The sequence below is a fragment of the Phyllobates terribilis genome, unplaced genomic scaffold (assembly GCF_046119375.1).
Source record: "Phyllobates terribilis strain yellow unplaced genomic scaffold, ASM4611937v1 Scaffold_9__5_contigs__length_417890890, whole genome shotgun sequence".
NCBI classification, from domain to species: Eukaryota; Metazoa; Chordata; class Amphibia; order Anura; family Dendrobatidae; genus Phyllobates; species Phyllobates terribilis.
Genome location: NW_027362769.1, coordinates 16,126,492 through 16,414,849, shown reverse-complemented (window position 1 = coordinate 16,414,849; position 288,358 = coordinate 16,126,492).

Below are 288,358 nucleotides of genomic sequence, written 5' to 3'. Positions count from 1 at the left end.
CTCCGGCAGCCTTGCTCCGCTCTGACCCTTTTTGCTCACTGCTCCGGCAGTCTCGCTCCGCTCTTATCCTTTTGCTCACTGCTCCGGCAGTCTTGCTCCACTCTTGCTCACCGCTCCAGGCGGTCTCGTCCTGCTTTACTCTTGCTCACTGCTCCGGCAGTCTCGCTCAGCTCTGATCCTTTGCTCACCGCTCCAGGCGGCCTTGTCCTGCCCTGTTCTCGCTCACCTCTCTGGGCGGCCTCACTCTGCTGTGTTTGTCCGCCACATCTGTGGTTCTGTTCCTGAGTCTCAGTGTGTACTGGGTCCTATCCCGCCAGTGTCCCTACCTGCTAGTGCCTCCCTGTCTGCACTCTAGCTGTGCTTGCCTGTACCCCTCTGCCTGTATTGTTCCTGAGTCCCAGTGTGTACTGGGTCCTATCCCGCCTGTGTTCCTACCTGCTAGTGCCTCCCTGTCTGCACTCTAGCTGTGCTTGCCTGTACCCCCCGGCCTGCATACCCGCCTGCCTGCATACCAGTCGTGCCTGCCTATACCCACCAGTCTGTGTGCCAGCCTACCAGTCTGTTCCTGTATTCCCCTGTGTGGGTCAACAGCCGTGTCCGGGGTCTGTCCTGGAGTAGCACCTGGTCCCTCTGCTCGGTTCCTCCTTGGTGCACTGGCGTCGTATGCCATCGTGCGACCCTGGTCGGATCGGGTGAATACCTAGTTACGCCCATCCAGGCATTCACTCTCCGGCACGGTCCAGTGGAATCACTACAATCACACGCACACGCCGCTCAGCCCGGGCGTGTGCATAACACTAAGTATTTGATACCCTGTGAGGGCCAGGCAAAGGGAAAGTTGGACTGGATGGAATCCTGTATGGATTTGGGGAGGGAGACATCGAGGGCTTCAGACTTCGCTGCATTGATTTTAAAATTTGACCATGTAACAAAGTGATCTATTTCAGCCATAACAGCAGGGATGGATATATGTGATTGAGTGATATATACTGGACATCATCAGCAAATGCAGAGCACTTGTACTCGGTGCCTCCCACCTCAATCCACCTAATATTGGGGTTATGGCGAATTGATGAGAGCAGGTGCTCCGTCTCTAGGATGTATAAGAGAGGGGACAGAGGACATCCCTGCCTTGTCCCATTGGTGATTATGAAAGGTGATGAAAATGTTCCATTTATCTTCAGCCTAGGTGACGTATTGCAATACAGGGCCATGATTTTGGCTATAAAAGGGTCCCCTACACCCCTACCCCAAGCTTTTTAAGAGAATAATATATGGCGTGCCAGGAGACTCTATGGATTGCTTTCTCAGCATCCAACGATAGTATCTAATTACAAATTTTTAACTGCATCTAGCCCAGGAAATACTTTGTGCCTAGTAGCAGTGTCTGCTAGTCAGTGGATTATCCCAGCTGTTAAGCAAGTGTGATGCAGCAGACATCCCTTTAATAGTTCAGTGTGTTTTGAATGACCATGTACCTTTCCCTTTAACTGACTGGTCACATGACCGTGACATCACACAGGTCCTTATGCACACAGAAGGTCCTATCTGTGGGTGTGTGTGTGCTGCAGTATATATAAACCCTGTGTGTTGCTGTGTGTGGGAGTTCCTGGGTGTTGGGAGCTCCTGTGTGGGCACCGTGTGAGAGGCACGAGGCTGTTCCCTGTGTGTGGGGGGAATACCGCTCGTGTGAGGCCTGGTGAGGCCTGGTGGACTCCTGTGGAGGTGAAGCCTGGATCCCTGTGTGAGAGTGTGTGGGATGCCAGTAAGCCTCTGAGTGCCAAACAAGCGTCCTGGAGGGTGAAGCCTGGGTATGATATGTGTAGTATGCCAGTAAGCCTTAAAGGGAGTGACGGCTGGAGACCACGTGTGGTAAGCCGTAGGGCCACAGTGGTGGCGTATGAAAAGGACTATAACAGCTGAAGCCGGTGAAGGTAATACTCTTGTGTTATGGACATTTACATGGACATTGTTTTAGTATTACCTTGCGGAAGGCTGTAATTAGAGTCAAGTGGGCCGGTCTGCCACTTGGGCTCGTGGACTTTATCAGTGTGTCGGCGGGCCACGGAGTTGGACCCAGAAAGTAGCTGTTTATGAAGTGTAATAAATTGCTGAGCATTGTTTAAAAACGGAAAGCTTATCATATGTGAGTGGATTGACACAGCGAAGCGAGTATCCCCCAGGATAATGACAAGTGATGCCTTACATGTGGTTTGAGAGTGCGGGCAACGAAAGTCTGGTTGCTAGGGGCAACTGCAGTGTGGTTGCTAGGGGAAATTGCAGTCTGGATGCTGGGAGCAACTGCAGTCTGGTTGCTGGAAGCGACTGCACAGGTCGATGAGTGTGGTAAAGCATCTGGCTGCAACTCGGCGGGGTAGTGAACGTCGTCGTCGCACTCAAACCTGGTTTGCTGTGGCTCGTCGGGGCTCACGAAGGTCAAAGCATCTTGCTGCAACTCGGCGGGGTTGCGAAGGTTGTCGTCGAACTCAAACCTGGTTTGCTGTGGCTCGGCAGGGCTCATGAAGTTCAAAGCATCTTGCTGCAACTCGGCGGGGTTGCGAAGATTGACGTCACACTCAAATCCTGTTTTGCTGTGGCTCGGCGGGGCCACGAAAATTTTTTCGGGGAGAGCGGTGAAGTTCTAGTGTGATCAGTGTACCGTGATGGCTGTGAGCAAAGCAGCAGAGGAGTCTGGAGCTAATGAGCGTTTGAAGGGCCGGTTGGAACCGGAGCAGGTATTTGAGAAACTCTTACTGGACATGGTGCGGGAACCGCAGGAGCTGTGGGCACCATATAGAATGGCGGCAGTGGACCATTCTATGGACTCTCCGGGGGCGCCCGTGTTGTCCCAGAGTGCCCGGGGAGGTGGTAAGAGATCTTGTGAACTGAGTCCTAAGACTGTCGCTGATGTTTTTTGTAAAAATTCCCTTACAGGTGTGGTTGTTAAAAAGGGGGCAGAGTCTAAAAAAGGGGCGGATTTTCACAAGAGTGTGGAGTGTAGAAAACTGGAAATTGTTAATGATTGTGGGTGGGTACCTCCTAAAAATGACAAGGTGACGGTTGATAACGGGGTAGCTCCAGTGGAAGGGGGTGAAGTCAAAGTGGGAGGTGACCTGGTAGTCCACAACATCATGGGGAGTGACACAGACCCGATAGCTGATGGTGACACTACGGAAGTAGAGGGAGAGGTCAGTCAGGAGGGGCTAGACAAGGGGAGAGAGTCCACCTCTCGTCATAGACGGCGCAGGGGCCACAAAAAGGTTGCTCCTGTACTCTTTGCTGAAAGTGAAAGTAAAGAAAATGTAATGGTGTGTGCCATTGTTTCAAGTGTGGATCCTCCTTCAGAGGCAGAAGAGGAGGTGACGGACATGGAGAACGTGTTCTCAGACCAGCGGAGCCTGGAGTCTGAACGGCAGAGGGTATACCAGGTTGTGAATAACTTACAGCGAGATCTAAAGGGAAGCAACGAGGAAGTTGTCCAGTGGAAGGAGATGTTCCACGCAATTAAGGAGGACCGCCGCAAAATCAAGGAAGAGGTTTTGCAGTTGAAGCTTGAGAAGGAGGCGCGGCAGGATAGTGTTTCTGGACGTGAACAAATCCTAGAACGACTGCGCAAACAGCTCAACCAGGAGCTGTGTGACTCCAAGAAGGAGTGTGGTGAACGCAGTAGGGAACTGCAACAGAGTAAGAGAGATTATGAGGATCTCCTCAAGGTGAAGGAAAAACTAGAGGAGGATAAGGCGGATGCAGAGCAAGTGCGCCAAGTGGTTGAGACCACTCTGCAAGATATCCATGAGGAGAATGATGATCTCCGGGGAAAGACCCTAGATCTGGAAGCTCAGGTGAAGGAGCTACAGATGTCCTGTGATACTCTCCAGAAGGCGGAGATGTACCTTAAGGAAACAGTCAGCAAGATGGAAGCTGAGCGAGAGAAGATGGAGGAGTCCATCGGAAAAGCCACAGACCAGGGCCAGGAGTTGACCGCTGGTGATGGGAGCTATGAAGCAGAGACCTCCTCGAGTGATGTGGGCTCGGAGGATTCGGTGGATGTCGGAGCCGAGATCAAGCAGCTCAAGGAGTAGCTACAAGCCCAGTGGACGCAAGAGAAGCGTGAGAGACTGGCTATTGAGAGCCGAGTGGGCGCATTGGAGACGGAGAGGTCTGAGAGAGCTCTGCTGCTGGAAGAGCAGTTGAAGCAGGAAGAGCTTCAGAGATGGACTGCTTAGAGGCGAGTAACTGAGCTGGAAGGAGAAGTTTTAGAGCTCAAAGGTCACCTAGCAAAGTGTCACGTGGTGAACGAGGTCTCCTTGGAGAAGGGAAAAGGCAAACAAGTTGCATTTACTCCCTTAGACCATGAGAAGGTGGACCTGAGGAGAGCTAAGAGTATGGTGTCAGAAGATAAAGGTGAAATTGTAGCTGTGAGTCAGCTCAGGGGAAGCATACAGGGTGAAGATGCTGGAAAGCAGTGGTCCCTGAAACCTGAGCTGGTTGATCGTCTGGGAACCACTGGTGAGACCGAAACGTCTCGGTACAAGTGCCTCGTAGATGTACCCGAAGACTTGAGGGAAGAATGCAACCGTGAGTTCGTGCATGAGGAGTTTAAGAAGGCTTTGGGAGCCTGTAAGGTGTACTTGACCTCAGAAGCTAAACAGCTGGTGGTCCTGTCCACAACTGAAGTCACGGTGAAGAGGGTGGCGATCCTGAGTGACATGCATTGGCGATGTATTCGCACAAAGCCGTTTCTCCAGTTGAAGATGGAGCAAGCCACTAGACAACTGGAGCTGATGAGAAAGGCTCACAGTCTGCGAGAAGAGGTCACCCGGGTGCCTCGTGTTCTGGTGAGAGAGCTCATTGGGAGAAATGGCCGAGCCATGCAGATGATGGTGAAGAAGTCTGGTGTGGTAAAAGTAAGCAGTCCACGTGATCGTCGGGACTGGATGCCGGATGAAGACGGCATGGTGTCGTTCTACGCTGTAGGAAAGGAAGAAAGTCTTGTAGATATGAGCATGCTGGTGGAGTACCGAGTGACCTACCTGCGAGAGGTGGAAAAGTTGAATCTCGCTAGACTGCGAGTGGATAGACAGCATCATCTGAGCAGCAGAAGATGGCAGCCGTCTAGAAAGTGTGAGACCAGACAGAGAAAGGGCTCCCTAAATAGCAGAGCAGCTGAGGTTAGGGACCTTTCAAGATGTCCTGGGAGTGGGTTTGGAGGTAGTGAGACCTCCAGTGACTCAGGGTTGAGTGGCCCATACAATCGACCCAATAGAGGACGGAACCATGTGGAGTCACACTGTTGTATTGACCGCTGGGAGCGGGGGAGTCCTGGTAGGGGTTCTACTGACCGCTGGGAGTGGGGGAGACCTGACAAGGTTACGACTGACCGCTGGGAGCGGGGGAGCTGCTGAGAGCGGGGGAAGTCTGACAAGTTTACGACACGGAAATGTGACTTGACGGAGTCGATGAAATTGAGAGATGGTAGGTCCCTAAGGAGTGGGCTAATATCAATGACTAATGTTCCAGGGGCTGGACAACGCAAGGGTCAAGTGCATGGTCTCAGTGTCAACTGTGGGATATAGACTGTTTGTGTATATTATGTGCTCAACCCCACAAGTTTGAACAGAGGGGGGGATATGTGATGCAGCTGACATCCCTTTCATGGTTCAGTGTGTTTTGAATGACCATGTACCTTCCCCTTTAACTGACTGGTCACATGACCGTGACATCACACAGGTCCTTATGCACACAGAAGGTCCTATCTGTGGGTGTGTGTGTGTGTGCTGCAGTATATATAAACCCTGTGTGTTAATGTGTGTGGGAGTTCCTGGGTGTTGGGAGCTCCTGTGTGGGCACCATGTGAAAGGCACGAGGCAGTTCCCTGTGTGTGGGGGGAACACTGCTCGTGTGAGGCCTGGTGAGGCCTGGTGGACTCCTGTGGAGGTGAAGCCTGGAACCCTGTGTGAGAGTGTGGGGGATGCCAGTAAGCCTCGGAGTGCCACACAAGCGTCCTGGAGGGTGAAGCCTGGGTATGATATGTGTAGTATGCCAGTAAGCCTTAAAGGGAGTGATGGCTGGAGACCACGTGTGGTAAGCCATAGAGCCACAGTGGTGGCGTATGAAAAGGATTATAACAGCTGAAGCCGGCGAAGGTAATACTCTTGTGTTATGGACATTTACATGGACATTGTTTTAGTATTACCTTGCGGAAGGCTGTAATTAGAGCCAAGTGGGCCGGTCTGCCACTTGGGCTCGTGGACTTTATCAGTGTGTCGGCGGGCCACGGAGTTGGACCCGGAAAGAAGCTGTTTATGAAGTGTAATAAATTGCTGAGCATTGTTTAAAAACGGAAAGCTTATCATATGTGAGTTGATTGACGCAGCGAAGCGAGTATCCCCCAGGATAATGACAAGTGATGCCTTACACAAGCTACATCACCTGTAGCTTGGACACTTAATTTTTTCAAAGGAAATGCTTCGGGCCCCCGGGACACTCAGTGAAGAGCATCGGGAGGCACCCCAAGGCACAGGGGCTGGGACTGGCGGTAGGACGCCTTGCGGTGGACCGCCAAGCTCGATCCTTATAAAAGCTTTTTAACTGCAGCAGCTTTAGTGGACGCTACTGGAGCTGGAATTCCCGCGGCTGCTGGCATGAGACTTGCCCTCCAATAGATCCTTGTAAAAGGATTTAAAGTGTACTCATTCAAATTAGAGAGACAATTTAAATTAAAAAGCTTAGACCTGCCTCCACCGCAGGGGGGCTCGCTCGACCCACCAGCGGACAGGCACCAGTATTGGGAGAGGGGGGCTGGTCGTCAGGGTCCACCGCAGCTTTGCACAAACCCGGCGACGTGGAGGTCGCATGGGCAGGAACGGACTGGCCGTGTCGGCTTCGCACTTTTTTGGTTTTAGAAGGGAATGACATGCCTATATCTGTGTCTCCCCCTCCTTTTTACTCCTCCACCTATTTTCTTTTCGCATGACTATATGTACTTGTCAATTTTCCATGTGGTAGTTGTGTCTTTTGAGCAGTTTGTCAGCTTTTGGACACACTATGTGTTCCTATGTGTTTTTCTGTGCCTGCCATTGGTTTTAACGGTGTTCGAAGGTGTTCGACGAACAGTTCGGCGAACCTACGGGTGTTCGACGAACCGAATCAAACTCGAACACTAAGGGGGTGGCTCAACACTAGTAAAGGAACCTCTTTTCCATGGTAATGACTTGTATATAAGGCAAAATAAATATACAAAAACAAAAATGCTCCTCCACACCTTGGGCTATGTTCACACGTAGTGTTTTTGATGCATTTTTGCACTTTTGCATTGCTTTCAATGGTGAAAAATGCATTCAACGAGAAATGTCATTTTAACATTTTACTACCTTAGCTGGCCATGTGGTGTGTGTGAGAGATGATCAAACACATCCTGTTTCATTTTTGAAGGAGGGACTTTGAAAGTCACAAACACTATTTTGATAGGGCTATCAGGCGGCCCTTACTATTCTTAAAGGGCCAGCAGTCGGCTATGCTTTGTTGTTCCTATTATTAAAGAGTGGTTCTCCTATACTGTTATTGAGTATGCAGTGACAGCAAGGGCTGCCAAAAATTTGGTTGCACCCCAATACCCCTTTGAAGAGTCATAGAGGAGGGCCTCAGTAAAAAAAATGTTCCCATTATAAAAGAGTGGGTCTCCTAAAGTGGTAATGCCCATGCAGTGACTGCAAGGGCTGCCAACTTTAGGAAAAACGCCAATAACAATTTAAAGACACATAGAGGTGGGCAACAGTAACGAGTACGACATGTTCCCATTAGAAAGGAGCTGGTCTGCTATACAGTTATAGGGTATGCAGTGAGTCGAACGGCTGCTAAAATTTATTGAAAAACCCCACGAACAATTTAAAGACACATAGAGGTGGACAACAGTAATGACATGTTCCATTAGAAGGGAAAGGGTCTGCTATACAGTTATAGGGAATCCAGTGAGTCCAACGGCTGCCAAAATTTAGGAAAAACCTTACTAACAATTTAAAGACACATAGAGCTGGGTCGCAGTGACAACATGTTCCCATTAGAAAGGAGCGGGTCTTCTATACGGTTATAGGGTATGCAGTGAGTCCAACGGCTGCCAAAATTTAGGAAAAAACCCAATACCAATTTAAAGACACATAGAGATGGGCCAGAGTAAGGAGTACGACATGTTACCATTAGAAATGAGAGGGTCTGGGTCACAGTAACGACATTTTCCCATTAAAAATGATTGGGCCTCCCATACTGTTCTTGCATATGCAGTGACTGAAATGGCTGCCAAAAATTTGGAGGCACTCCAATGTCACTTTTAAGAGACGTAGAGGTCGGAGGCCCTCATGAAAACAACGTTCTCATTATTAGGAAGTGTCTGAAATACTGTTTGCACATGCAGTGAATGCAGCTGCAGTCAAAAATTTGGAGGAACTCCAATGTCCCTTGCAAGAGACGTAGATATGGTAATATGGTAGATATGGTGCTTATATGGTGGTGGAGGATGAGGATGAGGAGAAGGAGGAGGACAAGAGCAAAGAGACAAAATCAGGAAGCATATACCCATGTCTAAGTGTGAAGACAGAGGTGCATGGGAATAGAGATAGACCTTCCAAAAAAAGACATTGTATTAATGTTTATGCTACGCTGCTGTCATTCGGTGGTATGGAAAAGTCTGGCCAAATCCAACCCTTGTTCATTTTTATAGAGTCAGCCTTTCAGCATTTACAGTTGACAGGTGGATGTGCCTACCAGTTATAATTCCACCAGTGGCACTAAAAACCCTCTCTGAAAAAAACGCAAGCGGCAGGGCAGGCCAGGACCTCCAATGCGTAAAGAGCCAGTTCATGCCACATGTCCAGCTTGAATACCCAATAATTATAAGGCACAGAGGAATCACGGAGGACCCTGCTACGGTTGGCAAGGTACTCCTTCAGCAGCTTCTGAAACTTTGCCCTCCTTGTGACAGTACCCCGCTCATCACGGCTTTTGCAATGGGAGGGTCTGTGAAAACTGTCCCAGAAATTTGACAGTGTTCCCCTGCCTCTTATGGATTGGATTTGTGTTTCTCTTGCCCTGTACTCCTTGGTTGTCCAACAAACTGTGACCTCTGCAACCTGCATTTTCAGATGGGAATTTTTTTTTTAATAATTCCACAACAAGGTCATTCTGGTACTGCCCCATTTTATTTAGGCCTGTCCGGCGTGGGAATAGGAGACAGAAAGTTCGCCTTGTAGCATGCGTCTTGAAGTGTCACCAACCTGTTGTGACTGTCACCCAAAATTTGGGCAACGTGAGGGACGAAGCCAGCGTAACATAAACTCAGCCATGTGTGGCAGACTTCTGACAAGCAAGACTTCCGAGTCCTCAACAAGAGGATGACTGACCATGCTCTCCTCCTCAGGCCATCCTCTCCCTGTCCTCAGGCCATTAAAGCTGAACAGATGGTATGACAGTTGTGCAGGTAGTACTGTCTATAGGGCAGGAATCTAGCTCAAGTTCTTCCTCCTCCATCTCCTCTTCCCCATTGTCACCAAATCCATGTTGGGATGAGATGAGGCTGGGCAGTGTGGAATCTCTCTGTATGGTTCCTTGCTCTATCTCATCATGCTCCACCTGCCACCAGGTTCCTGCCATTGTCACACACTACCATGCCTGGATGTAGGGTCAGCGGTGTCAGCCACAGATCTGCCTGGTCTTTCAGTGCTGTCTACAACTCTTCAGCATTGTGCAGTTTGTCACCTAAGCATATTAGCTTCATCACAGCCTGTTGCCACTTGGCTGAGGCAGTGCTGTAGTGCTTTCACCTAGTCACTGATGTGGTCATTTTGGAGATGGAGGCTGAAGAGGAGGAGGAGGAGGTGCTGGAGCTGTAGAATATGGTGGCAACCCTGATTGACCAAGGGCCCACATTCTTCGGCATCGGGATGACGTGTTCCATCCCAAGGTCCGACTGGGTCACGGCTTCCACTATACTAACCCAGTGTGCCATCAGTGAGATGTACCTTACCTGCCAACAAGCACTTGTCCACGTGTCCGTGGTTAGGTGGCCTTTCCCAGTAACTGCATTGTTGAGGGCTTGGCTAATGTTGCGTTACATGAGCTCATGTAATGCAAAGATGGCACATGGGGAGAAATAGTGGCGGCTGGGTATCTGAGTACCGAGTACCAAGAGACGGCCGCTACCATCAGGTTGTGGAAAGCTTCTGTCTCCATGAGCCTAAAAGGCAATATTTCGAGCGCAAGCATTTTCAAAATGTGTGAATTTAGTAGTGCGGCCTGTGGGGCGTTGGCTGTCTATTTGCGCTTGCGTTCCAAGGACTGCGGTAGGGACAACTGAACGCTACGCTTGGACAAGGACATAAACGTGCTTGCTGATAGTGCTAGTTGAGAGTGTACAACAACACGAGCAGGGTGGGAGGCATCTTTGCATGCGTCATGGACAGGGGATTGGTGTGCATGCACAACAGCAGAAGAAGCAGTGATGTCACCCGCAGACACTGTTTCTAGACCCTGGTGTTCTGCCCACTTAGTCGGGTGCTTTGCTGCCATATCCCTGATCATGATGGTGGTGGTCAGGCAGGTAGTTTTGCTACCCCTGATGATGCTGGCTTGGCAGGTGGTGCAAATGGCCTTTTTGGGGTTATCTGCAGAGTCTTTAAAAAACAAAAAGACTTGGGAAGACCTAACAATTGTACTGGCAACTTCCTTTGTGCTGGTGTTACAGAGAACGGTTGCCTGCCTTTTTTCTACGGCCACCACACTGCTTCTTCCTGCCTGTTGTGGTGCTTCGCCTCCCTCCCTCTATGTGCTGCTGTCCTCGCTCTGCATATCCTCCTGCCAAGTTGGGTCAGTTAATATATCATCCACCACCTCCTCTTCCACTTCCGCACCCTGGTCCTCCCCCTGACTTTCTTGAAATTGTGTCTCATCATTATCCACCTCTAGCGACACTAATTGCACTTTCCCACCGTTGCCTTCGTGTGACCGTGGCTGCTCAAATATTTGTGCATCGCTACACGTGTTCTGCTCTTGACTTGTTTGAAACTGGCTGGACGAGAGGCCCAAATCTACAAATGGCAAAGTGAATAGCTCTTCTGAGTGTCCAAGTGTGGGATATGTTGTCTCTGGGCACTCGGCATGGTGGGAGGACGGAGGATCAGGGTAAGGAATATGCGGTCCAGACTCATGGCTACTGAGACTTAACCGTGTGGAAGACAGGGTGGTGGTGGCAAAGTGACTGGAAGCATTATCGGCTATCCAACCTTTTGACACTGCTCTCGGTTCAATAGTGGTGTGCTGCGGTCCTATAGGAAGTGGGACAGGAAAGTCGAGCGACAAGATGTGGGTGTTTGTTGTGGCACAATTTCAGCTTAACCACGGCCACGTCCTCGGCCTCTGCATGCACCATCAACATCATGTTCACTTCCCCGTCCCTTTCCACCACCTTGCCCATTTTAAATGGAGGACAATATTTTCCACGTTTACGAGAAATGGCTGATTTTTCAACGCTGTTATATGTGATACATCTGACAGAGAACAACAGTTTTAAATAGCAGTCCTGTAGTTTACCAATACTATTCTTCACAGAGACATAGTCTGAATAGCTTGACAGACAAACTGCAATGAAATGGAAGGCAGAAATGGCTGATTTTTGAACACTGTTATATGTGATACGTCTGACAGAGAACCATGATTTTAAAATACCAGGCCTTTAGTTTAGTCATACTATTCTTCACAGAGATCTAGTGTGAGTAGCTTAAACGACACACTGCAATGAAATGGAAGGCAGAAATGGCTGATTTTGGAATGCTGTTATATGTGATATGTCTGACAGAGAACCACGGTTTTGAATAGCAGGCCTGTAGATTACTAATTCTATTCTTCACAGAGACCTAGTATGAATAGCTTGACTGACATACTGCAACAAAATGGAAAAGGAGGCCAATATTTTCAACTTTCAGTTGAAATTTCTGGATCTTTATCGCTGTAATTTGGAAAAGATCTGGCTGTATTCTGCAATGCTAACAAGCTAATGGAGCAGAAAAATTGTGTACTTTTGATTGCTTTTTAAGCAAATAACCAGGATTAAGATAAAAAAAATTTGGCCTGGCCCCTGATATCTGGGGCTATGTCTACAAATAACTGTAAAAACAGCAGCAGCAGACAGGACATTCAAAGGACCCTCTTGCATTATATGCAATTTAGTCTGCCACATACACTGCCTGCCTAACTCCTGCTATCACCATTGAATATATGCAGCCGGATTAGTCCCCAGAAGGACTGTTAGTACAAAACAATATATATATATATACATATATGTATACAGTATATATATATATATATATATATATATATATATATATATATATATAATGTGTGTGTGTGTGTTGTGGAATACCTTTGCTAACTATAAACAAGCAATCTCTCCCTGACTCAGCAGCAGCTCGCCCTACTCTGCCTGTTTTCAGGGTAGACTGTGATGAGCATAGTGGTTCCAGGTCTTATATTGACCAGATGACGCTGTGCGGCCAGCCAATCACTGTAATGCCCACAACCAACATGGCTATGGCATTACAGTGTGTGGAAGGCAGTCCCTGCATGTTCATTGGCTCTCTAAAGAGCACCAAACATGCAGGGAGGGGACCCGAGTTCCCGCTCGAGCAACCCAGAAATACTCGCCGAGCTTTTCGAGCACCGTGATGCTCGGGCGAGTAGCGAGTAGTGGCAAGCACGTTCGCTCATCACTAATTATAACACAACCGTCAGAACAATTGCCTGTACATAAAAATGTTTGAGCACGTTGAACACTTATCTCTAAATATATGAAAATTGGACAGGAATTCGTATATATTCTGGATTAATGGACTTTACTGATTATCAGATTTGCAACATTTCTGGACTTAACATTTCTGACTGCATAAAAAAGGTGTAGTATGCCTTGATAATTGATTTGTAACCAGTATTATCTTCCGCTTTATACATATTCAATCAAGTATTCACTTGGGCTTTTTATGCAAAGTAGTCTACTATAAAAATGTTGTTCTGGATATTGCAATAACACATATGTTTCATATGTAAGGTAGCATTATACCTGTGTAATATTTTTTAACTACGTAACAGTGTTTGAGCACGTTGAACACTTATCTCTAAATATATGAAAATTGGACAGGAATGCAAATATTTTAGATTAATGGACTTTACTGATTATCAGATCTACAACATTTCTGGACTTCATATTGCTGACTGCATGAAACAGGTGTAGCATGCCTTGATAATTGATTTGTAATTGTGATTGGCTCATATGAACATGTGACATGTGTGTCTTTTCATTTAAACAATGGTGTTTGAAACAGGAGCAAACAACCATGAGTAAGACCAGTTACTCATGGTTGAAATGCGTCAGTTATTTCTGAACACTGCTGGTTTGTATGCTGCCTTGCACTTTTTTGTGAAATAAACAGTTTTTTTAAAAAAATAGTTTTTTGCATCCGCTGGAATTATTTTCCAATTATTAAGGAGCTTTATAGTGGAGTGAATGTAAGGCCTGCCTAAAATTTAGAAAAACCACAATATATGTTTGAAGACACATAGAGGGTCCGATTTAAAAAAAAAAATTCCCATTATTAAGGAGCGAGTCTCCTATAGTGGTAATGCACATGCAGTGACTGTAAGGCCTGCCCAAAATTTAGAAAAACCCCAATATACCTTTGAAGACACAAAAAGGAACTGATTTAAAAAAAAAATCCTATTATTAAATAGCGGGTCTCATTTACTGGTATAGCGTATGCAGTAACTCTAAGGCCTGCCCAAAACTTGGAAAGACCCCAATACACATTTGAAGACTCACACAGGGCCTGATATAAAAAAAAATTCCCATTATTAAAAAGCAGGTCTCCTATAATGGTAATACCCATGCACTGACTGTAAGGCCCGCCCAAAACTTGGAAAAACCCAAATACACCTTTGAAGACAAATAGAGGGCCTGATTTTAAAAAAAATTCTCATTTTTAAGGAGAGCGTCTCCTATAACGTTATAGTGTACACATTAACTGTAAGACCTGCCCAAAATTTGGATAACCCCAGTATACCTTTGAAGACACATAGAGGACCTGATTTAAAAAAGTAATTTCCCATTATTAAGGAGAGGGTCTCCGGTCTTATTGTGTTATAGTGTATGCAATAACTCCAAGGCCTACCCAAAATTTAGAAAAATCCCAATACACCTTTGAAGACACACAGAGGGCCTAATTTAAAAAAAAAATCCCATTTTTAATGAGCGGGTCTGCTATAGTGTTATAGCGTACACATTAAATGTAAGGCATGCCCAAAATGTGAATAACCTCAGTATACCTTTGAAGGCACATAGAGGGCCTGATTTAAAAAAGTAAGTTCCCAGTATTAAGGAGCGTGTCTCTTATAGTGTTATTGTAAAGTGTTGGGTGTTTGCTGGATTCAAAATGGGTTCAGAAACATCAGTGTATTCTGTGGTCTTCCATTCCAGTGCAGGCAGGGCTGTTGCTGCTCAGCATCATCATCAGTCCCAACACCTAGCTGGTGCACGAGATGTACAGGTTGTCTCTTGGGTCTTTGTTCCTAGCAACATGAAGGATAGGTTGCGGAGAGAGACAGGGCTGCTAAAGCCTAAGTCCAGGATTCTCTGTACTGAGCATGCCTGTGACATAGCGGACTGTGATTGGTGGTTTGGGAGTCAGCTGATCCGGTGACCTGGCACCGCCTGATTGGTCGTGGGTGACATCACCAATGGTGCGACGGTGGGCAGGGCTTAATCTTTAAAAAGCCTGCCCACAAACATGGCGGCGCGCTCTGATCATTGAGCTGTGATGGTGTTGTGTGGACGCTTGGTGTCTTGGGCTCCACATGTGCTTTAGTTTCTGGCAGGCTAGTTTAGTGGAAATAGGCAGGCTTAGATGAAATAGGCAGGTAGCTTCATCTGACAGTCTGGCTCTGACAAAGGGGTCGCCTTACACCCCGAGCAGTCTGCAGACACCCTATTCCCGGTACCGCTTGTAAGCCACGTAGAGAGATACTCCTTAGTCCGGTAGCACGCCGGCTGGGAGCACACATCCTAGCGCCAACTGTGTAGTCCCTGTGCTGTAACAGGACTACAGATACATTATTTATCGCACATCTCTCGTGCAGTTAACGGAGATAGTGTGAATCCCTATTTACATTCCGTTGTGCAGTAACACGGAGGGGATTGTTATTTAAGTTGGCTGATTTACCTTCTGACCCGGAAGGTGTTCAGCCACTGTCCACCAGGCTGCATCGCGGACCCCGGGTTCGGTTGCTTTCCATTATTTAATAAAGTTGTTTGCAACTGTCCCCTTACATAGTTACATAGTTACATAGTTTATAAGGCCGAAAAAAGACAAGCGTCCATCCAGTTCAGCCTATTTCTTGTGCACTGCAGCTATTCCGCTATTCCTATACCATGTGGTATAGGCCAATTTACATCATTGAGGAAAAATTCACTTCCCGACTCCAATCTGGCAGTCAGATTAAATCCCTGGATTAATTAACTAAGCATAAGATGTAATTTTATTGTTCTCAAGAAAGGTGTCCAGGCCTCTCTTGAACTCTTTAAGTGAGTTGGACATCACCACTTCCTCTCCCAGAGAGTTCCAGAGTCTCACGGCTCTGACCGTAAAGAATCCCCTTCTATGCTGGTGCAGGAACCTCCTTTCCTCCAGACGCATAGTGTGCCCCCTCGTCTTTGTCACCATCCTTGGTATAAACAGGTCATGGGAGAGATCTCTGTACTGCCCCCTGATGTATTTATACATGTTTATGAGGTCTCCCCTAAGCCTTCTCTTTTCCAATGTAAATAGGCCTAATTTTGACAACCTCTCTGGGTATTCTAGTCCCTCCATTGCCTTTATTACCTTAGTCGCCCTCCTTTGTACCCTCTCTAGCTCCAATATGTCTTTCCTGAGCACCGGAGACCAGAACTGTGCACAATATTCTAAGTGCGGCCTTACCAGCGCTTTATACAGAGGAAGAACAATGTTCTCATCATATGCCCCTATTCCTCTTCTGATGCATGCCATGACTCTATTTGCCTTCGCAGCTGCTGCCTGACACTGGGCACTCCAATTTAATTTGCTATTAACCAAGACGCCCAGGTCCTTCTCCATGTCAGATTTCCCCAACGGTTTCCCATTTAATATGTATTGGTGACTGCTGTTTTTCTTTCCCATGTGCATGACCTTACATTTATCGGCATTGAACCCCATTTGCCATTTTTTAGCCCAACTCCCCAATTTATCCAAATCCTCCTGTAGCTGTGCCCTGTCCTCATCTGTATTAACTACTTTACAAAGTTTAGTATCATCTGCAAATATTGCTATTTTACTATGCAACCCTTCCACTAGATCATTAATAAATATATTAAATAATATAGGGCCCAAGACAGACCCTTGAGGCACCCCGCTAGTAACCCTGACACACCCTGAGCTTACTCCATTGATAACCACCCTCTGCTTTCTATCACTCAGCCAGCTATTTACCCACTTGCACACATTATCCCCCAGACCAAGCATTCTCATTTTATATACCAACCTTTTGTGTGGCACGGTATCAAACGCTTTGGAGAAGTCAAGGTATACAACATCCACTGACTCTCCCCGGTCCAGCTGTGAGCTCACCTCCTCGTAGAAGGCGATCAGGTTTGTTTGGCAGGAGCGATCCCTCATGAATCCATGTTGATATGGAGTTAGACAGTTATTATCATTAAGATATTCTACAATAGCATCTCTAAGAAATCCTTCAAACAATTTACCCACAACAGACGTTAAGCTGACTGGTCTATAGTTCCCAGGGTCACTTTTAGACCCCTTTTTGAATATTGGTACCACATTTGCTTGGCGCCAGTCTAGTGGGACAGTCCCTGTCCATAAAGAGTGCTTGAAAATAAGTTATAGCGTATGCAGTAACTCCAAGGCCAGCCTAAAATTAAAATGAAAAACAATTCACCTTTGAAAACACATAGAGGGCCTAATTTTAAAAAAAAAATCAAAATTTTAAGGAGCTGGTCTGCTATAGTGGTAATGCCCATGGAGTGACTGTAAGGCCTGCCCAAAATTTAGAAAAATCCCAATATACCTTTGAAGTCTCATAGAGGTACTAATTTAAAAAAAAAATCCCATTTATTAAGAAGTGAGTCTCCTATAGTGGTAATGCCCATGAATTTACTGTAGAGCCTGCCCAAAATTTAGAAAAACCCCAATACACCTTTGAAGACACATTGAGTGCCTGATATAAAAAGAAAAATTCCCATTTTTAAAGAGCGGGTCTCCTATACTGTTGTAGAGTACGCATTCAATGTAAGGCATGCAAATATTTGGATAACCTCAGTATACCTTTGAAGACACAAAGAGGGCCTGATTTAAAAAAGTAATTTCCCATTATTAGGAGCTGGTCTGCGGGGCTCTTATAGTGTTATAGCGTATGCAGTAACTGCAAGGCCTGCCCACAATTTAGAAAAATCCCAATACACCTTTGAAGACACACAGAGGGCCTGATTTAAAAACAAAAAAATCCCAATTTTAAGGAGCGAGTCTCCTGTAGTGGTAATGTCCATGGATTGACTGTAAGGCCTGCCCAAAATTTAGAAAAAACCCAATATATCCTTGAAGACACATAGAGTTCCTGATTTAAAAAAATAATTTCCCATTATTAAGGAGCGGGTCTCCTATAGTGGTAATGCCCATAGAGTGACTGTAGAGGCTGTCAAAATTTTAGGAAAACCCCAATACTCTTTTGAAGACACATGGAGGGCATGATTTAAAAAAAAGAATTCCCATTATTAAGGAGCAGGTCTCAAATGCTGGTGTAGCGTATGCAGTAACTCTAAGGCCTGCCCAAAATTTGGAAAAATACCAATACACCTTTGAAGACTCATAGAGGGCCTGATTTAAAAAAGTAATTTCCCAGTATTAAAGAGCGGGTCTCTTAGTCTCTTATAGTGTTATATCGTATGCAGTAACTCCAAGGCCTACCTAAAATTAAAATAAAAATAATACACCTTTGAAAACACATAGAGGGCCTAATTTAAAAAAAAAAATTATTAAGGAGTGAGTCTCCTATAGTGGTCATGCCCATTGAGTGACTGTAGAGCCAGTCCAAAATTTTGGAAAACCCCAATACATTTTTGAAGACAAATAAAGGGCCTAATTTTAAAAAAAATGTTTTCCTTGTATTATGGAGCGGGTCTCCTATAGTGGTAATGCCCATGGAGTGACTGTAAGGTCCGTCCAAAATTTAGGAAAAACACAATATACCTTTGAGGACTCATAGAGGGCCTGATTTAAAAAATATCCCATTATTAAGGAGCTAGTCTGGTATAGCGTATTCAGTAACTCTAAAGCCTGCCAAAAAATTTGAAAAACCCCAATACACCTTTGAAGACTCTTAGAGGGCCTGATTTTAAAAAAAAATCCCATTTTTAAAGAGCGGGTCTGCTATACTGTTATAATGTAAGGCCTGCCCAAAATTTGGATAACCCCAGTATACCTTTGAAGACATATAGAGGGCCTGAATTAAAAAAGTAATTTCCCAGTATTAAGGAGAGGCTCTTCTATAGTGTTATAACATATGCAGTAACTCCAAGGCCTGCCCAAATTAAAAAAGAAAAACAATACACCTTTGAAAACACAGAGGGCCTAATTTAAAAAAAATTCCCAGTTTTAAGAAGCTGGTCTACTATAGCGGTAATGCCCATGGAGTGATTGTAAGGCCTGTCCAAAATTAAAAAAAAAAACAATATACTTTTTGAAGTCACATAGAGGTCCTAATTTAAAAAAAAATCCCATTATTAAGGAGTGAGTCTCCTATAGTGGTAATAACCATAGAGTGACTGACTGTAGAGCCTGTCCAAAATTTTGGAAAACCCAAATACATTTTTGAAGACAAATAAAGGGCCTGATTTAAAAAAAAATGCTTTCCTTGTATTATGGAGCTGGTCTCCTATAATAGAAATGCCCATAAATTGAATGTAAGGCCTGCCCAAAATTTAGAAAAACCACAATATACCTTTGAGGACTCATAGAGGGCCTGTTAGGCATCAGTCTGGTGCTGGATTCAAAATGGGTCCAGGACCTTCTGTGGTTTCCCATTTCAGTCCAGCTGGGGCTGATGATGCACAGCATCGCCGTCAGACCCAACGCCTAGCTTGTCCGTGAGCCCTGTTTATCTCCCAGGTAGTTGTGCCTAGCAATGTTAAGCCTTGGTTGCAGAGGGAGACAGGGCTTGTGGATCTAAGTCCAGGATTTGCCGCACTGAGCATGTCCATGACCTGGCGGATCATGATTGGTGGGTTGGCACCCACCTGACCCGGTGACCTGGCACCGCCTGATTGGTTCACGGGTAACGTCACCAATAGTGCGTCAGTGGGCAGGGCTTAATCTTTAAAAGTCCCGCCCACAAAGATAGCGACGCGCTCAGATCATTTGAGCTGGCTGTTTGTGGTGTGCATGCTTACTCTTGGGCTCCTCGAAGAGCCATAGCTTTAGTTAGGCTGGTTAGAAAAAGTAGGCAGGTAGCTTCACCTTGCAGACTGGCTCTAACCAGGGGGTTCGCCTTACACCCCGAGCCGCCTGTGAGCTATATAGAGCGGGTTCGCTCAGTCCGGTAGCACGCCGGCTGAGTGCTCGAATAACCGGCGGGAATCACCCGCACGCTAGCACCGTCTCTTATAGCGTAGCGAAGACAGGGCTACTGCTTTTCCCATGGTCGCACGTCTCCCTGCGGTTCTTGGAGATTGTGCGAACCGTCTTACCCTTCCGTGTGCTTTAACACGAAGGGCTAAGATTGTTGTTAGGTGCGTCGCCAGTCGCTCTCCCTCCGTGCAATTAACAGAGATAGAGCATACTGCTTTACCCGTTCCTGTGTGAAGAAACACGGAAGGGTTTTACATTTAAGTTGTCGTTTGCCTTTCCACCCGGAAAGTATTCGGCAGCAGTCCTCTAGGCTGCATCGCGGACCCCGGGGTCGGTTGCGTTCCATTAAATAAAGTTGTCTGCAACCGCCCTCCTAACAGGGCCTGATTTAAAAAATATCCCTTTATTAAGGAGCTGGTCTTCTATACTGGTATAGCGTATGCAGTAACTCTAAAGCCTGCCCAAAATTTAGAAAAACCCCAATACAGCTTTGAAGACTCATAGATGGCCTGATTTAAAAAATAATTTCCCATTATTAAGGATTTTGTCTCCTATAGTGTTATAACATATGCATTAACTTTAAGGCCTGCCCAAAATTTAGAAAAACTCGAATTCACCTTTGAAGGCACACATAGGGCCTGATTAAAAAAAAATCCCATCATTAAGGAGCGGGTCTTCTAGAGTAGTAATGCCCATGCAGTGACTGTAAGGCCTGTCCAAAATTTAGAAAAACCCCAATATACCTTTGAAGACAGAGAGTTCCTGATTGAAAAAAATAATTTCCTATTTTTAAGGAGCAGGTCTCCTATAGTGTTTTAGCATACGCATTAACTGTAAGGCCTGCCCATAATTTGGATAACCCCAGTATACCTTTGAAGACACATAGAGAGCCTCAGTTCTAAAAGTAATTTCCCATTATTAAGGAGCTGGTCTCTTATAGTGTTATAGCGTATGCATTAACTGTAAGCCTGCCCAAAATTTAGAAAAACCCTAATACATCTTTGAAGACACACAGAGGGCCTGATTTAAAAGAAAAAAAACATTTTTAAGGAACGGGTCTCTTATAGTGGTAATGCCCATGGAATGACTGCAGAGCCTGTCCAAAATTTAGGAAAACCCCAATACACTTTTGAAGACACATAAAGGGCCTGACTTAAAAAAAAAAATTTCCCCACATCAAGGAGCGGATCTCCTATAGTGGTAATGCCCATAAAGTGACTGCAAGGCCTACCCAAAATTTAGAAAAACCACAGTATACCTTTGAAGACTCATAGAGGGCCTGATTTAAAAAAAAACTATTTTCCATTATTAAGGAGCGGGTGTCCTATAGTTTTATAACGTACGCATTAACTGTAAGGCCTGCCCAAAATTTGGATAACCCCAATATACCTTTGAAGACACATAGATGGCCTGATTTAAAAATAATTTCCTTATTATTTAGGAGTGGGTCTCCTATAGTGTTAGAGCCCATGCAGTGACTGTAAGCCTGACTAAAATGTAGAAAAACTCCAATACACCTTTGAAGACACACATAAGGCCGGATTTAAAAAAATTACTTCCCATTATTAAGGAACAGGTCTCCTATAGTGTTATAGCGTATGCAGTAATTTTAAGGCCTGCCCAAAATTTGGATAAACCACAATGCAACTTTGAAGACACATAGAGGACCTGATTTAAAAAAAATCCTATTACTAAAGAGTGGGTCTCCTATATTGGTATACCATATGCAGTAACTGTAAGGCATGCTCAAAATTTTAAAAAACCCAAATACACCTTTGAAGACACATAGAGGGCCTGATTTAAAAAAAATAATAATTTCTAGTGATGAGTGAGCAAGTTTGCTACTGCTCGGTGCTCACCCAAGCATCTCACTGCTCGAGATGGTCGGTGCTCGCCGAGTATTTCCGGGTTTGCTCGGCGGGAGCTCGAGTCCCCTCCCTGTATGTTTGGTGCTCTTTAGAACATGCAGCGATTGTCTGCCACACACTGTAATGCCGCAGCCATGTTGGTTGTGGCATTACAGTGATTGGCTGGCCGCACAGCATCATCAGGTCTATATCAGACCTGGCGCAGCCATGCTCGTCACAGTCTACTCCGAAATCAGGCAATGAAGGGAGAGGTGATGCTGAGCTAGGGAGAGATTTGCTTGTTTCTTAGTTAGTGTAGGTATACCACCATATGTTATTCACATATCCATCTCAATTAACAGTCCTTCTGAGGATTAATCCAGCTGCATAGATATCTGTGCTTGGCAGGCAGGCCGTGTTTGTGACAAACTGCAGTGCATATAGCAAGAGGGTCCATTACAGTTCTGTCTACTGCTGGTGCTTTTACAGATATTTCTAGAAATAGCCCCAGGTATCAGGGGACAGGAATAATTTTTTTTTGGATCTTAATCCTGATTATTTGCTTAAAAAGCAATCCAGAAAACAACGTTTTTCAGTTCCATTTTTTTGTTGCCTCAGCAGAGTATAGGCAGATTCTTTCCATATTACAGCAATAAAAAATCCATCTATTTAAAACTTTGATTTGTCCGTCACACAGATCACATATAAGGGCGCTGAAAATTCTGCCATTTCTGGCCTCCTTTAAAATTTTGTTGCAGTGTGTCAGGGAAGTTATTGACGCAAGGTTGCTGTTAAAAATAGTTACCTACAGGCCAGCTATTTAAAACTGTGGTTTTCCATCACACGCATCCCATATCACTGCAGTTCAAATCCAGCCATTTGTAGTGAACGTGGAAAATATTGTCCTCCATTTAAAATAGGTAAGGCATGTGGCAAGGTACTGGGAAGTGGACGTGATGGTGCATGCAGAGGACGAGGCTGAGACCATGAGCTAGCTGAATTTGTGCCACAACAAACACCCACATCTTCTTGCTCGACCTTCCTGTCCGAATTAATAGGGGACCGCAGAACACCACTATTGAACACAGAGCACTGTGAAAAGGTTATTTTGGTTAGCAGATAATGCTTCTAGTCATTTAGCCACCACCACAACCACCCTGTCTTCCACACGGTCAAGTCTCAGTAGCCGTGAGTTTGGACTGCATATTCCTCACACTGATCCTTCTTCGTCCCACCATGCCGAGTGCCCGGAGACGACTGGTCCCACACTTGAACAGTCCTTAGAGCTGCTCACTATTCCATTTATAGATTCGGGCCTCTCGCTGGTCCACTTGAAGCGGGGCAAGAGGAGATCGCATGTAGCGATGCCCAAATATTTGAGCAGCCACGGTCACACGAAGGCGACGTTGGGAAACTGTCACAAACGGTGAATAATGATGAGACATAATTGCCAGAAAGGCAGGAGGAGGACTAGGGTGCAGAAGTGGAAGACGAGGTGGGGGATGATATAGTAACTGACACAAACTGGCAGGGGGACATGCAGAGCGAGGACAGCAGCACACAGGGCGAGGGAGGCATAACACCACAACAGGCAGGAAGAAGCAATGTGGTGGCCGCAAACAGAAGGCAGGCTACCATTCCCCGTAACCTCAACACGGAGGAAGTTGCCAGTACAACTGGTAGGTGTTCCCCAGTTTGTTTGTTTTTTAAAGACTCTGCCGATAACCCCAAAAAGGCCATTTGCACCACCTGCCGGGCCAGCATCAGAAGGGGTAGCAAAACTACCAGCCTGACCACCACCATCATGATCAGGCACATGGCAGCAAAGCACCCGACTAAGTGTCCCGAACCCAAGGGTCCCGGAATAGTGTCTACGGGTGGCACCACTGCTTCTTTTTCAGTGTTCGGTTGTCCCTACTCCAGTCCTTGGGAAGCAAGCGCAAATACGCAGCCAACGCCCCACAGTCCACAATACTAAATTCACGCATTTTGCGACTGCTTGCACTCGAAATGTTGCACTTTAGGCTCATGGTGATGGAAGCTTTCCACAACCAGATGCCGGCGGCCGTCCCTCGGTACTCTGTCCCCAGCCGCCACTATTTCTCCCTGTGTGCCGTCCCCGCATTACATGGGCACGTGTCGCAGAACATTATCCGTGCCCACAACAACACAGTTATTGGGAAAGTCCACCTGCGATGGACACATGGACAAGTGCTTGTGGGCAGGGACGGTACATCTCGCTAACGGCTCACTGGGTTAACATAGTGGAGGCTGGGACCCAGTCGGACATTGGGACAGAACACGTCCTTCCGACGCTGAGGATTGTGGGCCCTGGGTCAATCAGGGTTGCCCCACATTCTACAACTCCTGCACCTCCTCCTCTTCAGCATCCATCTCTGAAATGACCACATCAGTCATAAGCTGGAAGCACTGCAGCACTACCTCGGCCAAGCGGCAACAGGCTGTGCTGAAGCTTATATGCTTAGGTGATAAACCTACAGCCAGGAATGGTCGTGCGTGACAATGGCCGGAACCTGGTGGCGGCTCTGAGGTAAGGAGAGCTCACACACGTAACAAGCCTGGCACATGTGCTTAACTTTGTGGTTCAACGGTTTCTCAAAACCTACCCGGAGCTGGCGAATCTGCTTGTCAAAGTACTCCACCTGTATGCCCATTTTAGAAAGTCTTCTACAGCTTCCGCCGCCTTTGCCGTGTTTCAGCAGCGTTTGCAGCTTCGGGCTGGTGTGTGATGTCCCCACGCGTTGGAACTCTACACTGCAGATGTTGGGAAGAATTTGTGAGCTGAAGAGGGCAGTTATTGACTACCAGCATCAACAAGGCTGTTGGTATTCAAGTCAGACTCCACACTTAATACCTCGGGAGTGGACATGGATATCAGACATATGCACCATACTTCAAAACTTTGAGGACTCCACCAAGACGGTGAGCGGTGATGACACCATAATTAACATCACCATCCAGCTTATCTGTCTTCTGAAACGCTCTCTGCTCACAATCAAAGAGGATGCATTGCAGGCAGAGCACAATGAGAGCAAGGAACCATAGAGGGTGATTACACACTTGTAACATGGGTACTTTAGATGCAGCAACACAGAAAAACAGAGCAGCCAATACAGGGTTAATAAACAGGGGTAGTTCATAATAACAGGGTCAATCTCCACGCAGGGAGTATCAGGAGAAAATATGGGGGAAAACAAGGGAAGTAGCAAGTAAAAGTCTTTAACTGACAGTTCACAGTTTAACTAGATATAGTAGAGTCGAACCGGTTGTAAACAGTTTTTACACTAACTGACTCTTTTCCTCCACAAGGCAGTTGCCAGCTGAGGTCGGTGTTGATTTCTTCAGGCTTCCCCGCCCAAACAATGCTCTGTCTTCTGGCGACAGCGGGCAGTCTCCAGTTTTACCCGCTGAGCCCCTAGTCCATGACACGGCACCTCAAGTGCCCGGCTCCACCGACCCTGCGTCTCTTCTCTAGTTGGCTTGACTCCTCCGGTCCACTGCACTCGGATCTTGCTCCCAGTAATGGAGCCAGGAGCCTGGACCCTCTCACACTGCTCTGCTGAGCAGGACCCAGCTCCACTTTTCCACGGAAACGTCCTCGTCTCTTCCTCTCTCTACCCATGCCACCAGTCTCTCGGTCACCTGACCTCCCAGCTCTCACTCTGGATATGCCCCCAGCTTCCCAGTCACCTGACTCCTGTGCTCTCAGTCTGTCTCCCCCCTGCAACCAGAGGCACGGCCCCGTCATTTCCGGATCCCTTGCTCTGACAGTACTTACACCCCGGTCTTCCCCCTTACACACAGGCCAGCCTCATCTCATCCCAACGTGGATTTTGTGACAATGAGGAAGAGGAGGAAGAAGAGGAGGAGCTAATTTCATGCGCTATAGATGGTACTACCTGCACAACTGTCATACCATCTGTTCAACGTGGATGGCCTGAGGACAGGGAGGAGGAGGAGAGCATGGTCAGTCATCCTCTGGGTGGGGACATGGAAGTCTTGCCTGTTAGCAGTCTGGCACGCATGGCTGAGTTTATGTTACTCTGCCTTTCCCGAGACCCCCGCATTCTCCAAATTTTGGGTGACAGTCATTACTGGTTGGTGACACTTCTAGACCCACTCTACAAGGAGAACTTTCTATCTCTTATTACCGAGGTGGACAGGTCTATTAAAATGAGGCAGTACCTGAAGGCCCTTGTTGCGGAATTATAAAAAAAATTCCCATCTAAAAACGCTGGCAGCAGAGGTCACAGTTTGTTGGACAGCCAAGGAGTAGAAGTGAGACACAACTCCAATGCAGCAGAGGAAGGGGGAACACTGTCAAAGTTCTGGGACAGTTTTCTCAGAACCTCCCATCTTACAGACCCTGAGGCAGGGATAATTTCACAAGGAGTGCAAAGTTTGGGAAAATAATGGAGTTCCTTGCTGACCATACCAACATCCTCTGTGATTCTTCTGTGCCTTATAATTATTGGGTGTCCAAGCTGGACACGTGGCATGAACTGACTCTCTGCGCCTTAGAGGTCCTGGCCTGCCCTGCCACTAGCGTTTTGTCAGAGTGTGTTTTTAGTGCCGCTGGTGGAATTATTACTGATAAGCACATCCGCCTGTCAACTAAAAATGCTAACAGGCTGACTTTTAAAATGAACATGGGCTGTATTGGGCCAAATTCCTCAACACCACCGAATGATAGCAGCGTAACCTAAACTTAAAGTGTCTTCTTAAGGGATGTTTATTCCCTTGCACCTGTTCACACCTACTCATAGGTATACACTTCCTGATTTTGTCTATTTGATCTTGTCCTTCTCCTTCTCCTCATCCTCCATCACCATATCAATCACAACCATATCTACCATATCACTTCAACTACGTGTCTTGCAAGGGGCATTAGAGTGCCTCCAAATTTTTGGCAACCGTTGCTTCACTGCATAGGCAAACACTATGGAAGACTCACTTCCTAATAATGGGAACATGGTTTTTAAGAGGCTATCCGACCTCTACGTCTCTTCCAAGGGGCATTTGAGTGCCTCCATATTTTTGGCAGCTTTTGCATTCACAGCATAGGCAAACACTATGGGAGACCACTTCCTAATAATGGGAACATTATTTTTAGGAGGTTCTCTGACCTCTACGTCTCTTGCAAGAGGCATTGGAGTGCCTCCAAATTTTTGACAGCCCTTGCAGTCACTACATACGCAATAACAGTATAGGAGACCCACTTGTTAATAATGGGAACAACAAAGCATAGCCGGCTGATGGCCCTCTAATAATAGAAAGGGCCGACTGCTGGCCCTTTAAGAATAGCAAGGGCTGACTGCTGGCCCTTTAATAATAGTAAGGGCTGCCTGATGGCCCTATAAAAATAGGCTTTATGACTTTCAGAGTCCCTCCATCATAAATGAAACAGGATGTGTCTGATGTGTCTCACACCACATGGCCAGATAAGGTTGGAAAATGGTAAAATGACATTTACCAATGAATAGATTTGTCTTGGTTGAAAGCAATGCAAAAGTGCAAAAATGCATCAAAAACTCTATGTGTGTACATAGCCCAAAGTAAGGAGGAGCATTTTTGTTATTGTATATTTATTTTGCCTTATATACAAATCATTACCCTGGAAATGATGTTCCTTAACATAATTTGAAGGAAAATCCATTTTGGCTTCGATTCTGTATGTTTTATTGTGAGTCTGTAAAAGTGGTGTAATACCTCTGAAAACATTGTTGACAGCAGTGACCTGGGAGTGAGAAATGCTTCCATGGGTCTTTCCCATGCTGTTTCCATGTCATTTGAGAACTGTTCTAATCGATTTGGGTAATTTTTAGGCACTTTGCAGACCACCGGGGGAACTGCCTGAAAAATGCTCGAATTTCCCATAGACTTACATCTGGGCTTGTTGTATGTTGCTGGTGTCGAGCACCCGAGCATTCCAATTTGCTCGACCCGAGCATCTGAGCATTTTAGTGCTCGCCCATCACTAATAATTTCCCACCATTAAGGAACGGGTCTCCTATACTGTTAAAGCACATGCAGTGACTGTAAGGCCTGGCCAAAATTGAGAAAAATCCCAATACACTTTTGAAGACACATAGAGGGTCTGCTTTAAAAAAAACAATTTCCCAATTTTAAGGAGCGGGTCTCCTATAGTGTTATTGCGTATGCATTAACCGTAAGGTTTGCCCAAACTTTGGATAACCCCAATATACTGTACCTTTAGAGACATAGAGGGCCTGATTTAAAAAAACAATTTCCCATTATTAAGGAGCTGGTCTCTTATATTTTTAGGTTATGCAGTAACTCCAAACCCTGCCCAAAATTTTGGAACACCTCCAATACACATTTTAAGACATATATAGAGGGCCTGATTTTAAAAAATAATTTTTCATTATTAAGGAGCGGGTCTTCCATAGTTGTAATGCCCATGCAGTGATTGTAAGGCCTGCCCAAAATTTAGAAAAAACCCAATACACCTTTGAAGACACATAGAGGGCCAGATTAAAAAAAAATCCAATTTTTAAGGAGCGGGTCTCCTATTGTTGTAATGCCCATGGAGTGACTGTAAGGCCTGCCCAAAATTTAGAAAAACCCTAATATACCTTTGAAAATACATAGCAGTCCTATTTTAAAAAAATAATTTCCCATTATTAAGGAGTGGGTTTCCTATAGTGGTAATGTCCATGGAGTGACTGTAGAGCTTGTCCAAAATTTAGGAAAGCCCCAATACACTTTTGAAGACAAAGGGCCTGACTTAATTTTTTTTTTCCATGCCTTAAGGAGCTGGTCTCCTATAGTGGTAATGCCCATAAAGTGACTGTAAGGCCTGCCCAAAATTTTGAAAAACCCCAATACACCTTTGAAGACACATAGAGGGCTTGATTTAAAAAAAAAATTCTCATTATTAAGATCGGGTCTCCTATACTGGCATAGCGTATGCAGTAACTCTAAGGCCTGCCCAAAATTTGGAAAAACCCCAATACACCTTTGAAGACTCATAGAGGGCCTGATTTAAAAAAAAAAATCCCATTACTAAAGAGCGGGTCTCCTATAGTGTTATAGCGTATGTAGCAACTCTAAGGCCTGCCCAAAATTTGGAAAAATCCTAATAACTGTAAGGGCTGCCAAAAATTTGGACAAACTGCAATACCCCTTTGGAGAGACACAGAGGAGGGCCTAAATAAAAAAAAATTCCCGTTATAAAGAAGTGAGTCTCCTATACTGTTTCTGCGTATACTGTTACTGCGTATGCAGTGACTGCAAGGGCTGCCAAAAATTAGGCTGCATCCCAATACCCCTTTGAACAGACATAGAGTAGGGTTTCAGTAAAAAAAATGTTCCTATTATAAAGGAGTGGGTGTTTTATACTGGTAATGCCCATGCAGTGACTGCAAGGACTGCCAAATGTTTGGACACACTTCAATACCCCTTTGAAGAGACATAGAGGAGGTCCTCGGGTCCTCATTAAAAAAATTGTTACCATTGTTAAGTAATGAGTCTCCTATACAGGTAATGCCCATGCAGTGAATGCCAGGGGTGGCAAAAATTGGGACGCATGCCAATATCCCTTTGAAGAGAGGTAGAGGAGGTCCTCATTAAAAAAAATTATTACCATTGCTAAGGAATGGGTCTCGTATACTGGTAATGCCCATGCACTAAGTGCCTGTACTGAAAAACATTTACCCCTTGGAGGTATGCATGAACAGAACATACTGTATAACATACAGAATGTTAGATGTAGGCCTCTAGAAAAATTTCCTATGGGCATCATAAACACCCTTACAAATGAATTATGTGGGTGCTGCATCACGGTCACCCTGTAGATATGGTGGTGGAGGATGAGGAGAAGGAGGAGGACAACAGAAAATAGAAAAAATAATGAATCGTATACCCATGTCTGGGTGTGAAGAGGTGCATGGGAATAGACCTCCCCAAAAAAGCCACTGGATTTGACTTTATGTTCTGCTGCTATCATCCGTTGATGTTGAGAAGTCGCGCTCAATCCACCCCTTGTTCATTTTTATAAGTCAGCCTGTCAGCATTTTCAGTTGACAGGCAGATGCGCTTATCAGTTATAATGCCCCCGGCGGCACTGAAAACCCGCTCTGACAAAACGATAGCAGCAGGGCAGGCCAGGACACGACCTCCAAGGCGTAGAGAGACAGTTCTTGCCACATGTCCAGTTTGAATACCCAATAATTATAAGACACAGAGGAATCACGGAGAACGTTGGTACGGTCGGCAAGGTACTCCTTCAGCATCATCCCAAACTATTCCTTCCTTGTCAGAGTACCCCGCGCATCAGGGCCTGGGTGCTGGGAGGGACTGAGAAAACTATCCCACACCTTTGAAAGAGTTCCCCTGCCTCTGCTGCATCGTATTTGCGTCTCCCTCCTCTGCACTCCTTGGTTGTCCAAGGAACTGTGACCTCTGCACCAGTGTTTTCAGCTAGGATTTTTTTTTATAATTCCGCAACAAACGCCTTTTGGTAGTGCAACATTTTACTAGACCTCTCCGCCACAGGAAGGAGAGATACAAAGTTCTCCTTATAGCGTTGGTCTAGAAGTGTGACCAACCAGTAATTACTGTCAGCCAAAATCCGTTCAACGCGAGGGTCACGGGAAAGGCAGAGGAATATAAAGTCAGCCATGTGTGCCAGAGTACCACCAGTCAAGTCTTCCCAGTCCTGACCTAGAGGACGACTGCCCATGCTCTCCTCCTCGTCCTCCTCATTCTCCTTTTCCTCAGGCCATCCATGCTGAACAGACGGCATAACTGTTGTGTGGGTAGTACCGTCTGTAATGCAGGAATCCAACTCCTATTTCTCCTCATCCTCTTCCTCCTCTTCCTCATTGGCACCCAATCCGCATTGGGATGAGATAAGCCTGTGGCATCACCCTGTGTGGTTCCTTGCTCCATCTCATCTTGCTGTGCCTGCAATGCCTCCTCTTTAATTGTCAGAAGCGAGCATTTCAGAAGACAGAGAAGCAGGATCGTGACGTTAAATATGGCGTCATCACCGCTCACCATCTTTGTGGAGTCCTCAAAGTTTTGGAGGACGACACAGATGTCTGCCATCCATGCCCACTCCTCAGTTCTTATGTGCGGAGGCGGACCTGAATGCCGATGGGCATTTTGAAGCTGGTACTCAACAACTGCCCTATGCTGCTCACAAATCCTTCCCAACATCTGCAAAGTTGAGTTCCAAAGCGTAGTGACATCGCACATCAGTCTGTGAGCAGCAAGCTTCAAATGCTGCTGAAGCATGGCGAGGGCAGCGAAAGCGATAGGTGACTTTTGAAAATGGACACACACGTGATGTAATTTGGCAAGCAGCTCAGGCATATCTGGGTAATTTTTGAGAAACTGCTGAACCACTTGGTTGAGCACATGGGCCAGGCATGGTACGTGTGCGAGCTCGCCTAGCTTCAGAGCCACCACTAGGTTCCGGCTATTGTCACACATGACCATGCCTGGCTGTAGGTTCAGCGGTGACAGCCACAGGTCTGGATGTTCTTTTATAGCTGTCAACAACTCTTCAGAAGTGTGCAGTTTGTCCCCTAAGCATATTAACTTTAGCAGTGCCTGTTGCCGCTTGGCCGAGGCAGTGCTACAGTGCTTCCAGCTTCCGAATGTTGTGGTCATTTCAGTGATAGAGGCTGAGGAGGAGGTGGAGGGGGCTCAGGAGCTGTAGAATGTGGGGGCAACCCTGATTGACCCAGAGCCCACAATCCTCGGCGTCGGAAGGACGTGTTCCTTCCCAGGGTCCAACTGGGTTCACGCTTCCACTGTATTAACCCAGAGTGCCTTAAGCAAGATGTACCATCCCTTGCCACAAGCACTTGTCCACGTGTCTGTGGTTAGGTGTACCTTCCCAGAAACTGCATTGTTGAGGGCTCGGCTAATGCTGTGGTATACGTGCTTGTGTAATGCGGGGATGGCACACTGGGAAAATAGTGGCGGCTGGGGACAGAGTACCAAGGGCCATCAGGTTGTGGAAAAATTAGGGAAAGGGGGAGTGGAGACCTCCTAAGCTGATCTAATATCACCCTGTCTCCCCTACCGTTCCCATATTAGTTCCTCACAAATCACCTAACAGGAAACCTAAGCCCTGTAAATCCCTAGAGCTAGACAATGGATAGGGAAGGGGGATGAGCACAAGGGGGAAGAAACTTAGCTTGAGTCGACTTCAGAGAGATTACACCAAACGTCCTCCAAGCATCAGAGAGGAAGTAAGCAGAATTCAATAGCTCCAAGCATTCACAAGGGAACATGTGAATATCACCAGCCCCTCCCTGCAGCAAACTGGAAGTATTTAAACACCCAGGCCAGGGTGTCAGAGCAGGAGGGAGGTAGCTGCTGGGTCCTAAAGTAAGCCAAATTTAAGAAGGCGTCTATAATGCCAAACAAAGTGACCTTCTGCAACCGGCTGCAGAACGACTGTCTGCTACATCTGACACACCCGTGGCAGTAATATGCGATCACGTGTGACGACCATGGTTTTAGGCTGTGGCCTTGTAGTATATAATTGGTTAGTGACCCAGTGTGAATAGGTTCAACAAAACATAGCTGGCTAACTTTAAATGGAGTGGAATATTTGGCACGCTCCACAAAATGTCACAATTATTACCGCAGTAATATGGGATTACGTGTGATGATGGAAAAGTTTCCCTGCTTACACAATACAGCAATGTGAATAAAATCAAAAAAATCTGCCTATATTCTGCTAACAAGCAAATGGAGCAGAAAAGTGGAGTATTGCATCACTTTTTAAGCAAATAATCAGGATTAAGAGCAAAAAAAAAATAGTCCTGATATCTAGAGCTATGGATACCTGTAACAGCAGAAAACAGAACGTGCAATGGACCCTATTCTGCTGTATACACTGCCACAAACCCTGCCTAACTCCTGCTGTCACCAGTAATATATGCAGCTGGATTAGTCCTCATAAGGACTGTTAGTTTAGATGTATATATTGCTATGAAATACCTGACTAAAACAAGCAACAATTCTCTCCCTCACTCAGCAGCAGCTCTCCCTATTCTGCCTGTCTCTGGGGTACACGGTGACAAGCATAGGGTCACCAGGTCTTATACAGACCTGATGATGCTATGCGGACAGCCAATCACTGTAATGCCACAACCAATATGGCTACGGCATTACAGTGAGTGGCAGGCAATCCCTGCATGTTAATTGTTAATTGTCTGTTTATAGAGTGACCAACATGTGCTGAGGGGACCCGAGCTCCCGCCCAAGCATCCCGGAAATACTCAAGGAGCGCCGAGCATCTCGAGCAGTGAGATGCTCGGGTGAATACCGAGCAGTGATGAGAACACTCAAAAAAAAAAACATGCAGGTCCGACATGGTCCAGGGAATTCAACGCAGTCCACAAATGGAAACCTGAAAGACATAAAAAAGAGAGAATTAAAAATAAGAGTGTCCCTTGTTCACTGAGATCTAGCGATTATGATGAGAGATGATGTCCGTAACGTTACTAGCGTCACCGCTCATCATAGTTGCCTGGGGGGGCAAAGTGCAGCAGGAGTCGGGCATAGCTGCTGCTCCAAGCCTATGGAGCCTCAGAACGAGACTCCATATACATTGATAATCAAAATCGAGGAACATTGTGGGAAGCGCTGAACTACGTCGGACCTGCATGAGAGCTTTGCTTTCTAATAAATTGGTGAACGAGGGAAAGTCTCTTGTTTTTATTTCTCTCTCATTATGTCTTTCAGATTTCCATTTGTGGGCTATGTCGGATTACCTGGACTACATCGGACCTGCATGTTTTTTTTTAAATAAAATGGTGAATCAGGGAAAGAGCCGGGGAGTGTTTTTAAAATAAAGTATTTTTTGTGTGTGTTTTTTCTTTTTATTTACTGAGTTAATAATGGGGATGTCTGATAGACACCTCTCCATTATTAACACCAGAGCTTGATGTCAGCTGTGTTTTTAGACAATTCACAACTGACATCAATTCCAACTACCATTACCCCAATTTCCACCGTACCAGGACAATCGGGAGGAGCCGAAGCAAGGCCCCAGAATTCTCGCATCCAATGTAATGCACCACTTCTGAGGTGGCTTTGGGCTGGTATTTTTATGCTGGTAAGGGTCCAAGAAGCAAGGACCTTCCCAGCCTGATAATATGAGCCCACAGCTGTCTGCTTTACCTATGCTGGATATCAAAAATAGGGAGACCCTATGTCTTTTTTTGTAATTATTTATTTGGTTAACCAAGCTAAACACACTTTAGGGCCACATGAAAGGCACTAGACAATGCAAGTTGATAATATGTAGGGAGGTTGTGACATTATATATCTGCAGTATATTTATCTGTTCTATCTATTCTACAGTATCTATTCTATCTATCTCTTATCTTTCTTTCATCTATCTATAGCTTTATAATAAATATATAATTTTTTTCTTTGAGATTTGTGCATAAAAATCAGACAGCATGCGGATGGTCAGTGGCCATCCAATTTTTTTCTCGCGCCCATTGACTTGCATTGGCAGGTCTCGGCCGTTTTACGCTGACATACGCAGCATGTAGCAAATGTTTTCCTTAGCCCAATTGCAGCTGACAAACTCGCAGAAGAACACTGCCTCATTGTGTGGTGCCCCTGAGGGTTCAGTCGCCACAGGGGTACTGCACCTCAGCTTGAGGTGTGGTATCTCCTCTTCCAGGTAAGGATGGAGCACTTCTCGGGACCCTACTTCACCACTCAACACTACACCACTCCTGTCCTGTAGGGGGCCTAAATGAACCAGGGTGCTGCCCCGTCCCGGGAGAGAGGAGATGGGGGGAACCAAAGATAGGGGGAGTCATGTAGTGGGTGCGGGTGGAGGACACACTTTTAGGGTACACTTACTAGTTCATATTTAACCTACGGCCATCTTAAGTTCAAGGTCTTTGATTGTGATCTTCGTCGGTGATTGTGGTCTTCCTCTCTGATTGCGGACACCCGCCAGAGTTCAACATAAGGCCGCAGCCGACTGAAGATACACGGTCCTCGTTCTCTGGCCTTGAGACGAGGAGCGGGTCAGAGTTAACCACTGTCTCTACCCGGTCAATGTCCTGACCTCAGAAAGCCTGGAGGGGAGCAGAGGAGTTAGGCTCCACAGGCAAAAGGATCCCAGGGGGGATGCGGACGGAGCGGCATACGCCACCTGTATTCTTTGTTCTGGTCTAGTCAGAGGGATTCCTGCTGCAAGAGGGGTGACCGGCCCCCGATATCTGACTTTGTTACTTCAAGTCTTAACCAGAAAAGCCCGGAGGCTTAGTGGATCCCAGGAGGGATACGGAGGGAGCGGCATATGCCACCTGTACCTCTCTACCTGCGTTTATCCAGTGGGACCCGGCCATACATCTAGTTCTATCCACACATACAGTCAGAAGAAGACTCAGTGGGAGAACTCACCAAGGAGAGGAACACACGCCAGAGGGGTCTTGACAGGTGCTCCTGATCTATCTGGAAAGTGCTGGACCCCCTCCCCGGTGGCCGCAGTACACCATGAGGAGCAGAGGGAAGCTTTGCGGCTAAAGTACATCTTAATGTGAGTAAAAACCCTGGATGACTTCATGCCCCACTTCAGCCTGTTATTTCCTGCACGGCACTGCACCCACCATTCCTCATCACACTGCCCTAAGGCCTGCTCTGCCTGTGGGGAGCCGTCCCATCTAAGCTGCCTTTAACACCGGCCTCAGTGGACTGAAGCAGCGCTGGTGTCTATCACCGGAGACCGTAGGTGGCATAGTCGGAAAATACCACTCAACCCTGAAAGCCCGTTAAATCTTTTATGTGACCGCCCAGGGCACTGACCGGTTCTGGGCCTTGACTGCATCCCCCGCTACCCTTACACTGACCCGGCTCCGAGTACACCCCATTTCTCAGGGAGGGCCTCACAATTGAATAACATTGGTCGAGTGCAATGCGATTTTCGATCACATTGCACTCGGCGTATTTATACGCAGATGTGAACGAATCCTAAACGAGAAAATAGTCTTAAATGTTATGTATTCCAAAAGGCTATCAATAAAATCTACTGGAAAAATGACAAGCCTCTCTGCTTCAAAATAAAATCCTGTAATATCTGCACTAACAAATTCAAATGGCCCCATCAATCCTGAGCCCTGCATTATCGCTCAACAGTGGTTATGATCTTCATGTGTGGCATTGCTGTAGCGGCAAGAACCCACTTAAATTATTGTGTGCATGTCAGAAGCTAGGCAAAATAAATGGGCACTAAGCAGGTATATTTGGAACTTTCACTCTTCAAAATCCACTTGGTGCATTTTTCTATTTAGAAAACAACTCTGTAAAATAAAACATAGCATTATTAAATTATTATTAAAACATTAACATTTATTATTAATTAAGACCCAAAGAATATACTACACCATAGATCAAAAACACAATGTGTAACATTTTTGCCAGTATTGTGCATATATCGTATATTTAGAAAATATAAACTCAGTGTTTATCTATAGTGCATTAGTGATTTATTGTATTATTGCCTAAGGTCATACTAAAGTTTTGAAACTAGAGCTATAAAATGTCACTATCTAACGTTGCTCTGTCAGCTTTGGTACGTGAAAAAGCTATATTAGAATTGCATTCATTATTTATGCTTGGAAAGGTTCCCTGTTGTATTCATGATTTATGCTTGGAACAGTAGAAGGCCCTACTGTCTGCTAGTTAGGTCAATAAAGCCCCACTGCCTCGTGAATGTTGGTCAAGCGAAATATGCCAGGGAGGTTATAAGCCTGTTCTCTTTTAATAGCATGTGTTACTGTTTCACGCGTAAGCATCACGCTTAGTGCAGTGATTAATTGCAATGTCAGGTCACCACCCAACACATACAATTGTATGACGTGAACCTGCAACTTCCAGCATGACCTTAACAATGGTAAGTCTGGGAATTGTTGTTGCTATTACCAGCCACCATCAGACTGCAGACCATACAGGAACCACAGTACTGATTAGATGCAGTCAGCAGCACTATTAAACATTTAACGAAAAACTTAACTTTTAGGAGAGAGTTTATATGTTTAGGCCCTTTAATTGGGAGCATATCGATGGGTCTGGGTCCTGAAATCCCCACCTATGTGTGTGTACATGCCTGTTTCATCAGCTCTGCACAAAAAGATTAGTTACTCTTTAAAGTGCACTTATACTTGCCTATAATCAGTTCACAATTATCTGTCTATCAAACCAGGTTTGCCATTCACCCAGTGCATGAGTAAAATGTTCATTCGTCAGGTGAAATGATCTTTAAGCGTGTGTAGATATAATTGTACTGGTGAGATTATCGTCCTGTATAACCCATTAACAAGCGCCGATATGTGTTTTCATGGCGGTCATTAAGGATACTTATTCCTCAGCGCCGCTCTTTCACGGCACTAAGGAATAAGTGAATAGCGCCTACCAGCTGTATGCAACAGCTGACACCCTGCAGTATTGGCCCAGGCCAAGCCAATCGGGGCAAATTAACCCCCTAAATACTGCTGTCAACCATGACAGTGGCATTTAAGTTGTTATAAGACCGTTGCAACCAACTTCGTATCCATCCATTATTAGGAAGTGGGTCTCCCATAGTGTTGGCCTATGCAGTGAATGCAAGGGCTACCAAAAATTGGGAGGCACTCCAATGCACCTTTAGAAAAGACGTGGATGAGGGCCTCATTAAAAAATGTTCCCATTACAAAGGAGCAGGTCTCCTATACTTGTAATGGCCATGCACTAAGTGTATGGGCTGACAAATATTTACCCCTGGGGGGTATGCATGAACATACTGCACACAATTTTTTTTTTACGGACATCACCCTTTAAAAAAATTATGTGGGTGTTGCATCACGGACCACGGTCACCCTGGTGATATGATGGTGGAGGATGAGTATGAGGAGAAGGAGGAGGATAAGAGCAAATAGCCAAAATCAGGAAGCGTATACCCATGTGTGGGTGTGAAAAGGTGCATGGGAATACACCTCCCAGAAAAAGACACTGGATTTGAGTTTATGTTACGCTGCTATCATTCTGTGGTATAGAGAAGTCTGGCCAATCCAGCCCTTGTTCATTTTTATAAGAGTCAGCCTGTCAGCATTTTCAGTTGACAGGTTGATGCGCTTATCAGTTATAATTCCACCAGCGGCACTTAAAACCCGCTCTGATAAAACACTAGCGGCAGGGCAGGCCAGGACCTCCAAGGCATATAGAGCCAGTTCATTCCACACGTCCAGCTTCGATAGCCAATAATTATAAGGCACAGAGGAATCATGGAGGACGTTGATACGGTCAGCAAGTTACTACCTCAGCATCATCCCAAACTTTGCACTCCTTGCGAGAGTACCCCACACCTCAGGGCTTGTGCGATGGGAGGGGCTGAGAAAACTCCCAAAACTTTGACAGTGTTCCACTGCATCTGCTGGATTAGAGTTGTGTGTCTCTCGCCTGTACTCCTTGGTTGTCCAACGAACTGTGACCTCTGCCACCAGCGTTTTCAGATGGGATTTTTTTTAAAAAGTCCGCAACAAGGGCCTTCTGGTACTGCCACATTTTTGTAGACCTGTCCGCCTCAGGAATAAGAGATAGAAAGTTCACCTTATAGCGTGGGTCTAGAAGTGTCATCAACCACTAAGGATTGTCACCCAAAATTTTGAGAACACGAGGGTCACGGAAATGGCAGCGTAACATAAACTCAGCCATGCGTGCCAGACTGCTAACAGGCGAGACTTCCTTGTTCTCCCCAAGAGGACGACTGACCATGCTCTCCTCCTCTGCCATGTCCTCAGGTCATCCACGCTGAAAAGACGATATGACAGTTGTGCAGGTAGTACCGCTTATAGCGCATGAAACTAGCTCCTGTTTTTCCTCCTCCTCATTGTCACCCAATCCACGTTGGGATGAGATGAGGTTGGGCTGTGTTGTTCCTTGTATGGCTCCTTGCTCCATCTCATTGTGCTCCACCTGCAATGCATCCTCTTTGATTGTGAGCAGAGAGCGTTTCAGAAGACAGAGAAGCAGGATGGTGACACTAATTATGGTGTCATCACCGCTCACCATCTTGGTGGAGTCCTCAAAGTTTTGGAGGATGGTACATATGTCTGACATCCATGTCCACTCCTGAGGTATTATGTGTGGAGTCTGAACTGAATACCGACGGCCTTGTGATGCTGGTACTCAAAAACTGCCCTCTTCTGTTCACAAATCCTTCCCAACATCTGCAGTGTAGAGTTCTGACGCGCCCCCAGGGCCGTGGGGTACTCGGCAGCCAGGCCTTCAGATACTTGGGGGAAATCACGGTGGCCAGCCCGGTCCGTGGCCCAGGGCGGTCAACAAAAATGGGGAATGATTATATTTATAGGGGTTTTAGAATAATTTGTGACACCACCTGTGGATTCTGGTAAGAGGTTACCAGCGTTGCGACAGTCCACTGAGGCTGATGTTAGGGGCAGCTATGATGGGGCGGCTCCCCACAGGTGGAGCAGGCCTCAGGGCAGTGTAGAGGTGTAGAAAGATGGTGGAAGCAGGAGGGAGACGGCAGGACGATCCCAGAGGAAGTACAGGCACACACACAAGGGTAAACTTCAATACCTTTACTGGTGGTGATGCAAGTACGGTCCAGGGCACTCAGGGCGAAGGGTACATTTCTGGACTCTCCCCAGTGAGCAGGTGTTAGGCCTCCTGATCTGTATCTTTTACTCTCTAAGCTTCGGGCCTGTCTGGAGCTAGGCGTGGCTTGCTTACTGCTTCCTTCTTGTACCTACTGACCAGGCGGTAGGGTTTTCTCTTGGTTCCCACTATTCCTGGTCGCTGGAGACTTAGTGGTATCTATCCCCGGTGCTGTGGTCAGCGGTTGGTTAACCTGGGACGTGTAGTTCTCCAGGGATTCCGGTTGTTCCTACTGGTTATAAAGATCCCTGTAGGCGCGGATCCGGTGTCCGGTATATGGTTCGGGGTGAGCCTGTTATGCTCAACTGCCCCCTATGTGTTTCTCCTTCTTCTCCTCAGTCTGAAGACTCTCTCATGCAGACTCCCTGAGCAGACTCTCTGAGTTCTGTCCCTGTCTGTGCCTGACAGGAACTCTCACTTGCCTTCTAGCCCACTCCAGGCTCTCACTGGCCAGACTAGCCGGCAGCTTGGGCCTAGCCTGGCCTTCAGCCACACAGATTTCAGCTTGTCTGGAGCTGCAGCACGGTGTCACACTGTCTGCTTCCCACTGACTGACTTCCTGAACTCCACCCCCCAGTATTTATATACCTGCCGGGCTCCATCTAGTGGACTTGGGTGGAGGTGTCTGTATGTATTGAGGCCACTGAGGAGAATTCCATCCATGCACCCCTCTGGGATCTGTGGCACCAGTGCGCAGCAGGGCGCCACAGTTCCAGTGTGTGGGGACATCACACACCAGTCGATGAGCCGGAAGCTGCAAACGCTGCTGAAGCACAGCAAGTGCGGCAGAAGCTGTACCTGACTGTTTAAAATGGGCACACAGGCGGCGTACTTTAACAAGCAGATCCGGCAGCTCTGGGTAGGTTTTGAGAAACTGCTGAACCACGCATGTGTGAGTGCGCCTCGCCTCCAGCTGCCACGAGGTTCCGGCCATTGTCACACACGACCATGCCCAGCTGTAGGTTCAGCGGTTTCAGCCACAGATCTGCCTGCTCTTTAAGAGCTGTCCAAAACTCAGCATTGTGTTTTATCACCTAAGCATATTAGCTTCAGCACAGCCTGTTGCTGCTTGGCTGAGGTAGTGCTGCAGTGCATGCAACTTGTGACTGATGTGGTCATTTCAAAGATGGAGGCTGAAGAGGAGGAGGAGGCTGAGGAGGATGAGGTGCAGGAGCTGTAGACTGCGGGGACAACCCTGATTGACCTAGGACCCGCAATCCTTGGAGTCGGGAGGATGTCTTCCGTCCCAAGGTCCGACTGGGTCCTGGCTTCAACTATGTTAGTGTGATGCTCCTGCAGGTTCAGTCTCCACAGAGGTACTGCATCTCACCCAGAGGTGTGGTATCCCACTCTCAGGTAAGGATAGAGTGCTGCCCGGGACCCTAACATCTGCATCCAACACATCCACTTCATTTGTTTTTTTTACTTGAAAAAGACGCCGGTACGGCGTTGAAATGCGTTGTTAATAAAAAGCATTCTTCCTGACACGCACGCTGGAGCACAAGGTTTCCCTATTGCTACTATTTTCTGACGGATAATTGGGGTTATCTATACTAGCTGAATTATTGTTGAGGGCACGTCTAATGTTGTGGGACACGAGCGCAAACAGTCATGAAATTTGTGAATTTTGAAGTGTGGCCTTTGGGGCATTGACTGCGTTTTTGCGCTTGCGTTCCAAGGATTGGGGTATGGACAACTGAACACTGCTTTGGGACAAGGACGTGCTTCCTGATGGTGCTAGTTGAAAGTGTGCAACGACAGGTGCAGGGCAGTAGGCATCTTCGCATGCACTATGGACAGGGGATTGGCTTGCAGGCACAACAGCAGAAGAAGCAGTGGTGCCACCAGCAGACACTGTTCCTGGACCCTGGGGTTCAGCCCACAAAGTCGGGTGCTTTGCTGCCATGTTCCTGATCATGCTGGTAGTAACATAATAACATAGTTTTTAAGGTTGAAGGAAAACTAAGTCCATCTAGTTCAACCAATAGCCTAACATATTGAGCCAGAGGAAGGCAAAAAAAAAACCCATGTGGCAAACACTAAGCTCCCCATTGGAGAAAAAAATTCCTTCCTGACTCCACATATGGCAATCTGACTAGTTCCCCGGATCAATGCCCTATCAAGGAATCTAGTACAGTATATATAACCTGTAATATTGTACTTTTCAAGAAAGACATCCTGGCCCTTCTTAAATTTTAGTAGTGAACCACTTATTACAACATCATGCGGCAGAGAGTTCCATAGTCTCACTGCTCTTACAGTAAAGAATCCGCGTCTGTGATTATGATTAAACCTTCTTTCCTCCTGACGTAGAAGATGCCCCCTTGTCCCCTTCTCAGGCCTCAGAGTAAAAAATCATTTGAAAGATCTTTGTACTGTCCCCTCATATATTTGTACATAGTAATAAGATCACCCCTAAGCCTTTGTTTTTCCAAACTAAATAACCCCAAGTGTAATAACCTTGGTATTGCAGACACCCCAGTCCTCTAATAACCTTGGTCGCTCTTCTATGCGCCCGCTCTAGTTCAGCTATGTCTTTGTTATACACCGGAAACCAGAACTGTACACAGTATTCTAAGTGTGGTCGCACTAGTGACTTGCATAGAGGTAAAATTAAGTTCTCCTCATGAGCATCTATGCCTCTTTTAATGCATACCATTATTTTATTTGCCTTTGCAGCAGCTGCCTGACACTGGCCACCAAACGTAAGCTTGTCGTCCACCAATACACCCAGGTATTTTTCAGTGATAGTTTGCCCAGTGTTTCACAATTAAGCATTTAATTATACATTTTATTTCCTCTGCCCAAGTGCATTACTTTACATTTATCCCCATTAAAGCTCATTTGTCATTTATCAGCCCAAGTTTCTAGTTTACATAGATTCTCCTGAAATATAAAATTGTCCTTCTCTGTATTGATTACCCTGCACAGTTTAGTGTCATCTGCAAATACTGAAATCCTACTCTGTATGTCCCCTACAAGGTCATTAATAAATATGTTAAAAAGAAGCGCGTCCAATACTGACCCTTGTGGTTACCCACTGTTAACTGTGACCCAGTCTGAGTGTGTTCCATTAATAACCTCCCTGTTTCCAATCACTGAGACAGTTTTTAACCTACTTATATATATTCTCCCCTATCCCCATTGTTCTCATTTTAAGTATCAATCTTTTATGTGGAACCATATCAAAAGCTTTTGAAAAGTCCATATACACAACATCCACTGCACTTCATTGGTCCTGTCCGGAACTTACCTCTTCATAAAAGCTGATCAGATTAGTTTGACATGAATGGTCCCTCATAAACCCATGTTGATATTGGGTCATGAGGTTATTCTTCTTCAGATACTCTAGTATAGCATCTCTTAGGAAACCCTCCAGGATTTTACCCACAGTAGAGGTTAAGCTTACTGGCCTATAATTTCCAAGTTCGGATTTTGTCCCCTTTTTGAATATTGGCACCACATTTCACATTTGCTATACGCCAGTCCTGTGGTACAGGCCCTGTTATTATGGAATCTTTAAAGATTAAAAATAATGGTCTATCTATGATGTTACTTAATTCCTGCAGTACTCGCGGGTGTATCCCATCCGGGCCCGGGGATTTGTCAACTTTAGTGATTTTTAGACGCCGCCGTACTTCCTGCTGGGTTAAACAAGTGACATTTAATGGAGAATTTTTGTTATCACTGATCATGTTTTCTGTCATGCGATTTTCTTGTGTAAATATTGTTGAAAAAAAATCATTTAGCATATTGGCTTTTTCCTCATCCTCCACCACCATTTCACCCAGACTATTTTTAAGGGGGCCAACACTATCATTTTTTAGTTTCTTACTGTTTATGTAGTTAAAGAATATTTTGGGATTATTTTTACTTTCTCTGGCAATGAGTCTCTGTCTCAATCTTTGCTGCCTTGATTTGGTTTTTATAGAATTTATTTAATTTTCTGTACTTATTTAATGCCTCATCACTACCTACTTGCTTTAGTTCTCTAAATGCTTTCTTTTTTGTCACTTATTGCGCCCCTTACAGCTCTGTTTAGCCATAGTGGTTTCCTCCTATTTCTAGCATGTTTATTCCCATAGGGTATATATTGTTCACAGGTCCTATTCAGGATGCTAATAAATGTCTCCCATTTGCTTTGTGTAGTTTTTATGTCTCAGGATATCATCCCAGTTTATTGCACTAAGATCATCTCTCAACCATTGGAAATTTGCCTTCCTGAAGTTTAGTGTCCTTGTAACCCCTCTACTACTCATCTTATTAAAGGATACATGAAAACTTATTATTTTGTGATCACGATTACCCAAGTGACCCCCAACTCGTATATTTGATATGCGGTCTGGCCTGTTGGTTAATATTAGGTCTAGCAGTGCCCCCCTTCTTGTTGGGTCCTGAACCAGTTGTGAAAGGTAATGGTCTCTCATAGTTGTCAAAAACCTATTACCTTTGCTGGAACTACAGGTTTCTGTTCCCCAATGTATTTCAGGGTAGTTTAAGTCCCCCATAATAATGACTTCTCCTTGAGTCGCTGCTTCATCTATTTGCTTTATAAGGATATTCTCCGATGGTGGTCAGGCTGGTAGTTTTGCTCCCCCTGCTGATGCTGGTCTGGCAAGTGGTGCAAAGGGCCTTTTTGGGGTTATTGGCAGTGTCTTTAAAAAACAACCAGACTCGGGAAGACCTATTAGTTGTACTGGCAACTTCCTTTGTGATGGTGTTATGAGGAACGGTTGCCCGCCTTGTGTCTATGGCCACCACACTGCTTCTTCCTGCCTGTTGGGGTGCTCTGACTCTCTTCCCCTGTGTGCTGCTGTCCTTGCTCTGCATGTCCTCCTGCCAGGTTGGGTTAGTTACTATATCATCCACCACCTCGTCTTCCACTTCCGCACCCTTATCCTCCTCCTGACTTTCTGGCAATTATGTCTCATCATCGTCCAACTCTTGTGACACTTTCCCACCGTCGCCTTCGTATGACCGTGGCTGCTCAAATATTTGGGCATCGCTACATGCGATCTCATCTTGCCCCGCTTGAAGTGGACCGGTCGAGAGGCCCGAATCTATAAATGGAAAAGTGAACAGTTCTTCAGAGTGTCCAAGTGTGGGATCACTTCTCTCCAGGCACTCGGCATGGTGGGAGGAGGGAGGATCGGTGTGAGGAATATGCGGTCCAGACTCACGGCTACTGAAACTTGACTGTGTGGAAGACAGGGTGGTGGTGGTGGCAAAGTGACTGGAAGCATTATCCGCTATCCAACCAACAACCTTTTGACACTGCTCTGAGTTCAATAGGGGTGTGCTGTGGTCCCCTAGTAATTGGGACAGGAAGGTCGAGCGAGAATATGTGGGTGTTTGTTGTGGCACAATTTCAGCTTGCTCACGGCCTCGGCCTCTGCATGCACCATCACCATCATCATCACATCCAGTTCCCCGTCCCTTGCCACGCGCCTTGCCCATTTTAAATGGAGGACAATATCTTCCACGCTCACTACAAATGGCTGAATTTGGAGCAAACTTATATGTGATCCGTGTGATAGACAAACCACAGCTTTAAATAGCTGGCCTGTAGGTAACTATTTTTAACAGCGACCTCGTGTCAATAACTTCGCTGACACACTGCAACAAAATTTTAATGGAGGCCAGAAATGGCAGAATTTTCAGAGCAATTTTATGTGATCCTATGGCGGACAAACCACAGTTTTAAATTGCTGGATTTTTAGCGCTGTAATATGGAAAGGACCTGGCTGTATTCTGCAGTGCCAACAAGCAAATGGCGCAGAAAAACTGTGTTCTCTGGATTGCTTTTTAAGCAAATAATGAGGATTAAGATCCCCAAAAAAATATTCCTGGCCCCTGATACCCGGGGCTATTTTTACAAATATCTGTAAAAGCACCAGCAGACAGAGCTGGAATGGACCCTCTTGCTATATGCACTGCAGTCTGCTATATACCATGGATGCCTGCCTAGCACTGATATCTCTGCAGCTGGATTAGTCCTCAGAAGGACTGTTAGTTGAGATGGATATGTTTAGAGAATCTTGTGGAATTCCTACACTAACTAATAAATAACCAAATCTCTCCCTAGATCAGCAGCACCTCTCCCTACACTGCCTGATTGCGGAGTAGACTGACGAGCATGGCGGCACCTGGTCTAATATAGAGCCAATCACTTTAATGCCACAACCAACATGGCTGCAACATTACAGTGTGTGGCAGACAATCCCTACATGTTGATTGGAGCTCTAAAGAGTGCCAAATATGCAGGGAGGGGACCCGAGCATCCACCCTAGGATATCGGAAGTACTCGGCGAGCTCTGAGCATCTCGAATACTGAGATGCTTGGGCGAGTACCGATTACTTGCGAGTATGCTCGCTCATCACTAGTCCCGATGGTTACCATGGTACCCTGAGGTCCTGTGATGACCTAAGAGTATGGTGGCCTGTGAAATCTAGGAATAAGCTGGGTCTCATAGGCTGAGTCAGTGACTCACTAACTGCTTTCATGCACTGCAGCACATGAGTACTGCAGTGTATGAGATCAGTGATCAAAAAAATATATACATTTCCCACAATGGGAGTTAGTGAAGGAGAAAAAATAAGTTACTTAAAATATTTAAAAAAAAAACACAAAAAAGCGCACGCACATCAATAACTTTCGTTTTGCCACTCAAAATGCAGAGTTTGTGATAAAGCAAAAATAAACAAAAGACGTACATATAATTGGTATCACTGAGTCCAGAACGACGCACAAAAAACAGTCCCAAAATAAGGCTTTTTCATCATACTGCCTCACAAAGTGAATAAAAAGCGATTAAAAAGTCGAATTAAAAAAAAAAAATAGATAAATGAAAACACCACCAATCCATCCCGCAAAAAACAAGCCTAATATGGCTCATTCGGCAAAAAAATAAAAAAGTTACAGCTCTCAGAATATGCCAATGCAAAGCAAATCATTTTTGTAAAATATTTTTTAATAGTCTGTAAAAATAGCAAAACATAAAAATAACTATGAAAATCTGGTATTACTGTAATCGTACCGACCCAACGAACAATTCAATCTTATCACTTTTACCGCACGGTGAATGGCGCAAAAAATAACTAGAACTGAATTGCTGTTTTTTGTTAATTTTGTGTCTGAGAAAGCTGAATAAAAACCGATCAAAAATTAAATCTACCCCAAAATGGTACCAAAAAAATTTGCAACTTGTCCCGCAAACAATAAGCCCTCACACAGCTCTGTTCACCAAAAAGTAAAAAAGTTACGGCGCTCAGAATATGGCGATGAAAAAACTACTTTTTTTCATAAAAAAAGCATTTTTACTGTGTGATCGATTTACTGTGGTCTGTGTTCTGGCCGTGTCCTGTCATTTTAGGCGACTTTTTGTGGGTGACCACAGGTCTGTGCACACCTAAAAAGATGGATACCACCGGAGCAAATGCCTCATTATGATGTGTGCTTCTGTTGGGGGTTTAGTCTGAATCACATTTTTGTGGGAATTACACGGAAACCCCGACGCACTTGCTCAGCTTAGAACACAAGTTTGTAATCCAGCCTTATTCTGGAAGCGATTAAAAAATTTTATGTACCCCAATATGTTACCAATAAAAGCCCTAATTTATCCCATACAAAACCAGTGTTAGGCGTCGGTCTGGTGCTGGATTCAAAATGGGTCCAGGACCTTCTGTGGTTTCCCATTTCAGTCCAGCCAGGGCTGATGCCGCTCAGCATCACCATCAGCCTCAACGTCTAGCTGGTCCGCGAGCACTGTTTATCTCCCAGGTAGTTGTGCCTAGCAATGTTAAGCCTGGGTTGCAGAGGGAAACAGGGCTTGTGGAATCTAAGTCCAGGATTTGCCGCACTGAGCATGTCCGTGACCTGGCGGATCATCATTGGTGGGTGGGCACCCACCTGACCCGGTGACCTGGCACCGCCTGATTGGTCCACGGGTAACGTCACCAATGATGCGTCAGTAGGCAGGGCTTAGTATTTAAAAAGCCCGCCCACAAACATGGCGACGCGCTCAGATCATTTGACAAGTGATGCTGTTGTGTGGACAACTCTGTTCCACGTGCTCCCTAGCTGTTCACTCCGTGACCTCCCGATGCCAGAGTTTGCTCGGCTAATTAGCACAGGTCGCTTAGGCAGGTTAGCTCCATAGAGGCAGGTTAGCTCCATAGAGGCAGGTAGCTTCGTCTGGCAGCCTGGCTCAGCCAAAGGGGTCACCTATCACCCCGAGCAGCCTGCAGACGTCCTGTGCACGGCTAATGAATGTCCGTCACGTGGAGTTGAACCCTTCAGTCCGGTAGCAGGCCGGCTGGGGGCACGTATACCCGTTGGCGTAGTCACATACGCATCCTAGCGCCGCCACTGTAGTTCCTGTGCTGTAAAAGGACTACAGATAGTTTTTCTCTGCCTATCTCTCGTGCAGCTAACGTAGATAGTGCGAGTTGCTACACCCGTTCCAGTGTGCAGAAACACGGACGGGTTTTACATTTAAGTTGGTTGCTTCCCTTTCCACCCGGGAAGCGTTCGGCAGCAGTCCACCCTGGGGTCGGTTGCATTCCATTATATTAAAGTTGTCTGCAACCGCCCTCCTAACAGTATCTGAGTGCCAGGGTCTTGCCGAACATGGCCGACAATCAACAACTGCAGCGTTATATACAGCAACTGGAGACCAGACTTAGAACTCTGGAACAACTGCTGATATCACTGCAGTAGCTTCCCAGGCGGCTCCTCTAACAGCCAATATCATTAACTCGGCTGCGGTGAACTACTGCAAGTGCCCCATTACCCCGGTTTGCTCTCCCAGAGAAATTTTCTGGGGATAGTAAACTTTGCAGGGGTTTTATTAATGTATGCTCCATTCATTTGGAGATGATGGAGGCATGGTTCCTCTCCGAAAGAGCCAAAGTGGGATATATCATCTCATTGCTTTCCCACAGGGCTCTGGAGTGGGCTACTCCTCTATGGGAGTGGAACGACCCGGTTGTAGTAAATGCGGGTCTTTTCCTTAAGACCCTAAAAGTGTTATCCTGGGTCCTCAGGTCTCGCATGATACGGCTCTTAAGCTCCTTGCGTTGGTCCACGGTCCGGCCACCGCCAGTCACTATGCCGTCCAGTTCAGAACCTTAGCAGCGGAACTGGATTAGTCTGAGCGGTCGCTTATCCCGGTGTTCTGGAAGGGTCTGGCCGGGCATATTAAAGATGCTTTATCTACCAGAGAGATTCCAACCTCTCTGGAGGAGTTAATATCTCTCGCTGACCGTATTGACTTGCGTAATGCAGAACACAAGTTAGAGCTAGAGGTTGGCAGACCTCAGTATATGTTGGCACCAGGCGTCTTTAGATCCAAACCCAAGACTCTCGACTCGGAGCCTGAGGCTATGGATATATCCCAGACTGAGTCTAGTCCCTCTCATTCCCGACCTGCACATCACTTGGAGCACCCCGTAAATAAGGGTTCCAAGCAGTCGGTAAAACGAGTAGGTCTTACCACCGTTGGTGGAGGTATATTAAATTCCGAGTCTTCTTCCTCCCTCCAAGTTATTATATGATGTGACATTGTCCTTTGGTAAAGTTGCAGTTACTGCCAAGGCTTGGGTGGACTCTGGTGCTGAGGGCAATTTTTTATCATCTTCATTTCTTGAGGCATGCCATCCCTATTGAGCTACTCTCTACTCCAATGAACATTAGTGTTGCCAATGGCTCACTCCTGGATGTGCAAATCACCCATCAGTCGATCCCTCTCACCATGTCATTTCCTCAGGGTCACCGGGAGGTTATCTCTTTTCTTATTATTCCCGGTGGATTAGACGAGGTGTTATTGGGTCTCCCCTGGTTACGTTGTCATACTCCACACATAGACTGGAATACGGGGAGAATTTCTTCATGGAGTGAGAATTGTGCATCTCAGTGTTTGGTCAAAGTCACCTAGAGGGTAGTCTCTGAGCCTCCTATCATTGCGACATCCAGTACAGATTCCTTGTCTGTTACCAGGACCCGGGTCTTGTCAGATTATGTCGCAAAGAACTCTCAGAAAGAGAGGGTGGCTGCAGTGTCCTCCAACCCGGTTCCGTCGGGGAGGACGTTTGGTTCCCCTAATCTACGGAGTATGGTGCTCTCCAGGGCTCATGCCCCAAAAACCGGAGCTCACCTGGGGGTCAAACGTACCACTAAGTCCCTTCAACGGTCCTATTGGTGGCCCCGGGGGCGCCAGGACGTCAAGGACTTTGTTCTCGCATGTTCCGTCTGTGCGAGAGATAAATCTTTCTGCCAGAGACCGGCGGCTCCTCTCCCTCTGTCAACCATGAAGGATCCCACACATAGAGAACCGGTTGTCACCTCTTGCCATCCTGCTTCCCTTCCTAAAAAAGGGTATCCTGTACACCGGAGGGGTCACAGTTTCATGAATCCTCTCTGTGACCCGATGGACCACATCCTTGCTTCCCGGCTCATTGAGAAAAATGAGCATCAAGTGGAGATGGATGATGTTAGGCGTCCGTCTGATGCTGGATTTGAAATGGGTCCAGGACCTTCTGTGGTCTCCCATTTCAGTCCAGCTGGGGCTGATGCTGCTCAGCATCGCTGTCAGCCTCAACGTCTAGCTGGTCCGCGAGCACTGTTTATATCCCAGTTAGTTGTGCCTAGCAATGTTAAGCCTGGGTTGCAGAGGGAGACAGGGCTTGTGGGATCTAAGTCCAGGATTTGCCGCACTGAGCATGTCCGTGACCTAGCGGATCATGATTGGTGGGTTGGCACCCACCTGACCCGGTGACCTGGCACCGCCTGATTGGTCCACGGGTAACGTCACCAATGGCGCGTCGGTGGGCAGGGCTTAGTCTTTAAAAGGCCCGCCCACAAACATGGCGACGCGCTCAGATCATTTGAGCAAGTGATGCCGTTGTGTGGACAACTCTGTTCCACGTGCTCCCTAGCTGTTCACTCCGTGACCTGCCGATGCCAGAGTTCGCTCGGCTAATTAGCACAGGTCGCTTAGGCATGTTAGCTCCATAGAGGCAGGTTAGCTCCATACAGGCAGGTAGCTTCGTCTGGCAGCCTGGCTCAGCCTATGGGGTCGCCTATCACCCTGAGCAGCCTGCAGACGTCCTGTGCACGGCTAACGCCTGTCCGTCACGTGGAGTTGAACCCTTCAGTCCGGTAGCACACCGGCTGGGGGCACGTGTACCCGTTGGCGTAGTCACATACGCATCCTAGCGCCGCCACTGTAGTTCCTGTGCTGTAACAGGACTACAGATAGTTTTTATCTGCCTATCTCTCGTGCAGCTAACGGAGATAGTGCGAGTTTCTATACCTGTTCCAGTGACACGGAAGGGTTTTACATTTAAGTTGGTTGGTTCCCTTTCCACCCGGGAAGCGTTCTGCAGCAGTCCACCAGGCTGCATCGCGGACCCCGGGGTCGGTTGCGTTCCATTATATTACCCCACCTGATGAAGACGGCTTAGACCGTTGAAACGCGTTGTGGCAGTGGTATTGGAGGAAGAATAAAAGTCGGTTGACATCTACTAAATTGTCCAGTATTCCTTTGGCGCTCCCTGAGACCGCTGCACCATTGTTTACTTGTGAGATATCTCCATGCGGAGCTAAAGCGGCAGGAGCGGCCTGGTCTATTTGGATGTTTGAGGACCTGCGGTATCCAACCACCGGGTTAAACTACTGAGGACCTGCGGTGACGTGGTATCTGGTCCAGCAGGATCGTGTGACCACTTGAGGAGCACGGAGTTGCGAGGCAAACACCGACAGGACGGTACTACAAATAGAGGTGACCCGGAGCCTCATTAATTACACGCTTAATCTTGGTTGTGTAGACGTACACAACCTTCACAGGTGAGTGTACTGGCACTTTTTAAATTCAGCAAATAGCCCTGTGAGTCTACACATGTGCCCTTTCTTTTCTTTTTACATTATATTAAAGTTGTCTGCAACCGCCCTCCTAACAACCAGTCTCCCCTCAGGTCCGTCATATGTCACTGGAAATATAGGGGGTCCCACATTACTGGTAGAACAAAGACTCTGGAAAAGTGACTGCTCCACCCCCCTCAAATAAAATCCAGTGAATTCTGCCTTCCCAAATCCAAATGCCCCCTCGTTCTGAGCCCTGCTGTGCCTAATCCACAGTAAGCGGCCACATGTTTGGCATTATTGTAGTGGGGAGTATGCAACAATTTACAGGGTGCATGACTCCAGGAGCACAAGCTGGGTACTATGTACGGGGGTGGTACAATATATGGGGCGCTAAATTGTATGGACAGTAAACTGGCATATTTGCATTTCTCCAGAAACAAAAGTATGGCGTGTATGTTATAAAATAGTCACTGCAGCCATATATGAATTCATTGAGTGGTTCAATTTCTACAATGGAGTCACTTTTGGGGTTTTTCTGCTGTTCTGGCACCTTTAGGGCTCCGCAAATGTCACCCGTAAACTATGCTACCAAAATCTGTGCTCCAAAAGCCAAATAGTGCTCTTTTATTCTCAGCCCTGACATGTGGCCTAACAGTAATTTCTGACAACATATGGGGGATCAATACATTCGGGAGAAATTACATAATAAATTATGGGGTCCAGTTTCACCTATTAACCCTTGTGTTCCTGACAAATTTGCAACAAATTCAAAAATGACATTTTTACCACAAAAATGTCAGATTTCCACTTTCCAACATTATACAATTCTGTGAGTCACCTATGGGTTTAAAATACTCACTACACCCCTGGATGAATTCCTTAGGCAGTGAAGTTTCCAATGTGGGGTCACATGGGGGGTTTCTGCTGTTCTGGCACCTCAGGGGCTCAGGTAATGGAGCCCCCCAATCTATTAAAACAAAATCTGCATTCTAAAAGTCAAGTAGTGCTCCTTCCCATCCGACCCCTGCTATGTTCTCAAACAGCAGGGTTCAACTATATGTGGGTATCACTGTGTTCGGTAAAAATTGCATAAGAAATTATGGGGACCATTTTCTCCTATTACCCCTCATGTAAATTATAAATTTGATCTTAAACCTATATTTTAGTGGAAAAAAAATGTTTTGTTCTCACATTTGGAAGTTATAAAGTTTTGTAAATCATCTGTAGGTTAAAAATGCTCAGTACACCCCTAAATGACATTCTTGAGGGGACTAGTTTCCAAACTGGGGTCACTTGTGGGGGGTTTCTGCTGTTTTCACTTGTCTGGAGCTCTGCAAATGCGACATGGCATTCACAATCTATTCCAGACAAATAGCGCTCTTTCCTTTTCTAGCCCTGCCATGTGCCCAAATAGAAGTTTTTGACCACATATGGGGTATCATCGCATTCAGGACAAATTGCATAACAAAACATGGCATCTGTTTTCTCCTATTATTCATTGTGAAATTGACAAATTTGGGACTTAATCTAAATTTTCAGGATAAAAATGAAAATTTTCAATATGGCGACCTAATGTTATCAAATTCTGTGTAATACCTGTGGGTTCAAAATGCTCACTATACTCCTGGATAAAATCCTTGAGAGGTCTAGTTTCCAAAATGGGTCACTTGTGGGAGATCTCCACTGTTTAGGAACATCAGGGGCTCTCCAAACACGACATGGCGTCTGCTCTAGATTCCAGCCATACTTGCAAAAAGTTAAACGGTAATCCTTCCCTTCCAAACCCTGCCGCGCGCTCAAACAGTGGTTTTACTGCAAATATGGGGTACTGGCGTACTCAGGAAAAATTGAACAATATATTTTGGGTTCTATTTTCTAATGTTAATGACGCGCCCCTGGGCCTGTTTCGCGCTGCGTTGCGCACGCGGGAGCTTACCCGGAGCCGGATCTCTTGAGGGTTGTAGTCTCGTGGCGGTGATCCGGTCCGTGCCCAGGGAGTCAGACTAAGTGGCGCTGTATCAGCGGTAGATGATGGACGACTACGCCACCCGTTGAATGCAGCTATGGAGCTGCCGCGGCAGGGCAGACCGCTGAGGCCGGTGGTAGGATAGTGCAGCGTAGATGGTATAACCCCCAACGGGAGGGGTATGGCCTCAGGGCAGCCGACGTGGATGATGGGGGTAGCAGGAACCACTCAGAGACGATGCGGTGTAGTTCAGGGTCTTTACTGGTGACAAAGATAGACCCTCCCGGAGTACTGGCTAGCGATTGGGGCCTGGTCAGTCCTTGAGCAGATGGGATCTCCCCTGGCCAGGCGGAGTTGTAGGCCTCCCAAACTGACTGTACTCTTCTGGCTACCTTGCTAGAAGCGAGTATAAGTAGCCCACGTCCCTGAGTGTACCGTGTGGTGCTCACCCGTATGGCCGGTGACTCGGGGCCTTCTAGTAGCTTCCGCTCCACGACGGCGGTGCTGGTCCCATGCGTGTGACCGTACCTGCGGGTTTCTTGGCCAGAGGACCTGAAATCCCCTGCCTGACGGATTCTGCTGCTGGGTAGGAGTTAGTCCCCACAGCCTCGGACTCCGGGTCCGGTAAGAAATCTTCTCAGTCAGGGCGAGCTCTGCAGCTGCCAGCCCCTGACTCCTTGTAACACTGCTCCCACAGAGCTCCTGTTGTTTCTTCCCATAGCTGCTTCTCTTCTCTGTCTCTACTTCTTCTCTGGCATGGCCCAGCCGGAGCCACAGCTCCCTGTCAGCCCTCCTGGCTGAACTCTCCCTCTGAACTCTCTAACCCTGCCTCAGCCCCAGGTTTATATAGGGGAAGTCCTTCCCCTCCCAGGACTGGGCAGGAGGTGTGGCATGCATAGGATTCCTGACCAAGAGACCTCCCACCTGCTCTCAGACATAACATTGCATTACTGTGGAAACCAGACCCCTGGGGTGCCACATTCCCCCCTAGTGAAATTTAGTACTCCGGGACTAAACATATTTTTTTAGAAAGACATAACAGGGTATAACAATAATAATACAATAAGAAAAACACATAAAGGTGGTCACGGCATGTCCGCAACCGGGTGCAGTCTTTGAAGGAAACAAAGGTGTCCATTTCACCAAAACAGGGAGACGTAACCAGGTAGGGGTCTGTCCTGCCCCGAGTCCTTAACAGTCTTTTAGTCCATCCTGGGTTACGCTCCACTAACTGTACAAAGGATTCCCGGTAAATCCACCAAGGACTCCTATAAATTACTAGAAACACATAATTATTTACAGGATATGGCCGCTCTCAGTCCTCGGCCAGTGGGGATAAGGATTGGCTGCTCACAGTCCTCAGCCTGGTAAGGGATAGGGGATGGCTGCTCACAGTCCTCAGCCTGGTAAGGGATAGGGACACACGGGGAACAATTCACTAATCCCAACGGGGACCATATTTTAATTAGCAGCAGTCCTTGTACCGTTACGGGTAACTATTTACAGCTCTTTATTCACGCTACTTCCCTTCAGTAGCTATGTCCTCTTTGTGCTCCCTCCTGAGGGTAGTCCTCAGACCCATCCGGGTCCTCTTGGCTTTCCTCGTATTGGTAGTACTGCAGCTCCTCCTCGGTTAGCTGGGTTAGTATCTCTGCGACAGTCCTCCTCCCAGGTGGCCAGGACTTTACCTCCCTTTGGGCTGCCCCGGTTAATTGGGCCACCAGGATGCTCACTTTTTGCTCCTCTGTGAGGGGGTACACCTGGAAGAGGCTATCCAGCTTTTCTCTAAAGTCATGCAGGGTATGTGACTCCCCTGAGTACTGGGGTAGCCAGGCTGCCCCCGGGATATAGGGCATGGTGAAAGGCATGACCGCAACAGCGGTGGCGCTGGCGGGGGTTGAAGCGGTGAAGCTCTCCTCCGTATCCGACATCTTCCTCCCCCCTAGTGGACCGTGGCCTACCTTGCGATGATCCTCTTCCGTAGGCCGCGGCTCCGCAGTGGATCGTCAGGGTTGAGGACCTTCCGTCGCGCTCCTGTGACGTCGGCGTCTGCTGGGCTCCTTCCAGGACCTTACGCAACGTCCGGACGTGAGGCGGGGCTTCAGTTCTCGCGCGCGTTCGGAGTCCACGCCCCTCTTCTTCCCGCGCGGCGTCTTCAAGATGGCGTCCAACGGCGGGAAAACTCCACGGATGGCGGGAAGAAGGTAGAAGATGGCGTCGGATGGCGGGAATCTTCACCACTGGTAAGTTGAAAAGTCTCTTTTTCAGGCACGCAGTACCCGGTGGTTGCGGGCACGAAATCCTGCCGACTACGCCAAAAGTTGATGCGCCCCTGGGCCTGTGTCGCGCTGCGTTGCGCACGCGGGAGCTTACCCGGAGCCGGATCTCTTGAGGGTTGTAGTCTCGTGGCGGTGATCCGGTCCGTGCCCAGGGAGTCAGACTAAGTGGCGCTGTATCAGCGGTAGATGATGGACGACTACGCCACCCGTTGAATGCAGCTATGGAGCTGCCGCTGCAGGGCAGACCGCTGAGGCCGGTGGTAGGATAGTGCAGCGTAGATGGTATAACCCCCAACGGGAGGGGTATGGCCTCAGGGCAGCCGACGTGGATGATGGGGGTAGCAGGAACCACTCAGAGACGATGCGGTGTAGTTCAGGGTCTTTACTGGTGACAAAGATAGACCCTCCCGGAGTACTGGCTAGCGATTGGGGCCTGGTCAGTCCTTGAGCAGATGGGATCTCCCCTGGCCAGGCGGAGTTGTAGGCCTCCCAAACTGACTGTACTCTTCTGGCTACCTTGCTAGAAGCGAGTATAAGTAGCCCACGTCCCTGAGTGTACCGTGTGGTGCTCACCCGTATGGCCGGTGACTCGGGGCCTTCTAGTAGCTTCCGCTCCACGACGGCGGTGCTGGTCCCATGCGTGTGACCGTGCCTTCGGGTTTCTTGGCCAGAGGACCTGAAATCCCCTGCCTGACGGATTCTGCTGCTGGGTAGGAGTTAGTCCCCACAGCCTCGGACTCCGGGTCCGGTAAGAAATCTTCTCAGTCAGGGCGAGCTCTGCAGCTGCCAGCCCCTGACTCCTTGTAACACTGCTCCCACAGAGCTCCTGTTGTTTCTTCCCATAGCTGCTTCTCTTCTCTGTCTCTACTTCTTCTCTGGCATGGCCCAGGAGCTGGGCCCAGCCGGAGCCACAGCTCCCTGTCAGCCCTCCTGGCTGAACTCTCCCTCTGAACTCTCTAACCCTGCCTCAGCCCCAGGTTTATATAGGGGAAGTCCTTCCCCTCCCAGGACTGGGCAGGAGGTGTGGCATGCATAGGATTCCTGACCAAGAGACCTCCCACCTGCTCTCAGACATAACATTGCATTACTGTGGAAACCAGACCCCTGGGGTGCCACATTAACATTGTCAAAATAAAAAAATTGGAGCTAGAGTAAAATTTTTGTGAAAAAAAGTAAAGTGTTCATTTTTCCTTCCACATTGCTTTAGTTCTGGTGAAGCACCGTAAGGGTTAATTGAGCGAGTTAACGCTTTCGCCGAGTATGCTCGGGCCAAGCTCCGAGTATTTATAGCTGCTCGGTGATAAGGTTAAATGCTCCCGTGTGCATGATTTGCGACTGTTTGACAGTTTTATTACATGTGAGGAATGTCTATTTCTTACACATTCCTCCCATGTAATAACGCTGTCAAACAGTTGCAAATCATGCCCCCGGGAGCGATTCAACCATATCACCGAGCAGCTATAAATACTCGGAGCTCGGCCCGAGCATACTCGGACAGAACATACTCGCTCAACCCTATTAATAAACTTATATATTTTTATGCACTTTTTTCTTCTTACAGGGTGCAGCCAGGCCCATTAATGGTCACCTTGTAAATTAGGGGCTTTCACCACTGTTATACACTGATAGGGTGCCAGGCATCCCGCCTAATCGAATAGTAGGGGTGTGTAATAGGTTGCTGGTTAGGCACGGTGCTACATGTGTGTGACTTGTGCCCTACTGCAAGCTTCATCTGTGTGCAATTTTAGTGCTAGGCAATTACCCTCTCCATGGAGTGAGAGGTTGAGACTGGTTGTTCATCAGCATTCTGCACCTTTGTTACCTCCTTCTAAGAAAAGGGGGCCTGCTTCATCCTGTTGTGCATTTTCCTTGACATCTTGGCTGGTAACTACCATTGCCTTTTTGTTATTTTATTAATAAACTTATTGAATATGTTTTTGAAAACTTTGAGGGGTGCAGTTTTTAGAATGTGGTCACTTTTTGGTATTCTCTGTCATATAGGCCCCCCAAACTCACTTCAAATGTGATGTGATCCCTAAAAAAATGGTTTTGTAAATGTTGTTGTAAAAATGAGAAATCACTGGTCAACTTCTAACTTCCCAACAAAAAAAAATTATTTCAAAAAGTGTGCAGATGTAAAGTAGTTATGTGGGAAATGTTATTTATTAACTATTTTGGTGACATAACTCTCTTGCAAAATTTTCAAAATTTTCTCCAAATTTCCATTGTTTTCACAAATAAATACAAGTCATATTGAAGAAATGTTACCACTATCATCAAGTACAATATGTTGGAAATTTTATTTATTAAAAACATTCTCAGAATCAGTGGGATGCGTTGAAGCGTTCTGGAGTTATTACCTCATAAAGTGACACAGGTCAAAATTGTAAAAATTGGCTTGGCCATTAAGGATATAATTGGTTAGGTCACTAAGGGGTTTAACCAGATACAGTTGGTAAAATAAGTATTTTATAAACTGCCAGTTTTGCAAGTTTTCCCACCTACAAAGAATGGAGAGGTCTGTAATTTTTATCGTAGGTACACTTCATCTGTGAGAGACAGAACATAACAAAAAATCCAGAAAATCACAATGTATGATTTTTACATAATTAAATTGCATTTTATTGCATGAAATATGTATTTGATACAATAGAAAAACAGAATTTAATGTTTCATACAGAGTGTTATGTTCTGCTACCAGAGCTAAGGAAAGAGAGGAGATCTGTCCCTACGATAGAACTCAGCTTTATCCCTACGATGTAACAGGGGACCTGATCCTGCGATCAGACCTGCTAAAGTCCTAAGCTAGTCTGTACGGAGACCTATAGATGTGGGTGAGGAATCCCTACAAGTACTAAGGACTGGGAGGAAAATGGGACACCTCCTTACAGAAATAGTAGCAGACAGACAAACAAACAAAATATATAGAACACTGAGGTCCGTAGACCAAGCAAACTAACAGAGCTAGATACAGAGCACAGGCTAGCTAGAAAGTAGTTATACAATGAAGTCCAGCAAAGCCAGAAGGGCGGAGCAGGATTAAATAGGCCAACAAGGTCATGTGACCAGCAAAGGAAAAAACCTAAGAGCAAGGTTCTAACAGTACCCCCCCTTCTAAGAGGATCCTCCGGATCCCCTAGGACCAGGCTTATCAGGAAATCTCCTGCGAAACGCTCTGATAAGTCTGGACGCGGAAACATCATCTGACCTCACCCAAGAGTTATCCTCGGGTCCGAAACATTTCCAGGCCACAAGATACTGCAAACTACCTCTATACCGTCTAGAGTTAAGGATGCGAGAAATTTCATATTCCCCGTCCTCCACCACCGGAGGAACAGAGGCAGAGGTGTCACCATCCGACACAACAGCTTTTTTTAACAGAGAGACATGAAATACCGGATTAATTCTCCAGGAGGTAGGAACCTCCAACCTAACAGCAGATTGGTTGACAACCTGAAGCACCTTAAAGGGCCCTACAAACTTGGGACCCAATTTCTTAGATGGAATCCTCAACCGCAGATTCCTAGAGGACAACCAAACCATGTCACCAACAGCGAACAAAACCTCCTGTCGTTTCCTATCAAAGTAGTCTTTAGATTTTCTGTTGGCCTCCTGAAGATTACCACGCACATCCGTCCAAACTCTCTCCAAATCACCGGAAAAATTCTCCTCCTCAGGCTCGGCAGATCCCAACTTGGAGAACGACCCAAACGACGGATGTCTCCCAGAACAACAAAAAAAAGGCGAACAACCAGCAGAAGAAGATGTATGATTGTTCAGAGCAAATTCAGCAAGTGGCAGAAACTCAGACCACCCCTCTTGATTGTCTGCCACAAAACAACGCAAGAACTGCTCAACATCCTGGTTTTTCCTTTCTGTCTGGCCATTAGATTCAGGATGATATCCGGACGAGAACGACAAATGAACTCCCAACCTGTCACAAAAGGCACGCCAAAAACGAGCCACGAACTGAGGACCCCTATCAGAAACAATGTCAGTAGGAACGCCATGAAGTCTGACAATTTCCTTGACAAAGGCCTTAGCGAGAGTTTTAGCGCAGGGCAGTTTGACGAAGGGAACCAAGTGACACATCTTGCTAAAACGGTCCACGACCACCCAGATGACAGTAAAACCCTCAGAGGGGGGAAGGTCAGTTATAAAGTCCATAGCCAAATGTGTCCAAGGAGCACTGGGAACCTCCAAAGGACATAGCAACCCCGCAGCAGGAGTATGTGAGGACTTAGATCTAGCACATATAGTACATTGACGCACCCACTTAATGACTTCCTTCTGCCATCCAGGCCACCAAAAACTGCGACCCACCAGTCTCTTGGTCTCAGAGATTCCAGGATGACCTGCCAACCGAGATTCGTGACACTCAACAAACAAATCTCTCCTAATGGTCCTAGGCACAAACAACCTCCCATGAGGAGTGTTAGATGGGGCATTCTCCTGTGCTTTAAGAATCTCATCTTCCCAAACGGAGTCCAAAGCAGCTATCACAACACCTTCTTGTAAAATGTTCTCCTCTTTCTCAGCACCGACTATGGGAGAAAAACTGCGAGACAAGGCATCCGCCTTAACATTCTTAGTACCAGGGATGTAAGTAACGGAGAAGTTAAACCGCGAGAAAAACAGTGCCCACCTAGCCTGACGGGCATTCAGGCGCTTGGCAGCATCAAGATATATCAGATTTTTATGATCCGTAAGAACCTGAACGGGAAATTCCGCACCTTCCAAGAAGTGGCGCCAGTGTTCAAATTCGAGTTTAATAGCCAATAATTCCCGATTACCAATATCGTAATTCAGTTCAGTCTCCGAAAATTTTTTTGAAAAAAAGGCACAGGGATGTAATCCATCCCCGTTATCCTGAGACAATACTGCGCCAACCCCCACAGAGGAAGCATCAACCTCAACCAAAAACAGCTTAGTCACATCAGGCTGCATAAGGATGGGAGCAGAGGTGAACCTCTCCTTGAGATACACAAAAGCTTCAATGGCCTCAGAAGACCACTGAACCGCATCAGCACCTTTCCTGGTGAGATCGGTCAGAGGTTTGACAATACTAGAAAAATTTTTTATGAATTTTCTGTAATAATTGGCGAAACCTAAAAACCTCTGTATCGATTTCAAACCAATAGGCCTAGGCCATTCCTGTACAGCTTGAACTTTAACCGGGTCCATCTCAAAACCTTCGCTGGAGATAATGTAACCCAAAAAACTAATTCTCTGTACAGCGAACTCACATTTCTCCAGCTTAGCAAAAAGCGAATTGTCCATTAACAACTGTAATACCTCACGTACGCTCCGCCAATGAGACTCCAGATCCGGCGAATAAATCAAAATGTCATCCAAATACACAACCACATTTTTGCCGATCAAAGGTCTAAGGATGTCATTAATAAGATTCTGAAAAAATGCAGGAGCATTAGTAAGACCAAAAGGCATAACCAGATTCTCAAAATGACCCACAGGAGTGTTAAAAGCAGTCTTCCATTCGTCACCCTCCTTCATGCGCAACAGATTGTATGCCCCCTTAAGGTCAATTTTAGAGAACCACTTGGCCCCCATTAACTGGTTAAACAGATCAGGAATCAATGGCAGTGGGTAAGGATTGCGTACAGTAATTTTGTTAATCTCACGAAAATCCAGACAAGGACGTAAACCGCCGTCCTTTTTTTTTACAAAAAAAAATCCAACCGCCACAGGAGACTTAGAAGGCCTAAAGTGACCGGAGGCCAAACCTGTCTGTATGTATTCCTCCAAAGCCTTCCTCTCAGGAATAGTAAGGTTAAATAAACGACTTTTAGGAAGAGTCGCTCCAGGGACAAATTCAATAGAACAATCATAGTCTCTATGGGGAGGCAAAACCTGCGATTCCTTCTCAGAAAAAACTCTCCAAAAATCCTGAATAGGAACAGGCAATTCTCCCCTATCCAAAGCTGCAATACGCCCGTTACAACACTTGTCATAACATTTATGGCTCCAGGATTTAATTTCACTGGTAGACCAATCCAGTACAGGATTGTGAAATTTTAACCAGGGCAATCCCAATATTACTGGAGAAGGCAAGTTATTCAAAACTACCAAATCCAATTTCTCATGGTGAACACCATTAATAGTGAGAGGAAATTCACAGACCTTGAGAGTAATATTCTTCAAATTGGAACCATCCACAGAAACCACAGCAATGGGGGATGATAAAGGTTCGGGTTTTAAATTGAGTCTTTCCAAGAATCCCCCATCAATTACATTCAGAGTAGACCCACAATCAACAAACACCCGAAATTCCATTAATTTTTCCTGAGCAATCGTGGAAGCAGCTAAAAATACACCCTTGGAATTTAAACAGGCAATACGGGCATGACTGACCATTTTTTTTTCTTTCTTCATACGAAGCTCACAGCCTTTAATCAAATGACCAGATTTTCCGCAATAGAAACACAAGCCTTCAGAAAATCTACGGTCTTTTTCTTGAGAGCGAGGTGCCACCGATCCAATCTCCATCGGTTCACCACTGTTAGTACACACATTCTCATAACCAGAAACTGACATAGCAGAGGATTTGCTCTCATTAACCCTTGCACGCAGTCTCCTATCCACCCGTATAGCTAATTGCATAGCCTGTTGCAAATCTTCAGGTGTAGGATAAGCAATTAGCAGGTCTTTAACCCTTTCATTGAGCCCAGCAAGAAATAGACTTTTCAGAGCAGAATCGTTCCACCCTGTTTGAGTAGACCAACGACGGAAATGAGTACAATATTTTTCCACATTACCTGATCCCTGTTTCAAACGTCTCAACTCAGTTTCAGCTGATGCGACACGGTCAGGATCATCATATAATAGCCCCAAAGCAGAAAAAAAACTATCCACTGATCTGAAGCATGTATCACTAGGTTGCAAAGAAAAGGCCCACTCCTGAGGCTCTTTGCGCAAAAGTAATATTATGAACCCTATGCGCTGGGATTCATCCCCAGAGGACTTGGGTCTCAAACGAAAATACAATAAGCAAGCATTTTTAAATGAAAAAAATTCTCGGTGTTCACCAAAAAATAAATCCGGCAAACATACCTTAGGCTCCAAGAAATGTGCTCCAGGACAGTTACTCACGTGCTGATGGAGCTCGGCCACCTCCAGAGAGAGTCCCTGCAGGCGTTTAGCCAAATCCAGAACCGACACCATGATGGAACAGAAAAATCTTTCCTTAGAGAATTTGCAGGCTGGACTTACTGTTATGTTCTGCTACCAGAGCTAAGGAAAGAGAGGAGATCTGTCCCTACGATAGAACTCAGCTTTATCCCTACGATGTAACAGGGGACCTGCTAAAGTCCTAAGCTAGTCTGTACGGAGACCTATAGATGTGGGGAAGGAATCCCTACAAGTACTAAGGACTGGGAGGAAAATGGGACACCTCCTTACAGAAATAGTAGCAGACAGACAAACAAACAAAATATATAGAACACTGAGGTCCGTAGACCAAGCAAACTAACAGAGCTAGATACAGAGCACAGGCTAGCTAGAAAGTAGTTATACAATGAAGTCCAGCAAAGCCAGAAGGGCGGAGCAGGATTAAATAGGCCAACAAGGTCATGTGACCAGCAAAGGAAAAAACCTAAGAGCAAGGTTCTAACACAGAGAAGTTTGTTTGCAATTACAGAGGTCAGACATTTCCTGCTGTTCTTGACCAGATTTGCACACACTGCAGTAGGAATTTTGGCCCACTCCACTGTATATGTTGCAAAGAACAATACTATTCTATGTGAACAGCATGGTCAGGTTAATGACAGTTCTGTGCACATCAAAGTGCAGTTGGCCTGTCTAAACAGGCTATTAAACCACTAGTTTCTTATAGCTGAGTGGCAAAAGTTTAAATACTGCGACTGGCCAGTCTAAATGAACTCTTAGATCCAGGTACCTTTAGGTGACATCATCTCTAATTAGAGTTGTTCTCATCTTTTTCTTTTTCATCTTGTCCAGATGTCAGGGAGACTTTTCACAGCCACGTTGCCCTTAAAAATAACGGTATCATCCTCAAGTATATTTGCAAATGCTGTGCCTTAAATAAGCCTTACCCTGTTCTCCTGAATAAATAATTACTAGTGATGGGTGAGCACTAAAATGATCGGGTGCTCGATGCTCGGGTCGAGCACATTGGAATACTCGGTGCTCGACCCGAGTAACGAGCCCAATGTAAGTTTACGGGAAAGTCAAGCATTTTTCAGGCGGCTTCCCCCGGTGGTCTGCAGAGGGCCTAAAAATTGCCCAAATCGATAGGAACAGTGCTCAAATGACATGAGAACAGCATGGGGAAGACCCCAGGAAGCATCTCTGACTCCCAGATCACTGCTGTCAACAATGTTGTCAGAGTATTACGCCACTTTTACGTACTCACAATAAAACATACAAAAACGAAACCAAAATGGATTTTCCTGGAAAAATGTTAAGGAACATCCTTTCCAGGGTAATGACTTGTATATAAGGTAAAAATAAATATACAAAAACAAAAATACTCCTCCACACCTTGAGCTATGCTCACACGTAGCATTTTTTTGCGTTTTTCCTCTTTTGCATTGCTTTCAACAAAGACAAATGCATTCACAGTGAAATGTCATTTTAATATTTTACAACCTTAACCGGCCATGTGGTGTGTGACACATTATCAGACACGTGCATACAGTGCTGAAAAGACATGGGAACAGCATGGGGAAGACCCCTGGAAGCATCTCTGACTCCCAGGTCACTGCCTAAAAGTGTGCCCATCATAAGTGATCCTTGGCGCATGCAAAGGTGCAAAGGTGCAAAGGTGTCTCCCGCCATGCACATTTCATTGCAGACTTGCAACAATCACCGTCCACATCTTTGTCCCAGTGTAGCATTCAGTTGGCCCTACCCCATTCCTTGGAATGCAAGCGTAAGTATGCAGCCAGCCACCCACCAACCCACAGGCTGCAATACTACACTGCTAAATTTTTGACAGCTGCTTGCACTTGAAATGGGGCCTTTTAGGCTCGTGGAGGCAGAAGCTGTCCACAACCTTGTGGCGGCGGCAGCAGGGTATCCATACTCGGTCCCCAACCGCCACTATTTGTCCCGGTGTCGTTTCCGCTTTCCACAAGCACTGGTCCTACAACATTACCCGTGCCCTCCCCAATGAACTTACTGGGAAGGACCGCCTACCCACAAACATGTGGTCAAGTGAATGTGGCCAGGGACGGTACGGAGCCAGTCCACAGCATTTTTTTGCTGAGAGCTGTATTTCACCACAGCCATATTCTTTAGCTTGGTGAAAGGACTTGGGAAACCATATCTACTCCGCTGTCATTTCTCCTAGGAAGTCCTCTGAAGCTGCTTTCACTTGAAATGTGGCCTTTTAGGCTCGTGGAGGTGGAAGCTTTTCACAGCCTCATGCCAGCGGCAGCCGGGTGTGCACACTTGGTTCCCAGCCACCACTATTTCAACCAGCCTTCCATAAGCATGGGTCCCACAACATTACCTGTGCCCTCCCCAGTGCACTTATTGGGAAGGACCGCCTAACCACAAACACGTGGACAGGTGAATGTGGCCAGGGACAGTACGGAGCCAGTCCACATTAAAAATGCAGCCATAGAGTGTCCTTATATCTTCCCACATACTTTACTTAGCCAGGGCTGCTTCTCGGCAGGGTTAGACGGGCCCACCAGAGAACCGAAGACTCCTCCGGTGGGCCCTAGCTTCCCCTTCAGGAGAGTTCATAGTGCCAAGGTGAGGCCATGATGATGATAGAGGCCACCATCTGCTTAGTTTTCTGTTACTTGGAATGCAAGCGCAAGTATGCAGCCAGCCACCCACCCACCCACAGGCTGCAATACTAAACTGCCAGATTTCTGAGCAGCTGCTTGCACTTAAAATGTAGCCTTTTAGGTTCTTGGAGGTAGATGCTTTTCACAACCTCATGCCGGTGGCAGCCGGGTGTCCATACTCTGTCCCCAGCCGACACTATTTCTCCCGATATCGTCTCCGCCTTCCACAAGCACGGGTCCCATAACATTGCATGTGCCCTCTTCAGTGCACTTACTGGGAAGGACAGCCTAATCAAAAACACGTGGACAGTTGAATGTGGCCAGGGATGGTACGGAGCCAGTCCACATTAAAAATGCAGCCATAAAGTGTATGGAACCTTCCCACACACTTTTCTTAGCCAGGGCTGCTTCTCAGCAGGGTTGGACGGGCCCACCCGAGAACCCTCGGGTGGGCCCTGGCTTTTCAATCAGTAGAGTTCATGATAGGCGCAAACTTTGCAGCTGCTATAGGGCTCTTGAGTGGGGAAGAAAGGTGGGCCCTCAGAATCAAATCCTCTGATGGGCCCAATTTTTTTCATTCGGACACTGCTTCTCAGTGAGAGTTGTATTTCACCACAGCCATATTCTTTAGCTCGGTGAAAGGACTGGCATAGAGGGAAACCGTATGTACTCTGGGTGTCATTTCTCCCAGGAAGTCCTCTAATGTAGCTTGTTGCAGAAGCAATGGCAGCCGGTCCAACATCAGCTCGCACTTGTCGGTGGTGCTTCGACACACACAAACATCTTTCTTTGCACCTTTAATTTCATGACTACAGAGTTGGGCAATGGCCTGATCTGCAGTGTGATTTGAAAAATAACATACATAAGCACGTCCAATCCTGATTAAAAAAGCAGCCATAGAGTGTCCGGGAACCTTCCTACACACTTTTCTTAGCCAGGGCTGCTTCTCGGCAGGGTTGGACAGGCCTACCAGAGAACCGGAGACTCCTCAAGTGGGCCCTGGCTTCTCCTTCAGGAGAGTTCATAGTGCCAAGGTGAGGCCATGATGATGATAAAGGCCACCATCTGCTTAGTTTTCTGTTACTTGAAATGCAAGCGCAAGTATGCAGCCAACCACCCAACCACCCACCCACAGGCCCCAAAACTATATTGCCAGATTTCTAGGCAGCTGCTTGCACTTGAAATGTGGCCTTTCAGGCTCTGGGAGGTGGAAGCTGTCCACAACCTCATAACAGTGGCCGAGTGTCCATACTCGGTCCCCAGCCGCCACTATTTCTCCCGGTATTGTCTCCACCTTCTACAAGCGCGGGTCCCAGAACCTTACTGCTGTTACTTTTCTGTGTGAATCTGCTTGCCTCCTACCAGCCTGGAATATTTCCAGGAAACTATGGTACGACGCCATGGTATTAGCACTGCACCCAGTACCATCCCCAATTTCCTTCTCAGAAATTTTATTTGGTTGCCCAAATACATTAGTTTCTCACAAAGGAGCTGAAGATAGAGTTGCAGTAGGTGCAAGTTTCTCCAGCCTGTGAGATATCAGAGGGTGAATGGCAGCACATTGAATCAGTGGTTAGCACTGAAGCCTTGCAGCGCTGGGATCCTGGGTTCAAATCTGAGCAAGGACAACATATGCAAGGATTTTGCTTGTTCTCCTCGTGTTTGCGTGGGTTTCCACCTCAGTAAAAAAGCAGCCATAGAGTGTCCAGGAACCTTCCCACACACTTTTCTTAGAAAGGACTGCTCCTCGGCAGGGTTGGACAGTCCCACCAGAGAATCCTCTTGTGTGCCCTGGCTTCTAAATCAGGAGAGTTCATGATAGCGCAAACTTTGCAGCTGCTATGGGGCTCTTGAGCAGGGGAGAAAGGTGAGCCCTCAGAATCATATCCTCTGGTGGGCACAATGCTTTTCAATCTGAAATAGCTTCTCAGTGGGAGCCACAGATCAGGCTGCTGTGTTACAGCTTTCAACAACTTTGCAGTGCTGGGCAGTTTGTCACCTAAGCATTAAGCATGTTATCTTCAGCACAGTATGTTGCCGCTTGGCCAAGGCAGTGCTGCAGTGCTTTCAGCTTGTGACTGATGTGGTCATTTCAGAGATGGAGAAGGCGGTTCAGGAGTTGAACAATGTGATTACATTGAGGTTAAATTGGTGACTCTTGTTTATTATACTAAAGAAAGATCCTACTGTTTTCTTTTTTGTTTTCATTACTTTTTAAGACAAATGCATTCACCGGGAAATGTCATTTTAACATTTTACAAACTTATCTGGTCATGTGGTGTGTGACACATCATAAGACACATCCTGTTTCATTTATGATGGAGGGACTCTGAAAGTCACAAAGCCTAACTTTATAGGGCCATCAGGTGGCCCTTACTACTCTAAAAAAGGCCAGCAGTCAGCCCTCGCTATTGTTAGCAAGCCATCAGCCGGCTATGCTTTGTTGTTCCCATTATTAGCGTGTGGGTCTCTTATACTATTATTGCATATGCTGTGACTGCATGGGCTGCCAAAAATTCGGACGCAACCCAATACCCCTTTGAAGAAACATAAAGGAGGGTCTCAGTAAAAAAAATGTTCCCATTGTAAAGGAGCGGGTCTCATTTAGTGGTAATGCCCATTCTGTGAATGCAAGGGCTGACAAAATTTTGGAAAAACCCCACTTACAATTTAAAGACACATAGATCAGGGCCACAGTAATGACATGTTTCCATTTCAAAGGAGCGGGTGTGCTATACAGTTATAGGGTATGCAGTGAGTCCAACGGCTGACAAAATTTAGGAAAAACCCCACTAAGAATTTAAAGACACTTAGAGCAGGGCCACAGTAATGACAAATTCCCATTAGAAAGGAGAGGGTCTCCCATACTGTTTGCCTATGCAGTGAAGCAACTGCTGCCAAAAATTTGGAGGAGCTCCAATGCCCCTTGCAAGAGATGTAGAGGTCGGAGAGCCTCCTAAAAACAATGTTCCCATTATTAAGAAGTGGGTCTCCCATAGTGTTTGCCTATGCAGTGAATGCAAGGGCTGCCAAAAACTGGGAGGCACTCCAATGTCCTTTGGAAGAGACGTGGAGGAGGTCCTCATAAAAAAATGTTCCCATTACAAAGGAGCGGGTCTCCTATACTTGTAATGGCCATGCACTAAGTGTATAGGCTGACAAACATTTACCCCTTGTGGGTATACATGAACATACTGTATAAAAAATTTTTTTTACGTGCATCATAAAGTCCCTTTAAAAAAATTATGTGGGTGTTGCATCATGGACCACGGTCACCCTGGTGATATGGTGGTGGAGGAGGAGGACAAGAGCAAATAGCCAAAATCAGGAAGCATATACCCATATGTGGGTGTGAAAAGGTGCATGGGAATACACCTCCCAAAAAAGACACAAGATTTGAGTTTGTTACGCTGCTATCATTTGGTGGTGTTGAGAAGTCTGGCCCAATCCAGCCCTTGTTCATTTTTATAAGAGTTAGCCTGTCAGCATTTTCAGTTGACAGGCGGATGTGCTTTTCAGTTATAATTCCACCAGCGTCAGTAAAAACACGCTCTGATAAAACGCTAGTGGCAGGGCAGGCCAGGACCTCCAAGGCATAGAGATCCAGTTCATTCCAATTATCCAGCTTTGATACCCAATAATTATAAGGCACAGAGGAATCACGGAGGATGTTGGTACGGTCGGTAGGTACTCCCTCAGCATCTTCCCAAACTTTGCACTCCTCGTGAGAGTACCCCACTCCTCAGGGCCTGTGCGATGGGAGGGGCTGAGAAAATTCTCCCAGAACTTTGACAGTGTTCCCCTGTCTCTGCTGGATTGGAGTTTTGTCTCTCTCGCCTGTAGTCCATGATTGTCCAATGAACTATGACCTCTGTCGCCAGAGTTTTGAGATGGGAATATTTTTAATAGTTTCGGAACAAGGGCCTTCTGGTACTGCCCTATTTTTGTAGACCTGTCCGCCTCAGAAATAAGAGATATAAAGTTCTCCTATAGTGTGGGTACAGAAGTGTCAACAGCCAGTAATGACTGTCACCCCAAATTTTGAGAATGCGAGGGTCATGGGAACTACAGCGTAACGTAAACTCAGCCATGCGTGCCACACTGCTAACAGGCAAAACTTCTGTATTCTCACCAAGAGGACGAGTGACCAGGCTCTCCTCCTCCTCCTCCTCTCTGTCCTCAGGCCATTCACGCTGAACAGACGGTATGACCTCTTACCCCCTTAATCCTTCACTTCTTACAACCACCCCTAATCCCTACACCTAGTAAGGAACTCTTCATCTCTCCTTCCATTCTCCCCACCCATCTCACCTCCTCCTCAGAGCTATTCCACAACATACAATCCTTTGTCTCCAAACACAGACAGCCACCTCATGCCCTCTCCTGCTCCCACCTAATAACGCTTTCTCTGCTCCTCCTTACTGCCGGCGACATCTCTCCAAATCCTGGCCCTCCTCACCACATCCCTACATTCACTTCCACCTCCTACCCATGATCTACCCCAAACTCTCGTAACCCTTCTAACCTTATACCCATCCGCCCAGCCCCCGCTTCCCCAGTTCCACTAACAGGAGCTCTATGGAAAGCTCGCTCTGTCTGCAATAAACTTTCCTACATTCACGATCTCTTCATCACTAACAAGCTTTCCTTCCTCGGCATCACTGAAACCTGGCTCACTCCCTCCGACACAGCCTCTCCTGCTGCACTTTCGTATGGCGGATTCCACCTCTCCCATACCCCCCACCCCACCGGCAAGCACGGTGGAGGAATAGGTTTCCTCCTCTCAGATAACTGCTCCTACACCCATATCCCACTGCCGCCCTCAATTACTCTCCCCTCTTTTGAAGTGCACTGCGTGCGCATCTACACCCCATCCAACCTCCAACTGGCTATCATCTACCACCCCCCAGGATCAACCACCACTTTCTTTGACCACTTCACCACCTGGCTCCTTCATTTCCTCTCCGTTGACATCCCCACTATCATCATGGGCGACTTTAACATCCCCATTGACACTTCCCTCTCAGCTTCCTCTAAGCTTCTATCCCTCACTTCCTCCTTTGGTCTTACTCAGTGGTCTTCCACACCCACCCACAAAGATGGCCACACGCTGGACCTCATCTTCACCCGCCTCTGTTCCCTATCTAACCTCTCTAACTCACCTCTCCCTCTTTCTGACCACAACCTACTCACATTCTCTTCTCTCTCCTCCCCGGGGCAACAATCCCCACTCCACAAACTTGCATACCCTCGTAGAAATCTCAAACACCTTGACTTACACTCTCTCTCTGAATCCCTCCTCCCTCTTACAGACATTAGTTCCTTACATGATGCAGATGCTGCTGCCACTTTATACAACACCACAACAGCTGCAGCTCTCGATTCGGTCACCCCCCTCACGCATACCAAGGCTCGCACAATCAACAGACAACCCTGGCACACCAGCCTAACTAAAGAACTGCGACGGGCCTTCAGGGTTGCTGAACGTAGATGGAAAAGGTCCCACTCCCATGAGCACTTCATCGCATTCAAACAGTCCCTCACTACCTTCAAGTTCACACTCAATGCAGCAAAAAACATACTTTGCATCTCTCCTATCCTCCCTGTCTCACAACCCTAATCAACTATTCAACACCTTCAATTCTCTCCTCCGTCCCCCAGTGCCTCCTCCCTCTCCTCTTATTTCAGCCGAAGACTTTGCCTCATTCTTCAAGCAGAAGATTGACACCATCAGACAAAGCTTTTGCCTAAAGCCCCCACCGCCCCTCCCAACACCTACTTAACCCTCCTCCTCCAAAACTACATTATCCACCATTTCTAAAGATCAACTTTCCTCCTTACTCTCCAAATCACACCTCACCACCTGTAAACTTGACCCAATCCCGTCCCACCTCATCCCAAACCTTACCACTATCTTCATCCCAGCCCTAGCCCACCTCTTCAACCTGTCACTAACAACTGGTGTCTTCCCCTCATGCTTCAAACATGCCTCAATCACACCCATCCTCAAAAAGCCCTCCCTTGACCCATCCTCCGTGTCTAGCTATCGCCCCATATCACTTCTCCCCTATGCCTCAAAACTACTGGAACAACATGTCCATTCTGAACTGTCCTCCCACCTCTCCTCCTGCTCCCTCTTTGACCGCCTACAATCTGGTTTCCGACCGTACCATTCTACTGAAACAGCACTGACAAAAGTCACAAACGACCTACTAACCACAAAATCTAAGTGACACTACTCTGTCCTCCTCCTTCTAGACCTGTCATTTGCCTTTGACACAGTGGACCATTCCCTCTTACTCCAGACTCTCTCATCTCTCGCCATCACAGACTTTGCCCTATCCTGGATCTCCTCATACCTAACAGACAGGACATTCAGTGTCTCCCACTCACACACCACCTCTTCATCTCGCCCCCTATCTGTCGGTGTCCCCCAAGGTTCTGTTCTAGGACCCCTGCTCTTCTCCATCTAAACCTTAGGCCTGGGACAGCTCATAGAGTCTCATGGCTATCATTATCACCTCTATGCTGATGACACACAGATCTACCTCTCTGGACCCGATATCACCTCCTTATTAACCAAAATCCCACAATGTCTGTCTGCTATTTCATCCTTCTTCTCTGCCAGATTTCTAAAACTTAACATGGACAAAACAGAATTCATCATCTTTCCGACATCTCATTCAACCCTCCCAACTGACCGATCTATCAACGTCAATGGCTGCCCACTCTCCCCAGTCCCTCAAGCTCGCTGCCTTGGGGTAACCCTGGACTCTGATCTCTCCTTCAAACCACATATCCAAGCCCTTTCCACTTCCTGCCGACTCCAACTCAAAAATATCTCCCGGATCCGCACATTCCTAAACCATGAATCTGCAAAAACACTAGTGCACGCCCTCATCATCTCCCGCCTTGACTACTGCAACCTCCTGCTCTGTGGCCTCCCCTCTAACACTCTCGCACCCCTCCAATCTATCCTAAACTCTGCTGCTCAACTAATCAACCTGTCCCCCCGCTATTCAATGGCCTCTCCTCTCTGTCAATCTCTTCACTGGCTCCCCATTGCTCAGAGACTCCAGTTCAAAACCCTAACCATGACATACAAAGCCATTCACAACCTGTCTCCTCCATATATCTCCGACCTAGTCTCCCGTTACATACCTGCACGCAACCTCCGATCCTCACAAGATCTCCTGCTCTACTCCCCTCTTATCTCCTCCTCTCACAGCCGTATACAAGATTTCTCCCGTGCTTCCGCCCTACTCTGGAACGCTCTACCCCAACGTATCAGACTCTCGCCTACCGTGGAAACCTTCAAAAGGAACCTGAAGACCCACCTCTTCCGACAAGCCTACAACCTGCAGTAACCACCGCTCCACCATACCGCTGCTCGACCAGCTCTACCCTCACCTACTGTATCCTCACCCATCCCTCGTAGATTGTGAGCCCTCGCGGGCAGGGTCCTCGCTCCTCCTGTACCAGTCGCTGTCACATTGTGTTCAAGATTATTGTAATTGTTGTTGTATTATACCCCCTTTTCACATGTAAAGCGCCATGGAATAAATGGTGCTATAATAATAAATAATAATAATAATAATATGACAGATGTGCAGCTAGTACCGTCTATAGCCCATGAAACTAGCTCTTGTTCTTCCTCCTCCTCCTCCTCTTCCTCATTGTCACCCAATCCACGTTGGAATGAGATGAGGATGGGCTGTGTGTAATCACCCTGTATGGTTCCTTGCTCCATCTCATCGTGCTCCGCCTGCAATGCATCCTATTTGATTGTGAGCAGAGAGCATTTCAGAAGACAGAGAAGCAGGATAGTGATGCTAATTATGGCGACATCATTGCTCACTATCTTAGTGGAGTCTTCAAAGTTTTGAAGTATGTTACATATGTTTGACATCCATGTCCACTCCTGAGGTCTTAAGTGTGGATTTTGAACTAAATACCGACGGCCTTGTTGATGCTGGTAGTCAACAACTGCCCTCTTCTGCTCACAAATCCTTCCCAACATCTGCAGTGTAAAGTTCCAACATGTGGGGACATCACACACCAGTCTGTAAGCCGGACGCTGCAAACGTTGCTGAAACACGGTAAGGGCGGCGGAAGCTGTAGGTGACATTGTAAAATGGACACACAGGCAGTGTACTTTAACAAGCAGAACCAGCAGCTTCGGTAGGATTTGAGAAATCACTGAGCCTCAAAGTTAAGCACATGGGCCAGGCATGGTATGTGTGTGAGCTCGACTCTCCTCAGAGCCACCACCTACACGCCTGGCTGTAGGTTCAGCTGTGTGAGCCACAGATCTGCCTGCTCTTTCAGGGCTGTACACAACTCTTCAGCATTGTGCGTTTTGTCATCTAAGCATATTAGCTTTAACACAGCCTGTTGCAGCTTGGCCGAGGCAGTGCTGCACTGCTTCCAGCTTGTGACTGATGTGGTCATTTTGGAGATGGAGGCTGAAGAGGAGGAGGAGGCTGAGGAGGATGAGGTGCAGGAGCAACCCTGATTGACCTATGGCCTGCAATCCTTGGCATCAGGAGGACGTGTTCCGTCTCAAGGTCTGAATGTGTCCCAGCTTCCACTATGTTAACCCAGTGTGCCATCAGCTATGTACCTTACCTGCCCACAAGCAGTTTTCCACGTGTCTGTGGTTAGGTGGACTTTCCCGGTAACTGCCTTGTTGAGGGCATGGCTAATCTTTTGGGACACATGCTTGTGTAATAGGGGGACTGCTCACCAGAAGAAATAGTGGCGGCTGGGGACCGAGTACCAAGGAACGGCAGCTGCCATCAGATTCCGGAATGCTTCCATCTCCACGAGCCTAAAAGGCAACATTTCGAGCGCAAGCAGTTGCGAAATGTGGGAATTTAGTAGTGTGGCCTGTGGGGTGTTGACTGCGTATTTGCACTTGCGTTCCAAGGACTGGGGTATGGACAACTGAATGCTGCGCTGGGACAAGGATGTGGACGTGTTTCCTGATGCTGCTTCTTAAGAGTGTGCAAAGACAGGTGCAGGGCAGGAGGCATCTTCACATGCACCATGGACAGGTGATTGGCTTGCATGCACAACAGTGGAAGAAGCAGTGGTGCCACCCGCAGACACTGTTCCTGGACCCTGGGGTTCGGCCCACAAAGTCGGGTACTTTGCTGCCATGTGCCTGATCATGCTGCTGGTGGTCAGGCTGATCATTTTGCCACCCCTGCTGATGCTGGCCTGGCAGGTCGTGCAAATGGCCTTTATGGGGTTATTGGCAGAGTCTTTAAAAAGCAACCACAGTCTGGAAGACTTAACAGTTGTACTTGCAACTTCCGTCGTGTTGGTGTTACGTGGAACGGTTGCCTGCATTCTGTCTGCGGCTACCACACTGCTTCTTCCTGCCTGTTGGGGTGCTCTGCCTCCCTCCTTGTGTGCTGTTGTCCTCGATCTACATGTCCTCCTGCCAGGTGACTCCACCACCTCGTCTTTCACTTGCGCACCCTGACTTGACTTTCTGGCAATTGTGTCTCAAAATCGTCCAACTTTTGTGACACTTTCCCACTTTGTCTTCATGTGACCATGGCTGCTTAAATATTTGGGCATCGCTACATGCGATCTCCTCTTGCCCCGCTTCAAGTGGATCGGGCGAGAGGCCTGAATCTATAAATGGAAGAGTGAACAGCTCTTCGGAGTGTCCAAATATGGGATCAGTTGTCTCTGGGCACTCGGCATGGTGGGAGGAAAAAGGTTCAGGGTTAGCAATATGCGTTCCAGACTCACAGCTACTGAGACTTGACCGTGTGGAAGACAAGGTGGTGGTGGTGGTGGTGGCTAAGTGACTGGAAGCGTTATCTGCTATCCAACCAATAACCTTTTCACACTGCTCTGTGTTCAATAGGGGTGTTCTGCGGTCCCCTATTAATTGGGACAGAAGGTCGAGCGAGAAAATGTGGGTGTTTGTTGTGGCACAATTTCAGCTTGCCCACGGCCTCGGTCTCTGCATGCACCATAACCATCACGCCAAGTTCCCTGTCCCTTGCCACATGCCTTGCTCATTTTAAATGGAGGACAATATCTTCCACGCTCATTAGAAATGGCTGAATTTGGAGCGAACTTATATGTGATCGGTGTGATGGACAAATCACAGTTTTAAATACCTAGCCTGTAGGTAACTATTTTGAACAACAAACTGGTAGCAATAGCTTTACTGACACACTGAAACAAATTTTTAATGGAGGCCAGAAATGGCAGTATTTTCTGAAAACATACAGGTGCATCTCACTAAATTAGAATATCATCAAAAAGTTCATTCATTTCAGTTCTTCAATACAAAAAGTGAAACTCATATGTTATATAGAGTCGTTACAATTTGAGTGATCTATTTCAAGTATTTATTTCTGTTAATGTTGATGATTATGGCTTACAACTAGAGATGAGCGTTGTTCTACTCGAACTGTTCGCCAATCTCAAATTCGAGCTGTTTTGGGCGGTGTTCGAGCCGGTCGGCGAACACGAACAATTTGAGAAAAATTCGGCTGTTCGAGGTTATGTTCGATAACTGTTCGTGCACCAAAATCATAACTGGATTTTTTCTCAGTAATGATGAAAATTAATGTTAATACGCAGTTTGAGTGTACAGCGGGGCGGGGGGAGGGGCAGGGGATGGATCTCTGCAGGAACAATGAAGATCTCCATTTTTTTTTCTCTTTCCCGCATTTGCAGTGGGGAGGTGCAATCTGTCAGCCTATCAGCAGCGCACACACGGAGCGAAGTGCTTTTTTTCACACAAGCAAGGGCATGTGTGATTGGCAGTGTATGTCACATGTCCTTGCCCTATAAGACCAAGCCATTTTCCCCGTCGCCACCATTTTCTCACTGCTGCAGCTGCGTGTTAGACGGCACCGCTGTTGCTGTGTGCGATATACCTTGTTAATTTCAAGCCAATTTTCGCACAAATATACAGATAGCTTGGGAGTAGGAAATAGTTGTGATTGCAGTCCTTTAAAGGACTAGGTTACAGCATTTCCTACGACTTTTATCAGGCAGGTCTGTGCTCTTAAATAGATAGATTGTGGGAGTAAAGACTAATTGTAATTGGAGTCCTTTTCAGGACTAGGTTACATCAGTTCCTATCAGTTTTTGCCAGGCAGGTCTGTGCCAGTACTGTGCAAGTTTTTTTCACAGCATTTGGCTGAATCTAGCAAAGCTAATCCTTTTTGGCCTATTGCAGAGTGTGTTAGTCAGTGGAGTAGCCTATCTGTGTTGCAAGATATACCACCTGTGTATAGAATACCAATTTTTTTACTGCACCTAGTGAAGTAAAATCTTTTGGGCATAGCATCATTCTATTAGTCCATCTATACTGACCTCCATCAGGTTGCAAACTGAATATAATTTTTTTCTGCATCTAGCTCTGAAAAAATATTTGGGCTTCTAGCGGTGTGTGGGACTTGGTCTATTAGTCCATCTATACTGACCTCCATCAGGTTGCAAATTAAAAATAATTTTTTCTGCATCTAGCTCTGAAAAAATATTTGGGCTTCTAGCAGTGTGTGGGACTTGGTCTATTAGTCCATCTATACTGACCTCCATCAGGTTGCAAATTAAAAATAATTTTTTTCTTCATTAATCTCTGAAAAAATATTTGGGCTTCTAGCAGCGTGTGGGACTTGTTCTATTAGTCCATCTATACTGACCTCCATCAGGTTGCAAATTAAAAATAATTTTTTTCTGCATCTAGCTCTGAAAAAATATTTGGGCTTCTAGCAGTGTGTGGGACTTGGTCTATTAGTCCATCTATACTGACCTCCATCAGGTTGCAAATTGAATAAAAAAATTTTCTGCATCTAGCTCTGAAAAAATATTTGGGCTTCTAGCGGTGTGTGGGACTTGGTCTATTAGTCCATCTATACTGACCTCCATCAGGTTGCAAATTAAAAATAATTTTTTTCTGCATCTAGCTCTGAAAAAATATTTGGGCTTCTAGCAGTGTGTGGGACTTGGTCTATTAGTCCATCTATACTGACCTCCATCAGGTTGCAAATTAAAAATAATTTTTTTCTTCATTTAGCTCTGAAAAAATATTTGGGCTTCTAGCAGTGTGTGGGACTTGTTCTATTAGTCCTTCTATACTGACGTCCAGCAGGTTGCAAATTGAATATAATTTTTTTCTGCATCTAGCTCTGAAAAAATATTTGGGCTTCTAGCGGTGTGTGGGACTTGGTCTATTAGTCCATCTATACTGACCTCCATCAGGTTGCAAATTAAAAATAATTTTTTTCTGCATCTAGCTCTGAAAAAATATTTGGGCTTCTAGCAGTGTGTGGGACTTGGTCTATTAGTCCATCTATACTGACCTCCATCAGGTTGCAAATTAAAAATAATTTTTTTCTGCATCTAGCTCTGAAAAAATATTTGGGCTTCTAGCAGTGTGTGGGACTTGGTCTATTAGTCCATCTATACTGACCTCCATCAGGTTGCAAATTAAAAATAATTTTTTTCTTCATTTATCTCTGAAAAAATATTTGGGCTTCTAGCAGCATGTGGGACTTGTTCTATTAGTCCATCTATACTGACCTCCATCAGGTTGCAAATTAAAAATAATTTTTTTCTGCATCTAGCTCTGAAAAAATATTTGGGCTTCTAGCAGTGTGTGGGACTTGGTCTATTAGTCCATCTATACTGACCTCCATCAGGTTGCAAATTAAAAATAATTTTTTTCTTCATTTAGCTCTGAAAAAATATTTGGGCTTCTAGCAGTGTGTGGGACTTGTTCTATTAGTCCTTCTATACTGACGTCCAGCAGGTTGCAAATTGAATATAATTTTTTTCTGCATCTAGCTCTGAAAAAATATTTGGGCTTCTAGCGGTGTGTGGGACTTGGTCTATTAGTCCATCTATACTGACCTCCATCAGGTTGCAAATTAAAAATAATTTTTTTCTGCATCTAGCTCTGAAAAAATATTTGGGCTTCTAGCAGTGTGTGGGACTTGGTCTATTAGTCCATCTATACTGACCTCCATCAGGTTGCAAATTAAAAATAATTTTTTTCTGCATCTAGCTCTGAAAAAATATTTGGGCTTCTAGCAGTGTGTGGGACTTGGTCTATTAGTCCATCTATACTGACCTCCATCAGGTTGCAAATTGAATAAAAAAATTTTCTGCATCTAGCTCTGAAAAAATATTTGGGCTTCTAGCGGTGTGTGGGACTTGGTCTATTAGTCCATCTATACTGACCTCCATCAGGTTGCAAATTAAAAATAATTTTTTTCTGCATCTAACCCAGCCAATAGTTTTGGCCTAATACCACAGTTTGGCCACTCAGCTCTGCTCGGTTACCATCCATTGTTTTTTTGTGCAAACAACTCCAGAGTTGTGAATTAGTTAACCACCAAAATGAGTGGAAAAAGGCCTGCTGCTGGTGGAAAGGGGAATAGGCGTGTTGGGAAGGGGAAAAAAGGTTGTGTCCGTGGGGTAGGTGCAGAAGAAAGACCATCTTCCAGCCAAACTAAAATGTCTACTTCTTTTAGCGGACAATGTGATAAGATCCCTTTCTTACGGCCACGCCAATCGCTACAAATTCCAGATGAGGCACAAAAACAGCAGGTGCTTCAACGGATATCAAGTGCTCCTTTAAGTGGGCTCTCCTCCACATCAACTTCAACATCACAAATACTCCAGTCCTCAAAGGTGTCACCCAAATCGCACTTGCTTCCTCACAGCTCCCAAATCTCCAGCTGCCCGTCTGAGTATGAGGTAGAACAGATGGTTGAGTCTGCAGAGCTGTTTACTCATACTATAGCCTGGGATTCAGAGGTCGACTCCAGCGCTTCTGTGAGTCCAGACGAGGAAATGATCTGCACTGATGCCCAGAATCTTTATGAGTCGGATCCAGGACCAGACGCAGAAGGTTCTGACCATAATGTAGACCCTCATTCCCAAACTGTAACTCCTGTTGGTGGAGACAATGAGGAAGACGATGATAAGACTCAAATACCTGATTGGAGCGACAACTTTAGTTTTTTGTCAGGGCAGGAACAGGTTGGCTCTGAGGACGACGGGTGTGATAACGCACAGGGTGATGATGATGAGGTCGGAGATCCCACTTACTGTCAACCCACAATCAGCCAAGAGATGAGGTCAGCAGAGGAGGTGGAGGAAGATGCTAGTGACGACGAGGTCAGGTTGCGCCTTCCTGGACAGAGACGTAGTACTGGATGCACGTCAACAACTGCATCCTCAAACACAACTCTGCCTCTCACCACAAGTCGTGGTGGCTCTTCAGGTCGCATGGGTGCTAAGCCTTGCATAGCCTGGGCATTTTTTCAGATCGATAAAGATGACCCAACTCGTGTTATCTGTAACATTTGTCAGCAAAAGCTAAGTAGAGGCCAAAAAATACATAGTTTGAGTACTTCATGCATGAACCGGCACATGGACATGAAGCATAAGTTGCAGTGGGAAGCTCAGTGTGCTACAATGCGGTCTAGCCGGCCGGGCCAACCACCGTCTGCCATATCTTGTGCATCCGCGGCCTCTTCATCCTCTGTGACTGGGGGGACAGCAGTCACACCTGTTTTGGGGCGCAGACCTGCCACCTCTTTACCCGCAACAGCCAGCGTGATTGGCAGGTCATCATTTTCTTTGGAGGTGGTAACACCAGCTGGTCTTGAGCGCTGTCCGACATCGATAGCACCACCTTTGGATCAAGGCAACCTAACATGTCCGCCTGCATCTTCCTCACAGACCGGCAGTTTGCCGGGGACACCCTTATCAACCCCGTCTAAGCACAATAGCCAGCCCTCGGTCCCTCAGATGTGGACAAGTAAAAGACCATTTCCTCCTAGCCATGAGAAAGCTAAGAGGTTGAATTTCACCATCTGCAAGCTCTTGGCTACAGAAATGCTGCCTTTCCGCCTGGTGGACACAGAGGATTTTCGAGACCTTATGTCCGTCGCAGTGCCCCAGTACCAGATGCCCAGTCGGCACTACTTCTCAAAGAAAGGTGTGCCTGCGCTCCACCAGCATGTCGCACACAACATCACCGCTTCTTTGAGAAACTCTGTGTGTGACAGGGTGCATTTCACCACAGACACTTGGACGAGTAGGCATGGACAGGGGCGTTACATGTCGCTGACTGGGCACTGGGTAACTATGGTGACAGCAGGACAAGGGGCTGCTGTCCAAGTCTTGCCGTCCCCACGAGTTGTGCGTCAATCCTCTTTATGTCATTTTTCCTCCACTGCTTCTGCCTCCTCAACCTCCTCTCTGTCTTCCACCTGCACCCAAAGCCTGTCTGGTCATGCCACAAGCTTTCTAACTGCGCAGAAGGGATCCTGCACACCTCCTTACTATGCTGGCAGTAGGGCTCAACGTCATCAGGCGGTTTTTACATTGAAATGTCTGGGAAATGTGAGTCACACAGCTGAGGAGTTGTGGTCAGCTCTGGAGAACCAATTTCATGAATGGTTGTCTCCACTGGACCTGAAACCAGGGAAGGCCGTGTGCGACAATGCTGCAAACCTGGGTGCGGCCCTTCGCCGGGGCAATGTCACACACGTGCCTTGTATGGCTCACGTGTTGAACCTGGTTGTCCAGCAATTTTTAGCCCACTATCCCAGACTAGATGGCCTTCTGCAGAGGGCACGGTCGCTGTGTGCTCACTTCCGCCGTTCGCATCCCGCAGCTCAGCGACTTACATCTCTACAGAAGTCGTTGGGCCTGCCACTTCACCGGCTAAAATGCGATGTGCCTACCCGGTGGAATTCAACTCTGCACATGTTGCAGCGACTGTGGCAGCACCGACAAGCCCTGGTGCAATACGTTCTGACGTATAGCCTGGGCCAACGAGATTCAGAGGTGGGGCAAATCACGCTGGAGGAGTGGTCTCAGATCAGGGACCTATGCACCCTTCTGCACAGTTTTGAAATGGCGACGAAGATGTTTAGTGCTGACGATGCCATTATCAGCATGACTATTCCGGTGATTTATATGCTGGAGCACATGTTAAACAGAATTCGGAGTCAGGTGGTGGCACAAGAGGAGGTGGAGGAAGTAGAGGAGGAGGAGTTGTATGCGGAAGGGCTAACATCTGCAAGGTCCAGACGGTCGGCAGCACCAAGGCGGCAGGCATGTGAGGGTGGGGGAGATGGTTTAACCAGGGCGCATGGTAGCAGCCAAACTAGTGAGGAAGGTGCAGGAGCCCAGGAAGAAGTGGAGGACGAACTGATGGAAGACTCATCAGATGAGGGAGACCTTGATCACATTTCTGTTGTGCGAGGTTGGGGGGAGAGGACAGAGGAAGGAAGCATGATTGTTACCTCGCCACCAACACAACAGGGACTTGGTGCTCCTGGATGCGCAACACACATGAGTGCCTTCTTGCTGCACTACCTGCAACATGACCCTCGAATTGTGAGAATTAGAAATAATCCTGACTACTGGGTTGCCACACTGTTAGATCCCCGGTACAAAAGTAAATTTGCAGAAATTATTCCTGCCATAGAAAGGGATGCACGCATGCAGGAGTATCAGCAGAGACTGTTGCAGAATCTTACATGTGCTTTTCCACAAAATACCAGTGGTGCACGTAGTGAATCTCACAGTTCCAACTTGCCAACCGTGGGACCGTCAAGTGTTCAGCACTCAAACCGTAACAGAACCACAGTATCTGCTGGTAACATCAATTTTGCGGAATCATTTCACCACTTTTTTAGCCCATCCTTTGCAAGGCCACAGGAGACAAGAAGTCTGACACATAGTCAACGCCTAGAGACGATGGTACAGGAGTATCTCCAAGTAAACATTGAAGCCACGACTGTGTCACTGGACCCTTGCTCTTTTTGGGCTTCCAATCTGGATAAATGGCCGGAGCTAGCCACTTACGCCTTGGAGATCTTGTCATGCCCCGCAGCCAGCGTTCTGTCTGAACGTGTGTTCAGCGCTGCTGGTGGTGTGCTGACAGATAAGCGCACGCGGCTCTCCACTGATAATGTAGACAGACTCACGTTCATAAAGATGAACAAATCATGGATCCGAAACGACTTTTCTACCCCTGTGTCATCCTGGGGAGAGTAAAAGCTTGATGATTGGTTAAAATCACCCTACCAACCGTTTTAAGCTTTCAAATTACTAATCATGTTTATCTGTATCTTGACTGGAAAATAATTTGGGCTTTGTAGCAGTGTGCAGCACTGATCCTATTAGGCCATCTATAATAAGCTTCACCAGATTTAAAATTAAAAATAATTTTTAGCTGCATCTAGCCCGGAAAATAATTTTGGGGCTCCGAGATGCGCAAGACACATAAGTGCCTTCTTGCTGCACTACCTGCAGCATGACCCTCATATTGTCAGAATTCGAAGTAATCATGACTACTGGGTTGCCACACTGTTAGATCCCCCAAACTTTTCGATCAACCTTTTCATTTTAATAAAGACCAAAAAAATGGTCATTTTTGAAATTATAAGCATTAGCAGGTTGTTAGAAACTGAAATCAAACAGTTTTCAACTCAAAACTTTATTCTAGGTGATGTTACATTTTCACATAGGACCCCTTGTTCGAAAGGAGCATCTGAACTCTCTCGTCCATTGAATTTGTCAGGTTTTGGATGGTTTCTGCTTCAATTGTTTTGCATGAGGACAGAATACCCTCCCAGAGCTGTTGCTTAGATGTGAACTGCCTCCCGCCATCATAGACACTCCTTTTAATGATGCTCCAAAGGTTCTGAATGGGGTAGAGGTCAGGGGAGCATGGGGGTCACACCATAAGTTTGTCCCCTTTTATGCCCATATCAGCCAGAGATGCAGATGTTTTATGTGCAGCATGAGATGGTGCATTATCATGCAGAAAAATGATCTTGCTGTGAAATACACGGTTCTTCTTCTTGAACCATGGCAGGAAGTGCTGTTTGAGAAAATCCACATACATTATGGAGTTCATCTTTAGCGCCTTCAGGGATCCTAAAGGGGCCGACAATCTCTCTCCCCATGATTCCAGCCCAAAACTTTACTCCACCTCCTCCTTGTTGGCGCTGTAGCCGTGTTTGCGTGGGGTGTCCATCAACCAGCCATCCTCCACTCCATTCATCTGGACCATCGAGCGCTGCACGGCACTCATCCGTGAACAAAACAGTTTTGAAATCAGTCTTCATGTAATGTTTGGCCCACTGGAGCCGTTTCTGCTTGTGTGAAGTGGATAGAGGAGGTCGACAGGATGGCGTATGCACAGCTGCAAACCTCTGAAGGACCCTGCATCTTGTTGTTCGGGGGACGTTGGAGGCACAAGCAGCTTCAAAAACTTGTCTGCTGCTATGACAAGGCTTTTTTGCCGCTGCTCTTTCAACCTGACGTAATTGCCTGTAGGAAAGAGTACTCAATTTGCCCTTATCAGCACGCACACGTGTGTACTGTGAATCAGCTACATACTTCTTGATTGCCAAGACACTTCATCCTGATCATCGCACAATGTTGATTGTAGTCATGCCTTGACCTAAACACTCCACAATTTGTTGCTTCTCAGCAGCCGACACATCCTTTTTCTTTCCCATTTTGGCAGAAAATGTAGGCTGCTTAATAATGTGAGAGAGCCTTCTTAAGTAGTCTTGCCTTTCATTGGACACACCTGCCAAACTAATTAGCACAGGTGTCTGCAATTGCTTACAGTGATATAAAGAGCCCTGACACACATCACCATCAATGAGTTTAACTGACAAACAAACAAATTCTTCCCTTATCACTCCTAAACACTTTTTGCATAATAATTTGGAACGCGGTGTACATGTGCTTTTCCACAAAACACCAGTGGTTCACGTAGTGAATCTTACAGTTCTAACTTGCCAACCGTGGTCTGTATGGAATTGTTCAATAAAGGGCCCAAAATTAAGATAACATAGATGGGAGAGGTCTCTATGAATAGGAATTCCTAAGTATTTGATACCCTGTGAGGGCCAGGCAAAGGGAAAGTTGGACTGGATGGAATCCTATATGGATTTAGGGAGGGAGACATCGAGGGCCTCAGACTTCGCTGCATTGATTTTAAAATTTGACCATGTAACAAAGTGATCTATTTCAGCCATAACAGCATGGATGGATATATGTGATTGAGTGATATATACTAGGACATCATCAGCAAATAGAGAGCACTTGTACTCGGTGCCTCCCACCTCAATCCACCTAATATTGGGGTTATGGCGAATTGATGAGAGCAGGTGCTCCGTCACTAGGATGTATAAGAGAGGGGACAGAGGACATCCCTGCCTTGTCCCATTGGTGATTGTGAAAGGTGATGAAAATGTTCTGACGCACCCCCTGGGCCTTGGGACACCCGGAGCCGGACCCTTTTTGGTGGATGCTGGTGGTTGTAGTCTTCGTGGCGGCGATCCGGTTCCATGGCTCAGGGCGGTCAAACCAGTGGCGGAACTATTTATGTGGTTTTGATGTTTAAATGTCCGACTACGCCACCCGTGGATTGCGGTCAGAGTGAACCGCCGCTACAGGGCAGACCGCTAAGGCTGGTGTTGTGGGTGCAGCAGAGCGTAGCATAACTCCCCACGGGAGGAGTATAGCCTCAGGGCAGTGTATGCGGAGGATGGGGGTGATGGTGCAGGGCAGCAGCAGTAACGACACGGAGTCAGTGATGCAGTTCAGGGCCTTTACTCACAGTTCTTATTATCCAGACCACGTCTGCAGGTAACGGCTGCCCACGTCGTACTGTGCTCACCAGGTGAGGGGCTCAGACAACTCCCAGATAACTTTGGAGCGCTTCACAGGACCCCCTTTGTGTGTCCTTTGTCTGGCCTTTCTTACCAACACTTCTGTCCGGCTGCCTCGGGCCTCCTCTTGGTAAACTTGGCGCCAGTTTCCCTGACCCTATGTGGTGCCTTCCTAGCGGGTGGAGCAAGGGGCTACGCCACATAAAATGTCAGAGCCTCCGGTTTCTAGCTGAGGGTCGTTTCCTGCCTCCACTAGTTCGGGGACCGGTCTCCCCCTTTGGCCTGACCCCTCCACGCAGGTGGATTCGGGCGTGCGGTGGCGACTCGCCCGTCCGCACCCCTGGGATCCCTTCATTCCTCGTTCCTGGAGCCTTCTCCGCTCCTCTTCCTTCCTTCTCCCTCTTGCAGGCCTGGGCCTCTGTTACTAGGCCCGCCTCCGGAGCAGAGCTCATGCAGAGCCCCTGCTCCCTGCCACTTCTGCTCAGACTTCTCTGCACTGAACTAAGATGGTGCCCACCTTTTATACTCCCTTCTCAATGCACCCAGGAACTGCTTCCTCCCTGCTCCTGCACTGCAGGGTTCCCCTTCCTCAGTGTTCCCTCCCCCCACTCCAGCCAGGGACAGGGACTGTCGTGCCCATCTCAGGGGCATATTGGTCGCCCTGCCCCACGGCAATGTGGTGTAATGCATGCAGGTGTCGGGTCCTGATCCACACTCCATCCTTATCTGAGAGTGAGATATCACACCTCTGGGTGAGGTGCAATACGTCTGTAGCAACCGAGCCCTCGGTGCTACAGTTCCATTTATCTTCAGCCTAGGTGACGTATTGTGATACAGGGCCGTGATTTTGGCTATAAAAGGGTCCCCTAGACCCCTACCCCAAGCTTTTTAAGAGAATCATATATGGCGTGCCAGGAGACTCTATGGAATGCTTTCTCAGCATCCAACGAGAGTATCTACTTACAAATTTTTAACTGCATCTAGCCCAGGAAATACTTTGTGCCTAGTAGCAGTGTCTGCTAGTCAGCGGATTATCCCGGCTGTTAAGCAAGCTACACCACCTGTAGTTTGGACACTTAATTTTTTCAAAGGAAATGCTTCGGGACCACGGGATACTTAGTGAAGAGCATCAGGAGGCACCCCAAGGCATAGGGGCTGGGACTGGCACTAGGATGCCTTGCGGTGGACAGCCGAGCTCGATCCTTATAAAAGCTTTTTAACTGCAGCAGCTTTAGTGGACGCTACTGGAGCTGGAATTACGCGGCTGCTGGCATGAGACTTGCCCTCCAATAGATCCTTGTAAATGGATTTAAAGTGTATTCATTCAAATTAGAGGGACAATTTAAATTAAAAAGCTTAGAGCTGCCTCCACCACAGGGGGGCTCTCTCGACCCACCAGCGGACAGGCACCAGTATTGGGAGAGGGGGGCTGGCCGTCAGGGTTCACCGCGGCTCTGGCACAAACCCGGCGACACGGAGGTGGCACGGGCAGGAGCGGATTGGCCGTCTCGGCTTCTCACTTTTTGGATTTTAGAAGGGCATGACATGCCTATATCTGTGTCTCCCCCTCCTTTTACTCCTCCACCTCTTTTCTTTTCGCATGCCTGTATGTACTTGTCACTTTTCCATGTGTTAGTTGTGTCTTCTGAGCAGTTTGTCAGCTTTTGGACACCTTTGAAGGTGTTTTCTATGTGTTTCTATGTGTTTTTGTTTGCCTGCCATTGGTTTTAACGGTGTTCGAAGGTGTTCGACGAACAGTTCGACGAACAGTTCGGCGAACACACGGGTGTTCGACGAACCGAACCGAACTCGAACACTACGGGGGTGGCTCAACACTACTTACAACCAATGAAAGCACAAAAGTCATTTTCTCAGTAAATAAAAATAATTAACAAAAAACACCTGCAAAGGCTTCCTAAGCATTTAAAAAGGTCCCTTAGTCTGTTTCAGTAGGCTCCACATTCATGGGGAAGACTGCTGACTTGACAGATGTCCATAAGGCAGTCATTGACACACTCAACAAGATCCCAGAGTTCCAATTTTCATTTGGAAATCAAGGTCCCAGAGTATGGAGGAAGAGTGGAGAGGCACACAATCAAAGCTGCTTGAGGTCTAGTGTGAAGTTCCCACAATCAGTGATGGTTTGGGAAGCCATGTCTTCAGCTGGTGTAGGTCCACTGTGTTTTATCAAGACCAAAGTCAGCACAGCCGTCTACCAGGAAATTTTAGAGCACTTCATGCTTCTCTCTCCGACAGACTTTTTGGAGATGGAAATTTCATTCTCCAACAGGACTTGGCACCTGTCCACACTGCCAAAAGTACCAATACCTGGTTTAAAAACATCAGTGTCACTGTGCTTGATTGGCCAGCAAACTCGCCTGACCTTAACGTCATAGAGAATCTATGGGGTATTGTCAAGAGGAAGATTAGAGACACCAAACTCAACAATGCAGACAAGCTGAAGGCTGCTATCAAAGCAACTGGGGCTTTCATAACACCTCAGCAGTGCCACAGGCTGATTGCCTTAATGCCACGCCGCATTGATGCAGTAATTGATGCAAAAGGAGCCCCAACCAAGTATTGAGTGCATTTACTGAACATACATTTCAGTAGGCCAACATTTCGGATTTTAAAAACATTTTTCAAGCTGTTGTTAAAAAATATTCTAATTTACTGAGATAATTTACTAAGATAATGACTTTTGTGTTTTCACTGGCTGTAAGCCATAATCATCAACATTAACAGAAATAAACACTTGAAATAGATCACTCTCTTTGTAATGACTCTATATAATATAGTAGTTTCAATTTTGTATTGAAGAACTGAATTAAATTAACATATTGATAATATTCTAATTTAGTGAGATGCACCTGTATATGTGATCTGTGTGACGGAGAAAACACAGTTTTAAATACCTAGCCTGTAGGTAACTATTTTGAACAGCAAACTGGTGTCAATAGCTTCACTGACACACTGAAACTAATTTTTAATGGAGGCCAGAAATGGCAGTATTTTCTGAAAACGTATATGTGATCCGTGTGACGTAGAAAACATAGTTTTAAATAGCTGGATTTTTAGTGCTGTAATATGGAAAGGACCTGGATGTATTCTGCAGTGCCAACAAGCAAATGGCGCAGAAAAATGGTGTTCTCTGGATTGCTTTTTAAGCAAATAATGAGGATTAAGATCCAAAAAAATTATTCCTGGCCCCAGAGACCTGGGCCTATTTCTAGAAAAATCTAAGAGCAGCAGCAGACAAAACTGGAATGGAGCCTCTTGTGCTATGTGCACTGCAGTCTGCTATATACCCTGCCTGCCTAATATCTCTGCAGATGGATTAGTCCTCAAAAGGACTGTTTGTTGAGATGGATATGCGTCTCTAATATAGTTTGGTACACCTACACTAACTAGAAAGAAGCAAATCTCTCCCTAGCTCAGCAGTACCTCTCACTACACTGTATGATTCTGGAGTGACTGTGATGAGCATGGTGGCGCCAGGTCTCATATAGACCTGATGACGCTGTGCGACCAACCAATCACTGTAATGCCACAACCAACATGGCTGTGGCATTACAATGAGTGGCAGACAATACCTGCATGTTCATTGACTCTGTAAAGAGTGCCAAACATGCAGGGAGGGGACATGCAGTGAGATGCCCGGGCAAGCACCGAGCAGTAGCGAGCATGCTTGCTCATCACTAATAATTACTCCTCAATGTGCCTCTGAACATGAATGAACTCTCGCATTGTACTTCTTATGATACAGGGCCTCTGCAATATCATCTCCTATAAAATATTGCTGCACACCATTCCCCTTGATAAAGTATGACTGCCTCACTGTCCCCACTTATGGGCTATGACTGCCAAACCATCTCTATCTATGCACTATAACAGCCACGCTGTCCCCACTTATGGATTATAACCACCATACTGCCCCAGTTATAAACTGTAACCACCAAACTGCTGTCTGTTTGAGCTACAACCGTCATACTGTCCCCTTATAAACTATAACTCCATATTGTCTTCCTTATTAACTATAACCAAAGTACTACCTTCCTTATCAATTGTAACCACCACATTGCCTTCCTTATGAATTACAGCCACCATACTTCCCGCTTATGAACTATAATCACCACACCACCCACCTTATAAATTATACCCACCACACTCTCCACCCTTATGAATTAAAGAACTATCACACTTTTCACCTTCATAAACTATGACCTATACACTATCCCCCCTTTACATTGTTCTTGCTTAATAAACTATGCCCTCCACACTGTCCCCATCTTCAGTGCCCCATTTGCATACAATTACCTCCCTGTTGTTCCTATCTTCAAAAAGGAAAGAAGATTACAGGCCTTCCTTCTATACCAGGAAAGATCTTTGAATAAATTATTAAACAGCATATATGTAAGTACTTGGATAAGCCAGAATTGGTTTGTAGGAACTAAGTCAGGCCAGACTAATCTAATAAAATGGAATCAATGATTAAGTGGATCAGGGAAATGTAGTAGATATAGTATATCTCGACTTCAGCAAAGCATTTGATAAAGTATCTCATACTATCCTTATTGAAAAAATGACCATGTATGGGATTGACAAGGCTACAGTTAAGTGGATTCATAACTGGCTCAGTGATAATATTCAAACAGTGGTAATAAATGATTGCACATCCAACTGGAAGAGTGTTTCAAGTGGGGTACCACAAGGCTCTGTCCTAGCCTCACTGTTGTTCAACATTTTTATAAATGGTCTAGAGGAACTGAAGATAAACTAATCAAATTTGTAGACAATGCAAAGCTAGGAGTGATAGGTAATAGTGATGAGCGAGCACTAAAATGCTCGGGTACTCGTTGCTTAAGTCGAGCAAATTGGAATACTCTGGTGCTCGACACAAGCAACGAGCCCAATGTAAGTCTATGGGAAACTTGCCCAAATCAATGGGAACAGTGCTCAAATGACATGGGAAAAGCATGGGGAAGATGCCTGGAAGCATCTCTGACTCCCAGGTCACTGCTGTCAACAATGTTGTCAGAGAATTATGCCACTTTTACTGACTCACAATAAAACATACAAAAACGAAACCAAAATGGATTTTCCTGGAAAAATGTTAAGGAACATCCTTTCCAGGGTAATAACTTGTATATAAGGTAAAAATAAATATACAAAAACAAAAATGCTCCTCCACACCTTGAGCTATGTTCACACGTAGCATTTTTGATGCGCTTTTCCTCTTTTGCATTGCTTTCAACAGGTGAAAAATACATTCACCGGTAAATGTCATTTTAACATTTTACAACCTTATCTGGCCGTGAGGTGTGTGAGACATGATCACACACATCCTGTTTCATTTATGAAGGAGGGACTCATAAACGGTTGCCAAAATTTGTGAACAGCTCCAATAACAATTTAAAGACACATAGAGTTGGGCCTCAGTAATGAGTACGACATGTTCCCATTAGAAAGGAGCAGGTCTGCAATACAGTTATAGGGTATGCAGTGAGTTCAATGGCTGCCAAAACTTAGGAAAAATCCCAATAACAATTTAAAGACAAATAAAGGTGGGCCTCAGTAATGGGTACGACATATTCCCATTAGAAAAGAACCGGTATGCTATACAGTTATAGGGTATGCAGTGAGTACAACGGCTGCCAAAATTTGGGCAAAACCCCATTAATAATTTAAAGACAAATAGAGGTGGGCCTCAGTAAAGAGTACGACATGTTCCCATTAGAAAGGAGAGAGTCTGCTATACAGTTATAGGGTATGCAGTGAGTACAACGGCTGACAAAATTTAGGAAAATCACCAATAACAATTTAAAGAAACATAGAGGTGGGCCTCAGTAATTAGTGTTGAGCCACCCCCGTAGTGTTCGGGTTCGGTTCGGTTCGTCGAACATCGGGATGTTCGAGGAACTGTTCGTCGAACTGTTCGTCGAACACCTTAGAACACCGTCGAACACCGTTAAAACCAATGGCAGGCAAACAAAAACACATAGAAACACATAGAAAACACCTGCAAAGGTGTCCAAAAGCTGACAAACTGCTCAGAAGACACTCTCTTTAAAAAAGCCGGCCGGCAAATTCAGCAGCGGCATACACCGGTACCCGACAATTTAGACAAGAAGGAATAGAGCATCACACATAGATTAGATAGATAGAAACATGTCATTCACACATATAAGAAGCACAGTGACAGTGTTGGTTACTGCACTTGTCATTTAGTGTAAAGGATTTATTAAAAAAAATATTAGTGTTTTCATGCACCGTCTCTTTAAAAAAGCCGGCCGGCAATTCAGCATCTGTACCCGACAATTTAGAACAGAAAGAATAGAGCTTCACACATAGATTAGATAGATAGAAACATGTCAGTCACATATATATGAAGTACAGTAACAGTGTTGCTTACTGTACTTGTCATTTAGTGTAAAGGATTTATTTAAAAAAATAATAGTGTTTTCATGCACTGTCTCTTTAAAAAAGCCGGCCGGCAATTCAGCAGCGGTACCCGACAATTTAGAACAGAAAGATAGAGCATCACACATAGATTAGATAGATAGAAACATGTCAGTCACATATATAAGAAGTACAGTGATAGTGTTGGTTACTGTACTTGTCATTTAGTATTAAAATAAAGGATTTATTATTAAAAAAATTGGCGTGGGGTTCCCCTTAATTTTAGGCTCTAGCGGAGGTTAAGCAGACGGCTGGGGCAGATGTTTGAAGCCTGGGAAGGGGGTAATACCCACGGAGCTTCCCAGGCTACTAATATCAGCCCCCAGCTGAATACATAGCCTTTACTAGCTATTAAAATGGGGGACCCCCCAAAAAAAATGACGTGGGGTCCCCCCTAATTTAATAGCTAGCAAAGGCTAGGCAGACAGCTGGGGGCTGATATTAATAGCCCAGGAAGGGAGCCATGAATATTGGCCCCCTCCCAGGCTAGAAACACCAGCCGTCAGCCGCCCCAGAAATGGCGCATTCATAGGATGCGCCAATTCTGGCACTTAGCCTCGCTCTTCCACGCTGCCCTGGTGCGGTGGCAGGGGGTAATAGGGTTGGGGTTGATGTCAGCTTATAATGCCAGCTGACATCAAGCCCAGGTTAGTAATGGAGAGGCGTCTATAAGACACCCCCATTACTAACCCCATAGTCAAAGTTAAAAAAAACACAAACACCCAGAATAAAGTCCTTTAATTGAAATAAAGACACAATCCTTTATTGTTCTAAATTAAACCATACTTACCATCACGCCCATTCCAGCTGAAGCCAACGATCTCCTGCAATAAAAGAAAAATAATAAAGCAACCTCATCCTTACCTTTCCATGGTTCCCACGACAGCTTCAGCTCTGCTACATCGAGATGACAGGCTGGACCGCAGCAGAACGCTGCCATCCAGCCTGTCATCCCGCAGACACTGAGAAGCGCAGGCTTGCTTGCGCTGCTCAGCGTCTCTCTGTGACGACATCCAGATGAGCCGAGTTCATGTCCAATGAACTCGGCTCACCTCATGCACGTCACTGACAGCGTGGGAAAATTCTCACGCTGAAGCGGTGAGTGCAGGAGAATTCTCCCACGCTGTCAGTGATGTGCATGAGGTGAGCTCATGTCCAATGAACTCAGCTCACCTCCTGCACGTCACTGACAGCGTGGGAAAATTCTCACGCTGAAGCGCTGATTGCAGGAGAATTTTCCCACGCTGTCAGTGACGTGCAGGAGGTGAGCTGAGTTCATTGGACATGAGCTCACCTCATGCACATCACTGACAGCGTGGGAGAATTCTCCTGCACTCAGCACTTCAGCGTGAGAATTTGCCCACGCTGTCAGTGACGTGCATGAGGTGAGCCGAGTTCATTGGACATGACCTCGGCTCATCTGGATGCCGTCACAGCGAGACAGTGAGGAGCGCAAGCATGCCTGCGCTTCTCAGTGTCTGCGGGATGACAGACTGGATGGCAGCGTTCTGCTGCGGTCCAGCCAGTCATCTCGATGTAGCAGAGCTGAAGCTGTCGTGGGAACCATGGAAAGGTAAGGATGAGGTTGGTTTATTATTTTTCTTTTATTGCAGGAGATCGTTGGCTTCAGCTGGAATGGGTGTGATGGTAAGTATGGTTTAATTTAGAACAATAAAGAATTGTGTCTTTATTTCAATTAAAGGACTTTATTCTGGGTGTTGTGTTTTTTTTAAATACTTTACTAGAAATTCATGGCGGTCATGTCTAATACTGGCGTGACCCCATGAATTTTGGGCTTGGGGCCAGCTGATAATGCCAAGTTGGCCCTAACCCCTTTATTACCCAGTGAGCCACCGCACCAGGGCCCTGGATGAGTTGGGTACAGCGCCAGAAGATGGCGCTTCTATGAACGCGCCATTTTCCGGGGTGGCTGCGGACTGCAATTTGTAGCGGGGGGGGCCCAGAAAGCTTGGGCCTCCATGCGCTGCAGATTCCAGCCCCCAGCTGCCTAGTTGTACCTGGCTGGACACAAAAATAGGGCGAAGCCCCACGTACTTTTTTTTTAATTATTTCATGAAATTCATGAAATAATTAAGAAAAAAAGGCCTTCCCTATATTGTTGTGTCCGGCCAGGTACAAATAGGCAGCTGGTGGTTGGGGGCAGCCCGTTCCTGCCTGCTGTACCTGGCTGGACACAAATATAGTGCGAAGCCCCACTTCAATTTTTTTTAATTATTTCATGAAATTCATGAAATAATTAAGAAAAAAAGGGCTTCCCTATATTGTTGTGTCCGGCCAGGTACAAATAGGCAGCTGGTGGATGGGGGCAGCCCGTTCCTGCCTGCTGTACCTGGCTGGACACAAATATAGTGCGAAGCCCCACTTCAATTTTTTTAAATTATTTCAGGAAATTCATGAAATAATTTAAAAAAAATTGACGTGGGGCTTCGCACTATATTTGTGTCCAGCCAGGTACAGCAGGCAGGAACGGGCTGCCCCCAACCACCAGCTGCCTATTTGTACCTGGCCGTACACAACAATATAGGGAAGCCCTTTTTTTCTTAATTATTTCATGAAATAATTTAAAGAAAATTGACGTGGGGCTTCGCCCTGTTTTTGTGTCCAGCCAGGTACAACTAGGCAGCTGGGGGCTGGAATCCGCAGCGCAGTGAGGCCCAAGCTTTCTGGGCCACCCCCGCTGCAAATTGCAGTCCGCAGCCACCCCGGAAAATGGCGCGTTCATAGAAGCGCCATCTTCTGGCGCTGTACCCAACTCATCTAGGGCCCTGATGCGGTGGCTCACTGGGTAATAAAGGGGTTAGGGCCAGCTTGGCATTATCAGCTGGCCCTAAGCCCGAAATTCATGGGGTCACGCCAATATTAGACATGACCACCATGAATTTCTAGTAAAGTATTTAAAAAAAACACAACACCCAGAAAAAAGTCCTTTAATTGAAATAAACACACAATTCTTTATTGTTCTAAATTAAACCATACTTACCATCACGCCCATTCCAGCTGAAGCCAACGATCTCCTGAAATAAAAGAAAAATAATAAAGCAACATCATCCTTACCTTTCCATGGTTCCCATGACAGCTTCAGCTCTGCTACATCGAGATGACAGGCTGGACCGCAGCAGAACGCTGCCATCCAGCCTGTCATCCCGCAGACACTGAGAAGCGCAGGCTTGCTTGCGCTCCACAGTGTCTCTCTGTGAGGGCATCCAGATGAGCCGAGTTAATGTCCAATGAACTCGGCTCACCTCATGCACGTCACTGACAGCGTGGGAAAATTCTCCTGCACTCAGCGCTTCAGCGTGGGAGAATTCTCACACTGAAGCGCTGAGTGCAGGAGAATTCTCCCACGCTGTCAGTGACGTGCAGGAGGTGAGCTGAGTTCATTGGACATGAGCTCACCTTATGCACGTCACTGACAGCGTGGGAAAATTCTCCTGCACTCAGCGCTTCAGCGTGGGAGAATTCTCACGCTGAAGCGCTGAGTGCAGGAGAATTCTCCCACGCTGTCAGTGACGTGCAGGAGGTGAGCTGAGTTCATTGGACATGAGCTCACCTTATGCACGTCACTGACAGCGTGGGAGAATTCTCCTGCACTCACCGCTTCAGCGTGAGAATTTTCCCACGCTGTCAGTGACGTGCATGAGGTGAGCCGAGTTCATTGGACATGAACTCGGCTCATCTGGATGTCGTCACAGAGAGACGCTGAGCAGCGCAAGCAAGCCTGCGCTTCTCAGTGTCTGCGGGATGACAGGCTGGATGGCAGCGTTCTGCTGCGGTCCAGTCTGTCATCTCGATGTAGCAGAGCTGAAGCTGTCGTGGGAACCATGGAAAGGTAAGGATGAGGTTGCTTTATTATTTTTCTTTTATTGCAGGAGATCGTTGGCTTCAGCTGGAATGGGCGTGACGGTAAGTATGGTTTAATTTAGAACAATAAAGGATTGTGTCTTTATTTCAATTAAAGGACTTTATTCTGGGTGTTTGTGTTTTTTTAAACTTTGACTATGGGGTTAGTAATGGGGGTGTCTTATAGACGCCTCTCCATTACTAACCTGGGCTTGATGTCAGCTGGCATTATAAGCTGACATCAACCCCAACCCTATTACCCCCTGCCACCGCACCAGGGCAGCGTGGAAGAGCGAGGCTAAGTGCCAGAATTGGCGCATCCTATGAATGCGCCATTTCTGGGGCGGCTGACGGCTGGTGTTTCTAGCCTGGGAGGGGGCCAATATTCATGGCTCCCTTCCTGGGCTATTAATATCAGCCCCCAGCTGTCTGCCTAGCCTTTGCTAGCTATTAAATTAGGGGGGACCCAACGTGATTTTTTTGGGGGGGGTCCCCCATTTTAATAGCTAGTAAAGGCTATGTATTCAGCTGGGGGCTGATATTAGTAGCCTGGGAAGCTCCGTGGGTATTACCCCCTTCCCAGGCTTCAAACATCTGCCCCAGCCTTCTGCTTAACCTCCGCTAGAGCCTAAAATTAAGGGGAACCCCACGCCAATTTTTTTAATAATAAATCCTTTATTTTAATACTAAATGACAAGTACAGTAACCAACACTATCACTGTACTTCATATATATGTGACTGACATGTTTCTATCTATCTAATCTATGTGTGAAGCTCTATTCTGTCTGTTATAAATTGTCGGGTACCGCTGCTGAATTGCCGGCCGGCTTTTTTAAAGAGACGGTGCATGAAAACACTATTATTTTTTTTGATAAATCCTTTACGCTAAATGACAAGTACAGTAAGCAACACTATCACTGTACGTCGTATATATGTGGCTGACATGTTTCTATCTATCTAATCTATGTGTGAAGCTCTATTCTGTCTGTTATAAATTGTCGGGTACCGCTGCTGAATTGCCGGCCGGCTTTTTTAAAGAGACGGTGCATGAAAACACTATTATTTTTTTTGATAAATCCTTTACGCTAAATGACAAGTACAGTAAGCAACACTGTCACTGTACTTCGTATATATGTGGCTGACATGTTTCTATCTATCTAATCTATGTGTGAAGCTCTATTCTTTCGGTTCTAAATTGTCGGGTACAGGTGTATGCCGCTGCTGAATTGCCGGCTTTTCATGTTTCACTGTTGGCACTGTTCCCATCGATTTGGGCAATCACTGTAATGCCACAACCACCATGGCTGTGGCATTACAGTGAGTGGCAGACAATCCCTGCATGATTGGTGCTCTAAATAGCACAAGACATGCAGGACACGCTTTTGGTGCACGAACAGTTATCGAACATAACCTCGAACAGCCAAATTTTTTGCAAATCGTTCGGGTTCGTGGAACAACTCGAACACCGCCCAAAACAGCTCGAATTTGAGATTGGCGAACAGTTCTAGTCGAACACCGCTCATCTCTATCAGTAATGACATTTTCCCATTAGAAGGAGCGGGTCTGCTATATATTCATTTGGGTATGCAGTGAGTACAACGGCTGACAAAATTTAGGAAAATCGCCAATAATAATTTAAAGAAACAAAGAGATGAGTTCCTATTATTAAAGTCTGGGTCTCCTATACTGTTATTGTGTATTCAGTGACTGCAAGGGCTGCCAAAAATTTGGACGCAACCCAATATCCCTTTGAAGAGACATAGATAGAGGAGGGCCTTATTAAAAATAAATATTCCCATTATAAAAGAGTGGGTCTCCTATAGTGATAATGTCCATGCAGTGAGTACAATGGCTACCAAAATTTAGGAAAAACCCAATAACAATTTAAAGACACATAGAGGTGGGCCTTAGTAGCCATTAGAAAGGAGCGGGTCTCCCATACTGTTTGCCTATGCAGTGAATGCAATAGCTGCCAAATATTTGGAGGCACGCCAATGCCCCTTGCAAGAGACGTAAAGAAGGGCCTCCTAAAAAAAATGTTCCCATTATTACGAATTGGGTCTCCCATACTGTTTACCTATGCTGTGAATGCAACAGCTGCCAAAAATTTGGAGGCACTCCACTGCCCTTTGTAAGAGACGTAGAGGAGGTGATATGGTAGATATGGTGGTGAATGATATGGTGATGTAGTACGAGGAGAAAGAGGAGGACAAGGGCAAATAGACAAAATCAGGAAGCGTATACCCGTGTCTAGGTGTGAAGATGTGCATGGGAATAGAGTTAGACCTCCCAAAAACAAGACATCGGATTTGATTTTATGTTCTGCTGCTATCATTCGGTGGTGTTGTAAAGTCTGGCCCAATCTAGCCCTTGTTAATTTTTATAAGAATCAGCCTGTCAGCATTTTCAGTTGACAGGCGGATGCGCCTATCAGTTATAATTCCACCAGCAGCACTAAAAACCCGCTCTGACAAAACACAAGCGCCAGGGCAGGCCAGGACCTTCAAGGCGTAGAGAGCCAGTTCATGCCATGTGTCCCGCTGGATTCCCAATAATTATAAGGCATAGAGGAATCTTGAAGTACGTTGGTACGGTTGGCAAGGTACTCCCTCAGCATCTTCCTAAACTGTTTCCTCCTTATGAGAGTATCCCGTGCATCAGGGTCTGTGCAATGGGAAGGTCTGAGAAAACTGTCCCTGAACTTTGACAGTGTTCCCCTGCCTCTGCTGGATTGGATTTGTGTCTCTCTCGCCAGTAGTCCTTGGTTGTCCAATGAACTGTGACCTCTGCCGCTAGCGCTTTCAAATGGGATTTTTTTTAATAATTCTGCAACAAGGGTCTTCTGATACTGCCCCATTTTATTAGGCCGGTCTGCTGCGGGAATTAGAGATATAAAGTTCTCCTTTATGCGTGAGTCTAGAAGCGTCACCAACCAGTAATGACGGTCACCCAATATTTTGACAATGCAAGGGTCATGGCAAAAGCAGCATAACAAACTCAGCCATGTGTGCCAGACTGCTAAGAGGCAAGACTTCTGTGTCCTCACCAAGAAGACGACTGTCCATGCTCTCCTATTCCCAGTCCTCAGGCCAACCACGCTGAACAGACGGTATGACAGTTGTGCAGGTGGCACTGTTTATAGCACAGGAAACTAGCTCCTGTTTTTCCTCCTCCTCCTCTTCCTCGTTGTCACTCCACATTGGGATGAGATGAGGCTGGGATGTGTGGAATCACCTTGTATGGTTCCTTGCTCCATCTCATCGTGCTCCGCCTGCAATGCATGCTCTTTAATTGTGAGCAGAGAGCGTTTAAGAAGACAGAGAAGTGGGATGGTGATGCTAAATATGGCGTCATTGCCGCTCTCCATCTTGCTGGAGTCCTCAAAGTTTTGGAGGATGGTACAAATGGGATGTGCACTCCTGAGTTCTTATATGTGGAGTCTGATCTGAATAGCAATGGCTCTGTTAATTCTGGTATTCAACCACTGCCCTGTTGTGCTCACAAATCCTTTCCAACATCTGCAATGTAGAGTTCCAACGCATGGGGACCTCACACAACTAAAAGGCAACATTTCGAGGGCAAGCATTCGTGAAATGTGTGAATTTAGCAGTTTGGCCTGTGGGGCGTTGGTTGCATATTTGCGCTTGTGTTCCAAGGACTGGGGTAGGGACAACTGAACGCTGCGCTGTAACAAGGACGTGGACGTGCTTGCTGATGGTGCTAGTTGACAGTGTACATCGACAGGTGAAGGGAGGTAGGCATCTTCGCATGTGGCATGGACAGGGGATTGGCGTGCACGCACAACAGTGGATGAATCAGTGGTGTCACCCGCAGACACTGTTTCTGGACCCTGGGGTTCAGCTCACTTAATCCAGGTGCTTTGCTGCCATGTGCCTGATCATGCTGGTAGTGGTCAGGATTCTAGTTTTGCTACCCCTGCTAATGCTGGCCTAGCAGATGGTGCAAATGGCCTTTTTGGGGTTATCTGCAGAGTCTTTAAAAAACAACCAGACTTGGGAAGACCTAACAGTTGTACTGGCAACTTCCGTCGTGTTGGTGTTACGGGGAACACTTGCCCGCCTTGTGTCTGCAGCCACCACACTGCTTATTTCTGCCTGTTGTGGTGCTACGCCTCTCTCTACTTGTGTGCTGCTGTCCTCGCTCTGCACGTCCCCCTGCCAAGCTGTTTCAGTTACTATATCATCCACCACCTTGTCTTCCACTTCTGCAACCTGGTCCTCCTCCTGACTTTCTGGCAATTGTGTCTCATCATCATCCACCTCTTGTGACAGTAATTTCACTTTCCCACCATTGCCTTCTTGTGACTATGGCTGCTGAAATATTTGGGCATTGCTTCATGCATTCTCCTCTTGATCCACTTGAAGCTGGCCTGGGCGAGAGACCCGAATCTATAAATGGAAAAGTTAACAGCTCTGCGGAGTGTCCAAGTTTGGGATCAGTTGTCTACGTGCACTTGGCATGGTCGGAGGAAGGAGGATCAGGGTGAGGAATATGCTGTTCAGAATCAAGGCGCTTGGACTTGACAGTGATGGTGGCAAAGTGACTGGAAGCATTATCTGCTATCCAACCAACAACCTTCTGACACAGCTCTGTGTTCAATAGTGGTGTTCTGCGGTCCCCTAGTAGTTAGCGACAAGATGTGAGTGTTTGTTGAGGCACAATTTCAGATTGCCCAGGGCCTTGGCCTCGGCCTCTGCATGCACCATCACACCCACTTCCCCATCCCCTGCCATGTGCCTTGCATTGCCACGCACCTTGCCTGCCAACATTCTTCACAGCAGTGACCTGGGAGTCATAGATGCTTTCAGGGGTACTCCCCATGTTGTTCCCATGTCATTTGAGCACTGCTCCCATCAATTTGAGCAATTTTTAGGCCCTCTGTACACTGTGTTCCAAATTATTATGCAAATAATTTTCTCAGATTTTCCCAAATTACCTATATGAATTGCAGTCATTGTTATTTTCCAGTCAAATAACTATTAGAGTACAATTGAAAGGTTTTTGTACAAACTGCCTATGATAACAGTGCTGCACATAACACATCTGCATCTCTGGCTGCTATGGGCATAAAAGGGGACAAACTTATGGTGTGGCACCCATGCTCCCCTGACCTCAACCCCATTGAGAACCTCTGGAGCATCATCAAAAGGAATGTCTATGATGGCGGGAGGCAGTTCACATCTAAGCAACAGCTCTGGGAGGGTATTCTGTCCTCATGCAAAACAATTGAAGCAGAAACCATCCATAACCTGACAAATTCAATGGACGAGAGAGTTCAGAAGCTCCTTTCGAACAAGGGGTCCTATGTGCAAATGTAACATCACCTAGAATAAAGTTTTGAGTTGAAAACTGTTTGATTTCAGTTTGTAATAACCTGCTAATGCTTATAATTTCAAAAATGACCATTTTTTTTGCTCTTTATTAAAATGAAAAGGTTGAAAACTCTGCTGTGCATAATTATTTGGAACATGCATTTTGAGTGCAGTTTGAGTTTTTTATTTTTTTAAAAATATACTGTTATCATAGGCAGTTTGTACAAATACCTTTCAATTGTACTCTAATAGTTATTTGACTGGAAAATTACAATGACTGCAATTCATATAGGTAATTTGGGAAAATCTGGGAAAATATTATTTGCATAATAATTTGGAACACAGTGTAGAATGCCGGGAGGGGCGCTGAATAAATGCTCGAATTTCCCATAGACTTACATTGAGCTCATTGCTCGGATCGAGCAATCGAGCATTTGAATTTGCTCGACCCGAGCAATGGGTACCAGAGCATTTCAGTGCTCGCTCATCACTAATTATCTACTATCCAACCAACAACCTTTTCATACTGCTCAGCCTTCAAGAGTGGTTTTCCGCAGCCCCCTAGAAATTTGGGCAGGAAAGTAGTTCGAAATGATGTGGGTGTTTGTTGTGCTCCCTCAACAGGCACAGTGTTACGGATCCGGGTGGTGGAACCTCTGTGCTGCAGTTCAAGGAGGGACCAGAGGGGTGTGACTAAGTATCTACTCGGCCTGACCAAGGTCGCACGCCGGCTCAGTCGACTCCGTGAACCAGGGAGGGACCGAGCAGAGGGACCAGGTGCCACTCTGGGACCAACCTTGTATGACAGCAGGTGACTCCCATGGGTCAGAAGGCAGGAACTGACTGGTACAGCAGATGAGCATGGCAGGCAGGCTGACGGGTAGTCCGGGTAGACAGACAGGGTGATTCGGCTGATAGCCAGACGGGTGCTCTGGGTAGGCAAGCTGGCGGACACAACAGGTTACAGGCTGGTGCTTCCAGGTAAGCAGGCTGGCGGGCACGGCAGGTAACAGGCGGGTGCTTCCAGGTAAGCAGGCTGGCGGGCACGGCAGGTAACAGACGGGTGCTTCCAGGTAAGCAGGCGGGCAGAGCCCAAAGACAGACTGGCGGACTGGACTGTAGGTAGACTGTCGGGCTGGAAAGTAGTCAGACTGGCAGACTGGACTGAAGATCTGACTGGCGGACAGGACTGACTTGCAGAGGACCTGAGGGCTGAAGCAAAGTAAGTATCACAGAGCAACAACCTTGCATGGGCACCTCCATATTGGAGGAGGTGCCTTTTATAGAGAAAGTCCTCTGGCCATTGGCCGGGGACTTTTTAGGATGGCGCACGTGGCCCCTTTAAGAGGGAGGGATCAGCAGCAGCAGGGAGGCCAGAAGACACCGGAGCAGGACCGCGGCGGAAAGGGGGACGGCATCTCTGCCTGGCAGGGGGCAGAGACGCCGACACTACACACAGTTTCATCTTGCCCACTGCCTCGGCCTCGGCCTCCGCGTGCACCATCACCATCACCATTACGTCCACTTCCTCGCCCCTTGCCCATTTTAAATGGAGTTTAATATTTGTCACGTTGCCAAAAATATCTGTATTATTACCGCAGTAATATCGGATCACATTTGATGAACACAGTTTTAAGCAGTGACCTGGGAGTCAGATTCTTCCTGGGGTCTTCCCCATGGTGTTCCCATGTCTTTTCAGCACTGTATGGATGTGTTTGATCATGTCTCACACACCACCTGGCCAGATAAGGTTGTAAAATGTTAAAATAACATTTACCGGTGAATGTATTTTTCACCGTTGAAAGCAATCCAAAAGTGCAAAAACGCATCAAAAAAGCTACGTGTAGACATAACCTAAGGTGTGGAGAAGCATTTTTGTTTTTGGTTACTTATTTTGCCTTATATACAAGGCATTATACTGGAAAAGATGTTCCTTAACATTTTTTCCAGGAAAATCCATTTTAGTTTAGTTTTTGTATGTTTTATTGTGAGTCTGTAAAAGTGGCGTAATACTCTGACAACATTGTTGACAGCAGTGACTTGAGAGTAAGAAATGCTTCCAAGGGTCTACCCCATGCTGTTTCCATGTCATTTGAGCACTGTTACCATCGATTTTGGCAATTTAGTACCCCTTCAGACCTCCGGGGGAAAAATGCTCAAGTTTTCCATAGACTTACTTTGGGCTCCATGCTCGGATCGAGCACTCGAGCATTCCAATTTGCTCTACTCGAACAAGAAGTACCCGAGCATTTTAGTGCTCGCTCATAACTAGTGAGAAGCCACAGGGGACTGGACTCTTGTGATAGTAATCCTAGTTGCATCGTCCCGGCCGAATATTACTTGTATATTTTCTCTGAAACGTGGCAGCTAAAATACATAGCTGAAATAATGAAGCCAATGTAACAAATAACATTGGAAGCCTCAAACTTTACATGGCATCACTGCTCTCTGCAGATCACCCTCAATAGTTTTATGTGGAAATAAAAGTCATTGTATCATTGTATTTAATACTACAATGTGTATTGTGATGTTCTTTAGCAGCTAAGGTATATTATGATGTTCTTCAACAGCTGAGCTGTATATTAAGAGGTTTTGATGCAGCTGAGGTGTGTATTATAAGGTTCTACCAAGGTTGCCAACCATCCAGAAATTTCTAGATAGTCCGTAAAAATAAGGTACTTTTTGACTGTGTGCATATCCTTGTGTGCTATTTGTATACACAGGTGCATCTCACTAAATTAGAATCTCATCAAAAAGTTAATTTATTTCAGTTCTTCAATACAAAAAGTGAAACTCATATATTATATAGAGTCATTACAAACAGTGACTTGTTTCAGGTGTTTATTTCTGTTAATGTTGATGATTATGGCTCACAGCCAATGAAAGCACAAAGGTCATTTTCTCAGTAAATTAAAATAATTAACAAAAAACACCTGCAAAGGCTTCCTAAGCATTTAAAAAGGTCCCTTAGTCTGTTTCAGTAGGCTCCACAATCATGGGGAAGACTGCTGCCTTGACAGATGTCCAGAAGGCAGTCATTGACATACTCAACAAGATCCCAGAGTTCCAATTTTCATTTGGAAATCAAGGTCCCAGAGTATGGAGGAAGAGTGGAGAGGCACACAATCCAAGCTTTTGTGTTTTCATTGGCTGTAAGCCATAATCATCAACATTAACAGAAATAAACACTTGAAATAGATCACGCTGTTTGTAATGACTCTATATAATATGAGTTTCACTTTTTGTATTGAAGAACTGAAATAAATTAATTTTTTGATGATATTCTAATTTAGTGAGATGCACCTGTACATATTTGCGTGTAACATGCAGTGCTTTTGTCATATACTGTGTGTGTAGTATCAAAATTTATAAATCCTGGCTTCACAGACAAGAGTTCTTAGGTGTAAACATGTCAGCAATCACCTAAAAAAATAGTAAAATGCTGCTCATTCATCAGGTGATTGGCTTCTTCCACGAGACATAACTTTTTTATTTTTCCATCCACATAGACATGTGATGATTTTTTTTGTAGGGCAAGTTGTCCTTTTGACTGACACTATTCATTTTACCACATGGTGTACAGGAAAGCAGGAAAAAACATCCAAGTGCAGTGAAATTGGGGAAAAAAAAAACACAATTCTGACATTGATTTTGGGGAAATGTTTTTTTGCGGCTTTTATTTGGTGGGAAAAATGACCTGGAAATATAATTTGCCACTTCAGTATGGCTATGGAGATACCAAAATTGTCCAGTTTCACATTATTTTAGAGGTAAAAAAATCTGAATTTTATTTTACATTTTTTTGAGGGGATTGTCTCGTCTTTTTCCAAAACCCGTTTAACTCATTTTTGGATAGAGCTATGAGAGAGCTTATTTTTTTGCAGAGTAAGACAAACTATTTTTATATCCCATTTTGAGATAGATATGACATTTTGATCGCTTCTAGCAGCATTTTTTGTGGCAATGCAGTGACAAAAAAAAAAAAATTTTGGCATCTGGAATTGTTTTCTGTTTATGGTGTTTACTGATCATATGAATTACTATATTTTATCAAACATGTATGTACACGGCAATACCACAAATGAGTATTTTTTCATTTTATATTATCTTAACTTTTAATGGAGGAAAAGTGAGCAGTTTAAACTTTTCTTTTTTTAATATTTTTTAAAACTTTATTACTGTATCAATTAGTCCCCTTAGGGGACTTGAACCTGCTGATTGCGATTGTATGGTTGCTTGAGCTATATACAGTAATACCACAGTATTGCTGCATATAGTAAAAATCACAGTCTCATTAGAAGCGTGTCCATAGGCAGGGTTTCAAAGGGCTCCGTGATGACAGGCATGGAGATCTTCAACAGAGTTCCAGCTGCCATAACGCTCATCAGTGCCCTATGATCATGTCAAGGGGGCCTCGATGGGCGCATAGAATGATACATCCTCATACCAGCACTGTTATGATCTGCAACAAGAACTAAGCAAAGATAGGGGAAAGCTGTACCTACAGTAAGACTAAGCTGAATCCCTACGATGTAGCGGGCTGCCTGTACCTAGTGAACAGACCCGCCTTTGTCCTCGGCTAGTCTGAACGAAGACCTATAGAATTAAGGGAGGGGTCCCTAAAAGAACTAAGGACTGGAACAAAAATGGGACACCTCCTAAGCAGAAATTGTTGTAGAACACAAAAGACAAACTGACAAAAAGTACTAGAGGTACCAGAGGACGAAGAAAACGGACAGAGAAAGGCACCGAAGCACAAGGCTAGGAAAACAGTCAAACAACACTGAAGTCCAGAAAAGCCAGAAGGGCGGAGCTGGTATATATAGGCAGATGGTCACGTGACCGCAAAACACAAGATAGAAAAAACTAACAGGAGGGTCCTAACAAGCACCCTGTTAATGCCACTGTCATTGTTTGACAGTGGCATTTAACTGGTTAACAGTTGTGAGCAGAGCTTTGTTCTACCTGTAGATATTAGAGAAAAAAACAAGCAATGTGAACTGAGGTCTAAGATGGTACACATGCAAGAAATAGGAGCATGTTCACACTAGCAAAAAGAAGCAAAACCTACAAAAGACAAAAAAAATATATCTCATACCCAACCATCATTATATATAAATGTAAAGCAAAGTTGCATATTAAATATAGGGTACTTAGTGAACTATTTTTGATAAAAAAAAAGTATACAAGCTGTCCCACCAGCGACAAGGTGACCCTAAATTGGGACGGTACCTACACTGTCTATATTAAAAACCTTACTGTATATCAAAGTTGAAGTAATGCATATAAAAGGGTAGACAAATAGGACCGGGTCCCAACTTCAGACCACCTAGGCCCGTGGTAAGCTACATATATACTAATCAGCTCAACAAAGGGGATGCCACACCCTTAAATTGCACAGAATGCAAACAAGACAAAAAACCAAGCAATGTGAACTGAGGTCTAAGATGGTACACATGCAAGAAATAGGAGCATGTTCACACTAGCAAAAAGAAGCAAAACCTACAAAAGACAAAAAATATATCTCATACCCTACCATCATTATATATAAATGTAAAACAAAGTTGCATATTAAATATAGGGTACTTAGTGAACTATTTTTGATCAAAAAAAGTATACAAGCTGTCCCACCAGCGACAAGGTGACCCTAAATTGGGACGGTACCTACACTGTCTATATTAAAAACCTTACTGTATATCAAAGTTGAAGTAATGCATATAAAAGGGTAGACAAATAGGACCGGGTCCCAACTTCAGACCACCTAGGCCCGTGGTAAGCTACATATATACTAATCAGCTCAACAAAGGGGATGCCACACCCTAAAAATTGCACAGAATGCAAACAAGACAAAAAACCAAGCAATGTGAACTGAGGTCTAAGATGGTACACATGCAAGAAATAGGAGCATGTTCACACTAGCAAAAAGAAGCAAAACCTACAAAAGACAAAAAATATATCTCATACCCTACCATCATTATATATAAATGTAAAGCAAAGTTGCAAATTAAATATAGGGTACTTAGTGAACTATTTTTGGTTTTTAATATAGACAGTGTAGGTACCGTCCCAATTTAGGGTCACCTTGTCGCTGGTGGGACGGCTTGTATACTTTTTTTGATCAAAAATAGTTCACTAAGTACCCTATATTTAATATGCAACTTTGCTTTACATTTATATATACTGATGGTAGGGTATGAGATGTATTTTTTGTCTTTTGTAGGTTTTGCTTCTTTTTGCTAGTGTGAACATGCTCCTATTTCTTGCATGTGTTCCATCTTAGACCTCAGTTCACATTGCTTAGTTTTTTGTCTTGTTTGCATTCTGTGCAAATTAAGGTTGTGGCATCGGCTTTGTTGAGCTGATTAGTATATATGTAGCTTACCACGGGCCTAGGTGGTCTGAAGTTGGGACCCGGTCCTATTTGTCTACCCTTTTATATGCATTACTTCAACTTTGATATACAGTAAGGTTTTTAATATAGACAGTGTAGGTACCGTCCCAATTTAGGGTCACCTTGTCGCTGGTGGGACGGCTTGTATACTTTTTTTGATCAAAAATAGTTCACTAAGTATCCTATATTTAATATGCAACTTTGCTTTACATTTATATATAATGATGGTAGGGTATGAGATATATTTTTTGTCTTTTGTAGGTTTTGCTGTAGATGTTAGAGGCAGATCCTTGCTTTGTATGTAACAACCTGGTTTATAGTCCATTTTTTAAAAAAGAGCTTGGTATGAACTTGAAATGCATAATAAAGCTTCTATTAAATACTACCTCATACTACTTTCTTTGTCTTTTTGTTTCAGGTTTTTGCAAATATGGGCATGGCCTCCTTTTTATTTAAGCTGGATATTATGTTTATATAGCTCCCCATTGCTGGGTGTCTATTAGTAGGGGCCTCAGTCCTTTTCGGGCCTTATTCACATTTATGTTATTTGACATATGATAAGGTTTTAAAACTAGAGGTTAGAACCATCCCGAATAGGGTCACCATGACGTGGTGGGATGGATGGCTTTTACTTTTTTTGATCAAAATGATGTCAACTAAGTACCCTATCGCTATTTATTTACTGCAGGGTGTTTGCTTACTTAGTTTTTTTCTTTGGTTTTGTCTGTTTATTGGCCAGTGTAAACATGTGCCTACACGCTGCATGAATACCAATTAAATATAGGGGTTAATTTATTTATTTATTTTTTTAAATACTACCACAGTATGAAGCAAATACTTTTCCAGTATAATCTCGGTCAGTCAGAAACATCCATTTCTTTTTATTCCTCATCATATCCTTTTGGGTACATTCACATACCGTTTTTTTGAGGACTGAATGTATGCAAAAGAAACACTTGTCTGAATGTGGTCTAAAAAGAAATGCAAAATACCAAAAATTTATTAGATGTGAGAGGAGTTTTAGATCTACAGTATCCAGGATTTTTAAATGTCTCTCTGAGTACTCACTCTCTGATGTGCAAACTATGGCCTCTTTCCGTTTTTACATATTTATTTTTTTTTCCCTTTCTTCTAAGAGCCATGACATAACTTCATTATTTTTCTGTCCATGTAGACGTATGAGGGCTTTGTTTTTGCAGAGTGAGTAGTACTTTTCAATTACACCATTTATCTTATCACATAGTGTACTGGAAAACAGGAAAAAATTCCAAGTGCGTTGATATTGCAAAAATAACCCAGAATTCTGACATTGTGCTTTGGGAATTGTTTTTACAGCATTACTGGTGCAATAACCTGTCAATATGATTATCTTCATCTGTACTTCTATGGCAATACCAAACTCATCCATTTTTTTGTAATTATTTCACTAGTGCAAAAAAAATAGCAAATTAAAATTTATTTTTTTTATTGTCGCCATTTTCTGAGCCCATATATTCATTTTTAGGTCATTGAAGTTGTATGATGGCTTATTTTGTGGGTGAGATTAAGTTTTTACTTATACCATTTTGAGATACTGTAGATATGACATTTTTTTTGCCATTTTGTGGCAACTTCAAAGCATCATTTTGAATTTTTTTTTTCTATTTACAGTATTGTCCAATCAGGTTAATTATTTTTATATTTTGATAAATTGAACTTGTATTGATTTGGTGATACCATAAATGCATTTTTTTCATTTTCTAATTATTTTAATGGGTGAAAAGGAGGGGTGATTTGTACTTTTACTGTATTTACTGTATTTATTAATCCTGAAATGGGATTTGAAAATGTGATTGTCCAAACGCTTGTACTATTCACAGCTACAGATAGTAAAATGCATGGTCTCCCTTGATACCCAGCTACTCGTGAGTACTTGCTGTGAGTCACAGCCATTATATCTGACAGGTATGGATCAGGCTCATCATGTGAGATCGCTCCATACACCCACTGTTGACTTGCGCTGTATATTTATGGCAGATGTTGGTAAGGGGTTAAAGTGGCACACAACAAAACTAAAGATGTTTTCAATGATCATTAAAAATTGGTCCTAAAGTCACCTCTTGAATTCCCTGTCACTTTTCTGCTGGTCCCTATCGGTACTTGATGTGATCTATCAGTCATCTGATAGCTTCAGTCAATAAATGGTTGGATAAGGGATGTTTGCCTATACAGGAAGTAAATGCCGAGGCCTGATTGCAGAGGGCAGATGACTGAAGTATGAGACCATTACTCACAGTACCAGTGTTTTTTTTAAGTAATCTTTCAATCTTGTTTTTCTGTTTTCTCTGGTGGACTTTCGCCAAATGAATCAAGATGTTTCACGATGTTTAATGGATTTGGTGTAAACTAAACATTTTTTTGATTTAACTTTAGTGCTATTTTAATTTAAAATATTGCAGAATCCTTTCAATAACCCCATTGGCACCCTGTGATCATTATCTTGCACATTAGTGTTATATTGAATAGCGTTTGTACTCTACTAGTGTAAAGGGGTATCGTTGCCTAGAAGCACTTCAAAAAGTCGTAACTGATGGATTTGCTGAAATATCATTTTGTAAAGCAAAAAAATTTTGAGGATTGAAAAAGACGGTAAAGTTGGAATAAAGAATAAAAAAATGCAGAAAAAAATGATGAATAAGGACCATATTGTTTTTTACTAAGAGTATGGTAAATTTTCAATAAAACTCAATTGTTAAAAGGAAGATTTTGCTTTGCAACAAATGTGAATTCATTACCAATGAGCAACCATTATATTCTCTGATACTTATAAATTTTGTTGCACCAAATCTAATGCTAGAACTCAGTGTCTTGTACATTTCCTAAGGCTTGGTTATTTGAATAACGCCTTCAAAAAGGAAGCATCTAGCTGAACTCTGCCCCATTGAACAGGAACAGAATAAAATGAGCAAGAGCTGATTGTATCCTAGGGCACTGTATCACTGAATAATGTAGCTTGCTATCTTTGGCATTATATATCTTAGTATTGCCTCTTTTAACCTCTAATATCCATGCCTGTTTAGGCATTAATGACCAAATACTGAAATGCAATTTTGCTTATGTGGTGGTTAACTCTATCTTTCTAACATTTAGGGTTGTTGTTTTTTATTATTATTATTTTCATTTTTCAACATTACGTAGTTCAAAATGTAGATAACGTTACTAACACACATATTTTAATTTATAGTTCCCTTTAATTTTGAATTTTTACATATTTAAATTGATTTTTTTTCTCTACAAATAGACATCTAGAGAAGTTCTTAATGCAAATCATTTGCTATAATCCTCCAAATAGCTACATCTTGTGAATTGGGCAGAATCAGACGCTGAGTCTGCAGCATCCACAGCGGATGTTAACTCTAACATACAGTTAACACCCGGCTGGTATGTTCGCAGTTATCTGGGATAATGACCATTAAATTGCTTCGTTACCATTGTCAATAGCAATTCACCAAATAAGGGTCTGACAGACAAAGAAGGTTCCCTCTGTCATATCATTGGCTCTCCATAATGCAATAATCGGATGCTGATATATTGTCATGGCAAATATAACAATAGCCAAATTGCTGCAAAACAGAATTTAATATGTAATGTGCAATGTTTTAAGGCAATATTACTGCATCTGTGATTATGCAATATTACTACTGGTTGTCTAGCCGAGTTTCTAAAGCATCCTAAGCTGAGCACCTAACAGTGTTGGACTGGGACTGAAATTTTTTTCTGCCATTTGAAAGCACACTGGCCTAGTTGTAGTGTGATGAATTTGAAACAAGTTTGTATTTGAGAAGGTGGAAGCTTTATTCCACATTGCATTTAATGTAGTCTGCTACTGGACTACATGCATTTTTTTCAGAAGAAGCCTATAGAGAGAAAATGCACAAAAACCACAGAGTTCAGCAGCATTTTCAGACCACAGAGAGCTTATCCTGTACATACCAATTTTTTTCATTTTTCTTCTATCCCTTTAATTTTTTCTTTTTCCCCATTTCCCATTTTCCTTAATAAACCATATTTTTCCTTCCCCTTCTCATCCTTAACCCTTTCCATCCTTTATATTGCCTATATCTTTCATCCCTTTAAATTTTGCTTTTTTGCTTTTATTTAGTTCTTGTTTGCATCTATATTAACCTTTCGCAACCCTGGGATTTTGCGATTTTGCATTTTCGTTTTTTGCTCCCCTTGTTCCCAGAGCCATAGCGTTTTTATTTTTTGGTCAATATGGCCGTGTGAGGGCTTATTTTTTTCGGGACGAGTTGTACTTTTCAACGCCATTACTATTTTTACCATATCATGTACGGGAAAATGGTAAAAAAATTCCAAGTGCGGTGAAGTTAAAAAACAACTGTGGTATTGCACTTTTTTGTATTTATTTTTTACCACATTCACTGAATGCTAAAACTGAACTGCCATTCTTATTCTCCAGGTAATTACAAGTTCGTAGACACCAAACATGTCTAGGTTCTTCTTTATTTAAGTGGTGAAAAAAAATTCCAAAATTTGGTAAAAAAAAAAAATAGCGCCATTTTCTAAGACCTGTAGCGTCTCCATTTTTTAGGATCTGGGGCTGGGTGAGGGCTTATTTTTTGCGTGCCAGGCTGACATTTTTATTGAAAACATTTTGAGGTAGATCAGATGTTTTGATCGCCCGTTATTGCATTTTATTGCAATTTTGCGGCAACCAAAATACGTAATTCTGGCGTTTAGAATTTTTTTCTCGTTACGCCGTTTACCGATTGGATTCATTCTTTTTTTATATTGATAGATCGGGCGATTCTGAATGCGGCAATACCAAATATGTGTATTTAGTTTTTTTTATTATTTTATTTTGAATGGGGTGAAAGGGGAGTGATTTAAACTTTTATATTTTTTTTTATATTTTTAAAAACTTTTTTTTTCACTTTTTGCTTACTTCTATTGTATCCATAGGAGACTAGAAGCAGCAACTGTCTGATCGCCTCTGCTACATACAGATGATCAGCAGATCACCTGTATGTAGCAGAAATGGTCCTGTGCTATGAGCGCCGACCACTAGGTGGCGCTCATAGTGACCAGCTCATGACAACAACAGGCATCTGCTGCAGACCCTGGGTTGTCATATCCACCCATTGGTGACCCGCGATCATGCGACGGGGTTGCCGATGGGCGTGGCTTAGGACGCGCTTCTTGGAAGCTCGAGTTAAATGCCGCTGTCAGAGACTGACAGCGGCATTTAACATGTTAACAGTCGCAGGTGGATCGCGATTCCACCCGCGGCTGTTGCGGGCACATGTCAGCTGTAATAATCAGCTGACATGTGCTCGGTTCAGTGCGTGCTCACCGCCGGAACCCTCACTGAACCGGGGGATTACAGCCTGTGTGTACTAATATGTCACAGGCTGTAAAGGGGTTAATGTGTCTCTATAATATGTCTCCCTCCTTTTTCTTTACCCCATTTAAGTAAAAAAGCCTTAATAAAAACTGCTTTAAGTAAAAAGGCAGCTGCTGTGTGCCCAAGGATGAGTCTGAACTGTGCGGTTTTGGTGCTTTTTTTCTCTAGATGCTTCTATGTGGAGCCTAAAAAAGCACATGTAAAAACTGCACATACTTTATTAAGTGAAGAATCAAAGCTTTTATGTACTTTAAAAACACATTAAAAATGTGACTTAACATCTGTACCAACAACACATCAAATAAGGGGGAAAAGATAGTTATTGTGTAGTTTGGTGCAGATCCTGCAGAAAACAAAAAACGCAGTATTTCTGCAACGTGTGAACACGGCCTTACTGCAATAAAAATGTCAGATGTTGTATAGTGAAGCTACATAAAGATGAGAAAGTTCTGGCGGCTCCGACTGTGAATAAAGGAACAAAAAATAATCTACAGGTTCCAACTAGAGATGAGCCGGATGCACAGATGACGTCGCACCGGCCCTGGATAATCAAAAGCATCACTAGGGACACTGGATGGTTAATGATTCGCAGCCTGCCATCAAGCTGTCAGGTACACTTGCCTGGAAACTGGACCGGAGTCAAGAGAATCCATCCGCTCATCTCGACTCCCATCTGTCCCGGATACAGTGGACAGTCCTGGTTTTGGGTCTATGCTCTGCAGTCTCGGGCATCTACTGAATCTACCTCTCTACCACCACCCCTCTGAAAACTCCTCCTGCCAGGGGAGAAAGAAAAGTTAAATGGCTGTGGATTTGGATGTGGTGAGGGGTGTGGCCAAAATTTGCCGCAGCACACTTAGAGCGATGCAGCATCTGTCCCTCTTCTTGTTCTTCAAAAGTTGGGAGGTATGAAAGAATGAAAGCAAGCATTACCAGCACAGTGGGGATGCTTATGCTTGTGAGTGAAGAGTATATCTACCAATAAGGCAAGAGAAGCTTATTCTTGACTATGAGGATTGCTATAGAATAAGTATTTTAGTACTGAAGCCTGAGAGGAAAGAGAATTACAATATCAGAGACAGCCAGAGACAAGTTTCTGTGTTTAAAGAACTGTCACGTGCTAACTAAGTGAAGAGGCCACAAGAGTATTCAAATAGCCAGACATGAGCTACTGTGGCGTATCGCTGTCAAGAGAGTTGACCATGACAAAGGGCCATGACTAGCACTGTAGATGTGTACTGTGCTTCACTGTTAAGGAAACAAAGCTATTGTGCCTGTGTGAAGGAAGCATTGCCACAAGACCATCTATCTCTTATCTAGACTGTTGCCTCTTAAAAGAATCTGTCAGCCCAGAATGACTGTTCAAACCAAGTACAGGCACTCAGCTGGGCATTTAAATGTGCCTTTCCACTTACTTTTCATCTATCTCCACCCTCCTCTGGCTCTATAAAGACAGGGCTGGTCATCAACGAAGTGAGGTTGGAGATAAAAGGAAAACAAGTAGGTAGAAAGGTTCACTTAATTGTTTGGTTACTCCAAGGCTGAACCAAGCACCTATACTTGGTTTGAACAGTCATTCTGTGCTGACATAGAAAAAAAGAAATAAACTTGGTAACCAACAAGCTAATTGCCTCTCAGTAAAATCTATTTGAACTGTTGCATTTCTCCATCTGCATTACCTCCACCATCGATTTTTAAGGAATAACACTCTGTGAGAGACAATATGTCTATGTGGCGCCCCTGAGGGTTCGGTCGCCACAGGGGTACTGCATCTCTTTAATGAGGTGTGGTATCCCTCCTTCGAGGTAAGGATGGTGCAGCTGTCAGGACCCCACCTCTGCATCCAACACTACACCTCTCCCACCTAGGGGGGGCTAATATGCACCAAGGTACTGCCCCAGCCGTGATAAGTGGAGATGGGGGATCCAAAGATGGGGGGAACCTAGTAGTGGGTGAGGGTGGAGGACGCACATTTAGGTTACACTTAATAATTCATATTTAATAAGCAGCCATCTTGGGCTTATGGTCTTTTGATTGTGATCTTCATCACTGAACGTGTCTTTCTGTGTGAACCTGAAGTTGATGGGCACACGGTCCTCGTACTCTGGCCTTGAGTTGAGGAGCGGGCAAGAGTTAACGGCTGTCTCTACCCGGTCAAGGTCCCTACCCAAGAAGGCCTGGAGGGGAGCAGAGGAGACAAGCTCCGCAGGCAAAAGGATCCCAGGGGGATGCAGACGGAGCGGTATACGCCACCTGTCCTCACTATTCTGGCCTAGTCAGAGGGATTCCTGCTGAAAAAGGGGTACTGGCCCCCGATATCTGACTCTGTCACTTCACGTCTTAGTCGGAGAAGCCCGGAGGCTCAGTGGATCCCACCGGGTAACGGAAGGAGTGGAGTTGCCACCCTTACCCTTGTTCTGTGCATAGTCCAGAGGGAGACCCAGCCTTAGTACACGTACCACATACGGACAGGAGAGGACCTAGTGGGAAAGTCTAGGAATACTCTGGTGCGGGGTCCTGACCAAAGCACCTGAACTACTCGGAGGTTGCCAGACCCCCGGTCCTGGTGGCCGCAGCGCGCCGCGAGGAGCAGGGAGAAGCCTTGCAGCTGACACCTAACAGCGTGAGTAAAGCTTGGAAGACTACCCCTATGGCCTCTGGATTCTTATTGCAACGCGGCACCGCGCCACATCTCCCACTATGATTCCCATCCTCCTGTTCCTTATGCCCTGAGGCCCTGCTCAGCCTGTAGGGAGTAGTACCATCTGCTGCTGCCACTACATCCCGCCTCAGAGGACTGAACGCAGCGCTGGTGGAGGGTCACCAGAAACCACAGGTGGCGTAGTCAATAGAACCACTCGAATCACTGTCTCTGTCCCTCCTAGCCCTTAACTTTTTAATGTGACAACCCTGGGAACGGACTGGGCCTAGGCCGCGACTACATCCACCTTGCATAGTGGCCCGGCTCCGAGTACCCCATCACTCACTAGCGAGCGGCGAAGGAGAGGCGTCCCCTGGTCCAACCCACTCGGACACATGACTACCATCAAAATCTCTCTCCTCCACCCGGGCGTCACATCTATATTATTTAAAAGGTGTACCATATCACCCAGAACACTTCTTACATGTAGGTTACAAGAATGTGAGGAGAGCTGTCCGTGGGAGCTTAGACATGACAAGTAAGAGAACTATCCCATGGTAAGCAGGCAACATGGATGCAGATCTCATGTTCTGACTCTAGAAGTAGCTCTATTGGATTGTAGCATTCTTCAGTGCAAACTGGGATCCCACAACTCAGATGCTCAGGCCAAACTCTTCTGCACCGTATATTTTATTGAAGTACAGTGGCTTGCAAAAGTATTCACCTCCTTGGCTTAGTGAAAGTAAGTCTACCTTTGTGCAATTTAATCCTGTTTGTTAGTCAATCCCTGCATGTGTCACAGCTATTTAACAGTCGTGACACATGCAGCCGTGGCGACACTAACATAGATGCTGAGGATGCCTCAAATACTCGGCGAGCACCCGAGCATGGTCGCCAAAAGGGTTAACAATACACGCTCGCTCATCACTATCTGTCATAATATACACACATTTTCAGAAGGCCACCGAGGCTGCAACACCATTAAGCAAGAGGCACCACTAAACAACATCATGAAGACCAAGGAGATCCCCAAACAAGTCAAGGACAAAGTTGTTGAGAAGTACAAGTCATGATTGGGTTATAAAAAAAATTATTCCAATCTTTGATGATCCCCCGGAGCACCATCAAATCCATAATCGTTAAATGGAAAGAACATGATACTACAACAAACCTGCCAAGAGTGGGCCGCGCACCAAAACTCTCAGCCCAGGCAAGAAGGGCATTAATGAGAGAGGCAGCACAGAGACTAAAGGTATCCTTGAAGGAGCTGCAGAGTTCCCAAGCAGAGACCGGAGTATCTGTCCATAATACTCCGCACACTTCATATAGGTGGCCTTTATGGGAGAGTGAGCAAAAAAAAGCCTTTACTTACGCACAAAAATTGTATGACTCATTTTTGAGTCTGCCAAAAGACATGTGGAAGACTCCCCAAATATATGGAGGAAGGTGCTGTGGTCAGATGAGACCAAAATGTAACTTTTTGGCTACCAAGGTAAATGCTATGTCTGGTGCCAATTCAACACAGCTCATCACCCCCAAAACACCATCCCCACAGTGAAACATGGTGGTGACAGCATCATGTTTTTTGGCAGCAGGGAAAGGGGAAATGGTTCAAGTTGAGGGGAAGATGGATGGTGTGAAATACAGGATTATACTTGAGCAAAACCTGTTTCAGCCCAGACATTAATCCAACTCTAAATTTATGGCAAACTTGAACATTGCTGTTCACCAGAGGAAACCATCTAACTTGAAGGAGCTGGAGCAGTTTTGCTTAGAGAAATTGGCAAAATCCCAGTGGCAAGATGTGGAAAGCTCATAGCAACTGATCCAAAGTGATTTGCAGCTGTAATTGCTGCAAAAGGAGGATGTACATAGTACTAACTTTAGGGGGTGAATAGTTATACACACTAAAGTTTTCAGTTAATTTGTCCTATTTATTGTTTGCTTCACAATAAAAAGAAAACCAAATGATCACAGTTGTAGACATGTTCTATACATGAACTGATGCAAACCCTCAAAAAACCCAGTGAAATTCTTGTGAGGTAGCAAAACACGAAAAATGCCAGGGGAGGGTGAATACTTTCGCAAATTCACTGTATATTATTAGAATACGGTAAGGAGCTAATGTCTTCAAGCTTGCCAAATCTCATAAAGTATGGTAAGTCTCAGGAAAATACACTGAAACACAGACTTATTGAGGAGTGCGACTAACCAGGGTGAATAAAAGGAGCATCTATACTTATACCAGTATATGTTCTGATATTTGCTCTCATGTAGTAAACAATAGTGATGAGCGAGCATGCTTGTTACCACTCGTAACTCGCCCGAGCATCACAGTGTTCGAGATGCTCGTTACTTGGCGAGTATTTTTTTAATGTCAGTTGGGAGCTCGAGTCCCCGCCCCTCAAGTTTGGTGCATATTTGGAAGCCAATTACCATGCAGGGATTGTCTGACAGTCACTGTAATGCTGTAGGCATGTTGGTTGTGACATTACAGTGATTGGTTTGCCGCATAGCGACATTGGGTATATATAAGACCTGGGACCCTATGCTCTTCACAGTCTACCCGTAAAACAGGCAAAGTAGGGAGGGCTGCAGCTGAGCAAAGGAAAGAATTATCACTTATTTTAAAACAGGGATTCCACACCACTATTATTAATCTTCACTAACAGTCCTTGTAAGGGCTCATTCTGATGAATAATAATTGTGCTCATAGCACTAGGTAGATAGACTTTGTAGAGACCAAGTATAGTACAGAATAGGGTTTATTTGTTAGGGGCCGGGAGCTTGCTGGATCAGAAATGGGTTCTGAGTCATCTGTGGTCTCCCATTCTGGTCCAGCCAGGGCTGATGCTGCACAGCATCGCTGTCAGTCCCAACCCCTAGCCAATGCACAAGAGGTACAAGTGGTATCTTGTGTATTTGTGACTAGCAACATGAAGTACAGGTTGCGGAGAGAGACTATGCTACTGCAGCCTAAGTCCAAGATGCATCGCACTGAGCATGCCCGTGACATGCCGGACCGTGATTGGTCGTTCAGGAACCAGCTGATCCGGTGACCTGGCACCGCCTGATTGGTCACAGGCGACGTCACCAATGGTGCGACAGTGGGGCAGGGCTTAGTTTTTAAAATGCCCGCCCACAAACATGGTGGCACGCTCAGATCATTTGAGCTGGTTGTTTGTGGTGTGCACGCTGTTCTCTTGAGCTCCTCGAAGAGCCATATTGAGCGAGTCGGCTCAGTCCGGTAGCACGCCAGCTGAGTGCTCGAATACCCGGCGGGAATCACACCCGCACACTAGCGCCAACTCCTATAGAGTAGCGCCTGCATCGAAGACAGGGCTGCTGCTTCTTCCCCGGCCACACGTCTCCCTGCTTTTCTTGGAGATTGTGTGAACCGTTATAGCGCCATCCCCCATAGCATAGCGCCTGTATCGAAGACAGGGCTACTGCTTCTTCCCCGGTCACACGTCTCCCTGCGGTTCTTGGAGATTGTGTGAACCGTTATTCCCGTTCCGTGTCCACTAACACGGAGAGGTAAGGCAGTTTGTAGGTGCGTCGCCGGACTCTCATCTTCCGTGCAGTTAACGGAGATAGAGCGTACCGCTACACCCTGTTCCGTGTGCAGTTAACATGGAAGGGTTATCATTTTAGTTGGTTACTTCCCTTTCCACCCGGGAAGTGTTCATCAGCAGTCCACCAGGCTGCATGACAGACCCCGGGGTCGGTTGCGTTCTTATTTAATAAAGTTGTTTGCAACCGTCCCCCTAACACTATTGCACGTTCTTTTTGCTGCTGGAACGCCTATCAATAGCCTTATATCAGGGCTAACAATATTCTTTTTTTGTCTTAATCCTGATAATTTTGGCGAAAAGCAATATAATACACCATTTATACTGCTCAATTTGCTTGTTAGCATACAGCCAGATCTGGTTGATTTGAATAGCATTGCTGTATTATGCAAGCAGAGAAACTTGTCCATCATCTCAGGTGGTCAAATATTACTGCAGTATTAATGCTGAATTCTTTTGGAAGCTGAGAAATATTATACTCCATTTAAAGTGTGGCAGTTGTGCGTTCAAAACATATCCACACTTAGTCACTGACCAACAGAAACGCTATACCGGAACTACCTCAAAAAATTGGTCATCAGACATAATCAAATATCACTGCGGTAATACCTGTGACATTTTTTGCAAACTGCAAAATATTATACTCCATTTAAAGTCTGCAAGCTGTGTGTTCAAAACACATCCATACTTGGTCGCTGACCAATAGCATTGTTATGCCAGCACTGCCTAAAAAATTGTTCATCAGACATGATCAAATATTACTGCAGTAATAGCCGTGTCCTTTTTTGCAAGCTGCAAAATATTAAACTCCATTTAAAATAGGCAAGGCACGTGGTAAGGGACGGAGAAGTGGACATGATGCTGTTGGTGGACACAGAGGAGATTGCCTGTAGCGATGCTCAAATATATGAGCAGCCATGTTTACACGACGGTGATGGTGGGAAAGTGCAATTACTGTTGCAAGAGGTGGATGATGATGAGACACAATTGCCAGCAAGTCAGGAGGAGGCCCATGGTGCGCACGTGGAAGGTGAGGTGGTGGACGACGAAGTCACTGACCCAACCTGGCAAGGTGACATGCAGAGTGAGGACAGCAGCGCAGAGGGGGAGGGAGGCGCAGCACCACAACAGGCAGGAAGAAGCAGTGGGGTGGCCACAGACACAAGGCATGCAACTGTTCCCCAAAACACCAATACGAGCAAAGTTGCCAGTCCAACTGTTAGGTCTTCCTGAGCTTTTTTAAAGACTGTCCAGTTAACCCAAAAAAGGTACATGAAAGAAAAGCACCCAACTAGTTGGGCCAGACTCTAGGGTCCAGACGCAGTGCTTGCAGGTGACAACACTGCTTGTTCCTCTGTTGTGCATGCACACCAACCCCCTGTCCATGACACAGGCGAAGATGCCTCCCACCCTGCATCTGTCATGGCACACTTCCAACCACCACTATCAGCAACCTCGTCCACGTCCTTGTCCCAGCGTAGGGTACAGTTGTCCCTACCCCAGTCCTTGAAACTGAAGCACAAATTCGCAGCCACCCATTCCCTGGCCACAATTAGTGATGAGGTAGTATGTTCGGTTAACCCTTTCGATGAGTAGGCTCAGGTGAGTACCGAGCATCTTCAGCGTACTCGGTGATATGTTTGAATCACTCCCGTGTGCATGATTTGCTACTGTTTGACAGCTTTAATACATGGAGATGGAAGCTTTCTGCAACCTCATGGCTGAAGCTGTCCCTCAGTACTCGGTCCCCAGCTGCCACTATTTCTCCCGGCGTGCCGTCCCCGCCTTACACAAGCACGTATCCCAGAACATTACCCGTTCCCTCACCAACGCAGTTACTGGGAAGGTCCACCTAACAACGGACATGTGGACAAGTGCTCGTGGCTAGGGACGGTATATTTCATTGACGGCACACTGGATTAATATTGTGAAAGCCAGGACCCTGGGATGGAACACTTCCTGCCGATGCAGAGGAATGCGGGCCCCAGGTCAACCACATCCTACAGCTCCTGCACCTCTTCCTCCTCTTCAGTCTCTATCCCCGAAATGACCACGTCAATCGCAAGCTGGAAGCACTGCAGCACTGCCTCGGCCAAGCGACAACAGGCTCTGCTGAAGCTAATCTGCTTAGGTGACAAACCACACACCGCTGCAGAGTCGTTGAAAGTTGTAACATAGCAAGCAGATCTGTGGCTCTCACCGCTGAACCTACAGCCAGGCATGTTCATGTGTGACAATGGCCAGAACCTGGTAGTGGCTCTGAAGCTTGGCAACCTCGCACACGTACCATGCCTGGCCCATGTGCTCAACTTAGTGGTTCAGCAGTCTCTCAAAACCTACCCAGATCAGCCTGAGCTGCTCGTGAAAGTACTCCACGTGTGTGTCCATTTCCGATAGTCAGCTACGTCTTTCTTCCGCCCTGGCAGTGATTCAGAAGTGTTTGCTGCTTCCAGCTCACCAACTGGTGTGCAATGTCACCACGCGTTGGAACACAACATTGCAGATGTTGGGAAGGATTTGTGAGCAGCAGAGAACAGTTATTGAGTACCAGCTTCAACAAGTCCATCAGCATTCAGGTCAGCCTCCAAACATAAGAGCTGATGAGTGGGCATGGATGTCTGACATCTGTGCCATCCTCCAAAACTTTGAGGACTCCACCAAGATGGTAAGCGGCGATGACGCCATAATTAGCATCACTCTCCCGTTTCTCTGTCTATTGAAATACTCGCTGCTCACAATTAAAGAGGCAGTATTGCAGGCAGCACGATGATATGGAGCAAGGAACCATACACAGTGATGCCATATAGCCCAGCCTCATCTCATCCCAAAGCTGATTGGGTGATAATGAGGAGGAGGAGGAAGAGGAGGAGAAACAGGAGCTGTTTTTTGCGCTACAGATGGTACTACCCACACAACTGTCATACCGTCTGTTCAGAATGGATTGCCTGAGGAGAAGGAGAAGGACAGCATGGAGAGTCAACCTCTTGGTCAGGATAGGGAAGACTTGCCTGTTGGCAGTCTGGCACACATGGCTGACTTTACGTTCCACTGCCTTTCTCATGACCCTTCTGTTGTACACATTTTGGCCGACAGTAATTACTGGTTGGTCACAATTCTAGACCCACGCTACAAGGAGAACTTTATATCTCTCCATCTCCTGGCATGGAGGTCTAGTAAAATGTTGCAGTACCAGAAGGCCCTTGTTGAGGAATTATTAAAAAAATTGCCGTCTGAAAACGCTGCCGGCAGAGGTCACAGTTCCTTGGACAACCACGGAGTACAGCGAGGGAGACATAAACCAGATGCAGCAGAGGCAGGAGAACACTGTCAAAGGTCTGGGACAATTTTCTCAGACCCTCCCAGCACCCAGGCCCTGATGCACAGGGTACTCTGACAAGGAGGGAAACGTTTTAGAGGATGCTGAAGGAGTACCTTGCTGACTGTACAAGTATCCTCCACAATAGCATCACTCTGAGGGGGCCCACCCAGGGCTACACTACTGTACAGTTGCACTCCCGGCAGAGCAGGGAGACTATGTCCCTGCGCTGCTCGGTGGCTGCTATGGGGCCCTTGAGCAGGAGGGGGGGCCCCTGGTGCCAGCCCGTCACCGCCGCAAGTTTACTGATGAGAGAGGGAGCGACGCTCCCTCTCTCATCTGTCCCCTCTCTGTGACTGATGTCTCTGACATCATCACTTGGCGCCCGGCCCGCTGTACTAAATATGTGTGCGGGCCGGGCGCTCTGAGAAGTGAGGGAACCAGGAGGAGAGGTCAGTACTGTTTGTTTATTTTTTGCCAGGTGGGGGGCGGAATTATATTACAGACTCTGCCTATGGGGAGGGAGGGCATTAAACTACTGACTCTGTCTATGGGGAGGGGGGGCATTATCCAAAAGACTCTGCCTATGGGGAGGGGGGAATTATACTAAAGACTCTGCCTATGGGGAGGGGGAGCATTATACTACAGACTCTGCCTATGGGGGTGCATAATACTACAGATTCTACCTATGAGGAGGGGGGGAGCATTATAGTATGGACCCTGCCTATGTGGGGGAGCATTTTACTACAGACTCTGCCTATGGGGGGGCATTATACTACAGACTCTGTATATGGGGGGAGCATTTTACTACAGACTCTGCCTATGGGGGTGGCATTATACTACAGACTCTGCCTATGAGGAGGGGGGGAGCATTACACTACAGACTCTGTCTATGGGGGGGAGTATTTTACTACAAACTCTGCCTATGGGGGTGCATTATACTATACGAAGGACTATAGAGAGTGCATTATACTATATTGAGGACTATCTGGTGCATTAAACTATACGTAGGCTATTTATACAGTGTGCGAGATAATGTGGGGTCTTTGCACAGTGTGGGGGCCATCATACAGTGTGGGAGATAATGTCGGGTCTTTGCACAGTGTGGGGGCCAGCATACAGTGTTGGAGCCATCAGCTTGGGGGCTACTAAGGGGTCAGTATACTGTGTGGGGTGCTATACAGTGAGGGGGAATTATATTGCGTATAGGAGCACATCATACTGGTTAGAGGGGAGCTCTACATGGGGGGAGACTCAGGACATTATTAAATCTTAAGTGGGCACTTATTGTTATAGGGGAACTCAGGTTATCGTGACTGTCAAAGGGGCACACAGAGGGCACTATTACTTTCTAGGGGGCACAATGTGGGTACTGTTTTCTAGGGCAGTTGCACATGGCATTACTATATTTTAGAGGTTTGTTTTACCATCTAGCGGGCACACAGTAGGTGCAGTAATAGGGACACATTTTGCAGCAGAGGCTCAGTATTGGGGTACCAGCAGGTTGAGAAGTTTGTGCAGGTTAGGAATAGATGTGATCAGTGCCTGAAATGTAAGGAGTCAAATGTGTCTTTGTTGTGATCTCTGCAGACCTGAGACTCTGAGCCCTAGCTGGAGAAGTTGTCGTGTCGGTCTTGGCCAGATAGAAAAGACGGGAAATGTGACCAATTTAATCAGAAAGAACATACTATATATAACTGTGCTGTGATCTCTTATATGTTCTGCAGGACTGGTATCTAGCAGTATGTGACCATATGGCAGTAATATCAGTGCAGGTCTTTGTATAGTGATTATTTTCAGTAACAGCGCGGTCATCTGCTGAGGTTCTCCTACATCCACTATCTGGGTGCGCCACTATAGTTGTAATCAGGGTTACCTGGTTATGGGCCCACTCAAAAGTTTCACCCCCCCCGAACCAAAACCCTAGCTATGCCTCTGGTCCTCCGTGATTCCTTTGTGCCTTACAACTTTTGGGTATCGAAGCTGAACACGTGGCATGAACTTTCTCTTTATGCCTTGGAGATCCTGGTCTACCCTGCAGCTAGTGTTTTGTCAAAGCGGGTTCTTAGTGCTGCAGGGGGTGTGATAACTGATACGTGCATCCACCTGTCAACGAATAATGCTGACAGGATTTTGTTTATTTTATGTCGTCCTCCTCTTCATCCTTCTCCTCATCCTCCACTACCATATCACCAGGGTGACCATCATGCAATGCCCACATAATTATTTTTAAGGGTGTTCATTATGCCTGCCCATAGCAACTAGTGATGAGCGAATATGTTCAAAAACCGATCGCAAATGTTAAATTCTGCATGAATATAGCACATTCAGATTTGTGATCGGAAACACGAGCATTTTTTCTTAAAATAGAAAAAATCGGTAACATTTGGCGAAAAAGGGCAGGAAAATCATTGCGTTGCAACTAAAGTGTTTTTAACACTTTGGCTAGCATACTGCTTGTGTATGATGAGCGGGGGGACGTGTTTGATGACGTGAGGGGCTGGGGGGAGAGCTGACAGAAGTTGGGAGCAGCACCATGCTTCTAATTTTTTTTCTTAACTTTAGGTGTGCAAATTGCGGCTAGCCAGTCATGGCGCAAGAGGCATACACATTGTCCATACACAAGGTTTTGTGCCATTGGCTGTTGAAATCACATGTCCTCTCTATTAGTGATGACTGAACGTGCTCGCCACTGCTCGGTACTCACCTGAGCATCACTGTTCTCGATAAGCTTGGCGAGTTGCTCGGGCAGGTTGCTTGGGCGGGAACTCGGGTCCCCCCCTGCCATGTTTTATCACTCTTTAGAGAGACAATGAACATGCAGGGATTGCCTGCCATGAACTGTAATGCCATGCTGGTTGTGGGCATTACAGTGATTGTCTGGCCGTACAGTGCTATCAGGTCTATATAAGACCTGGCACCTCCATGCTCGTCACAGTGTACAACGGAATCAGGCAGAGTAGGGAGAGGTGCTGCTGCGTCAGGGAGAGGTTTGCTTCTTTATAGTAAGTACAGGTATTTCACAACATATAGATATATATGCATCTGAACTAACAGTCCTTCTGAGGACTAATCCAGCTGCATATATTCAGTGGTGATAGCAGGACTTAGGCAGGCAGGCAGTGTATGTGGCAGACTGCAGTGCATATAGTGCAAGAGGATCCATTGAATGTCCTGTTAGTTCAGATTTGTATGTATATATATATATATATATATATATATATATATATATATATATGTTGTGGAACACCTATACTAACAATCCTTGCGAGGACTAATCCAGCTGAATATAATCAGTGCTAGGCAGGCAGTGTATGTGGCAGACTGCAGTGTATGATACAGCACAAGAGGGTCCATTGAACGTCCTGTCTTATGCTGCTGTAATAAATACAGATATTTGTACACATAGCGCCAGATATCAGGGGCCAGGGCAATTTTTTTTTCTTAATCCTGGCTATTTGCTTAAAAAGCAATCCAGAGTACACCATTTTTCTGCTCCATTTGCTTGTTCTCACTGCAGAATAAAGCCATATTTGTTCCATATTTCAGCGATAAAAATCCGGAAATTTAAATTGAACATGGAAAATATTGGCCTCCTTTTCCATTCTGTTGCAGTGTGCCGGTCAAGCTATTCGCACTAGGTGTCTGTGAAGAATAGTATTAGTAAATTACAGGCCTGCTATCTAAAACCGTGGTTCTCTGTCAGACATACCACCTATAAGACTGTTCCAAAATCAGACATTTCTTCCATTTTCATCCCGTTGCAATGTGTAATTCTATTATTAGCAAATTACAGGCCTGCTATTTAAACCCATGGTTCTCTGTCAGACATAACACCTATAAAACTGTTCCAAAATCAGCCATTTCTTCCATTTTCATTCGATTGCAGTGTGTCAGTAAAGCTATTCACACTAGGTGTCTGTGAAGAATAGTATTAGCAAATTACAGGCCTGCTATTTAAAATTGTGGTTCTTTGTCAGACATAACACCTATACGACTGTTCTAAAATCAGCCATTTCTTCCATTTTCATTCCATTGCAGTGTGTCGGTAAAGCTATTCACACTAGGTGTCTGTGAAGAATAGTATTAGCAAACTACAGGCCTGCTATTTAAAACCGTGGTTTCAAAATCAGCTATTTCTTCCATTTTCATTCTGTTGCAGTGTGTCGTTCAAGCTATTCACACTAGGTCTCTGTGTGAAATAATATTAGTAAATTACAGGCCTGCTATTTAAAATTGTGGTTCTCTGTCAGACGTATCACATATAACGGAGTTCCAAATTCAGCCATTTCTGGTGAACGTGGAAAATATTGTCCTCCATTAAAAATGGGCAAGGTGTGTGGTGAGGGACGGGGAAGTCGACATGATGTTGCATGCAGAGGCCGAGGATGTGGCCGTGGGCAAGCTGAAATTGTGCCACAACAAACACCCACATCTTGTCGCTCAATCTTCCTGTCCCAATTGCTAGGGGACCGCAGTTCAACACTATTGAACACAGAGCAGTATCAAAAGGTTGTTGGTGTTGGTGGCAAAGTGACTAGAAGCATTATCTGCTATCCAACCACCACCCTTTCTGCCACATGGTCAAGTCTCAGTAGCTGTGAGTCTGGACCGCATATTACTCACCCTGATCCTCCTTCCTCCCACCATGCCGAGTGCCTGGAGACAACTGATCCCACACTTGGACACTCCGAAGAGCTCTTCACTTTTCCATTTGTAAATTTGGGTCTCTTACCCTGCCAGCTTCAAGCAAGTCAAGAGGAGAACATGTGTAGCGATGTCCAAATATTGGAGCAGCCATGGTCACACGAAGGCGACGGTGGGAAAGTGCAATTACTGTCGCAAGAGGTGGATGATGATGATGATGAGACACAATTGTCAGAAAGTCAGGAGGAGGACCAGGGTGCGGAAGTGGAAGACGAGGTGGTGGATGATATCGTAACTGACCCAACCTGGCAGGGGGACCTACAGAGCGAGGACAGCAGCACATAGGGGGAGGGAGGCATAGCACCACAACAGGCAGGAAGAAGCAATGTGGTGGCCATAGACACAAGGCGGGAAAGTGTTCCTCGTAACACCAACACGACGGAAGTTGCCAGTACAACTGTTAGATCTTCCCGAGTCTAGTTATTTTTTAAAGACTCTGCATAATTTTTTAAAGACTTTGCACAGACAGATCACAATGAGATGGAGCAAGGAACCATACAGGGTGATTCCACACAGCCCAGCCTCCTCTCATCCCAATGTGGATTGGGTGATAATGAGGAAGAGGAGGAGGAAGAACAGGAGCTAGTTTCGTGCCCTATAGATGGTACTATCTGCACAACTGTCATACTGTCTGTTCAGCGTGGATGGCCTGAGGGCAGGGAGGAGGAAGAAGAGGAGGAGGATGAGGAGGAGAGCATGGTCAGTTGCCCTCTTGGTGAGGACACAGAAGTTTGTGCCCTTTGCAGTCTGGCACACATGGCTGAGTTTGTTACGCTGACTTTCCCGTGACCCTCGCGTTGTCCAAATTTTGGGTGACTGTCATTATTAGTTGGACAAACAATTAGTAGATTCGGTTTTCAGTACCATCTATATGCTGATGACACCTAATTATATACATCCTACATGCTGTTATCTGGGAGGAAGTGGGGACCAAACCTCATTGTTGCGCACACCGGAGGTCACTGAAGCAGAAGTCACAGTGACTTCCGGCGCCTGCGCACATGAGCATACAAGTTAAATAGCGCAGGTGGAAAAAAAAACGCCTTCAGCTATAGGCACATTGCGCATGCGCGGGATGTTCAGCTCTAGACTGCACATCACAGGGCCCTGTTTCGTGCAGGGGAGGGCAGGGGAGGGGGGAATATTCAAATTAAGCATATAGGCGGGCATTTCTTGGCATCCCCCGGACGCCAAGCCTAGAAAAATGGATTAAATAAACAGATTTCTCTGCAATCAAACCAGTAATATGGTCCATACAGTTATGTATAGACTTACATTTCTGTATCCTGTATGCTCATATTAGAGGTCTGATAACTCCAAAGGGGTGACAGATTCCCTTTAAGGAAATGTCCTTAGTAGTGATGAGCGAGCACTAAAATGCTCGGGTACTCGTTGCTCGGGTCAAGCAAATTGGAATACTCGAGTACTCGACCCGAGCAATGAGCCCAAAGTAAGTCTATGGGAAACTCGAGCATTTTTCAGGCAGCTTCCGCCGGCGGTCTGCAGAGGGCTTAAAAATTGCCCAAATTGATGGGAACAGTGCTCAAATGACATGGGAACAGCATGGGGAAGACCCCTGGAAGCATTTCTGACTCCCAGGTCACTGCTGTCAACAAAGCTGTCAGACTATTACGCCACTTTTACGGACTCACAATAAAACATACAAAAACAAAACCAAAATGGATTTTCCTAGGAAATATATTAAGAAACATCCTTTCCAGTGTAATGACTTGTATATAAGGCAAAATAAATAACCAAAACCGAAAATACTCCTCCACACCTTGGGCTATATTCACACGTAGCGTTTTTGATACGTTTTTTCACTTTTGCATTGCTTTCAACCGTGACAAATGCATTCACTGGGAAATGTCATTTTAACATTTTACAACCTTATCTGGCCATGTGGTGTGTGACACATCATCAGACACATGCATACAGTCCTGAAAAGACATGGGAACAGCATGGGGAAGACCTCTGGAAGCATTTCTGACTCCCAGGTCACTGCCTAAAGTGTGCCCATCATAAGTGATCCTTGGCGTATGCGAAGATGCCTCCTGCCATGCACCTGTTGTTGCAGACTTGCAACAATCACTGTTCACGTCCTTGTCCCAGTGCAGCGTTCAGTTGTCCCTACCCCATTCCTTGGAGTGCAAGCGCAAGTATGCAGCCAGCCACCCACCCACCCACAGGCCGCAACACTAAACTGTAAATCACCCCTTACGCCACCTCAAAGAGGGGTAGATGTCAGGAAAATATTAATGTCAGGGACATATTAACAGAATATTAGCCCCTTCTCCCATGCCCTCTGCTGTAGTGTTTGTCCAGAGATGACAATTATACAGTGTCTTACTGCAAATTATCACCACATGTCAGCACCGAGCTGTCCCATTTTCCTCAGCACAAAAGCCCCAATTAGCACACGCCTGGGAAATAGCTTATGCAAACGATGCCAGGCGAGGAGTGTTATAACTTTGTTAGGAAGCAAGCATCTTGTCTCTGAAAGGCGCAGGAGGTAATTAAAACGCAGACTTGCACTAATTTGCCTGTACCAGTGACGCTGCTTCCCGAGCTTCACGGGAATTTGCAGACAAACTGAATCCGATATGAATTATGAAATATTATGAGTTCCATAGGTCCGACAGTAACGGGACCCATATGTTTAGTGACCAAATCAGCCCGGGAATGTATAGGTAGTTTTCCAGGGCTGTAACCAAAATCAGGGAGCTGTAGCGCAAAAACACCAGAATAGCAGACTGCAGCTATTTGATGTGTGGTCTCTAAATAAAGATAAAATCATAAGGGAAAAAATGGCATAGTTTGCAAGCTTCTGCGATCAACGAGCGATGAGTTATTGCAGAAGTTAGCGCTTTTAATAAAAATGTACAGGCTGGAGACCGGCTCAGATGATGTCACCACAAGGGGCGTGTGGTCAGATCTCCCCTTAGGTATAAGAGAATCTATGGAGAAGACAGGAGCACTCATTTCCAGGGGGGAATAAGAATTATAAGCCATGGGTCTTGTTCAATAACAGCATAGTCCAACTGGGGAGCCCCTCCTCCACCTATTTTGAATCGTCACAGCGTTCGTATAGTGTAAGTAAAGTTATCTTCTTTCCTCCTGTTTATTTTATATAACTGCTTATGTATTTTAGTGTCTCCTTTGTAACATCCTTGTATATATTTTTCCTAAACACTGCCTCCCTTTTGCATTAAACATAAAATGTAATAGTTCTGTTTCTTTTGTTCTGTAATCGTTCCCTCCCCTTAAGCCATATATGCTGCCAAAATGCAAGCGTCCAGCCAGGCCTGTATTAAATTTCAAACTCGGCCGGTGGTGGCAGAGAGTATTAATAATTGGGCTATCGTGAAGCTGACAGTGACCGTACGGAGGGCGTTAAACACGGATTCCAGGCTGTGGAACCCAGGGTGTTGCGCCATATGCTCACTGGTCGCTTACCGATACCTACGAAGAAAGTAGTGACGGCACGGTGAGATATTGCGTGATCTCCCCGGTGTTGTCCCTCTGTGTGTGTTGGGATCCCTGACAAGCCCCACTAAGAATTTAAAGACACATAGAGCAAGGCCACAGTAACGGCAAATTCCCATTAGAAAGGAGAGAGTCTGCTATACAGTTATAGGGTATGCAGTGAGTCCAACGGCTGACCAATTTTAGGAAAAACCCCACTAAGAAATTATAGACACACAGAGCAGGGCCACAGTAATGACAAATTCTCATTGGAAAGGAGAGAGTCTCCCATAGTGTTGGCCTATGCAGTGAATGCAAGGGCTGCCAAAAATTTGGAGGCACTTCAATGCCCCTTGGAAGAGACGTGGAGGAGGGCCTCATAAAAAAATATTCCCATTAGATAGGAGCGGGCCTCCTATACTTGTAATACCCATGCACTAAGTGTATGGGCTGACAAAAATTTACCCCTGGGGGGTATACATGAACATACTGTATAAAAATTTTTTTTTACGGGCATCATAAACACCCTTTAAAAAAATTATGTGGGTGTTGCATCACGGACCACGGTCACCCTGGTGAGATGGTGGTGGAGGAAGAGGAGATGGAGGAGGACAAGAGCAAACAGCCAAAATAAGGAAGCGTGTTCCCATGTCTCGGTGTGAAAAGGTGCATGGGAATACACCTCCCAAGAAAAGACACTGGATTTGAGTTTGTTACGCTGCTATCATTCGGTGGTGTTGAGAAGTCTGGCCCAATCCAGCCCTTGTTCATTTTTATAAGGGTCAGCCTGTCAGCATTTTCAGTTGACAGCCGGATGCCCTTATCAGTTATAATTCCACCAGCGGCACTAAAAACCCGCTCTGATAAAACGCTGGCGGCAGGGCAGGCCAGGACCTCCAAGGCATAGCGAGCCAGTTCATTCCACGTATCCAGCTTGGATACCCAATAATTATAAGACACAGAGGAATCACGGAGGACGTTGATACGGTCGGCAAGGTACTCCCTCAGCATCTTCCAAAACTTTGCACTCCTTGTGAGAGTACCCACGTCTTAGGGTCTGTGCGATTGGATGATCTGAGAAAACTCTCCCAGAACTTTGACAGTGTTCCCCTGCCTCTGCTGGATTGCATTTGTGTCTCTCTCGCCTGAATTCCTTGGTTGTCCAACGAAGTGTGCCCTCTGCATCCAGTGTTTTCAGATGGGTATTTATTTAATAGTTCCGCAACAAGGGCCTTCTGGTACTGCCCCATTTTCGTAGACCTGTCCGCCTCAGGAATAAGAGATATAAAGTTCTCCTTGTAGCGTGGGTCTAGAAGTGTCACCAACCAGTAATGACTGTCACTCAAAATGTTGAGAACTTGAGGGTCATGGGAAAGGCAGCGTAACATCCTCCCCTCCTGACTAGCGGTGGATTCCGCATCTCCTGAGGACACTCCACATGACTGAGAACCACAGTCTCCTTTACAAGACTCTCCATACCTCTTGGACATTACAGCTTTACTGTTACAACTTCCATTTCAGCTCCTTAGTGGAAATCGTCCACTCGCATGACCTCTACTCCGTACACTGATGAAGGTCCTAAGGGACCGAAACGTCTGATATTTATTTTGTACTCACTTGATTAAAAATACATAATCTTACTTATCTCTCTGAGTGCCGGGTTTTTTGATAGACTTCATTCTGGTTTGGTACCTTACCCGTAGCACCTATAACAATCAGGAGGTGCGATAGTTTTTTGTACAGACTCACCAAGAGGATGACTGACCATGCTCTCTTCCTCCTCCTCTCTGTTCTCTGGCCATCCACGCTGAACAGACGCTATTACAGCTATGCAGGTAGTACCATCTATAGTGCATGAAACTATCTCCTGTCCTTCCTCCTCCTCCTCCTCCTCTTCCTCATTGTCACCCAATTCACTTTGGGATGAGATGAGGCTTGGCTGTTTGTAATCATCCTGTATGGTTCCTTGCTCCATCTCATCGTCCTCCGCCTGCAATGCATCCTCTTTGATTGTGAGCAGAGAGCGTTTCAGAAGACAGAGAAGCGGGATGGTGATGCTAATTATGGCATCATCGCCGCTCACCATCTTGGTGGAGTCCTCAAAGTTTTGGAGGATGGTACATATGTCTGACATCCATGTCCACTCCTGAGGTCTTATGTGTGGAGTCTGAACTGAATACCGAGAGCCTTGTAGATACTGGTACTCAGCAACTTCCCTCTTCTGCTCACAAATCCTTCCCAACATCTGCAGTGTTCCAACGCGTGGGGACATCACACACCAGTCAGTGTGCCGGAAGCTGCAAATGCTGCTGAAACACAGCAAGGGCGGCGGAAGCTGTAGCTGACTTTCTATAAAGGGCACAAAGGCGACGTAGTTTAACAAGCTTATACGGCAGCTCCGGGTAGGATTTGAGAAACCTCTGAACCATGAGGTTAAGCACATGGGCCAGGCATGGCACGCGTGTGAGCTCGCCTCGACTCAGAGCCGCCACCTGGTTCTGACCATTGTCACACATGACCATGCCTGGCTGTACGTTCAGCGGTTTCAGCCACAGATCTGCCTGCTCTTTCAGAGCTGTCCACAACTCTTCAGCGTTGTGTTGTTTGTCACCTAAACATATTAGCTTCAGCACAGCCTGATTCCCCTTGGCCGAGGCAGTGCTGCTGTGCTTCCAGCTTGCGACTTATGTGGTCATTTCGGAGATGGATGCTGAAGAGGAGGTGCAGGAGCTGTAGACTGTGGGGGCAACCCTGATTGATCCAGGGCCCGCAATCCTCTGCGTCGAGATGACGTATTCCGTTCCAAGGTCCGACTGGGTCTCAACTTCCACTATGTTAACCCAGTGTGCAGTCAGCGAGATGTACCGTCCCTGCCCATAAGCACTTGTACACGTGTTCGTGGTTAGGTGGACTTTCCCAGTAACTGTGTTGTCGAGGGTACAGCTAATGTTGTGGGACACGTGCTTGTGTAACACGGGGATGGCACACCGGGAGAAATTGTGATGGCTGGGTATCGAGTACAGAGAGACGGCCACCACCATCAGGTTGAGGAAAGCTTCCATCTCCACAAGCCTAAAAGGCAACATTTCGAGTGCAAGCAGCCACGAAATTTGTGAATTTAGTAGTGTGGCCTGTGGGGCGTCGGCTGTGTATTTGCGCTTGCGTTTCAAAGACTGGGGTAGGAATAACTGAACGCTGCGCTGGGAAAAGGACGTGGATGTGCTTGCTGATAGTGCTAGTTGAGAGTGTGCAATGACAGGTGCAGGGCGGGAGGCATCTTCGCATGTGTCATGGACAGAGGATTGGCTTGCACGCACAACAGCTGAAGAAGCAGTGGACCCTGGGCTTTTGCCAACTTAGTCGGGTGTTTTGCTGCCATGTGCCTGATCATGCTGGTGGTGGCAGGCTGGTAATTTTGCTACTGCTGCTGATGCTGGCCTGGCAGGAGGTGCAAATGTCCTTTTTGAGGTTATTGTTAGAGTCTTTAAAAAACAATCATACTCGGGAAGACCTAACAGTTGTACTGGCAACTTCTGCCGTGTTGATGTTACAGGGAACGGTTGCCTGCCTTCTTTCTGCAGCCACCACACTGCTTGTTCTTGCCTGTTGTGGTGCTACGCCTCCCTCCCCCTGTGTGCTGCTGTCTTCGCTCTGTATGTTCCCATGCCAGGTTGGGTCAGTTACTATATCATCCACCACCTCGCTTTCCACTTACGCACTCTGGTCCTCCTCCTGACTTTCTGGCAATTGTCTCATCTTCGTCCACCACTTGTGACAGTTTCCCACCGTTGCCGCTCAAATATTTGGGCATCGCTACATGCGATCTCCTCTTGTCCAGCTTCAAGTGGACCAGGCGAGAGGCCCGAATCTATAAATGGAAAAGTTTACAGTTCTTCAGAGTATCCAAGTGTAGGATCAGTTGTCTCCGGGCACTCGGCATGGTGGAAGGAAGGAGGATCAGGATGAGGAATATGCAGTCCAGAATCACGGCTACTGAGACTTGACCATGTGGAAGGGTGGTGGTGGTGGCTAAGTGACTGGGAGCATTATCTGCTATCCAACCAATAACCTTTTCACACTCCTCTGTGTTCAATAGTGGTGTTCTGCGGTCCATTTTTAATTGGGAAAGGATGGTCGAGCGATAAGATGTGGGTGTTTGTTGTGGCACAATTTCGGCTAGCCCACGGCCTCGACCTCGTCCTCTGCATGCACCATCACGTCCACTACCCTGTCCCTTGCCACGTGCCTTGCCGATTTTAAATGGAGGATAATATTTTCCACGTCCACTACAAATGGCTGGATTTGAACCACAGTGATATGTGATCCGTGTGACAGAAAACCACAGTTTTAAATAGCTGGCCTGTAGGTAAATATTTTTAACAGCGAACTGGTGTCAATAACTTCGCTAACACACTGCAACAAAATTTCAATGGAGGCCAGAAATGGCAGAATTTTCAGCGCAATTATATCTGATCCGTGTGATGGACAAACCACAGTTTTAAATAGATGAATTTTTAGTGCTGTAATATGGAAAGGATCTGGCTGTATTCTGCAGTGCCAATGTGTCACCCTGGCCTGGATGCCACAAATGTATAATAAAGCTGTGTCTGAGAGCAAGGGGGAGGTTCTCTGGTCAGGGATCATTAACATGCCGCACCTCCTGTCCCAGGCCAGTAGGGGGAGCAGGCTGCCCTTATAAAAGCTGGAACTGGGGGCAGGGTTAGACAGAACTGGACGACCTGTCTCTGAGGAAAGAGGCGTCCGAGAGCTGGGACAGAAATTCGTGTTGTAGCCTAAGAGGCCGTGTGGCAGTAGGAGAGCCACGAGCCAGGGGCAAGAGGTGAAGCGAGCCTGTCCTGGCAGATAGAGAAGCTAATCTACCGGACTTTGGTGTCCAAGGCTGTTAGGATTCCAAGTCCTACAGCAAATAACCAGTCCGCAGGGGACTGTATGTCCTTTGGCCTAAGAAGCCCGGAGGTTCCGCCACAGCAGAAGGGACCGGTGAAGCCGCACCAGGCCAAGAGTAAAAAGGGACCCAAGTCGCCAGCCATACGGGCGAGAAGACACGGTGAGCTCAGGAACGTGGGCTATTACACCACAAGGAGGGAAATAGCCAGAAGGAGCGCAGAGAGCACGGAAGGCCTACACCCTCACCCTGATCAGGGCCAGCTTCCCACTTGTTCTCAAACATCCAGGCCCCCTCCCAGCCGGGACTGTTTTTGGGTCGACTCACCTGTCCTAATAAAGACCCTGAACTGTTTAAGAGGCCTCCGTCTCCTGGCTATTGCGACCGGAATCATCACTTCCATCATCCATCTATATACTGCCCTGGGGCCATACTCCTCCCGTGGGAGTTGTACTATTCAGTGCTGCACGTTTACATCTGCCCCAGCAGTCTGCACTGCAGCGGCGGTTAGCCCTGACCGCAATCCACGGGTGGCGCAGTCGGACATTGCAAAACATATAGTAGACTGCCACTAGTCTGACCACCATGAGCCACGGACCGGGTTGCCACTACTACCCCCATTATTGCCCTGTTGTCCGGATCCGAGTGCCCCACGGCCCAGGGGGTGAGTCAGCTTTGGCGTAGTCGGCAGGATTGTGACCAACCCGCCACAAACGGGTATTGCGTGCCTGAATAAGACTGTACACGTACTTTAAAAAGAGGTTTCCCGCCATCCGGAGCCGTTTCCCGCCATTTTCAGCCGTCTCCCGCCATCTTCAGCAGCTTCCCGCCATCTTCAGCCTTTTTCCCGCCATCGCACACCATCTGCAGGATGCCGCGTGGGAACAAGAGGGGCGTGGACGTCCAAACCGCGCGAGACCTGAAGCTCCGCCCTACGCATCGACTCTGCGCAAGGTCCTGGAAGGGAGAGAGAGCGACGCTGATGTCACCAGGACACGACGCAAGGTCCTCGTCCGGAGCAGCACCAGCGGAGCAGCGGCCTACAGAAGAGGATTGTCGGAAGGTAGGCCACGCTTAACTAGGGGGGAGGAAGATGTCGGACGCGGAGGCGCCCACTACCACCAGCGCAGCTGCAACAGCGGTGATGCCATTCTCCCTGCCTTACATCCCTGGAGAGGCCTGGCTGCCCAAGTATTCAGGGGAGCCCCATGCACTAACTGACTTTAAGGAAAGGCTGTACAGTTTATTCCAAGTTTACCCCCTGAAGGAGGAACAGAAGATCAGCATACTGACAGGGCAGTTAACTGGCGCCGCCCAGCGGGAGGTAAAGTCATGGCTAGAGATGAGCGTTGTTCTACTCGAACTGTTCGCCAATCTCAAATTCGAGCTGTTTTGGGCGGTGTTCGAGCCGTTCGGCGAACACGAACGATTTTAGCAAAATTCAGCTGTTCGAGGTTATGTTCGATAACTGTTCGTGCACCAAAATCATAACTGGATTTTTTCTCAGTAATGATGAAAATTAATGTTAATACGCAGTTTGAGTGTACAGCGGGGTGGGGGGAGGGGCAGGGGATGGATCTCTGCAGGAATAATGAAGATCTCCATTTTTTTTTCTCTTTCCCGCATTTACAGTGGGGAGGTGCAATCTGTCAGCCTATCAGCAGCGCACACACGGAGCAAAGTGCTTTTTTTCACACAAGCAAGGGCATGTGTCATTGGCAGTGTATGTCACATGTCCTTGCCCTATAAGACCAAGCCATTTTCCCCGTCGCCACCATTTTCTCACTGCTGCAGCTGCGTGTTAGACGGCACCGCTGTTGCTGTGTGCGCTATACCTTGTTAATTTCAAGCCAATTTTTGCACAAATCTACAGATAGCTTGGGAGTAGGGAATAGTTGTGATTGCAGTCCTTTTAAGGACTAGGTTACAGCATTTCCTACGACTTTTATCAGGCAGGTCTGTGCTCTTAAATAGATAGGTTGTGGGAGTAAAGACTAATTGTAATTGGAGTCCTTTTCAGGCCTAGGTTACATCAGTTCCTATCAGTTTTTGCCAGGCAGGTCTGTGCCAGTGCTGTGCAAGTTTTTTTCACAGCATTTGGCTGAATCTAGCAAAGCTAATCCTTTTTGGCCTATTGCAGAGTGTGTTAGTCAGTGGAGTAGCCTATCTGTGTTGCAAGATATACCACCTGTGTATAGAATACCAATTTTTTTACTGCACCTAGTGAAGTAAAATCTTTTGGGCATAGCATCATTCTATTAGTCCATCTATACTGACCTCCATCAGGTTGCAAATTTAATATAATTTTTTTCTGCATCTAGCTCTGAAAAAATATTTGGCCTTCTAGCAGTGTGTGGGACTTTCTCTATTAGTCCATCTATACTGACCTCCATCAGGTTGCAAACTGAATATATTTTTTTCTGCATCTACCTCTGAAAAAATATTGGGCTTGTAGCTGTGTGTGGGACTTGTTCTATTAATCCATCTATACAGACCTCCATCAGGTTGCAAACTGAATATAATTTTTTTCTGCATCTACCTCTGAAAAAATATTTGGGCTTCTTGCTGTGTGTGGGACTTGTTCTATTACTCCATCTATACTGACCTCCATCAAGTTGCAAATTGAATATAATTTTTTTCTGCATCTAGCTCTGAAAAAATATTGGGCTTCTACCTGTGTGTGGGACTTGTTCTATTACTCCATCTATACTGACCTCCATCAGGTTGCAAATTGAATATAATTTTTATCTGCATCTAGCTCTGAAAAAATATTGAGCTTCTAGCTGCGTGTGGGACTTGTTGTATTAGTCCATCTATACTGACCTCCATCAGGTTGCAAACTGAATATATTTTTTTCTGCATCTACCTCTGAAAAAATATTGGGCTTCTAGCTGTGTGTGGGACTTGTTCTATTAATCCATCTATACAGACCTCTGTCAGGTTGCAAACTGAATATAATTTTTTTCTGCATCAAGCTCTGAAAAAAAATTTGGCCTTCTAGCAGTGTGTGGTACTTTCTCTATTAGTCCATCTATACTGACCTCCATCAGGTTGCAAACTGAATATAATTTTTTTCTGCATCTAGCTCTGAAAAAATATTTGGCCTTCTAGCAGTGTGTGGGACTTTCTCTATTAGTCCATCTATACTGACCTCCATCAGGTTGCAAACTGAATATAATTTTTTCTCCATCTAGCTCTGAAAAAATATTTGGCCTTATAGCAGTGTGTGGGACTTTCTCTATTAGTCCATCTATACTGACCTCCATCAGGTTGCAAATTAAAAATAATTTTTATCTGCATCTAGCTCTGAAAAAATATTTGGGCTTCTAGCTGTGTGTGGGACTTGTTCTATTACTCCATCTATACTGACCTCCATCAGGTTGCAAATTGAATATAATTTTTTTCTGCATCTAGCTCTGAAAAAATATTGGGCTTCTAGCTGTGTGTGGGACTTGTTGTATTAGTCCATCTATACTGACCTCCATCAGGTTGCAAACTGAATATATTTTTTTCTGCATCTACCTCTGAAAAAATATTGGGCTTCTAGCTGTGTGTGGGACTTGTTCTATTAATCCATCTATACAGACCTCCATCAAGTTGCAAACTGAATATAATTTTTTTCTGCATCTACCTCTGAAAATATATTTGGCCTTCTAGCAGTGTGTGGGACTTTCTCTATTAGTCCATCTATACTGACCTCCATCAGGTTGCAAACTGAATATAATTTTTTTCTGCATCTAGCTCTGAAAAAATATTTGGCCTTCTAGCAATGTGTGGGACTTTCTCTATTAGTCCATCTATACTGACCTCCATCAGGTTGCAAACTGAATATTTTTTTTTCTGCATCTACCTCTGAAAAAATATTTGGGCTTCTAGCTGTGTGTGGGACTTGTTCTATTTGTCCATCTATACTGACCTCCAACAGGTTGCAAATTGAATATAATTTTTTTCTGCATCTAACCCAGCCAATAGTTTTGGCCTAATACCACAGTTTGGCCACTCAGCTCTGCTCGGTTCCCATCCATTGTTTTTTTGTGCAAACAACTCCAGAGTTGTGAATTAGTTAACCACCAAAATGAGTGGAAAAAGGCCTGCTGCTGGTGGAAAGGGGAATAGGCGTGTTGGGAAGGGGAAAAAAGGTTGTGTCCGTGGGGTAGGTGTTAAAGCAACAGTAACATCTGCAGAAGAAAGACCATCTTCCAGCCAAACTAAAATGTCTACTTCTTTTAGCGGACAATGTGATAAGATCCCTTTCTTACGGCCACGCCAATCGCTACAAATTCCAGATGAGGCACAAAAACAGCAGGTGCTTCAACGGATATCAAGTGCTCCTTTAAGTGGGCTCTCCTCCACATCAACTTCAACATCACAAATACTCCAGTCCTCAAAGGTGTCACCCCAATCGCACTTGCTTCCTCACAGCTCCCAAATCTCCAGCTGCCCGTCTGAGTATGAGGTAGAACAGATGGTTGAGTCTGCAGAGCTGTTTACTCATACTATAGCCTGGGAATCAGAGGTCGACTCCAGCGCTTCTGTGAATCCAGACGAGGAAATGATCTGCACTGATGCCCAGAATCTTTATGAGTCGGATCCAGGACCCGACGCAGAAGGTTCTGACCATAATGTAGACCCTCATTCCCAAACTGTAACTCCTGTTGGTGGAGACAATGAGGAAGACGATGATGAGACTCAAATACCTGATTGGAGCGACAACTTTAGTTTTTTGTCAGGGCAGGAACAGGTTGGCTCTGAGGACGACGGGTGTGATAACGCACAGGGTGATGATGATGAGGTTGGAGATCCCACTTACTGTCAACCCACAGTCAGCCAAGAGATGAGGTCAGCAGAATAGGTGGAGGAAGATGCTAGTGACGACGAGGTCAGGTTGCGCCTTCCTGGATAGAGACGTAGTACTGGAAGCACGTCAACAACTGCATCCTCAAACACAACTCCGCCTCTCACCACAAGTCGTGGTGGCTCTTCAGGTCGCATGGGTGCTAAGCCTTGCATAGCCTGGACATTTTTTCAGATCGATAAAGATGACCCAACTCGTGTTATCTGTAACATTTGTCAGCAAAAGCTAAGTAGAGGCCAAAAAATACATAGTTTGAGTACTTCATGCATGAACCGGCACATGGACATGAAGCATAAGTTGCAGTGGGAAGCTCAGTGTGCTACAATGCGGCCTAGCCGGCCGGGCCAACCACCGTCTGCCATATCTTGTGCATCCGCGGCCTCTTCATCCTCTGTGACTGGGGGGACAGCAGTCACACCTGTTTTGGGGCGCAGACCTGCCACCTCTTTACCCGCAACAGCCAGCGTGATTGGCAGGTCATCATTTTCTTTGGAGGTGGTAACACCAGCTGGTGTTGAGCGCTGTCCGACATCGATAGCACCACCTTTGGATCAAGGCAACCTAACATGTCCGCCTGCATCTTCCTCACAGACCGGCAGTTTGCCGGGGACACCCTTATCAACCCCGTCTAAGCACAATAGCCAGCCCTCGGTCCCTCAGATGTGGACAAGTAAAAGACCATTTCCTCCTAGCCATGAGAAAGCTAAGAGGTTGAATTTCACCATCTGTAAGCTCTTGGCTACAGAAATGCTGCCTTTCCGCCTGGTGGACACAGAGTATTTTTGAGACCTTATGTCCGTCGCAGTGCCCCAGTACCAGATGCCCAGTCGGCACTACTTCTCAAAGAAAGGTGTGCCTGCGCTCCACCAGCATGTCGCACACAACATCACCGCTTCTTTGAGAAACTCTGTGTGTGACAGGGTGCATTTCACCACAGACACTTGGACGAGTAGGCATGGACAGGGGCGTTACATGTCGCTGACTGGGCACTGGGTAACTATGGTGACAGCAGGACAAGGGGCTGCTGTCCAAGTCTTGCCGTCCCCATGAATTGTGCGTCAATCCTCTTTATGTCAAAGTTCCTCCACTGCTTCTGCCTCCTCAACCTCCTCTCGGTCTTCCACCTGCACCCAAAGCCTGTCTGGTCATGCCACAAGCTTTTTATCTGCACAGAAGGGATCCTGCACACCTCCTTACTATGCTGGCAGTAGGGCTCAACGTCATCAGGCGGTTTTTACTTTGAAATGTCTGGGAAATGTGAGTCACACAGCTGAGGAGTTGTGGTCAGCTCTGGAGAACCAATTTCATGAATGGTTGTCTCCACTGGACCTGAAACCAGGGAAGGCCGTGTGCGACAATGCTGCAAACCTGGGTGCGGCCCTTCGCCGGGGCAATGTCACACACGTGCCTTGTATGGCTCCCGTGTTGAACCTGGTTGTCCAGCAATTTTTAGCCCACTATCCCAAACTAGATGGCATTCTGCAGAGGTCACGGTCACTGTGTGCTCACTTCCGCCGTTCGCATCCCGCAGCTCAGCGACTTACATCTCTACAGAAGTCGTTGGGCCTGCCACTTCACCGGCTAAAATGCGATGTGCCTACCTGGTGGAATTCAACTATGCACATGTTGCAGCGACTGTGGCAACACCGACAAGCCCTGGTGCAATACATTCTGACGTAAAGCCTGGGCCAACGAGATCCAGACGTGGGGCAAATCACGCTGGAGGAGTGGTCTCAGATCAGGGACCTATGCACAATTCTGCACAGTTTTGAAATGGCGACGAAGATGTTTAGTGCTGATGATGCCATTATCAGCATGACTATTCCAGTGATTTACATGCTGGAGCACATGTTAAACAGAATTCGGAGACAGGTGGTGGCACAAGAGGAGGTGGAGGAAGTAGAGGAGGAGGAGTTGTATGCGGAAGGGCTAACATCTGCAAGGTCCAGACGGTCGGCAGCACCAAGGCGGCAGGCATGTGAGGGTGGGGGAGATGGTTTTACCAGGGCGCATGGTAGCAGCCAAACTAGTGAGGAAGGTGCAGGAGCCCAGGAAGAAGTGGAGGACGAACTGATGGAAGACTCAGGGAGACCTTGATCACATTTCTGTTGTCCGAGGTTGGGGGGAGAGGACAGAGGAAGGAAGCATGATTGTTACCTAGCCACCAACATAACAGGGACTTGGTGCTCCTGGATGCGCAACACACATGAGTGCCTTCTTGGTGCACTACCTGCAACATGACCCTCGAATTGTGAGAATTAGAAATAATCCTGACTACTGGGTTGCCACACTGTTAGATCCCCGGTACAAAAGTAAATTTGCAGAAATTATTCCTGCCATAGAAAGGGATGCACGCATGCAGGAGTATCAGCAGAGACTATTGCAGAATCTTACATGTGCTTTTCCACAAAACACCAGTGGTGCACGTAGTGAATCTCACAGTTCCAACTTGCCAACCGTGGGACCGTCAAGTGTTCAGCACTCAAACCATAACAGAACCACAGTATCTGCTGGTAACATCAATTTTGCACAATCATTTCACCACTTTTTTAGCCCATCCTTTGCAAGGCCACAGGAGACAAGAAGTCTGACACATAGTCAACGCCTAGAGACGATGGTACAGGAGTATCTCAAAGTAAACATTGAAGCCATGACTGTGTCACTGGACCCTTGCTCTTTTTGGGCTTCCAATCTGGATAAATGGCCGGAGCTAGCCACTTACGCCTTGGAGATCTTGTCATGCCCCGCAGCCAGCGTTCTGTCTGAACGTGTGTTCAGCGCTGCTGGTGTTGTGCTGACAGATAAGCGCACGCGGCTCTCCACTGATAATGTAGACAGACTCACGTTCATAAAGATGAACAAATCATGGATCCGAAACGACTTTTCTACCCCAATGTCATCCTGGGGAGAGTAAAAGATGGATGATTGGTTAAAATCACCCTACCAACCGTTTTAAGCTTTCAAATTACTAATCATGTTTATCTGTATCTTGGCTGGAAAATAATTTGGGGTTTGTAGCAGTGTGCAGCACTGATTCTATTATTCCATCTATAACAAGCTCCACCAGATTTAAAATTACTAATCATGTTTATCTGTATCTTGGCTGGAAAATAATTTTGGGGCTCCGAGATGCGCAAGACACATATGTGCCTTCTTGCTGCACTACCTGCAACATGACCCTCATATTGTCAGAATTCAAAGTAATCATGACTACTGGGTTGCCACACTCTTAGATCCGCCAAACTTTTCGAGCAACCTTTTCATTTTAATAAAGACCAAAAAAATTGTCATTTTTGAAATTATAAGCATTAGCAGGTTATTAGAAACTGAAATCAAACAGTTTTCAACTCAAAACTTTATTCTATGTGATGTTACATTTTCACATAGGACCCCTTGTTCGAAAGGAGCTTCTGAACTCTCTCGTCCATTGAATTTGTCAGGTTTTGGATGGTTTCTGCTTCAATTGTTTTTCATGAGGACAGAATACCCTCCCAGAGCTGTTGCTTAGATGTGAACTGCCTCCCGCCATCATAGACACTCCTTTTGATGATGCTCCAGAGGTTCTGAATGGGGTAGAGGTCAGGGGAGCATGGGGGTCACACCATAAGTTTGTCCCCTTTTATGCCCATATCAGCCAGAGATGCAGATGTTTTATGTGCAGCATGAGATGGTGCATTATCATGCAAAAAAATGATCTTGCTGTGAAATACACGGTTCTTCTTCTTGAACCATGGCAGGAAGTGCTGTTTGAGAAAATCCACATACATTATGGAGTTCATCTTTAGCGCCTTCAGGGATCCTAAAGGGGCCGACAATCTCTCTCCCCATGATTCCAGCCCAAAACATTACTCCACCTCCTCCTTGTTGGCGCTGTAGCCGTGTTTGCGTGGGGTGTCCATCAACCAGCCATCCTCCACTCCAGCCATCTAGGCCATCGAGCGCTGCACGGCACTCATCCGTGAACAAAACAGTTTTGAAATCAGTCTTCATGTAATGTTTGGCCCACTGGAGCCGTTTCTGCTTGTGTGAAGTGGATAGAGGAGGTCGACAGGATGGCGTATGCACAGCTGCAAACCTCTGAAGGACCCTGCATCTTGTTGTTCGGGGGACGTTGGAGGCACCAGCAGCTTCAAAAACTTGTCTGCTGCTATGACAAGGCTTTTTTGCCGCTGCTCTTTTAACCTGACGTAATTGCTTGTAGGAAAGAGTCCTCAATTTGCCCTTATCAGCACGCACACGTGTGTACTGTGAATCAGCTACATACTTCTTGATTGCCAAGACACTTCATCCTGATCATCGCACAATGTTGATTGTAGTCATGCCTTGACCTAAACACTCCACAATTTTTTGCTTCTCAGCAGCCGACACATCCTTTTTCTTTCCCATTTTGGCAGAAAATGTAGGCTGCTTAATAATGTGAGACAGCCTTCTTAAGTAGTCTCGTCTTTGGACACACCTGCCAAACTAATTAGCACAGGTGTCTGCAATTGCTTACAGTGATATAAAGAGCCCTGACACACATCACCATCAATGAGTTTAACTGACAAACAAACAAATTCTTCCCTTATCACTCCTAAACACTTTTTGCATAATAATTTGGAACACAGTGTACATGTGCTTTTCCACAAAACACCAGTGGTTCACGTAGTGAATCTTACAGTTCTAACTTGCCAACCGTGGTCTGTATGGAGTTGTTCAATAAAGGGCCCAAAATTAAGATAACATAGATGGAAGAGGTCTCTATGAATAGGAATTCCTAAGTATTTGATACCCTGTGAGGGCCAGGCAAAGGGACAGTTGGACTGGAAGGAATCCTATATGGATTTAGGGAGGGAGACATCGAGGGCCTCAGACGTCGCTGCATTGATTTTAAAATTTGACCATGTAACAAAGTGATCTATTTCAGCCATAACAGCATGGATGGATATATGTGATTGAGTGATATATACTAGGACATCATCAGCAAATAGAGAGCACTTGTACTCGGTGCCTCCCACCTCAATCCATATATTATTGGGGTTATGGCGAATTGATGAGAGCAGGTGCTCCGTCACTAGGATGTATAAGAGAGGGGACAGAGAACATCCCTGCCTTGTCCCATTGGTGATTGTGAAAGGTGATGAAAATGTTCTGACGCGCCCCCTGGGCCTTGGGACACCCGGAGCCGGACCCTTTTTGGTGGATGCTGGTGGTTGTAGTCTCCGTGGCAGCGACCCGGTTCCGTGGCTCAGGGCGGTCAAACCAGTGGCGGAACTATTTATGTGGTTTTGATGTTTAAATGTCCGACTACGCCACCCGTGGATTGCGGTCAGAGTGAACCGCCGCTCCAGGGCAGACCGCTGAGGCTGGTGTTGTGGGTGCAGCAGAGCGTAGCATAACTCCCCACGGGAGGAGTATAGCCTCAGGGCAGTGTATGCGGAGGATGGGGGTGATGGTGCAGGGCAGCAGCAGTAACGACACGGAGTCAGTGATGCAGTCCAGGGCCTTTACTCACAGTTCTTATTATCCAGACCACGTCTGCAGGTAACGGCTGCCCATGTCGTACTGTGCTCACCAGGTGAGGGGCTCAGACAACTCCCAGATAACTTTGGAGCGCTTCACAGGACCACCTTTGTGTGTCCTTTGTCTGGCCTTTCTTACCAACCCTTCTGTCCGGCTGCCTCGGGCCTCCTCTTGGAAAATTTGGCGCCAGTTTCCCTGACCCTATGTGGTGCCTTCCTAGCGGGTGTAGCGAGGGGCTGCGCCACATAAAATGTCACAGCCTCCGTTTTCTAGCTGAGGGTCGTTTCCTGCCTCCACTAGTTTCTGGGACCGGTCTCCCCCTTTGGCCTGACCCCTCCACGCAGGTGGATTCGGGCGTGCGGTGGCGACTCGCCCGTCCGCACCCATGGGATCCCTTCATTCCTCGTTCCTGGAGCCTTCTCCGCTCCTCTTCCTTCCTTCTCCCTCTTCCAGGCCTGGGCCTCTGTTACTAGGCCCGCCTCCGGAGCAGAGCTCATGCAGAGCCCCTGCTCCCTGCCACTTCTGCTCAGACTTCTCTGCACTGAACTAAGATGGTGCGCACCTTTTATACTCCCTTCTCAATGCACCCAGGAACTGCTTCCTCAATGCTCCTGCACTACAGGGTTCCCCTTCCTCAGTGTTCCCTCCCCCCACTCCAGCCAGGGACAGGGACTGTCGTGCCCATCTCAGGGGCATATTGGTCGCCCTGCTCCACGGCAATGTGGTGTAATGCATGCAGGTGTCGGGTCCTGATCCACACTCCATCCTTACCTGAGAGTGAGATATCACACCTCTGGGTGAGGTGCAATACCTCTGTTGCAACCGAGCCCTCAGGGTAATACAATTCCATTTATCTTCAGCCTAGGTGACGTATTGCGATACAGGGCCGTGATTTTGGCTATAAAAGGGTCCCCTAGACCCCTACCCCAAGCTTTTTAAGAGAATCATATATGGCGTGCCAGGAGACTCTATGGAATGCTTTCTCAGCATCCAACGAGAGTATCTAATTACAAATTTTTAACTGCATCTAGCCCAGGAAATACTTTGTGCCTAGTAGCAGTGTCTGCTAGTCAGCGGATTATCCTGGCTGTTAAGCAAGCTACACCACCTGTAGTTTTGACACTTAATTTTTTCAAAGGAAATGCTTCGGGACCACGGGATACTCAGTGAAGAGCATCAGGAGGCACCCCAAGGCATAGGGGCTGGGACTGGCAGTAGGATGCCTTGCGGTGGACAGCCGAGCTCGATCCTTATAAAAGCTTTTTAACTGCAGCAGCTTTAGTGGACGCTACTGGAGCTGGAATTACGCGGCTGCTGGCATGAGACTTGCCCTCCAATAGATCCTTGTAAATGGATTTAAAGTGTATTCATTCAAATTAGAGAGACAATTTAAATTAAAAATCTTAGAGCTGCCTCCACTACAGGGGGGCTCGCTCGACCCACCAGCGGACAGGCACCAGTATTGGGAGAGGGGGGCTGGCCGTCAGGGTTCACCGCGGCTCTGGCACAAACCCGGCGACACGGAGGTGGCACGGGCAGGAGCGGACTGAACGTGTCGGCTTCTCACTTTTTGGATTTTAGAAGGGCATGACATGCCTATATCTGTGTCTCCCCCTCCTTTTACTCCTCCACCTCTTTTCTTTTCGCATGACTATATGTACTTGTCACTTTTCCATGTGTTAATTGTGTCTTCAGAGCAGTTTGTCAGCTTTTGGACACCTTTGAAGGTGTTTTCTATGTGTTTCTATGTGTTTTTGTTTGCCTGCCATTGGTTTTAACGGTGTTCGAAGGTGTTCGACGAACAGTTCGACGAACAGTTCGGCGAACACACGGGTGTTCGACGAACCGAACCGAACTCGAACACTACGGGGGTGGCTCAACACTAGTCATGGCCCGCTGAGGAGAAAAGGACCATAAAGGACATTTTGGCCCGGCTGCGGGGTACCTTTGATACACGTACCTCCGCTGAAATTAAAATGCGGTTCTACGAATGTAAGCAGCGGGCACAAGACATCATCAGAGACTATGCCCTAAATTTGCAGGAAGCCTTGAGAGCCATCAAACAAGCTGACCCTGGCAGCGTGCGGGATACGGATAAGCTACTAACAGAACGGTTCATAGAAGGTCTGCTGTCTAATGCCCACAGGACCCAGCTGCGCCTCATGTTCTTTCAGAACCCTGGTCTGACCTTTCCCCAATTCAAGGACAGGGCCATAAGGGTGCTCAGTGAACCTGCAACAAGTGGCGCTATAAACCCCCGGCGCCCTGCTCTCACCTACCACCAGGAGGCGGTGCCCTCCTCTATGGACTCTGTGGGGGCCAAGGCACAGGCCCTGAAACAAGCCCCATCGAAAGATCTGCACCACCAAGTCCAGGAGCTGACCAGGAGCGTCGTGGCGTTGACCAGGACACTCCAGGCGTTACAAGTGGACCCGTCAAGACTTGGCTTCAAGTCCAGAGGATGTCCCGTGGCGTCGACAGAGGAGGACCCCGTCGTTCCGAGGGAGGCCCACAGACCGCTACGCGGAGGATGGACAGCCCATTTGCCGTCGATGCAACCAGCCCGGACACATTTCCAGGTACTGTAATTTAAACGGGTCCAACCAGGGGCAGAGGGCCAACCCCCAGGCATAAGATCACCAATCCCTTACAATTGGCATGATAAGTGCGTTGGGGGGCGCCCGGCTTTACCCGTGGTGCTGGACGGTATCCCCATGAGCGCCTTGCTGGATACTGGGTCGCAAGTAACTACTATCCCTTATGTACTTTTTAAGCAGTATTGGACTGATGCTGATATAATACGGTATCCAGACAGTGACTTGAGCATCATCACCAGTAATGGCTTGCCCGTGCCGCAGATGGGGTTCAAGGAGATGACCATTAAGATTGGTAAAGTTGAACTGCCGGCACAGGGAGTGATTATTGTGGACATTGACCGTCATGAAAGTCACCCTAAAATAACTGTGGGTACTAACGTGATTGAAAATTGTCTTTCAGAGGTAATTGTAATTCTACAACAGGTGGCGGTGAATGCTAGTTTCAGCCAACAGAGAGTCCTCAACAAAGAGATAAAAGCCCTGATGAGACGGCAGCAGGTAGAAGTGTCTGGTGGTGAAATCGGTAGCGTAAGAATGAGTGACCCATTCCCCATTTCCATGCCTCCCAAAAGTGAAATGATGATCTGGTGTCGGACTGCAATCGGGTTGAGAGGTAGAGACTACCAAGCCATAGTAGAACCCGTGTACTCAGACAGCAGGCCCACCATTTTGACAGGCCGGGGGGGTGGTTGATGTCCGCCATGGGAGGGTGCCCGTTCGCATTCTCAACATTGGGGAGAGGGAGGTACACTTACCCAGGTACGCTACACTTGCCAAACTGTTTGCTGTCGAACACAAAGCTATCAGGGCCATGGAGCCTTTGCCTCCATCTCCACAGGCGGAGAGTAATGGCCCCCAGAAACAAAAGGAGGACTGGTGCCAGAAACTCCATGTGGGTGCTGACTCCACTCCCCTCCACCAAAAGCAAGGAGTCTACCGGGTGGTTCAGGAGTACGAGAGAATTTTTATAAAGCACCCGCTGGACTTCTGCCGAGTAAAGGGAGTGGAACACCACATCACCACGGGGAGCCACCCACCAATAAAGGAGAGGCACAGACCTGTACCCCCTGCACAATATCAGAATGCAAAGGGCATGCTGAGGGAAATGAAAGAAGCTGGGGTCATTAGAGATAGCTGTAGCCCCTGGGCAGCCACCTTGGTTCTGGTAAAAAAGAAAGACAGCACCATGAGAATGTGTGTGGACTATAGACAAATCAACCGTATCACCCACAAAGATGCATACCCGCTGCCTAGAATAGAGGAGTCTTTAGCCGCACTAAAATCAGCTAACTTCTTTTCTACTTTGGACCTTACTAGCGGGTACTGGCAGGTTCCTGTGGCAGAGGCTGACAAGGAGAAGACCGCCTTCACCACCCCGATGGGACTGAGCGAGTTCAACTGTATGCCCTTCGGGCTCTGCAATGCACCAGGGACCTTCCAGAGGCTGATGGAATGCGGTCTACGGCACTGAAACTTTGAGACGGTCCTACTTTACCTGGACGACGTGATCGTCTATTCGAAGACCTACGAGGACCATCTAAAACACCTGGCAGAGGTGTCCGATGCCCTGGTAGGCTATGGCCTGAAGGTGAAACCATCAAAGTGTCACCTGTTGAAACCGAAGGTCCAGTACCTAGGGCACGTGGTGAGTGCAGAAGGAGTAGCCCCCGACCCTGACAAGGTCACAGTAATCAAGAGCTGGCCAAGCCCCTCAAACATTAAAGAAGTGAGGCAGTTCCTCCGGTTGGTAGGCTACTACCGAAGGTTCATCCCCGGATTCACTAAGATGGCAGCTCAAATGCAGGACCTCCTGATAGGCCTATCCAAATCCAGAAGTCAAAGGCCACCCTGCAAGTGGGACAAGCCGGAAGAGGAGTCCTTCCGCCAGTTGAAGATGGCCCTCACGGGGGATGAGATCCTGGCCTACCCCGATTATGGCCAGCCTTTTATCCTCCACACAGGCGCCAGTAATGTGGGGCTGGGAGCCGTAGTGTCGCAAAACAAACCGGGCAGAGAAAGGGTGATCGCATATGACAGCCGGAAGCTGAGGCCCACTGAAAGAAACCCGGAGAATTACAGCTTCTTCAAGCTAGAATTCATGGCAGTGGTGTGGGCCGTCACAGAATGGTTTAAGCATTTCCTGGCCTCCGCAAAGTTCACCGTGTACACGGACAACAACCCGTTGACACACCTGGACAATGCAAGACTAGGTGCCCTAGAACAGCGGTGGATGGCGCGACTCTCGAATTATGACTTCGTGATCAAGTACCGGGCAGACAAAACCAATGCCAACGCTGACGCCCTATCGAGAATGCCTCAATTACCTGAAGGAGATGAAGACCCAGAAGAGCTGGAGGAGGTAGAACTCCCCGCGTTTCACCGGTATGGAGCTGCTCAATACTCCCACCGCGTGAAGGAGGAAGATTTAACAACCGTTATGATCAATCCCCTACCTCACCACAGCTGGGCCGAGACCCAAGATAGCGACCCTGCAATCCGCATGGTGAAAGACCTGCTGACCCAGGAAGATGCCCGCTTAGATCCGGATGCTCCAGAGGAAGCCAAGCAGCTATGGAAAGAGAAGAGCAAGCTGTTCCTCTATGAAGGCAAGCTGTGCAGAAGACTTGTCAACCACTGGACACATGAGCTGACCTGGCAAGTCGTGGTCCCAAGGCGGGATGCAGCTATGGTCCTGGGGTCTTACCATGACAGAGCGGGGCACTTCGGCTGGAAGAAACTGGAGTTCCTGCTAAGAGGATGGTTCTTTTGGGTCGGCATGAGAGGGGCTGTAGAGTAGTGGTGCAGAGACTGTGGCCCTTGTAACCTAAGTAGGAAGGACCGCACCAGCCAGAAGACACCCTTGAGGCCCATCGTCACCACATAGCCTCTTGAGCTGGTAGCTCTGGACCACGTCAAATTGGCACCAAGCCGGTCAGGATACGTTTGTGCCCTGACAATCGTGGACCACTATTCCCGATTTCTAGTGGTGGTCCCTGTAAAAGACTTGACAGCTCAAACAGCGGCCAGAGCCTTCCAGCAATACTTCGGCTGCCCACACGGGTATCCGGAACAAGTCCTGACAGACCAGGATCCAGCGTTCGAGGCCGAAATCTTCCAAGTGTTCTGCAACCTCTATGGCTGTAAGAAGATTCGGACAACGCCTTACCACCCACAAACCAATGGGATGTGTGAGAAAATGAACAATATAGTCATTGATCTCCTGAAGACGTTGCCCCTGGAGGAACGCAGCCTGTGGCCAGAAAAGCTACCGGACCTGATAGACTTATACAACCATATCCCGGTGAATGCTACAAACTGCACCCCGGCTTACCTGATGCGAGCCAGACCAGGTAAGCTGCCAATAGACCAGGAGATGGGAGTCCTAACACCCGAGGACACCTCCCCAGATGCAGACTGGGATACGGAAAGGCGACTGCAGTACAAGAAGGTACAGGAGAGTGTGGAGAAGAGCCTGGCCCAGGTGAGAGAAAGGCAAGAGAGACTTTTCAACCAACACTCCCCTGCTGGTCCCCTAGAACCTGGTGAGCAGGTCCTGAAGCGAAAGAGAAGGCTACACAAGCTGGACGACCAGTGGGAAAGGGAACCCTACACAGTACTGCAGTCTGATCACGACAACCCGAAGGTATGAATGGTCACTAAGGATGGAGGAGAAACCACTAGTACCGTCTCCAGAGACCATCTAAAAAGGTGCCCCGAGCAACTACTGAATGCAGAAGAGGATCAAAGTGACCTTGAACCCACAGAGGACAAGGAAGAAATGATCAGCACAGTTCTTGGGGAGTTCCCTCAGTCCTGGACTCGAAAAAACGATGCCATAGTGGTACCCATCCTGCATTTCCTGCAACCAACTCTTCAACAAACTACACCAGAGCAGGAATAACAAGGAGAACAAGCAGCCCGGAAGGCAGAAGAACCCATGCCAGCAGACCAGGAGAGTCAACCCTCTGCTGACAGTGAGCCTGCCATGCCTGCGGTAAGCCAAAGGACCCGCAGACAGCTGCCTGCCCTGCCTGTAAGTCTAGCCAGTGACTGTACCCTAAATGGTAGTGAAGAAAACCAGGTCAGACCACCACCAGACAGTGGGTAACGCAGGTCAACCAGGAGCACAAAGGGGCAGATACACGCTCGCTGGAAAATATAGGGTGCACTAAAACTGTAACTAACCCTGTTGCCAAGTGTTGAAATGTTTGCAAAGTTACCTGCATGATTAGTAATTGTGTATTTCAGTTTCTTACAGTTGCCGTACGAACTAAAAGGTTATGAACTTTTAATAACCGGGACTTTATATGGACTGCGTTCGGAGCCTAACCAAGGAATGAACTAAGACTGTAAAGGACTTGGGGCTAGGACAGACCCCCACCTGGTTAAGGCTCCTGTTGCGTTGGTGATATGGACACCCGGTCACAGAACACACTGTGACCTAAAGAACTCAATATGTGGTGTTGTTTGTTATTTCTTTCCCTGTTGTGTTTGGGTCATGCATTTATAACCTGTATTTGTGTTTCTTGTTTAGTCCCGGAGTACTAAATTTTACTAGGGGGGAATGTGTCACCCTGGCCTGGATGCCACAAATGTATAATAAAGCTGTGTCTGAGAGCAAGGGGGAGGTTCTCTGGTCAGGGACCATTAGCATGCAGCACCTCCTGTCCCAGGCCAGTAGGGGGAGCAGGCTGCCCTTATAAAAGCTGGAACTGGGGGCAGGGTTGGACAGAACTGGACGACCTGTCTCTGAGGAAAGAGGCGTCCGAGAGCAGGGACAGAACGTCGTGTTGTAGCCTAAGAGGCCGTGTGGCAGTAGCAGAGCCACGAGCCAGGGGCAAGAGGCGAAGCGACTCTGTCGTGGCAGATACAGAAGCTAATCTACCGGACTTTGGTGTCCAAGGCTAATAGGATTCCAAGTCCTACAGCAAATAACCAGTCCGCAGGGGACTGTATGTCCTTTGGCCTAAGAAGCCCGGAGGTTCCGACACAGCGGAAGGAACCGGTGAAGCCGCTACAGGCCAAGAGTAAAAAGGGACCCAAGTCGCCAGCCATACGGGCGAGAAGACACGGTGAGCTCAGGAACGTGGGCTATTACACCACAAGGAGGGAAATAGCCAGAAGGAGCGCAGAGAGCACGGTAGGCCTACACCCTCACCCTGATCAGGGCCAGCTTCCCACTTGTTCTCAGACATCCAGGCCCCCTCCTAGCCGGGACTGTTTTTGGGTCGACTCACCTGTCCCAATAAAGACCCTGAACTGTTTAAGAGGCCTCCGTCTCCTGGCTATTGCGACCGGAATCATCCCCTCCATCATTCATCTATATACTGCCCTGGGGCCATACTCCTCCCGTGGGGAGTTGTACTATTCAGTGCTGCACATTTTCATCTGCCCCAGCGGTCTGCACTGCAGCGGTGGTTAGCCCTGACCGCAATCCATGGGTGGCATAGTCGGACATTGCAAAACATATGGTAGACTGCCACTGGTCTGACCACCCTAAGCCACAGACCGGGTTGCCACTACTACCCCCATTATTGCCCTGTTGTCCGGATCCGAGCGCCCCACGGCCCAGGGGGTGAGTCACCAACAAGCAAATGGAGCAGAAAAAAACGGTGTTCTCTAGATTGTTTTTTAAGCAAATAATCAGAATTAAGGTCCAAAAGAAAATTATTCCTGGCCACTGATACCTGGGGCTATTTCAAGAAATATCTATAAAAGCACCAGCAGCAGACAGAACTGGAATGGACCCTCTTGCTATATGCACTGCAGTCTGTCACATACACTGCTTGCCTATCTCCCACTGATATCTATGCAGCTGGATTAGTCCTCAGAAGGACTGTTAGTTGAGATGGATATGTGCATAAATATGGTGTAACTACACTAACTAAGAAACATGTGTCAAGGTAAAATATATACACTGCTCAAAAAAATAAAGGTAACACTCAAATAACACATCCTGGATCTGAATGAATGAAATATTCTCATTGAATACTTTGTTCTGTACGAAGTTTAATGTGCTGACAACAAAATCACACAAAAATCATCAATGGAAATCAAATTTATTAACCAATGGAGGCCTGGATTTGGAGTCACCTCCAAAATTAAAGTGGAAAAACACACTACAGGCTGATCCAACTTTGATGTAATGTCCTTAAAACATCAAATGTCAAAATGAGCCTCAGTATTGTGTGTGGCCTCCACATGCCTGTATGACCTCCCTGGGCATGCTCCTGATGAGGTTGTGGATGGTCTCCTGTGAGATCTCCTCCCAGACCTGGACTAAAGCATCCGACAACTCCTGTACAGTCTGCGGTGCAACGTGACATTGGTGGATGGAGCGAGACATGATGTCCCAGATGTGCTCAATTGGATTCCGGTCTGGGGAACAGGCGGACAAGTCCGTAGCTTCAATGCCTTCATCTTGCAGGAACTGCTGACATACTCCAGCCACATGAGGTCTGGCATAGTCCTGCATTAGGAGGAACCCAGGGCCAACCGCACCAGCATATGGTCTCACAAAGGGTCTGAAGATCTCATTTCAGTACCTAATGGCAGTCACGCTACCTCTGGCGAGCACATGGATGGCTGTGCGGCCCTCCAAGGAAATGCCACAGAACACTAGGATTGGCAAAGTCGCCACTGGCGCCCTGTGCTCTTCACAGATGAAAGCAGGTTCACACTGAGCACATGTGGAGAGCGATCTGCTGCATGCAACATCCTTCAGCATGAGCGGTTTGGCAGTGGGTCAGTAATGGTGTGGGGTGTGAAGGCAGCGCTAGTCATCATACTGGGGGATACTCGCTGCACCGGGTCAATTAAAGCATACATGCAATGTCTCTCCGGTATTTTCTCAATTCAGCAGTTTATTATATTATCATAGACTGCAGTTCACACATATAATGTCCACCTTAGTATATCACTGGCAGGTTTACACACATAACATCCGGGAGCTTCTCAAGTGGCAGACAGGCCCACTTGGCTCCAGGTACAGCCTTCAGCAAGGTAATACTATAGCCATGTCCATATAACAAAGTGTTTTACCTTTTCCGGGTTTAGCTGCTGCAGTCCATTTGGTTTGCCACCACGGTGGCTTTGCGGCTTCCCAGATGGGGGTCTCTAGCCGTCGCTCCCTCTAAGGCTACTGGTATGCTTACACAGCCAACATCCAGCCTGCGCCTTTCAGGACTTTTCACCAAGCCAGCTTTCCCTGCAAGGCCACTATCATCCACACACAGGATCCAGGCACGACCTTTCAGGATGTCAGGCTTCACTCTCTCGGTGTCCCACATGGGAAACAGGTCTCATGCCTTTCACACACCTGTCTCAAATTAACAGGGTTTTTATATCCTGTAGCACACACACACACAGACAGGACCTGAGCTGATGTCACAGTCAAGTGTTCAGACCTTCGGTGTGCAGATGGACCTGTGTGATGGTACATGGTCAGTCAAAACATACACTGGACCATTAAAGTAATGCCTGCTGCCTCACATATCCCCCCCCTCTGTTCAAACTTGTGGGGTTGAACACATAATATACACAATGACATTATAACCCCCAGTTCACATAGAGACCATGCACTTTACAATTGTGCTACTCAGCCTCTGAAACATTAGTCAACGACATTAGCCCATTCCTTAGGGACCTACCATTTGTCACTGTCACTGACTTCGTCAGGTCACCTTTCCGGGTCGTAACCTTGTCAGAGCTCCCCCACTCCCAGCGGTCAGTCGTAACCTTGTCAGGTCTCCCCCGCTCCCAGCGGTCAGTCATACAGCAGTGTGACTCACATGCCCTGGTATCTAAGGTCCGGTTTGACTCCGTACTGGCCCGTCCTCTATTAAGTCGTTTGTATGGGCTGCTCAAACCTGAGTTACTGGAGGTCTCAGTACCTCTAAACCCACGCCCACTACTCTCAGGACATCTTGAAAGGTCCCTGACTTCAGCTGTAGCTGTTCGGTTATTTAGGGGGCCCATTCTCTGTCTAGCCTCACAATTTCTAGACGGCTGCCATCTTCTGCTACTCAGACGATGCTCTCTATCCACTCGCAGTCTAGCAAGATTTAACTGTTCCACCTCTCGCAGGTAGGTCACTCGATACTCCAAGAGCATGGGCAAATATTCCAGGCTTTCTTCTGTTCCTACCGCGGAGAATGACACCATGCTGTCTTCGTCTGGTATCCAGTCCTGATGATCACGTGGACTGCTTACTTTCACCACACCAGACTTCTTGACCATCATCTGCATGGCTCGACCATTTCTCCCAATCAGCTTTCTCACAAGAACATGCGGCACCCGGATGACCTCTTCCCGCAGACTGTGAGCTTTTCTCATAAGCTCCAGTTGTCTAACGGCTTGTTCTGTCTTCAACCGGAGAAACAGCTTCGTGCGAATACATCACCAGTGCATGTCACTTAGGATCGCCACCCTCTTCACTGTGACTTCGGTCGTGGACAGGACCACCAGCTGTTTAGCTTCTGAGGTCAAGTACACCTTACAGGCTCCCACGGCCTTCTTAAACTCCTCATGCATGGACTCACTGGTGCATTCTTCCCTCAAATCCTCGGGTACATCTACGAGGCACTTGTACCGAGACGTTTCGGTCTCACCAGTGGTTTCCAGACGATCAACCAGCTCAGGGTTCAGGGACAACTGACTTTCAGCTTCTTCCCCCTTTACGCTTCCTCTGAGCTGACTCACAGCTACAAATTCACGAATTTTCGTCTTGACCACTTCCACTTCATATTTATCTTCTGTTACCATACTCTTAGCTCTCCTCAGGTCCACCTTTCCATGGTATAAAGGAGAGAGCGCCACGTGTTTGCCCTTTTCCTTCTCAAAGGAGACCTCGTTCACTGAGTGATACTTTGTCAGGCGACTATTGAGCCCGGAAACTTCTTCCTCTAGTTCCGCCACTTGCCTCTCAGCGGTCCATCTCTAAAGCTCTTCCTGCTTCAACTGCTCTTTTAACAGTAGAGTTCTCTCAGACCTCTCTGTCTCCAATGCACCCACTCTGCTCTTCACAGCCAGTCTCTCACGCTTCTCTTGCGTCCACTGGGCTTGTAGCAACTCCTTGAGCTCATTGATCTCGGATCCTACATCCACCGAATCATCCGAGCTCACATCACTCGAGGAAGTATCTGCTTCACACCTCCCATCTCCAGTGGCCAACTCCTGGCCCTGGTCTGTGGCTTCTCCGACAGACTCCATCTTTTCCCACTCAGCTTCCATATTGCTGATTCTTTCCTTCAGGCACATCTCTGCCCTCTGGAGATTATCACAGAACGTCTGCAGCTCCTTCAACTGATCTTCCAGACCTAAGGTCTTTCTGCGAAGATCACCATTTTCATCACGGGCGTCTTGCAGAGTGGTCTCAACCACTTAGCGCACTTGCTCTACATCCGCCTTATCCTCCTCTAATTTTTCTTTAACCTTGAGGAGATCCTCATAATCTCTCTTAATCTGTTGCAGTTCCTCACTGAACTTTTCATGCCTCTTTTCTGCCTCATGGTCGTGACCAGACACTTCAACTTTTATTGCCTCTTTCAGGGCGGATAGCTCCTGGTCTCGCTGGTACAGAGAGTCCTCCAGCCGCTCCTTCTCCTGCATTAGAGGCTTTACTTGGTCCTGGAATTGCTGCAGCTCCCTCATGAGTTCACCATACTCCTTTTTGGATTCACACAGCTCCTGGTTGAACTGTTCGCGCAGTCGTTCTAGTTCCTGATCACATCCAGAAACTCCATCCTGCCGCGTCTCCTTCTCAAGCTTCAACTGCAAAACCTCTCCCTTGATTTTGCGGCGGTCCTCCTTAATTTCGTAGTACATTTCCTTCCACTGGTTAATTTCCTCATTGCTTCCCTTCAGGTCTCGCTGTAAATTCCTCACAACCTGGTAGAATTTCTGCCTTTCAGACTCCAGGCTCTGCTGGTCTGAGGACACGATCTCCAGGTTTCCACATAGTTGCTGCACGTCACTCTGACACTGCTGCCTGATAGGCTCCAGCTCTTGGTCACAACTGGCCGCCTCATCTTTCAGGGCTGTCAGATCCTTCTGACTCGGTACTGTACCGGAGGTTGCTACTGGCAACGTCACCTCCTCTTCTACCTCTAAAGGAGAATCCACACTTGAAACAAAGGCACACAGTACTACATTTTCTTTATTTTCACTTGCAGCAAAGACTACCGGAGCAACCTTTTTGTGGTCCTTGCGCCGTCTACGAGAGGGGGACATTCTCACCTCGTCTAGCCCCTCCTGACTGACCTCTCCTTCTACTTTCGTAGTGTCACCGTCAGTTACGGGGTCTGTGTCACTCCCCATGGTGTTGTGGACTAACAGGTCACCTCCCACTTTGACATCAACCCCTTCTACTGGAGTTACCCTGTTATCAACGGTCACATTGTCATTTTTAGGAGGTACCGACCCACAACCAGTAACAATTTTAAGTTTTCTACACTCCTCACCTTGTGAAAATCCGCCCCTTTTTAGACTCCGCCCCCTTTTTAACAACCACACCGGCAGGGTAATTTTTACAAAAAAAATCAGCACTAGTCTTAGGACTCAGTTCATAACATCTCTTACCACCTCCCTGGGCACTCTGGGACAATAACGGCGCCCCCGGAGAGTTCATATAATGGTACACTGCCGCCACTCTATACAGTGCCCACAGCTCCGGCGGTTCCAGCATCATGTCCATTAGACGTTTCTCAAATACCTGCTGCGGATTCTCAAATGCCTGCCGCTGCGATTTTAGCAGGCCCTTTAACCGCTCAGTAACTTCAGACTCGTTTGCTGCTTTGCTCACAGCCATCGCGGTACGCTGTTCACACTAAAACTTCACCGCTCTCCCCAGAAAATTTTCGTGGCCCCGCCGAGCCACAGCAAGCCAGGTTTGAGGGCGGCGATAATCTTCGCAACCCCGCCGAGTTGCAGCCAGATGTTTTTAATCTTTGTGAGCCCCGCCGAGCCACAGCAAGATGCTTGTATCCACACTCGTCGTCCTGTGCCATTGCCGCTAGCAACCGGGTTGCAGTTGCCTCTAGCAACCGGACAGCAGTTGCTCCTAGCAACCGGACAGCAGTTGCCCGCATTCTCCACCACATGTAAGGCAGCGCTAGTCCTCATACTGCAGGATACTCGCTGCACCGGGTCAATTAAAGCATACATGCAATGTCTCTCCGGTATTTTCTCAATTCAGCAGTTTATTATATTATCATAAACCGCAGTTCACACATATAATGTCCACCTTAGTATATCACTGGCAGGTTTACACACATAACATCCGGGAGCTTCTCAAGTGGCAGACAGGCCCACTTGGCTCCAGGTACAGCCTTCAGCAAGGTAATACTATAGCCATGTCCATATAAATGTCCATATAACGAAGTGTTTTACCTTTGCCGGGTTTAGCTGCTGCAGTCCATTTGGTTTGCCACCACTGTGGCTTTGTGGCTTCCCAGATGGGGGTCTCTAGCCGTCGCTCCATCTAAGGCTACTGGTATGCTTACACAGCCAACATCCAGCCTTCGTCTTTCAGGACTTTTCACCAAGCCAGCTTTCCCTGCAAGGCCACTAGCATCCACACACAGGATCCAGGCACAACCTTTCAGGATGCCAGGCTTCACTCTCTCGGTGTCCCACATGGGAAACAGGTCTCATGCCTTTCACACACCTGTCTCAAATTAACAGGGTTTTTATATCCTGTAGCACACACACACACACAGACAGGACCTGAGCTGATGTCACAGTCAAGTGTTCAGACCTTCGGTGTGCAGAAGGACCTGTGTGATGTCACAGTCATGTGACTAGTCAGCTGAGGGGGAGGTACATGGTCAGTCAAAACATACACTGGACCATTAAAGTAATGCCTGCTGCCTCACAGGTGGCAGTGTAGTTGTTGTAGGGAGATCATACAGGCACGTGAAGGCCACACACAATACTGAGCCTCATTTTGACATGTTTTAAGGACATTACATCTAAGTTGGATCAGCCTGTAATGTGTTTTTCCACTTTAATTTTGGGGGTGACTCCAAATCCAGGCCTCCATTGGTTAATAACCTCCACACAAGCAAATTTCTCCCTAGCTCAGCAGCACCTCTCCCTACACCGCCTGATTTCAGAGTAGACTCTGATGAGCATGGCTGCGCCAGGTCTGATATAGACATGATGACGCTGTGCGGCCAGCCAATCACTGCAATGCCACAACCAACATGGCTGTGGCATTACAGTGTATGGTAGACAATCCCTGCATGTTCATTGGCTCTCTAAAGAGCGCCAAACATGCAGGGAGGGTACCCGAGCTCCCGCCGAACAACCCCGGAAATACTCGGCGAGCGCCGAGCATCTCGAGCATCCTCGCTCATTACTATTGCTAACCAGAGTAAAAAAAATATTTTTTTCTGTGACAAGCGTAATGCAGTATGTCATATGTTACCTATTTTTTTGTGGCGTTGAAATGCAGCTGTTTTCAGAGTAAAAAAAATCTATTTTTTCTGTTAACCAGAGCAAACAAAAACATTTTTTTCTGTGACAAACTTGATACAGTATGCCATAAGCCACCTAGTCCTTTATTGTACTGATGAGCGAGCATGCTTGCTACTGCTTGGTGCTCGCCCGAGCAACTCACTGCTCGAGATGCTCGGCACTCGCTGAGTATTTCTGGGGTTGTTCGGTGGGAGCTCGAGTCCCCTCCCTGTATGTTTGGTGCTCTTTAGAACATGCAGGGATTGTCTGCCACACACTGTAATGCCGCAGCCATGTTGGTTGTGACATTACAGTGATTGGCTGGCTGTACAGCGTCATCAGGTCTATATCAGACCTGGCGCCACCATGCTCGTCACAGTCACTCCGGAATCAGACAGTGTAGGGAGAGGTGCTGCTGAGCTATGGAGAGATTTGTTTGTTTCTAGTTAGTGTAGGTATACCAGACTATAATAGAGACACATATCGGCAGAGATATCATTGCTAGGCAGGCAGGGTATATAGCAGACTTCAATGCATAGCAAGAGGGTCCATTCCAGTTCTGTCTGCTGGTGCTTTAACAGACATTTTTATCTTAATCCCTTTACGACCAAGGGCGTATTAGTACATATCTGTGCCCTGGACCTTATGGACCTGATACCTATTAGTACGCCCTGGCGATTTCGCCCCCACACAGGCTGTGCGGGCGCGATCGCCGCAGGGTGTCAGCTGGTTGTCACAGCTGACACCCAGGGCTATGTGCAGGGAGCTGTCCTGCACCGATCCCAGCACATTAACCCCCGCAATGCTGTGATCGAAGTCGATCGCAGTCGATCGCAGCATTGCGGTGGCAAGGGGAGGTGATCGCCGATACTCACCTCCTCTTCCGGCCTCCAGCGATGTCTGCCGCGGCTTCCAGGATGTTGCCATGATGACCCGATGTTGTCATGACAACATCCGGGTCACCAGACAGCAGGAAGATTTTTTGGACATACGCAGTGCATCTCCAAACAATCTTCTCCCTGTCCAGCGCTGACAGCCTGCATGGCACAGGGATGGTGCTGCATTCCTGTGCCATGCAGGCAATCAGAGAAAAAAAAGTGAAAGTCCCATAGTGGGACAAAGTAATAAAGTATAAAAACTATCAGAAAGTGAAAAAAAAATAAATAATTAAAAAATTGCAAAAATATTAAAAAAAATATATATATATAATCCACCAAAAATAAAAATATAATGTACCCATCAATAAATATTATTATAAAAAAAATAAATAAATAAATAAAAGTACACATATTTGGTATCGCCGCGTCCGGAACAACCTGACCTATAAAACTAGTTAACCCCTTCAGTGAACACGGTAGAAAAAAAAAAAAAAACAAAGCAAAAAACAATGCTTTATCACCATACCGCCAAACAAAAAATGGAATAACACGCGATCAAAAAGATAAATATAAATAAAATGGTACAGCTGAAAACGTCATCTCGTCCCGCAAAAAACAAGCTGCCATACAGCTCCATCAGCCAAAAAATAAAAAAGTTATAGCTCTCAGAATAAAGCTATGCTAAAAAATAATTTTTTCTAGAAAATTGCTTTTATTATGTAAAAGTGCAAAACATAGAAAAACGATATAAATGTGGTACCGCTGTAAACGTACTGACCCGAAGAATAAAGCTGCCTTATCAATTTTACCACACGCGGAACAGAATAAAAAAAAAAAAAAAAAACAATTACTGAATTGTTGGTTTTTGTTTATTCTGCCTCCCAAAAATCGGAATAGAAAGCGATCAAAAAATGTCACGTACCTGAAAATGGCACCAATAACAACGTCAACTCATCCCGCAAAAAACGAGCCATCACATGACTGTCTGCCAAAATCTGGAAAAATTATAGCTCTCAAAATATGGCGATGCAAAAACTAGATTTTACAAAAAATGCATCTTTTAGTGTGTGACAGCTGTCAGTCATAAAAACCCCATATGATTCTGGTATTGCTGTAATCACACCGACCCGAAGAATAAAGTCGTCTAATCACTTATACCGCATGAGGAACGGTGTAAAAAATAAACTCTCAGGTTAGGGTTGGGCTAGGGTTAGGGCTGGGTTTGGGGTTAGGGTTGTGATGGGGTTGGGATTATTTTCAAAAGTAAGAAAAAAAGATGACGATATGGCGACTAGTGTTGAGCGCAAGTGCTCGCTACTTGAGTTTGCATCGGGTGCTCTGGTATGCATTGAGTATCGTGGGTATTTGAGTGACATGCTCGAGTCTCCGCCCCATATGCTTGGTGGCCAAAAAAACTTTGCGGGGATTGCCTGCCATGCACGAGCGAACCCCGCATGTTTTTTTTTGGGTGTCTAACAACCGTGAAACATGCGGAGCAGGGACTCGAGCATGTCACTCGAGCACACGCTGTACATGGTGCATACCTGAGTACCCGATGCAAACTCAAGTAGCGAGCACTTGCGCTCAAGACTAAAGACAACTTATTCAATATGATGACCTAATGTTATCAAATTCTGTGTCGTACCTCTGGGTTCAAAATGTTCACTATACACATTAATAAAATCCTTGAGGGGTATAGTTTCCAAAATGGGGTCACTTGTGGGGGAGCTCCACTGTTTGGGCACACAGGGGCTCTCCAAACGCAACATGGTGTCCGCTAACAATTTGAGCCGACAATTTGTTAGCGGATACCATGTTGCATTTGAAGAGCCCCTGTGTGCCCAAACATTGGAGCTCCCCCATAAGTGACACCATTTTGGAAACTAGACCCCCCAAGGCACCTACATAGATGCATAGTGAGCACTTGGAACCCCCAGGTGCTTCACAAATTGATTCGTAAAAATGAAAAAGTGGTTTATTTTTCACTTTTTCATTTTTACGAATCAATTTGTGAAGCACCGGGGGGTTCCAAGTGCTCACTATGCATCTAGATAGGTGCCCTGGGGGCTCTAGTTTCCAAAATGGGGTAACTTGTGGGGGAGCTCGAATGTTTGGGCACACAGGGGCTCTCCAAACGCAACATGGTGTCCGCTAACAATTTGAGCTGACAATTTGTTAGCGGATACCATGTTGCATTTGAAGAGTCCCTGTGTGCCCAAACATTAGAGCTCCCCCACAAGTGACCCCATTTTGGAAATTAGACCCCCCAAGGCACCTATCTAGATGCATAGTGAGCACTTGGAACCCCCAGGTGCTTCACAAATTGATTGATAAAAATGAAAAAGTGTTTTTTTTTCTCTTTTTCATTTTTATGAATCAATTTGTGAAGCACCTGGGGGTTCCAAGTGCTCACTATGCATCTAGATAGGTGCCTTGGGGGGTCTCATTTCCAAAATGGGGTCACTTGTGGGGGAGCTCCAATGTTTGGGCACACAGGGGCTTTCCAAACGCCACATGGTGTCCGCTAACAATTTGAGCCGACAATTTATTAGCAGATACCATGTTGCATTTGAAGAGTCCCTGTGTGCCAAAACATTGGAGCTCCCCCACAAGTGACCCCATTTTGGAAACTAGACCCCCCAAGGCACCTATCTAGATGCATAGTGAGCACTTGGAACCCCTAGGTGCTTCACAAATTGATTTGTAAAAATGAAAAAGTGAAAAAAAAAAACACTTTTTCATTATTACAAATCAATTTGTGAAGCACCTGGGGGTTCCAAGTGCTCACTATGCATCTAGATAGGTGCCTTGGGGGGCCTAGTTTCCAAAATAAGGTCACTTGTGGGGGAGCTCCAATGTTTGGGCACACAGGGGCTTTCCAAACGCAACATGGTGTCCGCTAACAATTTGAGCCGATTTTCCATTCAATTTGTTAGCGGATACCATGTTGCATTTGGAGAGTCCCTGTGTGCCCAAACATTGGAGCTCCCCCACAATTGACCCCATTGTGGAAACTAGACCCTCCAAGGCACCTATCTAGATGCATAGGGAGCACTTGGAACTCCCAGGTGCTTCACAAATTGATTCGTGAAAATGAAAAAGTGAAAAAAAAAAACACTTTTTCATTATTACAAATCAATTTGTGAAGCACCTGGGGGTTCCAAGTGCTCACTATGCATCTAGATAGGTGCCTTGGGGGGTCTAGTTTCCAAAATGGGGTCACTTGTGGTGGAGCTCCAATGTTTGGGCACACAGGGGCTCTCCAAACGCAACATGGCGTCCGCTAATTATTCAAGCAAATTTTACAATCAAAAAGTCAAATGGCGCTCCTTCCCTTCCGAGCCCTGCCGTGCGCCCAAACAGTGTTTTTTCCCCACATATGGGGTATCTGCGTGCCCAGGGGAAATTGCACAACAAATTTTGCGGTCCATTTTTTCTTGTTACCCCTGTGAAAATAAAAAAAATTGAGTCTAATTTAACATTTTTGTGAAAAACGTTAAATGTTCATTTTTTTCTTCCACATTCCAAAAATTCCTGTGAAGCACCTGAAAGGTTAATAAAGTTCTTGAATGTGGTTTTGAGCACCTTGAGGGGTTCAGTTTTTAGAATGGTGTCACTTTTGGGTATTTTCTGTCAAAAAGACCTCTCAAAGTGACTTCAAATGTGATGTGGTCCCTAAAAAAATGGTTTTGTAAATTTTTTTGGAAAAATGAGAAATCGCTGGTCAACTTTTAACCCTTATAGCTCCCTAACAAAAAAAAAATTTGGTTCCAAAATTGTGCTGATGTAAAGTAGACATGTGGGAAATGTTATTTATTAACTCTTTTGTGTGACATATCTCTCTGATTTAAGGGCATAAAAATTCAAATTTAGAAAATTGCAAAATTTTCAAAATTTTCGCAAAATTTCTGTTTTTTTCACAAATAAACGCAAGTGATATCGAAGAAATTTTACCACAATTATGACGTACAATATGTCACGAAAAAACAATCTCAGAATCAGGGGGATCCGTTGAAGCGTTCCAGAGTAATTACCTCATAAAATGACAGTGGTCAGAATTGTAAAAATTGGCCTGGTCATTAACGTGCAAACCACCCTCGGGGGTAAAGGGGTTAATCCTGCGCCATTTGCTTGTTGGCACTGCAGAATACAGCTAGGTCCTTTCCACATTACAGCGCTAAAAACCAGCTATTTAAAACTGTGTTTTATCCGTCACACGGATAACATATAATTGCGCTGAAAATATTGCCATTTTTGGCCTCCATTGAAACTTTGTTCCAGTGTGTCAGTGAACTTATTGACACGAGGTCGCGCTGATCAAAACAGTTACCTACAGGCCAGCTATTTAAAACTGTGTTTTGTCTGTCACACGGATCACATATAATTGCTCTGAATATTTTGCCATTTCTGGCCTCCATTAAAATTTTGTTTGTGTGTCAGCAAAGTTTTCGACACCGGTTTGCTGTTCAAAATAGTTACCTACAGGCCAGCTATTTAAAACTGTGGTTTGTCCATCAAACAGATCACATATAAGTTCGCTCCAAATTCAGCCATTTGTAGTGAGCATGGAAGATATTGTCCTCCATTTAAAATGGGCAAGGAGCGTGGCAAGGGTCGGGATCTTGACGTGATGGTGATGGCGCATGAAGAGGCCGAGGCCGTGGGCAAGCTGAAATTGTTTGTTGGATAGCAGATAATGCTTCCAGTCACTTAGCCACCACCACCACCACCCTGTCTTCCACATGGTCAAGTCTCTGTAGCCATGAGTCTTGACCGCATATTCCTCACCTTGATCCTCCCATAATGCCGAGTGCCCAGAGACAACTAATCCCACACTTGGACACTTTGAAGAGCTGTTCACTTTTCCATTTATAGATTCGGGCCTCTAGCCTGGTCCACTTAAAGTGGGGCAAGAGCAGATCGCATGTAGCGATGCCCAAATAGTTGAGCAGCCATGGTCATACAAAAGCCACGATGGTAAAGTGTTACTAGAGGTAGACGATGATCAGACACAAAACCCAAACTTGGAAATATTCCAAAATCCACTAACAAATGAAAAAGTAACAATCTTTATTGATAAATAGTATTAAAAATACATTGTCAAATAATCTCAGAAATCCTCAGGATCATTTGAAAGAGGGAAAGGATGAAACAAACAAAAAAATCAGCATGAAGGGACACATGTAGTAGTTCTATATAAGAATCATTATCAGTTCCCATTGGTAAGATTACCTATAATAAGGAGATGAATGATGTCATGAACATTATCGTTCAAATGTGATCTAGTGACATTGGTCACATGGATCAGTAACATATTAGGGCAGAGCATCTAAATGATGAAAATGTTCAAGCCCTCAAAAAGGGCAGTAATCAGAAGTTGCTCCTATCAAGATGAAAAAACTTACCCATAGGGATTGTCACTGAGTATGGTCTCGTGCCGAATATAACGGGATATATAATATATAATATATATATAATATATAATATATAATGAGACACAATTGCCAGAAAGCAAGGGAAGGGTTCCAGGGTGCGGAAATGGAAGATGAGGTGGTGGATGATATAATAACTGACCCAACCTGGCAGGAGGACATGCAGAGCGAAGACAGCAGTACACAGTGGGAGGGAGGCAGAGCACCCCAACAGGCAGGAAGTAGCAGTGTGGTGGCTGCAGACAGAAGGCGGGCAACCGTTCCCCGTAACACCATCACAACGGAAGTTGCCAGTACAACTGTTAGGTCTTCCCGAGTCTGGTTGTTTTTTAAGGACTCTGCCAATAACCCCAAAAAGGCCATTTGCACCACCTGCCAGGCCAGCAACAGCAGGGGTGGCAAAACGACAAGCCTTACCACATGGCAGCAAAGCACCCGAATTTGTGGGCCGAACCCCAGGGTCCAGTAACAGTGTCTGCGGGTGACACCACTGCTTCTTCCGCTGTTGTTCATGCAAGCCAATCCCCTGTCCATAGTGCATGTAAAGATGCCTCCTGCCCTGAACCTGTCGTTGCACTCTCAACTAGCACCATCAGTAAGCACGTCCTTGTCCCAGTGCAGCGTTCAGTTCTCCATACCTCAGTCCTTGGAATGCAAGTGCAAATGTGCCATCAACGCCCCACAGTCTACACTACTAAATTCCCATATTTTGCGACTGCTTGCGCTCAAAATGTTGCCTTTTAGGAAACTTTCCACAACATGATGGTGGCCACCATCCTTCGGTACTCTGTTCCCAACCGCCACTATTTCTCCCGGTGTGCCGCCCCCGCATTACACAAGCACATGTCCCACAACATTAGCCGTGCCCTCAACAATGCAGTTACAGGGAAAGTCCACCTAACCACGGACATGTGGACAAGTGCTTGTGGGTAGGGACTGTACATCTCGCTGACGGCACATTGGGTTAACATACTGGAAGCCGGGACCCAGTTGGACCATGTGACGGAACACATTCTCCCTACGCCAAGAATTGTGGGTCCTAGGTCAATCAGGGTTGCCCCCACAGTCTACAGCTTCTGCACCTCATCCTCCTCAGCCTCTTCCTCCTCTTTAGCCTCCATTTCCGAAATGACCTCATGAGTCACAAGCTGGAAGCACTGCAGCACTTCCTCGGCCAAATGGCAACAGGCCGTGCTGAAGCTAATATGCTTAGGTGACAAACTGCACAATTCTGAAGAGTTGTGGACAGCTCTGAAAGAGCAGGCAGATCTGTGGCTGACACTACTGAACCTACAGCCAGGCGTGGTTGTGTGTGACAATGGCCGGAACATAGTGGCGTCTCTGAGGCGAGGCAAGCTCACACATGTACCATGCCTGGCCCATGTACTTAACCTCGGAGTTCAGCGGTTTCTCAAAACCTACCTAGAGCTCCGGTATCTGCTTGTCAAAGTACTCCGCCTGTGTGCTTATTTTAGAAAGTCAGCTACAGCTCCGCCGCCCTTACCATGCTTCAGCAACGTTTGCAGCTTCCGGCTCACCGACTGGTTTGTGATGTCCCCACACATTGGAACTCTTCACTGCAGATGTTGGGAAGGATTTGTGAGCAGAAGAGGGCAGTTGTTGACTACCAGCATCAACAAGGCCATCGGTATTCTATTCATACTCCACACAAAAGACCTTAGCAGTGTACATTGATGTCAGACATCTGCTCCATCCTCCAAAACTTTGAGGACTCCACCAAGATGATGAGCAGCGATGACGCCATATTTAGCGTCACCATACCACTTTGTGGGATCCCCAATCCCAACGTGCATTGGGTGACAATGATGAAGAGGAGGAGGAGGAAGAACAGGATCTAGTTTCATGCATTATAGACAGTACTACGTGCACAACTGTTATACCATCTGTTCAGCGTGGATGACAGGGAAGAGGAGGAGAGCATGGTCAGTCGTCCTCTTGGTGAGGACACGGAAGTCTTGCCTGTTAGCAGTCTGGTACGCATGGCTGAGTTTGTTATGCTGCCTTTCCCGTGACCCTCGCGTTCTCTAAATTTTGGGTGACAATCATTACTGGTTGGTGACACTTCTAGACCCACGCTACAAGGAGAACTTTCTATCTCTTATTAATGAGGTGAACAGGTCTACAAAAATGGGACAGTACCAGAAGGCCCTTGTTGCGGAACTATTAAAAAAATTGCCATCTGAAAACGCTGGCGGCAGGAGTCACAGTTCGCTGGACAACCAAAGATTACAGCCGAGAGAGACACAATTCCAATGCAGCAGAGGCAGGGGAACACTGACAAAGTTCTGGGAGAGTTTGCTCAGCCCCTCCCATCGCACAGGCCCTGATGCGCGGGGTACTCTCACAAGGAGTGCAAAGTTTGGGAAGATGGTGAGGGAGTACCTTGCCGACTGTACCAATGTTCTCTGTGATTCCTCTGTGCCTTATAATTATTGGGTATCCAAGCTGGACTCGTGGAATGAACTGGCTCTCTATGTCTTGGAGGTCCTGGCCTGCCCTGCCGCTAGCATTTTATCAGAGCGGGTTTTTAGTGCCTCTGGTGGAATTATAAATGATAAGTGCATCCGCCTGTCAACTGAAAATGCTGACAGGCTGACTGTTATAAAAATGAACAAGGGCTGGATTGAGCCAGACTTCTATATACCACAGAATGATAGCAGCATAACATAAACTCAAATCCAGTGTCTTTTTTTGGGAGGTGTGTATTCCCATGCACCTTTTCACACCCACACATTGGAATACGCTTCCTGATTTTCACTACTTGCTCTTATCCTCCTCCTTCTCCTCATCCTCATCCTCCACCATCATATCACCAGGGTGACCGTGGTCTGTGATGCAACACCCACATATTTTTTTTAAAGGGTCTTTATGATGTCCGTAAAAAAAAAAATGTACGCATTATGTTCATGCATACCCCCCAGGGGTAAATATTTGTCAGCCCATACACTTAGTGCATGGTCATTACAAGTATAGGAAACCCGCTCCTTTGTAATGGGAACATTTTTAATGAGGCCCTCCTCCACGTCTTTTCAAAAGGTGCATTGTAGTGCCTCCCAATTTTTGGCAGCCCTTGCATTCACTGCATAGGCCAACAGTATGGGAGACCCACTTCCTAATAATGGGAACATTTTTTCATGAGGCCCTCTACATCTCTTACAAGGGGCATTGGAGTGCCTCCAAATTTTTGGCAACCCTTGCATTCACAGCATAGGCAAACACAATGGGAGACCCACTTCCTAATAATGGAAACTTTTTTCTCAGGAGGACCTCCTCTACGTCTCTTCCAAGGGGTATTGGGGTGCGTCCAAATTTTGGGCTGCCCTGCCACTCACTACATATGCAATAACAGTATAGAAGACCCATTTTTTAGTAATGGAAACAACAAAGCATAGCCGACTGATGGCTCTCTAAGAATAGTGAGGGCCAACTGCTGGCCCTTTAAGAATAGTAAATGCCGCCTGATGGCCCTATAAAAAAAGGCTTTGTGACTTTCAGAGTCCCTCCTTCATAAATGAAACAGGATGTGTCTGATCATGTCTCACACACCACATGGCCAGATAAGTTTGTAAAATTTTAAAAAGACATCTCCCGGTGAATGCATTTGTCATGGTTGAAAGCATTGCAAAAGTGCAAAAACACTTCAAAAATGATATGTGTGAACATAGCCCAATGTGTGGAGGAGTTTCTTTGGTTTTGGTTATTTATTTTGCCTTATATACAAGTCATTACCCTGGAAAGGATGTTTCTTAAGATATTTCCCAATAAAATCCATTTTGGTTTTGTTTTTGTATGTTCCAATATATATTCCAATTTGCTCAACCCGAGCATTGAGCAGTCGAGCATTTTAGTGCTTGCCCATCACTACTTTTGTGGCATTGAAATGCAGCTGTTTTCAAATTAAAAAATTCTAGATTTTTCTGTCGCTAACCAGAGTAAAAAATATATTTTTTCTGTGCCAAATGTAATACATCACACACACAGGTAATATGGATGCAAAGTTCATTTATTATAGTCAAAGTAAAAGATTAAACCCAGTTTTCCAGTAGTAGACTTTTCGGCCAGTTATTCGGTCTTATTCATTAAGTCGCTACTGCAAGAAGAAACAAGATAAACAGGGAATCAGGACAATGGTAGGATCAAACAGTGTAAAGGCATAAAAAACATAAATAATACCTAGGGAAAAAATGAAAGCATGACGTAGTTCGAGTGTCATAGGAGAGGGGGAGGGGAGGTAGAGAAGAGGAGGGAATATGGAGATCAGGATGAGGGAGTAGGTTAGGGGGGTAGTTCCAAGGGGTTATATACATAGGTTATGTACAAATATTTACATCATATATACATAGAAACCATAAACAATAGGATGCAAAAGGTAACCTTACTTGTTGTGTGGTTATAGTAAAGCCTAGACTGTAACATTTCAAGGTCGAGGGCTCAGAGAACTCCCCAGGGGAGAAGGGGCCACGGAGGTCTAGAAGATGCAGAGTTAATGAGGGTAGGCTTTCATATAGATTGCATAGTGCAGCCAAGTAAATACCTTTTATATAGTGCATGCAGTCCTGCAACATCTATGTTTCCTAGATGGCGTCTCTGGTTGTAGGTGCCCAGACAGTGGTGGCGGGGAGGGTAATAGCGGCGCACCCGTGCCTGGCTGAAGCTGTCAGCGGTGTCAGTGGGCTGAAGCAGCTGTTTAAATGCCGGCGTGAACCGCCGGACCGGAAGTGCGTCTCCGAAGGGGGCGTGTCACCAGAAGTGACGTTACGCCAGTGCTACAGTGTGTAAAGCGGTGACTGAGGGTTGCCTAGGTTAGTAGGCATGACGCCCAGGGTGCACTAGATGCAAATGAGTTGCCTAGGAAGCGGCGCATGTGCGGGGGAGTGGGGCAGTGATATCAGTATATCTTACAGGGAAGGTAATGGCCAGGCTAAAGGGGTGTTAGTCGAAGGGGTGGAGATATAGTGAGGAAGTCAATGGTGCAAAAATGAAGAGGATATTCCAGTAATCAATTATTTGGATGTATTGACAGTGGAACATGAATACTTGTTCAAAAATCAAGAAGACATATCAGCATTGTACAGCAGAACATATGGCTCAAAATCATTATATATACAGTGTAATGGTTCGAAACAAGAGAGGTACAGCAGCATATAAAGGGGAAATGACAACACTAATTCCTTATTGATAAATAATAGGTGGAGGACTGTATGAAGACCCAAAATGAAGGGAGTATAGGTAAAAGCCAACCCACCCAGAGAGTGACTCCTTCTTCATAAACCATCCTTACAACAAGGGTCCTGAGTAGACTGACTTTTACCTATACTCCCTAATTTTTACCTATACGTTGCATCCATATCACTTGTGTGTGCGATGAATTAATTCCTTATCGTGATTGGGCATCAAATGCCTATTTCATCAGAAAATCTGACAGAGTGCACGTGAATCTTCCACAAACGTAATACAGTCTGTCATAAGCCACCTACTCCTTTTGTGGCGGTGAAATTAAGCTGTATGTAGATTGAGTAAAAAACTATTTTTTTTCTGTTGCTAACAAGAGTAAAAAAATATTTTTTTTGTGACAAACGTGATGCAGTATGTCATATGTCACCTAATCCTTTTGCGTCATTGAAATTCAGCTGTTTTTAGAGTAAAACATCTATTTTTTCTGTTGCTAACCAGAGCAAAAAAATATTTTTTTTTCTGTGACAAACGTGATACAGTACGTCATATGTCACCTTGTCATTTTGTGGCGTTGAAATGCAGCTGTTTTCAGTGTCAAAAAATCAATCTTTTCTATTGCTAACCAGAGAATAAATATTTTTTTTTTTTCTGTGACTAACGTGATACAGTTTTTCATAAGCCACCTAGTCCTTTTGTGGCATTAAAATTCAGCTGTTTTCATAGTAAAAATAAATCAATTTTTTCTGTTGCTAACCAGAGTTTAAAAAAATATTTTTTTCTGTAACAAATGTGATACAGTACGTCATATGTCACCTTGTCATTTTGTAAGAAAATAACCGCTGCACTACCGGACAGAGGTGCTCGACTAGGGTCCAAAGCCATACTACAATTAGGAATAACCTCGGCACTCAGTGGTTCATATAATGAAAAACATTTTTAATGCAGTCCCAAAACAAAAATAAATGTTTCGGTCGATCTGACCTTCGTCATTGACTGTTGGACAGAGGACAGAGAACAAATTAATAAATAAATAAATGAAAAGATAAAAATATATAAACAAAAAATTTACAAAACATGACATAATGACAGCGTCTCATATTCAACTTGGATAATAAACATGCTGTCACACAGTGTATAATAATTAGAAATCCTTAGTTAATACACACAAAACAGTTGGTTGGAAGCTAATAATGTAGAGAATAGGGTTGAGTGAGTATGTTCTGTCCGAGTACTCTCGGGCCGAGCTCCGAGTATTTATAGCTGCTCGGTGATATGGTTGAATCGCTCCCGTGTGCATGATTTGCAACTGTTTGACAGCTTTATTACATGTGAGGAATGTGTAAGAAATAGACATTCCTCACATGTAATAAAACTGTCGAACAGAATAGAATAGGAGATTCTCCTCCAGAGCCGGGTACCATAGAATCTGTTAAAAAAAAGAATTTTAAATAAAAAATAAAGATTATACTTACCTTCCGATGTCCCCCGGTCTCCTCAGCGATGCATCTGGTCTCTTGTGCGGCTTGCGGTGGTGTGAGGACCTGCCATGACGCTGACGTCGGCGGTCGCATGACCTGTCTCACGACTCAATGGCGTCATCGCAGGTTCTTCACACCACCGCGACCCATACAACAGACCAGACGGAGCGGAGAAAATACCGGGGCCATCGGAAGGTAAGTATAATCTATATTTTTTATTTTCTACCATTCTTATTCTTTTTTTTTAACTATTACTTGGTCACACTATATAAATCCATGCCGGTTGCATGGATTTATATAGTGTGACCAAGTTGTCAAGCACTTTTCCAAGTGATGCTAAAATCGCTTGGAAAAGCGCTTGATAACCCACATGCAGAAATGCATGCATAAACGCTTGACAAACGCTTCTACCTGGAGGTAAAAATGTATGTAAAATCCGCATGCGTTTTTCCTGCCAGGGAGAAGCGGAAAAAATATGCAGCATTTCTGCATCGTGGGCACATAGCCTAAATGTCGAAGGGGAGAAAGTGGCAGGCTTAGTGTTCACCGCAGAATGGCTGTGAGAACCAAAACAGACAGTATAGAGATAGAAGTAGCGTACCTGTGACCCCTGATAGGTGCGTATGGAGAAGTACTGCACGTGGTGAAAGGAGGAACGCGTATCCACTGCTAGTTCCTGGTGTTGTCAGGGTTAGGGCCTTTAATTAAGGCAGGGGGCGGGATTGGAGAGGGCGGCTAACAAATCGCCGCAGTGCCGGCAATACTGAGCAATGCGATACCTGGAAGTGACATGCCACTCGCAAGAGGCTGTGTGCTCCACAGACAGATGACAATGCATTCCAGGGAGCAGGAAGAGGGCGTGTCAAGGAAGGGAGACATGCATTCAACCCGTATAGAGCCTCTGTCTCCATGGGCAAAGGGTGGTGCCTGTGGTGGAGTGGAGAAGGATCCTAGAGAGGGAACAAGAGGGTGCCATAGACTATATATCTGCAATGAAATAGACAATATATGAGTGGGATACAAAATAGTAATCATTGATCATTGATAACTCATTCAGATTGCAGAACACACTTAAACATTATAAGGGTAGTAGTTGCTTAAGAACCACGAGTAACCAGTTTCTCTTTGTAGATTGCTAGATGAAAAAACGGAAATGTATTCAAAAGGCCTATAGAAAGGCCAGTAGGTCATAGTCCCTGTTCAGACCTTTCGGTGTCACAGACTGCAGTTCATGAATCCAGAAGATTTTACATTTGAGAAGGCCCACTTGGTCGCCCCACGGCGTGGTGTTAAAACTTGTTCAAATAGCTGGTATGTCAGTTGAAATATGTTATGCACACGGCCGGGCTGAGCGGCGTGTGCGTGTGATTGTAGTGATTCCACTGGACCATGAACCGGAGAGTGCCTGGAGGGGCGTGACTAAGTATCTGGCCGATCCGACCAAGATGGCACGACGGCATACGACGCCAGTGCACCAGGGAGAAACCGGGCAGAGGGACCAGGTGCTACTCCAGGTCAAACTCCGGACACGGGGGTTGACCCACACAGGGATTACTGGATCAGGCTGGTTAGGCTGGCGCACAGACTGGAGGGTATAGGCAGGCACGACTGGTATGCAGGCAGGCGGGTAAAGGCAAGCGCAGCTAGAGTGCAGACAGGGAGGCACAAGCAGGTAGGAACACAGGCGGGATAGGACCCAGTACACACTGGGACTCAGGAACAATACAGGTAGAGGGGTACAGGCAAGCACAGCTAGAGTGCAGACAGGGAGGCACTAGCAGGTAGGAACACAGGCGGGATAGGACCCAGTACACACTGGGACTCAGGAACAGGCAGGTTAGGCTGGCACAGACTGGTGGATATAAGCAAACACGGCAGGTATGCAGATGGGTGGATACAGGCGAGTATGCAGGCAGGGAGGTACTGGCCGAAAGGAAGGGCTGGAGCACAGAAAGGTTAAGACCCAGTACAGACTGGGTCACAGAACCGCAGATGGGGTAGACAACCACAGCAGAGAGGGAACGCCCGAAGCGGTGGGCAAGAACAGAGCAGGACGGGGCTGCAGGAGCAGCGAGCACAAGCAGGGCAGGACAGGACTGCCGGAACAGCGGGCAGAAGCAGGGCAGGACAGGACTGCCGGAACAGCGGGCAGAAGCAGGGCAGGACAGGACTGCGGGAGCAGCGGGCAGAAGCAGGGCAGGACAGGACTGCCGGAGCAGCGGGCAGAAGCAGGGCAGGACAGGACTGCCGGAGCAGCGGGCAGAAGCAGGGCAGGACAGGACTGCCGGAGCAGCGGGCAGAAGCAGGGCAGGACAGGACTGCCGGAGCAGTGGGCAGAAGCAGGGCAGGACAGGACTGCCGGAGCAGTGAGCAAGGAGTCAGAGCAGGCTAGAACCGCCGGAGCGGTAAGCAAAGGAGTCAGAGCAGACTAGAACCGCCGGAGCGGTGAGCAAAGGAGTCAGAGCAGGCTAGAACCGCCGGAGCGGTGAGCAAAGGAGTCAGAGCAGGCTAGAACCGCCGGAGCGGTGAGCAAAGGAGTCAGAGCAGGCTAGGCTGAGTAGGGGGGACAGGGCTCTGTTCACACGGAACAGACAGGAAGGGAAAGGCAGAGCCAGACACCCACAGGGTACTTGCAGTGAAGTAGCGAGTGGACCACAAACTCACAAACGGGAGTACAGAGACAACAAGCAGGAGTTAGGTACGAGTTCAGACTCTGCAGAAAAAGGAAGGGAACGGACATAGAGGCAAAACAGGTAAAGGATAGGAGAGAGTTCAGACTGGAACTGAGTGTACGGAGGAGACCGACACTGCAGCGGGATACAGGAGCGGGTCTGGGAATACGGCCCCCAGAGAGGCAGGACGAACAGGCAAGGAGCGTGTTCAGACAGGACAAACAAGATACAGGAGCGGGTCTAGGTAAATCAGCCCCTAGAAGGCGAGAGGAACAGGCTAGGAGCGTGTTCAGACAGGTCAGACAAGATACAGGAACAGGTCTAGGTAATCGGCCCCTAGAAGGCAGGAGGAACAGGCTAGGAGCGTGTTCAGACAGGCCTGGAAATACAGCCTCCAGGATAGGCAGACAAGAGAACACAGAACGGGACCTGGCACCTTCAGAGTGCAAGCACACACTGAAAGAAACACTATGCTCAGGCAGGGATAGATGGGCGCAGCTGAGCTATATACCAGGTGACAGACAGCAATAGGCTGAGGACGCACAAGAGGTGTGACCCACAGCAGGTACAAAAAGCAGGAAGTGATCGGGCGCCGCCCTTAAGCAGCATAAACAGACACAAACAGACAGCATGGAGGGAAGCCAGAGAGACATTCTGGACAGGAGATCAAGTGCGCGCTCTTGCACAGTGGGAGATGGACCACTATGCAAGGACGCCGCCAGGTATGTTACAGTACCCCCCCCCTTACGCCCCCTCTTCTTCAGGCCTGCCAGAATCTTCCGCAGGGAATTCGAGGGCCAATTCTTCACTTCGAAGAGATCACTTCCACTGTCCACCGGAAAAACTGGTCTCCTCTGGGTAGCTAGGATGCTACCTCCCATCCAGCCACCCTTAGCAACAGACGAAACGGGTGGAGTACCAGGAACAGCACACAAGGAAGTCTCTCTCCACATATTTTCAGGTGGCACCCCAGAGGGTACAGGAGACAACTGGAAGTCCTCCACCGGGTTGGAGGGGGACAGAGACTTGGGGGTAATCTCTGCTTCGAGGTACATCTTGTCAAGCTCACAGGAAGAAATAGACGGGTTATCAGGTACATAATGAGGAAAAGTCACTGTCTCTTTGTTTTCTGGTGGTACCCCGGAGGATTCAGGAAACAACTGGAGGTCCTCCGCCGGGTCAGAAGAGTGCAGAGGCTCAGAGAAAACATCTGCTTCAGAGTACACTAGGTCGGACTCACTGGACGAAGCAGGCGAGGTATCGGGTACCGAGAATAGGAAAGTCTCTGTCCATTCTCCACCAGGTGGCACCCCGAAGGGTTCTGGAGACAACTGGTGGTCCTCCGCCTGGTCAGAGGGGTGTAGAGACTCACGGGTAACCTCTGCTTCAGAGTACACTAGGTCGGACTCACTGGACGAAGCAAGCGAGGTATCAGATCCAGGATATAGGAAAGTCTCTGTCCATTTACCACCAGGTGGCACCCCGAAGGGTTCTGGAGACAACTGGAGGTCCTCCGCCTGGTCAGAGGAGTGTAGAGACTCGGGAGTAACTACCACTTTGGGGTACCCATTGTCAGGCTCACAGGACGAAGCGGACAAAGTATCGAGTACCGGGTGTAGAGAATTCTCTCTCCATTTGTCATCGAGTGGTATCCCGGAGGATTCAGGAGGAAACAGGGGGTCCTCCGCCAGGTAGTAGAGGTGCACAGACTCTGAGGTAACCACAGCTTTGGAGCATCCTTGGACATGCACACCGGTTAAAGTGGGTGAAGCATCTGATGCCGGGTGCAGGAAGTTCTCCTGTGTGGAGTCTGGATGGGCAGAAGTCTCTTCGGGCAGGAGAACTGGTGCACTACCCACGCACATTACCCGTTGGGGCTTCTCCGGGATACAGGGAGATGAAGCTTCAGTAGGGACTTCAAGGTTGGGGTCAGGAGGTCTCAGGGAGGACAGACCCTGGCGTGACGGCTTGCCTCTACGTCTAGCACGTCTGGACTGCCTCTTGAGGTTGGGAGAAGTATTCTGGAAAGCGTAGTCACCCTGTGAGGATTCTGGGTGGGCAGTAGTCTCATTGGGCTGGAGGACTATTGCGCTACCCACACACATTACCCATTGGGGCTGCTCCGGGATATTGGGAAGTGAAGCTTCAGCAGGAGCCTCCGGGTTAGGATCATCGAAGACCATTAGAAAGGCCACCAGGAAGGCCATTAGGTCCAGGAGGATCGGATCCTGTGTTTCATATAGGGGGTTGATCCATTCCAAGGCATCACCCGCCAGGTAAGACATAATGAATGCCACCTTAACCCGATCGGTGGGAAAACATAGAGGGTAGAACTTGAAGTGTAGCATGCATTGCTCCACAAATGCACGACTTTGTCTAGGATCCCCATAATAACGTAGCGGATCCGCGGGAACGAGAGCAGATAGATCCATCTGGACGGGTGCGTAATTCGCCTGGAACTCAGCAAAAGGAAAAAAAAATATTTATTTATTTATTTTAATGCATGTATTCGCTGGAAAACTTCTCAGAGAGCGAAGGCCGTGGGGCTCAACGGGAACCATGGCCTGAGCATGCTGTTATGCACACGGCCGGGCTGAGCGGCGTGTGCGTGTGATTGTAGTGATTCCACTGGACCATGAACCGGAGAGTGCCTGGAGGGGCGTGACTAAGTATCTGGCCGATCCGACCAAGATGGCACGACGGCATACGACGCCAGTGCACCAGGGAGAAACCGGGCAGAGGGACCAGGTGCTACTCCAGGTCAAACTCCGGACACGGGGGTTGACCCACACAGGGATTACTGGATCAGGCTGGTTAGGCTGGCGCACAGACTGGAGGGTATAGGCAGGCACGACTGGTATGCAGGCAGGCGGGTAAAGGCAAGCGCAGCTAGAGTGCAGACAGGGAGGCACAAGCAGGTAGGAACACAGGCGGGATAGGACCCAGTACACACTGGGACTCAGGAACAATACAGGTAGAGGGGTACAGGCAAGCACAGCTAGAGTGCAGACAGGGAGGCACTAGCAGGTAGGAACACAGGCGGGATAGGACCCAGTACACACTGGGACTCAGGAACAGGCAGGTTAGGCTGGCACAGACTGGTGGATATAAGCAAACACGGCAGGTATGCAGATGGGTGGATACAGGCGAGTATGCAGGCAGGGAGGTACTGGCCGAAAGGACGGGCTGGAGCACAGAAAGGTTAAGACCCAGTACAGACTGGGTCACAGAACCGCAGATGCGGTAGACAACCACAGCAGAGAGGGAACGCCCGAAGCGGTGGGCAAGAACAGAGCAGGACGGGGCTGCAGGAGCAGCGAGCACAAGCAGGGCAGGACAGGACTGCCGGAACAGCGGGCAGAAGCAGGGCAGGACAGGACTGCCGGAACAGCGGGCAGAAGCAGGGCAGGACAGGACTGCCGGAGCAGCGGGCAGAAGCAGGGCAGGACAGGACTGCCGGAGCAGCGGGCAGAAGCAGGGCAGGACAGGACTGCCGGAGCAGCGGGCAGAAACAGGGCAGGACAGGACTGCCGGAGCAGCGGGCAGAAGCAGGGCAGGACAGGACTGCCGGAGCAGCGGGCAGAAGCAGGGCAGGACAGGACTGCCGGAGCAGCGGGCAGAAGCAGGGCAGGACAGGACTGCCGGAGCAGCGGGCAGAAGCAGGGCAGGACAGGACTGCCGGAGCAGCGGGCAGAAGCAGGGCAGGACAGGACTGCCGGAGCAGTGGGCAGAAGCAGGGCAGGACAGGACTGCCGGAGCAGTGAGCAAGGAGTCAGAGCAGGCTAGAACCGCCGGAGCGGTAAGCAAAGGAGTCAGAGCAGACTAGAACCGCCGGAGCGGTGAGCAAAGGAGTCAGAGCAGGCTAGAACCGCCGGAGCGGTGAGCAAAGGAGTCAGAGCAGGCTAGAACCGCCGGAGCGGTGAGCAAAGGAGTCAGAGCAGGCTAGGCTGAGTAGGGGGGACAGGGCTCTGTTCACACGGAACAGACAGGAAGGGAAAGGCAGAGCCAGACACCCACAGGGTACTTGCAGTGAAGTAGCGAGTGGACCACAAACTCACAAACGGGAGTACAGAGACAACAAGCAGGAGTTAGGTACGAGTTCAGACTCTGCAGAAAAAGGAAGGGAACGGACATAGAGGCAAAACAGGTAAAGGATAGGAGAGAGTTCAGACTGGAACTGAGTGTACGGAGGAGACCGACACTGCAGCGGGATACAGGAGCGGGTCTGGGAATACGGCCCCCAGAGAGGCAGGACGAACAGGCAAGGAGCGTGTTCAGACAGGACAAACAAGATACAGGAGCGGGTCTAGGTAAATCAGCCCCTAGAAGGCGAGAGGAACAGGCTAGGAGCGTGTTCAGACAGGTCAGACAAGATACAGGAACAGGTCTAGGTAATCGGCCCCTAGAAGGCAGGAGGAACAGGCTAGGAGCGTGTTCAGACAGGCCTGGAAATACAGCCTCCAGGATAGGCAGACAAGAGAACACAGAACGGGACCTGGCACCTTCAGAGTGCAAGCACACACTGAAAGAAACACTATGCTCAGGCAGGGATAGATGGGCGCAGCTGAGCTATATACCAGGTGACAGACAGCAATAGGCTGAGGACGCACAAGAGGTGTGACCCACAGCAGGTACAAAAAGCAGGAAGTGATCGGGCGCCGCCCTTAAGCAGCAGAAACAGACACAAACAGACAGCATGGAGGGAAGCCAGAGAGACATTCTGGACAGGAGATCAAGTGCGCGCTCTTGCACAGTGGGAGATGGACCACTATGCAAGGACGCCGCCAGGTATGTTACAAAATATATTATGTCCCGCTGTGATGAAGTGTTGGGGAATGGGTAACATAAGGTTCTTTCAGCGGTTCGTAGACTTATGTTTTGAGATCCTATCTCTTATGGGCTGTGTTGTCTCGCCCACATAGATTAGGCTGCATGGCCATTTAATATCTAAACCACATATGAGCTGTCACATATAAAGTAACCTTTGATGTTATATTTCTTGCCCGTTTGTGGATGGTGAACAATGCTGCCTCTGAGGATATTGATACATTGCTGACATTGAAGACATGGGAAAGTGCCCATTTTGGGGTTCTGCAGGAAAACCGTTGCTTAGGGCTTTGGTGTGATGCGCCCAAATCGGCCCATACCAGGGAATCTCTGATATTGCGTGCTCTCTTAAAACACGGTAGGAAGGGTTGTTAGAACGCAGAAATCAAGGGGTAGCCGGTTTGTAAAATGTTCCAGTGTTTCCTAATTGTTTTATGCAAAATATATAGGCAAACGGATGGAACCTGTGGACAAAGGGGATTCTACCTTTAGTGTTTGGACGATCAACTCTGGGATTAATCGACTGTGAATGTAATATACTTGGTGAATAGCCACGTTCAGTAAATTTGGAAGTCATTTCATTCAATCTCTGATTGTGAGTTGTTTCACTGGTCACTATCCATTTGACCCTTTGAAATTGTGAAATGGGTATGGATTCCTTCATAGACCTAGGGTGGTTGCTGGAAAAATGTAGTAGGCCATTACGATCAGTGGGCTTTGTGTAGAGATCTGTAGTCAAGTGGCCCTGTGTGTCTTTCATCACCATGGTGTCGAGAAAACTTACTCGACTTGAGTCATGTGTCATGGTGAAACTCAAATCAGGCCATGCGGAGTTCAGTAAAGAGAAAAATTCCTCCAATGATTCCAAGGGGCCCCCGATATGCAAAAAATGTTGTCTATAAAACGTTTCTAGAGAATAGAATGCTCTTGGAAAAGAGGATTTGATTAAACAACCTGGCTTTCAAAGGCTGACATGTAACAATTTGCATAAGGGGGGGCACATTGGAGCACATTCCGGTGCCCTTCACTTAAAGGTAATAGGTGTCCTGGAACAAAAAGTAATTTTTGGTAAGAACCAAGGTGAGTAAATCGATACAAAGATCAACTACCCGTGGATCAGTATGTGACTCAATGAGAAAATCTTGTACTGTTTTGATTCCATGATCATGGGGAATAGATGTGTATAAATTTTTTACATCAAAGGAGACCAGGAAGGCACTAGCCGGGACCTGTTTAATTTCAGTTAGTGTAGCGAGGAAGGCTCCTGTATCCAGCAGGAATGACGGGCTCGGTTGGATAAGAGGCGCCAGGATTTTCTCAAGGAAAATAGATAATGGAGATAGAAGTGACTCTGTAGAGGCCACGATCGGCCGCCCAGGGTGGATCAGTTAAACTTTCATGAATCTTAGGTAAAACATAAAAGACAGGTGTAATTGGATGCTTCTTTGTGAGGAACTCACCAGTTTTAATGTCTTTAATGCCCGCCGTGATAAAACGGTTGATAACAGAAGATATTAAGGTGCTGAACTGGGGTAGAGGATCATGGGGCAGCTGTCTATAGGTGGTACGGTCACTAAGTTATCGCTTAATTTCCTTGATATAATCACTATTATTCATGACCACAACTGCTCCTCCCTTGCAGCCGGTTTAATGATCAAGTTAGTGTCTTCTTTGAGACTTCTTAAGGCCTGTTGGTCAAGGGAGCATAAATTGGGTTCATAGTGTAGTTTGCCCCTATCAACTTTAGAGCGTAGTTCCTGGAAAGCAGTGTCTACTAGTGTTGAGCCACCCCCGTAGTGTTCGAGTTCGGTTCGGTTCATCGAACACCCTTGTGTTCGCCGAACTGTTCGTCGAACTGTTCGTCGAACACCTTCGAACACCGTTAAAACCAATGGCAGGCAAACAAAAACACATAGAAACACATAGAAAACACCTTCAAAGGTGTCCAAAAGCTGAAAAACTGCTCAGAAGACATAACTAACACATGGAAAAGTGACAAGTACATATAGTCATGCGAAAAGAAAAGAGGTGGAGGAGTAAAAGGAGGGGGAGACACAGATATAGGCATGTCATGCCCTTCTAAAATCCAAAAAGTGAGAAGCCGACACGGCTAGTCCGTTCCTGCCCGTGCCACCTCGGTTTGTGCTAGAGCCGCGGTGGACCCTGACGGCCAGCCCCCCTCTCCCAATACTGGTGCCTGTCCGCTGGTGGGTCGAGCGAGCCACCCTGTGGTGGAGGCAGCTCTAAGCTTCTTAATTTAAATTGTCTCTCTAATTTGAATGAATACACTTAAAATCCTTTTACAAGGATCTATTGAAGGGCAAGTCTCATGCCAGCAGCCGCGTAATTCCAGCTCCAGTAGCGTCCACTAAAGCTACTGCAGTTAAAAAGCTTTTATAAGGATCGAGCTCGGCTGTCCACCGCAAGGCGTCCTACCGCCAGTCCCAGCCCCTATGCCTTGGGGTGCCTCCTGATGCTCTTCACTGAGTATCCCGTGGTCCCGAAGCATTTCCTTTGAAAAAAGTGTCCAAACTACAGGTGGTGTAGCTTGCTTAACAGCCGGGATAATCCGCTAACTAGCAGACACTGCTACTAGGCACAAAGTATTTCCTGGGCTAGATGCAGTTAAAAATTTGTAATTAGATACTCTCGTTGGATGCTGAGAAAGCATTCCATAGAGTCTCCTGGCACGCCATATATTATTCTCTTAAAAAGCTTGGGGTAGGGGTCTAGGGGACCCTTTTATAGCCAAAATCACGGCCCTGTATCGCAATGCGTCACCTAGGCTGAAGATAAATGGAACTGTAGCACCCCGAGGGCTCGGTTGCTGCGGAGATATTGCACCTCACCCAGAGGTGTGATATCTCACTCTCTGGTAAGGATGGAGTGTGGATCAGGACCCCGACACCTGCATGCATTACACCACATTGCCGTGGGCCAGGACGACCAATGTGCCCCTGAGATGGGCACGACGGTCCCTGTCCCTGGCTGGAGTGGGGGGAAGGAACACTGAGGAAGGGGAACCCTGTAGTGCAGGAGCAGGGAGGAAGCAGTTCTGGGTTGCATTGAGAAGGGAGTATAAAAGGTGGGCCCCATCTTAGTTCAGTGCAGAGAAGTCTGAGCAGAAGTGACAGGGAGCAGGGGCTCTGCATGAGCTCTGCTCCAGAGGCGGGCCTAGTAACAGAGGCCCAGGCCTGGAAGAGGGAGAAGGAAGGAAGAGGAGCGGAGAAGGCTCCAGGAACGAGGAACGAAGGGATCCCAGGGGTGTGGACGGGCGAGTCGCCACCGCACGCCCGAATCCACCTGCGTGGAGGGGTCAGGCCAAAGGGGGAGACCGGTCCCCGAAACTAGTGGAGGCGGGAAATGACCCTCAGCTGGAAACCGGAGGCTGTAAAATTTATGTGGCGCAGCCCCTCACTACACCCGCTAGGAGGGCAGTACATAGGGTTAGGGAAACTGGCGCCAAGTTTACCAAGAGGAGGCCCGAGGCAGCCGTACAGAAGGGTTGGTAAGAAAGGCCAGACAAAGGACACACAAAGGGGGTCCTGTGAAGCGCTCCAAAGTTATCTGGGAGTTGTCTGAGCCCCTCACCTGGTGAGCACAGTACGACGTTGGCAGCCATTACCTGCAGAAGTGGTCTGGATAATAGGAACTGTGAGTAAAGGCCCTGGACTGCATCACTAACTCCGTGTCGTTACTGCTGCTGCCCTGCACCATCACCCCCATCCTCCGCATACACTGCCCTGAGGCTATACTCCTCCCGTGGGGAGTTATGCTACGCTCTGCTGCACCCACAACTCCAGCCTCAGCGGTCTGCCCTGCAGTGGCGGTTCACTCTGACCGCAATCCACGGGTGGCGTAGTCGGACATTTAAACATCAAAACCACATAAATAGTTCCTCCACTGGTTTGACCGCCCTGAGCCACGGAACCGGGTCGCCGCCACGGAGACTACAACCACCAGCATCCACCAAAAAGGGTCCGGCTCCGGATGTCTCAAGGCCCAGGGGGCGCGTCAGAACATTTTCATCACCTTTCATAATCACCAATGGGACAAGGCAGGGATGTCCTCTGTCCCCTCTCTTATACATCCTAGTGACGGAGCACCTGCTCTCATCAATTCGCCATAACCCCAATATTAGGTGGATTGAGGTGGGAGGCACCGAGTACAAGTGCTCTGCATTTGCTGATGATGTCAATCACATATATCTATCAGCAGGCTGTTATGGCTGAAATAGATCACTTTGTTACATGGTCAAATTTTAAAATCAATACAGCGAAGTCTGAGGCCCTCGATGTCTACCTCCCCAAATCCATACAGGATTCCATCCAGTCCAAATTTCCCTTTGCCTGGCCCTCACAGGGTATCAAATTCTTAGGAATTCCTATTCATAGAGACCTCTCCCGCCTATGTTATCTTAATTTTGGGCCCTTTATTGAACAACTCCATACAGACCACGGTTGGCAAGTTAGAACTGTAAGATTCACTACGTGAACCACTGGTGTTTTGTGGAAATGCACATGTACACTGTGTTCCAAATTATTATGCAAAAAGTGTTTAGGAGTGATAAGGGAAGAATTTGTTTGTTTGCCAGTTAAACTCATTGATGGTGATGTGTGTCAGGGCTCTTTATATCATTGTAATCAATTGCAGACACCTGTGCTAATTAGTTTGGCAGGTGTGTCCAATGAAAGGCAAGACTACTTAAGAAAGCTGTCCCACATTATTAAGCAGCCTACATTTTCTTCCAAAATGGGAAAGAAAAAGGATGTGTCGGCTGCTGAGAAGCAACAAATTGTGGAGTGTTTAGGTCAAGGCATGACTACAATCAACATTGTGCACTGATCACGATGAAGTGTCTTGGCAATCAAGAAGTATGTAGCTGATTCACAGTACACACGTGTGCGTGCTGATAAGGGCAAATTGAGGACTCTTTCCTACAGGCAATTGCGTCAGGTTAAAAGAGCAGCGGCAAAAAAGCCTTGTCATAGCAGCAGACAAGTTTTTGAAGTTGCTGGTGCCTCCAACGTCCCCCGAACAACAAGATGCAGGGTCCTTCAGAGGTTTGCAGCTGTGCGTACGCCATCCTGTCGACCTCCTCTATCCACTGCACACAAGCTGAAACGGCTCAAGTGGGCCAAACATTACATGAAGACTGATTTCAAAACTGTTTTGTTCACGGATGAGTGCCGTGCAACGCTTGATGGTCCAGATGGATGGAGTGGAGGATGGCAGGTTGATGGACACCCCACGCAAACACGGCAACAGCGCCAACAAGGAGGAGGTGGAGTAATGTTTTGGGCTTGAATCATGGGGAGAGAGATTGTCAGCCCCTTTAGGATCCCTGAAGGGGTAAAGATGAACTCCATAATGTATGTGGAGTTTCTCAAACAGCACTTTCTGCCATGGTTCAAGAAAAAGAACCGTGTATTCCACAGCAAGATCATTTTCATGCATGATAATGCACCGTCTCATGCTGCACATAACACATCTGCATCTCTGGCTGATATGGGCATAAAAGGGGACAAACTTATGGTGTGACCCCCATGCTCCCCTGACCTCTACCCCATTCAGAACCTCTGGAGCATCATCAAAAGGAGTGTCTATGATGGCGGGAGGCAGTTCACATCTAAGCAACAGCTCTGGGAGGGTATTCTGTCCACATGCAAAACAATTGAAGCAGAAACCATCCAAAACGTGACAAATTCAATGGACGATAGAGTTCAGAAGCTCCTTTCGAACAATGGGTCCTATGTGCAAATGTAACATCAGCTAGAATAAAGTTTTGAGTTGAAAACTGTTTGATTTCAGTTTCTAATAACCTGCTAATGCTTATAATTTCAAAAATGACCATATTTTTTGTCTTTATTAAAATGAAAAGGTTGATCGAAGAGTGTGGGGGATCTAAGAGTGTGGCAACCCAGTAGTCAGGATAACTTCGAATTCTGACAATCTGAGGGTCATGTTGCAGGTAGTGCAGCAAGAAGGCACTTATGTGTCTTGCCCATCTCGGAGCCCCACAATTATTTTCCGGGCTAGATGCAGCTAAAAATTATTATTAATTTTAAATCTGGTGGAGCTTAGTATAGATGGCCTAATAGAATCAGTACTGCACACTGCTACAAAGCCCAAACTATTTTCCAGCCAAGATACAGATAAACATGATAAGTAATTTTAAATCTGGTGGAGCTTAGTATAGTTGGCCTAATAGAATCAGTACTGCACACTGCTACAAGGCCCAAATTATTTTCCAGCCAACATACAGATAAACATGATTAGTAATTTGAAAGCTTAAAATGGTTGGTGAGGTGATTTTAACCAATCATCAAGCTTTTACTCTCCCCAGGATGACACAGGGGTAGAAAAGTCATTTCGGATCCATGATTTGTTCATCTTTATGAACGTGAGTCTGTCTACATTATCAGTGGAGAGCCGCGTGCGCTTATCTGTCAGCACACCACCAGCAGCGCTGAACACAGGTTCAGACAGAACGCTGGCTGCGGGGCATGACAAGATCTCCAAGGCGTAAGTGGCGAGCTCCGGCCATTTATCCAGATTGAAGGCCCAAAAAGAGCAAGGGTCCAGTGACACAGTCATGGCTTCAATGTTTTCTTGGAGATACTTCTGTACCATCGTCTCTAGGCGTTGACTATGTGACAGACTTCTTGTCTCCTGTGGCATTGCAAAGGATGAGCTAAAAAAGTGGTGAAATAATTCCGCAAAATTGATGTTACCAGCAGATACTGTGTTTCTGTTACGGTTTGAGTGCTGAACACTCGACGGTCCCACGGTTGGCAAGTTGGAACTGTGAGATTCATTACGTGCACCATTGGTGTTTTGTGGAAAAGCACATGTAAGATTCTGCAACAGTCTCTCCTGATACTCCTGCATGCGTGCATCCCTTTCTATGGCAGGAATTATTTCTGCAAATTTACTTTTGTACTGGGGATCTAACAGTGTGGCAACCCAGTAGTCAGGATTATTTCTAATTCTCACAATTCGAGGGTCATGTTGCAGGTAGTGCAGCAAGAAGGCACTCATGTGTCTTGCGCATCCAGGAGCACCAAGTCCCTGTTGCGTTGGTGGCGAGGTAACAATCATGCTTCCTTCCTCTGTCCTCTCCCCCCAACCTCGCACAACAGAAATGTGATCAAGGTCTCCCTCATCTGATGAGTCTTCCATCAGTTCGTCCTCCACTTCTTCCTGGGCTCCTGCACCTTCCTCACTAGTTTGGCTGCTACCATGCGCCCTGGTAAAACCATCTCCCCCACCCTCACATGCCTGCCGCCTTGGTGCTGCCGACCGTCTGGACCTTGCAGATGTTAGCCCTTCCGCATACAACTCCTCCTCCTCTACTTCCTCCACCTCCTCTTGTGCCACCACCTGACTCCGAATTCTGTTTAACATGTGCTCCAGCATGTAAATCACTGGAATAGTCGTGCTGAGAATGGCATAGTCAGCACTAAACATCTTCGTCGCCATTTCAAAGCTGTGCAGAAGGGTGCATAGGTCCCTGATCTGAGACCACTCCTCCAGCGTGATTTGTCCCACCTCTGGATCCCATTGGCCCAGGCTATACGTCAGAACGTATTGCACCAGGGCTTGTCGGTGCGGCCACAGTCGCTGCAACATGTGCAGAGTTGAATTCCACCAGGTAGGCACATCGCATTTTAGCCGGTGAAGTGGCAGGCCCAACGACTTCTGTAGAGATGTAAGTCGCTGAGCTGCGGGATGCGAACGGCGGAAGTGAGCACACAACGATCGTGCCCTCTGCAGAAGGCCATCTAGTCCGGGATAGTGGGCTAAAAATTGCTGGACAACAAGGTTCAACACGTAAGCCATAAAAGGCAAGTGTGTGACATTGCCCCGGCGAAGGACCGCACCCAGGTTTGCAGCATTGTCGCACACGGCCTTTCCTGGTTTCAGGTCCAGTGGAGACAACCATTCATGAACTTGGTTCTCCAGAGCTGACCACAACTCCTCAGCTGTGTGACTCACATTTCCCAGACAGTTCAAAGTAAAAACCGCCTGATGACGTTGAGCCCTACTGCCAGCTTAGTAAGGAGGTGTGCAGGATCCCTTCTGCGCAGTTAGAAAGCTTGTGGCATGACCAGACAGGCTTTGGGTGCAGGTGGAGGACCAAGAGGAGGTTGAGGAGGCAGAAGCAGTGGAGGAACTTTGACATAAAGAGGATTGACGCACAACTCGTGGGGACGGCAAGACTTGGACAGCAGCCCCTTGTCATGCTGTTACCATAGTTACCCAGTGCCCAGTCAGCGACATGTAACGCCCCTGTCCATGCCTACTCATCCAAGTGTCTGTGGTGAAATGCACCCTGTCACACACAGAGTTTTTCAAAGAAGCGGTGATGTTCTGTGCCACATGCTGGTGGAGCGCAGGCACACCTTTCTTTGAGAAGTAGTGCCGACTGGGCATCTGGTACTGGGGCACTGCGACGGACATAAGGTCTCGAAAATCCTCTGTGGCCACCAGGCAAAAAGGCAGCATTTCTGTAGCCAAGAGCTTGCAGATGGTGAAATTCAACCTCTTAGCTTTCTCATGGCTAGGAGGAAATGGTCTTTTACTTGTCCATATCTGAGCGACTGAGGGCTGGCTGTTGTGCTTAGACGGGGTTGATAAGGGTGTCCCCGGCCAACTGCCGGTCTGTGAGGAAGGTGCAGGCGGACATGTTAGGTTGCCTTGATCCAAAGGTGGTGCTATCGATGTCGGACAGCGCTCAACACCAGCTGGTGTTACCACCTCCAAAGAAAATGATGACCTGCCAATCACGCTGGCTGTTGCGGGTAAAGAGGTGGCAGGTCTGCGTCCCAAAACAGGTGTGACTGCTGTCCCCCCAGTCACAGAGGATGAAGAGGCCGCAGATGCACAAGATGGGGCAGACGGTGGTTGGCCCGGCCTGCTAGGCCGCATTGTAGAACAGTGAGCTTCCCACTGCAACTTATGCTTCATGTCCAGGTGCCGGTTCATGCATGAAGTACTCAAACTATGTATTTTTTGGCCTCTACTTAGCTTTTGTTGACAAATGTTACAGATAACACGAGTTGGGTCATCTTTATCGATCTGAAAAAATGCCCAGGCTATGCAAGGCTTAGCACCCATGCGACCTGAAGAGCCACCACGACTTGTGGTCAGAGGCAGAGTTGTGTTGAGGATGCAGTTGTTGACGTGCTTCCAGTACTACGTCTCTGTCCAGGAAGGCGCAACCTGACCTCATCGTCACTTGCATTCTCCTCCACCTCCTCTGCTGACCTCATCTCTTGGCTGACTGTGGGTAGACAGTAAGTGGGATCTCCAACCTCATCATCATCACCCTGTGTGTTATCACACCCGTCGTCCTCAGAGCCAACCTGTTCCAGCCCTGACAAAAAACTAAAGATGTCGCTCCAATCAGGTATTTGAGTCTCGTCATCGTCTTCCTCATTGTCTCCACCAACAGGAGTTACAGTTTGGGAATGAGGGTCTACATTATGGTCAGAACCTTCTGCGTCTGGTCCTGGATCCGACTCATAAAGATTCTGGGCATCAGTGCAGATCATTTCCTCGTCTGGATTCACAGAAGCGCTGGAGCCGACCTCTGATTCCCAGGCTATAGTGTGAGTAAACAGCTCTGCAGACTCAACCATCTGTTCTACCTCATATTCAGATTTGGGAGCTGTGAGGAAGCAAGTGCGATTGGGGTGACACCTCTGAGGACTGGAGTATTTGTGATGTTGAAGTTGATGTGGAGGAGAGCCCACTTAAAGGAGCACTTGATATCCGTTGTTGAACCTGCTGTTTCTGTGCCTCATCTGGAATTTGTAGCGATTGGCATGGCCGTAAGAAAGAGATCTTATCACATTGTCCGCTAAAAGAAGTAGACATTTTAGTTTTGTTGGAAGATGGTCTTTCTTCTGCAGATGTAACTGTTGCTTTAACACCTACTCCACGGACACAACCTTTTTTCCCCTTCACAACACGCCTATTCCCCTTTCCACCAGCAGTAGGCCTTTTTCCACTCATTTTGGTGGTTAACTAATTCACAACTCTGGAGTTGTTTGCACAAAAAAACAATGAATGGGAACCGAGCAGAGCTGAGTGGCCAAACAGTGGTATTAGGCCAAAATTATTGTCTGGGTTAGATGCAGAAAAATATTATATTCAGTTTGCAACCTGATGGAGGTCAGTATAGATGGACTAATAGAACAAGTACCACACACAGCTAGAAGGCCAAATATTTTTTCAGAGCTAGATGCAGAAAAAAATTATATTCAATTTGCAACCTGATGGAGGTCAGTATAGATGGACTAATAGAACAAGTCCCACACACTGCTAGAAGGCCAAATATATTTTCTGAGCTAGATGCAGAAAAAAATTATATTCAATTTGCAACCTGATGGAGGTCAGTATAGATGGACTAATAGAACAAGTCCCACACACTGCTAGAAGCCCAAATATTTTTTCAGAGCTAGATGCCGAAAAAAATTATATTCAATTTGCAACCTGATGGAGGTCAGTATAGATGGACTAATAGATCAAGTCCCACACACTGCTAGAAGGCCAAATATTTTTTCAGAGCTAGATGCAGAAAAAAATTATATTCAGTTTGCAACCTGATGGAGGTCAGTATAGATGGACTAATAGAACAAGTCCCACACACTGCTAGAAGCCCAAATATTTTTTCAGAGGTAGATGCAGAAAAAAATTATATTCAGTTTGCAACCTGATGGAGGTCAGTATAGATGGTCTAATAGATCAAGTCCCACATACTGCTAGAAGCCCAAATATTTTTTCGGAGCTAGATGCAGAAAAATATTATATTCAATTTGCAACCTGATGGAGGTCAGTATAGATGGACTAATAGAACAAGCCCCACACACAGCTAGAAGCCCAAATATTTTTTCAGAGGTAGATGCAAAAAAAAATTATATTCAGTTTGCAACCTGATGGAGGTCAGTATAGATGGTCTAATAGATCAAGTCCCACATACTGCTAGAAGCCCAAATATTTTTTCGGAGCTAAATGCAGAAAAATATTATATTCAATTTGCAACCTGATGGAGGTCAGTATAGATGGACTAATAGAACAAGTCCCACACACTGCTAATAGGCCAAATATTTTTTCAGAGCTAGATGCAGATAAAAATTATTTTGAATTTGCAACCTGATGGAGGTCAGTATAGATGGACTAATAGAACAAGTCCCACACACTGCTAGAAGGCCAAATATTTTTTCAGAGATAGATGCAGAAAAAAATTATATTCAATTTGCAACGTGATGGAGGTCAGTATAGATGGACTAATAGAACAAGTCCCACACACAGCTAGAAGCCCAAATATTTTTTCAGAGGTAGATGCAGAAAAAAATTATATTCAGTTTGCAACCTGATGGAGGTCAGTATAGATGCACTAATAGAACAAGTCCCACACACTGCTAGAAGGCCAAATATTTTTTCAGAGCTAGATGCAGAAAAAAATTATATTCAATTTGCAACCTTATGAAGGTCAGTATAGATGGACTAATAGAATGATGCTATGCCCAAAAGGTTTTACTTCACTAGGTGCAGTAAAAAAATTGGTATTCTATACACAGGTGGTGTAGCTTGCAACACAGATAGGCTACTCCACTGACTAACACACTCTGCAATAGGCTAAAAAGGATTAGCTTTGCTAGATTAATCCAAATGCTGTGAAAAAAAACTTGCACAGCACTGGCACATACCTGCCTGGCAAAAACTGATAGGAACTGATGTAACTTAGTCCTGAAAAGGTCTGCAATTACAATTAGTCTTTACTCCCACAACCTATCTATTTAAGAGCACAGACCTGCCTGATAAAAGTCGTAGGAAATGCTGTAACCTAGTCCTTAAAAGGACTGCAATCAGAACTATTCCCTACTCCCAAGCTATCTGTAGATTTGTGCGAAAATTGGCTTGAAATTAACAAGGTATAGTGCACACAGCAACAGCGGTGCCATCTAACATGCAGCTGCAGCAGTGAGAAAATGGTGGCGACGGGGAAAATGGCTGGGTCTTATAGGGCAAGGACATGTGACATACACTGCCAATGACACATGCCCTTGCTTGTGTGAAAAAAAGCACTTCGCTCCGTGTGTGCGCTGCTGATAGGCTGACAGATTGCACCTCCCCACTGTAAATGCGGGAAAGAGAAAAAAAAATGGAGATCTTCATTATTCCTGCAGAGATCCATCCCCTGCCCCTCCCCCCGCCCCGCTGTACACTCAAACTGCGTATTAACATTAATTTTCATCATTACTGAGGAAAAATCCAGTTATGATTTTGGTGCACGAACAGTTATCGAACATAACCTCGAACAGCCGAATTTTTTTCAAATCGTTCGTGTTCGCCGAATGGTCGAACACTGTCCAAAACAGCTCGAATTTGAGATTGGCGAACAGTTCGAGTCGAACAACGCTCATCTCTAGTGTCTACAAAGCTGATAAAATTTTTCTAGGGCATGGAAGCTGCAAGGTGGCCTATAGGAGCACTTTGTGTGAAGGTCCAGACTACAAGATGAAATGACTAAGTTTGGATTAGGAGGGGTACTCATAGTATTACTAGTGCCAGACAGATCGGGTTTAGCAAAATGTGTTTTTAGGTGTAAAGAGTAGTGATGGGTGAGCTCTAAAATGCTTGGGTGCTTGTTGTTCAGGTCGACCACATTGGAATACTCGGGTGCTTGAGCAGAGCAACGAGCTCAATGTAAGTCTATGGGAAACTCGAGCATTTTTCAGGTGGCTCCCCTGGCGGTCTGCAGAGGGCCTAAAAATTGGCCAAATCGATGGGAACAGTGCTCAAATAACATGGGAATAGCATGGGAAAGACCCCTGGTAGCATTTCTGACTCCCAGGTTACTGCTGTGAGCAATGTTGTCAGAGGTATTAGGCCACTTTTACAGACTCACAATAAAACATACAAGAACAAAATCAAAATGAATTTTCCTGGGAAATATGTTAAGGAACATCCTTTCCAGGGTAATGACTTGTATATCAGGCAAAATAAATAACCAAAAACAAAAATGCTCCTCCACACATTGGGTTATGCTCACAGGTATCATTTTTGATGCATTTTTGCCCTTTTGCATTGCCAAAAAAAGACACTGGATTTGAGTTTGTTACGCTGCTATCATTCGGTGGTTTTGAGAAGTCTGCCCAATCCAGCCCTTGTTCATTTTTATAAGAGTCAGCCTGACAGCTTTTTCAGTTGCAGGCGGATGCACTTATCAGTCATAATTCCACCAGCGGCACTAAAAACCCGCTCTGATAAACGCTAGCTTGCAGGGCAGGCAAGGACCTCCAAGGCATACAGAGCCAGTTCATTCCACGTGTCCAGCTTGGATACCCAATAATTATAAGGCACAGAGGAATCACGGAGGACATTGGTACGGTCAGCAAGACACTCCCTCAGCATCTTCCCAAACTTTGCACTCCTTACGAGAGTACCCCATTCCTCATTGCCTGTGCGATGGGAGGAGTCAGAGAAGACTCTCCCAGAACTTTGACAGTGTTCCCCTGCCTCTGCTGGATTGGAGTTGTCTCTCTCGCCTGCACTCCTTGGTTGTCCAACGAACTGTGACCTCTTCCGCCAGCGTTTTCAGATGAGATTTTTTTAATAGTACCGCAACAAGGACATTCTGGTACTACCCCATTTTTGTAGACCTAGCTGCCTCAGGAATAAGAAATAGAGAGTTCTCCTTATAGCGTGGGTCTAGAAGTGTCACCAACCAGTAATGACTGTCACCCAAAATTTTGAGAACGCGTGGGTCACAGGAAAGGCAGCGTAACATAAAGCCAGCCATGCGTGCCAGGCTACTAACAGGCAAGACTTCCATGTCCTCACCAAGAGGACGACTGACCATGCTCTCCACCTCCTCCTCCCTGTCCTCAGGCCATCCACGCTGAACAGGTATGACAGTTGTGCCGGTAGTATCATCTATAGCGCATGAAACTAGCTACTGTTCTTCCTCCTCCTCCTCTTCCTCATAGTCACCCAATCCACGTTGTGATGAGAGGAGGCTGGGCGGTGTGTAATCACCCTCTATGGTTCCTTGCTCCATCTCTTCGTGCTCCACCTGCAATGCCCTTACCAAGACGACGACTGACCATGCTCTCCTCCTCATCCTCCTCCTTTTCCTCCTCCTCCCTGTCCTCAGGCCATCCACGCTGAACAGACAGTATGACAGTTTTGCAGGTAGTACCGTCTATAGCGCACAAAACTAGCTCCTGTTCTTCCTCCTCCTCTTCCTCATTATCACCCAATCCACGTTGGGATGAGAGGAGGCTGGGCTGTGTGTAATCACCCTGTATGGTTCCTTGCTCCATCTCATCGTGCTCCACCTGCAATGCATCCTCTTTGATAGGGAGCAGAGAGTGTTTCAGAAGACAGAGAAGCGGGATGGTGATGCTAATTATGGCTTCATCGCCGCTCACCATCTTGGTGGAGTCCTCAAAGTTTTGGAAAATCATACATATGTCTGACATCCATGTCCACTCCTGAGGTCTTATCTGTGGAGTCTGAACTGAATACCGACGGCCTTGTTGATGCTGGTAGTCAACAACTGCCCTCTGCTGCTCTCAAATTCTTCCCAACTTCTGCAGTGTACAGTAGCAAAGCGTGGGGACATCACACAATAGTCGATGAGCCAGAAGCTGCAAATGATGCTGAAGCACGGCAAGGCGGTGGAAGCTGTAGCTGACTTTCTAAAATGGGCACACAGGCGGCATACTTTGACAAGCAGATCTGGCTGCTCCGGGTAGGTTTTGAGAAACCGCTGAACCACGAGGTTAAGCTCATGGGCCAGGCATGGTACATGGGTGAGCTCGCCTCACCTCAGAGCCACCACCAGGTTCCGGCCATTGTCAAACACAACCATGCCTGGCTTTAGGTTGAGCTGTGTCAGCCACAGATCTGCCTGCTCTTTCAGAGCTGTCACCTAAGCATATTAGCTTCAGTACAGCCTGTTGCCGCTTGGCCGAGGCAGTACTGCAGTGATTCCAGCTTGTGACTGATGTGGTCAATTCAGATTTGGTAGCTGAAGAGGAGGTGCAGGAGCTGTAGACTGTGGGGGCAACCCTTTTTGACCTAGGGCCTGCAATCCTCGGCGTCGGGTGGATGTGTTCCGTTCCAAGGTCCGACTGGGTCAAGGCTTCCAGTATGTTGCTGATGATGTTACTTGAGAGTGTGAAATGACAGGTGCAGGACAGGAGGCATCTTCACATGTGCTATGGACAGGGGATTGGCTTGCACACACAACAGCGGAAGAAGCAGTGGTTTCACTCACAGACACTGTTTCTGGACCCTGGGGTTCGGACCACAAAGTCAGGTGCTTTGCTGCCATGTGCCTGATCATGCTGGTGGTGTCCAGGCTGGTAGTTTTGCTACCCCTGCTGATGCTGGCCTGGCAGGTGGTGCAAATGGCCTTTTTGGGGTTATCTGCAGAGTCTTTAAAAAACATCCAGACTCGGGAAGATTTAACAGTTGTATTGGCAACTTCCGTCTTGTTAGTGTTACGAGGATCGGTTGCCCGCCTTCTGTCTGCGGCCACCACACTGCTTCTTCCTGCCTATTGCGGTGCTCTGCCTCCCTCCCCCGTGTGCTGCTGTCCTCGCTCTGCATGTCCTCCTGCCAGGTTGGGTCAGTTAGTATATCATCCACCACCTCGTCTTCCACTTCCTCACCCTGGTCCTCCTCCTGACTTTCTGGCAATTGTGTCACATCATCGCCCACCTCTTGTGACACTTTCCCACCGTCGCCTTTGTGTGACCATGGCTTTTCAACTATTTGGGCATCGCTACATGCGATCTCCTCAAGTGGACCAAACGAGAGGCACAAATCTAAAAATGCAAAAGTTAACAGCTCTTCAGAGTATCCAAGTGTGGGATCAGTTATCTCCGGGCACTCGGCATGGTGGGAGGAAGGAGGATCAGGGTGAGGAATATGTGGTCCAGACTCACAGCTACTGAGACTAGACCATGTAAAAGACAGGGTGGTGGTGGTGGCAAAGTGACTGGAAGCATTATCTGCTATCCAACCAACAACCTTTTGACACTGCTCTGGGTGTTTGTTGTGTCATAATTTCAGCTTGCCCACGTCCTCGGCCTCTGCCTGCACCATCACGTCAAGTTCCCCGTCCCTTGCCCATTTTAAATGGAGGGCAATATCTACCACGCTCACTACAAATGGCTGAATTTGGAGTGAATTTATATGTGATCCATGTGACGGACAAATCACAGTTTTAAATAGCTGGCCTGTAGGTAACTATTTTTAACAGCAAACTGGTGTCAATTGCTTCACTGACACACTAAAACAAAATTTTAACGGAGGCCAGAAATGGCAGAATTTTCAGCGCAATTATATGTGATCCATGTGACGGACAAACCACAGTTTTAAATAGCTGGATTTTAAGCGCTGTAATATGGAAAGGACCTGGCTGTTTGCTGCAGTGCCAACAGGCAAATGGTGCAGAAAAACTGTGGTCTCTGGAATGCTGTTTAAGCAAATAATCAGGATTAAGATAAAAAAAAATATTCCTGGCCCCTGATATCTGGGGCTATTTCTACAAATATCTGTTATTGCACCAGCAGACAGAACTGGAATGGACCCTCTTGCTATATGCACTGCAGTCTGCTATATACCCTGCCTGCCTAATATCTCTGCAGCTGGATTAGTCCTCAGAAGGATTGTTAGTTGAGATGGATATGTAGAGAATCTTGTGGAATACCTACACTTTGGCTATGTGCCCATGATGCAGAAATGCTCCGGATTTTTCCTGAGCGTTTCTGCATCTCCCTGGCAGAAAAAATGCATGCGGATTTTACATGCGTTTTTTTCCGCCAGGGACAAGCATTTGTCAAGCGTTTTGCACAAGCGATTTCGCATGCGGGTTGTCTAGTGCTTTCCAAGCGATTTTAGCATCACTTGGAAAAGTGCTTGACAACTTTGTCACACTCTATAAATCCATGCAACCAGCATGGATTTTATTTAGTGTGACCAAGTTAGTTAAAAAAAACAAACATTATACTCACCTTCCGATGACCCCCGGTCTTCATCTCCGGTCTCCCCGGTGGCCCAGGGTGGTGTAAGAGGACCTTCCATGAATGACGTCATGGAAGGTCCTTTTAGACCATCGCGAGCCGCCTGGGAGCCAGGAGGCATTGCTAAGAAGACCGGGGGCCATCGGAAGGTGAGTATAATGTTATTTTTTATTTTAATTTTTTTTTTTTTAACAGGTTGTAACATACCTGGCGGCGTCCTTGCATGGTGGTCCATCTCCCACTGTGCAAGAGCGCGCACTTGAGCTCCAGTCCAGAATGTCTCTCTGGCTTCCCTCCATGCTGTCTGTTTGTGTCTGTTTCTGCTGCTTAAGGGCGGCGCCCGATCACTTCCTGCTTTTTGTACCTGCTGTGGGTCACACCCCTTGTGCGTCCTCAGCCTATTGCTGTCTGTCACCTGGTATATAGCTCAGCTGCTCCCATCTATCCCTGCCTGAGCATAGTGTTTCATTCAGTGTGTGCTTGCACTCTGAAGGTGCCAGGTCCCGTTCTTTGTCTCCTGCATTGCGGTATCAGTTCCCGTGTCTGAACTGAGTCCTGTCTATGTCTCCTGCCTTGCGGTATCAGTTCCCGTGTCTGAACTGAGTCCTGTCTATGTCTCCTGCCTTGCGGTATCAGTTCCCGTGTCTGAACTGAGTCCTGTCTATGTCTCCTGCCTTGCGGTATCAGTTCCCGTGTCTGAGCTGAGTCCTGTCTATGTCTCCTGCCTTGCGGTATCAGTTCCCGTGTCTGAACTGAGTCCTGTCTATGTCTCCTGCCTTGCGGTATCAGTTCCCGTGTCTGAACTGAGTCCTGTCTATGTCTCCTGCCTTGCGGTATCAGTTCCCGTGTCTGAGCTGAGTCCTGTCTATGTCTCCTGCCTTGCGGTATCAGTTCCCGTGTCTGAACTGAGTCCTGTCTATGTCTCCTGCCTTGCGGTATCAGTTCCCGTGTCTGAACTGAGTCCTGTCTATGTCTCCTGCCTTGCGGTATCAGTTCCCGTGTCTGAACTGAGTCCTGTCTATGTCTCCTGCCTTGCGGTATCAGTTCCCGTGTCTGAACTGAGTCCCGTTCTTTGTCTCCTGCTTTGCGGTATCAGTTCCCGTGTCTGAACTGAGTCCTGTCTATGTCTCCTGCCTTGCGGTATCAGTTCTCGTGTCTGAACTGAGTCCTGTCTGTGTTCTCCTGTCTGCCTATCCTGGAGGCTGTATTTCCAGGCCTGTCTGAACACGCTCCTAGCCTGTTCCTCCCGCCTTCTAGGGGCCGATTACCTAGACCCGTTCCTGTATCTTGTCTGAACACGCTCATAGCCTGTTCCTCCCGCCTTCTAGGGGCCGATTACCTAGACCTGTTCCTGTATCTTGTCTGTCCTGTCTGAACACGCTCCTTGCCTGTTCGTCCCGCCTCTCTGGGGGCCGTATTCCCAGACCCGCTCCTGTATCCCGCTGCAGTGTCGGTCTCCTCCGTACACTCAGTTCCAGTCTGAACTCTTTCCTATCCTTTACCTGTTTTGCCTCTATGTCCGTTCCCTTCCTTTTTCTGCAGAGTCTGCACTCGTACCTAACTCCTGCTTGTTGTCTCTGTACTCCCGTTTGTGAGTTTGTGGTCCACTCGCTACTTCACTGCAAGTATCCTGTGGGTATCTGGCTCTGCCTTTCTCTTCCTGTCTGTTCCGTGTGAACAGAGCCCTGTCCCCCCTGCTCTGCCTTGCTTACCGCTCCGGCGGTTCTAGCCTGCTCTGACTCCTTTGCTCACCGCTCCGGCGGTTCTAGCCTGCTCTGACTCCTTTGTTCACCGCTCCTGCGGTTCTAGCCTGCTCTGACTCCTTTGCTCGCTGCTCCGGCAGCCTTGCTCCGCTCGGACCCTTTTGCTCGCTGCTCCGGCAGTCTCGCTCCGCTCTTATCCTTTTGCTCACTGCTCCGGCAGTCTTGCTCCACTCTTGCTCACCGCTCCAGGCGGCCTCGTCCTGCTTTACTCTTGCTCACTGCTCCGGCAGTCTCGCTCAGCTCTGACCCTTTGTTCACCGCTCCTGGCGGCCTTGTCCTGCTCTACTCTTGCTCACCGCTCCAGGCGGCCTTGTCCTGCCCTGTTCTCGCTCACCTCTCTGGGCGGCCTCACTCTGCCTGTATTGTTCCTGAGTCCCAGTGTGTACTGGGTCCTATCCCGCCTGTGTTCCTACCTGCTAGTGCCTCCCTGTCTGCACTCTAGCTGTGCTTGCCTGTACCCCTCTGCCTGTATTGTTCCTGAGTCCCAGTGTGTACTGGGTCCTATCCCGCCTGTGTTCCTACCTGCTAGTGCCTCCCTGTCTGCACTCTAGCTGTGCTTGCCTGTACCCCCCTGCCTGCATACCCGCCTGCCTGCATACCAGTCGTGCCTGCCTATACCCACCAGTCTGTGTGCCAGCCTACCAGTCTGTTCCTGTATTCCCCTGTGTGGGTCAACAGCCGTGTCCGGGGTCTGTCCTGGAGTAGCACCTGGTCCCTCTGCTCGGTTCCTCCTTGGTGCACTGGCGTCGTATGCCGTCGTGCGACCCTGGTCGGATCGGGTGAATACCTAGTTACGCCCCTCCAGGCATTCACTCTCCGGCACGGTCCAGTGGAATCACTACAATCACACGCACATGCCGCTCAGCCCGAGCTTGTGCATTACACAGGTACTATGGTACTCTGGTCTGGAGGAGAGTCTCCTTGATTTCCAAATGAAAATTGGAACTCTGGAACCTTGGGAGTGTGTCAATGACTGCCTTCTGGACATCTGTCAAGTCAGCAGTTTTCCCCATGATTGTGGAGCCTACTGAAACAAACTAAAGGACCTTTTTAAATGCCTAGGAAGCCTTTGCAGGTGTTTTTTGTTAAATATTTAAATTTACTGAGATAATGACTTTTGTGTTTTCATTGGCTGTAAGCCATAATCATCAACATTAACAAAAATAAACACTTGAAATAGATAACTCTGTATGCAGAGCTCATGCAGAGTAAAAAAAATCTATTTTTTTTCTGTGACTAATGTGATACAGCAGGCTAGATCTGAGTTTGAAATATCTTGGAACATACAGTACAGACCAAAAGTTTGGACACACCTTCTCATTTAAAGATTTTTCTGTATTTTCATGACTATTAAAATTGTACATTCACACTGAAGGCATCAAAACTATGAATTAACACATGTGGAATTATATACTTAACAAAAAAGTTTGAAACAACTGAAAATATGTCTTACATTCTAGGTTCTTCAAAGTGGCCACCTTTTGCTTTGATGACTGCTTTGCACACTCTTGGCATTCTCTTGGTGAGCTTCAAGAGGTAGTCACCAGAAATTGTCTTCCAACAATCTTGAAGGAGTTCCCAGAGATGCTTAGCACTTGTTGGCCCTTTTGCCTTCACTCTGCAGTCCAGCTCACCCCAAACCATCTCGATTGGGTTCAGGTCTGGTGACTGTGGAGGCCAGGCCATCTGGCGTAGCACCCCATCACTCTCCTTCTTGGTCAGATAGCCCTTACACAGCCTGGAGGTGTGTTTGGGGTCATTGTCCTGTTGAAAAATAAATGATGGTCCAACTAAACGCAAACCGGATGGAATAGCATGCCGCTGCAAAATGCTGTGGTTGCCATGCTGGTTCAGTATGCCTTCTATTTTGAATAAATCCCCAACAGTGTCACCAGCAAAGCACTCCCACACTATCACACCTCCTCCTCCATGCTTCACGGTGGGAACCAGGCATGTAGAGTCCATCCGTTCACCTTTTCTGAGTCGCACAAAGACAAGGTGGTAGGAACCAAAGATCTCAAATTTGGACTTATCAGACCAAAGCACAGATTTCCACTGGTCTAATGTCCATTCCTTGTGTTCTTTAGCCCATACAAGTCTCTTCTGCTTGTTGCCTGTCCTTAGCAGTGGTTTCCTAGCACCTATTTTACCATGAAGGCCTGCTGCACAAAGTCTCGTCTTAACAGTTGTTGTAGAGATGTGTCTGCTGCTATAACTCTGTGTGGCATTGTCCTGGTCTCTAATCTGAGCTGCTGTTAACCTGCAATTTCTGAGGCTGGTGACTCAGATAAACTTATCCTCAGAAGCAGAGGTGACTCTTGGTCATAGAATCATAGAATGGTAGAGTTGGAGGGGACCTCCTGGGTCATCTGGTCCAACCCCCTGCTCAAAGAAGGATTCACTAAATCATCTCAGACAGATATCTGTCCAGCCTCTGTTTGAAGACGTCCATTGAAGGGGAACTCACCACCTCTCGTGGCAGCCTGTTCCACTCATTGATCACCCTAACTGTCAAAAAGTTTTTTCTAATATCTAATCTGTGTCTCCTCCCATTCAGTTTCATCCCATGGCTTCTAGTCTTTCCTTGTGCAAATGAGAATAAAGATGACCCTTCTACAATGTGACAGCCCTTGAGATATTTCTAGACAGCTATTAAGTCACCTCTCAGTCTTCTTTTTTGCAAGCTAAACATTCCCAAATCCTGTAACCGTTCCTCATAGGACATGGTTTGCAGACCGGTCACCATTCTGGTCGCTCTTCTCTGAACTTGCTCCAGTTTGTCGATGTCTTTTTTAAAATGTGGTGCCCAAAACTGGACGCAGTATTCCAGATAAGGTCTGACCAAAGAGGAGTAAAATTCTAGAATGACTTCACGTGATCTAGACTGTATGCTTCTGTTAATACATCCCAGAATTGTATTTGCCTTTTTTGCTGCTGCATCACACTGTTGACTCATGTTCAGTCTATGATCTATTAGTATACCTAAGTCTTTTTCACATGTACTGTTGCTTAGCTCTATTCCTCCCATTTTGTATATGCTTTTTTCATTTTTATTGCCCAGATGTAGTACTTTGCATTTTTCCCTGTTAAAAACCATTCTGTTAGTTACTGCCCACTGCTCCGGTTTATTTAGGTCTTTTTGAATCCTCTCTCTCTTCTCTAGTATTAGCTATCCCTCCTAGCTTTGTGTCATCAGCAAATGTAATCAGTTTACCCTCAATTCCTTCATCTAAATCATTGATAAAGATGTTTAACAATACAGGTCCCAGGACAGAGCCCTGTGGTACCCCACTTGAGACATTCATCCAACTGGATGTGAAGCCATTTACGACCACTCTTTGAGTCCGATCACTAAGCCAGTTATGAATCCACCTAACAGTTGCCTTGTCCATTCCATACTTGGTAATTTTTTCAATAAGGATGGTGTGAGATACTTTGTCAAATGCTTTGCTGAAGTCAAGATATACAATATCTACAGCATTTCCCTGATCCACCCAGTCAGTGATTCTGTCATAGAAGGAAATTAAGTTAGTCTGACATGACTTGTTAGTTACAAAACCATGCTGACTCTGGTTAACCCCTTAAGCCCCGCGGGTGGTTTGCACGTTAATGACCGGGCCAATTTTTACAATTCTGACCACTGTCACTTTATGAGGTAATTACTCTGGAACGCTTCAACGGATCCCCCTGATTCTGAGAATGTTTTTTCGAGACATATTTTACTTCATGATTGTGGAAAAATTTATTCGATATCACTTGCGTTTATTTGTGAAAAAAACGGAAATTTGGCGAAAATTTTGAAAATTTTGCAATTTTCAAAATTTGAATTTTTAAGCCCTGAAATCAGAGCGATATGTCACACAAAAGAGTTAATAAATAACATTTCCCACATGTCTACTTTACATCAGCACAATTTTGGAACCAAAATTTTTTTTGTTAGGGAGCTATAAGGGTTAAAATTTAACCAGCGATTTCTCATTTTTCCAACAAAATTTACAAAACCATTTTTTTAGGGACCACATCACATTTGAAGTCACTTTGAGAGGTCTTTATGACAGAAAATACCCAAAAGTGACACCATTCTAAAAACTGCACCCCTCAAGGTGCTCAAAACCACATTCAAGAACTTTATTAACCCTTCAGGTGCTTCATAGGAATTTTTTGAATGTGGAAGAAAAAAATGAACATTTAACTTTTTTTCACAAAAATGTTACTTTAGACCTTTTTTTTTTTATTTTCACAGGGGTAACAAGAAAAAATGGACCGCAAACTTTGTTGTGCAATTTCCCCTGGGCACGCAGATACCCAATATTTTGGGAAAAAACACTGTTTGGGCGCACTGTAGGGCTCGGAAGGGAAGGAGCGCCATTTGACTTTTTGATTGTAAAATTTGCTTGAATAATTAGCGGACACCATGTTGCGTTTAGAGAGCCCCTGTGTGCCCAAACATTGGAGCTCCCCCACAAGTGACCCCATTTTGGAAACTAGACCCCCCAAGGCACCTATCTAGATGCATAGTGAGCAGTTGCAACCCCCAAGTGCTTCACAAATTGATTCGTAAAAATGAAAAAGTGAAAAAAAAAACACTTTTTCATTGTTACGAATCAATTTGTGAAGCACCTGGGGGTTCCAACTGCTCACTATGCATCTAGATAGGTGCCTTGGGGGGTTTAGTTTCCAAAATGGGGTCACTTGTGGGGGAGCTCCAATGTTTGGGCACACAGGGACTCTCTAAATGCAACATGGTATCCGCTAACAAATTGAATGGAAAATCGGCTCAAATTGTTAGCGGACACCACATTGCGTTTGGAGAGCCCCTCTGTGCCCAAACTTTGGAGCTCCCCCACAAGTGACCCCATTTTGGAAACTAGATCCCCCAAGGCACCTTTCTAGATGCATAGTGAGCACTTGGAACCCCCAGGTGCTTCACAAATTGATTCGTAATAATGAAAAAGTGAAAAAAAAAACACTTTTTCATTTTTATGAATCAATTTGTGAAGCACCTGGGGTTCCAAGTGCTCACTATTCATCTAGATAGGTGCCTTGGGGGGTCTAGTTTCCAAAATGGGGTCACTTGTGGGGGAGCTCCAATGTTTGGGCACACAGGGACTCTCCAAATGCAACATGATATCCGCTAAGAATTTGAGCCAACAATTTGTTAGCGGATATCATGTTGCATTTGGAGAGTCCCTGTGTGCCCAAACATTGGAGCTCCACCACAAGTGACCCCATTTTGGAAGCTAGACACCCCAAGGCACCTATTTAGATTCATAGTGAGCACTTGGAACCCCAGGTGCTTCACAAATTGATTCATAAAAATGAAAAAGTGTTTTTTTTTTCACTTTTTCATTATTACGAATCAATTTGTGAAGCACCTGGGGGTTCCAAGTGCTCACTATGCATCTAGAACAGTGCCTTGGGGGGTCTAGTTTCCAAAATGGGGTCACTTGTGGGGGAGCTCCAAAGTTTGGGCACAGAGGGGCTCTCCAAATGCAATGTGGTGTCCGCTAACAATTTGAGCCGATTTTCCATTCAATTTGTTAGCGGATACCATGTTGCATTTAGAGAGTCCCTGCGTGCCCAAACATTGGAGCTCCCCCACAAGTGACCCCATTTTGGAAACTAGACCCCCCAAGGCACCTATCTAGATTCATAGTGAGCACTTGGAACCCCAGGTGCTTCACAAATTGATTCATAAAAATGAAAAAGTGTTTTTTTTTTCACTTTTTCATTTTTACGAAACAATTTGTGAAGCACCTGGGGATTCCAAGTGCTCACTATGCATCTAGATAGGTGCCTTGGGGGGTCTAGTTTCCAAAATGGGGTCACTTGTGGGGGAGCTCCAATGTTTGGGCACACAGGGGCTCTCCAAACGCAACATGGCGTCCGCTAACAATTTGAGCCGATTTTCCATTCAATTTGTTAGCGGACACCATGTCGTGTTTGGAGAGCCCGTGATGTGCCTAAACAGTGGAGTTCCCCCACAAGTGTCCCCATTTTGGAAACTATACCCCTCACGGATTTTATTAAGGTGTATAGTGAACATTTTGAACCCAGAGGTACGGCACAGAATTTGTTTACATTAGGTCATCATATTGAATAAGTTGTCATTATTCTTGAGCGCAAGTGCTCGCTACTTGAGTTTGCATCGGGTACTCAGGTATGCACCATGTACAGCGTGTGCTCGAGTGACATGCTCGAGTCCTTGCTCCGCATGTTTCACGGTTATTAGACACCCAAAAAAAAACATGTGGGGATCGCTCGTGCATGGCAGGCAATCCCCGTAAAGTTTTTTGGCCGCGAAGCATATGGGGCAGAGACTCGAGCATGTCACTCAAATACCCACGATACTCAATGCATACCAGAGCACCCGATGCAAACTCAAGTAGCGAGCACTTGCTCTCAACACTAGTCGCCATATCGTCATCTTTTTTTCTTACTTTTGAAAAAAATCCCAACCCCAGCCCTAGCCCTAGCACAACCCTAGCCCTTGCACAACCCTAACCCTAGCACAACCCTAGCCCCAGCACAACCCTAGCCCCAGCACAACCCTAGCCCCAGCACAACCCTAGACCCAGCACAACCCTAGCCCCAAACCCAGCCCTAACCCTAGCCCAATCCTAACCCAAGAGTTTATTTTTGACGCCGTTCCTTGTGCGGTATAAGTGATTAGACGACTTTATTCTTCGGGTCGGTGTGATTACAGCAATGCCAGAATCATATGGGGTTTTTATGACTCACAGCTGTTACACACTAAAAGACGCATTTTTTGAAAAATCTAGTTTTTGCATCGCCATATTTTGAGAGCTATAATTTTTCCAGATTTTGGCAGACAGTCATTTGATGGCTCGTTTTTTGCGGGATGACTTGACGTTGTTATTGGTGCCATTTTCAGGCACGTGACATTTTTTGATCGCTTTCTATTCCGATTTTTGGGAGGCAGAATAAACAAAAACCAACAATTCAGGAATTGTTTTTTTTTTTTTTTTTTTATTCTGTTCCGCGTGTGGTAAAATTGATGAGGTAGCTTTATTCTTCGGATCAGTACGTTTACAGCGGTACCACATTTGTATCATTTTTCTATGTTTTGGCGCTTATACACAATAAAAGATATTTTATAGAAAAAAATATTTTTTAGTATCGCTTTATTCTGAGAGCTATAACTTTTTTATTTTTCGGCTGATGGAGCTGTATGGCGGCTTGTTTTTTGCGGGACAAGATGACGTTTTCAGGGGTATCATTTTTATTTATATGCGTCTTTTTGATCGCGTGTTATTCCACTTTTTGTTTGGCGGTATGGTGATAAAGCATTGTTTTTTTCTTCTTTTTTTTTTTTTTTTTTTACCGTGTTCACTGAAGGGGTTAACTAGTGGGACAGTTTTATAGGTCAGGTTGTTCCGGACGCGGCGATACCAAATATGTGTACTTTTATTGTTTTTTTTTTATTTTTTTTATAATAATATTTATTGATGGGTACATTATATTTTTATTTTTGGTGTATTATTTTTTTTATTTTTTTATAATATTTTTGCACATTTTTTTTTTTTCCCACTTTCACACAGATAATACACTTTATTACTTTGTCCCACTCTAGGACTTTCACTTTTTTTTTTCTGATCGCCTGCATGGCACAGGAATGGAGCACCATCCCTATGCCATGAAGGCTGTCAGAAGTGCACAGTGTGAAGATTGCTTGGAGATGCACTGCGCATGTCCAAGCAATCTTCCTGCTGTCTGGTGACCCGAATGTTGTCATGATGACATCGGGTCGTCATGGCAACACCCGGGAAGCCTTTGCAGACTGCGATGGAAGCCGGAAGAGGAGGTGAGGATCGCCGATCACCTCCCCTTGCCCCCGCAATGACGCGATCGACTTCGATCGCAGCATCGCGGGGGTTAATGTGCTGGGAGCGGTGCAGGACCGCTCCCTGCACATAGTACCGGGTGTCAGCTGTGACAATCAGCTGACACCCTGCGGCGATCGCGCCCGCACAGCCTGTGTGCGCGCGCGATGACGTACTAATACGGGTCTGGCTCTTAAGTCCCAGGGCACAGACGCGTATTAGTACGTCAGATGTTATTAAGGGGTTAATCACTTCATTCTTATCCAAGTACTTACATACATGTTGTTTAATAATTTGTTCAAAGATCTTTCCTGGTATAGAAGTCAGACTCACCGGCCTATAGTTCCCTGGGTCCACCTTCTTCCCCTTTTTGAAGATAGGAACAACATTTGCTCTTCTCCAGTCTTCTGGGACTTCTCCTGTTCTCCAAGAATTTTCAAAGATTATGGAGAGTGGTTCTAAAATTTCTTCTACGATGTCCTTCAGTACTCTGGGGGGTAATCCATCTGGACCTGGAGACTTGAACTCATTTATGTTAGCTAAATATTCCCTCACAATCTCTCTGTTTACAGATAACTTGGATTCTTCTATTCCTTTAATAGGACAGTGAAGATCAGTTGATGTTACATTTTCTTTCTGAGAGAAAACAGATGCAAAATAGGAATTAAAAAGTTTGGCCTTCTCAACATCCTTTCTTACCATGTCACCATTTTCATCCTGCAAAAATCCTATAGCATCTTTGACTTTTCTTTTCCTTTTGACATACCCCCAAAATCCTTTTTTACTGCTTTTGACATCTCTTGCAAGCCTTAATTCATTGTCAGCCTTAGCTAACCTGATACGTGCCCTACTGGATCTGCAGACTGCATTATAATCTTCTTTAGATATGCCTCCTTCTTTCCATTTGATAAACATTTCTTTCTTTCTTTTTAGCATGTGTTTAAGTTCTGTGTTCATCCATCCTGGTTTCCTTAAATGCTTCCCATTCTTCCTACTTTTCCGGATTGTTAACGATTGTGCTTTGAGAATCTCATTTTTAAAAATTTCCCATCATTCCTGGACATTTTTGTCCTTAAGGACATCCAGCCATTGGATCCCTCCTATTCTCTTTCTGAGTCGCTTAAAATCTGCCTTTCTGAAATCTAACCTTGAAGTTTGAGTCTTCACATGTCTTCCTCCTCTAGTTATCCAAAATTCTATAATAGCATGATCGCTGCCTCCTAGGGTTCCAGCCACTTTTACCTCCTCAACCATTTCCTCCCTGTTTATAAGGATTAGATCCAAAGTAGCAGATCCCCTTGTTTTCTCCCCTACCTTTTGGAAGATAAAGTTGTCAGCAAGAAAGGATAAGAATTTGCTTGACCTGTTAGCTTTACTTGAGAGAGATTCCCAACAAATGTCTGGATAGTTGAAATCTCCCATGACCACTACGTCATATTTTTTGGAGAACTTGGTCATTTAATACATAAAGAGTTCATCCATATCTTCAGCTCGCCCAGGTGGCCTGTAGTAAATGCCTACAATGGTATCCTTTCCGTTGTTCTCTCCTTGTATTCTTACCCAAACAGATTCCACAGAACTCCCAGTCTCTGCTTCAATATCTGTGCAGATATACGCTTTTCTAACATACAATGCGACACCTCCTCCTCGTTTATCAAGTCTGTTTCTTGCAAATAAGTTGTATCCTTTTAGCCTTGTATTCTAATCATGTGTATCGGCCCACCAAGTTTCAGTGATTCCAATGACATCATATTCCTTTTCCTGCGTTAGTAGTTCCAATTCTCCTTGTTTGTTGCCCATGCTTTGTGCATTTGTATAAAACATTTTAGTTTGTGATTGGTTTCTCTTCCTCCCATATTTTTATTATTTACATTTTTTTGTCTTTGTTCTTCCTTTCCACTTCCAGTAGCAGAGATCTCAATAGTATTTGTCAACTGTATATCTTTTTCTGGCCTTTTGCTTCCCTTCCCACATTGTTCTAGTATAAAACTCTCCTGATGAGTGTAGCAAGGCGACTTCCAAATACATGTTTTCCAGTCTTCGTAAGGTGCACCACATCTCTAGCAAGTAGTCCATCATATAGGTAATTCATTCCGTGATCCAGAAATCCAAATCCTTGTTGACGGCACCATCGACGTAGCAAGTAGTGTTGAGCCACCCCCATAGTGTTCGGGTTCGGTTCGGTTCGTCGAACACCGGGATGTTCGAGGAACTGTTCGTCGAACTGTTCGTCGAACACCTTAGAACACCGTCGAACACCGTTAAAACCAATGGCAGGCAAACAAAAACACATAGAAACACATAGAAAACACCTGCAAAGGTGTCCAAAAGCTGACAAACTGCTCAGAAGACACTCTCTTTAAAAAAGCCGGCCGGCAAATTCAGCAGCGGCATACACCGGTACCCGACAATTTAGACAAGAAGGAATAGAGCATCACACATAGATTAGATAGATAGATACATGTGAGTCACACATATAAGAAGCACAGTGACAGTGTTGGTTACTGCACTTGTCATTTAGTGTAAAGGATTTAGTAAAAAAAATATTAGTGTTTTCATGCACCGTCTCTTTAAAAAAGCCGGCCAGCAATTCAGCAGCGGTACCCGACAATTTAGAACAGAAAGAATAGAGCTTCACACATAGATTAGATAGATAGAAACATGTCAGTCACATATATATGAAGTACAGTGACAGTGTTGGTTACTGCACTTGTCATTTAGTGTAAAGGATTTAGTAAAAAAAATATTAGTGTTTTCATGCACCGTCTCTTTAAAAAAGCCGGCCGGCAATTCAGCATCTGTACCCGACAATTTAGAACAGAAAGAATAGAGCTTCACACATAGATTAGATAGATAGAAACATGTCAGTCACATTTATAATAAGTACAGCGACAGTGTTGGTTACTGTACTTGTCATTTAGTGTTAAAATAAAGGATTTATTAAAATAAAAATTGGCGTGGGGTTCCCCGTAAATTTAGTCTCTAGCGGAGGTTAAGCAGACGGCTGGGGCAGAGGTTTGAAGCCTGGGAATGGGGTAATACCCACGGAGCTTCCCAGGCTACTAATATCAGCCTCCAGCTGAATACCTAGCCTTTACTAGCTATTAAAATGGGGGACCCCTCAAAAAAAATGACGTGGGGTCCCCCCTATGTTAATAGCTAGCAAAGGCTAGGCAGACAGCTGGGGGCTGATATTAATAGCCCAGGAAGGGTGCCATGAATATTGGCCCCCTCCCAGGCTAGAAACACCAGCCGTTAGCCGCCCCAGAAATGGCGCATCCATAGGATGCGCCAATTCTGGCACTTAGCCTCGCTCTTCCCACTGCCCTGTAGCGGTGGCAGTGGGGTAATAGGGTTGGGGTTGATGTCAGCTTATAACGCCTGCTGACATCAAGCCCAGGTTAGTAGTGGAGAGGCGTCTATAAGACACCCCCATTACTAACCCCATAGTAAAAGTTAAAAAAAACACAAACACCCAGAATAAAGTCCTTTAATTTAAATAAACACACAATTCTTTATTGTTCTAAATTAAACCACACTTACCATCACGCCCATTCCAGCTGAAGCCAACGATCTCCTGTAATAAAAATAAAATAATAAAGCAACCTCATCCTTACCTTTCGATGGTTCCCAGGACAGCTTCAGCTCTGCTACATCGAGATGACAGGCTGGACCGCAGGAGAAAGCTGCCATCCAGCCTGTCATCCCGCGGACACTGAGAAGCGCAGGCATGCTTGCGCTCCTCAGTGTCTCGCTGTGACGGCATCCAGATGAGCCGAGGTCATGTCCAATGAACTCGGCGCACGTCATGCACGTCACTGACAGCGTGGGAGAATTCTCACGCTGAAGCGCTGAGTGCAGGAGAATTTTCCCACGCTATCAGTGACGTGCATGAGGTGAGCAGAGATCATTGGACATGAACTCACCTCATGCACGTCACTGACAGCGTGGGAAAATTCTCACGCTGAAGCGCTGTCAGTGACGTGCATGAGGTGAGTTCATGTCCAATGATCACTGCTCACCTCATGCACGTCACTTACAGCGTGGGTTAATTCTCCTGCACTCAGCACTTCAGCGTGAAAATTTTCCCACGCTGTCAGTGACGTGCATGAGGTGAGCTGAGTTCATTGGACATGACCTCGGCTCATCTTTATGCCGTCACAGCGAGACACTGAGGAGCACAAGCATGCCTGCGCTTCTCAGTGTTTGCGGGATGACAGGCTGGATGGCAGCGTTCTGCTGCGGTCCAGACTGTAATCTCGATGTAGCAGAGCTGGAGCCGTCCTGGGAACCATCGAAAGGTAAGGATGAGGTTGCTTTATTATTTTTCTTTTATTGCAGGAGATCATTGGCTTCAGCTGGAATGGGTGTGATGGTAAGTATGGTTTAATTTAGAACAATAAAGAATTGTGTGTTTATTTCAATTAAAGGACTTTATTCTGGGTGTTGTGTTTTTTTTAAATACTTTACTAGAAATTCATGGCGGTCATGTCTAATACTGGCGTGACCCCATGAATTTTGGGCTTAGGGCCAGCTGATAATACCAAGCTGGCCCTAACCCCTTTATTACCCAGTGAGCCACCGCACCAGGGCCCTGGATGAGTTGGGTACAGCGCCAGAAGATGGCGCTTCTATGAACGCGCCATTTTCCGGGGTGGCTGCGGACTGCAATTTGCAGCGGGGGGGGGGCCAGAAAGCTTGGGCCTCCCTGCGCTGCAGATTCCAGTCCCCAGCTGCCTAGTTGTACCTGGCTGGACACAAAAATAGGGCGAAGCCCCACGTATTTTTTTTTTAATTATTTCTTGAAATTCATGAAATAATTAAGAAAAAAAGGCCTTCCCTATATTGTTGTGTCCGGCCAGGTACAAATAGGCAGCTGGTGGTTGGTGGCAGCCCGTTCCTGCCTGCTGTACCTGGCTGGACACAAATATAGTGCGAAGCCCCACTTCAATTTTTTTTTATTATTTCATGAAATTCATGAAATAATTAAGAAAAAAAGGCCTTCCCTATATTGTTGTGTCTGGCCAGGTACAAATAGGCAGCTGGTGGTTGGGGGCAACCCGTTCCTCCCTGCTGTACCTGGCTGGACACAAATACAGTGCGAAGCCCCACTTCAATTTTTTTTTATTATTTCATGAAATTCATGAAATAATTAAGAAAAAAAGGCCTTCCCTATATTGTTGTGTCCGGCCAGGTACAAATAGGCAGCTGGTGGTTGGGGGCAGCCCGTTCCTGCCTGCTGTACCTGGCTGGACACAAAAATAGTGCGAAGCCCCACTTCAATTTTTTTTTATTATTTCATGAAATTCATGAAATAATTAAGAAAAAAAGGCCTTCCCTATATTGTTGTGTCCGGCCAGGTACAAATAGGCAGCTGGTGGTTGGGGGCAGCCCGTTCCTGCCTGCTGTACCTGGCTGGACACAAATATAGTGCGAAGCCCCACTTCAATTTTTTTAAATTATTTCAGGAAATTCATGAAATAATTTAAAAAAAATTGACGTGGGGCTTCGCACTATATTTGTGTCCAGTCAGGTGCAGCAGGCAGGAACGGGCTGCCCCCAACCACCAGCTGCCTATTTGTACCTGGCCGGACACAACAATATAGGGAAGCCCTTTTTTTCTTAATTATTTCATGAAATAATTTAAAGAAAATTGACGTGGGGCTTCGCCCTGTTTTTGAGTCCAGCCAGGTACAACTAGGCAGCTGGGGGCTGGAATCCGCAGCGCAGGGAGGCCCAAGCTTTCTGGGCCACCCCCGCTGCAAATTGCAGTCCGCAGCCACCCCGGAAAATGGCGCGTTCATAGAAGCGCCATCTTCTGGCGCTGTACCCAACTCATCCAGGGCCCTGATGCGTTGGCTCACTGGGTAATAAAGGGGTTAGGGCCAGCTTGGCATTATCAGCTGGCCCTAAGCCCGAAATTCATGGGGTCACGCCAATATTAGACATGACCACCATGAATTTCTAGTAAAGTATTTAAAAAAAACACAACACCCAGAAAAAAGTCCTTTAATTGAAATAAACACACAATTCTTTATTGTTCTAAATTAAACCATACTTACCGTCACGCCCATTCCAGCTGAAGCCAACGATCTCCTGAAATAAAAGAAAAATAATAAAGCAACATTATCCTTACCTTTCGATGGTTCCCAGGACGGCTCCAGCTCTGCTACATCGAGATGACAGGCTGGACCTGCAGAACGCTGCCATCCAGCCTGTCATCCCGCAGACACTGAGAAGCGCAGGCATGCTTGCGCTCCACAGTGTCTCTCTGTGAGGGCATCCAGATGAGCCGAGTTAATGTCCAATGAACTCGGCTCACCTCATGCACGTCACTGACAGCGTGGGAAAATTCTCCTGCACTCAGCGCTTCAGCGTGGGAGAATTCTCACGCTGAAGCGCTGAGTGCAGGAGAATTTTCCCACGCTGTCAGTGACGTGCATGAGGTGAGCTGAGTTCATTGGACATGAGCTCACCTTATGCACGTCACTGACAGCGTGGGAGAATTCTCCTGCACTCAGCGCTTCAGCTTGAGAATTTTCCCACGCTGTCAGTGACGTGCATGAGGTGAGCCGAGTTCATTGGACATGACCTCGGCTCATCTGGATGCCGTCACAGAGAGACGCTGAGGAGCGCAAGCATGCCTGCGCTTCTCAGTGTCCGCGGGATGACAGGCTGGATGGCAGCGTTCTGCTGCGGTCCAGCCTGTCATCTCGATGTAGCAGAGCTGGAGCCGTCCTGGGAACCATGGAAAGGTAAGGATGATGTTGCTTTATTATTTTTCTTTTATTGCAGGGGATCGTTGGCTTCAGCTGGAATGGGCGTGACGGTAAGTATGGTTTAATTTAGAACAATAAAGAATTGTGTCTTTATTTCAATTAAAGGATTTATTCTGGGTGTTTGTGTTTTTTTTTAACTTTGACTATGGGGTTAGCAATGGGGGTGTCTTATAGACGCCTCTCCATTACTAACCTGGGCTTGATGTCAGCTGGCATTATAAGCTGACATCAACCCCAGCCCTATTACCCCACTGCCACCGCTACAGGGCAGTGGGAAGAGCGAGGCTAAGTGCCAGAATTGGCGCATCCTATGGATGTGCCATTTCTGGGGCGGCTGACGGCTGGTGTTTCTAGCCTGGGAGGGGGCCAATATTCATGGCACCTTTCCCTGGCTATTAATATCAGCCCCCAGCTGTCTGCCTAGCCTTTGCTAGCTATTAAAATAGGGGGGACCCCACGTCAATATTTTGGGGGATCCCCCATTTTAATAGCTAGTAAAGGCTAGGCATTCAGCTGGGGGCTGATATTAGTAGCCTGGGAAGCTCCATGGGTATTACCCCCTTCCCAGGCTTCAAACATCTGCCCCAGCCGTCTGCTTAACCTCCGCTAGAGCCTAAAATTAAGGGGAACCCCACGCTAATTTTTTTTTAAATAAATCCTTTATTTTAACACTAAATGACAAGTACAGTAATCAACACTGTCACTGTACTTCATATATATGTGACTGACATGTTTCTATCTATCTAATCTATGTGTGATGCTCTATTCCTTCCATTCTAAATTGTCGGGTACCGCTGCTGAATTGCCGGCCGGCTTTTTTAAAGAGACGGTGCATGAAAACACTAATATTTTTTTTAATAAATCCTTTACACTAAATGGCAAGTACAGTAATCAACACTGTCACTGTACTTCTTATATATGTGACTGACATGTTTCTATCTATCTAATCTATGTGTGATGCTCTATTCCTTCCATTCTAAATTGTCGGGTACCGCTGCTGAATTGCCACCGGCTTTTTTAAAGAGGCGGTGCATGAAAACACTAATATTTTTTTTTATAAATCCTTTACACTAAATGACAAGTACAGTAATCAACACTGTCACTGTACTTCTTATATATATGACTGACATGTTTCTATCTATCTAATCTATGTGTGAAGCTCTATTCTTTCGGTTCTAAATTGTCGGGTACCGGTGTACGCCGCTGCTGAATTGCCGGCTTTTCATGTTTCACTGTGAGCACAGTTCCCATCGATTTGGGCAATCACTCTAATGCCACAACTACCATGGCTGTGGCATTACAGTGAGTGGCAGACAATCCCTGCATGATTGGTGCTCTAAATAGTGCCAGACATGCAGGACACGCTTTTGGTGCACGAACAGTTATCGAACATAACCTCGAACAGCCGAATTTTTTGCAAATCGTTCGGGTTCGTCGAACAACTCGAACACCGCCCAAAACAGCTCGAATTTGAGATTGGCGAACAGTTCTAGCCAAACACCGCTCATCTCTAGTAGCAAGTTGTTCACCTGTAGAATCTTATTCCACCTCATTGTTCCATGGCCATCCACTGGGATGATGGATGAGAAGACCACCTGCGCTCCCAATTCTTTCACTTTCTTGCCTAAGTCTTCAAAGTCTTCAAAGTCACTGCAGATGGTTTCCAGGTCCTTTCTTGTGGTGTCATTTGTCCCCACATGTATTAGCCGGAATGGGTAGTGATCTGTAGGTCTGAAGTGTCTTGATATCCTGTCAGACACATCTTTAATTTTTGCTCCTGGAAAACGGCACATTTCTCTTGAGGTTATGTCTGGTTTTCAGATAGCGGCCTCTGTTCCTTTCAACAGGGAATCCCCCATGACCACCACTCTCCATTTTTTCTTCACATTTTTATTTCTCCATCCAGAAGGATTCTGAGGGCTTACAAGGTTATTCATTGTGGGCAGTCTTATCTTGCTGTATTTCTTCATGGTTCTCCTGCGTGAGAGCCTGGTACTGGTTCCTGAGCAGTATAGGTGCTGACTGCCTCTCGATCCTCCTGCTTCTCTGGGTCACATGCTTCCATTCCTCTGTTTCGTCAGGTGCAGTTAGAATTTCTTCTCTTTCTGTACCATGAAGAGATAATTCTGCTCTGTCTAAGAACTCTTCACCTTCCTTAATGATTTTCAAGGTAGTTAACCTCTCTTCTAGATTTCGCAACTTTTCCTCCAACAGGGACACAAGCTTGCATTTCTGGCATGTGAAGTTTGGCTTTTCCACTGGCAAGTCTGTGAACATGTAGCAGGATATGCAGCTCACCAAATGGCTCCTGGACTCTTCCATGTTCTTATTGTTGATATGGTCTTCCTTTCCTGGGGCGGTCCTCATGTGAGCCAGTTTCTTTGTAGCGCTTGATGGTTTTTACAACTGCACTTGGGGACACTTTCAAAGTTTTCCCAATTTTTCTGACTGACTGACCTTCAAGTAATGATGGCCACTCATTTTTCTTTACTTAGCTGCTTTTTTCTTGCCATAATACAAATTCTATCAGTCTATTCAGTAGGACTATCAGCAGTGTATCCACCTGACTTCTGCACAACACAACTGATGGTCCCAACCCCATTTATAAGGCAAGAAATCCCACTTATTAAACCTGACAGGGCACACCTGTGAAGTGAAAACCATTTCCGGTGACTACCTCTTGAAGCTCATCAAGAGTATCCCAAGAGTGTGCAGAGCAGTCATCAAAGCAAAAGGTGGCTACTTTGAAGAACCTAGAATATAAGACATGTTTTCAGCTGTTTCACACTTTATTGTTAAGTATTTAACTCCAAATGTGTTAATTCATAGTTTTGATGCATTCAGTGTGAATGTACAATTTTCAAAGTCATGAAAATGCAGAAAAATCTTTATATGAGAAGGTGTGTCCAAACTTTTAGTCTGTACTGTATATTTTATGTTATACAGGCCTCATCCACAGTAAAAAAATACTTTCTTCTGTTACTAACGTTATACAGCAGGGGACATCTTAGTTTGAAATAGTTTGGAGCATATCTCCTATGTTATACAGGTGTCATCCACAGTAAAAAAAATACTTTCTTCTGCTACTAACGTTATACAGCAGGGGACATCTAAGTATGAAATAGTTTGCAGCATATCTGCTATGTTATACCAGCGTCATCCACACTAAAAAATACTTTCTTCTGGTACTAATGTGATAAAGCAAGCTTTATCTCAGCTTGTCATTTAGTGCCACTGAAATTCAACTGTGTGCAGAGCTGTTACAGAGCAAAGAAAACTATATTTTCAGTTGCTAACATGATAAAGCAAGCCATATCTCACCTTGTAATTTAGTGCCGCTGAAATTAAGTTGTGTGCAGAGCTGTTGCAGAATAAAAAATTTAATTTTTTTTGGTAATAGCATGCTCCTACTACACTACCTGAGCAACATGAGTGGGAAAAAGAGAGGTCGCGGTGGAAGGGGGAATAGGCTTTGTGTTCAAGGTATACGTGGGGTAGGTGGTAATGTTAGTGAAAGCACTGGTGAACCAACACCGTTACATCCTATCCAAAGACAACTGACAACTTCTGTTACTGGAAAGGCTAATCCACTCCCTTTCTTTGGCAGCTGCACTGCGATACACCTTGTTGATAAGTGCCAGAAAGAGCAGGTGCTCCAATGATTTGAATGATTTGAAGGCTGCTTCAAGTGGCCTCTCCTCTTCTTCCTCAACATCAACATCACACACAGTACATAGTGTGGCACCCCAATTACCCTTGCTTCCCCCTGCGTCACAACTGTCCAACTGACTGTAGCGAACCACAGATTGGTGAGTCTTTAGAACTGTTCACCCATTCAATACCATAGGTATCAGAAGTGTACTTCAAATCAAAATAATAATTTTTATTTATTTAGCACCAACAAATTCCGCAACACTTTACAATTAAGTGGGGAAATGTACAGACAATAAATTCAATTCAATACAAGGTAAGACAGTTTATACAGTTAAATTAGGAGTGAGGTCCCTGCTCGCAAGCTCACAATCTACAATGAAATGGGGGTAAACAAAAGGTGAAAAGTGCTTGTTATTTCAGGTCTTGCAATTATAATAAATAGGGATTTTTATATAAGGCTGTATGATCCCGAAATCAGCCCATATGTTTAAGTGCAATAATCAAGTATCAAGTGCAATTATCGTGTGCATGGAGGCTGTGGAGACAGATGAATAGTAGGGAACAGATTCTGAATAATATTTAGAGGGAGGGAAAAGGGGAAACTTAGTTTACTGAGTTGAGGTGGTTGGCTTGTTTAAAGAGATAGGTTTTTAAGGCACTCATGAAGACGTGGTGGCTAGGCATCAGTCAGATCATTTGGGGTAGAGCATTCCAGAGAACTGGCGTTGTATGAGAGAAGTTGTGGAGACAGAGGTGCGAGGTTCGGATTATGGGGGATGTTTGTCTTAGGTCATTTCTAGAATGGAGGGCACAAATAAGGCAATAGACAGAGATGAGAGAGGAAATATAAGGCATTGCATTGGAGAGCTTTGTGGGTGAGAGCGATGAGTTTATATTGTACTCTGTAGCGAATGGGTAACCAGTGTAATGACTGGCACAAGATGGAGGCATCGGTGAAGTTGCTGGACAGAAATGACCCTGGCTGCCGCATTCAGGACGGATTGGAGAGGAGAAAGTTTAGTAAGAGGGAGACCAATCAGAAGAGAGTTGCAGTAGTCCAGACTAGTGATGAGCGAGCACTAAAATGCTTGGGTGCTCGTTGTTCGAGTCGAGCAAATTGGAATGCTCGAGTGCTCGGTCCGAGTAACGAGCCCAAATGTAAGTCTATGGGAAACTCGAGCATTTGTCCAGTGGCTCCCCCCATCGGTCTGCAGAGGGCCTAAAAATTGCCCAAATCGATGGGAACAGTGCTCAAATGACATATAAACAACATGGGGAAGACCCCTGAAAGCATTTCTGACTCTCAGGTCAATGCTGTCAACAATGTTGTCAGAGGTATTATGCCACTTTTATGGACTCACAATACAACATACTAAAGCGAAACCAAAATCGATTTTCCTGGGAAATATGTAAAGCTGGGCTACAGTAATGACATGTTCCCATTAGAAAGGAGAGGGTCTGCTCTTCAGTAATAGGGTATGCAGTGAGTCCAACAGCTGCCATAATTTAGGAAAAACACCACTAACAATTTAAAGACACATAAAGGTGGGCCGCAGTAAGAACATATTCCCATTAGAAAAAAGAGGGTCTCCCATACTGTTTGCCTATGCAGTGACTACAATGGCTGTCAAAAATTTGGAGGCACTCCAATGCCCCTTGAAAGAGACATAGAAGTCAAAGGGCCTCCTGAAATCAATGTTCCCATTATTAGGAAGTGTGTCTCGCATACTGTTTGCCTATGCAGTGAAGGAACAGCTGTCAAAAATTTGCAGAAACTCCAATGCCTCTTGCAAGAGACATAGAGATTGGAGGGCCTCCTGAAAACAATGTTCCCATTATTAGGAAGTGGGTCTCCCATACTGTTTGCCTATGCAGTGAAGCAACGGTTGCCAAAAATTTGGAGGAACTCCAAAGTCCCTTGAAAGTGACGCAGATATGTTGATATGGTACATATGGTGGTGGAGGATGAGGATACAGAGAAGGAAGAGGACAAGAACAAATAGACAAAATCTGGAAGCATATACCCATGTCTGGGTGTAAAGACAGAGGTGCATGGGAATAGAGTTAGACCTCCCAAAAAAGACACTGGATTTGAGTTTGTTATGCTTCTATCATTCGGTGGGGTTGAGAAGTCTAGCCCAATGCAGCCCTTGGTCATTTGTATAAGAGTCAGCCTGTCAACATTTTCAGTTGACAGGCCTATGTGCCTATCGATTATAATTCCACCGGCAGACTAAAAACCCGCTCTGACAAAACGCTAGCGGCAGGGCAGGCCAGGACCTTGAAAGCGTAGAGAGCCAGTTCATGCCATGTGTCCAGCTTGGATACCAAATAATTATAAGGCACAGTGGAATCATGGAGGATGTTGGCACGGTTCGGCAAGGTACTCCCTCAGCATCTTTCGAATTTTTCCCTCTTTGAGAGAGTACCCCGCGCCTCAGGGCTTGTGCGATGGGAGGGTCTGAGAAAACTGTCCTAGAACTTTGACAGTGTTCTTCTGCCTCTGCTGTATTGCATTTGTGTCTCTCTCGCCTGTACTCCTTGGTTGTCCAACGAACAGTGGCCTCTGCCACCAGCGTTTTCAGATGGGAATTTTTTTAATAATTCCGCAACTAGGGCCTTCTCGTACTGCCTCATTTTATTAGGCCTGTCCTGCGCGGGAATAAAAGACAGAAAGTTCTCCTTGTATCCTGGGCATAGAAGTGTCATCAACCAATAATGTCTGCCACCCAAAATTTGGACAACACGAGGGTCATGGGAAAGGCAGCGTAACAAAACTCAGACATCTATGCCAGGCTGCAATGAGGCAAGACATCCGTGTCCTCAACAAGAGGACGAATGACCATGCTCTACTCCTCATCCTCCTCCTCTTCCTCCTCCTCTTCCTCCTCCTCCCTGTCCTCAGGCCATTCACGCTGAACAGATGGTATGACAGTTGTGCAGGTACTACTGTCTATAGTGCATGAAACTAGCTCCTGTTCTTCCACCTCTTCCTCATTGTCACCCAATCCACATTGGGATGAGATGAGGCTGGGCTGTGTGGAATCACCCTGCATGGTTCATTGCTCCATCTCATCATGCTCCGCTTGCAATGCATCCTCTTTAATTGTGAGAAGAGAGCTTTTCATAAGACAGAGAAACGGGATGGTGATGCTAATTATGGCCACTCACCATCTAGATGGAGTCCTCAAAGTTTTGGAGGATGGTACATATGTCTGACATCCATGTCCACTCCTGAGGTTTTATGTGTGGATTCTGAATACCGACGGCCTTTTTGATGCTGGTAGTCAACAACTGCCCTCTTCTGCTCAAAAATCCTTCCAAACATCTGCAATGTAGAGTTCCAACGCGTTGGGACATCGCAGATCAGTCGGTGAGCTTGAAGATGCAAATGAGGCTGAAGCATAGCAAGGGCGGTGGAAGCTGTAGCTGACTTTCTAAAATGGGCACACAGGCGGCGTACTTTGACAAGCAGATCTGGCAGATCCGGGTAGATTTTGAGAAACCTCTGAACCACATGGACTAGGCATGGTACGTGTGTGAGCTCGCCTCGCCTCGCCTCAGAGCCGCCACCAGGTTCTGGCCATTGTCACACATGACCATGCCTGGCTGTAGGGTCAGCGGTGTCATCTACAGATCTGCCTGCTCTTTCAGAGCTGTCCACAACTCTTCAGGTTTGTGCGGTTTGTCACCTAAGCATATTAGCTTCAGCACAGTCTATTGCCACTTGGCTGAAGCAGTGCTGCAGTGCTTCCAGCTTGCGACTGATGTGTTCATTTCGGAGATGGAGGCTGAAGAGGAGGAGGAGGAGCAGGAGCTGTAGTATGTGGGGGCAACCCTGATTGATCCAGGGCCCGCAATCCTCGGCGTCGGGAGGATGTGTTCCGTCCCAAGGTCCAACTGGGTCCCGGCTTCCACTATATTAACCCAATGTGCCGTTAACGAGATGTACCATCCCTGCCTACAAGCACTTGTCCACGTGTCCGTGGTTAGTTGGAATTTCCCAGTAACTGCGTTGTTAAGAGCACGTCTAATGTTGTGGGACACGTGCTCATGTAATGTGGGGACGGCACATGGGAAGAAATAGTGGCGGATGGGGACCGAATACAGAGGGATGGCCGCCGCCATCAGGTTGCGGAAAGCTTCCGTCTCCACGAGCATAAAAGGCAATATTTTTCGAGCTCAAGCATTCGCAAAATTTGTGAATTTAGTATTGTGGACCTATGGAGCATTGGCTGCGTATTTGCGCTTGCGTTCCAAGGACTGGGACAAGGATCTGGATGTGCTTGCTGATGATGCTAGTTCAGTGTGTTCAACGACACGTGCAGGGTGGGAGGCATCTTGGCATGCGCCATGGACAGGGGATTAGCGTGCATGCACAACAGCGAAACAAGCAGTGATGTCACCCGCAGACACTGTTGCTGGACCTGGGGCTTGACCCACTTAGTTGGGTGCTTTGCTGCCTTGTGCCTGATCATGCTGGTGGTAGTCTTTCTGCTTGTTTTGCTACCCCTGCCGATGCTGGCATGGCAGGTGGTGCAAATGGTCTTTTTGGGGTTATCTGCAGAGTCTTTAAAAAATAACTAGACTCGGGAAGACCTAACAGTTGTACTGGCAACTTCAGTCATGTTGGTGTTACGAGGAATGCTTTCCTTCCTTGTGTCTGCGGCCACCATACTGCTTCTTCCTGCCTTTTGTGGTGCTATGCCTCCCTCCCCCTATGTGCTGCTGTCCTCACTCTGCATGTCCCCATGCCAGTTTGGGTAATTTACTATATCATCCACCACTTTGTCTTCTACGGTTGCTCCCTGGTCCTCCTCCTGACTTTCTGGCAATTGTGTCTCATCATCATCCACCTCTTGTGACAGTAACTCACTTTCCCACCGTCACCTTCATGGCTGCTCCAATATTTGGGCATCGCTAAACGTGTTCTCCTCTTGACTCACTTGATGATGGCCGGGCGAGAGGCCTGAATTTACAAATGGAAAAGTTAACAGCTCTTCTGAGTGTTCAAGTGTGGGATCAGTTGTCATGTAGGCCTCTGACCGCAGAACCTCTGGTTCTTTACTCGTGTCATGCAAGGTATGGGAAAGACTAAGTGCAAAACAAAGGGAAGAGGGGGAGGAAGCCCAAACGCTAGGGAAAGAGGGAGTGTAGACCCCTTGGCAGATCTAATCTCACCATGCCAACCCTACTGTACCTATATAGGTTCTACACCTATCACCGAGCAGGACCCTAAGGACTGAAAGTCCCTAGAGTTTTGGCCCTAGATAGGAAGGGGGTGACGGGATGCGCACTGGGCAGGCCTCACTACAAACTAAAGACAACAATGAAGACAAACAAAGGGGAAAAACTTGAGCAGACGCCAGAGACATAACACCAACTGTCTTCCAAAGGCGCCAGAGAAGAAGCTAACTGACTACTAGTGCTCCATGCCTGCATAAAGGTACATAGAACTATCACCGGAGATTCCCTGGAGCAAACTGAGATTTTTTAACTATCAAGCATGGGTATATCAGTCGGCAGCAGGAGGTGGAGGTTGCCGCTGGGTCCTAAAGGAAGAAGGATTATGAAGGCGTCTGCAAGCGAAGCGCAGTGACCTTCTACAGCCAAATCAAGAGAGAATGTCTTTTACACCTGACACACCTGTGACAGTACCCCCCTTCTACGAGTGGCCTCGGGATACTCAGGACTAGAGATGAGCGTTGTTCGACTCGAACTGTTCGCCAATCTCAAATTGGAGCTGTTTTGGGCGGTGTTCGAGCCGTTCGGCGAACACGAACGATTTGAGAAAAATTCGGCTGTTCGAGGTTATGTTCGATAACTGTTCGTGCACCAAAATCATAACTGGATTTTTTCTCAGTAATGATGAAAATTAATGTTAATACGCAGTTTGAGTGTACAGCGGGGTGGGGGGAGGGGCAGGGGATGGATCTCTGCAGGAATAATGAAGATCTCCATTTTTTTTTCTCTTTCCCGCATTTACAGTGGGGAGGTGCAATCTATCAGCCTATCAGCAGCGCACACACGGAGCGAAGTGCTTTTTTTCACACAAGCAAGGGAATGTGTCATTGGCAGTGTATGTCACATGTCCTTGCCCTATAAGACCAAGCCATTTTCCCCGTCGCCACCATTTTCTCACTGCTGCAGCTGCGTGTTAGACGGCACCGCTGTTGCTGCGTGCGCTATACCTTGTTAATTTCAAGCCAATTTTCACACAAATCTACAGATATCTTGGGAGTAGGGAATAGTTGTGATTGCAGTCCTTTTAAGGACTAGGTTATAGCATTTCCTACGACTTTTATCAGGCAGGTCTGTGCTCTTAAATAGATAGATTGTGGGAGTAAAGACTAATTGTAATTGCAGTCCTTTTCAGGACTAGGTTACATCAGTTCCTATCAGTTTTTGCCAGGCAGGTCTGTGCCAGTGCTGTGCAAGCTTTTTTCACAGCATTTGGCTGAATCTAGCAAAGCTAATCCTTTTTGGCCTATTGCAGAGTGTGTTAGTCAGTGGAGTAGCCTATCTGTGTTGCAAGATATACCACCTGTGTATAGAATACCAATTTTTTTAACTGCACCTAGTGAAGTAAAATCTTTTGGGCATAGCATCATTCTATTAGTCCATCTATACTGACCTCCATCAGGTTGCAAATTGAATATAATTTTTTTCTGCATCTAGCTCTGAAAAAATATTTGGGCTTCTAGCAGTGTGTGGGACTTGTCCTATTAGTCCATCTATACTGACCTCCATCAGGTTGCAAACTGAATATAATTTTTTTCTGCATCTAGCTCTGAAAAAATATTTGGCCTTCTAGCAGTGTGTGGGACTTGTTCTATTAGTCCATCTATACTGACCTCCATCACGCTGCAAATTCAAAATAATTTTTTGTCTGCATCTAGCTCTGAAAAAATATTTGGCCTTCTAGCAGTGTGTGGGACTTTCTCTATTAATCCATCTATACTGACCTCCATCAGGTTGCAAATTAAAAATAATTTTTATCTGCATCTACCTCTGAAAAAATATTTGGGCTTCTAGCTGTGTGTGGGACTTGTTCTATTAGTCCATCTATACTGACCTCCATCAGGTTGCAAACTGAATATAATTTTTTTATGCATCTAGCTCTGAAAAAATATTTGGCCTTCTAGCAGTGTGTGGGACTTTCTCTATTAGTCCATCTATACTGACCTACATCAGGTTGCAAATTAAAAATAATTTATATCTGCATCTAGCTCTGAAAAAATATTTGGCCTTCTAGCAGTGTGTGGGACTTTCTCTATTAGTCCATCTATACTGACCTCCATCAGGTTGCAAATTAAAAATAATTTTTTGTCTGCATCTAGCTCTGAAAAAATATTTGGCCTTCTAGCAGTGTGTGGGACTTTCTCTATTAGTCCATTTATACTGACATCCATCAGGTTGCAAACTGAATATATTTTTTTCTGCATCTACCTCTGAAAAAATATTTGGGCTTCTAGCTGTGTGTGGGACTTGTTCTATTAGTCCATCTATACTGACCTCCATCAGGTTGCAAACTGAATATAATTTTTTTCTGCATCTAGCTCTGAAAAAATATTTGGCCTTCTAGCAGTGTGTGGGACTTTCTCTATTAGTCCATCTATACTGACCTCCATCAGGCTGCAAATTAAAAATAATTTTTATCTGCATCTACCTCTGAAAAAATATTTGGCCTTCTAGCTGTGTGTGGGACTTGTTCTATTAGTCCATCTATACTGACCTCCATCAGGTTGCAAACTGAATATAATTTTTTTCTGCATCTAGCTCTGAAAAAATATTTGGCCTTCTAGCAGTGTGTGGGACTTTCTCTATTAGTCCATCTATACTGACCTCCATCAGGTTGCAAATTAAAAATAATTTTTGTCTGCATCTAGCTCTGAAAAAATATTTGGCCTTCTAGCAGTGTGTGGGACTTTCTCTATTAGTCCATCTATACTGACCTCCATCAGGTTGCAAACTGAATATATTTTTTTTCTGCATTTACCTCTGAAAAAATATTTGGGCTTCTAGCTGTGTGTAGGACTTGTTCTATTATTCCATCTTTACTGACCTCCATCAGGTTGCAAACTGAATACAATTTTTTTCTGCATCTACCTCTGAAAAAATATTTGGGCTTCTAGCTGTGTGTGGGACTTGTTCTATTAGTCCATCTATACTGACCTCCATCAGGTTGCAAATTGAATATAATTTTTTTCTGCATCTACGCCAGCCAATAGTTTTGGCCTAATACCACAGTTTGGCCACTCAGCTCTGCCCGGTTCCCATCCATTGTTTTTTTGTGCAAACAACTCCAGAGTTGTGAATTAGTTAACCACCAAAATGAGTGGAAAAAGGCCTGCTGCTGGTGGAAAGGGGAATAGGCGTGTTGGGAAGGGGAAAAAAGGTTGTGTCCGTGGGGTAGGTGTTAAAGCAACAGTAACATCTGCAGAAGAAAGACCATCTTCCAGCCAAACTAAAATGTCTACTTCTTTTAGCGGACAATGTGATAAGATCCCTTTCTTACGGCCAAGCCAATCGCTACAAATTCCAGATGAGGCACACAAACAGCAGGTGCTTCAACGGATATCAAGTGCTCCTTTAAGTGGGCTCTCCTCCACATCAACTTCAACATCACAAATACTCCAGTCCTCAAAGGTGTCACCCCAATCGCACTTGCTTCCTCACAGCTCCCAAATCTCCAGCTGCCCGTCTGAGAATGAGGTAGAATAGATGGTTGAGTCTGCAGAGCTGTTTACTCATACTATAGCCTGGGAAACAGAGGTCGACTCCAGCGCTTCTGTGAATCCAGACGAGGAAATGATCTGCACTGATGCCCAGAATCTTTATGAGTCGGATCCAGGACCAGACGCAGAAGGTTCTGACCATAATGTAGACCCTCATTCCCAAACTGTAACTCCTGTTGGTGGAGACAATGAGGAAGATGATGATGAGACTCAAATACCTGATTGGAGCGACAACTTTAGTTTTTTGTCAGGGCAGGAACAGGTTGGCTCTGAGGATGACGGGTGTGATAACGCACAGGGTGATGATGATGAGGTTGGAGATCCCACTTACTGTCAACCCACAGTCAGCCAAGAGATGAGGTCAGCAGAGGAGGTGGAGGAAGATGCTAGTGACGACGAGGTCAGGTTGCGCCTTCCTGGACAGAGACGTAGTACTGGAAGCACGTCAACAACTGCATCCTCAAACGCAACTCTGCCTCTCACCACAAGTCGTGGTGGCTCTTCAGGTCGCATGGGTGCTAAGCCTTGCATAGCCTGGGCATTTTTTCAGATCGATAAAGATGACCCAACTCGTGTTATCTGTAACATTTGTCAGCAAAAGCTAAGTAGAGGCCAAAAAATACATAGTTTGAGTACTTCATGCATGAACCGGCACATGGACATGAAGCATAAGTTGCAGTGGGAAGCTCAGTGTGCTACAATGCGGCCTAGCCGGCCGGGCCAACCACCGTCTGCCATATCTTGTGCATCCGCGGCCTCTTCATCCACTGTGACTGGGGGGACAGCAGTCACATCTGTTTTGGGGCGCAGACCTGCCACCTCTTTACCCGCAACAGCCAGCGTGATTGGCAGGTCATCATTTTCTTTGGAGGTGGTAACACCAGCTGGTGTTGAGCGCTGTCCGACATCGATAGCACCACCTTTGGATCAAGGCAACCTAACATGTCCGCCTGCATCTTCCTCACAGACCGGCAGTTTGCCGGGGACACCCTTATCAACCCCGTCTAAGCACAATAGCCAGCCCTCGGTCCCTCAGATGCGGACAAGTAAAAGACCATTTCCTCCTAGCCATGAGAAAGCTAAGAGGTTGAATTTCACCATCTGCAAGCTCTTGGCTACAGAAATGCTGCCTTTCCGCCTGGTGGACACAGAGGATTTTCGAGACCTTATGTCCGTCGCAGTGCCCCAGTACCAGATGCCCGCTTCTTTGAGAAACTCTGTGTGTGACAGGGTGCATTTCACCACAGACACTTGGACGAGTAGGCATGGACAGGGGCGTTACATGTCGCTGACTGGGCACTGGGTAACTATGGTGACAGCAGGACAAGGGGCTGCTGTCCAAGTCTTGCCGTCCCCACGAGTTGTGCGTCAATCCTCTTTATGTCAAAGTTCCTCCACTGATTCTGCCTCCTCAACCTCCTCTCGGTCTTCTACCTGCACCCAAAGCCTGTCTGGTCATGCCACAAGCTTTCTAACTGCGCAGAAGGGATCCTGCTCACCTCCTTACTATGCTGGCAGTAGGGCTCAACGTCATCAGGCGGTTTTTACTTTGAAATGTCTGGGAAATGTGAGTCACACAGTTGAGGAGTTGTGGTCAGCTCTGGAGAACCAATTTCATGAATGGTTGTCTCCACTGGACCTGAAACCAGGGAAGGCCGTGTGCGACAATGCTGCAAACCTGGGTGCGGCCCTTCGCCGGGGCAATGTCACACACGTGCCTTGTATGGCTCACGTGTTGAACCTGGTTGTCCAGCAATTTTTAGCCCAATATCCCAGACTAGATGGCCTTCTGCAGAGGGCACGGTCGCTGTGTGCTCACTTCCGCCGTTCGCATCCCGCAGCTCAACGACTTGCATCTCTACAGAAGTCGTTGGGCCTGCCACTTCACCGGCTAAAATGCGATGTGCCTACCCGGTGGAATTCAACTCTGCACATGTTGCAGCGACTGTGGCAGCACCGACAAGCCCTGGTGCAATACGTTCTGACGTATAGCCTGGGCCAACGAGATCCAGAGGTGGGGCAACTCACGCTGGTGGAGTGGTCTCAGATCAGGGACCTATGCACCCTTCTGCACAGTTTTGAAATGGCGACGAAGATGTTTAGTGCTGACGATGCCATTATCAGCATGACTATTCCGGTGATTTACATGCTGGAGCACATGTTAAACAGAATTCGGAGTCAGGTGGTGGCACAAGAGGAGGTGGAGGAAGTAGAGGAGGAGGAGTTGTATGCGGAAGGGCTAACATCTGCAAGGTCCAGACGGTCGGCAGCACCAAGGCGGCAGGCATGTGAGGGTGGGGGAGATGGTTTTACCAGGGCGCATGGTAGCAGCCAAACTAGTGAGGAAGGTGCAGGAGCCCAGGAAGAAGTGGAGGACGAACTGATGGAAGACTCATCAGATGAGGGAGACCTTGATCACATTTCTGTTGTGCGAGGTTGGGGGGAGAGGACAGAGGAAGGAAGCATGATTGTTACCTCGCCACCAACACAACAGGGACTTGGTGCTCCTGGATGCTCAACACACATGAGTGCCTTCTTGCTGCACTACCTGCAACATGACCCTCGAATTGTGAGAATTAGAAATAATCCTGACTACTGGGTTGCCACACTGTTAGATCCCCGGTACAAAAGTAAATTTGCAGAAATTATTCCTGCCATAGAAAGGGATGCACGCATGCAGGAGTATCAGCAGAGACTGTTGCAGAATCTTACATGTGCTTTTCCACAAAACACCAGTGGTGCACGTAGTGAATCTCACAGTTCCAACTTGCCAACCGTGGGACCGTCAAGTGTTCAGCACTCAAACCGTAACAGAACCACAGTATCTGCTGGTAACATCAATTTTGCGGAATCATTTCACCACTTTTTTAGCCCATCCTTTGCAAGGCCACAGGAGACAAGAAGTCTGTCACATAGTCAACTCCCAGAGACGATGGTACAGGAGAATCTCCAAGTAAACATTGAAGCCATGACTGTGTCACTGGACTCTTGCTCTTTTTGGGCTTCCAATCTGGATAAATGGCCGGAGCTAGCCAATTACGCCTTGGAGATCTTGTCATGCCCCGCAGCCAGTGTTCTGTCTGAACGTGTGTTCAGCGCTGCTGGTGGTGTGCTGACAGATAAACGCAGGCGGCTCTCCACTGATAATGTAGACAGACTCACGTTCATAAAGATGAACAAATCATGGATCCGAAACGACTTTTCTACCCCTGTGTCATCCTGGGGAGAGTAAAAGCTTGATGATTGGTTAAAATCACCCTACCAACCGTTTTAAGCTTTCAAATTACTAATCATGTTTATCTGTATCTTGGCTGGAAAATAATTTGGGCTTTGTAGCAGTGTGCAGCACTGATTCTATTAGGCCATCTATAATAAGCTCCACCAGATTTAAAATTACTAATCATGTTTATCTGTATCTTGACTGGAAAATAATTTGGGCTTTGTAGCAGTGTGCAGCACTGATCCTATTAGGCCATCTATACTAAGCTCCACCAGATTTAAAATTAATAATAATTTTTAGCTGCATCTAGCCCGGAAAATAATTTTGGGGCTCCGAGATGCGCAAGACACATAAGTGCCTTCTTGCTGCACTACCTGCAACATGACCCTCATATTGTCAGAATTCGAAGTAATCATGACTACTGGGTTGCCACACTCTTAGATCCCCCAAACTTTTCGATCAACCTTTTCATTTTAATAAAGACCAAAAAAATGGTCATTTTTGAAATTATAAGCATTAGCAGGTGATTAGAAACTGAAATCAAACAGTTTTCAACTCAAAACTTTATTCTAGGTGATGTTACATTTTCACATAGGACCCCTTGTTCGAAAGGAGCTTCTGAACTCTCTCGTCCATTGAATTTGTCAGGTTTTGGATGGTTTCTGCTTCAATTGTTTTGCATGAGGACAGAATACCCTCCCAGAGCTGTTGCTTAGATGTGAACTGCCTCCCGCCATCATAGACACTCCTTTTGATGATGCTCCAGAGGTTCTGAATGGGGTAGAGGTCAGGGGAGCATGGGGGTCACACCATAAGTTTGTCCCCTTTTATGCCCATATCAGCCAGAGATGCAGATGTTTTATGTGCAGCATGAGATGGTGCATTATCATGCAAAAAAATGATCTTGCTGTGAAATACACGGTTCTTCTTCTTGAACCATGGCAGGAAGTGCTGTTTGAGAAAATCCACATACATTATGGAGTTCATCTTTAGCGCCTTCAGGGATCCTAAAGGGGCCGACAATCTCTCTCCCCATGATTCCAGCCCAAAACATTACTCCACCTCCTCCTTGTTGGCGCTGTAGCCGTGTTTGCGTGGGGTGTCCATCAACCAGCCATCCTCCACTCCATCCATCTGGACCATCGAGCGCTGCACGGCACTCATCCGTGAACAAAACAGTTTTGAAATCAGTCTTCATGTAATGTTTGGCCCACTGGAGCCGTTTCTGCTTGTGTGAAGTGGATAGAGGAGGTCGACAGGATGGCGTATGCACAGCTGCAAACCTCTGAAGGACCCTGCATCTTGTTGTTCGGGGGACGTTGGAGGCACCAGCAGCTTCAAAAACTTGTCTGCTGCTATGACAAGGCTTTTTTGCCACTGCTCTTTTAACCTGACGTAATTGCCTGTAGGAAAGAGTCCTCAATTTGCCCTTATCAGCACGCACACGTGTGTACTGTGAATCAGCTACATACTTCTTGATTGCCAAGACACTTCATCCTGATCATCGCACAATGTTGATTGTAGTCATGCCTTGACCTAAACACTCCACAATTTGTTGCTTCTCAGCAGCCGACAGATCCTTTTTCTTTCCCATTTTGGCAGAAAATGTAGGCTGCTTAATAATGTGAGACAGCCTTCTTAAGTAGTCTTGCCTTTCATTGGACACACCTGCCAAACTAATTAGCACAGGTGTCTGCAATTGCTTACAGTGATATAAAGAGCCCTGACACACATCACCATCAATGAGTTTAACTGACAAACAAACAAATTCTTCCCTTATCACTCCTAAACACTTTTTGCATAATAATTTGGAACACAGTGTACATGTGCTTTTCCACAAAACACCAGTGGTTCACGTAGTGAATCTTACAGTTCTAACTTGCCAACCGTGGTCTGTATGGAGTTGTTCAATAAAGGGCCCAAAATTAAGATAACATAGATGGGAGAGGTCTCTATGAATAGGAATTCCTAAGTATTTGATACCCTGTGAGGGCCAGGCAAAGGGAAAGTTGGACTGGATGGAATCCTATATGGACTTGGGGAGGGAGACATCGAGGGCCTCAGACTTCGCTGCATTGATTTTAAAATTTGACCATGTAACAAAGTGATCTATTTCAGCCATAACAGCATGGATGGATATATGTGATTGAGTGATATATACTAGGACATCATCAGCAAATAGAGAGCACTTGTACTCGGTGCCTCCCACCTCAATCCACCTAATATTGGGGTTATGGCGAATTGATGAGAGCAGGTGCTCCGTCACTAGGATGTATAAGAGAGGGGACAGAGGACATCCCTGCCTTGTCCCATTGGTGATTGTGAAAGGTGATGAAAATGTTCTGATGCACTCCCTGGGCCTTGGGACCCCCAGAGCCGGACCCTTTTTGGTGGATGCTGGAGGTTGTAGTCTTCATGGCGGCGACCCGGTTCCGTGGCTTAGGGTGGTCAAACCAGTGGCGGAACTATTTATGTGGTTTTGATGTTTAAATGTCCGACTACGCCACCCGTGGATTGCGGTCAGAGTGAACCGCCGCTGCAGGGCAGACCGCTGAGACTGGTGTTGTGGGTGCAGCAGAGCGTAGCATAACTCCCCACGGGAGGAGTATATCCTCAGGGCAGTGTATGCGGAGGATGGGGGTGATGGTGCAGGGCAGCAGCAGTAACGACACGGAGTCAGTGATGCAGTCCAGGGCCTTTACTCACAGTTCTTATTATCCAGACCACGTCTGCAGGTAACGGCTGCCCATGTCGTACTGTGCTCACCAGGTGAGGGGCTCAGACAACTCCCAGATAACTTTGGAGCGCTTCACAGGACCCCCTTTGTGTGTCCTTTGTCTGGCCTTTCTTACCAACCCTTCTGTCCGGCTGCCTCGGGCCTCCTCTTGGTAAACTTGGCGCCAGTTTCCCTGACCCTATGTGGTGCCTTCCTAGCGGGTGTAGCGAGGGGCTGCGCCACATAAAATGTCACAGCCTCCGGTTTCTAGCTGAGGGTCGTTTCCTGCCTCCACTAGTTTCGGGGACCGGTCTCCCCCTTTGGCCTGACCCCTCCATGCAGGTGGATTCGGGCGTGCGGTGGCGACTCGCCCGTCCGCACCCCTGGGATCCCTTCATTCCTCGTTCCTGGAGCCTTCTCCGCTCCTCTTCCTTCCTTCTCCCTCTTCCAGGCCTGGGCCTATGTTACTAGGCCCGCCTCCGGAGCAGAGCTCATGCAGAGCCCCTGCTCCCTGCCACTTCTGCTCAGACTTCTCTGCACTGAACTAAGATGGTGCCCACCTTTTATACTCCCTTCTCAATGCACCCAGGAACTGCTTCCTCCCTGCTCCTGCACTACAGGGTTCCCCTTCCTCAGTGTTACCTCCCCCCACTCCAGCCAGGGACAGGGACTGTTGTGCCCATCTCAGAGGCATATTGGTCGCCCTGCCCCACGGCAATGTGGTGTAATGCATGCTTGTGTCGGGTCCTGATCCACACTCCATCCTTACCTGAGAGTGAGATATCACACCTCTGGGTGAGGTGCAATACCTCTGTAGCAACCGAGCCCTCAGGGTGCTACAGTTCCATTTATCTTCAGCCTAGGTGACGTATTGTGATACAGGGCCGTGATTTTGGCTATAAAAGGGTCCCCTAGACCCCTACCCCAAGCTTTTTAAGAGAATCATATATGGCGTGCCAGGAGACTCTATGGAATGCTTTCTCAGCATCCAACGAGAGTATCTAATTACAAATTTTTAACTGCATCTAGCCCAGGAAATACTTTGTGCCTAGTAGCAGTGTCTGCTAGTCAGCGGATTATCCCGGCTGTTAAGCAAGCTACACCACCTGTAGTTTGGACACTTAATTTTTTCAAAGAAAATGCTTCGGGACCACGGGATACTCAGTGAAGAGCATCAGGAGGCACCCCAAGGCATAGGGGCTGGGACTGGCAGTAGGATGCCTTGCGGTGGACAGCCGAGCTCGATCCTTATAAAACCTTTTCAACTGCAGCAGCTTTAGTGGACGCTACTGGAGCTGGAATTACGCGGCTGCTGGCATGAGACTTGCCCTCCAATAGATCCTTGTAAATGGAATTAAAGTGTATTCATTCAAATTAGAGAGACAATTTAAATTAAAAAGCTTAGAGCTGCCTCCACCACAGGGGGGCTCGCTCGACCCACCAGCGGACAGGCACCAGTTTTGGGAGAGGGGGGCTGGCCGTCAGGGTTCACCGCGGCTCTGGCACAAACCCGGCGACACGGAGGTGGCACGGGCAGTAGCGGACTGAACGTGTCGGCTTCTCACTTTTTGGATTTTAGAAGGGCATGACATGCCTATATGTGTGTCTCCCCCTCCTTTTACTCCTCCACCTCTTTTCTTTTCGCATGACTATATGTACTTGTCACTTTTCCATGTGTTAGTTGCATCTTCTGAGCAGTTTGTCAGCTTTTGGACACCTTTGAAGGTGTTTTCTATGTGTTTCTATGTGTTTTTGTTTGCCTGCCATTGGTTTTAACGGTGTTCGAAGGTGTTCGACGAACAGTTCGACGAACAGTTCGGCGAACACACGGGTGTTCGACGAACCGAACCGAACTCGAACACTACGGGGGTGGCTCAACACTAGTGATGGTCCCAGAAGAAGAGAAAGATGCAGAAGGGATAACAATGTCTCAAAGTTACAGACTGTCATCACACAGGCAGATGCCAAGTGAGAATGGATTACTGTGATTGAGGGAGGTTGGTGATACCAAACAAACTGTTAGTGACGGTGCAAGAGACGAGCAACAAATGGAGGAGGAAGTGGTGATGGGCGAGCAACTGTCAGAAGATGAAGAGGATAATCCCCTCTCTGTTGTCCGTGGTTGGCAGGAGAGGACGGAGGAAACAAGCATCAGTGTCATACCGTCTGTTCAGCGTGGATGACCTGAGGAGAGGGAGAACAAGGAGGAGGAGGAGGAGGAGTAGGAGAGTAGGAGAGTAGGAGAGCATTCACAGTCATCCTCTTAGTCAGGTCAGGGAAGTCTTCCCTGTTGGCAGTCTGGCACACATGGCTGTGTTTATGTTACGCTGCCTTTCCCGTGACCCTTGTGTTGTACACATTTTGGGTGACTTTAATTACTTCTTGGTCACATTTCTAGACCCACACTACAAGGAAAACTTTCCATCTCTCCTTCCCGTGGCGGAGAGGTCTAATAAAACTTTGCAGTACCAGAAGTCCCTTGTTGTGGAATTATTAAAAATATTCTCATCTGAAAGCGCTGGTTGCAGAGGTCACAGTTTGTTGGACAACCAAAGAGTACAGGCAGGTGAGACACAAATACCATGCAGCAGAGGCAGGGGAACACTGTCTAAGGTCTGGGACAGTTTTCTTAGCCCTTCCTAGTGCCCAGGCCCTAATGCACGGGGTATTCTCACAAGGAGGGAAAAGTTTTGGAAGATGCTGAAGGAGTACCTCTCCAACCGTACCAATGTCCTCCATGACTCCTCTGTGCTTTATAACTATTGAATATAAAAGCTGGACTTGTGGCATGAACTGGCTCTCTATGCCTTGGAGGTCCTGGCCTGCCCTGACGCTAGCGTTTTGTCAGAGCGGGGTTTTAGTGCTCCGGGGGTATTATAACTTACAGGTGCATCCGCCTGTCAATTGAAAATGCTGACAGATTGACTCTTATAAAAATAAACAAGTGCTGGATTGGGCCAGATTCCTCAACACTACCAGATGATAGCAGCGGAACATAAAGTCAAATCCAGTTTTTTTTTGCGCGGTTCTATTCCTATGCACCTTTTCACACCCAGACATGGGTATACGCTTCCTGATTTTGTCTATTTTCTGTTGTCCTTCTCAGTCTCCTTCTCCTCATCCTCCACCACCATATCACCAGGGTGAACGTGATGCAACACCCACATAATTTTTTTAAGGGTGTTTATGATGCCAGTAGGTAACTTTTTTCGAAGCCTTCTTCTAACCTTCTGTATGGTATACAGTATCTTCATGTATACCCCTCAGGGGTAAATGTTTTTCAGCCCATGACTTAGTGCATGGGCATTAGCAGTATAGGAGACCAACTCCTTAACAATGATAACAATTTTTTTAATGAGGTCCTCCTCAAAGGGGTATTGGAGTGCGTCCAACGCTTTGACAGCCCTTGCAGTCACTGCATTGGCATTACCACTATAGGAGACCCACTCCTTAATAATGGGAACAATTTTTTTAATGAGTCCCTCCTCTACGTCTCTTCAAAGCGGTATTGGAGTGCGTCCAAATATTTGGCAGTCCTTCCAGTCACTGCATATGCAATAACAGTATAGGAGTTCCACTCTTTAATAATGGGAGCAACAAAGCAGAGTCGGCTGATTGCCATCTAACAATAGTGAGGGCCAACTGCTCGCCCTTTAACATTAGTAAGGGCCACATGATGGCCATGTAAAAATAGGCTTTGTGACTTTCAGAGTCCCTCCTTTATAAATGAAACAGGATGTGTGTGATCTTATATCACACACCACATGGGCAGATAAGGTAGTAAAATGTTATAATGACATTTACTTGTGAATATATTTTTCATCATTGAAAGCAATGCAAAAGTGCAAAAACGCATCAAAAGCGCTACTTGTGAACATAGCCCAAGGTGTGGAGGAGCATTTTTTTGTGTTTTTGTCTTATATACAAGTCATTACTCTGATAAAGAATGTTCCTTAACGTTTTTTCCTGGAAAATCTATTTTTTCTTAGTTTTTGTATGTTTTTTGGTCAGTCCGTAAAAGTGGCGTAATACTCTGATGACATTGTTTACAGTAGTGACCTGGGAGTTGGAGATTCTTCTAGGTGTCTTCCCCATACTCTTCCCATGTCATTTCAGCACTGCTCCCATCGATTTGGGCAATTTTTAGATCCCTGCAGACCTCTGGGGACCCACTGGAAAAATCATTGAGTTTCCCATTGACTTATATTGGGCTCGTTGCTTGGGTCGAGCACCCAAGCATTACGAATTGCTTGACCTGAGCAACAAGAATCCGAGCATTTTAGTGCTCGCTCATCACTAGTCCCGAAGCAACTTGTTTTTGCTTAATTTCACTTGTCTTTTTTGATTGGCCACTTTTTTTTATTTTAATTGTATTGAATAAACTTGTGAGCAGTTTGCAAACAAAAGCCATCTGAAACATGGCCAGGTCACTTCTTTTAGCCACTTTGCATCTTTGAAAATTTGAGTTGGTTAAAATAAGCTCAAATGACTGAACATATTAACCGAGGGCCATTTTTATACTGCAGTGAATATGTTCTTTCTTTTTGGTGTTTATTCAGGTAGGTTACAGAGTTGATCTGCCTGACATAGACATTGTGTGCATATAAGCTTAGTCTGATGATTCAGTAGGTGGCAAGTCCACTTAAAATGCCTTAGGCGGCATGAACGCCAATTATTGCATTACCAAAAATAACTAGAGTCATTGCTCAAAGCATTTTGTTTGATGACACCTTGACTAACTTTAGCCGCTTGGGGAATTCCTCTATTACTGAAAGCAAGTTGCTACCTGCAGTATTAAAGTTTATTTTCTCCCGGTAGCCACACTTTCAGCAAGGCGGCCATATAATATAGTAACACTATTGTTCTGCAGATTAACTCTATATCTGCAGGTCAATAAAATTTGGGGACATGACTCATGGAGCTCTCATGACGTTGTTATGTCACATGAGCCCTGTATCCAATCAGCAGCCACTAATAAGCTGTTTTCACTCACTTACTTCAGATGAAACTGATATCGAGAAGAAAAAAACTTCTTCTGCTCTCTGACCTCTTCCAGATGTCAGTTACGTCTGAAGGAACTAAGAGTGGAGCAGCCCATTTGTGGCTGCTAATTGGCTGCAGGACTAACATAAATGCAACCTTATATTGGATATTCTGCACATAGATCGGGCAGCATGTATCTCACACTAGCTGCATAATTTCAGCGAGATATATTTGACTCTGAAACATTGCTGTGCTTCAGGGAAAAATATATTTTAAAAGCCACTGGTGACCTGTCTACACAGTAGACTAATGGGACAAGTTGGTCCCTGTTAGCTTTTTCTCACCCACTCCCCTGTATTAATAGGTTTCTCCCTGTTTATTCATGCAGGGAGAAACCTGCCAGTCATTGGAGGCAGGCAGGAAGAAGCCACTAGGGACCTACTTGTCTGACTAGTCTCATGTGTGCTCTCTCCTCAGTGGCTTTTAAAGTATGTTTTTGTTTTTTTTTTTTTTTTTTTTAAATCATACAGCCAGTGTCTGATACACTGGCCCACACTTGGCATGTATCCACTGTCAGGTTCCCTTTGAGTTAGTGCACTTCTGTTAAAGGTCTATTCAATTTTTCAGAGAAAACTATCAAAAACCTTTTTAAGAAATGCGTCTCATTATGACCATATTAAAGATCTTAGAAAGCGCTATTACAGCCATCCACAATATGCCTCACCACATTCACAGTAAAGGTTAGGCAAACAGCTATTACAGCTATTCACAATAGTAGCTTTGCAATTACTATTTTGTGTTTTCGGTTATGATGGAAAATACAAGCTTTATGCATTTTCTCTAAAAATATATTATATTTGTTACTTTTTGAAATGTATTCCTGGAAAAAAAATCTGTTTTGTTCTATTTTCCTTGACAAAATTTAAACTATACCGTTATTAAAGTCTTTTATTCCACCAGATGAATCATCACTAGTTAGTTTAAAATGATTGTTGTGGATTTTAATGTGACAATTTTGTTGAAATGCTTTATTCATCCCATCATGTTATTTCTGAACAGAGCCTTCAATTTATTTGAATGCCGTAAATATTATGTTGCATACACTAATTATGTCAAGCATATTGATTGCATGTGAATAAGAGTGCTTTAGTAGCAACTTGTGACTTTAGTAAATACTTACTGTGCACATGACTAACGCATTTGTGTCTAATTATAGTTTAGGCAGTGTTCTGCAGAGTTCTCATTATGTTGTTCTGTAAACATGTAGGAATTTTCAAGGTTCTACCAAAATAATATTTATTATGCTATTCATTATAATATAGATTTTACCTGTACAGCATTACACTTGCATCAATTCGTAATTACTTTGTTATCTTCACATGTAAAACCTGTAAATATGAGTGGAAAACAATTTGCTTTAAAAAATAGTCTTCTATGTTTACAAATGTTGACCGCTGCTGTGTTTCCATTATGAACTTAGAAAGGAATTGTGTGTTCTGAGATATTTATTTCATTAAATATTTGTGTTCTTTGTGTAATAAGAATCCTGGAGCATCTTTGCTCACAACTCTGTTGTGTGCGTTTCCTCTTTTATATCTCCCAGCTGTTTATAAATTTGTTGATAACTGGGCATTAATATTTTGCCTGCCAGAATGGTGTAGGCACCATTAGCTTTGATTGCAGAGAGTCAGAGTGTATAATTCACACAACCAACCAATCACACCTAGCTCTTTAAGCTTGTGAATGAACCACTGATGGAGTTTATGGGCAAGAGAGAGTGCATGCGTGTTTACTTCAGGCTGTGAAGATCTTTTTAATAGGCCTAAAATTCTTCAAGTACAGTTTACCTCTGAACTACTTGACATAAAGACTCTCACTAACTTCAAACTTAGCATCTGGACCGGATGGAGTTATTGTAAGGGTAGTAGTGTCCAGTGGTAGAGATCTCAAAGCATTAGAAGTGACATATGAGAAGAATTTGGTATTGTAAAAATGCAGGAATGCAAAGCCTGTAGCACACTGGAGTAATTTGCATAAATGATCCAGAAATAAGAGATTAAGCTTGTAGGAATGAGTCTTTAGGTAGATGTGTCTAGAAAGCAGTGAAACTTTATTTCCAATTACAGTAAATACCGAGGAGATTAACTTCTGGGTGGTGACCATCTTACTGATAAATTCTACAAGTTCAGTTTGGACATTGAACTTAATGCTTGTCAGAAATGAATACTCCTGAAAGAAAGAAGGTGATTAGAATATATAAAGTAACAAGAAAACAAACCAATCACAGCAGAAGAAAGAAAATGATACATTCATGCTTGCAGTCCAACTTCCCAATTTTATAGCATTGAAACAAAATATAACACATATCAGTACAAAACTATGAAATAAAAAATGATAGAAAGTAAATCTTACTTCACCTTAAAGTCAATGTATACATTTTTCATTATGCTATTCTCATAACAAAAGACAAAGTTTAAAATAAAGTACAAATTAAATAATCATTAGTGATGAGCGAACGTGCTCGCCACTACTTGGTACTCGCCCGAGCATCACAGTGCTCGACGAGCTCGGCGAGTATTTCGGGGTTGCTCAGGAGGAAACTCGGGTCCCCGCCCTGCATGTTTGGCGCTCTTTAGAGTGCCAATGAACATGCAGGGATTGCTTGTCTCGCACTGTAATACCGTAGCCATGTTGGTTGTGGGCATTACAGTGATTGGCTGGCCACACATCGTCATCAGGTCTATATAAGACCTGGCACCGCTATGCTCGTCACAGTCTACCCCGGAAACAGGCAGAATAGGGAGAGCTGCTGCTGAGTCAGGGAGAGATTTGCTTGTTTATAGTTAGTATAGGTATTCCACAACATATATATATATATATATATATATACTGTACAGTATATATATACAGTATATATATAACATCTGAACTAACAGTCCTTCTGAGGACTAATCCAGTTGCATATTTTCAGCGGTGAAGGTGATAGCAGGAGTTAGGCAGACAGGCAGGTTATGTGACAGACTGCAGTGCATGATACAGCACAAGAGGGTACATTGCATGTTCAACTTCTGACTGATCCTGCTGTGACAAAAATTTGTAGACATAGTCCCAGGTATCAGAAGCCAGGGCAATTTTTTTTATCTTAATCCTGGTTATTTGCTTTAAAACCAAGGCAGGCAGGGTATGTGACAGACTGCAGTGCATGATACAGCACAAAGACATACTGTAACGGGTCTGGGAGGCGGAACCTCTGGGCTACTATACAAGGGAGCGGTCCTTGTAAGGGAGCGGGTGGCGACCAGGCAGGCAGTCACAGCAGGTGACCGGGACAGTCTCTGGGTGTACGGGCAGGAGGTCACGGCAAGTGATCAGGGCAGTCTCTGGAAGAACGGGCTGGAGGTCACGGCAAGTGACCGGGGCAGTCTCTGGAAGAACGGGCTGGAGGTCACGGCAAGTGACCGGGGCAGTCTCTAGGTAAAGGGTAGGTACGACCTGTGATGGCTGAACCTCCAGGTAGGCTAGCAAGGCAGATGGAGGATGTGTGCTCCCAGGTGAGCAAGCGAGAGTCTCTGGAATAGCTGGTGGTCCCAGCACGTGACAGCGGAGCCCCCGGGCAGGCAAGCAGGCAGGTAGCGGAGAAGCGCTCCCAGGTGAGCGGGCAAGAGTCTGGAATAGCTGGTGGTCACAGCACGTGACAGCGGAGCCTCCGGGCAGGCAAGCAGGCAGGTAGCGGAGAAGCGCTCCCAGGTGAGCGGGCAAGAGTCTGGAATAGCTGGTGGTCACAGCACGTGACAGCGGAGCCTCCGGGCAGGCAAGCAGGCAGGTAGCGGAGAAGCGCTCCCAGGTGAGCGGGCAAGAGTCTGGAATAGCTGGTGGTCACAGCACGTGACAGCGGAGCCTCCGGGCAGGCAAGCAGGCAGGTAGCGGAGAAGCGATCCCAGGTGAGCGGGCAAGCTGGTCCATAGACAGATTGACCGGAGTTGTAAGGAAGACCGTCGGACCTCAGGCAAGCAGGCAGGTAGCTGATGTGCGCTCCCAGGTGAGCGGGCAAGTTGGTCCTTAGACAGACTGACCGGAGTTGTAAGGCAGACCGTCGGACCTCAGGCAGGCAGGCAGGTAACAGGAAATCAGGCAGGATTAGGACAGCAAGCTGGCAGGAATCTGGCAGGTAACTGGCAGGTAACTGGCAACGGGACCTGAGGGCTGAAGCAGAGTAGAACGGTGCAACAACATTGCTCGGGCACCTCCATTTTGGAGAAGGTGCCTTATATATGGTAAAGTCCTCCGGCCATTGGCCGGGGACTCCTTAGGACGGCGCGCGCGGCCCCTTTAAGAGGGAGGGAGGGCACGCGCGCGCGCCCTAAGCACAGTGGCCGGGAAGGAGCGCGCGCTGCCAGCAGAGCGGGAGAGGGACGCCGGGCACGGAGCAGAGCGGTGAGGGGAACAGCGTCCCTGCCTAGCAGAGGGCAGGGACGCCGGAACTACAGTACCCCCCCCTTTAGGCCCCCCCTTTTTTAGGCCAGATAGAAATTTAGCTAGGATGAGAGGGGCATGGATGTTCTCCCGGGGCTCCCACGTTCTCTCCTCAGGACCAAACCCCTTCCAATCTACCAGAAAAAAGGTCTTTCCTCTTACCCTTTTGGTGGCAAGAATGTTCTCTACCTCAAACTCGTCCTCAGCAGAAACCGGAGCAGGAGGCGTACCTGTAGACTTGGAAAAAGAGTTAAGCACCACGGGTTTGAGGAGAGATACATGGAAGGAGTTAGGGATCCGTAAGTTGGCCGGGAGTTTCAATTTATAGGCCACCGGGTTGATCTGACTGATGACCTCCAGAGGACCGATGAACCGAGGCCCTAACTTGTAAGAAGGTATCTTGAGTCGAACATATTTAGATGAGAGCCAGACTTTATCTCCTGGACGAAATTGTGGAGGATCCAGGCGTTTTTTGTCAGCGTGTCTTTTCATACGCTCGGATGACAGAAGGAGTGCGGACCGGGTATTCTCCCATATGGAGGAAAATTTGCTAACGAGAGATTCCGCAGCCGGGTTGTCCACAGAGGTGGAGACAGGAAAAGGAATCCGAGGATGCTGACCAAAGACTACAAAAAACGGGGATTTGGAGGAGGATTCGCTCTCGTGATTATTATAAGAGAACTCGGCCCATGGTAGGAGATCCACCCAGTCAGAATGGTGGGCATTAACGAAGTGCCGGAGGTAACTGGTCAGGTTCTGATTGATCCGCTCCACTTGACCATTGGACTGTGGGTGGTAAGCGGAAGAGAAGTCCAGGGTGACGTCTAGTAGTTTACAAGTGGCTCTCCAGAAACGTGAGGTGAACTGTACCCCACGATCCGACACGATGTGGAGGGGCAGGCCATGAAGACGGAAGATGTGGCGGATAAAGTCTTTAGCCAGCTCGGGTGCAGACGGAAGGCCTGGCAGGGGAATAAAGTGAGCCATCTTGGAAAAGCGGTCAGCGACCACCCAAATGACCGTACAACCGGCAGAGACGGGGAGATCAGTTATAAAGTCCATTGCTATATGCTGCCAGGGGGCAGCAGGTACAGGAAGCGGAAGGAGGCGTCTGGCTGGCAGATGTCTCGGGACTTTGTTGCGGGCGCAGGACACACAGGCAGAAACAAAGTCTATTATGTCCTTGTGCAGGGTAGGCCACCAATAGTGACAGGCAATAAGCTGGAGGGTCTTTTTCTGACCGGCGTGGCCAGCTAGTTTAGACGAATGGCCCCAGTGTAGGATCTTCTCCCGATCAGGTACTGAAACAAACGTCTTACCGGGAGGGAGACGATTTAGACTCACGGGAGCCACCTGCATTACTCTGGCGGGATCGATGATATGTTTAGGTTCTTCCTCGAGATCGGACACCAGAAAGGATCGGGACAAGGCGTTTGCTTTGACGTTTTTGTCAGCCGGGCGAAAATGAAGAACAAAATCAAAGCGAGCAAAAAACAAGGACCACCGGACTTGGCGCGGGTTAAGTCTCTGGGCATGCTGGAGGTAAGCCAAGTTCTTGTGGTCAGTGTAAATTATTACCGGATGAAGAGCCCCCTTGAGTAGGTAACGCCACTCCTCCAACGCCAGCTTGATGGCCAATAACTCTCGGTCTCCTATGGAATAGTTGCGCTCAGAAGAGGAGAAGAGTTTGGAGAAGAAGCCACAAGTTACCATTCTCCCGGAAGATGATTTTTGAGTAAGTACCGCTCCGGCTCCAGAGGAGGAGGCGTCAACTTCCAGGAAGAACTGCTTGTTGCCGTCCGGGCGATGCAGCACCGGGGCGGAAGAGAAGGCCTGTTTTAGGGAAAGAAAGGCCTCCTCTGCTTCGGGCGGCCACTCTTTGGGATTAGTACCCTTACGGGTGAGCGCGGAAATTGGGGCAGTCCGGGAAGAGAAGTGCGGGATGAAGAGGCGGTAATAGTTGGCGAAGCCCAGGAACCGTTGAATAGCCTTCAACCCCTCTGGTCGGGGCCATTTCTCGATGGCAGACAGTTTCTCAGGATCCATTTGTAGGCCGGTCTGAGAGATAATGTAGCCCAGAAACGGAAGCGAGGTCTGCTCAAAGAGGCACTTCTCATATTTAGCGTAGAGATGGTTCTGCCTGAGCCTGAGCAGGACCTGACGAACATCCCTCCGGTGAGTCTGGAGATCCGGAGAGAAGACCAAGATGTCGTCCAGGTACACCACTACGCAGGAGTAGAGAAGGTCCCGGAAGATGTCATTGACCAACTCTTGAAAGACGGCAGGAGCGTTACAGAGGCCAAAGGGCATTACCAGATATTCATAGTGGCCGTCCCGGGTGTTGAATGCCGTCTTCCATTCATCCCCCTGACGGATACGAACCAGGTTGTACGCCCCACGGAGGTCCAGTTTGGTGAAGATTCTAGCCCCCCTCAGACGATCAAATAACTCCGGAATGAGCGGAAGGGGGTACTTATTCTTCTCCGTGATCTGGTTAAGGCCTCTATAGTCTATACAGGGACGGAGAGAGCCGTCCTTCTTTTTGACGAAAAAGAAGCCTGCTCCCGCCGGGGAGGTAGATTTCCGGATGAATCCCCTGGCCAGATTCTCCTCAATATATTCGGACATCGACCGGGTCTCAGCAGCGGATAATGGATAAATACGCCCACGGGGAGGAGAAGTACCAGGTAACAGGTCGATAGGGCAGTCGTATGGTCTATGAGGGGGTAGTGTCTCTGCCTCCTTTTTATTAAAGACATCAGCATAAGACCAATAAGGAATCGGAAGTCCAGGTAGATTAGCTGGGGTAGGAGAAGGACGGACGGGATGAACGGGAACCAGACAGGTCTTATGGCAGCCCTGTCCCCAGCGAAGGACTTCTCCGGTCTGCCAGTCAAGAACAGGTGCATGTTTCTGGAGCCAAGGTAGGCCTAGCAAGAGGGCGTGAGAGAGTCCAGGCAGAACATGGAAGGAGATACTTTCAGAATGCAGCATTCCCACCTGCAGAGTAATGGATTCGGTGATGAGTTGGATGGGGCGTGGTAAGAGCCCCCCATCCACGGCAGCAACAGACAAGGGTACAGCCAGCGGTTTGGTGGGGATGCGGTATTTCTCTACCAGGGACTGTGAAATAAGATTCCCGGCTGCTCCAGAGTCCAGTTGGGCTAGTTCGAAATAACGGTTCTCCCCGTAGACGATTGAAACTGACAACAGCAGGGATGGAGAGGATTTATTCTTGTCTAGGTGGACCTCTCTGAGCGAACCTAGACACAGGCGTTTCCCGACCTCTCCGGGCAGGCACGGATCCGGTGCTCCTTATTGCCACAGTAGAAGCAGGTCCCCTCGGCACGGCGTAAGTCCTGACGGGTCTTGACCATCTTGGTCTGGTCGACCTGCATAGGCTCAGGAGGGTGTACCTGGTTAGAGACAGAAGGAGTGACGGGTTTCTGAAAAGTAGGAGCTAGACGTGGTAACCTCCTCTCACGGGTGACCTCTCTGGCACGCTCCTGGAACCGTAGGTCAATCCGGGTGGCAAGAGTTATTAAGTCATCGAGAGTGGTAGGAATGTCCTGACCGGCAAGTTCATCTTTAATACGGCCGGACAGACCCTCCCAGAAGACGGAAACCAGAGCGTCGTTATCCCAGGCCAGCTCCGAGGCAAGGGTACGGAACCGTATGGCATATTGGCCCACGGTGAGACTTTCCTGACGGAGGCGTAGCAACGATGATGCGGATGAGGTCTTCCGTCCGGGTTCGTCGAAGACTTTCTGGAAAGCCGTGAGAAAAGCAGGCAAGTTGGACACCAGGGGGTCTCCTCTCTCCCATAGAGGATTTAGCCAGGCCAGGGCCTCCCCGGTGAGATGGGACATGATGAATGCAATTTTGGCTCGGTCGGAGTTAAACTGGTGGGACAATAGTTCAAAGTGCAGGGTGCACTGATTTATGAAGCCCCGAGCCTGGGCTGAGTCGCCTCCGAAGCGAGGAGGTGCAGAAAGCCGAGGTCCGGGGTAGGATATCATGGTGTTAGTGGACAGCGGAGCTGCCGGATTGCGAGACATGGCACTGGCGGAGGTTGTTGGTGGAGCAGTCAGAGTGTCCAGGCGAGTATTGACATTCCGCAGGTGACCCAGGATGGACTCCTGTTGGGACCTTTGACGGGACAGTTCATGACACAGGTCCGAGAGCGAGGGAGCTTGGGTGCCACCGGGTTCCATGGCCCGAGCAAACTGTAACGGGTCTGGGAGGCGGAACCTCTGGGCTACTATACAAGGGAGCGGTCCTTGTAAGGGAGCGGGTGGCGACCAGGCAGGCAGTCACAGCAGGTGACCGGGACAGTCTCTGGGTGTACGGGCAGGAGGTCACGGCAAGTGATCAGGGCAGTCTCTGGAAGAACGGGCTGGAGGTCACGGCAAGTGACCGGGGCAGTCTCTGGAAGAACGGGCTGGAGGTCACGGCAAGTGACCGGGGCAGTCTCTAGGTAAAGGGTAGGTACGACCTGTGATGGCTGAACCTCCAGGTAGGCTAGCAAGGCAGATGGAGGATGTGTGCTCCCAGGTGAGCAAGCGAGAGTCTCTGGAATAGCTGGTGGTCCCAGCACGTGACAGCGGAGCCCCCGGGCAGGCAAGCAGGCAGGTAGCGGAGAAGTGCTCCCAGGTGAGCGGGCAAGAGTCTGGAATAGCTGGTGGTCACAGCACGTGACAGCGGAGCCTCCGGGCAGGCAAGCAGGCAGGTAGCGGAGAAGCGCTCCCAGGTGAGCGGGCAAGAGTCTGGAATAGCTGGTGGTCACAGCACGTGACAGCGGAGCCTCCGGGCAGGCAAGCAGGCAGGTAGCGGAGAAGCGCTCCCAGGTGAGCGGGCAAGCTGGTCCATAGACAGACTGACCGGAGTTGTAAGGCAGACCGTCGGACCTCAGGCAAGCAGGCAGGTAGCTGATGTGCGCTCCCAGGTGAGCGGGCAAGTTGGTCCTTAGACAGACTGACAGGAGTTGTAAGGCAGACCGTCGGACCTCAGGCAGGCAGGGAGGTAACAGGAAATCAGGCAGGATTAGGACAGCAAGCTGGCAGGAATCTGGCAGGTAACTGGCAGGTAACTGGCAACGGGACCTGAGGGCTGAAGCAGAGTAGAACGGTGCAACAACATTGCTCGGGCACCTCCATTTTGGAGGAGGTGCCTTATATATGGTAAAGTCCTCCGGCCATTGGCCGGGGACTCCTTAGGACGGCGCGCGCGGCCCCCTTAAGAGGGAGGGAGGGCGCGCGCGCGCGCCCTAAGCACAGTGGCCGGGAAGGAGCACGCGCTGCCAGCAGAGCGGGAGAGGGACGCCGGGCACGGAGCAGAGCGGTGAGGGGAACAGCGTCCCTGCCTAGCAGAGGGCAGGGACGCCGGCACTACACATACTGATAGGGAAATTAGATTGTGAGCCCCAATGGGGACAGTGCCCATAATGTCTGTAAAGTGCTGTGGAATTAATAGCGCTATAAAAGTTAGTAAAATAAATAAATAAAAGAGGGACCATTGCATGTTCAACTTCTAACTGATCCTGCTGTGACAAATATTTGTAGACATAGCCCCAGGTATCAGAGGCCAGGGCTAATTTTTTTTATCTTAAGCCTGGTTATTTGCTTAAAAAGCAATCCAGAGTACACCATTTTTCTGCTCCATTTGCTTGTTAGCACTGCAGAATACAGCCAGAACTTTTCCATATTACAGCGATAAAAATCCAGAAATTTGAACTGAACGTGGAAAAAATTGGCCTCCGTTTCCATTTTGTGCAGTGTATCGGTGAAGCTATTCACACAAGGTCTCTGTGAAGAATAGTATTAGTGAACTATAGAGCTGCTATTTAAAACCATGTTTCTCTGGCAGATGAATCACATATAACTGCATTCCAAAATCAGCCATTTCTGGCTTCTATTTTAATTTTGTTGCAGTGCGTCAGTGAAGCTATTCACACGAGGTTTCTGTGAAGAATAGTATTAGTGAACTTAAGGCCTGCTATTTAAAACCGTGGTTCTCTGTCCGAAGTATCACATATAACTGTGCTCCAAAATAAGCCATTTCTGGCTTCCATTTTCATTTTGTTGCAGTGTGTTGGTTAAGCTATTCACACAAGGTTTCTGTGAAGAATAGTATTAGTAAACTACAGGCCTGCTATTAAATACCGTGGTTCTCTGTCAGAAGTATCACATATAACTGCGCTCCAAAATAAGCCATTTCTGGCTTCCATTTTCATTTTGTTGCAGTGTGTTGGTTAAGCTTTTCACACAAGGTTTCTGTGAAGAATAGTATTAGTGAACTACAGGCCTGCTATTTAAAACTGTGGTTCTCTGTCAGCCGTATCACATATAACATTGTTCCAAAATCAGCCATTTCTGACTTCCATTTTCATTTCGTTGCAGTGTGTTGGTCAAGCTATTCACATTAGGTCACTGTGAAGAATAGTATTAGTAAACTACAGGCCTGCTATTAAATACCGTGGTTCTCTGTCAGAAGTATCACATATAACTGCACTCCAAAATCAGCCATTTCTTGCTTCCATTTTCATTTTGTTGCAGTGTGTCGGTCAAGCTATTTATACTAGGTCTCTGTGAAAAGTAGTATTAGTAAACTACAGGCCTGCCATTCAAAACCTTGGTTCTCTGTCAGACGTATCACATAGAAATGCATTCCAAAATCAGATATTTCTGGCTTTCATTTTCATTTTGTTGCAGTGTGTCGGTTAGGTTATTCACACTAGGTCTCTGTGAAGAAAAGTATTAGTAAACTACTAGGCCTGCTATTTAAAACCGTGGTTCTCTGTCAGACGTATCACATATAACTGAGCTCCAAAATCAGCCATTTCTAGTGAACGTGGAAAATATTGTCCTCCATTCAAAATGGGCAAGGTGCGTGGCAAGTTACAGGGAAGTGGACGTTATATTGATGGTGCATGCAGAGGCCGAGGTCGAGGCCATGGTCGTGGGAAAGCTGAAATTGTGCCACAACAAACACCCATATCTTGTCGCTCGACTTTCCTGTCCCAAATAATAGGGGACCGTAGAACACCACTATTGAACACAGAGCAGTGTCAAAAGGTTGTTGGTTGTATAGAAGATAATGCTTCCAGTGACTTTGCCACCACCACCACCACCCTGTCTTCCACACGGTCAAGTGTCAGTAGCTATGAGTCTGGAAGAGCTGTTCACTTTTTCATTTGTAGATTAGGGCCTCTCGCCTGGCCAGCTTCAAGAGAGTCAAGAGGAGAACGTGAGTAGCTATGCCTAAATATTTGAGCAGCCACGGTCACACGAAGGCAACTATGGGAAAGTGTAAATTACTGTCGCAAGAGGTGGATGATGTTGATGAAACACAACTGCCAGAAAGTCAGGAGGAAGACCAGGGTGCGGAAGTGCAAGACGAGGTGGTGGATGATATAATAACTGACCCAACCTGGCAGGGGAACATGCAGAGCGAGGACAGCAGCACACAGGGAGAAGGAGGCATAGCACCACAACAGGCAGGAAGAAGCAGTGTGGTGGCCGCAGGCGCAAGACTGGAAAGCGTTTACCGTAAAGCCAGCACGACAGATGCTGCCAGTACAACTGTTAGGTCTTCCTGAGTCTGTTTTTTTTTAAAGACTCTACAGTTAACCCCAGAAAGGCCATTTGCACCATGCCAGCAACAGCACAGGTAGAAAAACTAGCAGCCTGACCACCACCAGCATGATCAGGTTCATGGCAACAAATCACCCGACTAAAGTGGGCTGAACTACAGAGCCCAGAAACAGTGTATGTGGGTGACACCACTGCTTCTTCCGCTGTTGTGCATGCATGCCAATCCAATGGCACACTAGCACCATCAGCAAGCATGTCCAGGTCCTTGTCCCAGTGCAGTGTTCAGTTGTCCCTACCCCCGTCCTTGGCCACACTACTAAATTCACAAATTTCGTGAATGCTTGCACTCGAAATGTTGCCTTTCCGCAACCTGATGGCGGCGGCCATCCCTCGGTACTCAGTCCCTAGCCACCACTATTTCTCCTAATGTGCCGTCCCCGCATTACACGAGCACATGTTCCACAACATTAGCTGGGCCCTCAACAATGCAGTTACTGGGATAGTCCACCTAACCACGAACACGTGGACAAGTGTTTGTGGGCAGAGACGATACATCTCGCTGATGGCACACTGGGTTAATATAGTGGAAGCCGGGACCCAGTCGGACCTTTGGACGGAACAAGTCCTCCCGACGCTGAGGATTGTGGGCCCTGGGTCAATCAGGGTTGCCCCCAAATTCTACAGCTCCTGCACCTCCTCCTCCTTCTCCTCATCAGCCTCCATCTCTGAAATGACCACATCAGTCAGAAGCTGTAAGCATAGAAGCACTGCCTCAGCAGAGCACAATGATATGGAGCAAGGAACCATACAGGGTGATTTCACACAACCCAGCCTCATCTCATCTGAATGTAGATTGGGTGACAATGAGGAAGAGGAGGAGAAGGAAGAAGAACAGGAGTTAGTTTCCTGCGCTATAGACGGTACTACCTGCACAACTGTCATACCGTCTGTTCAGCGTGGACAGCCTGAGGGCAGAGAGGAGGAGGATGAACCTTTAAAAGTTCAGATGATCCTTGTGCTCACTCATATAGCCTCAATCCCCTGCCAGTATATCTGGTGAAACATGTTGGGTGCTTTTAAATGTGTCAGTCAGCAATGTATGAAAACTATATAGGATAAGTGTAGGTTGCGGCCACACCTCAAGTATATCCTGATACTCTTATATGAGTGATGCTATTGGGACAGAATAGGAAACAGTGATAGGTATGAGACCAATATAAGGAGAGATATAATAGCTATCTGTATCTTTGAACTGCTGACTGCATGCTGGTTTTAATATGTTCCTCTAATAATTTAATAGTAATTAATAAAAGTTAAATTGTAAGAGTCCTTAGTTTAGGGTTTATTTGCCTATAGTAATTTGTATTTGTTATATAGTTACTTGTGATAGGCGAGCACTAAAATGCTCGGGTGCTCGTTGCTCGGGTCGAGCACATTGGAATACTCGGATACTCGACCCGAACAACGAGCCCAAAATTTTTCAGGCGGCTCCCCCGGTGGTCTGCAGAGGGCCTAAAAATTACCCAAATCGATGGGAACAGTGCTCAAATGACATGGGGGCAGCATGGGGAAGACCCCTGGAAGCATTTCTGACTCCCAGGTCACTGCTGTCAACAGCGTTGTCAGAGGTACAGTACAGACCAAAAGTTTGAACACACCTTCTCATTTAAAGATTTTTCAGTATTTTCATGACTATGAAAATTGTACATTCACACTGAAGGCATCAAAACTATTAATTAACGCATGTGGAATTATATACTTAACAAAAAAGTGTGAAACAACTGAAAATATGTCTTATTTTGTAGGTTCCTCAAAGTAGCCACCTTTTGCTTTGATAACTGCTTTGCACACTCTTGGCATTCTCTTGATGAGCTTCAAGAGGTAGTCACCGGAAATAGTTTTCACTTCACAGGTGTGCCAAGTCAGGTTTAATAAGTGGGATTTCTTGCCTTATAAATGGGGTTGGGACCATCAGTTGTGTTGTGCAGAAGTCTGGTGGATACACAGCTGATAGTCCTACTGAATAGACTGTTAGAATTTGTAATATGGCAAGAAAAAAGCAGCTAAGTAAAGAAATATGAGTGGCCATCATTACTTTAAGAAATGAAGGTCAGTCAGTCCGAAAAATTGGGCAAACTTTCAAAGTGTCCCCAAGGGCAGTTGCAAAAACCATCAAGCGCTACAAAGAAAATGGCTCACATGAGGACAGCCCCAGGAAAGGAAGACCAAGAGTCACCTCTGCTTTTGAGGATAAGTTTATCCGAGTCACCAGCCTCAGAAATCGCAGGTTAACAGCAGCTCAGACTTGTTTGGGCTAAAGAACACAAGGAAACCAGTGGAAATCTGTGCTTTGGTCTGATGAGTCCAAATTTGAGATCTTTGGTTCCAACCACTGTGTCTTTGTGCGACGCAGAAAAGGTGAACGGATGGACTCTATATGCCTTGTTCCCACCATGAAGCATGGAGGAGGAGGTGTGATGGTGTGGGGGTGCTTTGCTGGTGACACTGTTGGGGATTTATTCAAAATTGAAGTCATACTGAACCAGCATGGCTACCACAGCATCTTGCAGCGGCATGCTATTCCATCCGGTTTGCGTTTAGTTGGACCATCATTTATTTTTCAACAGGACAACGACCCCAAACACACCTCCAGGCTGTGTAAGGGCTATTTGACCAAGAGGGAGAGTGATGGGTGCTACGCCAGATTATCTGGCCTCCACAGTCTCCAGACCTGAACTTAATCAAGATGGTTTGGGGTGAGCTAGACCGCAGAGTGAAGGCAAAAGGGCCAACAAGTGCTAAGCATCTTTGGGAACTCCTTCAAGATTGTTGGAAGACCATTTCCGGTGACTACCTCTTAAAGCTGATCAAGAGAATGCCAAGAGTGTGCAAAGCAGTCCTCAAAGCAAAAGGTGGCTACTTTGAAGAACCTAGAATATAAGACATATTTTCAGTTGTTTCAAACTTTTTTGTTAAGTATATAATTCCACATGTGTTAATTCATAGTTTTGATGCCTTCAGTGTGAATGTACAATTTTCATAGTCATGAAAAAACAGAAAAATCTTTAAATGTGAAGGTGTGTCCAAACTTTTGGTCTGTACTGTATTACGTCACTTTTACGGACTCACAATAAAACATACCACAACGAAACCAAAATGGATTTTCCTGGGAAATAAGTTAAGGAACATCCGTTCCATGACATGTACAATTTATATAAAGCAAAATAAATAACCAAAAACAAAAATACTCCTCCACAACTTGGGCTATGCTCACACATAGCATTTTTGTTGCTTTTTTGCACTTTTACATTGCTTTCAACAAAGACAAATGCATTCACTGGGAAATGTCATTTTAACATTTTACAACCTTATCTGGCCATGTGGTGTGTGACACATCAGACACATGCATATGTAGCACCCTGAGGATTCGGCTGCTACAGGGGTATTGCACCTCAAACCAGAGGTGTGATATTCCACTCCCGGGTAAGGATGGAGTGTGGAACTGAGCTCGGTAGGCTGCATGCACTACATACATCCCATTTCCGAGGAACAGACCAACGGTACTCCCACTTAGAAATGTGCAGGTACGACCGAGTCTGTTCCTGGCTGGAGTGGGAGGGGGGTGGAACATCCCATGTAGTGTAGGGGCAGATAGGGGGAGCAGTCTGGGTAGTGATAGGAGCTCATTGGGTGCTGGTCACCTGAGCTCACACATAGAGGGATATATAAGGTGGGCACCAACTAGAATCAGGGTCAGTTGTAGAGAACAGGTCAGTTGTAGAGAACAAGTCAGTTGGAGAGGAGCCTGTCAGATGCAGAGAACAAATCGGCAGAGAGAAGGAAACAGCAGCCCTGGAGAGAGAGAGAGTGGAGCAGAGAAAGACCCAGAGGGGGAAGACTGAAGGGACCCAAGAACCCAAATTAGAGCACCGGGTGAGGAGTCAGCAAAAGGGTACCGGAACCCAAACTGGTGGGGGTAAAAACAATCCCCAGCCAGAGACCGGAGGCCGTGGGCAGCATCTGCCACGGCCACCCACCACATTCACCCCGAAGGCACACCACATGAAGGGTCAGGGAACCCAAGGCCAAGGGTGTCCCAACAGAAGGCCCGAGGGAGCTGGACCTAGGTGGATCACTGGTGGGGACGGCTGAAGAAAGGACAGAGGGAGAGCTCAGGGCCACGCTCCGGACTTGTTTGGGGGTTGGCTGGATCCAGGACCTGGTGGACGCAGCACGGCTCGGGTGGTCACTAGCAGCTGGAGTGACCAGTACAACATCTGCAGTAAGTAAACACCCTTAACTGCACTACCCGACTCTGTCTTCATTGCCGTCTGCACTGCACCACCACAACCCCCATCCTCTGCACCTGTCCCCCCTGAGGCTATACCCCTCCCGTTGGGGGTTATCTCATCAAGCTGCGCACCCACCATCAGCCTCAGCGGACCCTGCTGCAGCGGCGGCCACAGTGACCGCATCACAACGGGTGGTGTAGTCGACACAAAAGAACTCTTAATAACATCTGTAGGACTGCCACATAACACTGGGCTTGACGCCCTGGGCACGGGGCCGGGTCACAGCCGCTCGGAGACTACAACCCCCCATCTGATCCGGTGCCGGGTATTCCCCTCAAAAAGGAATATGTCCCAGGGGGCGCGTCACATACAGTGCTGAAAAGACAAGGGAACAGCATGGGGAAGACCTCTGGAAGCATTTCTGACTCCCAAAAAGTGTGCCCATCATAAGTGATCCTTTGCGTATGCGAAGATTCCTCCCGCCATGCACCTGTCGTTGCAGACTTGCAACAATCAGCGTCCACGTCCTTGTCCCAGTGCAGCGTTCAGTTGTCCCTACCCCATTCCTTGGAATGGAAGTGCAAGTATGCAGCCACCCACCCACAGACCGCAACACTAAACTGCCAGATTTCTGGGCAGCTGCTTGCACTTGAAATATGGCCTTTTAAGCTCGTGGAGGCGGAAGTTTTTCACAACCTCATGCCGGCGGCGGCCGGGTGTCCATACTCGGTCCCCAGCCGCCACTGTTTCTCCCGGTATCATCTCCGCCTTCCACAAGCACGGGTCTCACAACATTACCCGTGCCCTCCCCAGTGCAATTGCTTGGAAGGACCGCCCAACCAAATCCCCGGGCCCGGATGGGATACATCCGCGAGTACTGCAGGAATTAAGTAACGTCATAGATAGATCATTATTTTTAATCTTTAAAGATTCCATAATAACAGGGTCTGTACCACAGGACAGGAGTATAGCAAATGTGATGCCAATATTCAAAAAGGGGACAAAAATTGAACTTGGAAATTATAGGCCAGTAAGCTTAACCTCTACTGTGGGTAAAATCCTGGAGGGTTTCCTAAGAGATGCTATACTAGAGTATCTGAAGAAGAATAACCTCATGACCCAATATCAACATGGGTTTATGAGGGACCGTTCCTGTCAAACTAATCTGATCATCTTTTATGAAGAGGTAAGTTCCGGACTGGACCAAGGAAATGCAGTGGATGTTGTGTATATGGACTTTTCAAAAGCTTTTGATACGGTTCCACACAAAAGGTTGATACATAAAATGAGAACAATGGGGATAGGGGAAAATATATGTATGTGGGTTAAGAATTGGCTCAGTGGTAGGAAACAAAGGGTGGTTATTAATGGAAAACACTCAGACTGGGTCTCAATTAACAGTGGGGTACCACAGGGGTTAGTATTGGGCCCCCTTCTTTTTAACTTATTTATTAATGACCTTGTAGGGGGCATACAGAATAATATTTCAATATTTGCAGATGACACCAAACTCTTTAGGGTAATCAATACAGAGGAGGACAATTTTATATTACAGGAGGATCTATGTAAACTAGAAGCTTGGGCTGAAAAATGGCAAATGAGCTTTAATGGGGATAAATGTAAGGTAATGCACTTGGGCAGAGGAAATAAAATGTATAATTATATGCTTAATTGTAAAACACTGGGCAAAACTGTAACTGAAAAAGACCTGGGTGTATTGGTGGACGACAAGCTCACATTTAGTGGCCAGTGTCAGGCAGCTGTTGAAAAAGCAAATAAAATAATGGGATGCATTACAAGAGGCATGGATGCTCATGAGGAGAACATAATTTTACCTCTATGCAAGTCACTAGTGCAACCACACTTAGAATACTGTGTACAGTTCCGGTCTCCGGTGTATAAGAAAGACATAGCTGAACTAGAGGGTGCAGAGAAGAGCGACCAAGGTTATTAGAGGACTGGGGGGTCTGCAATATCAAGACAGGTTATTACAATTGCTGTTATTTACTGTGGAAAAACAAAGGCTTAGGGGTGATCTTATTACTATGTACAAGTTTATGAGGAGACAGTACAAAGACCTGTCTACTGATCATTTTACTCTGAGGCCAGAGACGTGGACAAGGGAGCATCTTCTAAGTCTGGAGGAAAGAAGGTTTAATCATAATCACAGATGGGGATTCTTTACTGTAAGAGCAGTGAGACTATGGAGCTCTCTGCCGCATGATGTTGTAATGAGTGATTTACTACTAACATTTAAGAAGGGCATGGATGCCTTTCTTGAAAAGTATATTACAGGTTATATATACTAGATTCCTTGATAGGGCGTTTATGCAGGGAACTAGTCTGATTGTCGTATGGAGTCGGTAAGGAAATTTTTTCCCCAATGTGGCGCATAGTGTTTGCCACAAGGTTTTTTTTTGTCTTCCTCTGGATCAACATGTTAGGCTATGGGTTGAACTAGATGGACTTTCTTCAACCATAAAACTATGTTACTATGGTACTATGTATGTAAATAGTGGTGGCTGAGGACCGAGTACCAAGGGACGGCCGCTGCCATCAGGTTGCTTAATGCTTCCGTCTCCACGAGCCTAAAAGGCAACATTTTGAGTGCATGCAGTCGTGAAATGTGAGAATTTAGTAGTGTGGCCTGTGGGGCGTTGGCTGCATATTTATGCTTGCGCTCCAAGGACTGGCTTATGAACAACTGAACGCTGCGCTGGGACAAGGGCATGGACATGCTTCCTGATGCTGCTACTTGAGAGTGTGCAACGACAGGTGCAGGGCAGGAGGCATCTTCGCATGCACCATGGACAGGGGATTGGCTTGCATGCACAACAGCGGAAGAAGCAATGGTGCCACCCGCAGACACTGTTCCTGGACCCTGGGGTTTGGCCCACAAAGTCGGGTGCTTTGCTACCATGTGCCTGATCATGCTGATGGTGGTCAGGCTTGTCGTTTTGCCACCGTGGCTGTTGTTGGCCTGGCAGGTGGTGCAAATGGCCTTTTTTGGGTTATCGGCAAAGTCTTTAAAAAACAACCAGACTCGGGAAGAAATAACATTTGTACTGGCATCTTCCTTCGTGTTGGTGTTACGGGGAACGGTTGCCTGCCTTCTGTCTGCGGCCACCACACTGTTTCTTCCTGCCTGTTGGGGTGCTCTGCCTCCCTCCCCCTGTGTGCTGCTGTCCTCGCTCTGCATGTCCTCCTGCCAGGTTGGGTCAGTTACTATATCATCTAATTGAATCTATAAATGGAAAAGTGAACAGCTCTTCTGAGTGTCCAAGTGTGGGATCAGTTGTCTCTGGGTACTCAGCATGGTGGGAGGAAGGAGGATCAGGGTGAGGAATATGCAGTCCAGACTCACGGCTACTGAGACTTGACCGTGTGGAAGACAGGGTGGTGGTGGTGGCGGCGGCAAAGTGACTGGAAGCATTATCCGCTATCCAACCAACAACCTTTTGACACTGCTCTGGGTTCAATAGTGGTGTGCTGAGGTCCCCTAGAAATTGGGACAGGAAGGTCAGGCGAGAAGAAGTGGGTGTTTGCTGTGGCACAATTTCAGATTTCCCACGGCCTTGTCCTCGGCCTCTGTATGCACCATTACCATCACGTCCAGTTCCCCGTCCCTTGCCACGTGCCTTTCCCATTTTAAATGGAGGACAGTATCTTCCACGCTCACTACAAATGACTGAGTTTGGAGCGAACTTATATGTGATCCGTGTGACGGAGAAAACAGATTTTTAAATAGCTGGCCTGTAGGTAAGCAGTTTGAACAGCAAACTGCTGTGAATTGTTTCACTGACACACTAAAATAAATTTTTAATGGAGGCCAGAAATGGCAGTATTTACTGACAACGTATATGTGATCCATGTGAAGGAGAAAACACAGTTTTAAATAGCTGGATTTCAAGTGCTGTAATATGGAAAGGAACTGGCTGTATTCTGCAGTGCCAACAAGCAAATGGCTTAGAAAAACGGTGTTTTCTGGATTGATTTTTAAGCAAATATTGAGGATTAAGAGTAGAGATGAGCGGTGTTCGACTAGAACTGTTCAACAATCTCAAATTCGAGCTGTTTTGGGCGGTGTTCAAGCCGTTCGGCGAACACGAACGATTTGAAACAAATTTGGCTGTTCGAGGTTATGTTCGATAACTTCGTGCACCAAAATCATAACTGGATTTTTTTTCAGTAATGATGAAAATTAATGTTAATACGCAGTTTGAGTGTACAGCGGGGCGGGGGGAGCGGCAGGGGATGGCTCTCTGCAGGAATAATGAAGATCTCCATTTTTTTTTCTCTTTCCTGCATTTACAGTGGGGAGGTGCAATCTGTCAGCCTATCAGCAGCGCACACACGGAGCGAAGTGCTTTTTTTCAAACAAGCAAGGGCATGTGTCATTGGCATTGTATGTTACAAGTCCTTGCCCTATAAGACCCAGCCATTTTCCCCGTCACCACCATTTTCTCACTGCTGCAGCTGTTGCTGTGTGCGCTATACCTTGTTAATTTCAAGCCAATTTTCGCACAAATCTACAAATAGCTTGGGAGTAGGGAAGAGTTGTGATTGCAGTCCTTTTAAGGACTAGGTTACAGCATTTCCTACGACTTTTATCAGGCAGGTCTGTGGTCTTAAATAGATAGGTTGGGAGTAAAGACTAATTGTAATTGCAGTCCTTTTCAGAACTAAGTTACATCAGTTCCTATCAGTTTTTGCCAGGCAGGTCTGTGCCAGTGCTGTGCAAGTTTTTTTCACAGCATTTGGCTAAATCTAGCAAAGCTAATCCTTTTTGGCCTATTTCAGAGTGTGTTAGTCAGTGGAGTAGCCTATCTGTGTTGCAAGGTACACCACCTGTGTATAGAATACCAATTTTTTTACCACACCTAGTGAAGTAAAACCTTTTGGGCATAGCATCATTCTATTAGTCCATCTATACTAACCTCCACCAGGTTGCAAATTGAATATAATTTTTTTCTGCATCTAGCTCTGAAAAAATATTTGGGCTTCTAGCAGTGTGTGGGACTTGTTCTATTAGTCCATCTATGCTGACCTCCATCAGGTTGCAAATTGAATATATTTTTTTTCTGCATCTAGCTCTGAAAAAATATTTGGACTTCTAGCAGTGTGTGGGACTTGTTCTATTAGTCCATCTATACTGACCTCCATCAGGTTGCAATTAGAATATAATTTTTTTCTGCATCTAGCTCTGAAAAAATATTTGGGCTTCTAGCAGTGTGTGGGACTTGGTCTATTAGCCCATCTATACTGACCTCCATCAGATTGCAAATTCAATATAATTTTTTTCTGCATCTAGCTCTGAAAAAATATTTGGGCTTCTAGCAGTGTGTGGGACTTGTTGTATTAGTCCATCTATACTGACCTCCATCAGGTTGCAAATTAAAAATAATTTTTATCGGCATCTAGCTCTGAAAAAATATTTCGGCTTCTAGCAGTGTGTGGGACTTATTCTATTAGTCCATCTATACTGACCTCCATCAGGCTGCAAATTGAATATAATTTTTTTCTGCATCTAGCTCTGAAAAAATATGTGGGCTTCTAGTAGTGTGTGGGACTTGTTCTATTAGTCCATCTATACTGACCTCCATCAGGTTGCAAATTGAATACAATTTTTATCTGCATCTAGCTCTGAAAAAATATTTGGGCTTCTAGCAGTGTGTGGGACTTGTTCTATTAGTCCATCTATACTGACCTCCATCAGATGGCAAATTCAATATAATTTTTTTCTGCATCTAGCTCTGAAAAAATATTTGGGCTTCTAGCAGTGTGTGGGACTTGTTCTATTAGTCCATCTATACTGACTACCATCAGGTTGCAAATTGTATATAATTTTTTTCAGCTTCTAGCTCTGAAAAAATATTTGGGCTTCTAGCAGTGTGTGGGACTTGGTCTATTAGTCCATCTATACTGACCTCCATCAGGTTGCAAATTGAATATAATTTTTTTCTGCATCTAGCTCTGAAAAAATATTTGGGCTTCTAGCAGAGTGCGGGACTTGTTCCATTAGTCCATCTATACTGACCTGCATCAGGTTGCAAATTGAATATATTTTTTTTCTGCATCTAGCTCTGAAAAAATATTTGGGCTTCTAGCAGTGTGTGGGACTTGTTCTATTAGTCCATCTATGCTGACCTCCATCAGGTTACAAATTGAATATAATTTTTTTCTGCATCTAGCTCTGAAAAAATATTTGGGCTTCTAGCAGTGTGTGGGACTTGTTCTATTAGTCCATCTATACTGACCTCCATCAGGTTGCAAATTGAATATAATTTTTTTCTGCATCTAGCTCTGAAAAAATATGTGAGCTTCTAGCAGTGTGTGGGACTTGTTCTATTAGTCCATCTATACTGACCTCCATCAGGTTGCAAATAGAATATAATTTTTTTCTGCATCTAGCTCTGAAAAAATATTTGGGCTTCTAGCAGTGTGTGGGACTTGTTCTATTAGTCCATCTATACTGACCTCCATCAGGTTGCAAATTGAATATAATTTTTTTCTGCATCTAGCTCTGAAAAAATATTTGGGCTTCTAGCAGTGTGTGGGACTTGTTGTATTAGTCCATCTATACTGACCTCCATCAGGTTGCAAATTAAAAATAATTTTTATCGGCATCTAGCTCTGAAACAATATTTCGGCTTCTAGCAGTGTGTGGGACTTGTTTTATTAGTCCATCTATACTGACCTCCATCAGGCTGCAAATTGAAAATAATTTTTTTCTGCATCTAGCTCTAAAAAAATATTTGGGCTTCTAGCAGTGTGTGGGACTTGTTCTATTAGTCCATCTATACTGACCTCCATCAGGTTGCAAATTGAATATAATTTTTTTCTGCATCTAGCTCTGAAAAAATATTTGGGCTTCTAGTAGTGTTGAGCCATCCCCGTAGTGTTCGAGTTCGGTTCGGTTCGTCGAACACCTGTGGGTTCGCCGAACTGTTCGTCGAACACCTTCGAACACCATTAAAACCAATGGCAGGCAAACAAAAACACATAGAAACACATAGAAAACACCTTCAAAGGTGTCCAAAAGCTGACAAACTGCTCAGAAGACACAACTAACACATGGAAAATTGACAAGTACATATAGTCATGAGAAAAGAAAAGAGGTGGAGGAGTAAAAGGAGGGGGAGACACAGATATAGGCATGTCATGCCCTTCTAAAATCCAAAAAGTGAGAAGCCGACACGTTCAGTCCGCTCCTGCCCGTGCCACCTCCGTGTCGCCGGGTTTGTGCCAGAGCCGCGGTGAACCCTGACGGCCAGCCCCCCTCTCCCAATACTGGTGCCTGTCCGTTGGTGGGTCGAGCGAGCCCCCCTGTGGTGGAGGCAGCTCTAAGCTTTTTAATTTAAATTGTCTCTCTAATTTGAATGAATACACTTTAAATCCATTTACAAGGATCTATTGGAGGGCAAGTCTCATGCCAGCAGCCGCGTAATTCCAGCTCCAGTAGCGTCCACTAAAGCTGCTGCAGTTAAAAAGCTTTTATAAGGATCGAGCTCGGCTGTCCATCCTACTGCCAGTCCCAGCCCCTATGCCTTGGGGTGCCTCAATATGTTTTTCACTGAGTATCCCGTGGTCCCGAAGCATTTCCTTTGAAAAAATTAAGTGTCCAAACTACAGGTGGTGTAGCTTGCTTAACAGCCGGGATAATCCGCTGACTAGCAGACACTGCTACTAGGCACAAAGTATTTCCTGGGCTAGATGCAGTTAAAAATTTGTAATTAGATACTCTCGTTGGATGCTGAGAAAGCATTCCATAGAGTCTCCTGGCACGCCATATATGATTCTCTTAAAAAGCTTGGGGTAGGGGTCTAGGGGACCCTTTTATAGCCAAAATCACGGCCCTGTATCACAATACGTCACCTAGGCTGAAGATGAATGGAACTGTAGCACCCTGAGGGCTCGGTTGCTACAGAGGTATTGTACCTCACCCAGAGGTGTGATATCTCACTCTCAGGTAAGGATGGAGTGTGGATCAGGACCCGACACCTGCATGCATTACACCACATTGCCGTGGGGCAGGGCGACCAATATGCCTCTGAGATGGGCACGACAGTCCCTGTCCCTGGCTGGAGTGGGGGGAGGGAACACTGAGGAAGGGGAACCCTGTAGTGCAGGAGCAGGGAGGAAGCAGTTCCTGGGTGCATTGAGAAGGGAGTATAAAAGGTGGGCACCATCTTAGTTCAGTGCAGAGAAGTCTGAGCAGAAGTGGCAGGGAGCAGGGGCTCTGCATGAGCTCTGCTCCGGAGGCGGGCCTAGTAACAGAGGCCCAGGCCTGGAAGAGGGATAAGGAAGGAAGAGGAGCGGAGAAGGCTCCAGGAATTAGGAAAGAAGGGATCCCAGGGGTGCGGACGGGCGAGTCGCCACCGCACGCCCGAATCCACCTGCATGGAGGGGTCAGGCCAAAGGGGGAGACCGGTCCCCGAAACTAGTGGAGGCAGGAAACGACCCTCAGCTAGAAACCGGAGGCTGTGACATTTTATGTGGCGCAGCCCCTCGCTACACCCGCTAGGAGGGCAGCACATAGGGTCAGGTAAACTGGCGCCAAGTTTACCAAGAGGAGGCCCGAGGCAGCCGGACAGAAGGGTTGGTAAGAAAGGCCAGACAAAGGACACACAAAGGGGGTCCTGTGAAGCGCTCCAAAGTTATCTGGGAGTTGTCTGAGCCCCTCACCTGGTGAGCACAGTACGACGTGGGCAGCCGTTACCTGCAGACGTGGTCTGGATAATAAGAACTGTGAGTAAAGGCCCTGGACTGCATCACTGACTCCGTGTCGTTACTGCTGCTGCCCTGCACCATCACCCCCATCCTCCGCATACACTGCCCTGAGGCTATACTCCTCCCGTGGGGAGTTATGCTACGCTCTGCTGCACCCACAACACCAGCCTCAGCGGTCTGCCCTGCAGCGGCGGTTCACTCTGACCGCAATCCACGGGTGGCGTAGTCGGACATTTAAACATCAAAACCACATAAATAGTTCCGCCACTGGTTTGACCACCCTGAGCCACGGAACCGGGTCGCCGCCACGAAGACTACAACCACCAGCATCCACCAAAAAGGGTCCGGCTCCGGGTGTCCCAAGGCCCAGTGGGTGCATCAGAACATTTTCATCACCTTTCACAATCACCAATGGGACAAGGCAGGGATGTCCTCTGTCCTCTCTCTTATACATCCTAGTGACGGAGCACCTGCTCTCATCAATTCGCCATAACCCCAATATTAGGTGGATTGAGGTGGGAGGCACCGAGTACAAGTGCTCTCTATTTGCTGATGATGTACTAGTATATATCACTCAATCACATATATCCATCCATGCTGTTATGGCTGAAATAGATCACTTTGTTACATGGTCAAATTTTAAAATCAATGCAGCGAAGTCTGAGGCCCTCGATGTCTCCCTCCCCAAATCCATATAGGATTCCATCCAGTCCAACTTTCCTTTTGCCTGGCCCTCACAGGGTATCAAATACATAGGAATTCCTATTCATAGAGACCTCTCCCATCTATGTTATCTTAATTTTGGGCCCTTTATTGAACAACTCCATACAGACCACGGTTGGCAAGTTAGAACTGTAAGATTCACTACGTGAACCACTGGTGTTTTGTGGAAAAGCACATTTACACTGTGTTCCAAATTATTATGCAAAAAGTGTTTAGGAGTGATAAGGGAAGAATTTGTTTGTTTGTCAGTTAAACTCATTGATGGTGATGTGTGTCAGGGCTCTTTATATCACTGTACGCAATTGCAGACACCTGTGCTAATTAGTTTGGCGGGTGTGTCCAATGAAAGGCAAGACTACTTAAGAAGACTGTCTCACATTATTAAGCAGCCTACATTTTCTGCCAAAATGGGAAAGAAAAAGGATGTGTCGGCTGCTGAGAAGCAACAAATTGTGGAGTGTTTAGGTCAAGGCATGACTACAATCAACATTGTGCGATGATCAGGATGAATTGTCTTGGCAATCAAGAAGTATGTAGCTGATTCACAGTACACACGTGTGCGTGCTGATAAGGGCAAATTGAGGACTCTTTCCTACAGGCAATTACGTCAGGTTAAAAGAGCAGCGGCAAAAAAGCCTTGTCATAGCAGCAGACAAGTTTTTGAAGCTGCTGGTGCCTCCAACGTCCCCCGAACAACAAGATGCAGGGTCCTTCAGAGGTTTGCAGCTGTGCATATGCCATCCTGTCGACCTCCTCTATCCACTTCACACAAGCAGAAACGGCTCAAGTGGGCCAAACATTACATGAAGACTGATTTCAAAACTGTTTTGTTCATGGATGAGTGCCGTGCAGCGCTCGATGGTCCAGATGGATGGAGTGGAGGATGGCTGGTTGATGGACACCCCACGCAAACACGGCTACAGCGCCAACAAGGAGGAGGTGGAGTAATGTTTTGGGCTGGAATCATGGGGAGAGAGATTGTCGGCCGCTTTAGGATCCCTGAAGGCGCTAAAGATGAACCCCATAATGTATGTGGATTTTCTCAAACAGCACTTCCTGCCATGGTTTAAGAAGAAGAAACATGTATTTCACAACAAGATCATTTTTTTGCATGATAATGCACCATCTCATGCTGCACATAAAACATCTGCATCTCTGGCTGATATGGGCATAAAAGGGGACAAACTTATGGTGTGACCCCCATGCTCCCCTGACCTCTACCCCATTCAGAACCTCTGGAGCATCATCAAAAGGAGTGTCTATGATGGCGGGAGGCAGTTCACATCTAAGCAACAGCTCTGGGAGGGTATTCTGTCCTCATGCAAAACAATTGAAGCAGAAACCATCCAAAACCTGACAAATTCAATGGACGAGAGAGTTCAGAAGCTCCTTTCGAACAAGGGGTCCTAGGGTAACATTACCTAGAATAAAGTTTTGAGTTGAAAACTGTTTGATTTCAGTTTCTAATAACCTGCTAATGCTTATAATTTCAAAAATGACCATTTTTTTGGTCTTTATTAAAATGAAAAGGTTGATCGAAAAGTTTGGGGGATCTAAGAGTGTGGCAACCCAGTAGTCATGATTACTTCAAATTCTGACAATATGAGGGTCATGTTGCAGGTAGTGCAGCAAGAAGGCACTTATGTGTCTTGCGCATCTCGGAGCCCCAAAATTATTTTCCGGGCTAGATGCAGCTACAAATTATTATTAATTTTAAATCTGGTGGAGCTTAGTATAGATGGGCTAATAGGATCAGTGCTGCACACTGCTACAAAGCCCAAATTATTTTCCAGTCAAGATACAGATAAACATGATTAGTAATTAGAAAGCTTAAAACGGTTGGTAGGGTGATTTTAACCAATCATCAAGCTTTTACTCTCCCCAGATTGACACAGGGGTAGAAAAGTCGTTTCGGATCCATTATTTGTTCATCTTTATGAACGTGAGTCTGTCTACATTATCAGTGGAGAGCCGCGTGCGCTTATCTGTCAGCACACCACCAGCAGCGCTGAACACACGTTCAGACAGAACGCTGGCTGCGGGGCATGACAAGATCTCCAAGGCATAAGTGGCTAGCTCCGGCCATTTATCCAGATTGGAAGCCCAAAAAGAGCAAGGGTCCAGTGACACAGTCATGGCTTCAATGTTTACTTGGAGATACTCCTGTACCATCGTCTCTAGGCGTTGACTATGTGTCAGACTTCTTGTCTCCTGTGGCCTTGCAAAGGATGGGCTAAAAAAGTGGTGAAATGATTCCGCAAAATTGATGTTACCAGCAGATACTGTGGTTCTGTTACGGTTTGAGTGCTGAACACTTGACGGTCCCACGGTTGGCAAGTTGTAACTGTGAGATTCACTACGTGCACCACTGGTGTTTTGTGGAAAAGCACATGTAAGATTCTGCAACAGTCTCTGCTGATACTCCTGCATGCGTGCATCCCTTTCTATGGCAGGAATAATTTCTGCAAATTTACTTTTGTACCGGGGATCTAACAGTGTGGCAACCCAGTAGTCAGGATTATTTCTAATTCTCACAATTCGAGGGTCATGTTGCAGGTAGTGCAGCAAGAAGGCACTCATGTGTGTTGCGCATCCAGGAGCACCAAGTCCCTGTTGTGTTGGTGGCGAGGTAACAATCATGCTTCCTTCCTCTGTCCTCTCCCCCCAACCTCGCACAACAGAAATGTGATCAAGGTCTCCCTCATCTGATGAGTCTTCCATCAGTTCGTCCTCCACTTCTTCCTGGGCTCCTGCACCTTCCTCACTAGTTTGGCTGCTACCATGCGCCCTGGTAAAACCATCTCCCCCACCCTCACATGCCTGCCGCCTTGGTGCTGCCGACCGTCTGGACCTTGCAGATGTAAGCCCTTCCGCATACAACTCCTCCTCCTCTACTTCCTCCACCTCCTCTTGTGCCACCACCTGACTCCGAATTCTGTTTAACATGTGCTCCAGCATGTAAATCACCGGAATAGTCATGCTGATAATGGCATCGTCAGCACTAAACATCTTCGTCGCCATTTCAAAACTGTGCAGAAGGGTGCATAGGTCCCTGATCTGAGACCACTCCTCCAGCGTGATTTGCCCCACCTCCAGATCTCGTTGGCCCAGGCTATACGTCAGAACGTATTGCACCAGGGCTTGTCGGTGCTGCTACAGTCGCTGCAACATGTGCAGAGTTGAATTCCACCGGGTAGGCACATCGTATTTTAGCCGGTGAAGTGGCAGGCCCAACGACTTCTGTAGAGATGTAAGTCGCTGAGCTGCGGGATGCGAACGGCGGAAGTGAGCACACAGCGACCGTGCCCTCTGCAGAAGGCCATCTAGTCTGGGATAGTGGGCTAAAAATTGCTGGACAACCAGGTTCAACACGAGAGCCATACAAGGCACGTGTGTGACATTGCCCCGGCGAAGGGCCGCACCCAGGTTTGCAGCATTGTCGCACACGGCCTTCCCTGGTTTCAGGTCCAGTGGAGACAACCATTCATGAAATTGGTTCTCCAGAGCTGACCACAACTCCTCAGCTGTGTGACTCACATTTCCCAGACATTTCAAAGTAAAAACCGCCTGATGACGTTGAGCCCTACTGCCAGCATCGTAAGGAGGTGTGCAGGATCCCTTCTGCGCAGTTAGAAAGCTTGTGGCATGACCAGACAGGCTTTGGGTGCAGGTGGAAGACCGAGAGGAGGTTGAGGAGGCAGAAGCAGTGGAGGAACTTTGACATAAAGAGGATTGACACACAACTCGTGGGGACGGCAAGACTTGGACAGCAGCCCCTTGTCCTGCTGTCACCATAGTTACCCAGTGCCCAGTCAGCGACATGTAACGCCCCTGTCCATGCCTACTCGTCCAAGTGTCTGTGGTGAAATGCACCCTGTCACACACAGAGTTTCTCAAAGAAGCGGTGATGTTGTGTGCGACATGCTGGTGGAGCGCAGGCACACCTTTCTTTGAGAAGTGGTGCCGACTGGGCATCTGGTACTGGGGCACTGCGACGGACATAAGGTCTCGAAAATCCTCTGTGTCCACCAGGCAGAAAGGCAGCATTTCTGTAGCCAAGAGCTTGCAGATGGTGAAATTCAACCTCTTAGCTTTCTCATGGCTAGGAGGAAATGGTCTTTTACTTGTCCACATCTGAGGGACCGAGGGCTGGCTATTGTGCTTAGACGGGGTTGATAAGGGTGTCCCCGGCAAACTGCCGGTCTGTGAGGAAGATGCAGGCGGACATGTTAGGTTGCCTTGATCCAAAGGTGGTGCTATCGATGTCGGACAGCGCTCAACACCAGCTGGTGTTACCACCTCCAAAGAAAATGATGACCTGCCAATCACGCTGGCTGTTGCGGGTAAAGAGGTGGCAGGTCTGCGCCCCAAAACAGGTGTGACTGCTGTCCCCCCAGTCAAAGAGGATGAAGAGGCCGCGGATGCACAAGATATGGCAGACGGTGGTTGGCCCGGCCGGCTAGGCCGCATTGTAGCACACTGAGCTTCCCACTGCAACTTATGCTTCATGTCCATGTGCCGGTTCATGCATGAAGTACTCAAACTATCTATTTGCTTTTGCTGACAAATGTTACAGATAGCACGAGTTGGGTCATCTTTATCGATCTGAAAAAATGCCCAGGCTATGCAAGGCTTAGCACCCATGCGACCTGAAGAGCCACCACGACTTGTGGTGAGAGGCAGAGTTGTGTTTGAGGATGCAGTTGTTGACGTGCTTCCAGTACTACGTCTCTGTCCAGGAAGGCGCAACCTGACCTCGTCGTCACTAGCATCTTCCTCCACCTCCTCTGCTGACCTCATCTCTTGGCTGACTGTGGGTTGACAGTAAGTGGGATCTCCAACCTCATCATCATCACCCTGTGCGTTATCACACCCGTCGTCCTCAGAGCCAACCTGTTCCTGCCCTGACAAAAAACTAAAGTTGTCGCTCCAATCAGGTATTTGAGTCTCATCATCGTCTTCCTCATTGTCTCCACCAACAGGAGTTACAGTTTGGGAATGAGGGTCTACATTATGGTCAGAACCTTCTGCGTCTGGTCCTGGATCCGACTCATAAAGATTCTGGGCATCAGTGCAGATCATTTCCTCGTCTGGATTCACAGAAGCGCTGGAGTCGACCTCTGATTCCCAGGCTATAGTATGAGTAAACAGCTCTGCAGACTCAACCATCTGTTCTACCTCATACTCAGACGGGCAGCTGGAGATTTGGGAGCTGTGAGGAAGCAAGTGCGATTGGGGTGACACCTTTGAGGACTGGAGTATTTGTGATGTTGAAGTTGATGTGGAGGAGAGCCCACTTAAAGGAGCACTTGATATCCGTTGAAGCACCTGCTGTTTTTGTGCCTCATCTGGAATTTGTAGCGATTGGCGTGGCCGTAAGAAAGGGATCTTATCACATTGTCCGCTAAAAGAAGTAGACATTTTAGTTTGGCTGGAAGATGGTCTTTCTTCTGCAGATGTTACTGTTGCTTTAACACCTACCCCACGGACACAACCTTTTTTCCCCTTCCCAACACGCCTATTCCCCTTTCCACCAGCAGCAGGCCTTTTTCCACTCATTTTGGTGGTTAACTAATTCACAACTCTGGAGTTGTTTGCACAAAAAAACAATGGATGGGAACCGAGCAGAGCTGAGTGGCCAAACTGTGGTATTAGGCCAAAACTATTGGCTGGGTTAGATGCAGAAAAAAATTATATTCAATTTGCAACCTGATGGAGGTCAGTATAGATGGACTAATAGAGAAAGTCCCACACACAGCTAGAAGCCCAAATATTTTTTCAGAGGTAGATGAAGAAAAAATATATATTCAGTTTGCAACCTGATGGAGGTCAGTATAGATGGACTAATAGAGAAAGTCCCACACACTGCTAGAAGGCCAAATATTTTTTCAGAGGTAGATGCAGAAAAAAATTATATTCAGTTTGCATCCTGATGGAGGTCAGTATAGATGGACTAATAGAACAAGTCCCACACACAGCTAGAAGCCCAAATATTTTTTCAAGACCTGCCTTTTATGGTGCTCTGCCTCCCTCTCCCTGTGTGCTGCTGTCCTCGCTCTGCATGTCCTCCTGCCAGGTTGGGTCAGTTGCAATATCATCCACCACCTCATCCACCACCGCACCCTGGTCCTCCTCCTGACTTTCTGGCAATTGTGTCTCATCATCATTCACCTCTTGTGACATTTTCCCACTGTCGCCTTCACGTGACCGTGGCTGCTCAAATATTTGGGCATCGCTGCATGCGATATCCTCTTGCCCCGCTTCAAGTGGACCGGGAGAGAGGCCCGAATCTATAAATGGGAAAGAGCACTCGGCATGGTGGGAGGAAGGAAGATCAGGGTGAGGAATTTGCGGTCCAGGCTCACGGCTACTGAGACTTGACAGTGTGGAAGACAGGGTGGTGGTGGTGGTGGTGGTGGCCAAGTGACTGGAAGCATTATCTGCTATCCAACCAATAACCTTTTGACACTGCTCTGTGTTCAATAGTGGTGTGCTGCGGTCCCCTAAGAATTAGGACAGGAAGGTCAGGTGAGAAGATGTCGGTGTTTGTTGTGGTACAATTTCAGCTTACCCACGGTCTCAGCCTCTGCATGCACCATCACCATCACGTCCAGTTCCCCGTCCCTTGCCAAACGCCTTACCCATTTTAAATGGAGGAAAATATCTTCCATGCTCACTACAAATGGCTGAATTTGGAGCGAAGTTATATGTGATCCATGCGACAGAGAAACCACAGTTTTAAATACCTGTCCAGTAGGTAACTATTTTGAACAGCAAATCGGTGTCAAAAACTTCACTGACACAGTGAAATTTTTTTTAATGGAGGCCAGAAATGGCAGCATTTTCTGAAAACATATATGCACCACCTGCCAGGCCAGCATCAGCAGGGGTGGCAACCCTACCAGCCTGACCACCATCAGCATGATCAGGCACATGGCAGCAAAGTACTCGACTTTGTGGGCTGAACCCCAGGGTCTAGGAACAGTGTTTGTGGGAGGCACCACTGCTTCTTCCGCTGTTGTGCATGCAAGCCAACTAATTTTTACGGATTAATTTGTGAAGCACCTGGAGGTTCCAAGTGCTCACTATGCATCTAGATAGGTGCCCTGGGGGTCTAGTTTCCAATATGGGGTCACGTGTGGGGGAGCTCCAATGTTTAGGCACACAGGGGCTCTCCAAACGCGATATGGTGTCCGCTAACAAATTGAATGGAAAATCGGCTCAAATTGTTAGCGGACACCTTGTTGCGCTTGGAGAGCCCCTGTGTGCCTAAACATTGGAGCTCCCCCACAAGTGATCCCATTTTGGAAACTAGACCCCCTAAGGCACCTATCTAGATGCATAGTGAGCACTTGGATCCCCCAGGTGCTTCACAAATTGATTCGTAAAAATGAAAAAGTGGAAAAAAAACACTTTTTTATTTTTACGGATTAATTTGTGAAGTACCTGGGGTTTCCAAGTGCTCACTATGCATCTAGATAGGTGTCTTGGGGGGTCTAGTTTCCAAAATGGGGTCACTTGTGGGGGAGCTCCAATGTTTAGGCACACAGGGGCTCTCCAAACGCGACATGGTTCCAAGTTGTTAGCGGACACCATGTCGCGTTTGGAGAGCCCCTGTGTGCCTAAACATTGGAGCTCCCCCACAAGTGACCGCATTTTGGAAACTAGACCCCTCAGGGAACTTATCTAGATGTGTGGTGAGCACTTTGAACCCCCAAGTGTTTTGCAAAGGTTTATGACGTTGAGACGTGAAAAAAAAAATCATTTTTTTTCCACAAAAACGCTCTTTAGCCGCAATATTTTTATTTTCATGAGGGTACTAGGAGAAATTGAACCCCAAAAGTTCTTGTGCAATTTCTCCTGAGTACGCTGATACCCCATGTGTTGGAGAAAACTACTGTTTGGGCGCATGTCAGTGCTCAGACGGGAAGGAGTGACGCTTTGGAATGCAGACTTTGATGTAATGGTCTGCGGGCATCACGTCACGTTCTCAGAGCCCCTGATGTGCCTAAACAGTGGAAATGCTCATCAAGTGCCCCCTTTTTATCAATTTTATAATATAGTGTTATACGCCAGTTGTGTAGGGCAACCTGACAAACACTATGTCAGCTGTGTAGTGTTCGTCAGGTTGTCATACGTCAGAAATTAATTCAATAGTCCATGGAAGTATGGTACCTTTTGAAGCAGTCTTTCATGCAGAGGCCATGTTTGTCGTGGCAGGCGTCACATTGGTAAATAGTGTCCTTGCGTATTCCCCTTCGGTAACACACTCGGCACTTCTTTTGTGACTTACCTTCTTTTCCGCTGTGAGAGATCTGCCCCGGGAAATGCTAGCCCAGTACAATTCGAGGTCCTTCAGTTCCAGAAGTAGTGGGGCCCACTCCACCACCACTGCCAAATATCAGGGACTTGATAACTGTCTCCTGAAAGTGAAGATACGACGCAGAAGTCTGGCCTGCACATTTTGACAGAAGGAAAGCGTTGTGCATTGCCATCTGAACAATGTGCACGGCCAGCTTCTTATACCATACCTTGGCCTTTCTCAAAGCACTGTACGGCTGGAGGACTTGATCGGAGAGATCACCTCCCCCATGTACTTGTTGTACCCCACTACACAATCTGGTTTGATGACCTGTGTAGTGGAACCTCTTACAGTGCTGAGGGTGCTGCCATCACCATGTATGGTGGTCAAGAGAAGAACATCCCTCTTGTCCTTGTACTTGACCACCAATAGGTGGTCGCTACATTGGGCTCTGCTCTCACCCCTTCTGAGCAGCTGCCCAATTAGCGTCTTTGGGAGGCCTTTCTGATTTTTGCGGACAGTACCGCAATCTGTGGTATGTCGCGCAGAGAGGTACTTGAAGAGCGGGATACTTGTATAAAAGTTATCCACGTACAGGTGATAACCTTTATCCAGCAGTGGGTGCACCAAGTCCCACACAATTTTCCCACTCACTCCCAGAACAGGGGGGCATTCAGGGGGTTCAATCCGGGAGTCCTTCCCTTCATAAACTCTAAACTTGTGAGTGTACCCTGAGGTACACAAAGTTTATACAGCTTGATCCCGTACCTGGACCTTTTACTGGGCAGGTACTGCTGGCATCAAATCCGCCCCTTAAAAGAAATTAAGGACTCATCCATGCAGATGTCCCTTTGGGGCACGTACACTTCACCAAACTTGTTGTTGAAGTGCTCGATGACCAGCCGAACTTTGAAAAGACGATCAAAGTTCGGGTCATCGCGTGCAGGACACCTTGCATTATCTTGGTAATGCAAGAACTTGCGGATGGCCTCAAAACATGTCCGGGTCATGACCATTCGGAACACTGAAGTGTTATACAAAACGTCAACACTCCAGTATTGCCGAACCTCTGTTTTTTTCAGGATCCCCATATGAAGGACCATGCCCCAAAACTTCATCATTTCTTCTGCATCTACAGGAGACCAGTTAGAAAATTATGAAGAGGGGTTTTGTTCCAAAAATTGATGAGCATACAAATTAGTTTGGCCCACCATGAGGTTTATAAAATCCTCAGAGAAAAAGACTTTGAAAAAGTCTATTTCTGTGAGGCCGGTGGTGTCAAACTTGATTCCTGATTCCGCCATGAAATCAGGAATCAGTGGCTCAAAATTTTCGGGGGGCGAGGTACATATGGGGTCAGTAGTGGGGAGCGCTGGAACATCTTCTCTCCTGCGACGACTGCGGGGCGGTCCAGCAGCATCTGAGGAGGAAGAAGAGGAGAAAGAGGAGGACAATGAGGCGTCGGAAAAGTAAAGAAATGTGGGCTCCTCGCCCTCCCTGTCAGTCTCAGTGTTGGAGGCAACAATAGCGTATGCCTCCTCCGCTGAATAGCGAGTTTGGGATGAGCCGGACATTTTTTTTTTCTCATGTATGTGGTGCATGTGTGTCAGTACTTTATTTAGAGTGTGTGTGTGTCAGTGTGCTTGGTGTGAACTTTTTTTTTCTGAAAAAAAAAGAGAAAAAAAGGAACTACCGTAGGTGGTGCAAACAGCGAGCACGAGTGCGGATCGGTGAACTATGTCACCAATCAACTCTCGGCAGCGGCTGGGTGTGTGCACGGATGTGGTGCAAAGGTGGTGTGGGGGAGAATTGACAGGGACAAGAAAAAGTCCTGAAAAGCAGCGAGCACGGACGTTGATCAGTGACGTAGACACTGCTCAGCGCTCGGCTGCTGCAGGACGCACAAAAAAACTGGGGGGGAGGAGGATTGGGGGTAAAAGGAGGGGGGGAGAGGAGGAGGGGCGGAGAGGGGTGGATGAGGGGAGAACAAAGATGGACTTACCAAAGTCTTCTCTGTTCTTCTTTCAGCAGGATCAGCAGCAGGTTCTGGAAGAGGCTCTGGAGCAGGATCCCCAGCAGCAAGATAAGGAGCTGGAGACATAGGACCCTGGAGACAGCAGCAGGACGCCGAAGCTGGAGACCCAGCAACCTGGAGACAGCAGCAGGACGCCGGAGCAGGAGATCCAGGACCCTGGAGACCGCAGCAGAATGCCGGAGCAGCATCAGCGACTCAAGCAGGTAGGAGAAAGGTCTTGTAGTGTAACAGAAGATTCTGTGGCACTACAAGGCCCAGCACGGTGCAGATCAGACGTGACCGCTATGTAGAAATCCTCACCATGTGTGAGGATCTGCAGGGCGGTCACAGGGGGGTGACAGGGTGGTGACAGGCTGGTCACAGGCCGGTCACCACCCGGTCACCTCCCGGTCAGGTACTCTGATTGGTGCGAGCGATGATGACATCGATCGCAGAAATCAGAGATGGCTGGGGCCTGGGCACACACCACAGGGGGTCACAGGGAGGTGACAGGCAGGTCACAAGCCGGTCACCGCCCTGTGACCGCCCTGTCACCTGTGTTCAGGTACTCTGATTGGAGCGATCAATGTCATCATCGATCACTCCAATCAGAGCTGGCTGGGGATTCTATGACATTACAGGGGGTCATGGGGAGGCGACAGGCAGGTCACAAGCCGGTCACCGCCCCGTGACCGCCCTGTTACCGCGCGGTCCCGCTGTGATCGGTGCGATTGATTTGATCGGTGATCGCACCGATCCTAGCAGTAGGGAGAGAGGGCTGGGGTTACTAGGCAACAGCCTAGGATCGATGCTCTTAGGAGCACCGATCCTAGGCTGCACATCACTGTTTCTGGCAATCTGATTGCCGGAAACAGTGAGAAATGCTGTGATTGGCTGGTCAGAATTGAACAGCCAATCACAGCGATCGTGGGTGTGAAAGGGGCGGCGACACCCCCTGAGATGCCGGCACCATCTTCCCTAAGGTAAGATGGCACCGGAATTTTAATGCTATCACCGCGACTTCGGTCGCGGTGCCGCATTAAAGATAGGGCGTATTAATACTTATCTGGTCCATAAGGCCCAGGGCACAGATACGTACTAATACGCCCTATGTCATAAAGGGGTTAATCTTCATTTCTGCAGCTAACTTCTCTGTTAGAAGTTCTCCTGTTTTTGCTCCCAGTCCTTAGATCTTTTAGGGACTCCTTTCCCCTTCTTTCAGGTCTTCATTTGAGTTCAGTGCAGGAGTTTCGGTGGGGCTATTCACAAGGAATAGGGCACCCACCCCAGCGTATGGTTAAGCTGAGTCTCAGTGCAGGGACAGTTTTTCCCTCCTATTCCTTAGTTCTAAGTTGCAAACATAACACCGAGCATCTCGCAAGTACTTGGCGAGCTCCGAGCCTCTCAAGTACTGAGATGCTCGGGCAAGTATCGAGTACTTGCAGGTATGCTCGCTCATCACTAATAGTTACCCTACACTGACTGCCTGAACAGCATTGTTTAGAGTGGTTCCTAAGCAATTTAGTGCTGGCTCATCACTAATAGTCATTAATATCGCTAAATAATGCAATTCCTTCTTAAAGGAACATTACAACTTTTATGGCTTTCAGGTCCATCTATGTTTGAAGTCATTTGTGAGTGAATTCATTAATGCTGACCATGTTGGTAATACTACCACACTTTGTATCTCAGATATTATCATGCATCTTCCCCCCTAATACTGTCTAAGGTCCCCTTCAGGTCAGTGTTTCCAGTACGCGTGGTGACAGTTTTCACACGTACTAGAGACACTTTAAACACGTACACCCATTATTATCTATGGGGCTGAGCACATGTCCGTTCAACCATGTGACCCACTCATGGACATATCCATTTTTTTTCAGCATCACAGACATTAATATGTTATGCACAAGTGCACATGGATGACATAAAGTGTAACATCCATGTGCCGTCTATGTGACACGTACTGGAATAGAAGGCAGAAGAGAAATCACAGACGTTTAGGTGTTAGATGTACAAAGATATAGATATCGTGTAGATAGATATTCGTGAGATAAATAGTGTCATTCGAGTCTAGCTTACTGTACATGTATTTAGCAAATAAATGATGTGGGGTCCCCGAATATTTGATAGCCAGCCAAGGTAAAGTAGACAGTTGTGCGTTTATATTATCAGTCTGGGAAGGTCCATGGTTTTTGGGCCCTTTCCAGCCTAAAAATACAAGCCCGCAGCAGCCCAAGAATTGAAACATCCATTAGATTCGCCAATTCTGGTGCTTTTCCCAGCTCTTCCCGATTGCCCTGGTGCTTTGACAACCTGGGTAATGATAGTTGGGATTGATGACAGCTGTGAAATCACAAAAATCACAGCTGCCATCAACCCCTGGGCTTAGTAATGGAGAGGTCTCTATCAAACACCCACATTACTAGCCTGGTAATAAAAAATAAAAACACGCTGTTGGAATATGTTTAGTGCAACAACTCCATTCCTGTGTATGTAAATGTTCTATTGCTAGGTTTATGTATTGTCTATAAAGTTAAAAAAAAAAAAACTCCCAGAGGCGACTGTGTTCAGTTTCCTGTGTCTGTGCATGAGAGGAGAAGCAGCCTGCTGATGCTGCACAGAGACACATAAGATATGTGCAGTATATTCCTGATTCCACAAAGCCTATCATATCTGTACCTGTTTATAGCTAATTAAAGCTTTGTTCTGTTGTCAACACGCTTTGCGAGTATCCTGAATGATCCACTGCCAACACACGCACAGAGAAAAAACACTTAATTTGAATAAAGACTCACCTACACTATCCCTCGTTCACCAATTAAAAAACAAACAAACATGCAGTTCCGCAGTAATCCAACAAATCCGAAGTAGTCCACAGGGGTTGATGGCCACTGTGATATTTGACAAATCTATTTATTAGCTAAATAAAAATGCAGTAAACTACACAAGCAGGGCATTAATTATATATCTCATGGAAATCTATCCTTCTATCTAGCTATCTCATATCTATCTATCTATCTATTAGGGATGAGCAAATGTGCTCAGTGATACTCTGCTATAACTAGAGTATCTGGGTGCTTGGATGTGCTCGTTACTTGGCGAGCATTGTACCGTGCTAGATTTCATACTCGATTCTCCGCCCCACATGTTTGATGCCTGTTACAAGGCAAATAAACATGCGGAAATTTCTTGTGAGTCACTGTAATGTCTTAGCCATCTTGGCAGTAGCATTACTGTGATTGGCTGGCTGACATCATCAGGGATTATAAAAAGACAGCTGCTGCCAGGCTGGGCATACTGACACCATTGCACAGCTCTGTGACAGTTGTCATTGAAGGGAGAGAGTGATTATCCAGGCATCAGAGTTCACAGTATAATGAATCAGAGTCTTGTAGTGTTGATACTTGTGCTGAAGCTGAACCACCATACTAAGAGCCCTTGTAGGGGCTAATCATTTGCTTTGTTATTTGTATCACATGCATTCTGTATTTAGTCTAGGGAGAGAGAAAGAGTTGCTGTAGCAGGGAAAGTGGATGAATACCGTCTGTAGGCAGGGATTAGTGCTTTGCAGTCCGTTGCTAAAAATTCAACAGCGGCAGTTGCTTTGTTTTTGCGTGAAAAAATTGAATACACTGTGATCCATCGAATATTACATGCTTTGTGGTACATTTTGGTGTTATATAACACTCAAAAAAAAAATTCTGGATTAAATTACTCACCCATACATCATGTTGTGCTCTAGGGTACATTTCTGTGATATATAACACTCCAAAAAAGCGTTAAAACATTTTGCTGGATTAAATTACTCACCCATACAGTATTCTGTGCTCTCTGGTACATTTCTGTGATATATAACACTCCAAAAAAGCATTAAAAAATTTTGCTGGAATAAATTACTCACTCATACAGTATTCCGTCCTCTGAGATACATTTCTATGATATATAAAACTCATTTAGTCATCAATACAGTGGAACATGCTTAGTGGGCGACATAGATGTCGGAATTAAGTGAGAATCCCGAGTGAGTGACCAGAGGAATATTGGAGCCAAAAGAAGCGGGCGCGACAGCAAAGGTGGCAGGAACCTGTGATCCGGATCTGGACGCATTCCCAGAACTGCCAAGTCCCAAACCCTGGCAGCAGTCTTCATTGCTGGGGTGCTTGCTTACCATGGATGGGAGAGCCAGGATCCAGGAACTGGTGAGTGGACTGCGGGGCTTAGGCTGGTCGGAAGAGAGAAGGAAGAGAGCCAGGGTTAAAACTGGAGAAATGCTATTGTGCCCACTAGCCGCAAGGAACCGACAACAGCTGGCATTCTGGGGGTTAGTCATTAGGGAGCAGAGAAGGAGGTTCATCGATGAGTTTGTGACTTATCACATTTCGTTCAACCAAAGGGCAGTAGAGACAGAATACTTGCGTCGAAGGCTGCAAGAGCTGATGGCTGGAATGAGGGTCATGTTCCTCAAAATTGAGGGTCAATATCGCTGGTATGCGATGAGTGTGATCCCAGAAGGAAGGGAGCAGGATGAACCCATCTTGAGGAATGAATAGGCTTGAAGAGGCTCCTCAAGATGGCTTGAGATGGGGGTACTACCACCCCTGAGAGATCGTACTGTCCTTGGCATTCCCACCTTCTATGCAGGAGTAGGCCATGGTGCTGGTGACCCAAGGAGTTGTCGCTCATTTCTATATGTTGGAAGCTCTGGCACTACAGGAAGCCGGTTCACTTACAGCCCAGGCACCTGGGAATCGGACTGCAGGAAGCAGGTGGAGGCAGGCCCCCCAGCCACCCGAGGAAGGAGAAGAAGCAGACACCTGAAGAGGATTGCTGTATTATTACCCTCGCTATATTTAATTTTTCTTGGCTTTGCACTTTGTGCAAAGCCTTTATGAATGTAGGAGTACAGTTACTACACTTTAAAAATATTTGAATGAGGCCCGCCAGTTGTTGCCTTTTAGGGGTCTATGGATTACTGTATTTATATTTTTTTCCTGGCTTTGTACTTTATGCGTAGCCTTTATGAGTGTAGGAGTACAGAAACTGCACTTTAAAAATATTTGAATGTGGCCCCCCAGTTGTTGCCTTTTAGGGGGTCTATGGATGACCGCACTTATAAAAGCTTTGCAAAAAATGCAAAGCTAGAAAAAAATATGAGTGTAGAAGTACATCAACTACACTTTAAAAAAATTTACGTTAAATACATCTTTCTGGATTCAATTATCATACAGTTGAATGCGGTTATTGTTACATTACGATGGTATGTGAAACTGCAAAAAATAATTGAAAAATATATCTGAATTAAATTTTTCATCCATAGAGTATTATGTGCTCTGGGCTAAATTTCTGTTGTATATAGTCTTCCAAAAAAGTGTTGAAAAATTTATCTAGATTCAATTACTCATCCATAGAGTATTTCATCCTCTGAGGTACATTTTGGTGGTATATACCCCTCCGAGAAAGCATTCAAAAATTTATCTGGATTCAATTACTCATCCATATAGTATTATGTCCTCTAGGGCATATTTCAGTGATATTTAACCCTCCAAAAAAAGAGTTGAATATTTTATCTGGATTTAATTACTCATCCATAGAGTATTACATCATCTGGGGTACATTTCGGTGGTATATAAACCTTGAAAAAAAATTCTACATTTTTTCAGTATTATATTTCTGATCCATAGAGTACATGTTCTGGGATACATTTCTATGGTATATGACTCCAAAAAAGCATTGAAATTTTTTTCTTGATTAAATTAGTCATCCATAGAGTATTACTTGCTTTTTGGTACATTTCTGTGGCATGTAACACGCCAAAAAAGCATTGAAAAATTGTTCTGTATTCACTTACTCATCCATAGAGTATTCTGTGCTCTGTGGTACATTTCTGTGGCATATAGCACTCCAAAAAAGCGTTAGTCATCCATGGAGTATTTGGTGCTTTCTGTTACATTTGAGTGGAATATAATACTCCAAAAAAGCATTCAATTTTTTTTCTGGATTTAATTAATCATCAATAGAGTATTATGTCCTCTGTGGTACATTTCTGTGTTATATAACACTCTAAAAAAGCATTCAAAAATGTATCTGGATTCAATTACTCATCCATAGAGTATTACGTGCTTTGTGGTACATTTTGGTGGTTTAAAGCACTCTAAAATAGAGTTCAAAATTTTTTAGGGATTGAATTAGTAATCCTTACAGTGTAATGTGCTTTGTGGGCGACAAGGCAACAAAGATGGCAGAATCCTGTGAGACTCCCAAGGGAGTGACCAGAGGAATATTGGAGCCAGACTAAGCTGGCACAACAGCGGAAGTGGAAGTAGCCTGTGGTCTGGAACTGGCCACTTTCCCAGAACCACCAATGCTCGAATCCAGGCCGCAGCCTTCACCGCTGGTTTTCTTGTGGACTGCAGATGGGATAGCCAGGAACAAGCAACTAGTGAGTGGACTGCGGGGCCAAGGCTGGTTGAAAGAGGGAAGGAGGTGAGCCAGGACCAGGGCTGGAGAAATGCTAGTGGGCTCACTAGCTGTAAGGTACCAATAGTTGGCATCCCGGTGTATGTCGTTACAAACAAACAGCAGTGGAGATGATGGTCCATAGAAGAGTTTGGGACTTGACATCACATCTTGTTCAACCAGCGGGCAGTAGAGATGTAACACTTGCCTTGAAGGCTGCAAGAGCTGATAGCTGGAACCAAGGTCATGTTCCTCAAAATGGAGGGTCATCATCGCTGGTATGCGGTGGGTGTGATCCGAGAAGGAAGGGAGCAGTATGAACCCTTCTTTAGAAATGAACAGGACTGGTAGAGGCTACTTGAGGCGGCTTGAGACGGGGCTACCACCCCTGAGAGATCGTACTGTCCTTAGGGTTCCCCACCTCCTATGCAGGAGCAAGCGATGTTGCAGTTGAAACAAGGGGCTATTGCCCATTTCTACATGTTTCTGATGCTCCAGCACTATTTGAATCCCAGTTCCTTACAGCCCAGGTACTTGGGAATCAGGCTCTAGGAAGTAGGTTGAGGAAGTCCCACCAGCCTCCCGAGGAAGGAGAAGAAGAAACGGTGTATAAGTTTGGTTGTTCAAAAATTAACTATTGTCACATGTACTGTAGAACTTGGTTTGTGTGAAATTTTGTTGGTTTTAAATAAAAAAGAAAATTGGCCTGATACAGGTGTAGAAATTTGGTCCCTCGATATTTGGTCCCCAGCCGCCACTATTTCTCCTGTTGTGGAGTCCCCGCCGTGTACCAGCACGTGTCCATGAATATTACCCTTGCCCTTACCAACATGGTTACTGGGATTGTCCACTTAACGACCGAGATGTGTACAAGTGCTTGTGGCCAGGGATGCTTTATTTCCCTGATGGCACACTACACTGTGTGCCGAATTATTAGGCAAGTTGTATTTTAGAGGATTATTTTTATTATTGATGAACAACTATGTTCTCAATCAACCCAGAAGACTCATAACTATCCAAGCTTAATATTTTTGGAAGTTGAAGTGTTTTTTTTTTTAGATTTGGCTATCTTAGGAGGATATCGGTTTGTGCAGGTAACTATTACTGTGCCGAATTATTAGGCAACTTAATAAAAAACAAATATAATCCCATCTCACTTGTTTATTTTCACCAGGTAAACCAATATCAGTGCACAAAATTTAGAAATAAACATTTCTGACATGCAAAAACCAAAACCAAAAAAATTACTGATCAATATAGCCACCTTTCTTTATGATGACACGCAACAGCCTTCCATCCATAGATTCTGTCAGTTTCTTGATCTGTTTTCGATCAACACTGCGTACAACAGCCACCACAGCCTCCCAGACACTGTTCAGAGAGGTGTACTGTTTTCCCTCCCTGTAGATCTCACATTTTATGATGGACCACAGGTACTCTATGGGGTTCAGATCAGGTGAACAAGGGGGCCATGTCATTATTTTTTCTTCTTTTAGACCTTTACTGGCCAGCCATGCTGTGGAGTAGTTGGATGCATGTGATGGAGCATTGTCCTGCTTGAAAATCATGTTTTTCTTTAACAATACCAACTTTTTAATGTACCACTGCTTAAAGAAGTTGTCTTCTAGAAACTGGCAGTAGGTCTGGGAGTTGAGCTTCACTCCATCCTCAACCCGAAAAGGTCCCACAAGTTCATCTTTGATGATACCAGCCCATACCAGTACCCCACCTCCACCTTGCTCGCGTCTGAGTCGGAGTGGAGCCTCTGGCCCATCCATCTGGCCCATCAAGAATCACTCTCAATTCATCAGTCCATAAAACCTTTGAAAAATAAGTCTTAAGTTATTTCTTTGCCCATTCTTGACGTTTTATCTTATGTTTCTTGTTCAAAGGTGGTCGTTTTTCAGTCTTCCTTACCTTGGCCATGTCCCTGAGTAGCGCACACCTTGTGCTTTTTGATACTCCAGTAACGTTGCAGCTATGAAATATGGTAAAACTGGTGGCGAATGGCATCTTGGCAGCTTCACGCTTGATTTTCCTCAATTCATGGGCAGTTATTTTGGGCCTTTTTTAGCCAACACGCTTCTTGCTGTTGGCTATTTGCCATGAAGCGCTTGATTGTTCGGCGATCACGCTTCAAAAGTTTGGAAATTTCAAGACTGCTGCATCCCTCTGCAAGACATCTCAGAATTTTGGACTTTTCAGAGCCCATCAAATCTCTCTTCTAACCCATTTTGCCAAAGGAAAGGAAGTTGCCTAATAATTAAGCACACCTTATATAGGGTTTTGATGTCATTAGTCAACACCCCTCCTCATTACAGATATGCACATCACCAGATTTACTTAATTGGGAGTTGGCTCTCAAGCCTATGCAGCTTGGAGTAGGACAACATGTATAAAAAGTATCATGTGATCAAAATACTCATTTGCCTAATAATTCTGCACACAGTATAGTTGAACAGTGTGGAATCCAGGACCAAGTCCCACCCTGGCACGGTACATGTGTTACTGACGCCGAGGATTGCTGGCCCTACTTCTAGCAGGGTTTCCTCCAGCTCCAACACCCATTCCTTCACCCCCTCCTGCTCATCCTCCATCTCTGAAATGCTAACTCAAAGCACATCGTCCACATCAGCCGGAAGCTTGAAGTTCTGCAGCACTGCCTCAGCGAAGCGGCAACAGGCTCTGCTGAAGCTAATTTGTCTAGGAGACAAACCGCACACCTCTGCAGAGTTATTAAAAGGATTGAAAGGCTAGACAGAACTGTGGCTCTCACCACTGAACCTCCAACCAGGTGTGTGATAATGGCCATAACCTGGTGGTGGCTGTGAAGATTGGTAAGCTCACACACATATCATGTTTGGCACATGTGCTCAACTTGGTAGTTCAGCAGTTTCTGAAAACATACCAAGATCTGCCAGAACTTCTGGTCAAGGTAAGCCATGTCAGCGCTGATTTCTGCAACTCAGCTGCAGATGCTGCAACTCTGGCAGTGCTACAGCAGCGCATGCAAGTGCCAGCTCACCGACTGGTGTGCGACCTGACCATGTGCTGGAACTCTACACTGCGCATACTGGAAAGGTTTTGTGAGCAGCAGAGGCCAGTTGTTGAATACCAGCTCCAAATGCCCGTTAGTATTCTGATCAGCCTCCACATATAACAACTGAAGAGTAGGCATGGATGTCTGACATCTGTGCAGTCCTCCAAGACTTTGAGGACTTCATAAAAATGGTGAGTGGCAATGACGCCATCATCAGCACAACGATTCTGCTTCTGTGCCTACTAAAGCAGTCGCTCCTGACAATGAAGCATGAAACTTTGCATCCGGACCAGGTGGAGATGGTGGAATAAATGAGATAGGAAGATACTATGCAGCCCAGCCTCATCTCATGTGCTCAATGCACAAGGAGGGGGCTTTGATCGTCTAGTGCCACATTTACCTGCAACATAAATTCCTCCACTCTGTCTTCAGCTAAACTGCGCCAACTCGAGGGCACCCCAACTTAGTGTCGCCCATACAAAGCAGATTTGGTAACACTGAGGAGTTGGAAGCTGAGGAAGAGGAGGGGAACAGGAGCTGGCAAATAGTGCAACAGAGGCTAGTACCCACACAAGCTTCGTCCCATCATTCGTACGTGGATAGGATGAGGATGGGGAAAGAGGAGAAAGAGATGGAGGACTAGGAGATGGAGAGTAGTTATTATGGTGTAGACAGGCAAGTGTTGGCTGTAGGGACCTTGGCACATATGGCAGACTTTAGGTACCGCTGCCTTTCCTGTGACTCATGAAAAGATTAATGTTTTTTCACCCTGCTAGACCCATGCTACAAGGAGAACTTTGCATCTGTTCTTCCTGAGGAAGAGAGGTCTTCTAAAATGGTGCTAAAATAGAAGGCCATTGTGGAAAATATGTTGAAAAAATTCACATCAGACAATGATAGCCGCAGGGGGCAAGCTTCCTTGCCCCACCAAGAAGGAGACACAGGGAGACACACAGCAGAGGCAGGGGTACACTGTCAAAGGTGTGGGTCAATTTCATGACACCCTCCCAGCATCCATGCTCTGATGCCTGGGTATTTTTAACAAACAGGGAAAAGTTTTTAAAGCTGGTCAAGCAATGCCTGGCTGAAAAAAGCGTACTCCCTAATTCCTCTGCGACCTTCAGCTATTGGGTCTCAAAGCTGGACGCCTGGCTTGAGATGTCTCTCTATGCCTTGGAGGGATTGTGCTGCCCTGCCGATAGCATCTTGTCTGAGCAGATTTTTAGTGCCACCAGGGGCTCATAATAGACAGGCTCTTTCACTTGTCAACAGAAAGTCCTGACAGGCTCACTTGGATAACAATGAAAAAAAGCTTTGATTAGACCCTACTTTTCCACACCATCAGATGACAGCAGCACATAAAGTGTTTTTAATGTTCAATATTTGAATGAGGCTTACCAGTTGTTACCTTTTATGGTCTATTGATGACTGTAAGACCCTGCTTAGAATTTTTTCCTGGCTTTCCACTTTGTGCAAAGCCTTTATGGGTGAATAAGTACAACAGCTACACTTTCTCATTTTTTTATGAGGCACTCCAGTTGGTGCCTTCAAGGGTGAATGGATGACCCTGCTTATAATTATTTTCAGGCTTTGCACTGTCTGCAGAGATTTTATGAGTGTAGGAGTAGCACAACTACACTTTGTTCACAATTTTTGATTGATGCACTACAGATGGTGAATTCTAGGGTATATGGATGGCCCTGTTTGTAATTTTTGGCAAGATTTGCACTTAGTGCATATCCTTTATGAGTCTAGGATAACCATTAGACAATTTGAACAGAATGTGTATGAGGTCCTCCTTTATGTCTAATACAGGGTGTATTTGAGTCCCTAATTTTTGGCACTTCTTTCTTCCTTCATAAATTACACTAAAATTTCCAACTTTTTAATAAATAATTCAATTTTGGGTTACTTAAATAATAATTTTTTTAATCCTTTTTAAATTTAGCCATATATACAAGTCGTTATACAGGAAAAAATGTTTCTTAACATTTTTTTCCCGTAAACTCCAATTTCTCGCCGATTTTGACTGTTTTACTGCCAGTCCTTAAAGTGGAGAAAAAGTGTGATACCATTGTTCTGATCAGCGATCTGGGAGTCATAGATGCTTCCGGGGATCTTCCCATGTTGTTCTCCTTCCATTCAGCACTTTCTCCATCCATTTCAACATTTTCACTGCCCCCCAGACTTCCTTGAAGGGTCTGCTGGAAAAATGCTCGGATTTCCCGTTCACTTCCATTATACTCGTTACTCAAAATGAGCATGCGAGCATTAGAAATTAATCGATTAGAGTAACGAGCATCAGAGCATTTTAATGCTCACTCATCTCTACTGTCTATCTCTATCTTCACTCATCTAACACCTAAACATCTGCCATTTCTATTGTGCATTCTATTCCAGTAAGTGTCACAAGGATGGTGCACACGGATGCCACATGGATGACACACACATACACAAGTACACACACACCTGGACACGGATAGAAAAGAAGAGATAGGTATTAGTGTTGAGCGAGCACTAAAATGCTCGGGTGCTCGAAGCTCGGGCCGAGCTCGCCGTGATACTCGGGTGCTCGACCCGAGCAACGAGCCCAATGTTAGTCTATGGGAGACTCGAGCATTTTTGCGGTGGCACCCCCGGCAGTCTTTTAAAAGCCTAACAAGTGCCCAAAACGATAGTGACAGTGCTCAAATGACATAGGGACAGCATGGGGATCGCCCCAGGAAGCATTTCTGACCCCCAGGTCACTGCTGTCAACAACGTGGTCAGAGGTATTAAGCCACTTTTACAGGCTCACAATAAAACGTTCAAAAACGAAAGTGAAACTTTTTTCCTGTGAAATATGTTTAGGAACATCCTTTCCAGGGTAAAGACTTGTGTATAAGTTAAAATAAATGACCAAAAACAAAAATACTCCTCCACACCTTTGGCTATGTTCACAAGTAGCATTTTTTATGCGTTTTTGCACTTTTGTATTGCTTTCAACTATGACAAAAGCATTCACCGTGAAATGTCATTTTAACATTTTACAACCTTATCTGGCCATGTGCTGTGTGACACATGCATAAAGTGCTGAAAAGACAAGGGAACAGCATGGGGAAGACCCCTGGAAGCATCTCTGACTCCCAGGTCACTGTCTAAAAGTGTGCCCATCATAAGTGATCCTTACCGCATCAGAAGATGCAGACTTGCAACTATCCCCATGCAAGTTCTAGTCCCAGGGCAGTGTTCAATTGTACCTCCCCCATTCCTTGCAATACAAGCTCAAGTATGCAGCCTGCCACCCACCCACCCCCAGGCTGCAATACCATACTGCTTGCTTGCTTGAACTTGAAATTGGGCCTTTTAGGCATGTGGAGGCGGAATCTGGCCACCACGTCATGGCTGTGTTGGCGGCCTGGAATCCATACTCAGTCCCCAGCCGCCCGGCGGCCGGGTGTCCATACTCAGTCCCCAGCCGCCCCGCGGCTGGGTGTCCACACACGATCCCCAGCCGCCTGGGGGCAGCCGGGTGTCCATAAACGGTCCCCAGTCGCCCCTATTTCTCCTTGGAACATCCCCCCACACACTTTTCTTAGCCCGGCCTGCTTTAGGCAGCATTGGACGAGCCCACCCGAGAACCAGACTCCTCCGGTGGGCCCTGACTTCTCCATCAGTGGAGTTGAGAGTGCCAAGGTGAGGAGCATGATGATGATGACAGAAGTTAGCATCTGCTATGTTTTCTTTTAATGCAAGTGTAAGTGTGCAGCCTGCCACCCACCCACCCCCAGACTGCAATTCCATACTGCTAGCTTGCACTTGAAATGGGGCCTTTTAGTTTGGAGGAGGCCGAAGCTGGCCACTACCTCATGGCTGCTTCGGCAGCGAGGTATCCATACTCAGTCCCCAGCCGCCCATATTTGTCCTGGTGTGCCTTTTACATAAGATTAAGCGCGTATACCAAAACATTACCTGTGCCCTCCCCAGTGCATTTAGTGGGAAGGAGAGCCTATTCCGCTGTAGTGTGTGTATGCCAAACCCCTGTTCATGGTACATGCGAAGATGCCTCCCACCTTGCACCTGTCGTTGCAGACTTGCAACTATCCCCATTCAAGTCCTTGTCCCAGGGCAGTGTTCAATTGTACCTCTCCCATTCCTTGCAATGCAAGCGCAAGAATGCAGCCTGCCACCCACCCACCCCCAGGCTGCAATACCACACTGCTTGCTTGCTTGCACTTTAAATTGGGCCTTTTAGGCATGTGGAGGCGGAATCTGGCCACCACGCCATGGCTGTGTCGGCGGCCTGGTATCCATACTCAGTCCCCAGCCGCCTGGTGGCCGGGTGTCCCCGCTTGCTCCCCAGCCTCCAGGGCGTGGCCGGGTGTTCATACTCGGTCCCCAGCCACCCCTATTTGTCCCGGTAACCTTTCCCACACTTTTCTTAGCCTGGCCTGCTTTAGGGCAGCATTGGCCGAGCCCACCGGACTATCAGACTCCTCCGGTGGGCACTGGCTTCTCCATAAGGGGAGTTGAGAGTGCCAAGGTGAGGAGCATGATGAGGATGATAGAAGTTAGTATCTGCTTTGTTTTGTTGTAATGCAAGCGCATGTATGTAGCAGCGGCTAGGCCTGAGGTGGTCAGCGTTTTGGCGCATATCCTACCTCCTCCGAGGATTGCTGGATGTTTTCCTGCTACTATCCAAGTTCTATGACTCCCGTTAAAGCAAAGCTTCAGGTGATAAATGATGGATGAGGTAGTGGCAAAGGAGAAAGAGCAGGAGGAACAGGGACCATTCACATCAATATCAGGCCAGTCAACCAGATATGTCTTGTAGGATATGTTTCTGTAAAAAAAGGAGTGGTTCGGCTACACAGTTATAGGGCATACAGTGAGTGCAATGCCTACCAAAAATTTCAAACCACTCCAATGCCCCTTGGAAATGACATGGAGGTCAGAGGGCGTTAACTAAACCTTTTTTTCCATTTATAGCAACTGGGTCTCCCGTGCACTGTTGGCCTAACAGTGAATGAAAGGCTTTCCAAAAATTATGAGGAACTGCAATGCCCCTTACAAGAGCCATGTGTGGCACCCCAGGGGTCTGGTCACCACAGTAATAGAGATATTACATCGGAGAGCAAGTGGGAGGTTTCCTGGTCAGGATCCCTTAAACATGCAACATCCTCCTGCCCCAATCCTGAGAGGGGAGAATTCTGCCCTTATAAACTGGATCTGGGGCGGGGTTGAGTGAGTCAG